Raw genomic sequence first — 288,186 nt, forward strand, 5'->3', positions numbered from 1 at the left:
AGCTGAACATAAGCTGTGAGATTTTGCAGGCTTCAGTCTGAAGGAGCATGATCTCTCTTCTCACTCCTCCCAAGCTTCATCTCTCCCCTCACGTCACGTGACTCCACTGTGGGTACCTTTCTCCATCACGCTAAGCTAACGTCAAGCACAGACTTGCCCCAGAAGACACGATCCAATGAGCTTCCTAGCCCAAGGACCTGCCAGACATGCACTAATGAACCCCTTCGACATCACTCAGAGGTCCCCATGCAGCCTTGCTGATTCTACCGAACGAGGCTGCAATTTCAGATACATAATTTACATATTAACAAGATGAATTTATGATATTTACTTCTGCACTGTTCATATACTGGACTGCTGGTTCCAGACTCACCATGACCCCATACCAGAGAAGTGGTTATGGAAGCCAATTTTCAAATGCAAATATATATATATATATATATATATATATATATATATATAGCCAGAAATTCTTCCAGAAATGAAAAAAGGAAATCATTGTTCTGCTTATTTCCTAGGATAAATGTGTGCCTGTTGTTTACATGAAATGACTGTCTTCATTCCAGCTTCTCTCCACAATGAAATCATCTGAAGATCAGGGTTTTTGAAGTACTTTCTCTATTCAGCTGTGATGATCGCGCTTTCAAAAAAGAAACAGAGGCGACAGAGCAAGTGACATTGGATGGGGGACACATCTGTCTTCTGAACCATGCTGGTGTTGGATCCTTTCCAGATCCTTCTCAATGTTTCCAAGTGTCATCCCACGTCTAGGTGTACGTTTGCGTTACACACTGATTGGACGAGCCATCAAGAGATATAATCACGACCTGTCTTTAGTAACCCCCCCAGGAGGGACTATTCATAAGACCTGTCTGAATGACCTATAAACAAACATCCGATTCGGATCGATACACCGCGTGGCCAACGCCCCCTTCCTCGATCCACCCACCGTAAATCTCCAAAGGCCCCTTCCTTTCACGTAAATTCATCGATGATCCATGAGCCGTGAAACAAACCACGGTAAAGAATACCAACAGTACCTAAAAATAGACCGAACTGGGGGGTTCATTTTTTCCAGCCGTTTATTACTAAAGAATTGATTTATCTAATTGCCTTGCTAAGGTCGAACTGGTGGGATCTGAACCAGCAGGGCAAATGTACGTTTGTATCACTTGGAACAAGACTTCCACCTCAAGCGATGCTGAGGAGAGGGGAGTTTGGATGATTTCTGTCATTTGACACCGTGCCCATTCCTTCTCGTTTGCATTTCAAATTAGCTTACAGCGCATCAATTGGAACTGCTCGGGATGAAATTGGAAGCAGTTCCTTGATATGAAGCTTTTAAAAAATCATAGGGTCCTGCACTTAGGAAGATTACGTTTCCGGGCGACGAGAAAATCCCCAGGCACGACCAGCATGTTTTGTTTTGTTTTTTTTTTTTTAGTTGGTTCTACCTGGTAAAACATACGTAATGTGGGAGCTGTACATTCTGCCAAGCTAAGCCGGACTTCTGGCTGCGGGCCAGGTCCTGGAGGGTCTACCGAAGGTTCCCGAGTCCTTTGCGGGGGTGAAGGGGGCTCAAGAGTTAAACGCATTCTGTGAGCGACCGTAGCATGATAACACAAGTACCCGACTGTAAAGTGCACGGGCTTATATAGGAGCATTCAGGACAGCGTTATAAATATCAGCCATCTGCGATACCATCTGCACCAGGGCATTATACAGTAAGGCCAGGTCTCCCGAAACCTGGGCAGGTTCGCCTCTGTGTCAGGATTTGCCCCCGTTTGAGCAGGATGACTTGCCTCACGTCGTACCTTAAGGCGGCCGCCACCCACTTAAAGTGGACCGTGTAGTCTTTAAGACTTCATCGTCCGATGTTACTTTCATGTGCAGGTGATATAGTGACATTCTTACTTGCCTGCTTGCTGCAGACCACGGTTCCAAATAAATACAAGTCGTGCAGAGACTGACTAAATAATAGAAAAAACTAATGTCAGGCAAACAGCTGTATACATGTGGAAAATGCAGATCGGGAACATCTGAGTGTGGTGTGTCACAGGGACCGCAAGCATTAACGTAACATCTTTTTGGGAAATCTGAGTTCCTGAGAGAGAGAGAGAGAGAGAGAGAGAGAGAGAAAGAGATGCTATTTGCCCTCCTTCCCAGCCTCGCGTACAGCCAGTCTGCATTCATTCAGTGGCGGTGCTGCACCCCGATTGCTGCAAAAAGCATGTTCCCATAATCAGTCACATTCTGACAGGTCGTCGCGTGTTATTGTCGCCACGTTAATCGGGAACAAACAAACAAAAAAAAAACCCTGGGGATCTGCACTCGTTTGCTTAAGAGCAGAAAGATTCGTGTGTATCATCTCATTGATTTAAGTTAGGGATTTAATAAAAGATTACTTGCATAAGTGAATAATTGCATAGAGAGCTTTAATAACAGCAGCAAACTAAGCTGGCCTGAATTGTGATCTGGTCGGATGTTTTAAAATTAGAGACTTTGTTCATCTGTGACGTTATTGAGCATCGTCAGCTAGACAAATATGGTATAGCGGCTCGACATGGTTATGCATGATCTGCTACATACCCTGTTTTTACTAAAACTCTTCATTACCACGCTATTGATGCCACTGTAGCTTCTAATAGATCGTGCTTTTCTAACGGTGGGGTAAATCTCCGCCTCCTTTCGGTAAATTATGTTAGGGGCAACCGCAACAATTAAGGTGATTTGAAGCTTCTATTACTGCATGCTTGGCAAGGTTAGGCTTATTGCAGCCTGCAGTTGCATACTCTGCCGCTGTTTGTCGGTTGTAAAAGATTAAAACAGCCATTCCAGACATCTAAGTGTGTACTAGGTAGGAGCGTCGCCCCAAAGAAAGTTTATTGCTCTACATATTCATAAGTCCTGAAACCGTAGGAATCTCGAAAGGTAGATGGTTATACGTGCTGACTTTGTTCTTCACACATTCTTCGCTTACAATGAAAGTGTAAATCTCATGTGTGTCGCGTTTGTACTTTATCATTCATTGTATCATCTGACGATTTTCGCACTATTTTGTGTTGGCAGCGGCATAGATCTATAAGACTCCTTCTGCTTTACTTTAAAAAGAAAACTGTAATGGAAAAGTCATGATGGTACCAAATTAACTCAATTTGCTTTCAGTGAGAAGAATCTTTTTCTTAAATGTATTTATTATTTGTTATTAATATTAGCATTACTAGCAAAACTACAGCTGTGTAATGTTTGTCAACTCTGGTCCCCAGTGTCTGTACTGTCCATCCATCCATCCATTTACTTCCGCTTATCCGAGGTCGGGTCGTGTTACACACGCAAACCACCTTGTATCCAGTCGTAGCCTCCGGCAACAAGCTAAAGAGTCAGATCTATGGTAATAAATAAGTAAAATATTATTCTTAAAGTGATGTTTAAAACTTACTAAAGTATTATCACTACTACTTATTACTACGCCCATTATTATCACTGCCATTGTCGTGTATTTCTGTGCCGTGAATAGGCTATATTATTCATTACATCACCGCATTACGTGCGCAGCCATAAAACGATGTCATAAAACGAAGTAAAGGCAGTACTGTCGCTCGTTGGCGTGGCAGGTTACTGCATTGGGCTCTGTTTTCGAGGAAGAGCTTTCCGGAGCTTACAATATAACACGCTGTTGGGTATGCTTTCTCATAGCTCGGCTATTTTACTTGTCTATCTTCGAGAAATAATCACGGCCAATAACAACGTTTTTTTTTTGCTATCTGAGATCGTCGCAGGCTAGAACCGACGTCCTTGCGCCCCGTTGCCTGGCTCATATTAAAACGTGGTCGCTCTTGTTATCCCTGTAAGGAAATGTGAACACTTCAGACTCTAGAGGTCTCCATCCTTCAGCATCCACCTATCTCACTCGTCTCATTGTGTGCAAGGAGTGGAGAAAGAGAGATCGGAGCCCAGAGGCACCTAAATCATGCATCCTCGGTGAAAAGAGGCGAAACTCCCATCTGCCGGGCGTTTGAAATGAACCGATCGCAACGAGACGCCACTTTTCTCCATGAGGGCTCGGTCGCTCCAATTGTGTGAGATATGCAAGTTGGGGACCCAGTTAAATATAGAGGTGTATGTCATTTATTCCGAAATTTCTTCTGGACTTTTCCTGTGTGACTGTACCTTTTGGTGACTCAAATGATTAGTAAGGAAGGCAGAATAGCTTCTTTTTAGATCTCCAGTGCTGGATTTTCAGTAAATCTCCGTGTCACGATGCCTGCAAGAATCCGATCGCTGTTTCTAGGTAAGTTCACTCCGCATGAAGCGGATAAAGGGGAAACAAACTTTCTATTGTTTCGCGTAACGGATTTCGCAAGCAGGTATTTAATTATGTACGAAATATCTGTACATTAGCTTGTGTATTTTGTAGCTCTTTTTCTGATTGCAGAAATGTTATATTTTAAATCTTCACCATCATAGTGTTGGTTCGTTTTAAACGAGAGACCACTAGCCTGCTGTCATTCACGAAGACAAAAATTCAGTTTTTAAAAAAGCGATTAAGTGATTAAAAGATGACGTTATATGAAATAATATTTAATTCTGCTCCCGGCGTAAGGCAACCTCCGTTTTCAAAAATAAATTCATATATAGTAAGCTACGAAAGTTACTCCATTAGAAACAAACCTCTTCCAACAGGCGTCTGTAAAGCAAATTGAAAACAGATGCTGGATGTGTCCGTATGTGCCCAGAACAGGGACAAACGGATGTTGATTGCAGTTCACGGAGAAGAAATTAATTAGTTATTAATTGGCAGCGTAAACGTTGTCTTTTCATTATATTTCTTTTGTTCATTCTTAGGTGTGTGCGAAGTATGGTGGTGTTTTTTTTTTTTTTTGTATATCACACAAGAAAAGGAATATGAATAAACTACTTGCTTTAACTTGACACAGAATAGCAAAATACTAATCGGAATTATGGAGTTATTCAGTGCTGCAGGGGGGAGCCGGTAGGGTCGGGGTCCGAACATAAAGGTAGACGGATAAAAGGTTTACGCTTTCGCAGTTTAACTCCAGATTGCTTTCCTTAAGCGTTATTTTTCTGCATGGTCGTCTTTGTAGTTTGCTGTGAGTGCCCGGATTTTTAAACTGACATATTATAATCACTGCACCAAACTTTGCGATGGTGTCTACGACGTGTAGCCTACATGAAGGGGTTCAAAATGCCGTGTTGTGACCTTCTTCCACACTGTCCACGACGTGCTCTAAAAGCTGAGATCCATATAACCAACTTATTTTTAGATTTCTTAAATTTCCTTTTTTTATTCTCGCTCTATCATTGGAGAGGGTCAGCAGCCCTGAAGTAAAACAAGAAATGGGCACAGATTTATTTCCATTATTTTCTTATGGGGAGCCCTGCGGGAAATGAAGACATCCATCTTGGTGCGCGTTAAAGTGTACACCGCGTGAGTAGTTTTGGGTTTGGAGCCCTTGGTGTTCAGCATTTGCTGTGCTGGCTGACGGAGGACCCAGGATGCTCCAGAAACCCGCATATTTCATGGGAGCTCGCGATCGTAAATGGCCTGGCAGCGTGGGGGCTCCATCTTTACAACCACACCGGGGTCCGGAGCTGACATGAACCTGAACATGACCGTAATAAGCTAGCCAACAAACAGAAGTGAATCATCATTTTAATGGCATTCGGTTTTCTTCGAAGTGCATCTAACATTTGCCTAATGGTCTTAATGTGTCAATATTTTAACTGGGCCATAAGTTAATGTGATTTTTCAGAATTATGCCAGGCTGTAGGTTTATTCTAATTTCGAACAAAACAATCTGATCAACATGATATATTTTAGCTCATTGAGTTTAATACATTGCTCGGCCCATTGTCGTGGCAATGCCAGAAATACTTTCACAACATGCAAAAAGTTCTATCACTTGTACGACAGAGCAAAAATGATTTAGGCTCAATTTAACATGGATCCGCGCCACGCATAACGTAGCATCATCTTTTTATTTAAGGAAAAAAAGCGATCAATTACTGCCATTTCCTCTTCGTTTCTTTAAAGACTCGGGAAGTCTCTAGCCGTCCACATTTCCATATTTCCGAGAGGAGAAAAAAATTATACTCAGCGCTCACATTACAAATGAGCGAGGCAATTAGGCATTGTCAGGTACTTCAGCCGCCTTCCGATTCCGCGACGACCGCGGGCGCGTTCGCCGTGGCCCCGGAGCGCCGCTTGCTAAATGCTGCTCCTGATGAATAGTCCTCGGCTTCATTGCTTGAGCGATGAGGTTGAATTGCAATAAAAATTGTGAATCACTCTCCAGGAAATCATGAGGGTACTGTAACCCCCTGAGCCTGGGGGTGGGGCTCCTCGTGAAATAGTGCATCTCTGGTCTCATTAGGTTATTGGATTTAGCTCAGGAATGTTATGACCACCATGAGACTGGGTGTCCTTTTATTGACAAATTGCGTTTCTCTGTGTGTCTCCCACACGTGCTTTTATTTCATACTAATTCTCTTCATTTGATAATGTATTTTTTTTTTGGTGCTGGGGGGGGGGGTTCCCTATCTATAGGCCCTTTAAGACAGTATACAGGTGCTTTTAAATTGTCCATCATGTGACAGGAGGCCCCAGATGCAAAGACTGCCGTACGGCTAACGAAAACGAGCATGCGCCCGCTGGCATGCAGACACCAGCGTTCAGAGACGTCCCTGTAGGTTACCTAACAGCGGCTCGGTAAACAAAGCAGCGGGCCGGTGCCTGGTGCCGTCCGAGACGGCTTCACCGTCGCCCACCTGATGGCCAGACTGCCCTGATCGCACTAACGAGGTTTGTCGTCTACGTTGGCAGGCCGAGTGCTCGCAGATGTTCCCCTTATTTTATAGCTCGGGATAATCCTCCTTGGCTTTTATAGCAGTTTTATAGTCTCATTTATTTATTTATAACTCAATTGTCGCTGGATCAAGAACAACAGATTTTTCGTAATCGGTGGGCTTATGCATAATGAAGTGTATTATGTGTAAACTTAAGGTCCATATGCCACATAAAGGGGAAAGACTGACGTTTGACGTTAATTTGCAGTTTACATTTTTACCTTTTCTTTCCAAATAAAACGATTTTGCCTTACTCAGAAAGGCGTGTTTTCAAGTTACATTCCTTTTCTCGGTTCAGTGTTTGAACAGTCGGACATAAATGGAGTATCTGTGTAAACACTAAGTGGATCCAAGCATTTGTCTTTCCGGGCCGCTCTGACACTTGGGGCGGATACTTTTTGGGTTGATTTGGAGTCGTTAGGCCTGACCACAGCATTTAAAGAGGTTGGGGTGAGCGGCCGGACGGTAATTTGGAAATTCCTGTGGGTGCGATCAGAGTGCTTAGTTGAAGCTTTGCTGCCTACTCCTACAAAACAAACAAAACTCCAAACTCTTACAAAACAAAAAGTCAGGAGGTTAAGCTCCTGTGATTAACCTTGTATCTTGGCGGTAGTGTCCAGTAAGTCCTTAAAGAGCCTAAGCAGAGTCCTTCAAGGAGAAAACTCTATTGGTTATTTTAGACTTCAGTGTCTGTGATTGGAAGGTTGTTGGTTCAAGTCCCTTGGTTGGCATTGTGACTTCATTGTTGGGCCCCAGAGCAAGGCCCATAATCCCAATTTCTTCAGAGAGTGTTTGACCATACATTTTCAGTTATATGTCACTTTTGGGGGAAAAAAGTGTCTGTTTAGTTAATGTAAGAGAGGCTGATGGGAAATTAGTCAAATTAATGGTCATTAAGTAGGATGAATCTACTGGGCTGTCGATGTCTGGAAATGCTTATATCAGAGGGGTAAGTACTGGCCTGGCTTATGCCTGGGCCCATTCTCTGAGCGGACTGTTCACGGCAGGTTCTGCCATTCACTCACGGCTACAGCAAATAGGGGCTATAGGCCGTCCCTGCATCAGGTCACCATATGAACTGCAATCTTCTCGGGGCAGGAGACTTAATGTGGAGGACGCTGCACACGGCCCCTTAGCCAGCGGGGCGGCGGGATGCATCAGCCGGCACACAAAGAAATCATAGTGACCCCCCCCCCTTCCTCTAGTCTGTTCCTGACCTGTGTCATCCTATCCCAATCACTGCCCCCCCCCAGAGCTGAGCAGCAGGACATTTCGTGCCCTTGCTGTCTCTGCAGACCGATGTCACGAATCCCTTGGCTGGCACTCTGACTTTCCCACTGTCTTATGTCGGCTTAAACCGAGGCGGGACTGGCGGTGACATTTCCAACACTATTCCTCACTGTTTATACTCGATTAATCGCATTTCCATAACGCACTGATGTGAGGAAAGGCCCCTAGAAGTGTCGGCTTTTACCGTGCCCTTTGATTTATGAACAAGCCCTTGGAAAAAAAAGGGCCCTTTTCATACTTGACCTCACTCTCACCTCAAACTATTTCTGCCATGAAAAGAAGAGTGTATTTATTAAAAAAAAAAAAAAAAACAGAATGAACCAGTATGGAGTGAAAGTCAGCTCAGAGAACAGAAACGGAATATTTTGGCATCCCCTGTTGGTTTTCTTGGCATTATTTTGTTCCTTACCTGCCAGAACTTTTCAGTCGCGCTTTTCAGACACAAATATAAATCCCCTGGTAAGAATAGACATCAGAGTGAAGTTTATTTAAACATTCGGTTTTTAGCTTGCGCGGGTGTTGAGGAAATTTGAGAATGTGTTCTTCTTTGCATCCGTTTTATCCTCTCAGGTGTTGTGCCAACTTGATCCTTGTGTGGGGCTTTGAAACACAGCACACCTGGTTCTCAGCGACACCGCTGACCACGCGCTGTGCCCTCGTTACCCGGACCCCCGCCTGCACGCCCCCACCCGAGCCGTGACTCATTAAATCACTCCCAGATTGTTGTGGAACAGGAACTGCCTATTTTACTTTGCACTTAACCTTTGACAGATGTGCTGCAGCGGTTTGGCTTCAGCGGCGATTAAAACCACATGCGCCGCATGTTTTCGTTGTTTAAGATTCACAATACTTCTTTAAAAGTTATTTGTCATGCATAGATGACTCCCCTTACCCCATCATGGGTTTTATGAACTACAGTTCAGCACTTGCACTTCTCACAGGATTTTATAAAGCTGTTATTGTTACTATCCAAGGGAGTGGTCGCCTCGTATTGATTGCTGCAATATCTGAGCGAGGCGTGAAAGCTAACAGAAGATACCTAATGACTTATTTCCCAGAATACTCTGCAACAGGGCTCTGTCTCACTATGACGTGAATTTTTCCAATGGGCGTTTGTTCATGAGGAATCTCAAGAGCCCGGGAGAGAGGCGACGACAGCCTCGTAGGTCGCACCAATCGGAGCGCGCAGGTTTCCACGGCAGCACATTTACGTACGGGACTCAGTGCCGCTGGAAAGACTTAAGGCCTGAGAGCTGTATGTGATTAGGATGGCTCGGTCTGCCAGTTTGCCTGTTTCGATATTTGTAATGGACAGTGTAAGAACTCGCTCCAGGCAGGATGGGGAACAAACCGAGTGATGCAGGGATGGGAGGAGGGAGCAGGGGATTCATTTGGATTTAGAAGTGGAGACGGGTTTAACGGAACAGCATCCAAACAAGGGAAATGCAGTGAAAAGGAAATAGGCTTTAGTTTGAGGAGGAGACTAAGGGGTTAGACGTATAGTAGGAAAGTGTGTCTCAGCTCAGACCTCAGGGTCCCCCAGAACCCTTCCCCTTACCCAGCTCCCAACACACCTGTACCAGGTATTCAGTGTTGCTGATCATCAAAATGGACTGGGAAACACTGCCATAGGACGTCAGGGTCTGGGATGTCGGCATTGCGGTACAGCTGAAGTGAAGCACTGTATTGGTCACCTGATGTTACCCTACTCCTGATGTCCACCTCCCCACAGTTTACAGTTACATTATGGTTTGGTTTATTTATACCGCTGCTGTCATTCTTGAGCTGATGCCGGTAGCCTAGAGGTGTTTTGGCACCCTTGCTAACACGGCACTACAGTCCTAGGGTAGAAGGTTCAGCTTCTCTGGACCCCGAGTCGGATGCCAAGTTCAGCAGAGTAAAGCATTTCGTGCAGCTGGAAACCCAGAGGAAGGCCGAGTCGCCGCAGCAGGATCGACATTCGAAACCCTCTGTCCCGGGAAACCTGGGTGCAGCTGAGATCATCTGGTAAGTGGGTAGAGAATATGCTTCAAGGCTCAGAACTGTTAGACTCTGCGTACCGCGCGCAAGTGGTGGGTGGCGTCTCCTCGTCAACTGCTGCCTCCCATTTGTTCCGGAGGAAACGGCCAGTGGTCCCTCCCCAGCACATCTGCACATTGGGGAAATAATGAGACCCAGAAGTCGGAAGCGTGGAGCATAAGTCCGCCTTTGTGGGACAGACGAGGCTTGTGATATCTGTGAGATGGTTTTGCAGATGTATGGGCCTTGGATTGATGACTCTTTCCAGACCTTAAGGGATCAGCTCATTCTTCCCATGCAAAGACCTCCACTGTCAGCAGATTCCATCAGTCCAAGCTACTTCTGAAGAAAATCATCTGCTCTCTTCATGAGACTGTTCCGGATTGTCCAGGTGTTGCTTTAGAAGTCTGGTGGGAGGGGTTTACTCACCAAGGTCAAGATTCGTGATTTGCCTTACATCAGCACATAGGAATTCTTATTTGAACCGCCTAGTCAGTAACATATAACGTCCAGCAGGCACTCAGAAACAGTGACTAAGCAGACGTGTGACTAAATACCTTAAAGGTACATATTTATGGAATCCACCCATCCATTTTCCATACACATTTATCCAGTGCTGGGTCGTGGGTGTCCGGAACCCATACTGGAAGCTACAGGCACAAGGGAGGGAATAACCTAAGGTGGGGGGCCAACCCATCACAGAGCACAAACACCATTCACACCCTCAGATAATTTGGTAACTCTAATTCACCTTAGCATGTTTTTGGACTGTGGGGGGAGGCCCAGAGGAAACCCCACAATGACATGGGGAGAACATGCAAGCTCAACACACTTAGAGCCAGTACAGAGACTCGAACCCTGGTCCCAGAGGTGAGAGACGACAGTGCTAACCAAATAAATAAATAAAAGATGGCTGTAAGGGAAGATATAAGTTTACTAATTAAGTTAAACGTAAGAAATGGCTGAAATAGGAAATGTGACAAATTAAAGTGCAGTGTGCAGTGTGTCACAGTGAGCCGCGTGCAAGGTTGTACTTTTATTGCAGTGTGTTGAGCCGTCATGCTGCAGGGGGCAGAAATTTGTTCCCAAAGCGGTCGCTGACCATCCTGTTGCAGATATATTTTTGGCTGGACCGCAGTTTGGCTAACTGGGTGGGTCGGGTCGTCACAGAACTTGTCCCCTGTTCGATTTGATGCACCCACACCGATTAATTCTCTCAGCTTTGCAGTATATTTCCAACTCAGAAATCCCCCTCCCCCCACCAAACACACACTTCAGTGCAAATGAGCTCTCCCTGACATTTATCTTGTAGTCAGTGGGCAGGGGGGGGGGGGGGGGGGGGGGGGGGGGATGGGGGGTTGTACAGCAGGGCAGATTGGAGAAGTGGCAGGGAACTCCGGTCACTTATTGGTTCAAGTATTTGTTGATTCTTTTAGCTGGGTGGCTCCCCGTGGAGCGCCTGTGGGGGGCGCCGGAGCGCAGCGACGCAGCCCTGCCGGTCCCGGGCCGCAGCACTGCTTCGTCCTCATGTGTCTCCTCGCCCGTTCACTTCCCAGCCTGTCACTTTAATGAAAGAGGCGCGGAAACCTGGCCAGGGAGTCATGCTGCCCGTCTCCAGGTGTTCCCGAATCATGCCACTGGCAACCCACCAGCTTCCGACGTTATTAAACCAATAAACATTAACAAGTATTCTCCTGTTTCCTCTGAAGTTGGGAAGTTTTTAAGATGTCCTGAGAAGAACTCTGTCACTTCTCCCTGGCTGGCGTGCAGCTCAGCGAATCTGAGAGTAGTACGCATGTCCAGAAGGTTGTGGGTTCAAATCCCGCTGCTGCCAGAGTTAGGGCCCTTGAGCAAAACTCTTAACCCCAATTGCTCTTTGGATGCTGACTGATTCTCCTTTTTTTGTCACTTTGGACACTTACATCTGCTCAGTATTATAAGTATGTGGCTGCGGCACAGTAACACTACATTTTGTAAATGGGGAAAGAAAAACCATTTGTAGAAGAATGTACTTCAGGTATTATTTCTGAGGAGAACAAAAGTATTATTTATCAGCAGTGTGGGTCCAGTTATGGGTTCTGAAATGAGAGCGCAATGTCCAACCTCCACAGACTTAAAATTGAGGCACAGGTGATGTACGACTTCATTAGCAAGCCGCGGCTCCGGGTGTCATTATGTACCAGAGCCAATGCTGAGGAGGACCTGCTGCCTGATTGCCGGGCCGAGCGCGGTTGACTCACTAATGCTCCGGGTCGTGTGGCGCCGTAACGTGTCGTTCTCTGAGCTTGCAGAGCGGGTGGACAGACGCTTCGCACGGGAGCCCTGTTTGCACGAGCGATTAAGTGACTCGTTCAGGTGCGTCACCCGGTGCTGTAGATGCAGCATTGCCCTGTTTTTTTTACCCGCTCCATTTGTGTGTTTTTGGCCTGGAAACGGTTAGCGAACAGATGGCACGGCCACCTTTGGCTTTTATGAGTCGTTAGGCTCGGCTCGGTGATGGAATCGAGACTTTCCGCTAGGCCGGGTCCGGCAGATGAGAGCCTCTGCGGCTGCAGCATCTCCCCACCGCTGCTTGGCGTGCGGTCGGAGCTCGGCACGCCGCAGCCCGACCTTACGCTCCTCAGAATGCGGACCGGCTACCTCACGCAGTCCTCATCCTCTGTGCCGAAACCATCCAGCATCCTGAGGTCACCATTGGCCACCATTGCGGAGCTGGTCTTGCGGTTTCAACCAATGTGATTAGCTAGATGTGAAGGGCATCTTACCCCAAACCAAAGCCGCAAGCTGCATTTTATACATCATTTCTAAATCATTCTTTTTTTTGTCCCCTCTCTTAAACTTCACATAGGCGAATGGCCTATCAGCATCAGGCGTGTGGGAGGGGCTTGTGGCTCCGCAGATTAGGATGCTGTTGTCGTGGTTCGGAGGATGCATGTTTGAATCCAGCAGTTGACAGAGTGGTTTTACTGTTGTCTGACCTTGCTTTAAAAAAAAAACCAAAATGTGTACCACTTTAGATAAAAATGTATGCTAAATAAATAATGTAAATGTATGTTCATATAAGCCAACTATCCTGCTAATCTCTGAGTTCTGCTATTTACAGTTTGGACTCCGACCATTCTTTACTCTATGCTCAACATTCTTTACAAATGCAAAGTTCCCGTTACTCAACGGTCTAAATTATTTGCATGTTATTGCAGATTACGCGTAGGTGGCAAGATACGAGATTTGCATTGATTTATTTACGATGTGAATCATACTTCTTGCCTTGTACCTTTAAACTCCATCGCCTCTTAATCTCCTCTGTTTGAAAGCTGAGTTTGGGCCGCGATTCCGCTTGCACAAACGACGGCCTTCCCCGTGTCTTTTTAAGAGGAAGCGCGGAGTGCTGGTCTCTGGCTGGGTTTGCTGTCTGACTGCCAGCATTGCTGTGGGAGGAAAACAGCGACGCTGGCAAAAATAAAACTTTTAAAATAATTACATTTGGGATGATGTTACTGCACTCTAGACTCTATGGTTCCAGAAATTACAGTTTAAGATTATGGTAATATGAAATATTGTCGTGGACTGATTGAGTTAATAGTTTCTGAACGGATAACACATTTCTGGGAATAAAATATCTCTTTTCCATTATACGATTTTTTCACATGTCTGTTTTTATGCTGATAAACTGTATGGAGTTGGTGTTTTCTGATTTTGTTGTGGTGAACAGAAGCGTCAATGATTTCCCTTTCGAATTGCTTTGAGGCAATCATTTAAATGACAAAGAAGCTTTCTGGAAGTGACTCTGGCTTGCTTAAAAGCTAGACCGTTAGCCTGCGTACCTGTGTGACAGATTGGATAATGAATTAGAGCCGTCTGTCCTGTAAGCCAGACCTGGCCACTTAAGGACCTTTCATCACGGCTGAATATGGAAGGTGCTCCTCTAATCTAAGCAGAAGACCCTCTGGGTCGGGGAGGGGGTGTTGGGGAAAATGGAAATGATTGATAGCTCTCCCCACTTCCTCAGTCAGCAAATTTCATCCGCCCCTGGCAAGGGGCTGCAAATCAAATTTTGCCTTGGGCCTCAAAAAGGGTGGGGCCAGCCTTGGGGGGGGGGGGGTGGGGGTGAGAGTTGGGGAGGGGGGGGGGGAGTGAAACTCGCCACTTTCCTCCACATCTCCAGCGTCTCCCGTTTGGCGGCGACTGCGACGTGTTCCCCGCAGGATCGTGTTTTGCATAATTTATAATTGCCTCTGTGTAGCTGTTTAGCATTTCGTGCGCTGCTTTCATTTGCATACAATCAGCCGACGGTGTCAAAACATCTCCGAAGTTTAGAGACAATTAAAGTAAACGTTGCTCGCTGTAATAATGTGCCCCCGCACGCAGGACTGGCGGCCCCTGGATTTGGCCGTTCGTTTCATCTTCAGCTCCCGAGGCTTTTTGCTCTTTAGAAACCCTTCTGATAGGCGACTCAGCAGGTACTGTTAGGCTTCCTACAGCTCGGGGTCTTTCGCTGTACGGCTTTGCGTCTATCTTACTTTGATAGTCTCTAAATAAGCTAGTTTTCCTCTCTTTTTTCTCTCTTTATTAACTGTGCGGTTCCTGAACCTTGTTATTAGAGAGGAAACTGCAGAGCAAACTGCCGGCAATACAGTTAGTCGAATATTCCACTTCATTAAGACCTTCTTCTTTCCAGCATTGTGTTTCTTATTTGTGTTGCAGAGGCATTCAAAATTTGAATAGAAAAACCTCCACTGGTCCAATTAAATTAGAGTGACATCAATTACCTTGCGTTTCACAGGGTCCAGCGACTCTATCTCGTAACAGAATATGACGTGCATTCAGTCCCGTGTTAATGTGGCTAGGGGATGCACAATTAAAACGAGGGTGAAAATGATAACGACAGGCGTACGGGTGCCCAGAAGGGATTATGGCATGCGGCCGTCTGTTTTCCAGCGCAGTGTGGGTTTAGCCCTCAGTTTTTTGCTATCATTTTATTTTAGCATAGGTTATGAATCACCGGGATTTCTCGACTGTGACTGCAGGGAGGGTGTGTTGACACAGCGGTGCAAACAGGCTGTTGTGTTTTGCACGCGCTTCCCGACCGCGGGATGTCACGCTTGCCGGTCATCAGGAACTTCACGCCACAGGATCTAGATCTGTGGAGTCAGAGTAGGAACAAGAGGCACTCCTGCAGGACAGTCCTTCATCTTCCATAAGTGCTCATCCATACAGGGTCTTAGTTGGTGGGTCTGGATGTTACTTTAGAAAGAATAGGGCACCGGGCAGGGGGATACCCTGGATGCAATGCCAGTCTGCCACAGGTCACGTACTTGCAATCAAATATGACAGGAAATTTACTCTTTTATCCAAAACAACGTACAATCTAGAGCAGGGGTGCCCAACTCCAGAGCCCTGTGTAGCTTAGTTATTTCCCTGCTCCACCATAAATGATTCAGCTCAAGAGCTGTGTGGTAATTAGCACAAGGAGTTGAATCAGGTGTGTTAAATGAGGGGAAACCCGAAAATGTGCTGGGCACTGGCCCCCCAGGACTGGAGTTGGGCGCCCCTGATTTAGAGAGTAGGTTCAGATGGTCCCTGGAGTAACTGGGGTTAATGGCCTTGCACGGCGACGCAATGGTGGCATCACTGTGCTGGTTCCGGGATTTGAACCAATGACCTTCTAATTACAGGCACGGCGTCCTAGCCATGCGGGAGGACAAACCAACATGATTGCAAAATAATGGAAACCCCACATACGGAGAGTTGGGGTTCAGGAATCTAACCAACAACAGTGCCTCCCACTACAGTTACCACACCAATACACAGTTGTGATGCATGAAGATGTTAAGAGGAAGAGTTTTTTTGTTTGTTGTTTGAAGCATTATCAAACAGATTGTCCTGTCTACTCAACTGTGCTCATGCTCATTCTTCCTACTCATAGGACAGACATCCACGAGCAAACTTTGATGGATTTACAACATAACTCCATCCACTCATACATCCTTTTATTTGCTATACCCCTTATCCAACACGTTGTTGCAGTGAGCCACGAGTCTAACCAGAAAAGTGAATAGCATGATATGAGGGGGCTCCCCGGTTGACGCTAGAAAACTAGCTTTGAGTTGGACTGCATGAAGGACATTTTCACCTGTAAATTGTGAATTCACCAAATGTTGCCTGGTAACCTTTGAAAGAGGGAGGCTTCACTCGCTCACAAGCAGCCAAATGTGTCTGTTTTTAGTGTAACTGTGTTTTTTTAATTGATTCGGCAAAAATGTCTGAGTTCATGCAAGCCAGCTTCTCTCTCACTATTGCACGAGTTGCATCATCTCTGGAAAGTCGTTTCACTGAATTCTTTGTCTTTGACCCCTCCCCATTTAAATGAATTAATCTGGAAATTGTGGTAAGGCTTGTAAGCCCTCTGCTAGGTTTACTATTGATTCTTTCATCCAGGAAGCTTCTTGGACTTGAATTTTAAGATTGGTAACATTTTGCGAAAAGTCACGCATCTGTTCCTTATTGTCTTCACGTTTTCTGCAGAATTTACTGGTTGAGTGTATCTGTCTGGCAAAAGCTAGCTTGGTAGATATTCAGTTTAATAGAGTAACAAATGTGTTTTGGTGACTCTTTTTCGGGGATCTGGACCTGCATGTAAGCAGAAGGTTCACCACCTGCTACTCCCTGAAAAATTCGCCTTTGCTTGACCACCATGTCACATTCTGTAGTGTAATGTTTCTGTTTCTGGAGAAATATTTGGGTGACTCACTGCGGGCCCGCTGTCTTCACCTGACCATCGGTGACACACAGAAGTTTTAACTGGCAGGACATTGTCCTTCTGTGGCAGCTCCCAACGACCCTTGGGGGAGTTGCTGCTCGCTGACTTGAGAGTCGCCCTTTGGAGTTGGCCGCAGAGTCCATCACATCACGGAAGAAAGCGTTGGGTTTTCCGCTGATGCCATCACATGGTAACAGGGGAATTTCATTAGCTCTTTCTTGCCTGGGGGGGCTGGCCTCCCCGCTCTGCCTCTTGTTGATTTTCCACTCGTTTCAATCGGGTTGGCGCCATTGGAAATGAAACAGTGATTGATGTCGACCCCCCCCCCCTCCCCCCCTTACCGAAGCATCCCCCGTGCTTCTCAACCTTCGTACCAGAAGGCCTAGATATCACGGCGCCTTGCGGAAGGGCTGATGCTGATTGGGGGTGGGGGTGTGTTGGGTGGCTTGTTAGAGGCCACAGTTGGGTCAAGGGACATGATGCATGAGGGAAGGAGGGAGGGAAGGGGGGGGCCTGGGGATCTGTCATTGATCCTCCGGCATTTCCGTGGCTGCGGCAATAATGAGGCCCCCGCTGTCGGGCCGCCTGCCTCCGAGTCTCCGGCAGCGCAGTACATCCATCACCCCCACCAGCCTGCTGTCCCCCCTCCCAGAGCAGCCTGAAGCCGTCACCCAGACATGGGGCTCGTTTCGGCAAGACAAATAGAGCATGCCACTCCAGCACGGCTCTCCTCAAACACCCCCCCCCCCCCGAACCCCTGCCCCATGTACCTTGCCGTTGTTCTCAGCCAGCATTCAAAGGTTTGCGAGGCTCGTCCATCTCCTGTCCGCTTTCCCCATTCAGCCGGCGCCTGTTCATCGGTTTCGCCTATTCAAGTTCCCCGGTAGATGTCGAGGTTTGATGCAAATGAAATCAGGCGGCCGGTCCCTCCGTACCCTAAAAGGAAGGAAGTGGAATGGTAGCTTGGAGGAAGAAGCAAGGCCTGCTAGCCCGCTAGTGTCCTTACACCATTTGAAAGGCCCGCTGTCACGTTTAAAGGCTAACTCCTCTCTATGATTGGTCCAGAGACACTTGCAGACGGTGCTTGGTGTGGCCCCACCCGTGGATACACATATCATTAGCCTCCGCTAATGCTAACAAATCGCGCGAATGTGATGATAAGCGGCAGTGGCGCTAACGGCCATGCTAAAGGCCTTGCTGCCATTGGAGCTACGTCCTTCAAGTCAGCATGTTTTTCTTTTAATGAATCTGTTTCCACCGTGGCCATCGATATGTAGTACTGGTGTAAGGAGATTGATTGTTTGGGCATCATGAGTAATCAATGTGGATCTCTTTCTAGCTTTGGGTGTTTGGTTACTTCGCTGGCCTGGGCTCGCCATTGACTGGCCCCGTATTTATTCCCGTGCTCCACCCTTTTCTCCAATAGATGACAGATATTATGCTTCGCTTGGTCGCTTCATAGAAAATGGTATGTAATCAGAGCAAACTGCATTCTGTTAGCATATCCTGCTTCTGTTGTGTCCTCTGTCATATATATTGCATCTCGATGGCATTTGTATTTGGGTTGCTTTGGAAATCAACAGAAAACGCACAAATTTCGATTATTCTGCCATGAATGTGCAACCTCGGATAAACAGAGGCCACTTAATGATCAGTAAGAAACTACAAACCTTTGTGTTGGTGATGATTTCAATTGGCCTTGTCGAATGGGAAGAGCTAAGTGGAGAAGAGCAGCTACATAAATAAAATGTCTTTTGCTTAAAATCCTGTAGCAGTGAGACAAGCTGTTCTGCCATTGGTTGTTTCAGTTCTTTATCTGTGCCGGTGGCAGGACACGGAAAATCTTGGATTCCACCGGCAACGGGCTGTAATCGGCCGACAGAAATGACACGTGCCACGGCTTACGGTGGTCTCTTCACGGTCATTGTGAAAGGTGATTAAGTTAATCCACTTGTTTTCCGAATCCTATTTACTCCAGAGTCAGACGTAAGCGATGCATAAATGCAGCGAGGAAATAATTTCTCACCTCCGTGATGAAACTAGACAAGTGTTAAAATATGCACTCGCGTCAGAAGTAGGTTTTTTTTTCTGTGTTTATTTTTGTACTGATTTTTTTTATCGAGAGATCTGTCTCGCGTTCACTCTGGTGGCAGGGAGCCCTGCACCTTTAAGGACACTGTTCCTCCATCTTCATGCATAAATCTTCACTAAAATGGACAAGAAGAGAAGGAAACACTGTCAGACAAACACCACAGATCACGCCAGGGAGAGAGGTTTCACTGCAGAGGTGGGCATTTGATTATCTTTGCCCCCACCCTCATAGGTATGAGCCAAACGTGAAGCAGATGTTCTTGAGTAACGCTGAGCATTATGGGAAGGCACACAGGTGTGTTGGTGTTATCGCAGTTTTGTTTAATCCAAATCTATTTTTGCCCCAATTCTGCCTGTTTTTTAAAAAGAAAATTGGGCTGAAAAATGGGAAAAGCTTTTCTCTGAGCCAGAAATTATTCCATCACCGTTGACTGTCTCCTGTTTCAGTCGCAGTAAACACAGCCACTTTAAAGATTCCACGAACCTGATTCCACTTTCATGGCAATTAAGCGAAAGTCGTAATCAACAGTCAATGCAGCCTTAATGATGGGGGCATGAAAGCATTTGATTTTAACTGCTTCTGTTTGCTATCTGCTATCTTTTTCCCCCCTTTTTTGTTTCTTCTTCATCCGCACGGAAAGTCGACAAAATCACGGTGCAGTTGGTGTGAGGCAAAGCATGGATTCAGGTGTCAGATGGCTCCGGCCTGGTAGTCGGCCTCGTCCCTTTCCCATTTTCTTGAAACCTGAGATGCTTGCTTTAGTGGAGAGTGCTGTTTTTCCCCGGGGCCTCTCGAGGCTTCAGAGAGAAGCTAGCCAGGGCAGGGGGCGGGGGGGGGGGGGGGGGGGGGGTTGGGGTGGGCTTTGAAGCTCCGTGCTGAAGCTTCATGCAGCAGCGCCGCCATAATCACATGACGTTACCTGCCGGGCCTTGCAGGACTGAACTTTCCCTTATTTTCGACCTTACGGAGCGGAAAGGCCCAAGGAAGGATGGATTGCCTTATTAAGTGAAATATCTTGTGATTCAAGTATCCCTGCCCCTCGGGCCGTAAAGTTATGTCTCTCTTCTTTGCCGAAAAATCCCCCTTGGGTCGGCGAATCAGTGGCACGGCTTTAATGTCTTATTCCGTGCCTTTTCGCCTGACAAGACGGATAAGGGCGCTGCCATAACTGCGCCCCACTTTCTGCCTTTATTATTTCCCAGAGAACCGTTCGGAGTGATATAGAGATATTGCAATTCCCAGTATTAGGAGGAAGCCAACTTACCATTCATCTCCACTAATGGCTGCCTGTTACTGCCCTTGTAGGTCCCACCGCGATGGTATGTGATTGGCCATGAAGGTTGGTCATGTGATGCAGTGGAATCTTGGGCCGTGCTTTTCCAGTCAATCATTATTTGATCAATTTCTTCAATTATGGGGGTCCTAGTAGTGCTAATATGGTGTTATAATAGGTACACGAGGTGTTATAATGAGCCATGTGACCTCATCCGTGCTGTATTCCCTCATTCGGCTAATCTTCCCCGCAATCACTGTTCTTGCAGTTGCATTAGCTATGGCTTGACTGTGAGCGTGAATTATTAAAGTACTCAATTAGTGAGAAAAGATCGCTGCTATTTACTCCCCGCTTTGCAGAAGTATATAACAGGGTATTGAGGCCCATTTTCTCCTGCGTGTTTCAGGAAATAAAAGCGATGTTCGTATTTCAGCCCCCTACCCCCCCCCCCCCCCCGCATGCCGCCTTATGGAAACGAGAGCTGTCCCTACGAATTACCTCCCCAGTCCCTGCGCTGGCGTGAGGACAATGAGCTCTTCTTAGCTCATGTCACTGGCTTATTACACTAGTATTGACCCATTCGCAACTCTAAGGCTCCTGCATTCACAACACAGGAAGCGTCCTTTTGTCCATTAATTGATCTTACGAGTATCAATTTCCTCTTAAGGAGCGAAACCCAAGCATCTGTGTGTCATATCTCTCCTCAGTGTCTTTTTAAAAAATTTTTATTGAGTTGCTGGATAGGGTGGGTGGGGGGTGGGGGGTGGAGGGCACATCCATACACCTCGAGAGAGTGAGGACAGAGCAAGGAGGCCTTCTGACCGCTCTGCTAGGGGAGCCGAGGGCTTGACACAGATGCCCCACATGGACGGACGGACGGTTGGTTTATTAATCCTGAAGGAAATTACAGGTAGGGGCAGCATGGTGGCTGAGTGGTTAGCAGTGTCACCTCACCTTTGGGACCAGGATCACAGTGTCCGCCATGTTCTCCTGTGTCATCAAGGAGTTCCCCCCCACTATCAAAAAACATGCTGAGGTTAATTGGAGTTACTGAATTGCCCATAGATGTGTGTGTGTGTGAGTGACTGGTGTGTGAGTGACTGGTGTGTGAGTGACTGGTGTGTGAGTGACTGGTGTGTGAGTCTGCCATGCAATGGGTTGGCACCCAGTCCTGGGTTGTTCCCTGCCTTGCACCTACAGCCTCCGATGGGCTCCGGCCCCCCACGACCCTGAATAGGACATGTGGTTACAGAAAATGGATGGATGGAAATTACAGGTTTACAGTAGCCCAATAAACACATTTAGACAGTAAAGACATTTAAAACATTTAAACATTAATATACAGGAATAATAAATAATAGATAACAACACTAAAAGTGCTAAGAATGTATTGCACGGAATTCCGTAATGATTCTGTAGCAGAAACCCGGTTGTTGTGCCAATGAAGCTGCATCCCGATCAAAAACACTTTTCCATCTGCAGTATCAGTCTTGGATTCCCTCCAGTTCACATTCATGGGGTTTTTTTTCGCCATTATTCCTGCTTTCTTTCCCTGGGCCATATCTACCCTGTATCATTATGAAATCTTTTAATATTTTAAGTAATTAAATTAAATGATGTTATATTTCATTCTAATTAATAGCACATATATTACAAGTTAAGTTATATTTAATCGCTGTAAATTTGACTGCTTGGGTGGCTATAAATGTATATAGTTAACAAACTAATTAAACTAATTAGCTTAAAGTAAATTGGACAAAACAGTGTGGTCACCCCTTTGCTGCTTCAAGCGTTGCTAATCGCGATTAAGCAGCAAATGTCACTGAAACGGGAAACTCTCCATTGATAGCTTTGCAGGCGAGATGGGGATTGGTGCTGTCACATGGGCGGGGCACAAACGCCTGAGCGCCAGATGTTTCTCACCCCGGGATGCAAATCGCTCTCACGTGTGGGGGTGTGGGGGTAAGACCATAAGACAGGGCTAGGCAGCCACCCGGGACCCCTGAAAACTAGGGGCCCCATGAAGACAGAATTTCCAGAAGCTACATTTAAGGATATAACATAATATGATCATTTAAATTATAGCAACATGTATGTTATTTGCATTTTTTGTGAATTTTCAGGACAGACAAAGTTGCCCCCCTCCCAGCTGTAATGGACTGTTGCTACTTTGAGACTTTATGCTTTCTGGCTTTTCTTTACCTCTGGAGTCTCCTGATTGTTTCATTGTCAAGTGAATCACCACAATAGCCAAACAGAAGAAGAAAACATCACAAATATACAAGACTAACACTACACCCCCCCCCCCCCTTGTCTTTAATACTACCCCACTAGAGTGGTAGACAAATTGTGAAATGAACATATGCAAAAATTCAAGACTAACCTTAGCCTCAGGGGTGCAGTAATGTATAGGGTATCAATGACTGCAGTCTAGGGTGACAACAAAACGGGGGGGTGGTTAAAGTTATTAAATATGCCTCCTCAATCCACTACGACACCCTCCCCCCGATCGGTGAATTTCACTGTCAGCATTTCTGCCCCCATCCTAATTGATAAGTGCTGCAGCTGGCATCCCAACTTCAATTTCATATTATTGATGTTCCATCGTTTTAAATTCCATGTAATTTCTCTTTCTGCTCCAAAAAGAGCTTAAAAGGCAGACTTAGGGGGTCCCCTACCCGTGCCAACCTAGGGCCCCGGAGAAGTTTGTCCGCCCCTGCTTGTGCGACCTGCCAGATGTGGAGACATGGGCGGGGCCCAAGCTGAACCGCAATGGCCGCCGCGTCACCTTCACCGCGCCCCCAAGCTTTGTACCTTTGGTTCTTATCATCCAGAGGATCCTGCCTTGTTTCTCTCGGCTCAGTCCCACCTGCCCGTAGCAGCAGAAACCAGTCTTGTTATATTTAATAGCGTCGATTCTTCTGACTGCAATAATCCTGATTATCGTTTGTCTAAATTTACAGCCTTTCGGGTAAAATCATTATCAGTATCGCTATAAACTTCACAGTGATGATTCATGATGATGATGGCACCAGACCCAGCTCAGTCTTTTGCGAGAATGTGGCGCACCAGTAATCAAAGCCATTGATCCCACTCAAGCAGGTTTTCAGTCATCGTCACCCTTACAGGGATGTCACTCTGTCTTCCTGGGGACTAATGGACCCCACTGACATTGGGTTGCCAGATCAATTTCGGTATCCATCATGCTTCCAAGGTTACGCATCCCACGGGTTGGAACATAACCCTTGTAACTGACCCTCAGAGGTGAGTCTCTTCTCCTTTACAGGCCCAAGCCACGTCTTCTGATGTGACGGATGATCACATTTAACCCGATTAAGACTCAAGGTGACACATTACATATTCCAGCCAATCTGCGGCGCCAGGGGTCAGCTTCACCCCCCTTTGTTGCCGAGGCAACAGGATAGCCGCACTTAGCAGGCTGGCGCCTTTTATCTGCAAGGCCGAGACCTGCAGTTTGTTGCTCCGCTAACAGTCAGCTTGTCACCGATAGCGCCCTGGCACCTCAGAAAGGTCACCACGTGCCTGACTCTCTGTCTCCTCTTGACTCTGCCTCATCCCACCAGCAGAACAGCAGGGATGAGGTTGAAGAAAGCATGAAAAAAAAAGGATGAACACAAAAGCAAAGTGGAGGGATGGAGAGGTGCTGGTTCGTTGGTTAGCTTAGCGCGATATTAGCATGACGTTCCCCTTCCCGTACTTTCTGACATCACAAGCTGCCAAAGCTGCGCCTTTGGGTCAATCGTAAGATCTTAGTGACTGCCCAATGCACCACCTGCTTGTCTTGGTGCTGGTGGGGGGGGGGGGGGGGGGGGGGCTTTGGGAAATGTACAGGGGATACAGTCGGTGGTAGATGCCGGCTTGGCCAGCAAGAACTGCTGAGATCTGGAACCCTTTAAGATCCATGGAGTAATAACTCACTCAGCTGACCGTGGAGAAGAGACTGGGGGCCTGACGATAAGATCCGGGGTCGGACCCGGAGCAATTATTTGTAAGTGGAATCAGATTCTGTGAAAGGCCATAATAAGAGAGATCCGTGGCATTTAGGCTCTGGCCTGGTTGGAGCGTTGAGAGCCAGGTTCATTAGCTGAGGCTGACGGGGCCAGATGGGGGCGTTGCAGTGAGAATACCTCCCCTACTGTGGACAATCTACATTGTTCCCCTCATTCATCTTCTCCTCAACATGAAACTTTTATGCAGCAGAGCCAAGCTCAAGGTTAGCTGGAGCACCTCCCCCCAGCCTTGTCCCAGTCTCCTGGCATCTGTGGAGCAGCCGGTCTAGGCTGTCATGCAGAATCAACATGACCAGTGTGTGACGCATGCTAACTGTGAAGTTAAGTCATAGCATTGAGAGCTTGAAATGTTACACAACATGTTCAAGCCACATCTACCTAGAGGAAGGACGCTTCCCTCTCATTTGATTTAGAGTGAACAAACCAGCAGTCCAGCTGTTAGGGACTATGCCATCCTTCACAGGAGACACAGGCTTCCTGAACCTCCATCATCATAAATTTCTTGCTCTTCTATGTATTGTGCCTAGTTATTCTCGGTAGGAATAGGTTGCTGCTGCATAGAGACAGCTGGAATTCACAGAATAAACATCACTTAGAAGCTGTTTATGGATGACGCTGGCATTCATCATTTCTGCAAAGGTCCTTTTGGTGTAGCACTGCTGTCGAGGGCAAGTCTTTAAAGGGTGTGTCCTTTAAACACGCTATTTGAAAGGACATCAAGACCTGGCAGGAACTTCAGAAGAACAGCCCTGTCTGACCGCTGTAGATGTTGTCTGGAGGACCAGATGGAGGGTCTGGGCTTCAAAGCCAGCTTTGCATCCTCTTCCAGTGGCCCTGTGATGGGAGTGTCCAAATCAAAGCCAAGCCTGCCGGAAGCCCTCCAGCACGTGGATCAAGAGAGCTTATAGACCAGCTCTATAGTTGAGGCTGTATCTCAGAGCCTTTCTTGATATCTTTAAGGGAAATCTCTTTTCTAAAATGCGGGTAAATCCTGCCTCGATGGATTCCTCAAAGCGCAGCCATATGTGCGCTAATCGATAACTGAGTCACAATCGCATTGCCTCGCACACTGGAAAACTTGCGGTCTATAAAATGGCCCGATATGATCGATTGTGATGTACACATGCAGCCGTGATCATTCAGTAAGTGTGGCTGGGTTCCTTCCGAAGGCGGAGGGTCTTCCTAGTGAACTCACTGCAGTTTCCAGTAGGTCTGTGATGGATGTATGTTTGTAGGTGGGATGTTACCAAGACCAGTTTCAGTGCTTCATGCTTCCGGCATCCAAAAAACCATAGCTAAAGGGAATCGAACACACAACCATGTGGCTATGAGCTGATGGTGCTTAGCACTGAGCGGTTTTCCTCAATGCCCAAGGCATTGTTAGCTGTTGCAGTTTTATCATTGTTAATGAACTTAAAAAGGGTCAGTCTGTTCCCAGCATGAATGATGTATAGATGACTGAAATGTATCTTATGTGTTAAGCTCCTTGTAAAACCTGCACATTTTTTGACATTACCAATGACATGGTCTATAATGAACTCTCATATTCACTCCTGAAGAGTTTAAAATAGCAATTGGGATACAAAAGCCCCAAATAAAGCTTAAAAAAAACTGTAGTGTAATTCAGTTCAAGCCACCAGCACAAGTGGCTCAGGGTCACGTACCTAAAATGTTGTCACTAGAACATTCTGGAACATTCTGTTAGCACCTGTCGCCCCGGTAATCTGTCTGCGGATACAGTGCTGGGGCCACAGGAGCTTTGGCCCCAGCTAAAAGCTGATTGGCCCCTTCCGCTGTCACTCACTGATTCAAAACATATCATTGGCTAATGATAAGGTTGGCCCATTTGTATGAATTATAGCCCCTCTAATGCCCCCCACCTAAAAAAAATTCTAGAATCGTCCCCTGGGGGGTGGGGGGGGGCGGGGTAGGGGGGGGTGCATTTACGTAAAACCTATGAGAAGTAAAAGAAAACTCTTTTATTACCCAGCAATTCAGGGCACTTAAATAGCAGCTCGGAAATTGAAATCTACAGTGGTGTCTCTGAGTCCTGCAGAACCACACTCTCTGGAAAAAAAACACATATCCAGCACAAAAGGCTCATATCCTGCTGTGAACAACCGCAGATCCAAACAGTGGCACAGCACGGGTTATCCATCTGCTTCCCCTGGTGTGCTCTGAGTGTTTTTATGGACGGGTTTGGGTACCTCAGGAAGTTTGAGGCCTGGGGGGGGGAGGTGAAGTGAGGAAGTGAGCTGTCCCATTAAAGGCGAAATCCGCCAGCATGCCTGTAAAAGGGCAGCGGGAGCGTGGGGCAGCCCCTCCGCCCGACACGTGCCGCCCGCCGCCCGCTGGGAGCGCTCTCTGGTCTTCCTCAAGTAATCCAAACAGAGGGCTGGAATGTGCGCCGGCCCCTCTGGAGATGGCAGAACCGCGGGCTTTTGAAGCTCTCCAGAGCATGTGAGAGAGAGAGGGAGAGAGAGAGAGAGAGAGGGAGAGAGAGAGGGAGAGAGAGAGAGAGAGAGAGGGAGAGTGCGGGCGAGTTTGTTTTCACACGTGCAAACTTTAAACTTAATAGTAGTATAATAGCAGTATAACGATTCTGCCCTGATTGCTACGTTTAGACATTAATCTGGGAAATTAGGATACCCCAACCTAGATTGTAATGTTCCAGCAGGACTTGAGGTCGGAATTCCTTCTCCTTCTTTATTATTCCGGGATGATGGTTCGTAGAGGGCTTTAGGAATTCTGTGGTGGTGTGTGTATCCCTTGCCATCCTGAGCCAAAGGAGCTGTTGTAAGAAAGGTGAGAACTTTGGATTCATTACCAAACAGTATTTGTTACATTTGGGTTCCACAGGGATGGTCAAGGTTCCTTTTACCCTGATCCATTTCAGAAGACTGTCCTCTCAGGATAGTACCTCCTGAAACATCAGCATGCCTCAACATATCCAAACAGTCACCCTAGAGTGTTAATTCCCTTCCTCGTTCTACCGGCACTGATTTGCGTTTATGCATCACCCTATGTTCCTGGAACGTCCTGGAAAGCCTTCCAGCATCACCTTGGAGTTGGCCTGGCAACTCTGGATCCTGTGAAGTCAGAGCAATCAGATGGAAGTTATTTTCGTGTGAAGTGCTTTTCCTTCCTGTGATAATCCTATCATAACAGTCTAGTGGTTTGTCGCGTGCCCCGGGTATAGAAGAAAACGACAGAGGCCTCTGACCATATCATTGGACATGTGGCTCTCTGATCCGTATATTCCAGACATTAATAATCAATCAATAAATAATCAATTCCATGAATCTGGCTGTCCCGGTGCACTAAGCAGGACAGAGGATACATCAATACATGAATATATTGCTATACTAGCTTTAGTCTGATTACTTCATCCATGCATTTTTCAGCCCCCCCCCCCCCCCCCCCCCACACACACACACACACACACACACATTCAATGACACTGCACTGTCATTTCCCACCATCCAATTAAAAAGCAGTGACATTCAAGAAGCTAAGATGGAGTGACATTAAGATTAATTTCTCGCGGAAACACAGTGACGTCATGCAACTTGTGAGCCATGGGTGTGTTTGGTTACCTATTTGCCAAACAGCGCCTCCGAAATAAAAGGGACGGATTTTTATAGGAACAAATCCCCCAGACAGACTTTTTAAAATATGTCGCCACAGCCTCTACACTCAAGATAATCCAGCATCCAGCTTCTCAAACTTTGAAAGTCGTACCGCTGAGTAAATTGCATTTCTCCCTGGGGTGGGCGAGTCAGAGAAAATCAGTAAACTCTCTCCTATTAAAACTCACGAACAGCAAGCCCCCCTCCCGCCATGAAACACCAAGGCCGGAAAGAAAGTTCCATTTATGTTGGAAAATCTGTTATTTTCGGCACGGTCTTGGCTAGATTATAAAACAGCGGGCAGACAGACTGTGACAGACCTCGTCGCTCTGGCATTAGTGCTCCAGCGAATTGCCAGCCACCAGCGCTAGCAGAAGCCTTCGTTTTAAGAATGTGGGGAGGGTTGTGACAAATGAAATGAACTTCCTTTAAGGGAAAGTGGAGGGAGTGTTAATACACGTCTCAGGCTGCTGGGTTAGGGGGCTCGAAGCGCGTCCCATCCCGAAGAGATCTAGAATCTCGAGATGGACCCCTGCCCCAGCCGCACGGAGCTCTTGGAATCTGGGACGGCGCTGGAGTTGATTTAATCAGTTCTTGTTATTGGATCCGGGGTAGATGTTGTCATTGCGCTGGCATCTGGCCGCTCATGCGTGACACACGCGTTACTGTTTTTGACTGAGGGGCAGCGGTTCCTCCACACTAGCACCCGGGGTCAGGGTGGGGAGGGGGGGCATTAAGGAGCTGGAGATCGACTTGCTAGCTTTTTAGTGTTCGGTTCCTTGCCCTTCCCCCCTCTACCGCTGGGACATTCAAACATACTCTGTGCATACAGGAGGAAGCTTGTCTGCATGCTGTGGATCTATTACCATCGACCCAGGGGAACTGGGTTCTGGATTTCCTAAATATGCATTTTTGGATTTTGGCCTTGGTGGGTGGTCCCGGCACAGCGGGGTGGTCAGGAAACATCTGCAAGCACCACCTGCTCGTGGCCACTGTGTGTCTCCGAACAGCCCCGCACCTGCGGAGCCCTGGACGTGGCCTGGAATTACGGATGAGAAAGTCGGACTCACAGAACAGCAGATTCATGACGATCATGCGGAATAAGTAAACAAGATTAATTTATATATGAGTGAAATGGCAAAGCAGTGGTAGATATTGATGATCTGCTGAAGTTCCTGTGGTGTGAGATTAGTGAAACATGCAGGACATAAGGTGAGGTCATCAAAATTCCAAGAATAGACATCTAGGAATAAGGTCACCTCAACTGGAAAACTGAGCATATGAAGATTATCACTCCAGGTGGGTGGTTCCTTAGGGTTGAACTGTGCCCAAAATGGGCAGCGGCCGCGCAGAGAGAAAGCGGGAGCTCTTTCTCATCGACTAAGCCAACACCTTTATCAATTTGCTAATGCGGTAAAAACAGGGAGCGTCTTGAAGGGGGCCAGCTGCTCGGCGCGGGTCTTTGCGGGAAGTCTATCGGTTTTCCAGCCACTGCTCGGAGCCTGGAGGGCCAAGTGCCCTTCATTAATCTTCAGGCAGAGCCCTCGCATCAGCAAAAAATCCCAAGGACCGCGAGGAGTGTTGCCCCAACTTCACTCAAAATAAAAAAGAAACACTCTCTGCATCCCCCCCACACCATCGACACCAAAGCCACATCCAGTAGCTTTCTTCACAGCTCCGTTTTTAATTAAGAAGAGAGTCTTTCCGAAGGGCTGATTCACAGAAGACAAAGCACTTAGCAGGTCTGGCCTTAAATAAGATTTTACATTCTGTTGCCGAAAATAAATCCATTTATTTAGGACTCCAGGGTAACGCTTCTCACGACTGAAAGGGCCGTACGTTGATTACAGCTGTACTGCTACATGCTGCTTTGAGTGAGTTGGCTCCCTGGTCTCTTTGAAACAAAAGAATATGAAAGTTAGATTTTTTTGGATCATACCAAGATGGAATGAGGGGGGGGGGGGGGGGGCTAGAGATGCTATCTGGGGATAAAAGCTGTCCTCAAATGCCACTGCTGGTTGTAATTAACATAGCAGCATGCTCCCAAACTGTAGATATGAAGCCACTTTTGTTTTACCAGTGCCTTCAGTCGCTACGCTAAACGTATCACGTCTGGAGCCAAAGAACCTGTGGACTGTTGGTTGGGGGCCTGGCAGGGAAAGCTAATGAAGTCAAGGGGTAATAAAGGTCACGTGCATTGTGGGAAATCCATGTAGAGTTTACAGGGCGCACTCGCAGCAGGTAAACCGCAAGAACACCCCCCACCACTCCAAGCCTCACCAGTTCCATATGTTTTGGCTCAGGCAGTCAGTCCATCACTCGTACACACACAGTCACCTGTGCCGCGAGACGGTCTGTCACGCCGGCGCTTCACCCATGACGTCACAGCGTTTATTGCCGCTCGCGCCGCTAATTAACCCACATTACTCATAAAAATAGCCGAGGGAGGCTAAAGTGGTATGAATCAGGGAGAGCGTTTACAGTGCCGATTAGTGCCTGCTTCTAGCTGCACTTAATAACTTTCAATTAATCTTTAAAGGGGATTTTTTTCAAATAAGTTTCGGCACATTTAAAATCATGCCAAAGTGATATTTTTAGGTACTTCTTAGGTACTTCACTTGTGATTCAGCGGGACGAGATGCGTGAACAGGCCCTGTAATTAATTAGCCCGACTGTGGGGGGAAAAAGCAGATTATTATGCAAATAGTTTGCTGTGGAGTACGCAGAACCGCAGCGGAGGATCCAGGTTGCCCCGCTCACTGCTGTAATTGTCAATCAGCCAATCATCACCCCAGGAGCCGTCCAGATTACGCTCAGATGCCGTTCGTTTTCCCACGTCAACACGGCGATAACAAGAACACCGACATCAGGCTCGTGAATGTGTGAGTGCTGGATGTGTGCCAGCTAGTCACACCGCCCCCCCCCCACCCCCCGGTGGTCTGATATTGTCATTGGCCACACAGTTTCTCTATGGATGCTGCACACTGGCTGACCCTGTATTCCCTGCCTCTCCAAAGCTTGCTCTCCACTGTATATGTGTGAATGTGAAATCTCATACTTGTTTGCTATCTAGTAGGCAAAATCTAGTATGCAAAGTGAGCATTATGTCCCAATCGTCAGTATGAATGAGACAGCAGATGAATGATATTACATTCTGGGCAATTCCAAAGTGTGCTAACAATGGACATTATGGTGTCCTATAAGTCCACTGCAGTGGCAGAGAATGTTCCTTGCTTCAACATTTTTTGTGAAGATGGCAGAGGAAGTGCCTTCTCTATACAAACATAAGTAGAGAGCAAGATGGGGTAGGCAAAATGACAGTATCTTCATGGGGATAAATGAAGTATCACTAATCTGTATATCGTTTGATTGCTTTCTTAGTAACGTTTTAAGAACCGCTGCTTCAGTCCTAACACTTCTCTGGTCTTGCTTTGACCGTTTTCCACAGCTCACCTCCTGATATTAATGATAGCAGATGGGCCACAGGCCTCATGTATTGTGTTTCATGTTCATACACCCTGCTAAGGGGCCTTGGTAGACGGCTCCATCCGGCCAAACTGTTGACGTCTTCATTGTCCAAAATCGAACCCATACACCAAAGCTCCATCTCCGATTGTGTCCCAAGTGGGTGCTGTGGGCAGTTTGGGTGCTACGCAATAAGCCTGCGGATACATCATTTTTTTGGGGGGGGGTTGGGGGGGGCAATCGTATGTTGTCATAGGCATTGGATGCATCTTCATGTGGGTAAGGTGTGACCACTTAATGCACTGTGTAAATATGTGTAGGACATTCTCCAGTACGGAAAGGTAATCAAGGAATCAGAGGAGGGAAGGAATGGAGGAAGTAGGGATGGGTTGAGCGAGATGGAAGAAAGGAACAAGCACACAAACCATTGGGTCCAGGTAAAAGGCTACAACTGGGTGTGAAGTGTGTCGCTAACACTTCAAAGGTCTTATTTAATTGGTCATAAGGTGCAGGTATAACAAAGGATTTGGCTGCCTTTTCCCTATTCCCATCCCAGGACTTTCGTAGCATTCATGAACAATGAGGTTATGACAACATGATCCATAATGCACCCCTCCAGATTCCCTCTGGCATTCTAGTCTGGTGTGTTAATGTAATGTACTAGGTTTCTGTTTCTGTGATCTCCACCTGAACATCGCTGCGATGTAACTTTGTTCAGCACGCGTGCATTATGGATGCTGCAGAAACCCATACATCTGAAGGGTAGCTGCTGAGGCACACATTTATTATTGATACCTATGGGGAGGCTTGCAAACGTCCTGCGACAAAACCTCCATTCGTCGAGCACGCTCAGTGGGAAGTGTTTTACTAAAGCAACGTGTGGCCCCGCCTCTGTGGCTTGACAGCCAATGGGTAAAGCCGCCTTGACTCTTAAAGTGACGGCGCACTGATGTTTTCCAGGCCGCTGTATGAATGAGGGACAGCGGAGTAGAAAAAGGACCACATGCCCATGTCCCTGTGGGACGGCCCATTGAGAACAGCCCTGGAATCACTCAAGGCCCTCAGAGCGAGTGGAGCGGGGTGGGGCGGGGTAACCAGCGCTGACACGTGGCACGCCGAGTGGCGACGGCGCTATGGAAACCGCCCTCGGCGCTGAGAAATTGCATTTCCAAACTTTGTTTTCTCTTCCTCCCTCTGCGGTCATTCCAGAAACACACAGTGAAAGTTTCCATTTTTTTTCCTATCAAGACCAGTCCCCGGGGGAATTTCCTAGGCCTGCTATACTTTTCCATCGAATAAAACACATTTTAATGAAGAACTACTGAGAGATCAAAGATTCAAGCCGTTTGATGAGCGTTGGATGACTTGCTTCTTCATTCTGGAGAGCGATACCATGTTTGTTTTCCATTACATTTTGTTTTGAGTGAGGGATTTGTGTCAGGCATTCATTTCAAAGGCTTTCTGCTCTGCCATTTTAAGCGATTTAAGCCAGAATACTTTTGCATTAGCCTGTAAGATATGAAGAAAGCCATTCTTAGCGCTATCGTTTGTTTTGCTGTCACTCCGTGGCCTACATTTCTGTGCAAGTCCGCCGCGTTGGGCGGAACGAGAGGTGACAGATCGTGGTGGAATCCCTTCATTCTGGAATCTCGTCTCATCGCTTGTACGTTTCCGTCGGGGGATGTGACTCAGCTGCAGAGGAGCGTCTGGGCCCAGGCGATTCTGTAATGCTTTATTTTGTTTTGCACGCAGACATCAAGTCTGCAGGGGCCAATCAATGGGACGCGTAGGTTTGACCTTTGACCCACTCCTCCCCTCCCAAGGGCCCGGCTGTGAAAACATGCCCTTCACTGAGAGTGAACCTTGGCTCGGCTGCACGGCACCTCGTTCCAATCAAGCTCACCAGAGGCCCCCACTCATCTGGTTTCAATTTCCACTCCTTCTTCTCGTGCGGCAGGCTCTTAATGGGCCGAGGCCGTGGAAGGGGGGCATTTCAGGGATCCGCATGCCTTAGGCAGGGGTTGGTCTCCTGCTGTAGGCAGGTCAAGAATTTAAGGAGCACTGGGGTGATGTGGCTAAGGTCCGACACTGGGGTGATGTGGCTAAGGTCCGACACGGGGTGATGTGGCTAAGGTCCGACACTGGGGTGATGTGGCTAAGGTCCGACACTGGGGCGATGTGGCTAAGGACTCCTGTATCACATTACCTTTAGACATTAATGTCTTTCTGTGCCCCAGATGTCTTAACTCAGTAATCCTTCATAACAACATATGCAGCACAAGTTCTTTCGTTATTCATTATCTCACACAGACACACAGGACCGACACACACCCACTACATCCGCGCCGTCTTCATCATGCGGCTTTCGGAAAGCAAGCTCCGGATTTCAGCTCACGGCCCGCAGAGCGTTGCCTCCATGCCTGTGAGAAATATTTTTGCTTCTGTTCATCAGTCCTCCAGAAGAGAGCAGTGGGCATCGGTTTGAAAATCCTCACATTTTTCTGCCATTGTCTGGAAAGTTCTGTCTGTTCTGCCACACTTCCCCTGGTGTGATGTGATGGATTTAGACAAAGATGAAGTTATGCTATCAAAATGCCAACATTTGTATTTTTATCGTTAACTGCAGTCTTTAAACATTCATTAATGTTGTGTAGCGTAGCCAGGCATAGCTAATTCATAACTGCGTTTTGAGTATATGATGTTTATAATGTTTGTTTCTCATAATGAGGAAGGAATAATAAAGTTGCTCAAATCAAATTTATTGGCACAGGTGGTGAGTCTGTTGTTGATTTACTCACGTGGTAGCTGCTCCTTCCCCCAAAAAGGAGTCAAATGAAGGTCTTCGTCTGCAAATGCACACACATCCATATGCCTCACATACACCCGCTCTTAATTAAATCTTAATTAAATTATCCTTCACTGAATCTCAGGGTCAACCATTCAGGGAACGCCATAAGTGAGGCTAAGTGTTTGCACCATAAAACGTCTCAGTCGGGGTCACTCCCAGGAGTGTTATAAATTGTGCCAGATAGCTCCATCCCGGATACATAAAAAGACCCCAACTCCAAAGAGCAGGTTGGCGTGGTAATTGGCATGCGTTGTTGCTTGCGGTCATCTCGCTCTGGTGGCTGGGCGGCTTGCGTGTTTCCTCCTGCGATGGCGGTTTATTGCAGTGACGTACCTGTTCGCGCATTCACAAGCGTGACTAATATAAACCAGAAAATAATCCCCCCAAATCGCCCTTTGATAGATCTGCACATCTGCCCCCACTTTCCTACCAGCTCCTCTTTTTTAGCTTTTCTGATATCGTGCTGAACCCCCCCCCCCACCGGGATTTCAAAACCAAAGGCATGCACCACATTCCTACACATAATTAATAACATAATATTTATGATGCATATTTAGCTTTATATATCATATGCGTATACATACATTTATCGTCCTACAACTCTGACCATGATATGCAGTTGGAAGATATGTGGGTAGATATATTTATTAGTGAAGGTAATGGAGTTTCAAATTAGGAACTTAAGCTGCTATTTAAACCATCTGCTCTTAAAGTTATGCAGATAAAGGCATCGGTAAATGGTGAGTAAAGTATTAATATTAATAAGATTATTAATGACAGCATGGAGTGCTAATAGGACAGCAGGAGGGCCACATACTGGAGAGAGAGATAGAGCGGTTAGCGTCAAATGGCGAAAAGAGGTCCACCGATTTTTAAAGATTAAAAATTAAAATTGAAATTAGAGCAGCAATGTTTTGGAGATGACAGCAGAATAACGCACTATATGTGCGTGTGCGAGTCCTGTGCCATCAAGCAGAATAACGCACTATATGTGCGTGTGCGAGTCCTGTGCCATCAAGCAGAGTAACGCACTATATGTGCGTGTGCGAGTCCTGTGGCATCAAGCAGAATAACGCACTATATGTGCGTGTGCGAGTCCTGTGCCATCAAGCAGAATAACGCACTATATGTGCGTGTGCGAGTCCTGTGCCATCAAGCAGAATAACGCACTATATGTGCGTGTGCGAGTCCTGTGCCATCAAGCAGAATAACGCACTATATGTGCGTGTGCGAGTCCTGTGCCATCAAGCAGAGTAACGCACTATATGTGCGTGTGCGAGTCCTGTGCCATCAAGCAGAATAACGCACTATATGTGCGTGTGCGAGTCCTGTGCCATCAAGCAGAATAACGCACTATATGTGCGTGTGCGAGTCCTGTGCCATCAAGCAGAATAACGCACTATATGTGCGTGTGCGAGTCCTGTGCCATCAAGCAGAGTAACGCACTATATGTGCGTGTGCGAGTCCTGTGCCATCAAGCAGAGTAACGCACTATATGTGCGTGTGCGAGTCCTGTGCCATCAAGCAGAATAACGCACTATATGTGCGTGTGCGAGTCCTGTGCCATCAAGCAGAATAACGCACTATATGTGCGTGTGCGAGTCCTGTGCCATCAAGCAGAGTAACGCACTATATGTGCGTGTGCGAGTCCTGTGCCATCAAGCAGAATAACGCACTATATGTGCGTGTGCGAGTCCTGTGCCATCAAGCAGAATAACGCACTATATGTGCGTGTGCGAGTCCTGTGCCATCAAGCAGAATAACGCACTATATGTGCGTGTGCGAGTCCTGTGCCATCAAGCAGAGTAACGCACTATATGTGCGTGTGCGAGTCCTGTGCCATCAAGCAGAATAACGCACTATATGTGCGTGTGCGAGTCCTGTGCCATCAAGCAGAATAACGCACTATATGTGCGTGTGCGAGCCCCGTGCAATAAGGCAGAATAATGCACTTTATGTGTTTGCATGAGCCCCGTGCAATCAAGCAGAATAACACACTTTATGTGTTCATTATCAGTCCCGTGACAGCTGTTGTATTTCAGCCGTGGCCCCGTGGTGAGCAGCAGGAGCAAACTGGGGGGGGGGTGATCCTTCCTGGCTGTTTTCAGTTAGTCCTACTTGGCGGGGGCCACGTCCATTTCGTCCACAAAAATCAGACCCGTGTTCCACATGGAATGGCTTAGGGTGCTCCAAAGACCCAGTCGACACCCTGACTTTCATCCTCATGAATTTCATGTGTGGGGATTCAAGTTGAGGTGGGAGGGGGGGGGGCTGGTGGAGTGTGAAGAATGTCCACATCTGTAGGCCTGGCAGTATCAGCGCCTACGCACCACTGGCATTTAACAGCACACGCCGCTGGGCTTTATTGCTTGGTTAAATATGGACCTGGAGGTGCGTTTTCAATTAGTCACGTTTTACGCACCTCTATCCTGCATATTCGCGCCGCCTCTTATGGGCCCCCCGCCGGGGTGGCAGTTCGTCTCAGAAAAGCCCCACGTCGTTAAATTACATTTAATAAAAAAAAAAACTACGAGGATGATACTTAGGAGGTAGGCAGTATCTTATGTTAGCATTGGCCATCTGCTACAGGAGTGCATCCATCACCAGGTCGTGGGTGAGCGGGATCCAATTCACTTCCCCTCTTCATGCACCTAGTCAGCTGTATTTTCTACCTAATGGACATAAAAAAATTGCAGATTGCTGCAAAATGGGCTTGGCAGAAGAAAAGCTTATTAAGTATCGATCCTGAGAGGTCAATGCTCAGATCCTAGCCCGCCAGCAGCCAGCCACAAATGGAGATTAGACCACATAAATAAACGCGCGACAACTTGCCATCCATTGTCTCCTCGACTCAACGGCCTAAGGATGCGCACTCCTGGGGTGAAGAATGTCACAAAAAGGAGCAACAGGAGGCTAGAATCCTTTTCCATTCATTTAGCTGACACTTTTATCCAAAGCTACTTACAGTAGAGGGAAAGGGTAACAATTTATATGAGCTGTCTGGGCTTCAAACCCATGACCTTCACATTGTTAGCACAATGCTCTACTTCTTGAGCTGCAACAAGTGAAAACCAGCCAGAATAGTGGTTCCCATCTGGCTTCGCCTCAAGACCCACATTATTCCTTGCTCAGCAAGTCACCACCCAAATTCATGTTAAAAGTCGTTGAATCGGGGGGGTTCATCTTCTGGGTCATGACCTACCGGTTTAAAACACCGTGCTAGAGCATCGGGTGTCAATTTAGACAATCCAGTTTCCCAAGTCGGCCTTAGTAACCCCCCCACCCCCCTTTCTGCTGGGTCCAGTCATTGTTGGAATGCACGGGTGGTCACCATCTCCATTTGGGGGAGGCTGGGACAAGGAGGTCATTGTTAGGCTGCGGCTCCTCGCTGCCCCCAGCGTTTGGATTGGCCCAACTGCAGCGTTTCTGATTCTCACCCCATCTGGAGTTGATTTACCGATGTTTATTCACACACCCCTCCCCTCCCCCCCTCCTGTGGTCTGTCGTCTTGCACACCCTGAGCCGCCCACCTCAGTGGAGGTGTGGTCAATGCTCCAGGACAGCTCATCTTGCACTATTTTTGTGTCCCCACTGCACCGCAACTCACTCCAGAGTGAAACATAACCCCCCCCCATTAAATACCTCCCTTCTGTCATCAGTGGGGATCAACAAAAAGAACCCAGCCCCAATGTATAACAGCAATCCGGCACCAATTTCGGGAAAAGTCGAGATGCGTCTGCCAGTGTCCAATGAGATCTACTGTCCATTTCCGTGGAAACAAAGTGGCAGTGGATGTCCATTGCCGCTCCTCTCGTCTCTGCGCCAGAATCCTCCCCTGGAGTGGAAAGGTGCACCCACACGCATGCAGTTCCAGTCACTGGCTGGGAGGGGGCGGTGTCTTTCTTGGATCCGGCCGCTTGCTTTTCCATTCCCGCAGCTGAAGGCGGTCTTGGGGGAGCTGCCCAGTTTGGGCTTTGTTTATTTTTTTTGTGCTTTGTATAAAATGGCCCCATTGTGAGGGTGTCCGAGGGGAGTGTGCAGTCGTGGTGCACGCCAGACCGCATGCTACACCCCTGCCTCTCGGACTCGGGGGTCACTATGCTCCAAAAAAAACACCGGCACTCCTCCTCACTGCATTCCTGCGCTGTTCACTGCGACGCGAGAAATGTCACAGCAGGGACGCCCTGTAGCATGCATTCCCAAACTAGCTCGCATGCAGCTTGTTATTGGGCACTAGGGCCCCTCTGAAGTGTTTGTTTTGGCACAGACTCCTACACTGGGGCCGTGAAGGTGCCTCACCAGCCATATGCATTACAGGCATTGACCAGACACACGCAAGGCGGATGGGGTCAGTCTGCAGGTTTGGGGGCTATTTTCTATAATAACAGCAGGGCAGAAACTCTGCCTCAATTAAAATGTAAATGGGGGTGGCAAGTTTGAAATGATTCATTCGGTTTCGGTTAAGAATAAGCCATTGCTTTCTGGAAAATTGAGAGTGGGCGGGGCTGGCTTTGAGTGTTTGCAGTTACGCTGACTCCTCGCTTCATCTGGAAAAGCCCCCCATCACTGCTGGAATTTTGCATGAAGGTGGCGAGGGGTGAGAATCGGGTGGGAATGTTTGCTGAGTTGATAACAGCGCCACCTAGCATACAACCATCCGTCGACTCTCTCGAGAGTCCAACAGAACGGTACAAGCAGATGTTGATCATGCACAAGACAAGCAGGTTTGGCTGATTCTCGATTCTGTTGGAAAAACGTTGTATTGATGTTTCTCCTTACTTTGCTGAGAGGGATCCTTTGGGGGTTGGCATTGGGTGGGGGTGTTGACAGATTTTTCCATCAGAACATTCATTAATTTAACTTTCAGGTCTAAATCACAGCAGCCGGCCCTGCTGGTCATGTGACCCCTCCCCGGCTCGCAAAGTAATGATGGATGTCTAAGAGCCATGTGAGTGCAAGGCCCGCAGTTATTTATCCTCTAACTGTGTTTCATTCCCCGTCTTTCTGCTTTTTGGATGGCCTTGGATTCCCCACCCAACTACTCACAAATCCACGAGCCAATGAGAGACACCGTGACATTCCTCCCATAACGTCTGCGAATCTGTCTGGGCCTATCCTCCATTGTAGACGTCGCCTTGACATTTCATACGAGCGGAACCGACTCGCCGAACGGGGATGGGATTAGAGACCTTATCCCTCCAAATCGCTGCCCCCAGAGCAGCACATGGGGGCAGCAGCAGGGCTTCGGTCTTAATGGGGCTGACACATAATTATTGCCTTTTTTTTCTCCCCCGCAAGCCTTCGAATCGAACGAGAGAACGAGCACCAGGCGTGACCGCCGAAAAAAATAGGGGGAAAAAAATGCATCTTAAAGGATTTTCTCCGTCAGATGTGGCAGTTTAAAAGAAGCATCTGGAAGTTCGAATAACCCCCACCCGTCCCGGAAACTGGGAGTGAGGGGTAGTGGGGGGAGGGGGGGGGGTGGCTGTTTTTTCTCTTCGTTGACTCTCTCAACCTGCACCACTGTTTCCACGATACATGTGTTGCTGGAATCTCGAGAATTTGACCCCCCCCCCCCCCCCCAAAAGCAGTAGATATGAAGCGAATGTGTTTCGTTCTTACATTCATTGCTGGCCACTCATCTCAGTAAAATGAAAAGCATACGCCGCTAAAAAAAGCCAACGCAGATGGTCAAGTCCACCCCCCCACCAGCATTTCAGGTAACCTATTATGTTAGTTAGTGCCCAGAGGTGTAACTGGCTGGATTTCCACATCTACATGCATCGCCAAATTGGACGGGGTGATTCTGCAATCCCATGTCTCCTCCAGCATTTCCTCCTTTCTTCCCCACGCAGTGAGAACACGGACAGCCACAAGCCCCATATCCAAAAAAACATTTATTGCCGTGTCTCGGGGCACCTTGAGTAACGCCCCCCCCAACCTGCAAATGCACGCCTTGCTTGCTAGATGAACCTGTCGCCTCCCGAAGATATAAAGTTTGGCACCGGGTGATGTTTGCCCCTCTCCAAGGCCTTGTACATTCCTCGGCGCATCTCGTTCTGACTCCGCCACGCTGCTGGACTCGGGAAAGCATAATAGGTGTCATATTTCACCCAGGACCTGCTCCCTGCCTGGTCACGGTGATTCACAGTGGGCAGAAATTTCACTGCCCTTACATGTACATGTTTGCGTGCCGATGCTGTCTGCATACATGTGGCTGTACACGCCGTCCTCGTCACACCTGCCTCCCATCACCGAAGGATGTAAAGCAGCAGTTGAATCATCCTGTCCAGAATGTCCTGTCGGGAATTTTCAAGGACGTCGAGGCGTCAGACTGAATCGTGGCTATTGTATGAAGCTTCTTGTCTCTTCTCTTCTCTTCTTGTCCCTTCATCTTTCACCCTCTGAGTCCTTCTAGCGATGGTCAGATTTGCCCGAAAACTTTTTATTCTGGTGTCCAGGCCTGAGCGTTGGCAACGTGCTTGTTTGGAACGTGTCCCGACTTCAGGCAATGTGACGGATATTTAGGGTGGGCGGGGGGGCACACTGGTGCATCCCACTGCTTGTACTATAATAAGATCGCCGGGTTCTGCTGGGAGGTGAATGTACTGGAGACCCCCCTCCAGGCACCTTCTGTAGAACTTGGTTCCTCTGCCTGCCCGAGCCGGACAAGACTGAGCCTGGCCAAATATGACCACAAGCGGCCAATCGCAATTGGCAGGCCCGGGGGGGCTAATTGTATGGCGGGCCTCGCTGGAGACTGGGGTCATTTGCATAACCACCTTATTGCGGTGGGCCATTCATGCTGCTCCGGGTCGGGGACCCTTAACTCCGCTTTCTCATTCGCTACAAATCACCTTGTGGAAACCAAAGGAAAGATCCAGGAAGATCTTTTCCAGTAGCTCCATCCTTTAGTATTCATGATCTAAAGTAGGATTCTCTTCTTTTTTTGGTTCCGCGGGAGCCTGGTTCTTGGATGGACTCTGTAATCCATCTTTATAGAACCAGAAAAGAAGATTAAAACCGAGTTCCAAAACAAATCAGAGGAGAACAAACGCGGTGCTCGAGCACAACCAGGGACGGCTTTTGGACGCCGACCGTGACTGTAAGCCTAGTGCCCCGGTTCTGCCGCCACTGCTCTTGTGGTCTGGGGAATCCTACTGGCGAGTTACAGCACAAATGTTCACCCCTCCCCCCCCCCAAACAACTGGCACGTGCCAGCACCACACAAAAGGAGGGCTAATTCCAGCGCGGATGTGCCATCACTAACGCGGCCTCCCAGAAAGGCATCCGAACGTGAGCAGGGGGCCAAAACATTATTATTCAAATCCATGGTCAGCCTGTTTTTTGATGCACTTTCTCGACAGTCGCACATACAGGCACACACACCACTCGAGGTAGCCTGGCCATTTTCTTTCACATTACGGTGACCGTTCCTCTCTGGAACTTCAGTCCTTCTGTCAAAGGCCTTTGATCATTCCAGCTCCTCCTGCCTCACGCTTGTAAAGACCCTCCATGAAAGAGTGAATTCGTTATCATACCCAGTACATGGGTTTCACTCATTATTGAGATAGAGGCAGTGGTTATGCTCAGTCTGGGCTAATGGCCGCATGGGCCCCATCTGTGGGCCCCGTTTGTGGGCCCCTGCGACCGGCACATGAACTCAAAAGTCCGTTGGCTGCTCCTCACCAAGCTATCAGGAAACGCAGAGATGAGGGACGGCCGGACAATCCTCACCGGTCCTCGGCACTCAACTCCCAGGTGGCCGCGGTGACAGGCATACCGACACTGGCAACTGGTAGGATAAATGGGTCTGCAAATACTACATTAAAAAGTAATGGACTGGGGACCTACTGGGGAGAGAAATCTCTCCTTTACTGCTGAGGCAGGCTTTTCTACTGGACCCTGGCCCTGGGGCAGGGAGCTTCGCTCCCCTTGGAGGGAGCAGGGAGCAGTAGAAGTTCAGGGAACGTTTAAGTTTGGACTTTTCAACGGCCAGTCGATTGTCTCGGAGGTTAATTTGTAGAATTTGTAGCAGGAATCTGTACTTATAGGTCAATTATAGAACCCTTTGAAGAGACCGAGTTAGGTCTTGTGTGACTGTTAAAACTTCATGTACGCGACCAGAAGGTCGCTGGTTCAAATCCCATGGTCAGCTATGTAATTTCACAACTGGGCCATTGAGCAAGCCGTTTAACGCACAGTTGCTCTCAGGACTGGCTGCCCCTGCTTCCTCAATTGTATGTCACCTTGGATAAAAGCAATGCTTTAAATAAATTCCTGTCGCAATCCAAAGGAAAGGTGTGAGGCTGATTAGTACTGTATCTAAAAGTTTCTTGATGTGTTTGACTGTGTGTATGTGCCCAGTGATGGGTATAGCCCAACCTCGTGCCCTGTGTTCCGTGAGGGAAGGCCCTGAATGACCTTGACCAAGATGAGCAGAACACAATGTATGTTCCTCATGTGTATCATGTTTTTTGTGATATGCAGCCTGTGAGTTCCTGTTGCTCCCTATTTTGTGCAAACTAAATATGGAAGCTAGCACCTCTCCTGTGATGTGGTCATGGTTAGAGATGGAATGGTATGGATATTTAATATCATGATTATAGTGACCAAAATTATCGCAGTTCTCAACGTTATGGCGGTATTGTTAAAATGTCCTGAAAATGTTCAAAAAGTTCTGATACACAAACTGAAATCATTTCATCAAGTTTCACGCTGAAAACCACAAATGAAACTAGCAGCGCTATATACCGTTTACATAAACATTAAAATACTAACATAGCCAATACCTTATGTAAACATGTGAAAACCACATCAAATGTGCATTAACATTTAAAACCTCCAGTGCACTGTCACTGTGAATGGCCATTGCCTACTGCCATGTTTCCACTGGCACAAAACAAAGCCACACTGCACACTGCACCTGCACCTGCTGCATCTGGGACACTGTCGATAGCTTTGGTTGATGCTGGGTGGTATTTAACGTGTGTTTTTCAAAGTCTGGAAATCAATCACGGTTTTAATGAAAATTTAAAGTTGAAACTGTGATGCTAACTGATGGGCATTTTACCATGGTTTACCATAAAACTGGTAACCGTCTCATCCGTAGTCGTAGTATTAAGTGGAAATGCCCATGATTTCTCTGTGCCATTGTACTGCTTTAGCCCTATCAGATGGGTGCTGCTAATGCCCTTGGAGGGGGCTGGCCTCCGTCCCGATTCAGAGACTCGCAGTGGCTTCTGTGGGCACTGGGCCTCTCATCCGTCACTGACACACTTCTGGTCCCCCGCCTCCCCTTGCAGTTCTGTTGAGCCTGCTGACCGTGCATGCCAAGACGGAGATGAAGAGGGTGGTTGGGGACAACGCCACGCTGCCCTGCCACCACCAGTTCTGGCAGGCCGACGCCCAGACACTGGACATCGAGTGGCTCCTGCTGAAGCCCAACTCCAAACAGGGAGTGGTGAGGATGCCCCAGGCGGGGGCCTTTACCGCCGGCACACCTGACAGAACTGCCCTCCTCTTTCTGCAGCCAATCAGCACACAGCATCAGCATCCTTCAGCATAAATGAAAGTCAAAAGTCATCCACCTTAGCTATTTCTGCCAGTTATACTGTTTTATCTAGCTAAAGGTTCCCTTTAAAAAACAGTTTAATTCTTAGAAAATGGCAGCAAAATTTCCAGTTTGAAGTCTTTTCCTCTGTCTCCAGATCACTTACAATTTTTTCCCAATGAAGTAGCTGCAGTTTAGAGTAAACCTTGTAACCTTTTCAGAGTCTTTTTAGGAAGCAGTTAAGTCCCAGTGATCTGTTATCACACCGAGACGTTCTTTTCTACTTGGAAAAGAAAAGAACAAACACCTAATTGTCCGATTCTTTTGATAAAGTGTAAAATTTTACGTTTAACCGAAGATAACATCGAAAGCGCCACTAATTAAAGTAAAGCATCTGAAAATCTGATTACGGGCGAGACGGCACCCTCGGTGGAGTGAATAATGATGCCCTTGTTCTCGGGAAGGCTGTGTTCAGGAGAAAGGGAACAGCTTGTTGGTGCTTAACCCCGTGATACGCGTCAGTAACAGAGCTAGGACCCCCGGGGGGGGGGCATTCTCCCACGGGGGCCCTTTGCAGGTGTCAGACAGGAGCAGGTGCGGGAGGGCTGTTAGGGATTGCGCACACTCGGACACGCGTGCAGCCGCGCTCACGCACACGCACTCATGTTATTATCTTTCAGATTTCCGCCTCCATCGCCATAGCAACAAAAACACATGAAAGAGGATGGGGAACTGAATGCTTCAGGAGTCTTTTCTGTTATGTTTGTTTCTTACTTTTTTTACATCTACTTCTCATTTAAGTTGAGAAGTACACCTGTGAACACTTGTGTATAAATGCACAGGCGAATATGAGCAAACTATTGCATGCCAACACAGGCATGCGCAGGCACATGCGCAGGCGCAGCTCCCTTACAGCACGCAGCTGGCAGACAGGTGAACAGCCTCAGATGCTTGTGAACTCAGGGTTTAGCGATGTCTCATCGGGCCCCTGGGTCTCTACCAGTAAGATGAGAAGCGAGACCAGTTTTACCACCAGTAGGCGACTATATGATTTTTTCAAGGCAGGGGCATAACAGGGGGCGTTACAGAAGGGGCATAACTCATACAAGGGGGCCAACCTTATTATTAGCCAATGATAAGCTTTGAAATAGTGAGTGACAGGGGAGGGGGCACTCAGCGAGCCAATCAGCTTTCATCTGAGGGCAGTGCCCCTGTATTCACCCCTGTATACCACTAACCAAAAAGGAGGGGGGTGATGCATTTCAAAATCGGGCTTCCTAACTCCCCCCTCCCCCATCAGGTGATCACCTACTTTGCGGGCAAAGTGTACGATCCCAATGAGAACGAGGAGGGCCGCTGGTCCTTCGCGGGGGATTACATGAAGGGCGACGCCTCGCTGCTCATCGGCGACCTCGCGCTCGGTGACACTGGGGAGTACACCTGCAAGGTCAAGAATGGCGGCAAATATTACTGGAGCACGGTCAGCCTCAACGTTCTGGGTAAGTCCTGTGGGCAGCTCTGAGCTCGTGTAGGATTTTTTTTTTCTTTGTGGTGGGGGTCACGAGGGGGGGGGGGTAACCTTGTTATTAGCCAATGATATGTTTTGAATCTGAGGGACAAGGGAAGGGATGCTTCAAGGGCCAATCAGCTTTCAGCTGGGGCCAATGTCCCTGTGGCCCCGCCCCCTCTACACCCCTGAGGTCTATGTCCAGCCCTTTAAATTGCTGCTTCTGGGTCATCTGATCCATGGGGACAGCTGCCATTCTTTCACCCGAAATCAGTCTTTATCTTTTTTTCCTTTTCAGTTTTTTTTTTTTATATTTACTGCTTCAAAAGCTCTTATCGGAAAATGGCGTTCCCCAAACTGTTCCCATTGAATTGGAAGCTTAGAATAAATGTCTTGGTATGCATATCAGGGCATTTTGGACAATTCTATACATCCAACAACTTGGGAACAGTTTGGGGAACGCCATTTTCTGTTCCAGCATGACTGTGCCCCAGTGCACAAAGCAAGGCCCATAAAGATACGGTTTTATTAGTTTGGTGGTGTGTAAGAGCTTGACTGGCCCACACAAAGCCCTGACCTCACCTCCATCGAACACCTTTGTGATGAAATAGAATGGAGATTGCGAGCCAGGCTTTCATGTCCAGTCGTATCAGTGCCTGACCTCACAAATGCTCTTATGGATGAATGGGCAAAAATTTCCACAGACACACTCCAAAATCTTGTGGAAAGCCTCCCCAGAAGAGTGGCAGCTGTTATAGCTGCAAAGGGGGGGCAGCTCCATATTGATGCCTATGGATTTAGGATGGGATGTCGTAGAAGGTTCTGTGGGTATAACGGCCAGGTGCCCCAATTCTTTCACCCATATAGTATATCTAAACGCAGCCATTTTTATAGCTAGTTTAACATTTACTGGTACTAGTGTGATTTCCTGTTATGCTACAACTGTGTTTTTCAACCCAGTCCTTGGGATCCTCAGTCAGTCCACATTTTTGCTCCCACCCAGTTCTTGATTGTCTCATTCAGGTGAGCAAACTGGGAGGGAGCAAACGTATGGGCTCTCTGGGAATCCCCTAGGACTGGGTTGAGAAAGACAGTATTACTGTAGGAGATACCTCCAAATTACATTTACTATATCCAAACACATGTTTTATACAGACAGATTCATTCAGCTTTTGATAGGTACAAGTCAAACGCATGTTACCCTCTTAGACAGGTTTATAGAGATTCTGTGCAGTTGAACTTGTGAGAATAAGCAAAATGTTGATTATTAAAAAAAAAATGGAATATTCTGCGAATCTGCTCACACCTTTGAGCTGACAGCACAGTGGGAACAATGTGATGCAGTTATAGTTCCGAAGCAGAAAGATCTCTTATTATTTTCCACCTCACGCTTCAGCCAGTTAGCTCCTTTAATCGTACAAATTGCCCACTGCAACACCGTGAAATTTCAATTCTGAGTGCTGGGCATTTGCATCCTTCTTTTTCAATGTAAGGGTACTGGCTTGGCAGGCGATCCAGAGGCTGGCAGTGCAGCTCGACACACGTGTTCCGGACCGAGCCGCAGGGTTCACTTTGAAGGCACTGCAGTCTGTTTTTTTAAAGCAGCTTATTCACCTCACTGTTGGAGGCACTGCAACATGATCACAGTGAGATTTTCAAAATGAGATTATGAGATGCACAGTTCTGCACTGGTATTCAGAACCTCATATTTCTACAGTGAGACAGTGAGAGTCTCAGTTTTGCAGTGAGATTCTGAGATACACAGTACTGCAGTAAGATTCTGAGAAGCATGGTTTTCCAATGAGATAATAAGATGAAAAGTTCTCCACTGAGATATGCAGTTCTGCGCTGAGATTCCAGGGACACTACTGCAGTGAGATTTTGAGATGCACATTTCTGCAGTGAAATTCTGACATACCCAGTTCTGTGGTGAGAGAATGAGATGGACCATTCTGCACTGAGATTCTGAGATATGCAGTTTGGCAGTGATATTCAGAGCCTTTTCTGAGTCTTTCTACCTTGAGAATGTGAGAGTCATAGTTTTGCAGTGAGATTCTGGGGGACAGTTTTGCAGTGAGATTCTGAGATGGACAGTTCTGCAGTGAGATTCTGAGATATGCAGTTCTGCAGTAAGTTTCCAGGGGACACAGTCCTGCAGTGAGATTCTGAGCTACACAGTTCTGCAGTGAGATCTCGAGATGCACGGTTCCGCGGTGAGATCCTGAGATGCATATCTCTGCAATGAGATTCTGAGATGCACAGTGCCTCAGTGAGATTCTGAGATGCACATTTCTGCAGTGAGATTCTGGGGTACCCAGCTTGTAATGAGATGCTAAGACTGGCAGTTCTGCAGTGCAGGAAAAAAAGCAGACAGCTGTAACAGTTTGTTTCCTATTGCAGTATGTGTGAAACCAGATGTAAAAATTAAGCCCCATCTATTCAAACTTCCTGAGAGCAGTGGGTACCTGAGCACCAGTGGGGGTATGAACGTGCGACCCATGCCTGCACGATTACTAGCTGCCTGGTTATCACCGAAACCGGCCCGGTTTAATTTAACGCGCGTGCTCGTTCCTGAGTAAGCAGGGCAGCTATGCGGGACAGCTGAGTAACAGTCATGTGGGCGGTGTTTTAGTTCTGGTATTTTCTCCAGGATGTGGGTGCATCTCAGCGCTCAGAAAGAGCAATACAGAGCCTTTTATCCAGTCAGGGGGGGTACTGCTGCTGAGATAGTTTTGGCTTTTTTCCATGCGTCTCTTTTTTTTCGCAGTACATCGGGTGCTTCAGGGGTCGATGGTTGAAGTCCCAGGAGGGGGCCTTCCCGCAAAGTACTCCAGTTATGCTATTTGCTCTGGGTAAAATGAGTGTGGGGGGAGGGGGCATTGGGGGATTGGCGACTAACGAGGTGCACTCTTCGTCTTGCACAGTGAAGCCCTCCAAACCCCAGTGCTGGATGGACGGCCGTCTGCTGGAAGGCAGTGACGTCAAGCTGGGCTGCAGGTCGGCCGACGGCTCGGAGCCCATCCACTACAAGTGGGAGAGGGTGCTGGACAAGGGCAAGAGCGTGGGGAAACTGCCGCCTCTGGCCCTCATAGGTGAGAACTCCTGCACTGCCACCAGGGGGCACAATAGTTATGGTCCCATAAAGACTTTGGCTTTCTTCCCATTGCTTTCCCCTTAGATTAACTACTCCAAGCAGGATCACTTGGTTAAAACATCCTGCTCATAACCAGGCAAAATATGCACAATTGTAATCGGCACCATTTGCCATTGGTAAGTGTTTAATCTACATCCAGGCTCCTAAGCTGAAATGAGGGTATTATAATGGGGGGTGCTAGTTCCTCAGATGCCCGCACTGGTGCGTGAGAGTGCAGTGCCGCCACGCTTCTCACACTGCCGCTTCCTTTCCTGTCCACCTCTTCACTCCGAATCCATCAAATTGCCAACGGAGGGCATTCGGGATTAATGACCCTCCCAAGATGTGCACCCGTTCTGGCGAATTTGTTTACATCGGGCCGACACGACTTGGCATCATGGGGCATCATTTATCACTCATCCCTAATTATGACGGCACGGGGGCGGCACCGTGTGGCTGCAACCACAGGGGGGGGGGGGGGGGGGGGGAGCAGCTTGTCCCTCCTTAAAGCTGCTTTTGGATGCAAACCACTTGGCTCCAGGATTCAGAGGGGTTTTGACAAAGGAGCAAGTTTGGGGATAAGCTCCTATCCCACCTCTGTGGCTTAGTGGTTTCGGGTGTTGTATGGGAGATCAGAAGGTTGCTGGTTCAAATCCAAGGATTGGCTGAGTAATTTCACTGTTGGTCCCTTCAGTACACCCTTTAACCCCAATTGCCCCAGGGACTGTGTGACCCTGTGTTCACAAAAAATAGTGTTTGGTAAATAAATGTAAAATTTTAAATGCTACATTTATGAAGGAGCAGAGTTCAGAAGCTTCATCTCACTAGGTTTTACATCTTGTCCATTTATATTAGACAGCAAGATGTGTATTTGCTCTATGTCTGCTTCACCTACCCCTCAAACCACAAGCGTGCCAAATAAATTCATCCTGTTCCATCCTCCAGTTTCTGTGCCCAGTGGATCTGTTTGCAGTAACTATTAGCCAGGATTTTTAATAGCAACTCCATGCCATGGATTGGATCAGGGAAAGGGGCCTCTGGTGTTGACCAAGCAATGCTTGCCCAGCCATCAAGTCAATGTGTAATTTTGTGGCATTTAAAATACAGGTGTCCATTTCAGTGCCTGCGTCGTAGGGCACAGAAATGTGGTCCCTCATCCGCCAGATAACATGGCCGACATACCAGTGAGAAAGGGACGCGATTCAAGGAGAGGTTAGAAACGCCAATGTCATTTTGAGAAAAGCCAGCTGAGGGGGGGGCACATGATGAAAGACAGAAAGTCTGAGCTGGATCGTTCCAGAAGACCACTTATAATCTAGTCCTGAAGACAAGTCCACAAGCAAAACGGCAGTTTCAGAACCAGTTTATGTCCGAATAAAGACTTCATTATAAAGTTCCCTTTCGCAATAGCCAAAGGAATATCCTATGAAAGTTAAAAAGCCACAGCACTAGGGTTCACAGATGATCAGGCTCTTGATAAAACACTACCGACTCCAATCAGTGAGCAGAATGGCCATTTTTTTCATTCCTAATCAGAGCTGTTTGTGGTTTTTTCGTTAGATTCCTTGAGTTTTTTTTTTTTTGCAGATTTGAAGAACCCAGAGATCATCACCTTGAGGAACCTCACGCTTGACAGCACGGGGGTATACAAATGTACCGCTCACAATGACGTGGGGGAGGAGAACTGCATCATTGAGGTCACCATGCACTGTGAGTACAGTTGGCCCTCTTCCAGACAATCGCCGGGTGGCTAGAGATAGAGTCTCGATACCCCCCACCCCCCATGATGTCCATTATCCACACACTTCACCCTGATCTGCAAGGCCCAGGGATGTGATTGGCAGATCTAACACAAACACACACACAAGGACACCTGCTCCCCCCACGGCAACGCCTTGCTGCCCAAAAGAGTGTTTAACGGCACATTAGACACGTATCTTTACATGCAGAAATCACGTCGGTAACTTTATCTCATTTTTGTTTTCGTGTAATTACTCGTTTTTGCAAATGCTACAGTACAAATCCCAGAGAAACAGAACAAAGCAATATTTAATTTCTCACTGGGTTTTCTGAAACGGATGAGGAGCCAAATGTTACAGACACACCAGCATTTTGTATTACCAAAAAATGTCATTTACTGTGACTCAGAAAAACCTGTTCAAATAAATACTTATGGACAGCTATTCAATTACCTCTACAGAGATTCATTGTTTTTAAGTCTAATAAAGAAAGTGAATTTAAGAAACTAAATAAACTTCTTATACAATAACTCAATAACTAACTAAATATGTGATATAATGAGACAAGTTATGAATGCTGACAGAGAAAATAGTGGATTTAATTTAAACTACTATCGGTACTTTAAAAACAAAAGATTATTTTAATGTATTTCACCGCTTTACATTGGTAATGTTATAAAATATATTGAAGATGAGTATATAATACCATAGTTACACCTGAAGTCCCGATCATGCATGCGTAGGTGGATACAGTGTAGTAAAATATGCTGTAAATAAATTCATGGGCATGCAGATTTGTGTTTTATTTATTTTTCTTTTTTCAACGTTATGAAGACACATGTCAATTACAACATGTACTTATTCAAAAACAGTGATGTTGGTGACCATGTTCTGGCGTTTGTCTACGCAACAGACATAACACCGAATATGCAGCGCAGAATTAAGTAGCAGCATCACTAGTGTCCGAAATGTATTAGCCACTGACTGCCCTTATCAAGTGCTCTGTGTAGCAAACATCATATAGTGAGAGAGTGAGTGGACAAGGGGACATTCCATATGCAGCGCTGGTCTTCTCTACCTTCCTGTGTCGCTGCGTCTGACTTCCTGTGTCGCTTTGCCTGACTTTCTGTATTGCAGTATCTGACTTCCTGTGTCTCTGTGTCTGATTTTCTGTATTGCAGTATCTGACTTCCTGTGTCACTGTGTCTGACTTCCTGTATTGCAGTATCTGACTTCCTGTGTCTCTGTGTCTGACTTTCTGTATTGCAGTATCTGACTTCCTGTGTCACTGTGTCTGACTTCCTGTATTGCAGTATCTGACTTCCTGTGTCACTGTGTCTGACTTCCTGTATTGCAGTATCTGACTTCCTGTGTCACTGTGTCTGACTTCCTGTATTGCAGTATCTGACTTCCTGTGTCACTGTGTCTGACTTCCTGTATTGCAGTATCTGACTTCCTGTGTCACTGTGTCTGACTTCCTGTATTGCAGTATCTGACTTCCTGTGTCTCTGTGTCTGACTTCCTGAATTGCAGTATCTGACTTCCTATGTCTCTGTGTCTGACTTCCTGAATTGCAGTATCTGACTTCCTGTATCACGCTTTCTGACTTCCTGAATCGCAGTATCTGACTTCCTGTATCACACTTTCTGACTTCCTGAATCGCAGTGTCTGTCTTCCTGGATTATAGTTATCTGGGTGGTTTCCTGAGCTTGCATGTTTGTTCTGATGTTCTGATGTCCACAGATGTGCGGGGGATGGGTGTGGTGGCCGGTGCGGTGGTGGGCGTGTCCTTCGGGGTCTTGCTCATCATCCTCATCATCTGGCTTGTCTTCCGGAAGAAGGAGAAGAGGAAGTATGAGGAGGAGGAGACCCCCAACGAGATACGGTGAGCCCCCCCCTGCATCCCCCAGTTTTTCCCCTCTCTCTCAGTAGGTTCCCCATTTCGCTGATCGCGCTCTCCTCTATTATGCATGCGAGGCTGGCCGGGACGCTTGTTGCAGCATCGACAGTTTTCGTTGCGGTTTAGCAGCAGGACTGCAGCTCGTTTGTGAGCGTTGAGATGAATTATCTGGGCTCTGGGGCTCAGCAGAGTTTGGATAGTGCAGACATTCTAGGGGAATTGGCTGAAAGCGTACACACTGTTTCCTGAGTACAGTGCATGTTCACGTACCTACTCACCACCAAAGGCGGGCACAACCCTGCAAAATGCCACCGGAAAAAAATAAGTAAATGATCGTGTGCCAGACGGGTCGGCCAAGTAATAGATGAGCCTAGAGGGTCACGTGGGTTACTGTGGCGATGGCCGATGCACTGAGGAATCCTGGGAAGTGTTACGGTTTCCAGCAGTCTAGCGGAAGAGGAAAGCCAACCCATTACAGCGTCAGGGTCCATCTCGCCAGTAAAGGACAGTCCTGCTGTGCAGACTAAGGGAACCTAGAGATTTGTACCGATTAGTTGCATTTCTCTGTTTTGGATATATTAAAATTTTGTGGAGGCGTGAGAGCAGGTATTAGGGGTATTTTGTTGGGTGGGAGGGGGCTTTGAGATGGGAGTGTAGGGAGTGACACTGAGGGTCCGTCCTCCATGTCTCATGCAGGGAAGACGCCGAGGCGCCCAAGGCCAAGCTGATGAAGCCCAACTCGCTGTCCTCCTCCCGATCGGGAAGCTCCCGGTCTGGCACCTCCTCCACGCAGTCCATGGTGCACAGCACCGCCACCCGCGGGCACCGCCCCCGCCCCCCAGCCGTGGCAGCCTTGAAGGAGAACGGACAGCCCCCCGGTTTCAGCCAGCCCCCCCCCGCATACACACAGGTGGAGACCAAGACGCTCGAGCCCGACACCCCCAAGTTCACCTCCAGGAACCTGAGCGTCACCCCAGTCATGATCCCCGCCCAAAGCAAGGCCTTCCAGACTGTGTAGGAGGAAGTGACATCAGCGGCCACGATACTCAAGAAGCCCCCTTCTGCTCCACGGCGCCACCTTGCACTCCTTATACTCCGAAAACCAGGACAAAAAATACTTTCTCTTCAGAAACAACTGAATGCAACAAAAAAAAAACAGATATCGTTTAAGTAAAATTAATAAATGTTTTAGTGAATGCCTACCTAAACGGAATAACTATGAAGTGCTTGCCCCTCTTAAATGAAATAAAAAAGAAAAAGTACAAACAGAGAAATGCATCTGTTTATGTCCATTCGAAGGCGACGTGTTTTTCTAATTTTAATTCTGAAGGCATGGAGTGTTCAGTGTACAGCGAGGTGGAAGTGTCAAGGTTTTTTTTTGTTTTTTTTTGTTTTTAAGAAAAGAGACTCAGAGATTTGAGCGAATCATCCACACAGAAGGGTCAAAATCTGGATTCTGGGGAGCGGGATGAGGAGGTGGCAGGGGTGAAGTCACACTCACACTGACCAGCGAGGGACCTGCTGAGGGGGGGGGGGGGGGTGAGGTACACCGCGATCCTCTGTCATCCGCAGCCACTCTCTCACCCACACACCCAATCGGCCGTTCCCAGCATGCACCACAGATGCCACATTGCATCGCATCAAAGAGTTGGTGGGGGGGCAGGGAGTTGCTATGCAGAAGAGGGAGTCCTGGAGGAGACGCTGCGTCGCATGCCGCCGTAGCCGGCCTGCATGGCACCGCATCGAGTGTCCCGCGGAGACCTGGCGGTGGCTGCAGGGCCCCCGTACGCCATGAATCACGCCAACATCGGAAGCGGGTGACTCATAGCTGACGTTGGAATTTCATCCATGAGGACAGTTTCTCCAGAAATGGAGAGATGGAGGCTCCAGTCACAGGACTCACGATGGAACCTCGACGGACGGCCCTCTCCTCCCAGGTGCCATTGCCGAATGTTCCGGAACCTACCTTTGGCTCGCCCAACGTCAACGTGTTAAATCCTGGTCGTCAGAAGACACCATGAAAATGCCATTTGAAAAGCCAAGGGTGGATCGTCCTTAACGAGGAAACATCAAATTAACCAGGAGCTTTATATTGCTTTTATTGAGTTTTGTTGTTTTTCTTCCGTTTTATTTGAAACTCGGCCGCAGGTTGCGGCGAAGTCACTTCAGTTGCCCAGAGAAGAACCTCGAGGTTGCAGTTGTGGCCCACTGTTGGCTTTGTTTCTTTCTTTTCCTGCTTTTCTTTATCTAATTTTATTGAAACCAAATTGTATCAAAAGGCTTTGACTGTAAGTGGAAAAAGGAGGACGGTCGATGAGATTGGTTGGTTTTTAAACCGAGACTGAATAGCTATTCAAACCTGATCACCTAGACCATCGAGAGACAAACAAAGGTGTACAATGTTCACTCGCATGGGAATCCAGGAACAGATTCATTCCGTAATTCTGCGTTCGCCGATCCTGTGTCACGTTGACTTCTTCCTCACCCTGTTGGTTTTTTGAAACAGTTTTCAGTTTTTCTCACCCAGGCTGAGCACGAGCTACACGGACGCGAGTGATAAACAAGGAAGAGTCGCCCATATCGTGTGCCTTTGAAGTCCCTCTTTCTTTCGACGGATTCCTTTTCGTGCCCAGCAATGGAAACAAAAAAAAAAAGTCTTTGGGAGCTTATATTCCAAAAATAACACCTGAAGAACCTCGGGAGCGAGCTGGTCCTCTGTAAATAGAAAAGTCGTAGATAGATGGATTGAGTATCCATGCAATAACCCTGTCAGGGAAAATCTGTATTATGTAGTTAGCATTTGTTTAATATTGTACATAAGGCTAGGCATACTGAAATTATGTCTTTTAGTATAAGAGGAAGGGTAGCAGAGAGATTATGGAGCCAATATACAGTGAAAGAGTTCGTTTTATGACCTAGAAGACCAATATTGTTTTTACGGCATTAGCACTTTCTGGCTATGCCTACACTCCCGCCTGTCAAGGCACTTTCCCTGTGGACGAAAGCAAACAAAACGTCCAGGTGTAACCTTTACGAAATGGCAAGGCGGGCGATGTTTGGTCCGTCTGTTTTCCTTTTTCTGTCTAATGTGCCTTTTTTTGGAAAAAAAAAAAATCGATTCAGTTTTCGCAGACGGGGCTTGCGCACGTGAGGGCGGCGTGGCTCGTGGGTGAGGGCAGGGAGATGCAGGAGGGTGACAGAACGTGGGAAGGGGGTTGGGGGATGTGTCACGCATCCTGCGCTTTTCCGTGGGCTGGTCTCACGGGCCTTCGGAAGCTAAAGCCGCCCAATTAGCACCCAGGACAAACAGAACGGTAGTGAAGTTACGAGCATCAGATGGCATCACAGTTCTGAAGAGTGTGAGGTGTCTGTCAGCAAAACTCCAGCAGTCTGGCTCCAAGGGCAATTGTGGAGTGGAGGCATAATTTATTTAAAGGGGCCAAGCTTATCATTAGCCAATGATATGTTTTGAATTGGTGAGTGAAATGGCTGGAGCACTCCAGGGACGAATCAGCTTTCTGGTGTGACCTGTGGCCCCGCCTCCCTGTATATATCCCTGCCAGGCTCTCTCCATGAGTGACAGCAGGAAAAGCCCAGACAAAGATAATTTCCGAGGAGATGCAGGGCAATGAATGACAAAGCGATTGGGGACGGCTTCCCTCTGCCCCGAAGGTCTGCGGGGTCAAATACTGGCAACGGCCCTTCCTCGATAGCCTAGAGCATGTAGGTTAACCCAAACAGCTCTGGGAAAATGTCACAGACAGATTGAATAAATCACAGGTCACTTTGAAAACAGCTGAATACGGATGACAGATTTTCCAAACTGATTTGCCGGCGAGTTTTGTGAAACTAAAAAGGGGTGGCTAGTGATAGAGGGGTATTATTAAGCGGAAGCGGCTGGCTACCTTAAGACTTCTTGAATTCCCCCCCTCCCCCTTCCATTAACTGGCCTTTGAAGAGGAAAAAAACACGGAACAATAGATCCACTTCCATCCAATTGCACGCTACGCTGTACCTTGGCACTCTCCCACGGCAGAAAAGGGAAACCCACCAATTTTAAAAATCTTCCACTACACTGCTTTTCTTCAGAGCCAGTAACAGCATCTGGCAGCTTTTTTTCCTATAAAAAAAAAACTTAGGAAAAAACATATTAGTGATCTTTAAAATGCCTTTTTTTGCTTGGAAGTCCTCTGACTGAACAGGGTTCCAAATCTGAGCTGGGGTTTCAGAACAACCCTCTGCTCCGGACTGAAGAAATGTTAGGTCACATCCATGCCACTACGTCTAAGTCCTTGCGGACGCTTTTTCACCAGCGACTGACCACGAATCGGTGACCTTGTCTCTGACACCGTGCAGTCACTATGTAGCACTACGTACAAAGCAAGGGAAAATTCACCTCAACAAGGAAACGGGGATGATGGGACAGTCTGCATGCTACACATAATTATGTAAAGGGATTATTTGCCTCAATGCTAATATATACATTCAGTGACCGGTTTATTAGGTACACAGATACAGCCTGTTTTTCCAAATAGCCAATCGCAGCGGCTCCAGCATCCCAGAAACAGCCACCCTCCTGTGATTTTCACACTCTACATCATCTAGAGTTTACAGAGAATGGTGTGATGAACAAAAATGTCCAGTCAATGGCATTTCTATGGCTGAGAATACCTCATTAATAAGAGAGGTCAGAGGAGAAGAGCCAGCCTCGTTAAAGCCGACATGGAGGGCCGCAAGTACAACAATAATGGCTCAATAGAACAGTGGTGTGCAGAACCCTTGAAGCAGGTCTGGGTGCAGAAGTGGATCCTACCTCTAGGACCCCACTAAGAAAGTGATTTTGCTCCCTCCTAGTGTAGTGATGGTCTGTGGCCAACAGGAGGCCTCAAACTTCTGGGACCCCATCACTGCTAATCCTACCTGGTACTATTCAGATACACCTAATAAAGTGACCACTGAGTGTATGTATATATATATATATATATAGGCAATAACTGTAAATATCACATATGGAAACGTTCAGCATATATTTTGTTTTTCTTTTTTTCTGTTAAATATATGTAATTTGCACTTCCACACGCTGCGCTCGCATTGGGATTGATTTTGTTTTGCCTGTGACACACTGTCTGGATGTGCTAGCAGAGACATGCTCTGCCACAGCATGATAAAGGGAACTACCAGCCACCATTTACTTTCACTCATTTCTCGCCGGTCGCATTGCTGTCCATCCATTCTGTTTATTTGTAAAACCAGCGTGTTTGGTTAACAGAAGAATGACATGTAAATATGCCCTTCACAAGTAAAATTGTATATTTTTACGATTTCTGAATTATTATTGTTTAATTTCTAATAAAACATTAAATGACGAGTTATTCAGCATGAGACGTCGTTTTGCTTCAGTCAGGCTGACGCAGGTGTTGCAGTCATGTGCTTCTTTGAAGCTGATCATGTGACAAAGGATAACCTTTGTGTAAATAAGTCTTTGCCAGTCTTATAGGCATGATGAACCCAGGCTTCCCAGCAGCACCACAGTCCTACATAACAGTGGCTTCTCACTGGAGCTAGTTACTGAGTCCATAATGCTGCCCCTGAATGTGTATACCAAGATCGGGTCTTATGTCCTGTTTTAAAGGTAAATTACAGGTGGAGCTGTATTCAGTTACATTTTGTACAAAGAAGAAGGCGGAGTCAGACAGTCCACATGGGAAATTGGGGGTTAAGGGCTTTGTTGAATATCTCAAAGGTTACATCACTCTGTCAAACCTAGGATTTGAACCAGTGACCTTCGGATCACAGGCATAGTCGCCTAACCCACTGAAGTTGGGATTGCAACTTTGTAAGCTAAACTTATCTCAAATGTTCACAATAGGCACACAGAACTTTTGATGTTCTATATTTGTTCTTTAATCTTCGTGGTAGAAACTGCCTGATGTATTATAAAGAGCAATTGCTTTCATTAAATACCAATATTTGCATCATGCTAGCGCAGATTTACACAAAAAAAGCACTTGTGAATTTTAAAACGTGCCAAAGTGGTAATTAAGTGGGGGGAAGTGTATATTTTAACCATTCTGTAATGAAAAGACCTCCCAGTTGCATGACATTTACCTACTGCGTTATATAATGTTAAAATTTTTTCATCCCTCAATTAGTACATTGCAGCTCCCTGGCCCTACATAATTACGTGCCATTTGGTTGCACGTCGAACAACCCGTGTACAGTAACTGCCTGCCCCTTGCCCAAACCCCTTAACCCCAAACACATAATGTACATAACGCCTATACCTCCGGCTGCCTCCCTCAACATTAGTCCTGCCTCCCTTCCTCTGCCCTGTCCTTTGAAAAATAAAATCGATAACGCAGAGCGCAGCCGTTAGCACGCATTTGCTGAGTACAAGCGACATTTGCCGCATGGCAGTACAGCAAAATAAAGTGGGGAGACACCCAGAGCCACACTGGACTGCCGTTTTCTGCACCGCCAGCAGGTCGGGGCGCAGAAACACAGACCCCGCAAGAAGAAAGCTCAAGCCTCGACTGGCGTTAAGAAGACTATGGTGCTTTTTTCCTTTTGTTTTAAGTACGCAATGAATCCGTGTAGACAGTTTCCCTTTTAAGCTCTGCAGATACAAGTTGAGTTGAACTAAAAATAAATACGGTTCGGAAATGTATTATACGGTTTGTTACATTCGTGATGAAATCCTGCCCTCTAGTGGTGACCACAAACATTTAATGCATAAGGTTAAAAACATACAAAATAGACTAGTACAAATTGCCTAATTCAGGCAACATGGGAGCTTGGTATCAGAATTAAAGAAAAATTAACCATGTGACCCGGAATAGAATAAGATACATTAAATCCCAGATTCAGCATGTTGACAGAAAAGAGTCTCACGCCATATTGATAACGTTTATTTTACAATCAGATCCCCTTTATACGACACATAAACCATTGCCGCAGGTCTGATATTTCAATATACTTATTCCGCGGAAGTACATTAGTTTTCTTTAACATTAATATGATAAGATAAAAAAAAGAGGGCAGCCGTACTCCGCACGATGAATTGAACACTATTCATCGTGCAATGAGCACCCCAGACTGCAGTAAATAAAGTTTCCTGAGCCGTTCTCTAGCCATCACTTATTTTTGAATGAAACTTTTAAGGGCCCGACATGATCTCGGTCGCCTCACTGCTCGTTTCAGTTCAGCAAATAAGCGAGTTCAGCGAAGCAGACATAAGCTCTCTGTCGCCGCCCTCTGGTGTAATGATGTACAATGGTCTAAAGGGGTCAGTCAGCATATACTGTATAACTTAATTAACATAAAGTATAATATATTAATATATAAAGTAAAACAAAAAGGTAAAATAAAAATGAAAAGGCAATTTCACAAAAAAAAAAACTGGAAAATATCCAAGGAAAAGTCAAAAGAATTGATTCGCTGTAGAGAATCGTATTTTCCATCTCTAATGTATATTTCTGAGCTGACACCCATAGCTGGGGGTATTCACGTCCCCCCACAATGGGTGATATTCTCACAGGAAAACAACTGTTGCCTTGTGGCTCACAGATAAACTGGCTACATTTCACTCTCGGCTGACTTGACTAATTAATGCACAGCCATTAATTCAAACTGAGAGGTTAATGGAATGCTATTTTTAGCCAACACTTGACATTATTTCCGCAAGCTCCCGTCGAGACAAAAGCGTTCGCAGCTACCGTGAGGATTATTGGGCTGTTCAGCTGTTGACTTCACATAGACCCGGAATCTGGACCCCTTTGCTCCTTAAAACTGAATAATCACAGCGGGTCTCCATCCAGACGTTTTTCCATGAAAGTGCTGCAGATGCTCTGAAGACATTTTCATTGAAAGCGACGGTGCTCTTTACAGCCACCTGTTATTAGACGATTGTCACAATGTACAGAAATTGTACTAAAACGAAAATGGAAGGAAGCCCACAGAACCAATCTGAAACACCAATCTTACATCAAACGATTCCTACAATTACCTGATTTCACTCTATTTAACTTAAACCCACTATAATGAATGTCTGTATATTGGGAAAGACATTAATGTGAAGTCTAAATAGGCGTTATAGGTTAATACACCAGTCATTATGTCCACCAAAGATATTTCTTCTGGCTATCCTGACTTTAGCCAGTTCATCAGCGGATTGCTGATTGATTCCTCGGTAACTGATGACCAAGCGGCCCGCTTTCATTGAAATAATTGACATTGACTGTGGAAGAATAATAGGCGCACGGATTTTAAAGCTGCACGGGGGCTTGCTTAATGTGCTATAAATAAAATGTTTGCTGACACTGGTGATCGTGTAGTTTATGTGCCGCTTGTTTCGAAAGCCAGGAGTGCTTCTGCTTATAGCTGACGGAGCCCAGTCAGGAGCATGAGCGGGCGTATGGATGCAATAGTGCCCCTTCAACACTCGCATAAAACCTATATGAAGATGTATCCGATGAGTGGTCCGTGGTTGTTGAATAAGACATACATCCCATCCCATTCCATTGTAAGTGCAGGCGCCGCTCCCCGTCACACGGATGGGCGTGAGACGCCGCTTCTCCATTAACCGCGATACGGTCCATCCGAGCGTGAAGACCGTTCGGCGAGTGTAGGAGCGCCGCTGGGGTTTGTAGGGGGAGAGGAGACGGCTTATATAAAACATATTATAGAAACCCCCGCACCTTGCGCATCGTGAACTGCATTCTTTTCTTATTCCAATCTTTGTTTTCGTTTTGTCCTGTGTGCCTGTGTGTCTGAAGTGGGAAATGGCTTTTGCGAACACGGGGCACATCATCCCGCAGCTGAAGCTGCAGGAGTCGGCGGCGGACAGTTTGCTGAAGAGCATCTCCATCCGATCTCTGCAGCAGCTGCGGACCAAGGCGGGCTCCCCGGCCAGGTAGGGCCAGCATCTGCTTACTGTCCTACACCAGTCCGCAAAACCAGCGTCTGCACCCAATACTGCTGTTTGTAGTAAGAAAGTCACACCAGAGAATAACGGCTCTGCGTGGACTAAAGGTATGCAATGCAGTTTGGTAAGTGTAATGTAAAACACTAATTTGGATAGGAATAATAATGACAACGAAATATTCTTTACTACGGGGATTTAAGGCTACGTGTTATAAATAGCAGTGACAGTATTGGCGTTTGGGAACTTTGGAAGTGTCTCTGAGTTACCCTGCATGTTTCCTAACACTTCATCCCGGAGATCCAAACATTATTAAGGTGGACTTTTTCAATTTTGTTCTGAATGAATTTGTTCTCGACTTTCTCTATGAACGTACTTAGGTTTTTACAACAGTAGGCTATCTAAATTATTAAAGATATAAAACGTAAACAGTATAGAGATGGTGCTGAAATTTACTCTAGCTGACATCACGTGGATACTAATTGGCTTAATAAAGTATGGGATATGGTTGGCTTCCTGTTCATTAATACTGCGTTTCTGATTTGTTTGACTTGTGATGTTTAGTCCCACACTTATCAGAACCAGATTTTAAACTGTTTAAAGTACACAATTTGTTTCGTAAGTAACTGGGTTTTACGTGGGCTGCACTTGTACAGCGTATGTCTTTGTATCAACGCATTTGACTTTCTTGAATGTTTGATATTCTCAGCAAATGATAATCGCTTTATTGCAAATTGATGGTTTGATGTCACTAAGCCTTGAAACGTACAGTATAGCCTCGGGAAGTAGGGCCGCATTTTTACTTGTGTGCATCACTAGATAAGCAGATGTAAAAGGCTTTCGGAGGCGGTATTAGCATGTGGATGGATAGCCTTGTCACCTTGCACCTCAGGGGTGGCTAGTTTGAATGCAGACTTGGCTCTGCGTGTGAGTTTGCTCTGACTACACCATCTCCCTCCCACGCTGCACGGATGAGCAGTCTGGGTGAATTGCTGACTGTGAAGTGTGTGAGCTAGTGTGTTTTGCAGCGTGCAACAGATTGGCATTTATCCCAAGTTTAGTGTGACGTGCTTTTCCAGGATGACCTTGGGATCACTTTTACCCTGTTTGGGTAAATTGGGATTTGAAAATGGATGGATAATTTCAAAAGTACTTGATGGCTGTTAATTTCTCAGGGGAACGGAGCGATTTTTCTGCTTTTATTGGGAGGAAAAACACTTGAGCAGCTGGTCTCACTGATTCTTCTCATACTTGCGTTCTGCTTTAAGTGCCTGTCCCTGTTTGTATGAACCGCAAATGTTTGCATAAACCATTCAACTAAGGGAAGGATCTCATGGAAGTCTACGGGGGTCTTGCAGGGTAGGCTGTGAGTCTGAGTGGACCCCCCCCCAACCATGACATATTAACCACACAAAGAGTAGAGGTAGGCAGGAACTAGCTATCCATCTGAGTCTTGGTATAACTTTCTTTGTCACAATAATCAAAGGATCACTAATGTCTCATGAGTACAAGCCTGTCATTGCTTCTTCCAACTGTTATGTTTGTGTAGATCTTTGTTAATCACTAGATACGCTTGTTGTAGTGTTTCTCCTCCTGTGAGGCACGGTTGAAGTATTATTAGCATTATTACTAGTGTTTATGCTAAGTAGTACTTCAAATAGCAACATCTGTACATGCCAATATAGACTTCACTTGCACGCCATGCTAATTTATGTTTAGTGAATGGCTCATTACCAGACTACACCAACATGTGCTCTGCAGTCTGACTGGTTAGTCTCCAAACTTGTATTAACCCCTACCTCTGTAATGTTTGCGCTTTGTACATTTACGGGATTGCGTTTATGCCCATTGCTCACGTTCAGAGAGTGAGATTGGGACACGTGTCCCCTGAAGGGAGTTTATTTTGGAGATTCTAGAACTTTCTATTTTAGAAACTTACCCACATTTACTGTATGTTATTCCCTCTCTCTTACAAATGTCTTCCTCCCTTAATCCCACTTAAATACAGAGAAAACTGACTGACTGCAACAATTAAATCCTGTTTTTGTAGGGATGGGTTTTTGGTTTGTAAGTTTGGTTAAAAAAATCTATAGGGCTCCACTAGCTCTGTTTGGGAGGGTGCAGGTTGGGCACATCGTAGTCAACCAGCCCTCTGACGTCCTTTTATGGACATGAAACCTGCCTGTAATGTAGAGACAGGTGTTCCATCCTGGGCCGACAACATCAGTTCTTTTCAACAGGTCTGGGTCATTCTGTTCACTTGGACTGCTGCTTATCAGCATTATGTATTATGGGGCTTTTTAATGTTCTCTGAGTGTAACACTAACAACATCACCTGAAAACAGGTGATACGGGATGTTATTTTGCATCTTGATGTCTAAGCTAAATTGAATTAAGCATCAATTGTGTTTCCTCATTACTATTTTGCACAAAGTCGGATGCAAAATGATTGCTCCTGGGTGTTGAGGACGTTTTATACTTTTAAGAAGTTTACAAATTTGGAAAAACTATTTAATAAAGAATCAAAGTTTCCGAAACGGTCACTGCCTTGAGCTCTGCGCTGCCCATGGCGGGGGGTGGGGGGTGGGGGGGGGCAGCATGATAGTGTTATCTTTAATAAATTATTACGCAAAGAAACTCGAGCTGTAGTCACAGTACAACAATGACCAGTGGCTCTAATAGATTTTTCATTGCTATTCATGGGCATGTATATTTAATTATGCAGGCTTTTAAATGTGGAAGAGTCAACTTCCACTAAAACAAAGTTCTCATATGATACTAATTTACTTTTTGTTTTATGCAGCATTGTGAGCAGCGGAGTCCCGTAATTCTACTCATGTTCAATTTCTTTCCACTCATATATAACTTCTCGTTTTGCATATGCAGCAGAATGAATATTTCTGGATGTTTTTAAGATTCTGATTTTTCTCTCGTGCTCAATAAATGTCTTGCGTGGTCTCAATTTCTATTTCACTGCAGTTTCTGTTCCGTATTGCATTGTTTTGTGTCCCCTCCCTTGAAACTCGGATCAAGAATTCCCTCGGGTCACATGACAACAAAAGCTTGAAACTTATTTTTGCATGTGTGACATTTTGATGCACATGGCCACCTTTTGAGGCTGTTTTTTGTGATGCTTTTGCATTTCATATTTGCCCATAATTGAAAATTCACCACAGCCTCATATCTCCACCTGTGCAGCTAGCAGAGGATTAGAAGAGGGTCTCTTTTGCTGAAATAAGGAGCAGCATGTTATCTTTTGCAAACAAGATCCAAATCAAAGGTGCTCTACATCCAATTCAAAGTAAAGCTGTACATGTCTGAGATCCTGACGATAGCTATCTCATGTGGATTCTCAGATCATCCAGATCGGGGTGACGTGATGCGTTTCATGTCTGGTTTCCAAAGTGTCTTCTCTGTGAGATGTGGAAGCATGCGAGTGAGAATATCCATAAGCGTGGGAGATGTCACGCATGGGGCATATGACCCTCAACTGAAGAGGGTGGAGAAGAATTTTAACGTGATATTTTAACTGCTGTGCAGATCCCGCCATTACATTATGTCATAGTATTTTCATCATTGATACCCCCCCCCCCCCCCCAGGGTTTTAAGGTAAAGCAAGGAGAATTTGCCCCTGCCTGAATTGTTGGATATTCTTTCATCTTGTCATTGTTGCCTACAGGGAGCAAAGAAATGAAAGATCTGCCCCAACAAAAAAATTATGTAAATGAGAAAATAGAAATACTGTAGATCCAGTCCTTTTGATATCCCTTTTCGATTTGAATTAGGGCTTGCTGAAGCTGGGGCAGTCACTGGGCACTGGAAACACGGATGGGCGGTGATGTCATAAAAAACCCTCAGGTTCAAAAAGTTTGAGTAATGGCATGGTTACTAACTACGCCCTCTCACTATAGTGCGGTAATGTGAGAAGTCACCAGACAATTGATTTGGCTCAGTGAATGGGTTATGCACTGAAGGAAATGCAATATTAATCATGTAGAGCCCTGATGGATTATTCTGGCAGAAATCATTGTGGATAACTATATAAAAACAATGCATGCTATAAATGTAACTTCAATAGATTTATTTATAACACCTAACCACCTTTTCGAAATTACTGAGCGTGGACGTGTATGGTTTCTATCGGCAACCACACTGTCATGGTCTGTACAATGACTGTGGTTTTGTAATGGATACTTTCATAAATATCGTGAGTATTACTTTGATTAAAGAAAAAACTGGCATGTCGGTTTTGGGGCTGGTATGATGTCATGTGAAAGTGCATTGTAACCACTGTATGTTAAATGGAAATATGACCCTTTGGCTACTTTTAAAATCATTTCTTGGAGCAAATGATCTTTTTACAGTCAATAATATCCTGTGAAGTTATTGCCAGTGCTCATCTTTTCAGCTCTGAACAGTAAAAAGACTGACATTGACTTTGAAAGGACACAAGGGGCAGGTTTTACTTAAGGTCATTTTAATATTACTTAAGGTGTAAAGAGTGTAGCCGGAATTTTGGGATGTGTTTCCGTCAGGTTGTATTTCATCTCGGAGGAGGACCAACTTATTTAATCTTAGAATCAAACAAACCTTGTGATATTTTCATAAACCACTAAAATGTGATTTCCCAATCAGTGTTCAGTAAATGCGAAATGACAATATTAAGACCAAATTTATAAAATGGGTATGTGGTGGGCTTAATTATATTTGGCCTGATTAGATTTTTTGTTTTTCATTCTTGTTTAGTCTTTGATGAACTAGTTATTCAGTCTTCTGGAGTTCTCCGCCAAAGAGGATCAGTCACATGACTTTTTGAATGATTAAAAATGGAAGTCGGTTTCGTTAGAGAGAGAACAGCAAGTGTTCTCGCTCCTGGCCTTTTAATAATCGCCAGATAAACTCCCATTCAGGCTGCATTCGACAGCTGTGTCCCTCGCTATGAGTCTAGGATGAACGGCGTGTTATTTCCACAGTGGAGGGGGGGGGGGGCAGGTAGGTTAGGTTTCGTCTGCGAGGCTGCAGCTGTTCAGCGGCGCGTGACTGCCCCCGGCGCGCCTGTTACTTTTCTGCACCGTAACGTGCCGAGGTTCCGCCCCTCGCACCACAGCATGGTAACTGGATAGCCTCCCAGGGACCGGTGCAGTTTCCATGATTAACGTGTGCGTGCACATCATGCATGCGCATAAGCTTATATGGACATGCATTGAAGCTTAGTCACAAATACACATGCTGGCAGCAACAAAGGGTTATGGGAATATTCGCCTGCATTCCTGGGCCTGTTTCTTTAAGCTGGTGTTCTCTCAAAGAGTCTCTGAAACTTACAGAACCTTGCCAAACTGCTCTCTGACACTGAAAAGCAACCATTAGGGAGCTTGTGCAGCATTACATCCTGTCTGTGGGGCGCAGAAACTCATGTCTGGTTGTCCTGTGGTCCTCTGACACTTTTTAGATCAGTGTTTCTCATCTCAGTCCCCGGGAACCTTACAGAGTCCTCATTTGAGATCCCTCCCAGCTCTCAGTGCGTACCAGGCGTTTATTCTCGATTTGTTTGGATAGTTCTGCTTTGTTTGCTTCTGGTATTTGGTGTTTTGTTTAATTCGGGAATAGCCGCTCCTCTTTTAGCAATGGAGTTCTGTTCCAATTACCAGGTCATTAAGCGAAATGGTCGCTAAGTGAGAATCACAGTTGCCTAAGCATGACCGTGGCTGCTTATAACCACACTCAATTTCCTTTTATCCTTCATGAAGTGAACATTTTGTACACTCTACTTCAGTGGTCTGTCTCATCCGTGCATTGTTGCCATGCTTTCTTTGGAAAATGAACTTTGTTATTGCTGCTATTTTTGTGAATGTTTTGCTAACTGGGGTAGTAAATGAGGAGTGGTTGCATTTGGTGTTCCTATTTGTTTGGTGCAGGTGTGCTGGGAGGTGGGAGCCTGGGGGGGTCACTGAGATCTGGCTTAAGAAGCACTGCCTTGTATGATCTGTAACCCCCTGCTTGTGTTAGCATTGTACTAAGAGATTGGTTCACATACTGTAATAGTTCTCAATCCTGTCTTTATTCCAACCCACACTGCTTTCAACCTGCCACATTCATTATTAGCCTATTAAGGACCATATAAGCTTGATTAAGGTAGGGTTGGAACGAAATAATTCTGGCAGGGGCCACCAGAAACAGGATTGAGGACCGCTGACACACACCAAGAGGCCTGAATTGTGCAGCTCACCATATTGCATTATTGGCAGCCTAACCTGGAACAGCGTGGGATTTGGGAAAAGGCATATCTTTGCATCCACTAGGGAAACCTTCACTTCTGCATCCTTATGTCCACCCCTCCTGAGCCCCAGGATAAGCTGGCTTAAGGATACCCGTACATGAATGAATAGACCATGTCTGAAGAGCATGGGGGGAATGTGGTCACACCGACACGCCTCACCTCACCATTAATGCTCGCCGGCTGGGTTCTTAGAGGCCGTGCTCAGTGATGTGGTACATGTCCCCCTCACGTCAGCATACACCCAGGGCAATGGCCGACTCAAACTTCTCCCGCTTCACAGGATGTCTAGCTGTTGATTACCTTACTGCACAGAGTCACTCTCCGCACTCTTTCAAGGGTCTCCTAAGACCATGTTGTTCAGTCCAAGCCTTCCAAAAGATGTGCTGTTTACAGCTGGTTACTTCAGGGAATTCTGGGTAGATGGCCTACTCACTAATGAGATGTTCCTATTCATTAGGGATGGGATAGTTATTTTTTTCCCACTGATAATGGAGAAGCACTGGGAAGACGCATACAGGGTTTTTGTCCCCGTGATTTGATGAATGGTATAGTCGCATGTCCCTGAAAGAATTCGCCACTGTTTGTCCTAAAGGTGACGATGGGGAGTGGGACGTCATGGTTACGCAGTGGCACACTGGTTCAGTATAATTTCTTTGTGAACTCCGCCTTGAACTTGAACCAACATTGTTAAAATGGTCATTTTGCTCCCAATGCACTTAATTGCTACGGTCTGTTCCCACAATCCCCTCTGGCCTTCTATAAAGGTGATGTCACTAGGGTGGGTCCAGGGGGATATAAGCCCATTCTAGTTCTGTCAAGGGTACTGACTGGTCCTGTAATTCCTATAACTTCACCACCTCGCACTCTAATCCATCTGCCAGCTTTCAGGCCCACGTGGGGGGGCAGCTGTAGCCACTCTGCTATCAGATACAGGGCCGTGTCTCACAGTGTGCGCATGCAACAGTAGCCTCACAACAACCAGGGGTCTCCAGAAGAGAGCAGCCCGGATCTTGGGACCCCCTGCCCCTATTGCATGATCACATAAGTAACTACGGCCCTGGGGGGCTTTAATGTTCCTTTTGAATGTTTTTTTTTTCCAAATGGGAGAAGATAGAGCTTCTGGAATATGTTTCATGTTGCACCTATCTTTAAATTCCTTCACTGGCTTCCTGTAGCTTTTAGGATTGATTTTTAAAGTTTTTCTTAATTTTTAAATACTTACGTGGTCTTGCTCCACCCTACCTCTTACATTCTGCCTGCCGTGTCCACCTGACCCTCCTGAATCCTCCCTAATGTGGCCCTGATGAGCCGCCCTGGTGCTTGTTACCCCTTGTTAATCCTTGTATTTAAGTGCCTGTTCGCCTCGTCAGCCCCAGTCCGGTCACTGACGTCACTCCTCCTGTCTGCCCTGAACTCGCCTTCTTGTTTTGATCCCTCATGGTCTCGTTTGTTTCCCTGTTCCCATTTAGCTCAATAAACCCCTTTTTTTGTCCACCAAACACCTGCCTTCAATCCGTCTCGCATCTCATGACCCCACCTCAGTGAAATGATTGTATGGTATGTCCAAGGCAGATCACTCCAACCGTCCTCCAGTAATTCACTGGTAATTCCTAAAACCTGCCTGAAGAGACAGCTTTTAGCTACCATATGGCCCCAAACACTGGAACACTCTCCCAGAAAACCTGAGAGCCAGTGAATGTCTTGGTACTTTCAAAACAAGGCTGAAAACACATCTTTTCACCATTGTATGTAATAGCCTAACTAAGAACCTAATTAGTCATTTTATTCGTTTTTATGCATTTTCTTTTAGGCTTATTTTTAATTTCTTGTGTTTTTCTCTTAAAGTGTCTGTAAAGCACCTTGTAACCCCTGTGGTTAAAATAGTACTATAAAAAAAAAAAAGATTGTTCGCTTGAAAGAGATCATGGTATTTGCTTCTCATCATTTTACGGCATCTCCAAAGACCCCCAACAACTGTGGTGAGGACCCTCAGGGGACTGCAGACACCCAGATGAACATCCCTGCTTTATGTGATACTTGTTTTTGGGAAAAAATAACTAGACAGAGAAACATACAGCCAAGGTATGTAAAGTTTACTCTCATACTAGTTTGTGATGATAAAAGGTACCATATTACATCTAATAGTTGTAACCCAAACCATACTGCTTATAATAGAACAGTATCGGTATAAAAACAATGTCTGAGGTCCTCCGGGTGTGATGGTGGGAGTAACCTCACCATTACTCTGATGGCGTACAAAGAAGCTCGCTCTCTCATGTGGCATCTCCGTGGAGCCAGTTAACCCACATGTCTGCCCTAATGAGACAGGAAGGATGAATTGATTTAGTCCCAAATGCAGCGTGGCTCTGATGCATTGAGAACTGGAAGCTCTGGGAATCAGAGCCCACGTACCTCCTCTCCAAACCGGTGCGGACCTGCGTTAGGCAACACAAGTCGTAAGAGAGATTCATCAGAACTGCGAACACTTTATTGGCAGTATGCACAAACATACCTTGGCAAAAAAGCCTTCAATGAAAAATGTACACAAACACTAATACAACTGAAATTAGAGATGTTGATTGTGATGTTGACTGTGTTTCCTGTACGTTCCAGACATCTGTCTTCGAACTCTCCTGGAGTGCTTCACAAAAGCATTTTCGTCAACTATCTTAAGTTACATAGTTTGAACCATGCAGCTGAATGGGTCCAACTATGTAAGATGCTAATGGCAGTGATGAGCGCTGAATCGAGAGTCGGGCTGGTGAAAGAGCACACGAGTGATTTGCAGTTTGTGTCTGTGGTATAAATCAACCCATTAGAGCCAGTAGGGACCTGGAAGGAGTCCTGAGGACCGGTTGAGCGCCATCTTCTGAGGGGTCACCGACTTAGCATGTGAGTTTCACTGTGTCTCAGACAGGGGGCGCTGGCGGTCAAGCTAGTCTAGGGGGCCATGTGAGCTTCGACCGGCGCTGACCATGGATTCCCGAATGGGGGGTGAAAAGACTGTGACACCTGATATATCACTGCTGCCGTCCTTTTCTACCTTATCTGTCTTTCTCGGCTACCTGATTGACTGCAATTTTGCACAGCATCTCCTAAATACTGTAAATACTGTTGCACTGTACGTCAGTGTCCTTGTTCAACTGCCCTGTGTGCCTGTAATTGCCCCTTGGGGACAAATAAAGTGTTTTTGAATTTGAATCTTTCAGTTAAGGACTTTCTAACAGTGGTTAATTCTGACTCTCTGCCATTGTGTTTTTTTTTTTTTTTTAAATAAAAACCTTCCCCTTTAAAACGTGTTTTTTAACTGGATCAGCAGGAATTCACTTCATACAGCTTTTATGTCTTTCTCTCCGGATTACTGGCCACATGGTGGCAGACAAGACTTGTCACAACAAACCAAATACCAAATTTCTGTGGCTCCTCAAGGCTTGGGATGCATTGTTAGTGAAATACTGTGCATTTATAATCGAGCTGTTTTTTTTCCCATTCCAAGGTTTGGTGCAGTGATTTAATGTAGCTTTTAATATAATTCGTTCAGTTTCATTCAGATGAACCTGTCAAACAGCCCAAGTAAACTGAACGCTTCCTGCCTATAAATTCCAAATTGTTATAACGTTGACATGGGACCTTTCTAATGACGTATTTTTGTGATTTATAGGATTTTGTCATAGGCAGAAAAATGTTATCAAAGTGATCTGAAACTAACAGGGTAGGCCTACTTAAATATCAGTTGAATTGCACTTTTTTATTTTTTATTTTACATGCATATTTACGTTGGCTTGATACTGCAGGTTATACTGGTGATACAGGATATTGACTGGACTGTTTCCTAGTTTGAATCAGTGTGATTGTTATTCATCCTGCCATCTGTTCACGCACCCTCCCCTCACACGAACACACACGCACACACACACACACACACACACACACACACACGTGAGAGCCCACACACCCACCCATGGATGTGAGAGGGAAATTAATGCAGAACTAACATGTTTATATTTCAGCTTTTCCTCTTATTCCCTGAAAAAAGCCCCGGAAATGGTTTGATCGGAAGTTGTCTCTTAAAAGCCCATTCTGGCCTGGCATCTTCGCTTGGGCACAGGCACGGGCAGCTGACGTGACAGGTGGCATTTGGTGCGGTCACCATTTACCGCGTGACACTAGGAAGTAAGATACCCCATCTGTTTTACTCATCAAGATAATGGGAGGTAAATCATTCGATGCCGGCCGTGGGTTTGGTGTCAAAAATGATTGACGTAGTGACGGCAGGTATGCCGGGCATCTCTGGGGCAGGGTGGAGGCGTCTCGTTTTTAATGCACCTCTCGTCCTGGCTTGCCGAAGATTTATTGAGCAGATGGTGACTTCATCCCCAAAGCTTGAATGAGATCCTCCATCGCGATGCTGTGATTGCTGTGTCCATACTACCTGCTGTTGTTGTCTGAACCTGTTGCCTGAAGGTCTCAACCATTCTGAGGATGAGATGGGGGGTAACCTCACCCCTGGTACAGTTACTAAGATGCCCACAGTAAACCAGTGTTACTGTAAGTCTTTCACAAAGGCACCGCTTTCATCTAAGTTCGAACGCGTCCGATTAAGTTATTGTACAGTCTCAATGGTGTGTGACAGGCTCAGCCCTTAAGCGGCCTGAACTTTGATCAATGTCTTTCATATTACAAACAGACACACTGAGAGACCCCGGTGTGACTTTTACCACCGAGAAAATGATACTTACAATACTGACTGATGGATCAGTCCAAAGGGCAAATCGGATTAATAATAATTACTGACTAGTGCTTTTATATTGATGTTTTAACCTGAGTATTAGACCGATATCATTTAAAATTTGAAATAATGTAACCAAATTTTATGTTTTCTTATATAAGAGGACCTTTTATAATTTTAGAAATTTAAAAGTAAAGAATTCAATAAAATTTTTGTTAATTATATAAAGACTACTAAAATAAAAGATCACTGGAATAATTTATATGTGATTTCAGCAAATAAAATATCCAAAATTTTACAAATGAAATCTAGCCATAATAAATAGCTCGTATATAAACTAACTAGTACTCCAATACAGTAATGTTTTCAAATGGGTAAAAATGACCTTTTTGTGTTATTTATTGCAGGACGTCTTTATTTTAATATGCAGGTCATGCTTTAAGTGTCACTTAAATGACAATCAGATGGTGTCTGTATGCAAGTTTACCCCCAAAATCTGGCAAGAATATCTCCATGAATAAAAAAAATCATTTTTCATGGTCTTCATGGGGTTGCTGTACATTTCCCCTTTCGGGGAAACAGCAGCTGCCACTGGTGTGATTTATTGAATAAGGATTTTGTTTCTTAATTTTGGGTTCAGTTTAATGATGCTGACCTAAGCCAGGCCCAGCAATGCTGCTTTTATTACTGAACTGGGTGGAAAATTTCAGCTTTATATATGGTTACTGTTTGTGATTCTGTGACATGCACCCAGTGTTGAAATCCTCCTCCCTGCTCCAAGTAACTGGGAAGGATTATTCACTCAAGATAATTTTGCAAAAGGATTATGATTGGGGCAATTTTTGGCTTTCTAAAGGAGACGGCATTGTCACATGAGAATGTTGCCGGGATGCAGTCAACCCCCCATACTGAAATGTGTATGAAAGAGTGGGAGGCTTTTAGGCATGTGAAATGACAAAAGAAAGAATGAATCCCCATAAATATAGCCATCATATCAATAATGCCTCGACAAGATTTATACAAAAAAAATGAGAACAGCAGTAAGTGAATGGTAATACCTTAATGGACGTTTGCTTGAGGCAGTCATGAGAAGATCAGTCAGATCTAACTGCTTGGCACCAAACTGCTTCGGGACCTAATGTAAAAAAAAAAGGATTAGTATGTACAAAAAGACCTATCCATGCATAGATGGCAGCATCTGTGAGCAATGAGTGTGTGTGTGTGTGTGTGTGTGTGTGTGTGTGTGTCCATTTCCCATATCTCTGGCTGGGTGATTCATCTAAGGAGTGCTTGAAATGCCCTTGAATTTACAAGTCATGCTCTGCTATGTTTAACCAGAACTGTTCTACAGTGCTGTCTGTCGTTCTCTAACTTGTGTTATGATGATGCTGTATCTGATTTTCTTCCCCCAATGGAATATGGTCCAGGAAAGACATCCGGAAGTCAAGGATTGTGGTGACATTGATATAGTGGTTCCATTGTTCAGCAGAGGACATGATCATGTTGACCAGGATAAGCCTAAATCTTAAGCACCAACAAAGATTATATTAACTGCCTTAACAGCGCTTAGGGGTAGAGAATGGAACATGTTTATCAGTCCGATAGCCTGTTAATCATCTAAAGGACTCCTCTTCAGTGTTGGTGTGTCATATCAGGCCAGGTTGTTAGAGAAGAGCTGGTGCAGTCGGGCCCAGATTGTGGTCCTGCGAGGCCCCTGGGCACCTACATTTTGGGCCCTCCCCCCATACAGGTACAGCGAACATAGCACATGGTTACTCGAGCTTGAGAACCCTGGCCTACCTAGAACCTTGGGCTTGAGATGTGTCATGGGCAGAGCTGCATTGATGCAGAATCCTCTTCTCCTCATAATGGGTTTCAGACCCTCAGGCCTGCTTGCTCTCGCACATCAGCGGCCCGGTGCTGCCTTGCCAGATGGCCTCCGCTGACAGTAGCAATAAAAACATAGGGGGCACGATGTAAGAGTTCCGGAAGGTTCCGGGCCTTGGGAGACTGGGTCATATAACTACAGTTAAACAGGGTAAAGACCTCATGCAGAGTGCAACAACAGACCCCCTCCCCAACCACACCCCCATCAGCTGAGCAAGGATAACTTCTGAATGCCACAAAATGTCTTTGCTAGGTGGGCTAGTAAGCATCATGAAGGATTTTTCCCTCCACAATTTATGCCTGATGTGAGGAACTAGGGTGGAGGTGACAGTGAGGTGCGTCCATCTTGCCGCCAGTGCTAAAGCCATGCGAGGCTGCTGGTCATAATGAGGCTTTCCTGGTTGGAGCAGGAGGGGCTATGGAGAAGCACACTGGGCGTTCCCGTTGTGACTCTGAGTCACCTCTGTGAGTCTGAGTCACAGCTCCATCCTCCAAGTGGTTACTGAAAGACGCCACACCCGGCATCCTTGGATTCTCCCATCATAGGGCACGACAACATCAGTACCCAGGAAATACAATTATAAGTGATATTGCTAATAATTAACGCATGGCCTTTTTTAGCAGGTGTGAGTTATTCGTCACTTCTGTTCTCCTTCAAATCAAATTTCCGTTCATGAGAAGTTTCTTATAACTGGCCTTTTTAAGGTGCAGCATAACTGACCTTTTCTTGGATATAAACATTATAATTTCATATCCTAAGGTTTATGGCAGGGCTTGGGAATGATGGAACGACCCAGGTAGCAGCTCCAGCAAACAAAGGGCTTTATTAAACTGCAAAAACACACCAAAGGGCCACAACAGGTCAAAACAAAGCAGGTAAATGGTAAAACTAAGATAGGGAGCATCTCGGGAACAACCATCACAGATCAGCAGCAAACACAGGGCAGTAACATCTGCAACATAAAATGACCAGCCAACTAAAACACACGCAAGCACTTACATACAAAGGAGATGAGGCTAGACAGGAAACAGGTGTGGGCTATAACCAATTAAGCAAACATCGGGAACTTTTACAAGGGACAGGTGAGGGTAATGATAATCAACCAATACAGTAGGGCCTAGGAGCTACACAGGAAATACAAAGAATGAGTACAGCACTAGAACAAGCAGGGGTAACTAAGAACAAAGATATAAATCATACCTATAATAAAATTCAAGGACATAACAACAAGGGGGGGGGGGGACTCAAAATGTCCCACAGTTGCTTACGATAGTCGGGGAATATAGATTTCAGCCACATGCTTTTAGCCCCTTCAGCCACTTGGTGGCTCAAGGAGCGGGGGAACACACTAGGAACAGTACAGAAAGCCGACACAGGGAAAAGGCTAAGATAGCCAGCGACACCTGCTGGCCAAATGGGGAGACAATAGACAGGAACAGGACAAGGTGGGGACTGATTCTGACACTGAGTCTCTCTGTATAGCTGTGTTCCTATATGCAAAAAGTATTATACTTGGATTTTAGCTATTTTAGCCTTTATCACTTCTATTGAGATTACTTGTGGGTTATCTTCAGGTGTGTGTATTGTCATTCTGGCTCCATTTAATAAAAAAAAAAAGTCTATATTGTTTAATTTTGGTTTAATCCTGGTTCTGCTGACATAAGGTTACGCTGAGCTACAGGTTGCTTACCGGCTCAAAATTTCTAAGATCGCAGTACACAAGAACAATGTGAAGCAGGAGACATTGGGAATGACCAAAAAAACAGCCAGGCAGAGGGCAGAAAAGACTATCTAATGCCAGAGATGACCGTCGACTTGTCCAACAATGCCTCATGAATCTGAGGTTGACAACAAGTGACCTGCAAAAAGAATGGGAAGCATTTAGTGGGGTCAAGTGCATTACTAAGACAAGGTCGTAACAGGCTCCTAGAAGCAGGACTGAAGGAAAAAGCCCTTCATCAGTGAGTAACAGGGAAGAGTCAGGTTGGAGTTTACAAAAAAATGTATGTTTTATACAGAAACATACCCATTTTTGTAACTTCGATCCAGGGAAGAGACAGACCCCGAAATGCAGGAGAAGGGTTTATTGAGACTGACAAAGCCAAAAGCAACCAAAGCCAAAGGGGACATCCAGAAGGGTGGTCGGGTCAGTCACGGGAGGTCTGAAAGCGGAGAGATCAGTCCTACAGAGAGACGGGACGAGAAGACGAAGGGATGGAACGGACGAGGCAGGCAGGACGGGAAGGGAGGGCAGGGGGCAGTCAGGGAAGACTCGAGACAAAGAAATGCTTAGTAGAGGTCATTAACATGGCAACAATACTTCGCAATTGCAGCTTGGCTGTTCTTGATTTAATTATTGTGGTGGAAAATGAGGTGATTGCTAGCCACTGTGCTGCACCGCCCCTGTGGGCATGACACCCGTAAATTGAGAAATGAGTGACACTAAAAATGTTGCTGTGGTCTCTTAATTTTTTCCAGAGCTGTATGCTGTGACCACGTCAAAGTTATTTTTCATTAAATCGAACTTAGCTGTGAGATGGTGAAAAGTGAACTTAACACACTTTCCCTCTTTAGTGTCAGACATCCCCTGTGCTTTTCTCGACACTTGTCTCGGTGTCGAGCAAAATTGGTGCGATCATTTATTTTCATTTTGCAGGTCTTAATCCACATCTTTGTGGATGTGTACAGGCTTGTCGCAATCAACATTTTCTATGTGTGTGTGTTTTTTTTTTTTTATGTCGATGCTTTCATCATCATCCCTGCCTCGACCCCAGATGGGAAAAGCAACCATGCTGGACCAGTGACAAACAATGCTTTAGGAGGTGCAATGGGAAGGGAACAAGAGACAAGCCGGAAGTTATGCCGGTAGTTGGTGATACCTCCCCTACGGATATGCCTGATCCAAATGCATCGAGGTAACCTGCTGGGTAGATGGCAAACACGGGGAGTTGTGGGTGGGGGGGGGGGTAGATGATAGAGTATAAGGAGATACCAACCAGCCTGGAAGGGATGCAGGTGCAGGAAACTATCTAGCTTTGATTTCGACGTAAGAAACCAGAGCTAAAGACGAGGACCTGCATGTAGGTGCATGTCATCCAGGTGTGCTGCTTTCAGCAACTTAGCTAAAGCACAGAGATATAACTCCATATAAACTGTGTGTACAATAACAGACCCACAGAGTACAGACCTACCTATGTTTAAGATCTATGGCATATCGCTAGACCGTTTCAGTCTACAGGCAGTTGCTGTGGCTTCATGGGGAATTTTCTATGATGGAATTACCTGGTAATTTTCCAGACGTAAGAGACTTAAAGAGCTTATCCTCATCGGTCTTTAATGAAGCCTGCGAGTGTATATATTTTTTGGTGCATTCTTACATTTTCGGAGAGAGTGGTAGTCGCCTGTTGGTACAGAGGCCTATTTGGAAAACGACGGTTGTCCCTGATTCTGCAGCTTTTATCATTAAAATGTTTTTGAACTTACTTGGAGCCTTCAAATGTCTGAAAGAAGTCACAAATGCCAGAAATGATTACTATTTACTTTTAGGCTAATGTACGAATGTTGTGGCACTATTTATAACTTCAGAATACCACCCGTGCACTATATTAACGTAAGATAAGTTAAACATTGGAAAGACATTTAATCCTACCCATCTCTGACAAAGTGTTATTACACAAAAATAGAAACTCTAGATACAGAATATGACCATATACCATTTTGCGTTTGGCTACATGCATATTTGATCAGGAATCTGTAGAAATAAAGATTCAGTCGAGTTATCCCAGGTTACGTCTCTGCTAAAGAGTAGTTTTTAAACGAATTGTTTAGACAATAGCATGGCCATATTGTATGATGGGGTTCATTTTAATCTTTTCGATGTCATTTTTGTGTTGAAAATCACTCAATGAAGGTACAAAAGCCCAAGGGCGGAACTGAATGCTGTACTATATCAAAGTGTTACGTTTAGAGGTTCAGAAAGTGTGGCCACAGGGTGGCTAATTGCCTGGCTGCACACCAAGAGCCCTTGAAGTACGCACGTGTACGTGCGGTATATTGTGCTTGCGCTCATTTTTATTACAGTTACATAAATGCCATGGAGCTGACTTGCACAAATGCGGGGTTCCTATGACAACCGAGCCCAATGGGCAGCATCATTGAGGGGGGGTGGTTGTTATTCATTCAGGACGAGTCAAAAATGCACCACTTCTTGGTGTTGTATTGGTTGACTTTGCACATAATCGATATTAATCATTTTTGTAATATTCTATGAAGGTTCTTTAAAGCAGTTTCTTTTACCTTTAAATCCTCCCTTCTTCCACATAGTTACCTATTGAGCTTGGCAGATTGATAACCCTCCTGAGAATACGAGAAAGCTCTTGGAAATAACCGAGAGGTGTGAAAGGTGAAATATACGATTAAAGACACGTAACAAATTATGAGCACTCAATTTTACCCGGCTGCCGTCACCGAGGAACAGCGGGCTGTTTGATTTCATTGCAAAACCATTACATCGGACACTGTGATAAGGATTCAGTCAATAATGCTTTATTGTGTTCGGCACGTGCCATTATTGTCCTATTTTTCTAAATCTCTAAATAAACGTGAATAAACAGCGGTTGTTGTGCATTTGCCGTTTCAGCCACTAGCAACTTATTACCCGTTTCTTCTTTTTGTCATTTAAGACCCTGAATATTCTCTCCAGATGACTCCCAGTCTGTCTCCCGCATGCTATACATACATCAGAACAATGGATGCTTTTAATTTTAGCCACCTTAGAAGTGAATTATTTGGACAAATTGCCCAGAAGACGTGTGCTTCTATCAGAGGAGGGTGGGGAAAAAAAGGCATTTTGGAATATTCTTAGGATTAGTCAAACCTTTTGATGTGTGACTGTGACTAAATGGATCATAGAGAGTATCACACTGGTAAAACAACCAAAAGTCAGTCTGCAAATAGGAAATTCAGCTTATATTACAGGTGCCCACAAGGGCATAACTTTGGCTGGAACATCGGGGGGGTTGAGGTCTCCACCCATTACGGGGGAAACATGATTATTGGGGGGGTTGTATTAGCTGGTTTTGATTTATTGGGGGGGGCTACAACCCCCCTTCCCCCCCATAATTTACACCCATGGGTGCCCATGACTGGGGTCAGGTCATGGTCATGCCTCATTCTACAAGACGGTGGGCAATCAGAGGATGGTGAATACTTGTACGGTGTAAATCGACCTGTGAAATACCCAAACGATAACGCTGTCAACAGAACATAGTTTGAATTGGTAGCAGTGCTTTAATAGCTGTAAGTGTCTCAGATCTGCAAAAGGAGTCCTGAACGCTATGAGATGGTAAATTCTTGATTTGGCCCTTTATGTTTTCCATCTGGTTTATCTATGGTCGCCCCAGCCGTTCATACTGCCAGACGTATCGCGGTGGGTTGTTTCCCAGAAATCTCATGGCAGCAAAAGGTTAAGGTTTGCCCCCTGGAAGCAGAGGAGGACACTGATTCTACAATACTGATTTTGCCTGTTTTTTTTTTTTTGTCGTCCTACTCCTTCTTCATGATGACATCGTGGTTTCTTGATTTTTTTTAAATAGCCCAGTGTTTTTTTCTTAATGGTTTAATGAGTGTAAGGGGTGCTCCAGAACTGGGTTTCCGTCATCCCCTTTGCATCAGCTTCAGTTTGTTGTGTATGTAGTACTGCTGAGGCTTAAAATAGGCCATCGCTGGTGGAGTGGGGGGGGGGGGATGTGGGGGGCATGCAGGAAAGCACGCGTCCTTGACTTCCAGTTCGCCTCTGGCCTCTGTTTTCCTTAACACTGTGCTCGTACATGGTATGGGATCACATACTAACAACACGCATGGCAGGCCCTCTTAACATGTACCCGTGTCATTGCCAGGAATTGATGTTCATGCCTCGGATTATGGGATGGCTGACAATCCCCATGGCAGTGTACTGTAATCTTAGGAAAGTAGAGTCATCACCAAAGGAAGGAACCGATTCATCAGAATATATATTTTTATTTGTTTATAGCAACGGCGATATTTTTAAGAGCTCTCTTTTCGGCATGGGGACTGCACTTTAAAGGGGGTATATGGTTAAAAAATGCAGTAGAGGTCATTATGGATAAATGCTCCAAGCAGGGTGGTGATTGTCGTGGTGAGGAGTGAGAGTCTCTTTGGAGTCACAGACTCCCAGGGATTTGTGTGACCTGCCAGCTGAGAGCCACGGAGTCAAATCAGGGGTTAACAGCAAGCCGCACACTCACACCGGCGCGCACACAGTCACACGAGGCTCCCCCGCAGCCTGGCGTGTAAGGGGGGGGAAGGAGGGGAGGAACACAGTTGAGCGTGTGTGTATGTGTGTGTGTGTGTGTGTGTGTGAGGGAGGGGTGGAGGGAGGAAGCGAGAGCAGCCTGAGCATGCGATTGTAGCGCCAAAGCGAGACGGGTCTTACAGGGAGCAGAGCCGTTCGATGGCTGTGCTCGACGGCGTGAGGAGCAGAGGATAGAAAGGGGGGAAGGAAGGAGAGCAGAGGCACTTGGGCCGTTTCCACTTTGCGCAACGATTCTGAACTGCCTCACTGCCTCAGCAACGTCAGGGCAAAGAGATCCGATAATCCCCCGCTGACCTGCAGTCCCCTCTAGGGCTTATTCAATTCAGACAACTAAGGTAACTTCTGCTTTTTATTTTTATTTTGTTTCGTGCTTCCATGTGGTGGAGTGTGGGAGTTTGTGGTCCATCTATTGTGCTTGTGTGACTGTGTGTGGATGGGGCTGTGAGCTTGTGATTTGTCCAGTGTTTGAGAATCCCCCAGAATTCGATTGTGAGCAGAAGAGGTGGTAATGTAGGTGTGTAGAATGGGTTTTTGGATTCTGAAGACGCATAATTCGCAGATCCTTAGTTGGCTAGGCGGACTTAGGTTCTATGTGGCGGATTTGCCAACGGCCTGACGCTCGCTGAAGTTTCGCGGCATGATGGAAGTCGCGTACCGTGACACCCCATCGCCGGCCTGGAATGTCTCCAGGAAAGTTGGTGGCAGGTTGGGAAGGACACAAAACTCGCGCCCAGTATCGTCCTTACTTCAGCATCCATGGTCCAGGCAATGATCATCTGGGGGTGGGGGGGGGCTATATTTTCATGTGAGTTGGTGGAAATTCACCAAGTTTTACCTTTGTCAGGCCGACATGCAAGTGCCGCTTGTTTTAACCCAGACCGGAGTTCGCGCGCCATTGGCTCCCGCTCCGAGTTTTTTCCAAACTTTCCAAATGGTTCTGTTTACACGTCTTCAGGTCCGTGTTTTTTCTCACACAGCCCCCCAATCCCAAGTGGCCGAAGCAGAACAGGTGGCTCGTTTAGTTTTTCAGGTCGCGGGCACGTGTTGGGTTGGCAGTGGGTAGGACCTTGTTCCCGTAACTGTGGCCTCGGTTTCAAGGGAAGGCCAGGATAAATCAAGGTTCCTCTCCGATACACAGGTCACCCCCCCCCACCCCAAAGTATTGTTGGGCTTCTCCATTTATAGCTCTGTTCATCCACTTATAAAGTTCCCTCATTGTTTACTGCAAAGCTTTTCATTGCAAATTAACTTTTAAATAAATAATGATAATCCAAAAAAAACTGAAAACACTCTGTACCGTACAAAACGAGTCACTGCTGTAAGCGCACTGCTCACAAGTCAGCGACTGACAGCTCCGCTCGCTTTGAGATGGTTAGCTCTCACCATTTTCTCTATTGAATAATGGATCTCAAGGCACGTGATGCCTTGGCTCTTCATGGAATCTAAGCTTACAGTCAATGCGTTATTTGCTTTAGAAAATGAGACAGAAAAAGGAAACATTTTCCCACCTATTTTTAATTTTACGTACTAAAATGAGCTGACTTTGCGGCCCAAGATTCTGAAGTGTATCCGGTGAGCCGTGCATTTTAGAAATTCATTCATTTCAGTCCTGCTTCTGTAACAGAGAAAATTTGCGTAGAAAAGTCATTCAGGAATCTTAGAAATTATGGAGGCAGCACCACGGAGCACTTTCAGGCTGAGCAAAGCTTTCATCACATTTTCAGAAAGTGTCTTCTCATTAGGGACATGCAGTTAAAGGAATGTTTGGCTTCAGCTTCTCTGAAAGGCACCGTACACACCTGTACTTCTGTTTGGGGAAACCTGCTTCAGCAGTCTGGTCCCTTATGTCTCATGCAGTGACCTTGCACACGGGGTAAATGCTCTGCCTGGTTTGATGCCATTTTGACCTCTTCTGGGCTTTGAACCTGCAGCCTTCAGGGTTTTAACCCCAGAAGCGGATCATTTGCCCGCGAGCCGCCAGTAACGAGGCCCTTCTTCATCCAGGTTAATTGTTAAAAGATATGCAAAGCTTTGCAAATACAATTAGCTCATTCAGCCACCACCCCCCCCATTTTTAGGGTTCAGCAACATTACATTCCCTGGAAACTGCTACACCGTCCTATAGAGGAAAAACATGACGTAGTTCAGTTTATTAAATTACTGTGGTTTGTCCCCAAGTGATAATGTCATATAGACACTCAACATTGTTTTTATGGCTTTTTATGAACAAGGACAGATGGTTGAGTGCCTGTTTTCTGAAAGGGAACAACGTTTTTTTGTTTATTAGATTATCAGATTTATAAGGTCAGTGTATCACAGTGCCCCTGCCCCCCTCCCGCCCACCCCCCAGGTAAAATTTATTACTTAGCATGTGTTTATTACAGTGGTTTTCCCAAGAGTACAGTTGGCCCAGGGCAGATAGTGCATGGCTGTTATTCCCAGTCTCTCACCCCCTGTCCCCCCCACCCATCAGCTCCTGTCTGGAGATGCTCTGTCACAGGCCGGCTACAGCCCCCTCTCCCGCGCCACCCCGGGCCGGTGTGAAATCTGTTGAATGTAGCCCCAAACAAAATGAGTGTTGCACAAGAATATTTTTTTCTGTTATTTAGCAGTCATTTAATCTGAAATACTGTTGAGAAAGCAGGTGCAGACAATCTTTGGAACAGTTTAGCAATTGCAGCTTGGGCCTTGCTCAAGGGCCCAGTGGCGAAATCCCTCTGTCAAGCCTAGGATTTGAACCAGTGACTTTCCAATCATGGTTATAGTCTCCTAATCAGCAGAGCCACACAGGCCCCGAGTAAGATCCTAACCCTTCTCAGCTTCTCCCCATTTTCTCCTCATGGTTTGCGTAATACTTGATAATGAAGCTAATAGCTCTGATCCATCTTTGGCATAGAGATTAACCAGTGTCCCGTCCAGACCCTCGGCTCTCCTGCATCCTGGTAGGCGTGACGCACGTGAAAATTGCTGATGAATTATCTCACTTTATTCAGGGCTCCTTAAGCCTGGTGAGGTCACGATGCGCGACGTGCAACTTTGTAAGCACATTTGTTTTCAATAATTGGGGCGCCTTTCTTTTGATCATCTTTCCTGGATTTCTTTACTCTTTTGCTAGATGGTCAATTTGTTTAGCTAGACATTCAACCAGAAGGTTGTAGGTTCAAATCTCAGCAGAGTCCTTATTGTTGGTACCTTAAATAAGGTACTTAACTGGAATTGTCTAAATTATACAACTGTACTATATAGTGCGGAGATCTGACCCATATGACAAAAAATACCCCAAGGACTGCTTTTCACCATGAAAAAAAAGCCTTTAAGTACCGAAATTACACAGAGAAGTTGTTAAGTATTGAATTATTCATCAGTTAAATAAAAATAACAATATGTAGACAATGTTTTTAGGAAGGACTTAGACTGCTCCCACATGCCACAGTGTTGCTGCTAACAAGCTGTAACACAAATGTTACATTCCATAGCTGACTGCTATTTGTAGCTTCAAATCCCAATGGGGTCCCTGTCGTTGTACAGTATTTAGCCTAAATTATGTCTAAAATGCACAGCTGTATAAATTATCGTGCAAACGTACACTCTAAGCTGCTTTCTACAAAAGTGTGCATATAGTAATGATGATAGCAGATGAGACAGGGCTTCCCCTGCCTTCAGGGATAGGTTCTGTGCTCACTGTGATCCGGTAATAGGTATAGAAGGGGGATGGAGGATGATGATTATGATGAAGATGATTATCAGTATTATTGGAGCTTTATTTTTTCTTGGCACTGAAGTATTTGTGTTGTACCAATCAGGCACGTAGCCAGTAAGAAAGATTACGAGTTATGGTCGGCGAAATATGCTGAACGGGACGCCCCCACCCCCGAAAATTATTTCTGGCTAAACACCCACTGCAAAGGTCAGCCAAGGCTGCGGTTAGGGTGAAGAGATGGTCCCAGATGACTCCCAGAATCCCGTCTGCTTCTGTCTCTGCTATCACGACAAGCTTTCGCATGCTTTTGCTCTCCCAGCGTAACGTTGGGTCTCCAGCCAGCAAGCGGCCTCATGATTGTATTTTTGAAGAGGACGGTTTTTCTTTTAGTTTTTTTTTTTTTTTTTGAGAGGGGGGGGGGGTGCAGGGTGGAGAGCAGGCAGTGTAGGAGGGTACATCAATATATCGCCATGACGTCCTCATCAATCAGAACCTCTCCAAGCCATTCTGAAGAAATGAAAATCCATTCTCCAGATGAGAAGAGCAAACGCTTAGCCCCGGATCACAGAACAGCACGCAAAAGGCTTTTATTTGTCGCTCTGTGATTGGTTACATGGTGATTCAGAATATCTTCCAGGACCCAAAGTCCCATGTGGCTCTGTTTTTTATTTATTTAAATCTGAATGTATCATCGTGATTACAGTTGAAGCATGGGAACTTCAGAGTGCTGCTTTAATCCACGGGCACCCCTCCCCCCCCCCCCCCCCCCCCCCCCCGGCTGCCTCTCCTAGATGCCACTCCCGTCCAGATGCTCCCGCGTGAATCGCCTGGCTCCGGGCCAACGTGTTGTCATAGGTGCAACAAACATTTTATTTATTTATTTTTTAAGGAATGTATGTGGAATCTGATATCATCTCCACATCCTCTCTGTTGCTTTCTTCCAAACGCATAGAGGCGTTCAGCCAAAAATATGCTTTTATTTATAGGGAAGTAGAGCTTTACAATGCAGAGCAATGCTTGAGATGAAAATACACAAGACCTCGCTCACCTTTTATCACTCTACGCCAAGAGCCGATTTGAGGAGCTCATTAAAATTCCAGCCCGGGCTTCGTGAAGGTTCTGATCCTGGTACCTGAGGTGGTGCAGCCTGTCTGGTGTGCCACTGGCACTTGTTTTGTTATGCATTTTGTTAATTTTGGGTTTACTGACCCCTTACTTCCATGTTTCATTCCTTTACCAGTTTGCAAGAACAACCTCTGTAGAGACTTTCATCTGGAAAGAACTGGTCATGTACTGTAGAAGCTCTCAGTAGTCAGATTTCTCTGTAGATATCCATGTTGTTCATTTACCACTAACCCCTGGTTTGTACCATCCTTGATATATTTTATTCAGTCCGCATTGTTCTTTCAGTTACTGGATGGTCTTTGTACCTTCCTGCTGAAGTTACCATAAAATGAAACAGTACAAACATTAGTGTCATATTGAATTTTCCGAAAGGCCACAGGTATTTTCTGCACCTTACAGTGATTCACATAATTCTTAAAGGCTTGAGTAATGCTCGGGTTCAGGAGCTGGTCATGTTGCCGTGGTGAGCGAACACCAACCCGGCACCTACGGGGTGACCTAGCTGGTGAAATCCAGCTCGCCCTTGTGAGACTAAATATCTCATTAGTGTTACTTAGAGGGCCAGCTGGTTGAGTAAGGAAGCGTATTGTTGTAGGGATAGGCAAAGCTGTGATATTGTCAGGTTGTGCTGGTCTTCTGATAGCTGGGTTAGAATGGCGACCTGGCCATTGTGTCCCTGCTTGTGCTGTTTGTGTTAAATAAAGCCTTTTGTTTGTTTAATCCCTCCTGCCCTACCCAGTAGCGATCCTCTGCCCCCTTCCAAATCAAAAATTAACCCTGCTTTATTACTCGCAACAGTCTGGGTTTGTTTATTTGATCCTGTCCTAATCTCCTAAACCCACATACTAATGCTTCCGATAAAGCAGCAGATTATCATTTGCAAAGTGGCTTTGAGACTGTGGAATCTGAAAGGTATTTTCCACTCTTGTATAAATAATGAAACACATTCTTGTGTTTAGAGGCAGTACGCACGCCCACTTGTAATAAGACCACCAGGACACAACAGAGGGGATTTAAGAGGCGTCCGTTTAAATGAGTGTGGGCATCTCCAACCAGGATGATTTTGCCTACTGTTAGTACAGCTGACATGATTGTGGCAGCCTGTTTGTGGCTTGTTCATCAATCTGTGATCTGTGGAGGGGTTTAATGAAGAAGGCATAGCTTCAAGTCCTAACCACCCCCCCCCCCCCCCACCAAACTCGAAAGCCCTCTCTAAATAACTCCACCACAGCTCCATCCATCTCCTCTTCCATGTTGAGAAGCACCCCTCAGGGCTCTGGATGAACCTCTCAATGGAAGCAGCGGGAAAATCTCGAGCTTGCAGGAAGTGAAATGTCACAGGCTTTAGATAATGTGCCTGTTATGTGGTAGATGTTGCTTTAATGGGTTCTGCCCGATGAGGGGTTGTGTTGAAACGGCAGTCAGTGCTGTTTAGGGGTTTTTTTATGCCCTTCAAAACCTTTTTTCATGGTCAGATAAAGTAAAGGAAAAAGGAAAGAATGTTGTTGAATCTGCGTTGACATTTAACAAGTCCTGAAATGCAAAAACTAGGCCATGCTATTTTTCCGAATAATCTTTCAGATTAATTGACAATCGACTGCTTTGTCCCGTAAACAAGGTGCAGCATTCGCCTTAATTTTAGCCTCCTATTCCTTCCTCTGACTAGAAAAACACCACCTGTTTGGTTCTCGCATCTACCAGTGGCCTCCGCATTGAAAAACCAAACAGTTGCACATTCACGTGACTGGAAGCTCTCGAGGGGGGCATCTGCTGAAATAGAGCAGGTACCAGGAGACGCGGGGTGCCTTGGAGAACGGCAACCCCAGCGAGCGTGAGGCGATGGTGATTGGGTTACCAGGGAAGTGATGTACAGTACCGGCTTATTATATCAGCCACTGGTGACAGCACGATGTATCTGAGCTTGGAAAATCGATTGCAGCTGAATATCAGCACATTTTCTTCAGTGAGTCTGGCTGGTCAGCATCCGCCGCAGTGGTTCTGTGATGGGGGAGTCACACATCCAGGTTCTAGGTGCATATTACAGCTATAAAATCTACATCATCCTCAGCTGGGAACGCCATAAAGAGCAGAATACCCCCTGAATTTCCATGGCATATGTTTAATGCAGAATGTATTAGCTATATAATTGTGTTTTTGGTTTTGAAATGAATTTAATAATGGCTTTTCTTGTCACTTTTGTTGTAATGAACTTTTGACCTTATGCTTACAGTGGTTATCAATATTTGGCACTGCTGCCTCACACCTCTGGGATTGGGGGTTCGAATCCCACTGGCTGCCTTATGTATTTAGTTTGCACATTCTCCCTGTGCTGTGTGGGTTTATTCTGGGCGCTGCAGTTTTCTCCCAAAGTCAGGTTCTCTAAAATTGCCTGCAGTTTCTAATTGCATTTGTAAGTTTGTGCATGTGCCCCGCACTGGACTGGCACTGCATGTAGACTGCACCCCAGCTTTCTGAAACCCAGAATAAACTTGATCCCCCCCCCCAGTCAACCTGTCCTTAATAAGAAGATGGGAGATGAATGGATGACAGAAGCCATTTCATAGCCAAGTTCCAGCAAGAAATGGTTATGCGCTGAATTACCTTTCGGTTGAAATTAAAAACATGTGGAAGGTTTTTTTAAGGAACATCTCCTCTCACACGTCATGATGCCGGCAGTAATGAGCTGTGGCTGAACGCGCTTAGTGCTGAGCAGATTTCTGCACATTAAGGAACTTCTGAGGTGCCTTAAAAGGAACATTATAAATAGCCAGGGTGCCGTCAACCTGAAGGATATTCCGGCACAATTAAAAAATAAATAAAGCTAAATTACAGCTTATATTGGTGATGAAACAGGCAGCTTGCTGAGTACATTACTTCAATTACCTACTCTGAAAAGAAAAGGAAATATATATTTGCACAGATTCCATCCATCCATCCATCCATGGATGGATGGATGGATGGATGGAATCTGTGCAAATATATATTTCTTTTCCTGTGTGACCTCAGCCATCCACACTTTAATTTTGGGAGTATCGTACTGTAGTTTAGAACCACCATCGACAATTATGTCCAGGTTCCATACTTCAGAATGGTTAAACCCTGGATCTGTGTACTGTCCGTAAGTGACAAGGACGCTGATAAATCACGGAGGTCGGAATCTGCGTCAGGAGAATTCCGGCCAGCAATCAGCAGCCAGTGGCAGTATGCAGACTCTCGGCAAAATCACGCCGACGCAAAGCAATTTTATTCTTTTCTGCTTTCAGACAGGAATTTCTGCAGTTCGGTCACCAATCAGTGTGCTCTCTGCATAGAGATGCTAATATAACAGGCCTTAGATGAATAATGAACAGCATCTGACTGGAGACTGATTCCTTCTGCTACGCTACAACAGGAAAGACTCTCTTCCAATGGTCATCGCTCTTCCTGGCCACAAACCGCATCTGTCAGCAGGATCAGGGTTTTGTTATATGCGTGCAGGGGTGTCGGAGGGACATGGATGCCCTGAGAGATTCAGGGGCCCCAGTACTGTATTGGGGCCCCAAAATCCGCCATAGGAGGGGCCCAGAATTTCATCCCTACACACGGGTAATGCCTGAAAATTTAACCCTAAGGATTGCTGTTCTGGGGGAAAATGACAGGTTGCTCTCCCGGTCTTGAGGCTGTGAGAGGAAGCTCATTTGTGCTTCCCTTAAATTGCAGTGTTTGGCAGGGCCGTTTGGATGACATCATAATCCTGGGGTCTGTTGTAAAATTGTCAGTTAGCTCTGCTGTCTTCAGGGCTACAAAAAGAGCAACAAAGCAATCAGCAACACATCCCTGCAACCTCTAATTTGTTTCATCACTTTGACAGCCTCTTGAACAAAAAAATTGTACTTTTTTTTTTTTAAACATGATGAAATGATAGAATTTTACACCTCTGTGGGAGCTCACCCCTTCTCAAGTTAATACTCATACTCATTTTCATGAGGCATAATATTCCAAATTAATCACAAATAGGCCCAATCAAGGATCTACACCCCTGAAAATGGTGCCTAAATGATGATGGGTGCCCTCTCACACTGCAGTTGTGCTAATGACGGAGTTCTCAGGCTGCTTAATGTACCCTAATATTCTTCATACACATTTCAAATGATTAAATGTGAACAGGGTAATGAAAGGATATTTGTGCATGGAAGACGATGACACTGAGGTGCACGATGTAGGAGTACGGGTATCTCTGTACCACCGTGAGACGCATCTATATGGACAGGTGCAGAAAACCAATATTTTGCGAGGCGAAAATGTCAGTTTTTACCATTTCAGCTGTTCTTTGTGGCATTTTCCACGTCTGTGACATCATCTGACTCAAGGCTCAAACACAGGTCAAAGGCTGTTTGCCACGTCAGAAGCTCAACACTTTCAGCTGGGTTTGATTTACTGTCCATCTCAGTGCTTTGCAGAAAGAGATTCAACGCCTGGGATGCACCGTTGGAGGAGATAATGCTATTGTTTCCAGTATTCCCAGTTGCTCCTAATGCTATGGGTGGCATTCACATGTAGTTGTGATTGGTTTTGCGCTACGAAGTTTGCTTTTTTCATCAGTGTATGGTCGTTTTGACCTCTTTGGATGCGGAATATCATGTTCGCTCTCGTTAGCTCGCTCCCGTTAGCTCGCTCCCGTTAGCTTGCTCTCATTAGGTTCACAAAGGCGGAGGCTGGGCCATTTAGGACATTACACTCCTCTGGTTGTACAGTTGGACTTTACTGTTTGTTCCCCTTCATCTGAGCACGTTAATTATATAATCCCGCCAGTGGGAAAACCCACTCCAAGCAATAACATAGTGTTTTCCAGTCGCCCTCTGACGACATTGTCACATTCGGGGGGGGGGGGGGAAACAGGTGTGGGCTGCCTCCCTCATTGTCACTTCCTAAGAAGCACGAAAATGGGGGGCGGGGCAGAGGAAGGGGCTTGAGTCCGCCTTCATTAACACTCCCCCTAAGTGCCTTTCCCCAAGACTTTAATAGCCCCCCCATGTCACTTTCTGTGCATTAATATCCCCGGTATCTGTGCTAGTCATGATACGGGTATCGGTGTAGTCGAAAATCATATTATATAGCATCATTTCCTGCCATAGAAATGCATTTACACTGGGTTTATTTAACAACACCCAGTGGGATTTACAGTGATGTAAATTAAAGAAAACCAAGATTCAGAACACTGTAGGCTCTCCCAGATGGGTGCACACATTCAACCACTGCAATTGATTTTATTATTCGTTAGGTCCCATTGTAACCACTCAGTGTTAAAAGTACCTCTTAAAGCAATGTCAAGTAGAATCACAGTGAAATTTTACTGAACTTTATTACAGAGAAAAAAATTCATTCTCCCTTCCAGGAAAAAGTTGCTTACGTACCCCAGTATTTCAAAGCTATAAATTTGTAGGATTCCCTTAAAATTGGTTTTAATAATTCAGTTGTCATTGTGATAAAAGAATGAATGGAAGGTACACTTACATATCCGTTCATTGACGCAGAAATGAGATTATGAAGTGAAACAAACATTTTATATGGGTTGGGGGGGGTATGGAGAGGCTTTCATGTCAGTGTCCTTTATGGGACCCCGGGTTAGAAGATGGTGAAGAAGGAAGCATGTGTTCAGATGGTGGGTTAGAGCTGCAAACCGACTCGCATAATGTCAGCGGCTAACTCAGTCAGTCATAACTGAGCACCGATGTGGTATAAGGAAAAGCAAGACCGCTGGACGCTGTACGCAGATCGTAATAAGGCCAATGCCCTCAGCAGAGGATACGATCTCCTTAACATAATTGTGAAAGATTTTCACTCATTAACCCCGCCGGCTGCCTTTCATTTATTGACTTAATGGTTATCATGACTCTCATTTGAGTGTCGCCATCGTTAATGGTGTTAAATAAGGGATATTTTTTAAATTATCCGAAGTTTGGGTACAAAACGGCATAGACTCACCATCTACATGCTGCATGACCTCCGGAAAAAAATACGTATGACAAGATGATTCATCGAGCTTCAGGGACTGACATCAGTGTTGTCACACAGGATGAAAGATCTGAGCTTCAGCCTTGCCTGGATCCTCGCTGTAACTAATTTGTGGCCATGTCTCTGGTAGGTGCTTCAGCATCGCAAGGTTTTGTATCCCTTAAAGGTCTAGGAGTAGCACGATAGCACTGTCAGCCCCAAATAGGTAGACTGACTGGGCTTATTGTAAAAGTATACGCACTGCTATACACTACAGACTGTTTTATTTATCATTTTCTGGGCTCTGTTCCAAGCTGCCTGGCAGAGCCCATCTTTGGCAGGTGAGGGCTGTGATTTCAGCGAAATGTTTGGAGGGTTCGTACCGTGTCCCATTACTGAGACAGCAGGGTGATAAGGACCTTAAAAAAATGCAAGGACACGTGTCGGCAATCCTGCAGTCACTGATGTCGATGACGGATGGAATCTTACAATGTTTATTTTTGTTTGTCTGTTTTTGGACAGATATATTAGCTAAGTACCTTCAAAAGACGGTAAAAAAAACAAGCAACGACTTTTGATCTTCTCAATACTGAACGTATCCCGTCAAGTAACGTAGAGATGAGCCTTGAATTGACTTGGCTGTTGTCACGTGTAAACGTCACATTTTAAGGCAGAACGCTATGTTGCTTCATTGCCGCAGAACGGCAAGATGATTCTTCATCTCATTTTGCAGGCAGCTTCAGAAAAATGAAAAGACTGCATGTTACTTCCATTGCCTCTGTCATCAGCCATTCAGGGAAACATTGTTTCCATAACAACAGCAGTATACTTACCCTGCATTCCTTGTGAGTTACATATTACACTTATACAGTATACTGTATCCATTGTTATGTTAATTAAGAGCCAGTTAACGGTAATCTGCATTACATTTATTCACTTACAGTAGGAGGCGCTTTTGTCCAAAGAGATTCAAACATGGGAGAAACTTCAGGTCAGAGTTATGCAGCTTCCAGTGAGCAGCTGGGACTGAGTCTTGCTCAAGGGCCCAGTGGAAACACAGTGACTCTGGCAGCCACTCTGGTGCTTGAGAACTTTCTTTTCTGCCCATTTACAATACACTGCAACCACTGCAGCGAAGAAGTACGGAAATGTCAATATAGTTTTGGCTACATTAAAAGTGAACAATGATTCCAGTTCATGGTATTCCAGGAGGTTCTGTAGATGACAGTTTTACATTTCCAGATGGTTCTGTGTACTCATTCGGCTTATTGTATTGGCTAAATATAGAAGTGGGTGTAATATTCACCCATAACTTGTAAGACACCTGACTTTACCTATTCTGGAAAGTGAAGATGGCAAAGACCAAATTAAAATTAAAACTCTGAAGAAGCTTATAATGATCTAGCAGGTTTATTTTTTATGTGGATGTTCCTTTATTATCTTCCTGATTATCTTTGCGGAGTCAATGAAGCCTCTGATCGGGGCTCTTGAGAGACTGAGTGAGGAGTCTGAGTGTCTGGGCTTGCGAGTGTCCTGGATAAAAACCAAGATCCAGGCCTTTAATGACCTCTTGGGTCAGCCATCAGCAGTGTGTCTGTCTGCAGAGAGAATGTCGACCGCGTTGAGAGGTTCACTTACCCTGTGAAGTCAATAGACGGATTAGGAGAGCGTGGAGGGTCATGAGGTCACTGGAAAGGGGTATGGCTGCAAGACCAGTGACCTGAGACAGAGACTGGATTCCTTTGGTACTGTGTCTCTTCAGAGAATCCTTAGGTACCGCTGGTTTAAGGTACATTACCCACATTGTGAGGGAACGTCAGTTACGGCAATACGGCCATGTGGCGTGTTTCCCTGAGGGTGATCCGGCTCGTAGGATCCTCATTGCTGAGGACCCCAGCAGCTGGACCAGGAGGGTGAGACTGGGCCCCATATCTTGAGGGTGGGACTGGACCGTGTGTTGGCCTGGGAGGTTGCCAACCAGGATCAATTCATGTATAAATTATGGAACAGAGGACTGGTGCGGTGGTGCATTGATTAGCCCTACTGCCTCACACCTCTGGGACCAGGGTTTGAGTCTCTGCCCTGTGTGTGCCTTGTGGTGGGTTGGCACCCCATCCTGGGTTGTTCCCTGCCTTGTGCCCATAAGCTTCTGGGATAAGCAGGAACAGAAAATGGAATAGAGAGAGATTTTGAGTAGAAGTATTTTCATATATTGAGTACAGACTATGCCAATCAGCTACATCTGCCAGTTTAGATATTATATTCTTTAAATCGCAACGTAATGCTGAAAGTCTGCGAATCTGCAGCAGTAGGTGACTGCTGGTAGATGGTTGGCATTCCTGTACCAGCTGCAATGGCTGGGCTGATCTTTTGATCAATACTTAAAACTCTGGGATAAGCGTGGCCGTTGTGACCTTAAAATAATATTGACATGCAGCTTCCTTCCTGCCCACTCTCTTTTTAGACCTCCTCCTTTGACAAACGGGAACCGTAGCTATCGATGCGTTACGGCCGCAGGTCGAAAGGGGGCGACATCGGGGTTGTTTTATGAGCCAAAACGGCTGCATTACCTGAGTGGGTGTGGGAGACTTGGGATTTTGGGTGAAGGGTCTTCTTCCGGCTCAGAGCTCTTTAAACACCATCCACTCCTTCCTCCACGCATGCTGTCACCCCCAACTCCCACCTGTAGAGCTTATCCAATGAGCACGCACTGCTTTATAGGTCACAATGGCATAGCAACCATACCCGCAGGGCATGATACCTCATCACTCGCAGTGAGGGCTGTTTTTATTTGGTTAAACCCTAATCCTTCCAAACCAAACTTAAATTCTGTCTCCAGACGTGCTAATTCCATAGATCTAATTAAAAACCAATAACTGTAAAGTCGGGTGTTATCCAATCAAATTACTATGCATATTCATTAAATCTAGGCAAGAATTAATGTCGCCTCTCTCTCCACAGGAAGGATAATTAATCAAAAAGTGCTTTTCTCAGTAGGAAGCTGACACAGGTTTTGGAGTGAACCCAGCCATCTGATCTGTTAGTTTTGGACTAATTATGATACTATGGGGCAGGTGGTGACCCCCCCCCCCCCCACAGGTTTCAGACTGACTCCCTGTCCTCCTGGAGAAAATGAGTTAGAACAAATATGAATCGCAGCTTATTCATACAGTACAGTCCTGCCCCACTGAAAAGGAGGCAGTCTGCAGCCAGCAGTTACTGCAGTATCTGCACTTGCCTGGTTTCCTGAGCGCTGATCCGCATTTCTTTTGCTGTCTTCATAAATTGATTATTTCATTTTTACTTTGCGCTTATTAGGAGACTCAGATATGGATCGACACGCTGTGGAATGTTAACATGAGGAAGCTTTTTTGTTCTCGTTAAATCCCCAGTGCTCATATCATGCAGCAAAACTGAGGAGAATCCATCCTCCCCCCAAACACCCCACCCCGCCCCCCCCCTTAGCAACCGAAGACCTATCAGAAAGCCAGCGGATGCAAGCTGCCCCAGGATCACTATGCCGCATACTTCCTGCATTTTCTCGTCCTACCACCCACCAATTACCATCGATGTAATTACCTGGAGCATTTATTTTGTACATAACATTTTTTCGCCCAGTAAAAGGCTACATAATGTCGGTAGATTATGGGATTTTCCCTATTACTTCACAAGTCCCCTAATATTTTCTCTAATGTGTCCTGTTACCAGGGTGCAGTGATTCAAAATCATATTGGCTCACTGTTTTTACTAAAAAGAAAAATAATTAAAACATCATTAATGCCATCAGGTTCTGTCCATACACAGATTTACAATTAGCATTGTTAATTTAAATTAAGCAGCTAGCCAGAGAACAGACAGTTTTCAGTTTCCTGCTTTGGGGTTCTCTGTGGACAAGGTGCTCATTTTTGCTTTATTTTGTACACATCTAGGCTCCGAGATGTGTACTGGGTGCTTTTACACATCACAGGTAAAACAGCCTGCTGAAAAAAAGAGTGTAAAAAAAAAAATCAATGAATCTTCATTCTCCTAGAACATTCTGAACAAATTTCAGTTGTTTCTCACCCCTGGTAGGAAGTTTTATACCATAAGAACGCAGACGACCAAATTAAAGAACAGATTCCTGCTTCAGCCAGCCGCATTTTCATTGCCTATTATGGACATTATGTGTATGTAATGTCTAAATGTTACTTGTTTTCACTTCCCTGTTGCACATATATTTATTTATTTGTATACTGGTAGTTATTCTCTATACTGGGTAGTTGAATAAGCATTCATTCCAGTACACTGGTTGCACATGGCCAGCGCAAAAAATACCATTTGTATATAAAACGTTTATACGAAATAGTTGTACTGTACTTTACCCAACAGACATGCAGAATTAAGTACAGCTTATTCAGCCCTTACAGTCTCACTGTTTGAAGGCCAAAGGTGTCACATGATAAATTTGGGAATGTACCCTGATGTATAAATTGTACTGGCCACAAGGAGGCACCAATGAGCAGTCAGGAATTACTTAAAAACTCTTTGTGGATTGGCTAAAGACCTGCAAGTATTCAAACCATGTTAATATTTCAATGAGTCACGGGGACAAGAAATTCTGTATGGGGGACTGTGTTACTCAAGAGCATAGAATTAGAAATATGAGCCGACCTTTATACGATACAGGTCACAGCAGGATAGAAGACAAGCTAAGTTTTGCTTTTCCCTCTAATTTACCATATCATATTCTAGCCTTATTCCACTATCTAGACAAAGGGATTGTAGATGATGCAAACTAATGGTGTTATTTAGTTATTTACCAGTAGTTGTAATCCTTTTTTTTTTACCCCACTGGAACAGAGTGCTCCATTAAACTTAATGCATTTTTTTATTTCTGCAAAAAACAAAGATCAGATTCACTCTATCAGAGTATGTTATATTTGTCATCTATGACAACACTCACCATTACTTAACTGTGATGTACTTAAAGGGCTGGTATATTTAAAGGATCACCCTAAATGAGAAGGGTCTATTGATTTGCATTATTGACCTGAAATACGGTGGGTCTCTTGGGGTTTCATTGAGATAGATCTTGTTGCATTACCCAAGGCAAAGATAACAGGAAGAAGAATGGAGCAGCGAGCTTTTTAGATGGACGGAGAGAAGTCAACGATGACTGAGGCCTACCAGATAGTCCAGAGCTTGCAGACTTTCTGGAAGACGGGGTGTGTGGCTTCAGGTCCCGTGTCCGGCAGAATGATGTCACTCTGGGGTGCTTGAGGAAGGCCCTTAGTCCCAGCTGATCTGGGCACACTGGCTGACCTCTCTCTCTGATCATCACCTGCATGTTGCTTTGGATAAACAGGTTCACTAAATAAATAAAAATGTCAGCTTATAGACATGGGGAGGCCTAGTCACTGTACCCTCGAGATGGTAACTGGAGTTGCTTTAGTAACAGTCCATTCAGGGAAAAAAAACTTTACGTTTTTAAATAAATCCCTGCACTATTTTAGTGTCCCCCAAGCTACTGATCTATCTGTCAGTTTGTAAAAATACTCCGCATCATATATTTACAGCACCCCACTTCAAACTCCTGTTCCCCAGTGTGATGCCCTAATAGGGCATAAAAAGGTCTTGCACACACAGGTGAAATTTCAGCTGACTGCCCCCTAAAGACGATTTAGCAACATTCACACCCCCATTTCAATACTGCGGCAACCAAAATCTTTTGGCTGAGAACATTCAAGAATATTCAGAATAACATTCTGAGCTAAAATAAAAAATATGTCTGCAGTTACGGCAAGCTGCGTGAAGGTAGTTATGGTTGTGTCACGTTTCTTATGTTTGTTTCTTAAATTTCATTACAGTTTAATCAGTGCGACAAATAAAACAAAAAAAATGGTACAGAATGGCAAATAATTAACCAAATAAAAGAACACCACATATGTAACAGAAACATAGCTAGTTTTCAGCTGAATAATCTCTTTGCATTCAGTCATTTAAAGACTCGGGGTGTTTTTCCAGAGAATTCTCTCCACCACTACTGGAGACGTATGCACTGGTTAGCTGTGTAGCCTTGACTCCGTGGATCTCGTGCGGCCGTGCAGGTCATGTCATCATTCTCTGTTCATCGATCTCAGAGTTCTCTGCCTGAAGTCTAACCAAAGATGCTAAGATATAGGGTGTTAAAAAAAACTTCGACTTGCAGTGTAGGCCTTTGGTTCGGAATCCAAGGTTGGATATGCTTGACTGAAACTGTCACAGAAGACGAATCACAATGGAGTAACTTGATGAACCCCCTGAACTGTGCAGCTCTTGCAGTGGTCTACACAGTCAATGACTTAAAGGGGGGGCTGCTGGCTGTGCTGGTGAATTGGTACCATCAGTCGCTCATTCCCGAATCCCCCCCTTGAGTATGTGTGATGTTTAAATCATTCCCATCCCCCCCTGGCTAAACAAGGTTTCCTTGTCTAATCCCCATGTCACCTGGTTCCATTTGCTATTTGGAACAAAAGAGGATCTTTGGGGGGGGGGGGGCTGCTAGGCAGGTGCTCTCGCCATGGCTTTCCCCCCCCCCCCCCCCGCGCAGTAAGTAGGGTTGCTGGTAGGTTGATGGTTATGTGTGCCAGCCCCAGGTGCTACTTTCAATCTGATGAAAAACCGCCCCCCCCCCACCACCACCACCTCCGACATCCCCATTGATAAAATCTGGTACTGGTGACATTCCATAAGAAAGACAGAAAGCCATTCCTGAGAAGCTTTGGACCTGGGATGACAGTGGATGCTCTACACAGTAAAAGCATTAGAGGCCTCCTGATGGAACACTCTAGATGACGGAACACTCTAGATGACGGAACACTCTAGATGACGGAACACTCTAGATGACGGAACACTCTAGATGACGGAACACTCTAGATGATCAGTTGTTTTATATTGCGCCTCCACTCAATTATAAAAACTGACACACATTCACTTATATTTCGGGGCTTTGTGTTTGTGCTCAAAATTGATTAAAACATTCTCGCGTTTTCTAAAACGCCATTCTTCTCAAAGCGCTTGCTCCCAGGAAGACTGCAAAAACCTGTATGCACACACCCCCACACACACCCCCACACACACCCCCACACACCCCCACACAAAGCCGCACACACACCCCCACACAAAGCCGCACACACACCCCCACACAAAGCCGCACACACACACCCACACACACCCCCACACACACCCCCACACACACCCCCACACAAAGCCGCACACACACCCCCACACACACCCCCACACAAAGCCGCACACACACCCCCACACACACCCCCACACACACCCCCACACAAAGCCCCACACACACCCCCACACAAAGCCCCACACACACCCCCACACACACCCCCACACACACCCCCACACAAAGCCGCACACACACCCCCACACACACCCCCACACACACCCCCACACAAAGCCGCACACACACCCCCACACAAAGCCGCACACAATCGGTCCTCCAGCTACTGAGGTTGACTTGGGTACCGAGTTCAAATTACACTCTGTGTACAGTAAGCGTGTGAATTTGTTTTTGACGCTCTTGCGTGAGGGAGCGGAAACGCTCGATCAGCAGAGCAGGGCATCGAAATGAGGTGTAACGGTCAAGCCTGCTCTTCTGCAGGGAAACTCTGACATGCAAAGCCGGCTTCTGTGACAGCTCTACCTTACTAGCGTATTAGACGCTAACTATGCGTCTTTCTCCACGGAGATGGAAGAATGATGAAAACAAGAAGGTGATATGCAGAGATAACAGCTGTTTCCTTGGAAATGAGGTTAGAAATCATTGCTTTAGTGTCCCACACTACAAACATATGTACAGCATCTCCTATTTATCAACAATTAATTATGTCCAGAAACCAGGACATCAGTCACCCTCAGACTACAGGAATGGAAATCAACACACCCACCAGCTGAGGTGAAAATATGCTGTAGTTTTGCAAATACCATTTAACTTATGGCTGAATTTCATTCCAAAGGTTCTTGACTTTGCAGCTCTTGCTTGTTCAGCTTTTTAATTTTTTTCGTTTAATCCAGCAGCCTGAATTTAGGCTGGCAAAGCATTGGTCTAACGGCACCTGCTGTTGAAGCCGAAATCTACACTCTGACATGACTTATAGATGACTTGTACTTAGGGGAGCCAACAGAGATCTTGGACACCTGTTGGCCCCCCAAGCCAGACCAATCCAATGATGTTCCAAATTCCTCAGGGTCTGTCATGCAAGAGCCCTTGCAAAACATAACTCTGCACCCCCCCAACCTGCCCTTGCAAATACTCATCCAGCAGCATATTTCAGCATTGATGGCAATGTCGTACGAACCAAGAGTGCGTGAGGTTACCCTCTACGAATGGAAATGAAAAGCATGTAGGTGTAATACTCTCCATAGCCTCTAGGTTGTCCTGGGATCCTTGGTCAATACCTAAAAAGACACATCTATTAATCAGAAGACTTATAACTGAAAGCCATTAGAAAACAGGTATTGGCAAACCTACTATGTGTTCAGAGTCTGGATGGTTTATTGCTGGGGGAAACATGCCTCAGCTCAGATTGTTGGGTGTACAGTTATGGAAACCACTTGCTGTCTCCTTGGAGATATGCACCCTCAGTGTAAACACTTCAGAAGGTTGGATATTTTCGCCACTGTTAATAGCACGGGCAGATGAATTAGGCTTCCACGGAGGGTCTCTGGGAGAACCGGCGGAAAAGTGACCGGGGATGAGGCCGTGACCTAACTGGGGCTGAAAAGCTTGCGACAAGGTGGTGACACTGGAGGGACTGCATGCTAGCGTTGGAGTATGCGGTCAGCATTATAGCGCTGCTGTCATTGGTTAGGCCCATCAAGCCTGTCGTACAGCATCCAAAGGCAAAAGCAGAAGGTCCCTTTCGATTTCACCATTCCCGTCGCTGGTGGGGGTGGTGGGTAACAGAGCTTTCCCATAGACCACTGACATTTCATTAGTTCCATCAGTGCTCCAGACGCAAAATAGATTTCAAGGAGGTAGGGTGTCGCGTTTGCTATCAGGTGATAAACTGGTTGTGTGATCGAGAACAATGATACTACAGTCAACCCAAGAGACCCATGCCCCCCCCCCCCCCCCCCCCCCAACTTCCGCTGTTCCATTATTCTGCATCCTCAGGAACTCGCACACTGATTATGACCTGGAACCTGGAGCCTTAAAGGGTGTGATCACATGGAAATCGGTGGATATCCACTAATCTCAAAAGATCAACAAATTGTTCGTTTGAGCATTAACTTCAAACATACTTCCCAGTACTATGCTGAATTCCATAAAATGCTTACCACAGCTAGTCTGGCTGCCAGTACATAAGCCAGGGCTCTTCAAATCTGGCCCTCCATTCCAAATCCAGGCCTTGTTTTCAGTTCTCCCTGGTAGACAGTTTAATAATTACTGATTCTGATTGGCCACAGCAGCTTCACACCTGGCTCACGGTTAAAGGAAAATTAGTAGTGCTTGGACCTTGAGCCCCGTGATTTGAATAGCTCTGACATAGGCGATTATCAGAATGGCTCAAAATGCTACTGTCTGGGGTGGGAGCCGGGAGGAGGGCTTGGTAAAGTCATATCTCCAGGGTTAGGGGTTCGAATCCTGACCCGGGCCAGTGTCTATGGAGCTTGCTTGTTCTCCCCATGTCGTATAGGTTTTCTCTGGGTACTGACCTTACTAATCTACATGAGAAGGCTGGAAATTATTGTACTTCATTATTAGAATTAAACTGCAGATCGGTGTATTAGAATGGCTACATGAGTGAATTAGGTCATCCTGGCAACCAGTGTCCATCGGAAAGGCCAGTCACCTGGTGGGACATCTACATCCACCGCAGAGCTTCAGAGGGCTGCGTGTCTCCATCCACTGACAGCGGTGTGTACGAGCCTTCAGCTCTCACCTGCTGGGAGAGCTAAAACGATGAAGCGTGAAGCGCGGCCGGGAAGAGCAGCCGTGAGATGGAGCAGAAACAAACAGTGGGACAGCTGGCGGCCTTCCAGGGCCATGTCAGGGCCTCGGCCTGGGTGTGGAAAAAGCCAGGATTAATCAACATTATTCATACTTTCCAGCTCGTCTGGTCGCTGCATCACGAGGGGACGATTCCGGGTTACTTCACCCATCTGATTACAACATTCCCTCCATGAAGGAAACACTGCACTGGCTTGCTTAAGATTATGGAGCAAAATTCATTGAGTTTTGGAAATTCTATCTTCAGTTGTCATTATAAATACCTAGTTTATCAGATATTTTTAAGTAATATGTCTTATACCCTCATTATTATACCATCTTATATATGCAAAACAGCTTAAATGTGTTTTGCTACAGTTAGCTAAGCACTTATAGTGATACACTGTCTACTCTTTGGACAGATCATACAGAAAATCTACCAATAAAACAATATGTGAGTCAATAACCAGGTGTCCGGCTGCCAATAAAATAGGTGCGGTTATACAGTAGCAGAACTGGTATTTTTAATTTCTTAACGTACAAAAATCACACGCTACACTGCAACTGCAGAGAAACGGAAATGCGACTAAGACAAGATAAGACAAACTTTATCGACCCCAGGGGGGAAATTATTGAAAAAATAAGACAGTCGTAGGAAAGGCAACATCCTAAATCAAACCCTTTTGTATATGCTATTGTCTATCATCTCGTTTGTTTACGTATCTACCGTTTGGAAACATTGTTGCACTGAATTAAAGCAGCACTGCACTGTACAGTAACACCTGCTGAAACCATACTCCCTGTTACAGCTGATGCTGTGTTCCATTAACAGTTTTTTTACGACGGTCTAGAGGCAAAACAAACCATTAAAAGTAAACACAAACACAAGTGTTAAACATGCAGAACAAGCTGTGAAATTTGGTTTCAGAGTCAGAGCAAAACAAGTCGCTTCCCCCCCCTCTCTAGCCCTGGGTGTAAAACGCTGCCATCTGTGTGCTGTTGTGGCAGCAGCGGCAGGTTCCGGAAAGCTCTCTGTGTCACTGTCTGCTGGGCCACTGCCATGCCAGGAAGGCAGTCACACAAAAACCCCGTGGCCTCGCTGTTACTGCGACAAACAGACAACCAGCGTCAAGCCTTAACGCTTCCCGAATGCAAGAACGGAGCGCCGTTAGTTATTTTAGTTATTTTTATCAGTATACCTGAAAAGCCCTTCTGGACACTAATCAGTGAGCCAAGAATACACCAGTCAGTCGTGCTTATTTAAATATATTAAGGATGATTTCATTTTTATTTGATCTATGAATAAAGTCATGTAACCTTTTTTTCTAAAAGGACCATTTATAAATGGGTGAAAATTATAGCCTATGAATAATCGTTTTGTCTCAGGTTTATGAGAAAGTGGCAGGTGATTCAACCTGTTACGTACGTATCACATATATTATATTCATGGACATTGTTTGTGAGATCAGATGTTCTGTTTTGCCATAATGAATTCATTCATTATCGTCCTAGCTACCTAAAAGGAGGTTCTTTCTCCTTTCCTGACAGCAGGACATGTGCAGAGGGGCAGCTGATCCATCGGGCCAAGCCTGATGGCACCTGCTGCTGGCCCATCTACAAAATACCTGCTGTCTCACTAAACCAGTACCGGGGTGTCCCACTGACCTCCATACGGTGGCCAATGAAGGACAAATGTGATAAACAAAACTGAGGATGAATTATGCCGTCGCATGGCGAAAGCAAATCGCGTTTCCCCCCGGAAATATTGCGTGTAATAGGCTACGTACTAGTGTACCAGCATAGATAAGGTGGACGTATTTATTTAGTAAGGACTTGCTTAGTTTCACAGGTTAGACATACAGATGTGACAGGTTATGTCTGTTGGTAATTAATTTTATTAACAACAGCGCTCCAACACTGCGGAATTCGGTTATTATTGATGCTCATATGAACATATGAAGTTCTACATTGAAAGGAAATGTTCATTTCTGTGTGGTCCAAAGCCGAAATTTTGTCGCAGAGCATCGCCGCCTTTGCAGGGATTCTTACAAGCGTGCGCCTCACAGTAAATAAACGGTTAAGAGCCGGGCTGCTGCTTTGTCCGCATCCCCTTTCCATTGATAGGTCGCCGCGCAGTGGTCTGCTCGCTTCCACTTCCTAGCAAAAGCAGTGATTGCATGGACACTATGTAACGGCACTCCGTCGGCCCGCCCACGCGATGCCGCCATTGGCCAGGCTGTGCAAGCCACGCCTCCTCAGTAATCCGGAACACTTCTCCAATTGGCATACTTTTGCGTCAATCTAGCGTCCTATGAATAATTAATCACGCCGAATCTGCAGGAATTTGCGATGTCCTAAACTTGAGAAAATAAAAAAACTTAATGCTTGATGCAGAAGGAAGTTATTTCCAATAGCCACCGAGCAGTCAGTAATAAATGCTCTTCAGTTTTATACCAAAGTCAGGCGGCTTGATTGCCATTTTAAAATCACTCCTAAAACTCCCTGAGCCGGCTTGTGGATAATTCTTCCGAAAGCAGAGAAAATTAGTCAACTGATATAACTGAGAACTTGAAAATTGATCCTAAGCTAGTCGACTGCGCAGGACACCTGCAAAGGTAGGAAATCGATCTGTTGTTTTGATGTTTTTCTTCCGCTGGATGTCTTTAATGGGGTGTGATCAGACTGACAGCTTATACTTTTGATGGGTTGCGGACCAAAACAACCAGAACACATATAGGTCCTAGTCTGTCTCTGTACTCTGCAGCTGTCAGCTGGTTTATACAGTGTTTCGCACTTTTCGATGCTAGAAAGGAGCATCGCGCAACAGTAACCGTTGTTTAAATTGTTTATACTGCATTTGACTGCATTTGATTATACGAACTTCTGTACCACGTGTCAGTGCTTATTTGGTGATTTAAATTGCTGCAGTACCTTGATCATGCTGCCTGTTTCCCATGATGGCCTCTTTCAGACTTAAAAACTTGGAAGGCACTCCGTGTTGCATTTTAGCCAAAAGATGACATGGCAAGCCTGTTGCCTGCGTCTCCCTCGTTATTTATCAGTAAGCTGCACGGTTGTTGATGATGATGATTAAAGGTTTTATTCACACAAATGTTTGTTTATTAACAAACGGTGACCAAGATTGCACGTCAGGCTGATTCCTCTTTGGCAATAGTCCCGGAATGCTAAAGCACTGTCAGGCAGCTCTTAACAAGTACTATTATATGTTTATTACTAATTGGGTTTTTTCAATGTACTTGTCTGATTTTACTTGATTGACTAATCTTGGGTCCTCTGGGTTAAATGACTAGGAAACAAAAGGAAATGTGCTGATTTTTCGATCATGATACTTGCAAGGTGTATCTGAACTGATTATGTTGGGAGTGATTATGTTAAAGGCCCCAGCATCAGACCCCTGCTTTGTGGATGCGTGAAATAGAAGGGAAAAGTTGTGTGGAAATGAATCATGCTCAGGTCTGGAAGAATGGCTTTGCATTAAATGTCCAGCAAAAGTTTCTTTCTTTCTAAATTATTATTTATTGCAAGTATTTGGCTGCGGATCTCTTCTTGCAGGGTGCCTGGGCAATGGGATTTGGGGGGGCTGTAAATTTGCCGTTGTTGTATGTGTTACCCAATGCTCTCCCAGCTGCTGGGGAGGCATGACTGTCACGTGATGCTTGGTCAGTCGAGCGCCCTCACAGTCCGTGAAGAACAACAGGTGGTTCACTCACGCAGGAGCACTCCCTACCCCCCCCCCCCCCCTTCAGGGGCTTGCATCTCACAGCCCCACTGTCTCCAAAGAGATAAACTGCCCCTCGGGGATGTGATCTCCTCCCTTTGATGAAGCTGAGCAGGTGTTCGATTCCACCAAACTCTCCTCAGATTCCAGCTCTTACTGCTGATCTGGGTCTGGTCTCCTCAGAAGGCAAATGCACGTGTGCTTGTGTTGTGTTAGCATTGTCTCTGATGGAGGTGTGACACTTCGAAGCTGCAATGGTGCCAGTTTGCTGGTAAGGAGCTGTGGGCAAGATAGGATTGGGGGGGAGGTGTAAGTGTCTGAGTGCATGGAAGGTGCAGTCTTAAAATCAGCGGAATGAGGTTGGAGTTGCTTTGGAGGAGATATAACTGCGAATTAGAGAAAGGTCAGACAATAAATTATGTGTGTGTAAATAGAGCAGGGGCTGCCACAAATAGTCACTGACACCAGACTTACTTTAATAAGAAGTTTATAACAAGAAACTTAAGGCTCCAAGATCGTTCCTTGTGACACGTCATCATGTTAGATGACTGAAATGAACTCTGGTGGCTGAGATCTAGCATGTGTGCGTGTAATATGGCGTCTGCCTCCAGTGAGACTAATTAATTACCGGAATACAGAATACAGGACTTGTTTGTATGCTTATGGAGCTTGTGGTGTCTCACTTAGGGCTTTAGGACCGGAAAGTAGAATCATATCACTGCTGGGCACTTGAGCAAGACCCTTAACTCTAACCGTGACGTGTGTAATATTGCGTGTATTGTGACTCCCAAAAGTTAGTAGTCTGTATAAATTTGGCGTATCTTTATGTATATTAAATATAGTACGCTACATGCAACTGGTTTGGTATGTCATGGAAGCGATAAGCACTGAAGTGGTGGTGAAGAAAGGGACAGCAGCCACGACATCTTCTGAAAGAGGAGATACTGTGGATAAACAAGGTAAAAAATGTCGGTGGTGTGGCGGTACTTTTTGCAGTTTAAAGTTCGACATGTTTATTAAACACAAGGATACGTTGAATTTATACAGGCTTCACAGTACGCCTCATTAATATTGTAGCCATATTGCTAATCTGCGTACCAAATTGTGGGCATATGTAAACGTCCGTAAAAGCCGCTGTCTAGACAAATGTTTACACCCCTCACTTGAAACCCTGGCCGTTATTGCACATGTGCCATATAACTGTGATGTGATATTGTGTAACCCTATTGTGTGGGTTAGACAATGTAATGACTAATTTTCAAGGCAAATCAGTTATTTCATAGTGAGTATTTCTGACAGACTGGGGGTCACCTCTGGATCCACAGGAATCAAACTCATCCCATCTGCTTGCAGACTAAACCGTGGAGTGGAACTCATGTACTGTCCTTCTCTCTTGTCTCCTTTAATTCGTGGCATTCTGGAAGTTTTGAAACCCAGCTGTTAGACTTCGGCACAAAAAGCAAGAATCCAAAAATCAAAACACAGAATGAATATGCGATGGGCCTTGCTTGTAACAAAAGGGATTCTATGGTAACCCAAACAGTGCGTGATGGTTTTTGGCAAATGGTGTGTCCTTTTCAGTGAACCGATTGAAATTGTCTGTTCATAATTCCTCCATATCATTATTTAATCTCAGTGGGGTTAGGACTCTGTGCCCATGATCAGATGGTCACGGGTTCGAAGCCCATGGTCAGTAGAGTGATGTCACTGTTGGGCTTCTGGCCAAGGCCCTAACCCCGTCAGTCCAGGGACCGTCTGATCCTGCTTTCGATTGTACATCACTTCTGATAAAAGCGTCTGCTAAAAAAAATAACCAATGTTCATGGTCAGAAGGCAGCCTCAAATGTTGGAATTTTCCAGTCATATTCCACGTGTAGCTTTTACTTGTTAATGCACAAGCTTGCATTTATTGTTGTTTCCTGAATGTGTTTTATTCATTTATTTATTATGAAACTGAATTGGTTTTAACCACCATTTAGCAAATGTGCACATCAGCATTTCCTGAAATCAAAACATCACACTCTTGGTGTGATTGTACCTCATCACATAGATTTGCGTCTATGAAGATTTACCTTTTGTGCGGGCACATACCACTGCACTAGACTCGGGTTTGAACCAGGTTTATCTGTATTGTGACCCCTGGAATTAACATTCAGCATGATATTACTGTTTGACCTGCACTGGGTTAATGAACGACAGAGGCGTCCATTACATGCAGCATGAAATCACAAAGTCAAACTGGAAACTGCAGATTCAAGTACATATTTCTAACTAATGTTAGCTTCAGGGGTCATGCTGATTCTCGGCCAATGATTAGCATTTTTCCCCAATAAAGAAGTTTAAATTCATTTCCTGTATCATGACACACCCATGAAGAACCACAAATCTATTTCCCACATTTTTCATTGCTGTTTTTTGCTGTTTTAATTAGTATTTTTAAAATTATTTTTATTAAGTCACGACACATTAACAACATATAGTGCAATAAGAAGTAACAGCAGCTTAATATAGAGCTGTCTTTGAAAATGGTGTTGCTGTAGCAACATAGCTGTTTATTTGAATACTAGACCTGGATTCATTTAAAACCTACAGTGCTCAACAAGATATGTTACAGTTCACCATTCGTTACTAACTTTTCACTGAAATGTAATACTAGCTCCTGTTTACAAGTCCCTTTTTAAAGTTCAGTGTGGGATGCACACTAATTGCATCAATGTCTCCCGATTTCCTGAAGACCAGTGGCAGTCTACATAATGTCATGCAGTCTCTATACTGTGATTTTCCATTGCCGTCCTTGTCACATATACAGTAAGATAAAGCTGGCGATTCCCTGTAGTCAAATTACTCCTGTTTAATGTGCTGCCTTAAAGTGGACCTGTTTCCATCGGGCTGCTCTCTGAATGGCCTCTAATTCAATTTCTTCTTGCTCTCATTGCTGCCTGTAGAGATGCCGTCTGATGACTTTGAAGGGAAACGGCACGGCTGACTTTCCGTGCACTCTGACTGGCCCCTGAAAAAAAGTGATATCTAGATTGTTCTGGCAGAGGGCATATCTGATTATGGAGCAATTTACGGCAATCGTCTTTGATAGCATGAGATTATTGATCGGTGTGTTCTGGACTTGGGAGGATTTTCTCCCAGTAAGAACAAATTGACTGTCTGGATTAAATTATGCCTTTCATGAAGACTGCATCAAAATACCCCAGAAGAAAGACTGAAGTAACTGAAGAAATGGCCGTGGGGCCTGACGCTGTTGCTAACTGCAATAAAAGCACAAAACGTTGGGTTTTTTTTAGGTTTTAAGTGTCAGTATTTATCATGGTGTCATTAATGGTGGGGCAGGAAAATACAGAAGCACATCGATCCGTTTTAATCTCCGTCTTATGGAAATCGCTTAAAACCACAGTGGAATTAATGTGGTCAAACCCTGCAAGAGGCAGGAACAGATGTCACACTAATTTTGACAGTTCCTGGGTGTCCAGACTCTTATTTATATTTGTGTTTATATTTATAATTATATTTATATTAGTTACACCCCTCTCTTATAGTGAAGGCTAGATGATCCCACGTGACTATAGAAAGGTCTACTTCAGTGCCTCCAAAGGCAACTTCGACTCTTGATGGTTGGCTCATGCCTTCTGGTACGGCTCATACGGGTCACTGGGAACAGGAAGTGAAGGCCCGGAATGGGACGATCCCACCTCCTGGATTCTCCTGAGTGGAAGCAAGCCAGAGGGGGAGACGTCACTTAACTCACAGTCGCCATGGAGACCGCACCGACAACTACACCCGGACACACGTGATAGGTGCCGTAAGCATCAACGTAATCCCAGATTTGCCACCAAGGAGACCCAAGCATGCAAAGACGCAGCACTTTTGGGAGCGCCAGGTGAAACCCAAAATCTGCTTTATATAGCAGAATTTGTTCCTATTTTCTTTTGTTATATCTCTTGGGGCAATTTTCGCTTATAGCTGTTGCTACACAGAACCCTGTCTATTTTATGTCATGTTTATGTTAGCGTGCTCCGGAGGCATGCATATGTGTCAGAGCATAACCAACTCCAAGAGTCTGTGACGGCATGAAACGCCATGATACAAATAGATGCGTAAAGCAGCCAGCAAACCAGGAAGTGCTGATGGCGAGTGTAGTGTTACTTCCTGCCTGCACAGGAACCCGAAACCGCTTGAGATGGCACGGGCGTGGGAATCCGCAAACCCTCGTTATTCTGTCGGCGATTCTCGGCACGATGTCATACTGTGCAGGACCTGCCTCTTCCTGTAACCCGTGACTTCTTGCAGTTGGCGTCCCGATCAAATGTAATACTGCTACAAGTCAAATATTTAATCGCGCCCTCCAGGGTCAGACTGTTATCACGGCAAAGGGCAGAAGTCACCGTGTTCAATCTGTGTATTGCCTACTCTTCCTGATAGGATCATTTACTCTGCTCAGTTTTGCTTGTTAAATCACTGAAGAAATTCTTTGCTTATTTTGAGTGTTTCAGTGTCCATTTATACTCTGCAAAGGTCACTGGACAAAAACATAACCCTTGACATTAAAAAGGCAGGTATTTAAAAAGAAAAAAAAAACTATCCTCTACAGAGTACAGCCCGTGCTTGCTGGTGAAAGGCTGCTTGTAGGAGTTTGGTGATAAGGTGATAACTTTAAAGGTCAAGCAAGCTGGGGACAGTGTTGTCTAAGATGATGTTCCTGTGATTGCATTACTGTGGGTCATATGCTGTAAATGCTCCGAATCCTTTAACGGACTAACGTCTCAGATAAAAGTGTACCATAGTAGATGTGGCAACTCTGGATTTTCTGAGCTTGTTGATATCCTGAACACCTCATTAAAAAGTCACTGAACATTTGATGCTGGACACAACAGAGATTTCAGCCCTCAATCACAGGTCTTGAATGAAAGTTCTGTTGTGGGTCTTTGGCGCAGGGGACAGTACGTTAATTATGTTAGCGCACTTCCTTAGTGCCTTGCAGGGGTCAAAGGTCAGCCCAAGTTATGCTGGGCATCCCCCGGGGTGTTAAGGTTCGCTTACACTTCAGAAGTTATAGAAATATGCATATGGGTTATGGATTGTGACTTACTTTGATCTATAGTGCAGCAATTAGAAGCCAATTTCTTTAATGCTCATAGAAGTTTCTCAGTTTTGCTCAAATGTCAGAGAAAGTAGTTCTGCCTGATTATTTCCTTTGGGACTCCATTGCAGTTTGACCATGACAGGTTCTATGAGGTCCATTAAGGTGTTTATTTGACGGTATACTTTGCAACATGTGTACTATGATGGTCCAGGGCACGGACTGAATGTGTGGGTCCCTCAGTGAGCATCCCACTGACTGCATGGAGTATAAATTTACAGAAAGCTGTAGATTCCCCACCCCCACCGATCTAGGTCTGCATACAGGGTCAGGAGAGCTTGGGGGAGCAACTGCCAGTTTGCGTGTGTCCTTGTCCCTGATTGCGTGTGCCTGTATCTGCATGCCTGTTTTTGTGTGCCCATGTGCCTGTACCTGCATCTGTGTACCTGTATTTGTGTGCCTGTACCTGCATCTGTGTACCTGTATTTGTGTGCCTGTACCTACATCTGTGTACCTGTATTTGTGTGCCTGTACCTACATCTGTGTACCTGTATTTGTGTGCCTGTACCTACATCTGTGTACCTGTATTTGTGTGCCTGTACCTGCATCTGTGTACCTGTATTTGTGTGCCTGTACCTGCATCTGTGTACCTGTATTTGTGTGCCTGTACCTGCATCTGTGTACCTGTATTTGTGTGCCTGTGTGCGCGTGCCTGTTTGCATGTGCGCTGCTGAGCTGACCATCTGTGTGTCAGCGAGTCCTGTGAGTGGATGTATGTTTGAGTGTCTGTGTCGCCACTTCCTTTCACCTCCCTCTGACCTGTAGGCCAGGACCGGGGCCAGGGCAGGAGGGCCAAAACGGAGGACAGCAGCCCCACTAACCAGCAGGAGGAGACGTGCTCAAAGGAGGACCAGCGCAGGCTCTGGGGGAGTGTGTATGTGTGTGTGTGTGTGTGTGTGTGTGTGTGTCGGTGGGAAGAGAGGGGCGTCCAGGAAGCTTCCTGATTGTGCTGCACTGCCCTGGGATTTCTGTGTGTGAGTGAGTAGAGTGAGTGAGTGAGTAGAGTGAGTGAGAAGAGTGAGTCTGTGTGTGTCTGTGTGTGCGCATGCATGCTTGTGTAGTTCTGCCTCCATCCCCCGTGAGCTAGGTGTCCTGTTACACACCAGCGCTTACACACGTTTCATCTGTTGCTCTGAGAACAGAAGACCTCTTTGTTGTCTAATATAACCACGTTCCCTGGCAGTCACGGCAGTTTGCCGCAGTGACACCTTCCCAGCTGTCCGTCCATCCCAATCCGGAGAAACCCTCTGCTTGCCGGCCGGAGCGCAGCATCGATTAACGAACTCAAGGATACACGGCCGCAGGTGGAGGACTAGGTCCGGCCGGACCCGACCACCAAGCACAAAGAAGCAGCCGAAACTTCAGCGGACTGAAGCTCGTGCAGAAGGAGACTCTCCGGAAGGATCTATAGCCTGCCCCACGAGGCTGGTCTCGGAGGGGGAGCCGGGGGGCCGCGAGTGCCATGACTGAGATGCTCCGATTGCCGTCGCTCCAAGTTCAGGTCCCAGGGGACTGCAGTGGAGGAGGGGCAGGGCCGGGGGGTGGGCCACTGGCCTGGTCCTGCTCATCCACGCCCACACTGCGCCGGCGTCGCTTCAAGATGCGGCGCACCAAGAACGTGCAGGCAGACGGCGAGGTCCCCGACGTGGCGTCCATGCGGAGGGCCCGCTCCGGCTCTAAGGAGTACCTGCAGCTGCCCTCCATCGAGATCACACCATCCAGTGACGAGGACGTCCCCTGGTCCAACTGCTCCACACCCAGTGCCTCACCCCGCCGCAAGCGCTTCCTGCTGAAGAAGTGGCTGAGGGTGCGCGAGAGGAAGGAGCACGGCAGTGAGAGCAGGTCGGTACGGCGTCCTGCACCGGTCTGGGTCCCTGACTGCGCCATAGTGGGATCCCTGCTCTCCAGTGGCGTTAGAGCACCAGAAACATGCAGAAATTACTGAGCTGGGGGCTTCCCAGATGACGTCAGATTTATGGAAATAACTGGTTTAATGTTCATGACCTTAACATAGACTGTGATGCTCAGGTCCCATGATTTAGTTCCCCTCTCCCATTGGTGAGCACCTTGCAAAGGCGGGACTTGGAACACAAAATGAGTTAGGATAGGTTGCGGCTATTCTGTTTGGGTTTCTGTCTTTGTGCCCTGTGTCAGCTGACCTATGTCTTTCTGCATCCATGTGACAAACTTACATCAGCACCTAGACCTGACTTTTAACCTGCAAGTAAAGATTGTTGTGTTTAAAGATGCTAATTAAGGTACATATTATTGACATCTTCTGAACACCAACATGATTTATTACACACTTATGATGTTTTTACACCTTTGGTCCCCTTTGGGGGGGGGGGGTGCACGTCAGACCAATGAAGTTAACCTGCTGTGTTTTCTTAGTCTGAGTTTCGCATGTCCTGTCAATGTTAATGATTGGAGGGGGGTCGCTTTTGGTGAAAGTTCGCTGTTCATGATTCTTTGGGACCGATGGCTGGGGAAGAGCAGCCACTGCTCACAGTGGCGTCAGGAAAGACCAAAGAGCGGCTGCGTCTGCGCGCGGGGCCCTGTTTGCGGCTGCGCAGTGCGCGTGGGGCCCTGTCTGCGGCTGCGTCATGCGCGGGGCCCTGTCTGCGGCTGCGTCGTGCTCGGCGGGCCCTGTCTGCGGCTACGTCGTGCGCGGCGGGCCCTGTCTGCGGCTGCGTCGTGCGCGGCGGGCCCTGTCTGCGGCTGCGTCGTGCGCGGCGGGCCCTGTCTGCGGGAGGCAGCGTGCCGACGGACTCGCCTCTGTCCCGAAACGGTAAACTAGTGTGTGAATCCCTCTGTAAAAAACGTGCATTTGGAGCTTATCTGAGTAACCCGCTTACTGACTTGCTGAAAGGCACAATATTATTGGGTTTTAAAGTGTAAAACATTTTCATTTGGGGGGGACAAATCCTATTCCCCATTAGCCATTGTTTGTCACAGTTGTCCACTTTCTGCCTTTTTTTGCCTCATTTTGGAACGGAAGCTGGAACACAGCCAGTCCCGATATATCCGGGACTATGGGCACAGAGCAGTAATGTGTAACTCAGCCATAATTATTCTGCAGAATAACAGATGACTGCATCCTGTAGTTGAGTTAGATAACGGGGTTATTTATCTAGGACCTTCGTTAGGAGAAACTTTTGAAACGTGTATATTTAACTTTATTTGTTTAGCAGACACTTTTGTCCAAAGCAATGTACAAGTGGGGCAGATAACAGCACATAGCCTGTCATGGAGCCAGTATAAGTACAAGGGCTGCTGGCTTCCAATGAATGACCAGAAACCAGTGTGAAACAGTTATGGGACAAAGTGCTATAAAAACACTGGCATCAGAAAAAGCTATTGATATAAGGCCGAGAGAATCTAACGGGAAGTGAATGCAGAATACAAAGGGAAATCTGTGGCCTGTACTACAAAGCGGGGTTACTGGCTTATTGGGGTAACTTGTCGGATTTAAGGTAGCACAGTTTAAATGGACTTCATGTTCGTTCACTTACATTTTGCCCAGACTACCTTAAAGTTACCCCGATAAGCCAGTAACCGCGCTTCATAGTACAGGCCCCAGTAGTGTCAAGGGAAGCTATATTAGTGTAGATGGAGAGTCGGCGTGTGGTCCGTGGCATGAGGAAGTGACTGGAGGTGTTTCCAGAGGAATTGTCTTGAAGGTTATGAGGTATCTTGCAGACTGGGTGCTGTACCACCTGCAGTTCAGACTAGATAATCTCCCTGAAGTTCAGCAGGTTTGGGTCTGGCCAGTACCTGGATGGGAGACCAGCTAGGAAAGCTGGGTTGCTGCTGGAAGAGGTGCTGGTGTGGCCAACAGGTTAGATCATCCTGTGGTCTGTGTGGATCTCAATGTCCCAGTGCAGTGAAGGGGACACTGCTGTAGAAGTGGTGTCATCCAAGGTCCTGAGCATCTTTTGAAAGAGTAGGGGTGGACCACAATGTCCTGGCTAAAAATTGCCCACTGTGGTCCTTTCGTATCTGTCCTCCTAATTGTCCCCTGTATCCGATTGGTGAATCCTGTCCCGCCCCTTCACCACTTTAGCTCCTGTGTGTTGAGCGTACTGGTGCAGATTAGCTGCTGTTGCATCATCCAGGTGGGGGCTACACAATGTTGGTTGAAGTGGCTCCCCATTGGTTCTGTAAAATGTTTATGATGTCTTGAAAAGCCTCATGTTTCCTTGACTGGTAGAGCTACACCATCTTGGATGAGACTTGTTTTCAAGCAGTGGAGAAATCACCTGGCCATGCATAAATCATTTCTATTCACAGACTCTTTGCTTCTGCATGTGTGTGTGTGTGTGTGTGTGTAAGAGAGTTTGGGTGCATGTCGCCTATCAGAGAGATGATCCTTTAAGTTGATCACTTGCTGGTAATCATAAATGTAGTGTTTATTATGGAGGCGCTGCACCATCTGTTAATGAAAATGGGGCCAGAAGATACTGTCCATGAGTGATGGGTCAGGGGTGTGAGTCTTCCTCTCATCGCAGGCACGTCTCTGCACCCCAACCCCCGACGCGCTCGTTACCAAGCCATGAAGTCGACGTCCTGTTTACCAGCGTGCCAGTGTCTTTCGAGTTCTGGTGGTTTGCTGCCGAGAATTGTGGCATGCAGCATTTTGTCCTTATCTATACTGTAAAAGCAGCCCTGCAGCCGATGTCTGTGTTTACCTTCACGTCATGCTCATTCCTCTACGCCGGCACTTATCCAGGGCGAAGGCCACGGCCTCGAAGGTGGAAGCGTGCCTCTCGCCATGAAGGGAGCACTAATAACACCGAGGGAACACTAGCTACCTTCTGCAAGCCACACAGCACATTTGACTGAACGATAACTCTGCTGGCTACATTTCATCTAGCGCCATTCGGGGTTTGCTGTAAGCTGTTTATCCTCTTTCATGTTAGTAAGCTCCACTGCTAAATGCAGTGATCTAAACTAGGATTCTATTATTAGTCCAGTGCTCTTGATCCAACTCTGAGATTAAATTAGTCTTTGGGCTTCGTTTCATCACTTTTAGTCACTTTAGAAACTCAATCAAATAACTTCCCCCAGTATAGAAACCCCATCAGACTGAGAATTGTAGTCATCCATTGTTGCTGAACTCTAATCTATTTGCCATGTTAGACTATTCAGTCTCATAAATGGTACTCCTGTGCAGTAGTGGTGTAATCTGTGGTTAGGTTAAGATTTGCAAGCAGATGTTTTCATACAGTTTTGGAATTAAATGAAACTTCATCGAAGGCTTTGTTGAGTTGTATGTCACGTCCCCTGCTGGATGCCTGCCATCATCTGAAGTGATGCTCCTTTTATTAGCTGTTTTCAGTCAGTTGGCAGTTTATTTCAAAGACAGCTGACCTTGTGAGATACCCAGACGTCTCCTGGGAAGAGAGCCTGGAAAGGTGACTTTACTATAGCAAGCCCCCCCAGATCTTCTCTGAGAAGTTTATGAAACCATAGTACAAACCAAGTCAAAGTTTGCGAGTTAACGAGTAAACGGAAAGCAGGATTAATAATTAAACTTCCACAAAGCCCTAACTTTTGATTGGTATCCGAGCACGAATGCTTTCAGGAAGAGAGAGAGCTCCGCGATGATGTGAGTACCTCGCAATGCTCTCGGAAGAGCGGACGCTTTTCCGTGAGCGCGCCGTGCCTACATCGGCGATATCTCTGCAGAGATTTGAAATTGACGCTGCTGGAGGGTCAGTGTGGTTGATGTAATCTTTAGGCATGATTTATATTGATTCTTCACCTCTTGGCAGGATCGTTAGACTATGAGAAATGAGGGCCTACATGTACTCGAGGGTTCTAGAGCACAGAACTAACTGATTATAATCTAAAGCTAACCGGTTCTGTTCAATCACCTCGGGCATCTCCCGGCCTGACGTGCTCATGAGAAGAAACGTCTGGTTATGTCAGTCCTACGTAAAACCAGCGGAAGGAAGAACTCTTGAAACTATTTTCGCTAATTAGGAACCTGACATTTTGTATCTAGTGTTTTTTTTATTATAAATCAGATGGGTAGAAATATAGAAATACTGTTTGGTAAAAAAGGAATCGTCTGTTTTGCTGCATCTGTATCGAAAAAGTCACCAAACATTAAGAAAACGGAAGCTGGCTGTGTGTCTTATTGGTATATTATTAATAGGCTAAGTTAGTAACGCCAACGGTGGAGTCCAAACTACAAGGTGACCTGATGATGTGAAGACTTTCCTCCTCACTATAGTTACCAGATATTACCTCATCTGGGCCTCAGTGGGTTAGAATTCCATGCCTCTAATCGGAAGGTTGCGAGTTCAAATTCCATGGTCGAGAGAGTGATGTAACCTTCGGGTCCTTGAGCAAACCCCTTCGCCCCAAATGCTTCAGGGATTGTCTAACCCTGCTTTCTCAATTGTATGTCTTTGCATAAAAGTGTTTGCTAGATTAATGTCATTTTAGATTGTTCAACTAATACAATAACTGTCGTTTTTCAATATGGATGTTTCAAGCTGGGTCAGATTTTCTGTATTTCCCTACCAAATAGCTGTTGGATGCAGGGGGGATCTGACAGAATCTCACAGACTGTATAAGGGGTTTGAAATGCAATCTTGTTGGTGTCTGTTCAGATTCAAGTTCCTGGAGGATTTCATCTTAAGCTTCTCTCAGTAAATGCCTAAAGCCAGGATGATTATTACTTGCTAGAATGTCACTGCCGTGTTCGTTATTACGGAGATTTATCTTAGAAGAGTATGTGTGCAGCATCACGGTCTGAATCCAGGCCTGTCCCTAATCCCCCATTCCCTCTTTGAGTTTGCCTGTGTTTCTTTCATGTTCTCCTCGTTCCTTCCGCAGTCCAGTACAAAGTGACTGTCTTGGAGTGTTGACCTTTGACCTTAGCGCATGTCTATTTATGCACCCTAGCAATTTGTGCTTCCTCGTGTGTCCCTGAAAACAGGCTGCCGTCCTCTCCCGGGTATCTTGAGATTGCCATGACCACGACTGGGTTACTGGTTACTGGATGAAAGTTCTCGTGGTGGAAAAAAAGCAATCATAACCACATGATTTGTGCTCTTTTCTTTCCTATTTATTTATTCATCCATCCACATTCTGCAACAGCTCATGATGTTCATTCTATTCAGAACCTCTCAAGAACACGGGGAGAACTTGCAAACTCCACCCAAATGTAGAACTGGGCGATATGGCCTAAAAATAAAATCTCCGATTTTTTTCACAATAAATACGATTTTCGATTTCAATCGATTTTCCCCTCCCCTACTCAAAATCAAACTACAGATGACAAATAAATGGTTCAAAACAAGTTTTAATTTTTTTATTTTTTTTTTACCTTAGGATTAAAAATGCAATTTGACAAGCCAAAAAAGATGCTTGTAAGTGAGATGGCAGACCACGCCATTGTAAACACTTTTAGAAACTTGTAAAAACTTTTAGCATGTTAATAAATCCCGGCATTTCCACAGTATGTATGGGCACCTTCCACCGTGCCCCATTCTTATCATATGGCACACAGTTCGAAAACGTGTCAGGGACGATTGCTTGCTTAACTTTGGATGTTGTGCTGGTGCTGCGGGTATTCATTTCGCTGGGAGCTGCACTTCTCCCACTCCGCTGTGTGCCTCTGCTTTAGGTGCTGGAATAAATTGGTCGTGCTGCTTCCTTTGGTTGCAACAGTTTTTAAACAGACTTTGCAACGAGGACTTGTTTGGTCTCTGTCCAACGGCGCAAAACTGAACCATCGCCGTGTTGTTTGTGAATCCGCTAGAGTGTTTGGGTTCGCCGCGCTAATTTACCCGTGAACAACGGTGCGTCGCATTAGTTCCGCTTTTGGCGCACTCGTGTAAAATAAGTAATAAAATCGATTTTCATAAAAACACATCGTTTTGAACTGTAAATTCGAATTAATCGATAAAATCGATTTATCGCCCACCTCTACCCACGGCAAAGTCTCGAACCCTGGACCCAGAGGTGTGAGACCCCAGTACTAACCACTCTGCTGCCCCCTGTTTTGTTTGTTTTTTGTTTGTTTTTTGTTTGTTTGTTTGTTTGCCATTCTTGCTCCTTCTTTATTTCTTTCAGTGTGGATTTCGAGCTGATGTACATGTGTTTAAGGATGGTCATTGAGTTTTACACGCCAGTGTTAAATTCACGTCATTTATTTGATTACACGTGTAATTGCTTTTTGTGGTTTGTGCGCTCGACAAAATAACTGTTCCACTGAAATCGAGCATTGCATTTTGTATATTCCTCGAGCATCTAGACATCACGTAGGCTGCAGTGCTCCAGGGGATTATGTCAGATAACCGGAGCGTGGACTGTTTTTTGGCGTGTGCGTGCTGCGGAGGCCCAGCCTCATCCATTTTTCAGAAGAAGACAGTCAGGGTGGAAATGAGATTATTCTAACGCTTTCTCTCCTGTAAAGTTCAGATTGGTCAATTTGCCATCCTTCACTTTTCAAACTGCACCCCCCCACCCTCATGCCCTGTAGCATTCTGGGTAAATAAAGGAAATATTGCCCACTTGGGTGCCTAGATGGTCTCTCCTACAGTCGGCATACAAAAAAGTGTGTGGTTCAGAGGCTGTGTAGTGCACTGCCCCCCCCCCCCCACCGCGATTCTATGGATGATCCCTTAAACAGTAATGGGCTTCTTCTGCATGACTGTTTAAAACTGGTTACTCACCCTTCTTAAAAGAGATGTGAATAATCGAGAAGCAGCCTCTTGTCAAGATCTTGGTCACGCTTTCCTGAAAAGCCACACACACATACGTGCATGCGCGCACACACACACACACACACACACACCCATGTAGACAGTCCTAACAGTCCTCTTTGTAGGGATCTTTCATTACCTTCAAATTTATTGAAAATAATTAAAAAGTGACAAAAATAATTCTGAATGTAGCTTTTAGTTTGAATAAGCTGTACAAAATGCATTTTAGGCTCACATTTGGGGAAAATGCAAATGGACAAAAATCAAGAGCTTTGGCATCAAATCTCAGCATACTGTAAAAATGCACTTATTTTACACGTAGAGTGGAATTCAACATGTGGAACTGTTTTTTTAATGTGCTTGGTGTAAAGGACAGTGTAAGAAGTATTGGTCAATTGATCTATTAACCATGGACTGCATATAACTGGATTGTACAGAACTGGGATTTGGCCCTAGTTTCTGGCGAAATCTGAAACTGAAAGTCCGTAATCGGGATAGTAAAACTCTTAGGATTTCGCCAAAAATGCTAATTATTTCTCAGAAAGGTTTTTTTTTTTATTTTGAGTTTACTGCTGTAAACTCAATAATTTCAAATTAACCTCAAAAGACAAATCAATGGAGGGAAAATTAATAATTGTGTTTGATTACAGATGTAAAAAATCTGGGAGCTGTTTAGCCCTGTGTCACCCAGGAGATTTACGAAAACCCTGGAGGTGTGACTGATGAATTTTGCAGTACGCATGAACATTTCCTTGTTTTTCAGAATGGTGATACGTGTCATTTTAGGTTATTGCTGAGCTACATGCACCATCTCTATGACGCTTTTACTCCAAGCTTCGTGAAAGTTGAGTATGGGGTCAGGATCTGGTGAGAGAGAAGTCTGTGTTTTCTACCATGGTAGGTGATGGGGGCTGTTTATTGAGTCACCAGTTGCTGTTAATATCCCATGCCAGACACTGACTAGATGATCATTAAAACATATCTTTCACTGGATTATTTTGGTAAGAGTGGGGGGGGGGGGGGGTACACAAGGTTGAGATGCATCATGGATGTGGCCCCCGGTGAGTGCCCCTATTCTTAATTAATCCCTGTGGGGAAATTGTCTTTATGCCTCCCTCAACTTGCCTTTTGTGGAGTAAGTTTTCTGCCACCCATTGCAGCGCCCTGGTTGCTCAAGGAGCCGCAGATGCGCTGAGGCTGGGCTTGAACTAGCAACCTTCTGATTACAGGCACACTGGCTTAGCGCACTGAGCCACACCCTGCTCTCTCATTTAAAACAAATCAGTGGCTAATGATAAGGTTGGACCCTCTGTATGAATTATGGCCTCTTTTTGCCCCCCCCCACCCCCTCCCGTAAAACATCTTAGTCATCCCTAAGTGCATCGCAGTGTTTTAAGTAATAGTGCTACCCCTATTGACAGATTAGCTGAAGTCAAACTCCTGACTGGTTATCATTGTAGAAATTAGCAACATGCCCATCAAAGCAGGACTTTAGTCGGTGTTTGTGGGAATACCTGTGGCTGGGGCTAGGCAGACTTTGTAAGTTTGGGGAAGAAATTATCCGTAAATGGCTCTTTGACTTCTCTTCGCTTGGAAGTGTGACTTTTGTAGAGTCTCTGGCACCCCCTTGTGGGGCCTCTATGAAATGCGTTTAATGTGGAGACTTGGCTCTGGATCTTGATGTGTAGTGAGAGGTTTTGGTTTCTTAGGACACAGTTCACGATAACTTCAAATTCAAGTAACAATGCATGTTTTTTTGTTCATCTTGTCAACCTGGTGGTTCCTAAAGCTTTGGCGGGAGTGAGTGTCAAGGTTGACGTTTCCTTCTCAAAGCTTCAGCTAGTTATTAAACTTTATCTGCTAGATCAAAAGAAATTGCACAGTCTTTGACGTTGCAGCTTATTGATCCAATTGGATTTCGTGGTCATGCAGGCAACAGTAGAATGTTTAATTCTTTAGTTTGCCTTGTTTGTTTGTTTGTTTGTTTGTTTGTTTGTTTGTTTTGTTTTGGCCTGTGGCTGTGGCAGCGACTGATCATTGTCTTTCGTCTCTGTCCCACAGCAGCCAGCAGAGTAGCCAGCAGAGTAGCCATGACGACGACTCCATGCGCTTCCTGACTCCATTCATCCGCGAAGAGAGGTGAGTGTAGCCAGTGTGCACTCCACAAATGCAGTGGCGGCTGGTGGAAAATATTCTAGCTGTGGCTGTTTGTGCCATATTCAGTCAGTTTCAGTAACCATCCCAAAACAATTTAACACATACTGCAAGATACTAACGCTCTGAGAAATAGTCAGTAATTATCTCAATGAAATTAAAAATCAATTAATAAATTATGAAAACTGTCATTACAGGTCTCACAGAATTTCTGAATCTTTAAAGATTCCACCTAGAAACATACCCTAAAGGCCATCCTTGTGTTTTTAAGTTAGGCAAACCACTTTGTATGACTCAGGCAACAATGACTGGGTACCAGCAGCCAACTTGGGACACAGCAGTCTGTCAGCTCAGAATCACGGACAGCAAAAAGAAACAACTGTGACAGTCCCGTCAGCTAAATGAAAGCCGCACATTCAGTGATGAAACAAATCGATCAGCAGATGACCTTTAGTCGCTTTCGTTTGTGTCAGTTTTACCCACGATGTTTGAAAACCATATAATTGACAATATCCTCACAGCGGACAGTGGCCAGCTCACAAGCATTTTGCCTTCAATGTCACATGTAATTTTGCATTTCCAACACATATACACTTAAAAATAAGTGACTTTAGTAAGAAAAATCAAAAATCCCTTTGAAACGGGGGGGCACGTTAGCGCCCTCTAATGAACAGCCGTTGCTGCATAAATGTGCCTCTTAATGTGGCGCTGGATGGCTGAGACAGCTTGGAAAACTTGCGACATGACATTTAATTAAATTGTTTCTATTCATTTTGAAAATGAAACAGCAGAGAAGTTTACGTCGATCGTTCCAGCATTTTTTTTTAATTGGAAGGGGTACACCATGTACAGCTACGGATTGTTTTGTTTTTAGTTTAGTTTAAGTATATAACAGCCTATAAACAAAAGTAAATTCTTGCACTGTTTGAAATAGTTTTATACCAAGCCAGTTCCTTTAGCTGTTGTTGCAAAAAAATCTCTGGAAGAGATTCCTCATGACAGTCCCTGCAAGGTAATGTAGGCCTACATTCGAGACCTTTAAATGTAATTCCGTTTTATTACCACAAGAGGGTGTGACCAGTTGCGATGTCCCATACGGCATTTTTTTGTAAACTCACTAATATTTTGGATCAGAGCGCAAGCTAGAACAGTTCTGGCTGCAGAAAAGGTGGAAATGATGGATAAATAAACAGGTTTTGCAAGCATTGTGACTCTGTGCCATCTCCTTTCCATTGATTGTTTTCATTTTTCTGCCAGGATAAATATGCATTAAAAGTACTTAGAGTATTTGATAAGTGGAAGTTTTTTTTTGTCTAGAAATAGATTATTTGAATTATATAAAATAATGTATAGAGATCATATTAATACTCCTCCCCATTTTGTTCATTTTGTTGATTTTTACATTTCTGTGCTGGGTCTGTATTTCTTGTTGTACAGTAGTGGGAAGTATGGCAGAAATCTCTCTGGCACCAGTAAATCAGTGTCTGGCACCAGTAAACCGTCATTTTCCGACTGCAAGCTCACTCTTTATTTGCGACCGCTAACTCAGCGTGCCCGGTAACCCGCGTTAGCGGCTGGCGGCTGAAAACGCCGCGTGGGGACCGCGCGTGCATGCCTGACGCGTGGGGACCGCGCGTGCCTGACGTCCGCAGAGGGAAGTTCTCAGCGTTTCGGCGCGTCCAGGATTTCATGTCGCCCTTTTACCCACCAAGTCTGAGAACAGACAGCGTAATAAAAAGTGTCGTTTTGAGTATCCCGTTTTGGCGCCTCTGTTTTAGTAAATGCAGCAGCACTGCGCTACGGAGCGTACACCTTTCCTCCGCCGAGGCAGGCACGGCGCTTTAAGGCGGCAGAGCCAGCCGCAGCTTCCACGGTTAGGGGTGACAGGCGCTCGGGACGTGGCTCGGGTTTAATTAGGCTGGGATGGAAACGCCGGTGTCGCGGTATACGGATTTCCGACCGCCGCAGGGACGACTGTCCGTGCAGGGTGCAGACTGTCTCTCTCCCTCCCCACCAGCGGCGCGCGTATCAGGAGCGGCGGACGGATCGCGGCAGCCCGAGTCTCTCCCCCAGGAGGACCTCAGCAAATAATGCGGCTTAGAGACCGAAACGCGCAGCCCGTCTGTCAGTCAGGGGATGGACACGGGAGGAGGTGTATGTCACCGCGGCTGTCTGTCAGGGTCCTGCGCTACGCCGTCCGCTCTTTCCATACTCCGTTCTCTCTCTCTCTCTCCTCCTCCTCCCTCAGATCTCTCCGCATCCTCCTATAGAGCATCGTTTTCCCTCCCCTGATCTCCAGACACACGATAGCCTGGAAAAAGGTCACCGGGCGCCGTCTGGACAGAGGCTGCCATGGCTCAGACCGGCAACAGCGCCGGCTCCGGTTTGCTCTGCGGACTCCGTCACCTGTGACTTCCTTTCCTCTGCGTTTTTCCCCCCTTTTTTTCATTCCCTTCGCCCGCTCCCTCTCCAATTCGAGCATTCTGTACCTGGACTTTGAAGGTGTAGAATGTCATGTTTCCTCTGCAGGTAACAGTTCTGCCTTTTTGTGTATATCTATACGCATGGCCGTCCTCCGCTGCCTGTCTTTCGGCGCGACATAGATATATATATAGGCTATATATATATAAGCCAGTGCAGCTAGATGTGCAACCCAGCCGTGCCTTGAGACTTCCTGCTCATTATGTGTGTATTGATTGCCCCCCCTCTCTGTTTTTTTTTTACATGAGGAGGAGCAATGACAAACATAAGGGGAAACGTTTCCCGTGGCATGTGCGGTGCACCCCGTTTTGTTGCCATAACGCCGCAACCATCTGCATGCCTCACAGAGAAGCGCTGTGATCAGCGTGTAGTTCCGAGTGCGTGATCAAGGGGCAGTGTCGGAAGAAAGCGGGCCTCCATCAGTATCCTAGCATCATGCCTGCGCATCCAGGTGTGTAGGGGACAGGTCTCTGAGAGGTGGGACAAGCTTTGATTGGCAGAGGGGTATTCGGGGCCCTTCAGAAACCTCCCAGCTTTGCGGTAGTAGACTTCGGGTATTTTTACCAGCATCGATGTCTATGAGATCAGGTCCGTGGAAAGAGAGAACGTGAGCTGATGTCCCATGCAAGGCGTGGACCCTAAGGGGAATCACTTGGGTGTGCTATAGTATGAATGAGCCTTATCTTCAGGTAACTCTACTTAAGAGAGTTATCATGTTATATGGGTGCAGAGAGTAAGTGTACTTTCTAGTTTGTCTGCTGTGTTACATGACTACATGCAAATATGAATTTGCTTTTTTGAGCTTGGTTTAAGTCTAGGACCAAACTTGAAGGTTCAACAGTCAGCCCTCCCTGGGACTCAGTAACTACTGCATTGTGTGTATATATTCATACCTTGAGTTATAATTCTCCTGAACAGTAACTTTCATTAATTATGGAACAGGGGTTAGGCTCTTCCACTGCCGTAAATGTCCTCCTGTTTCTGGTTCTGGCCACAGTTGTTTAAAGGTGATTGGAGGAGTCTCCTAAGGGCAGGCTTGCCCCTATGCTCTTTTTGGATTATCCCTTCGGCTGCATATCTGGGTTATCATCTAGTTGTTCCTGGGGGAGACCCCCAACAATTCACCCAAGAATCTGGAAAGCATGATTCACAGTTGGCATACAGTGGAAGCTGTATTCAACAACACCCCCCCACCACCACCACCCCCACTCTCTCAAGCACATCACATTAATTATCCCTCCATGTGGGTTACCTGCCAAGCCAGTGGACTGGATGAGGTCCTTTGAATTTAGGTCAGCCAGGAGTGTTGGGCTTGCTGCAGATGAGATCCATCCATTCTCCTTTGGAGGTCCAAATCCAGGGGCCCACAGGGTGTGGGATGCAGTTTGACATTAAGGACAGGTATCAGCCTGAGGGTCAAATGCAACAGAAGTGGGCTGTCTATGGCCGCATGGGGCAGAGCTAGCTGGGGGGGTGGGGGGGGAGGCTTCATTCATCCATCCATCCGTGTTCCCTGATCTGCAGGGCCACAGTAAGGTCCATCCCTGGAGGCATGGAGTTCAGTGTAGAGGACACTGTGGATGGGATGCGGAGGCTGGAAAGAAGTGAACATCCTCATGAAAACATGACCTCAGCTCATTTTTTGTGCATGACATTGAAGTCTTCTGTAATATCTGCTTGCACAGTGAAGGGATTGTTTATTTTGCATTTTGCTGCGTCCCTGTCTACGGCTCTGCGTGTATGTGTGTGTGGTGTGTGTGTGAGGGGGGGGGAGGGGGCTGCTCCCAGCGCACTCGGTCACCTCCGTCTCCTGGTGCACCCTGCGTCGCGTGATAACACCCCTGTCACCCAGAACCGCGTGAACGAGCTCAGGCCGGATTCCCTCGCCGTTCGGTTTTCGTTGGGCATGGGGAGGGCTTCCTGTTTAGGCGGGGAACCTCTCAATGGAGTGGCTTCCTGCTCACGTCTGAGGTGGACAGACGAGCTGAGCGTAACAATCAAAGGAGCATGTTGTGCTGCTGTCAGTTTCCTAGTTCCGCCCCGACACAACACCCTACTGTACAACAACTAGCTTTATCCCCCACAAAGGTGGATAGCCGTTGCTCCCTGTACTTATTATGAATTCAGTTTGGTAGCGAGCCTGTCTTCAGCTTGTGAATTTCAGGGTTGGGTGATGGCTATCTGCATCCATAGTCGTTATGTCTGCAGGTAGGCGCTGAGTTTGGGGTTAAAGGTGACCTTCCCCTTCATGAATGCTAATGAGCTGGCTGAACACTTCCTTTCATCCTGGTCTGAGTGGCTGAAACTCCTGGTGATTTGTCATCATTGCACGCAGACACTTTCAGACTTGGGTAGGCAGCCACTCATGACCTCGCCCCTCCCCAGGGCTGGGGACTTCCCAACCATAGCTTTTTTTTCCATCATTGTAAGTTGGAGGAAAGTCAAGAATAAAGAAAAGACTTTTAGCCATTTTTTGAGATGTCCAAACCGAGGAAAAAAGAAACAAAATGAAATATTCCACATTAAAGTGTTTTTTCATGATAAAAAAACATGTAGATTATTAGAAGTTATTAGAAGTTATTCTAATAATTACTAGTCTGTAATAAGTAGTAAGGGAGGCCAGGTAATTTTCCATGTCCTTTTTCTGTTTAGGTTGCGTTCTGAAGGTTTTTTTCTTTTGCTGGTTTATTTTAACCAGCTTCCTCCTCGGGTGGTGGAAGAAAATGGCCGCAAGCTAATTAGTTAATTTTGTTTCCTTTGCAGGTCTGAGAGCGGAGTGGAAAAGTTCAGGTGAGTCCACTTTCCTTCCTCGGGTTGTGTCTCTGGCCGCTTTTCAGGTCCCGAACAGGCATGACGAATAAATCGCCGCCTCGACCCCCTAGGGCTCCCCTCTCACTACCGCCCCCACACATGAGTCAGCTGGTGCTTCGTCCGTCCAAGGATCCTGAAAGAGCCTTGCGTTTTGGAAGGCCGCTTGGCGCATGGTAGCCGTGGGCCGTGGAATGCCATTGTTTGCTTTTACTGGACAAACCGATGCGGGGCACAAACGCAGCTCTGTCCACAGACGCAGGACTGGGATTCGGCTTCTCCGGTGTTTCCGCTTAGTTTGTGCAGCCAGTGTGGCGGCAGGTCTTTGGCCGCCCACTGTCCTCTGTTCTCGTGCTAATGGTGGTGCAGCTACATGTGTGCTGAGCAAACGTGGCAGGAAAGGTGGGTGAGATTTTTTCTTCTCCTCAATGAATGGAAGAAAAAACTGTTGAGTTTGTCGTGGGGCATCTATCTCGACTGTTGTGTTAATGGCACAAACTGTGAGGACATTCTGAGCTTGCATCTCTCGGGTTCAAGCTGTTGACAAGTGTGATCCTATACCTGAGCAATGCATTGTGGGTGCCTCTCTCCCAAGGAGACAGGTATTAAAATGCAGATCTGCTTTTAGATCCTGGAATATCTGACTATAGAAGCCTTGCGCCACGTATACCTGTGTTACACACATCTATGGAAACAAGGAATGAGTGCCAACGATGCACAGGTCTCAGAACACAATGTGTGATTCTGGTGTGATGTTGCGCATTGGCGTTTTCAGTCTTCACTTTGATTTGGCTGTGTCACATGGCATGTTCGGCCATTTTGAAAATGTTTGCTTTTTTATTTTAATCGTAATTTCTGCTGCCAAGTTACTAGACCACTCAATGGTGCCAGCTTGCTGGGCAGAACAATGGATTCTGAGTCACCTGCGTGGCATATGTAGAAAGTTCAAAGACAAAAGATGAATGATTAATGAGAAAATTGTATTATTTTTCGGGACATGCCCATTTGACTTTGCACTGATGTATCAGCAATGTTGAAGCTGATACTCAGCAACTTTTATATGGTCTTTGACAGCTATGTTAGGGCGTTAACGATTTCCTTAAAGGCTAGCTATGTTAGGGCGTTAACGATTTCCTTAAAGGCTAGCTATGTTAGGGCGTTAACGATTTCCTTAAAGGCTAGCTATGTTAAGGGCTTTAACGATTTCTTTAAAAGCTAGCTATGTTACGGTTTTAATCCTGTAATATGTTTTTGTCATCTTTCACTCTGTTTTGGTTTTCAGTCAGTTGCAGCGTTTCTCAGATGATTAATTACTAAACACTAAAGGCTCAACACAGCTGGTGAGGACTACTTGTTCAATTCACCCGGGGCTTATTTTCAAGGGGTGTAAATTGAAGCGAGAGGTGGGCTGGCTGATGTGTGCTTGGGAGAGCCTCAGGGCCATCTACCTGTTTCCATGAGTTGAGTCACCCGTCGTGGGAAGCCACGTCTCCACTTTCATGGATGACTCACGCCGTTTGAGGCACCAATCAGAGACGCCCCCCGCTTGCATTTAGCTGTTCTTTCCATTTCCAAGCCCGCACCTAGGGAGCACAAATCAGAGGAAATCCTTAGCTGAACTTCGGAGTTCTTTCATTTGCTCATATGTATGCTGCTGCTCTATTTGACCCGCAGCTACAGGATATGGTTGGCGTCAGCTCCCATGAAGCTGTAGAAACGTTCACTTACTTCACAGGACTCTTCAGCCAATCAGTCCTCTAATTAGTAATTTAATTAGGGGGTTGCAGCAAAAACCCACATACATAGCGACCCTTTCTGGATAAGATTGGCCCCTGTTCATTGGTTTATTGTTGAAAATCATTCGGAGAAACTTGTTTAATACAGAACAATTGTTTTAAACCATCATACAGAACTACATTGTGCCAGAAAGGTGTGTTAATGCCCTTACTCTAAAATAACGAGGGTCCGTACCTTTCTAACACTGCTAAGGGCACTAATGATGGCACAGCGGACTTCCCACAAAGCCTGGCTGTCCTCACTCCAGCAGAGGCCGTGGTAAATAATGCCGGGTTTAACCTTTGTATTATTCTGGGGGGAGGGGGACAAGAAATTGTAGTTCTGACGCATTTATAATAGTATTCTTAAGTGCTTCCCTCAGTACGTACTGCAGAATCCACCTTATATTCTACCTTGTATGAGCATTTTCTGTGTAGAAATTTTCTTTGTTCATGTGTACTACGTTGTATTTATATATCGTTGTTTTGTGTCTGTCAAAATCACAGGAAATACGTAGCTAACTTTATGTACCGCATGAAAGAATAATTAATTGCAGCAATTTTGTTACTGTTAATAGAAAGGATATATCCTTGGTATTTTTATGTATGCCTCAGTTGTGTGTGTATTCCTGTGGGGCAGAGGCCCTCGTGCTTTCAGGTTGGTCCTTTAAGTAGCTTCAGAGGATGAGTTCTCTGCTAGCTACCCTTCCCCCCCCTGCTCCTGCAGGATCCACACGCTCTTCCCCTGCTCCCAGGACGCAGTTCCCTGTCCCTGGGCCATTTTATCCCCCGGTGCTTGCTCTCTAGGTGATGAGAGTCAGCAGAACTCGACCCAGCATCTTCACTGACATAACACCCCCACCCCCCCCAAATCGATAACAAGCAGTGTGACAGAGTCTCAGTTTTGAGCCACTGCTCAGATCAGACTGTAAGGTTCAGCAAGGTGAGGACTCAGTTCAGGTCTTGGTTTGTGCACACTTTCATGGTTCTCCTTTTGTCATTGTCCTTCACCTCCATATATTCTCGTGTTTCCCCCTGGAGCAAATATGTTGTTTGTTTTGCTGCTTGTGTAAATGAGGGGAGGTGTGTGTCGGAACGACTGCGATTACGATCATGATGATTATGATGGTGATGGTGGTAGCAAAGTTTATGGAAGGGTGGGGGCTTTGGACCGAGAGCTGGGATGGCGAGAGGTCACTGGGAAGCGTCAAACACACGTTATGCGCGTGCACGTTCGACTTGGAGAAGTGCTGAATTGCCTGAAAGAGGAGCGGCAGAAAGGCTCCCGTGTTGAGCTGCAGAAACAGCAGACTGAGGCAGGAAAGGTGGGAGGGGGGCAATGAGAGGGAGAGAAAAAGTGAGAGAGTGAAAAAGAGAGAGCAGGAGGAGGACTGAAAAAAAGGGAGCCCTCTCTCAGCTCAGATGGTCCCGTCGCAGATCGTCTTTTTCCAAACCGCAGAAGACCAGAGCTTGAAAAGCCAACCCAGAGTTTGCCTGATCCCAATCTGAGTATTGGACCCACCTGGAGCTTGAGGCAGTCAGTGGTAATGGCTCTCTGTTACCCCTCCGCATCACATGGACACCTTGCTTGCTGAAGTCTGCTGTCCTTCGGCAAGGATTCATCTGATATGTTCACCTGAGGTGCCCAACGTTCGGCTTGCATCAAAAAGTCACCAATCTACAGTGTGTCACCGGCCGACCCGGAGCTCTGCCAGAGTGGTATGGCGTTAGTCACTGCGTTACACCGACTAAATTCCACCGTGGGACTTATGGGTTGACCTCCAGCGAGGGACTCTTTTTGATGGCGGTTCACGGAGTTTATGCAGGAGTCGCTCCCGAAGGGGGCTGACCGTTTGCATAAGCCCAGGCAGCGACGCACAGAGGCTCTGGGGTGGAGACGGTCAGTGCTTTCCCTCTCCGGTGCGACTGAAGAGGTACCGCCTCCGCAGGACACTTGCCGGCAGCAGAGGGACCCAGGCCAAGGAGCGTGGCCGGGGGACAGCGTTGCGGAGAGGGGGGTTGCGGAGTGAAGCTCAGCACCGTTATCCTGCCGGGGGATCGTGCTCACTCACACACATACATATAAACACACACAAACCTTTGGTAGTCGCCATTGCTAACTGGCCGGGACCCTCGCACAAGCAGGGACGGATCGCCAGAAGAGCTATTTGAGGTACGGGGCTCAGCAGACGTCGCCCCCATCTGCGGACTTACGCTTCCTGCTGGCAGGAGACTGTGTACCTTAGGCTGGCGTAACCTAGCAAGCCCGCTTTCAAGAAACATCAGAAGAGAACCAGCGGGTCACTGGGCTCTGGTCATGAGAGTCGTCCAAGAAGACAGGATGGTCTCTTTCTGTTCACAATGCACCAACACAAGGTCAGGTGTTCGGTCTGTCGATATTTTGCCTTTTCTCTCTTTGGTTATTCCTCTGTCTACCCACCTAATCTTCATTCGATCCAAGTTTCTTTGACTTTTGGTTATGTTTCTGTTTTGAAAAAAAGTCCATAATGCATGCTGTTGTATCACATGTATCCGATATCATGTGTTACATGTGTAGGACTGTAAGCTAATTCCGCCACTTTGTTACCTTCATTTAAATTTGCGTCTTACTGTTTTACGAAGTGCTGAACTCTGCCGGACAATTATTCAGCATAAAGACATCATCAACACACTGATCACATTCATTCTGCAATAACGGTAACTTAATTGCACGTTGAACATTTGAAATGGACACAGAAACAGAAGTAAGGTGAGCTAAATTAGCCGCAGTCATTTTTTCCCCATGTATCCAAGAAAAACACACATGTGGTCCTCGGTTCTGCGACCTCTTCCTGGGTTTGGCTAACGAAGGCTCTTGTCAGAGTTGTGGGCTGGGATCTGCAGCATCCTGCTAATTAATGGCACTCGGGTACTGTTACATAAAGCCAGGTGTCTTACACCCACACATGCAGGGCATTGTGAATGACTTTTGATAGTAGTGCCAAGAGTGGACACCGTTTGTTGCAAAGAACATCCAGGACGTGGTCATTTCTTCTCAGTATTTTCCTTGAGAACATCGATACAGTGAGGTCACATTGCAGAAAGCAGCTGATGTCGGCAAATATCCACCTGATTTCTCAAAGCAAGCAGATATATTTGCTGAAATCGAAATATTTCACAGGACTCATTAACTTCTCTATATGTATGGGGGGGGAGGGGGTGAGATGTATGTCCGTTCCAGCCATGGAAGGATGCAGTTTCAGTTGTGGATTGTTTTAAGCCTCCGACGCCGTTATGTTTTAGAGCTCTTTACGGCACAGGTGGGGGACCGGAGGTTTTAGGAAGGTGCCTGGACGCTTCCTTCATCTTCTGTTCAAGTTCATGCCCTTTTGTTTGGAAGAGGTTGGGCATCAGATTGCTTTCCTCAGAGCATCCCAGGGGTGACTAAGCGTATGTACCATGCTGAGAGTGATTCATTAGACCACCATGGGCACCCGTTCGGGCCTGTTCCCGTCCTGTTCCCCTACGTCATTCCCGCATCTGTCATCTCCCCGACGACACCCTGACGACGCTGACATCACAGTCACCGATGCAGTTGGCATGGAATCTTCTTAGCATTGTCACAACAGGATGGTTAAGAAGTTCGCACTGCAGGGAGGTGGTTTGGTTAGGTGTGGCCCCATCCTACCCATGCAGTACCCAGATTTTTTGGTGGTGAAGAAGGAGCACCAAGAAAAGCCTGAATTCCCTAGACACCACCAATGTCATTCATTGTTCCTCAGCTCAGTCAGGTGATGGAAAACTTCACATCTACAGTAAGATTCCAGTGTGGACCTGAGGCTGGTGAAGACAATTTATCAGCCAGATTCTGGAAACTTGGGGAAAAAGAAGACTGAAAACTAAGTGAGGTTCTAAATGAGATATGGGTGCATTGAATAAGGAGATAGCAAGAAGTGGACAAAGGGAAAGTTGGCTTTTGGGCAGCTTGGAAGCCTGTTATCGGTAAAGCAAATAAAGATTGCAATGTCTACTGAGTAGCTTGCCTTTCAAAAGGGGAGGCCACCTAATATAAGCAGCTTGTTACCATAAGAGCAATTTAGTCTCAGTATTTGACACCTGTGGGCTATCGTACAAAGTTTCCTTTCCACGGAAGCAAATACATGAGCACTGCAGTGAGCCATTTCCTGTCACCAGGGTTGGTCTAAGTTGCCTCATTGATAGTTATTAGTGAGTCCTTGCATCTGCTCTTAATGTGAGCGTCTTTAATTTGAATTCTCAGGACTGTTTGTAAACATCAGCAGAGCATGTGGTAGCCTATGAACCGTAATAGTTTTACTGCTGGGCTCCTTCCTGTTATTTATTGGCTTATTTATTTTTTTTGCTAGTATCAATGACGGAAGTCCGTCTATGTTTGCCCCCACTCCCCCCATTGGTCCAGTTGTGAGCCCAGGAGATAGGCATGAGACTCAACACTGACAGGCTGCACAATTGAGGCAAGCAAAGTGCTTAATGAGAGCATGGTTATCCTTAAAGCATGGTTATCCTTAGCGGGCATTTCCATCCTTTTAAGGTGGAATTTCTCTGTGTAACTCATCAGCTTCAGTTAATACTACCGCAGTTGTGGCTCAACAGAGGACAGGGAGTGGTCAGATTGTAGTCGGTCCTTCTGCTGCTTACCATAGGGCACATTCATTAGGCTAATGTCCCACACAGCACCTTAACTCCCAACCTTGACCACTGTTTGGTTGAAGCAGCTGCACAAGCATCTGCAGCTTGAGTGACATGTCTCTGGACCCTCTTCTGTAGGACAAGCAGAGGAAGTGGAAGAAACTGATATGGAGACCGCAAAGGTGAGAAAGTGAACCCGGTGGCTTTGGGACACTACCGGCCGGGGGGGACGGGGAGGGGGGGTTCGTTGTGGTGACTTGGGTTCCAGACAGATGGCTTGTTGGCATTGCCATGTCGTGGCTATGGTCCCCAGGCAGTTTTATCTTTCCATTTCCTTTAGGCGTAGCTAAGAACTGGTCACATGTTGAAAAAATGATGCTCACAGTGTGGGAAAAAGTGTAGCACTGTTTAGAGAGTGAGACGCTGATGGTAGAGTTGTTACAGGATTCTGGTATGATGATGGTTCTTTGTGTGCAGTGTTTGTATGTTACACTAATTGGGTAAGTTCTCGTTGGCAATGGACAGATCTGAGAATATTTTTGAATATTTACCTGTTTAGCAAATAACCTAAAAAAAGTTGACATTATCCTGTAATGCCGGTGGGTTTGTGGGGGTGGAATAATTTAATTATTGAGGCATTTTGAGTTTTCTAGTTCGCTTCATGTTCCTGCTTTCACTGCGTATTGTGACAACCGCGAATCTCTTGAAATAACATGATACACAGGGTGGAATTATGGGGGATTTTTGCAGTCATGTGGAACAAAATGCTTTTTTTCCAGGGCTAATTAAATGTAAAATCTCTGGGAACAATGATTTGGGGTTTGCCTTTTTTTGGGCCGCTCTGCTGGCCTGCCGCTGCAGGAAGCACAGCAGGACGGCTCGGCTGCAGGAGTCCGCAGCGAAGGAAGAGCGAGAATTTTGTCACTGGGCATCTGAGCCATACTGAGATTTCATGCCTGACCTGGTCCGTTGGTGCAGGTCGGTGGCCATCCTGGGGCATTATGACACTCTTCTGCCTGGGGGGGGCAGGTGAAGCTCCGGCGCCATTTAAATTAGATTCACTGGCTGTGTTGTTTTTGATGGAAAGGAATCAGAGGTGCTGCAAGTCCAAATGTCGTACAGAACACAGCTAAAAGTACACAGATGGGATAAGACAGTACTTATTCATTATGCTGCATGAACAGAACTATTAAACATGGTTATATTTGTGGCAGTTCTGTCTGCTATGCTTTCACCTAGATTTACAAACAGGGGCTCATAACGGCTGATTGCTCAGGTTACTTGAGGTGTACAGTCAAACCTCCCTTATCCGGGCAGAATGGGACCGGGGGGATGCCGTAAGTAAGAGATGCCCGTAAGTAAGAGATGCCCGTAACTTAGAAATATGTGAACAGTACAGGACAACGTATATGTACATGTGTACACATACAAACTGCATGATATTTATGTGGTGCAAGGCTTATAATAGGATGTTATTTCAGTCTGAGCTAGCGAATCATCCCGTTTTATTCTTGCAGTGGTCATCCAGTTTTTAACCAGTATCAAGTGAGCTGGGTGATTTTTTTCTTTACTCTTCCAAATATCCCCTACCGTAGACTTAGCCACTCCAAAATGGTCTGCAACATTTTCGTATCTCTGTAATGATATCAAGCTTCTTTTGGAGGGACGTCAAACTACGCTTCCTTTTTGAAGCCATGGATTTTGCACAGTGTTAGGCGCCGCTGTAAGTTCAGCTCCGCCCACAGCCTCATCCTCTAGCTCGCTCTCCATTGGACGTTCGCTCCGCCTTCACGTGCAGACTCCGCCCACAACTCTCTGTATGCGGCATTCGTCACTTCCGTCTTCCGAAGTGAAAAGCCGACCCCAAGACGTCTCGGGAGCTCTGCTTATTGTTGTTGTTGGTTTGCTTTTCTTTGATGGATATTACTGTGTATGATTTGTTTGGTTTATTAGATTTCTGATTTTCGCTTTGCCCTTGTCTGTGCTTTCGCTTTGGTTTACTTGCTGCATGGTTTCGAGCTCACGCCCGGTTTTTGGTTAACGTCTTCATACGCCCATTGGACTTTGACGCTTTGATCTCTGTGCATGCTGTGCGTGTCAGGTGCATAGGCAGTGACTGACATTTGTTCTGTGTCCGTGGCATGTCAATAAAAACATAAAAATATAGAAAAATACCTTTTTTTTTTTTTTTTTTTTAGAAAAATACCTCTTATGTTCCCTTGTCCATCGTACCCTGTCCTTCCCTTACTCCACGACCCCTTTCACTCTGTTACGCCCCAACCCCAGACCGGGGCTCGTAACAACAGCTGCTGGTTGTGTAAAATAAATTAGCGCATGCGAGTCTCTAGAGCTGCCCGGCAGAGGGAGGTGCCCGTATATTGGAGGTCCGGATAAGGGAGGTTTGACTGTACTTATATTATTTGTAGAAATAGGTAAAATTTAGGCCTCCGTGGTCAAAATTGATTTAGGATACTGAGAGCTGCCACAAGAGGGAGTACTCTGCACTGACGGATCCCTTCCACGCAGAGCCACGTGCCTCTCCAGCTCCTGTTTCACAGGCTCAGGGAGCAGAACCGTTTTTTCCGGCTTGTGTTACCGGAGTGGGTGACTCGGCACCTTGTCAGAATTGCCCAGTGCATCTTTGGCCTCCGATCACTTGTAAGCACAGAGTCCCCCCATCCTTCTGAGTTAGCGATCACGGTACGCAGTAGTCTGACCGTTTTGGTTTGGAATAATTGTAGATGTACTGTCAGTTTTCATAGGCATCATCCATCTTCCAGTCATGAGGGCCTGAAGTCTGTTCAGGAATATAGGGTGCAAGGGTGACGTGCTCTTTGGGACTGTCACACAAAGCCCACACATAGAGTAGGGATCGAATTCAAACCCCCCATTCTAGAAGCATGAGATGACTGCTACCCGCTGTACCATCTCAATATTTGTAAGTACAGCTGCAAATAAAAGTATTTTAAAAGTCTCTTGCACTATATAAGTTCCTACTAAAGTTTAGTGATATTTATGTAACTTAAAATCAACATGTTGCTATGTGTGAAACTATTAAAAGCAAGAAAGAGCAAGTCTGTTTGACCGGCAGGGGTGTTTTTTTGGTTAATGTTAGCAACGGCCACCCACAGGCATGGGTGTCGTTGGGGGTGGGGGGGGGGATTCCTCATGTAGCTTTCATGGAAGAAACAGAGAAATGCATCTAACTTTGGAAACGATGGGCCTTATTAATCTCCACGGTTCCCCTGGTTGTGGTAGAAGGCGAGGAAGGACTTGCACAATGTTATGTGAGATGCAGTTGATCTGCGGGTCAGCAATGCCCTGGGTTGGTACACCAGGCATTTAGGTGTCCTCTTGTGGGTATGGCAGAGGGCTACAGACACCCCAAGAGAAAAGCCGTCCAAAACTTCAACTTTTGTTTTATTGAGTGATGGGCATGAGTCTGAGAACAGATTTCACGAAACCAATTTTCCGAATTTGGAAGTTGGTACTGCAAGGCTTTCTTGATCAGCTGGTCGGTTAAGGGGTTTTCAGCTGACGCTGAAGATGGGGATGGGTGGGGAGCTGGTTTCTGTGTTCTGGTAATGGGTGTTTGCCTCTCCAGAAGATAAAGCTTCACACACCTTTTCTGGGCTGAGAAGAACCCACTGAAGCAGAAGAGGTCAAGGTTTATCGGTATTGGTTATCTGCTCGGTAATATGTTATCTGCATCAGACAAAAATATATTGCTTATCAGTATTAACTAAAATTTCCACCATTTGGCTACAGCTTGTGACACAGAGGTGGCTGCTGTCGCAACAAAGTATAAGTGAGGCTGTTGCCAGTGGCAGAAGGTTGTGGGGCATTTTGAGCATTTACCACTTGCGTTTACCTTTTTGGAAGATATTCAAACTGAACTGCAAATTCCTCAAAAACGCTTAAAACAAGATGCGCATGTAAGGTGGAACAGTTCCTTATGTTTCTTACCAGTAGCATAACGATTTTTTGCCGTACATTTTTTCATTTGTTTTTACTAGTTTAAAAATATTAATAATATATAAAGCATAAATATTTATATCATGTATATTTTTATTATTGAAATATTAAAGTAAAAAGTGCCCCTGTATTGGAGTCTGTATCGGTATCAGCAGAATCTTGTATCAGAGTCGGATTGGAAGTGAAAAAATGTGAATCGGCTCATCTCTAGTTCCATCAGCTGAAAAAAAACACTGAGATTCATTTCCAGCCATGTTCTGCATATGCTAATAATGTGAATGAACATCTGATTTTTAATTTTCTTTTTTTAGCCCTCGTGTTATACCATTGGGTGTTGAAGTCCTTGTCCGTGTTTGTCCTGTTTACTTCTGCAGAGAACTCGTGTTTTTAGAGACTGCTTTTAATATATGGGCACTCCTTTTACTTTATTTATGGTGTGTGTCTGTGTGTGTGTGAGTGATACACATGATATACCTTACATTGTGGGGGCCATACATTGTGGGGACCAAACATCTCCACAATTTGATAAAAACTTGTTATTTTGACCTTGTTGGGACCATTTTTTCGGTTCAGACATGGGGAGATTTATAAAAATACTTTATAAAAATCTGTGACTGCAATCAAAAAACTAAAAATGCCAAAGGACTTGTATTTTGCTTGGTTATTTATGGTTAGGGTTAGGGCTGGGTGGGGGTTAAGGTCGTCATGTTGTTATTAAAGTTTTTCCCATAGAAATGAAGGGAGAGTCCCCACAAAAACATAATTAAAAACCTATGTGTGTGTGTGTGTGTGTGTGTGTGTGTTCCCAGCGATACCTAGAATCTGAAAAGCAGCATTGAAGCTCCGTAGTGTATATAATGTATTTGCCGCATGGCACCTCGTACATGAATTTAGTAGAATGAGAGGCCGGCTTTGAGAAAACAGTGACTGTTAACTTTGTGAGCAAATATGGTAACCTTGGTGTGGAAGTATCTTTTTAGATGTGCTGACCATGCCATTGGTGGGGCTTATCATGTGGGTCTAATGGGAGGACTTCCAGAGTCATCTGTACCGTAACAGGTCCTACTCTATCTCCCATAATCCATAGTGCTTTGAAGGCGTTGAAATCCCATAATACACCACAGTTACCCAAGTGGGGAGGAAAAGTCTGACCCGGATGCGACGATTTTGCAGTTGCTCACAGATTAGGATTGTACACGTGTCACATTTGTTAAGTGAGATAAAGGGTTTCTTCTGCAAAAAAAAGAGACAAAAAGTACTGGTGTAAATGGGTCACGGGGAATCGTCAAGTGAAAAATGCAAGCTGGGGAGGGGCGTCCTGACGAGGCAGATTAATAACCACACTCTCCTCTCCTCCAGAAGTGTGATTTATAAAAAGCTCCTTTCTTCATGGGCGGTGTACCAGCTTGATTACAAGGTACAGAGTAGTGCCAGGACCTCGTCTACAGTTTGTGCTCGTCCGCCTGTAGGGCGTGTGAGTCAGTCCTTTTGTTTGTGCTTTTCGCTTTTTCCAGCACGTCCCTGAGCTCCGGAAAGGTTGCGATGACAGGGTCTAATTCTGTAAATATGCATCTATGCTGGTTTAGTATCGTCCTGTGTGCAACCAGCTTGCTCATTCCCAGGGTATTCCAGAGCCCTTCTGTTTGGCTTTCCGGATCTGTGGTGGGGGGGCACCCAGACCGGCATTCAGTGTTTCAAACAGGGCTGCATCGGGTCTAATGGAAAGAGGGTCAAGGTTTAAAGCCCAGCATCTGTCTCCCTTATTCTGGGACCTCATTTCTTGCCTCTGTGCTTCATTTGCCAGAGTGAATGAGCAAGTATTTACAGCAGGCATATGATAAGCAGGGATCGTCCAATCGTGTCAGCCGGAGGCGGACCCATGAGCAGCAGAGTGGACGAACCAGAGCAGGACTGCCCAATCACTGGGCAGGACTGGATCAGGAGGGATTAGCAAGCATCAGCTCCACCCCCACAATCCTTAGATGGCAAACTAGCCTGACTGCAGCTCAGGTCACCTGATTTTCATCTCTATCCCCCCATTCGCTAGCTATTGTCAACCGATGTGGCGCTAAAAATAGCTGTTAAATCCGAGACCTCGATGCTGTAGGGTCCTCAGTGCTCAGTGCAGTCCGGGAGAGTCTTCTAGAGGGAAACAACAGGGAGGAAAGACACAGCATCGTATACTAGGCAGAAGGCTTACAGTCACATGGTATAAATAGCCTTTACCACTGGGGGGGTTACATTATATTTACAGGTACATATTTAATGATCCTTTTATTGTTGGTCAGCATTGTCTCGCTGACACAGCGGGGATGTCCCTCTAAAAAAAGCCCTATCCTCCCAGCACAGTTTAATACATTAACTGTGGATAAAACTGCATTTAGCAGGAAGTCATTTCACAGAGACAGGAAATAAGATTATCGATCATAAATCCATTTGGTTCATAGTATTGTGCTTACCAGCGGGGCCTTGTGGGTAATATCTGACTGCTGGATATCAGTGTCAGTAAAACAATGACTGTTTAATGATTTTTATTGTTTACATCAAAACTTATTGAGTTATTTGAGTGTTATTAAATTTTCAAAGCTGCTGATCTTTGCTGTTTATTTCTTATGATGTTAAAAAGTAATATTGGGTTGATTATTTTGCGCCGGAGACTGGCTGTCTGCGCTTCTTTAAACTGCGGCTATTTTCCACGTGGTTTGTGTACCCTGGGTCCTGTGTGGTTCTCTCTGGGAGCTGTCCATTCAGCACCTTTTTTCCACCGTACACCGGTGTAGGCTTTCTTTGGGCTGCCACAGAGAATCGCCGTTTATGCCCCGCCCTGATTTGCATATGCTGTGTGCAGAGAATTTTGTCACAGCTTGTTGGTGTAAAGCTCAGACTCTTGCATCACGCCCTCCCCAACTACCTCTGACACTCCTCTCTGTCACTCAAGCATGCTTTTATCTTTACATCTATCTAATTATTTTTGTATGTCATACTTTTGTTGTTTGTTGTTCTGGACTGAGGGAACCATGCAAGAATTCCATTGTGCTTGTGTTTCCACACCCGTGCAAATGGTAGCTTTATTTCAATTCAATTCAAAGCTAAGGTCTCATATTTTCACGTGCCATGAATTAGAAGAGCTGGGATAACGGGCATCTTTTATCCAGTTAGAGAGGAGGTTTAGCCAAAATCTCTTGGGGGGGATGTTGATTGGTTCAGATCCAAGGCAAACAGCTGCTCGAGAGCAACTGATTGGCAAAGAAGGGAGAGTGGCGATGATGAAGAGCATCGTGAGAGAAATCCCAGTGTCCCACTCTGACTACTCTGACCGCTATCCTATTATGTCAAAATGGGCCGACGACGGACTGACCTTTTCATCAGATTTTGTAGTTTTAATTTTTAATTCATTATTTGTCCCATTGGGTCCGTCTGGAACTGCAGGCGGGAGAGGAAGTTTAAGCTTCTCGCAGCCGTACAAACGTGATGGGAGAGAGAGAGATTGGTTGTGCGCCAAGTGCAGGTTATCAGAGCGTTAAGATGATCTCACCCAGCTGGCTTGGTTTCACCTGTCACCGCTCCTCTCCAGGCTGATAAGAGCTGCACGTTCCCCTGTGGAAAAATAGAAAATTTCAGTCACCCGTGCCTGTCATTGCCTCCGTTCCATCATCTGTAAGAGCGATATCAGACGTACTCATCACCCGTTGGGTGCACGTTCTGTGTTTTTTTTAGGTGCTAATTAATTAACCGCTTTTAATGAAATTCTGTAAAGTTGAAAAAGTTGCAGATTGGATTGGTTTTGGTATGTCACCCCCCCCCCCCTTCCCCAGCTCTTGTGGCATTGTGTCGCTGCTGTGTGTGGACGAGAAGGAACTGCGATGCTGTTCGGGTGGGGAATGCTGCGTCAGGCGGTCTCAGATTGCAGGGACCTGTGGGTGCTTGGGGGGGCAGCGGAGTGGGAGTGGGGGTTTGAGCCCTGGGAGGCAGCATAGTGACCTCATAACCAGCCATCCATTTGGGATTTGTCATCAGGAGGGCTGCAGGTTTGATTCCCAGCTGTGTCTTTCAAGTACATATATATATAACAGAGTCCTAGCGAGTTTGCTGGGTCACCTCAATTTATCCAAATATCCAGCTTTATAAACTGGTTACAAATAATTACCCCCCTTCAAGAAATTATTTTTAGCCGGCGATTTTATTGTAAAAAGGAAAGAAGACAGGTATCCATTAAGCTGTCGGACAAGCGCGCCCCCCCCCCCCCGCCCTACACCCCAGCTTAGCCAAGCACACATGCATGCGCAGATATTCACCAGCATATACGCTTTACCCTGTACTTACTGTCTGTCCTGTATTAAAGGATTAACGGAGGGCTGTGCTACCATCGATTACCCATAGAAACCCGGTGCTCTAAGAAGGATCTCTAACACGAATCTCTAACGAGGATCCCTAACGAGTGGCCACAGAGCCCCCGCCCCCCGCCCCCGCTCTCTGCATGGCCACTGCAGCAAGAGGCATCTTCCGGAAACAGGCAGCGGCAGGGAGAGAAGGAGGAGAATAAGGGGGCGGGGAGGGGGCCGGGCAGAGCTGAGCATGCTCAGTAGGGACGGGAAACTGGCGAGCGCAGCCCAGACATTTATCTGCAACGAGAGAGAGAGAGAGAGAGAGAGAGAGAGAGAGGGAGCGAGGAGAAGGAGCGAGCGAGCGGCTGCCAGCGTGCACACACTGCAGCTCCAAACGGCAGCAGCCAGTGCGGTGCCGTCGGGCCCATGTGAAGCTGGCCAGGCTGCTGGGTCGGGCACCGTTGGCGGCGGGCGGGGGGGGGGCACAGAAAGCCTCGCCGGAGTTTCCCCCGCCGCTCGCTACCGGCATGCCATGGAATGAGCGCGGAGCCGAGCGCGGAGCAGACGCTATGGCCATCGGACCCTCCTCACCGCACTGATGAAGGGCTTCAAGCTCTCCTGGTAAGAGCCGTCCACGTCCGAGGCAAAGCCGCCGCACTTTCTGCTCTTTGCTCGTGAGAATCGACCTGGCGTGTGCGAATTCTCTGTCTCCTGCCTGTCCCCCCCCCCGCCCCACTTCCCCACCCCCCCCCCCGCCCCTACTCCCCATCTGCTCTTCTCTGGACTGTTTGTTCCCGGCCTGTCCAGCTTACCCAAACAGCGGCAGGTCACATGCCGGCCAGGAAGTAAGGCGGCCCCATAGCCATGGGATGCCTGGATGCCTATGCCACCCCCCCTCACCCCCCCTCCACCACCACGCGGATAGCACTGGCCGCTATTTGTATTTTTAGCAGAGGCTTGGTGCGATCCGCGGGAAAGCTGAAGCCACTCAGCCTGCAGCCCCGCATCACCCTCCGGTTTCTTGCCCCCCCCCGCCCCCCCCCCAGCTGTATCCCTTTCTCAGGATGCCACTCCGGCCGCTAACTAATAGCCGCGGCTCTCGCGCTTCATGTTAACTAGCGCTCGGGTGTCTGTGCGCGCACCGGGACGCCCCAGACCCGCCGCGCGTAATGGGAACGGCCAAATTAGGCGCTCTCATTTCCAGTGAGGCGAGGCCGGGCGTCCCACAGGCGGCCGCGGTTTTAAAGTAACCCCTCCCCCGCCGGCGCAGACCAGCGAGGCCAGTGTGTTTGGGGTATGGTGTCGTCCTGCCGGTATGGCCGCGTGCCCCAGCAGTGACTGAGCACTCCAGGCCTCTCCGGCAGCCGGCTGTAAACGGGGCTCTCTTCCGGTGGACAGCGAGTGCGATGCTGCCGTTTCCGTGGCCTGCTGAGGCTTTGGGCTCCGCTCCCCATTCCCTGCTTTTGTCAGAGCTGTGTTGCATTTTCTTTAGGTGAGAAGTAAAGGTTGGGCTGGCTAAATGTTTACATGACCTCCTGATGCTACAATCAGGCCGCAGCCTCTCTAACACCATGGATTAAAACATTAGCTGTCTCTTTTCTTTCATTTGATTGAGACCTTGCTTGCTCGGTCCTGGTGTTTAATCGAAAAGATGTAGTGAAAGTTTTTTTTCCTCTTTAAATAGCTTCTGAGGTTTCTGTATCCAGGCCAGTCAAAGGAGCATTCGGCAAGGGGTCTGAAGTTTAGGGAATAAGCTACACAACCTGCGAGAGAGTGCAGATACCCCTCTGTTCTCCCCCCTTTGGCCCTTCAGCACACCCCTGTGTGATCAAAAGGGTTCAAGTCCCATGAAACACACCACTGGGGATCTGTAACAGGCGACATGCACAGACAACGCCAGCGGCTGCGATGCACGTTACATGCGACAGCTTGTGGTCTTATTGCAGCATCCTTCTGGGATGCTGGAGGGACACTTTCTGATTCTTAGAAGGCTTAAACTTGGACAGACTTTGTTTTGTAATCCCCTCCCCCGTGTCATTCATTTGAAAGATGAATGAGCAAGGAGCAGCACTTGTGTCTGTGGCGTTCCTTGTTTCCTGGAGGTGGGGGGCGTGGCCGCCGCATTGATTGGTTGGGTTTTCAGTGATGGGCGGAGCATTGGGGTCATTGCATCAGCTTGAGCCGCATGACTCAGGGTCATGTTCCAATGGCAAGGGTCACCGAGAGGGCTGTCCACATGACAGGCAGGGCCCTTTCCTCTGTTTATTACCTACAAACCCAGTGCCAGTTTCACCGCTCAAATCCCAGAGTTTTAGTGCAGCAGTTTAAGAAACTTCCCAGCCCAGGTGCCTTATGTGGTCAGCCTCTTTATATGGAAACTGGCTGTCACATATAAACATTTCATGTAACAGATGCTTTTATCCAAAGCAGCATACAGCTGAGAAAGCAGAGTTAGCCAGTCCCAGGAACAATTACGGCTTAAGGGCCTTGTTCGAGGGCCCAATGGGATTTGAACTGTCGACCTTCTGATCACTGGCAGGGCATCCTGACCCGCTGAGCCACTCGCCGTCACATGATCTTCAGACACGCTGTCATTACTCGGGTGTGTGTAAGGGACGGACCGGGTGAACGACCCGCTTGGACTGGCTTTTCTGACAGTAAACCAGACAGTGTCGAGTCACCTCGCCTGATAGTCTTTTGCAACTCTGGACTTACTGGCTTTTTAAGAATCTCTGGAGAGCGGATCATTTTTAACGGGTTGCAGCTCAAAACTGAGCTGTTTAAATTAAGTCAGGAGTCTCCAGAGCTCTGGCTCTGTGGATGGGGGAGGGACCTCATCACGATCACCCAGAATAAGGCTTGCCTGACACCTCATGATCGTGGCAACCATCCTGTCGGCTTTGACCCCCTTACTTGTTTTCCTTCCATCCATCCATCCATCCATCCATCCTTCTGCCTTCTGCCTTCTAACTACATCTAGTTGGGGTCATGGGTAGAGGGGGTGAAGTACAGGGTACAAGGCTTTTTTGTTTGTTTGTTTGTTTTCCCCCACCCATATGGCGTGGGAGGTGGATCCCCGAATGTGGCTGTCACATGACCCTACATGGAATCAGACCATGTGCGTTTGGAAGCTCTTTGGCGATTGCCCCTCCTGCAGATGACAAAAGCATAATCTCCTGTGATAATGGCTTCACCAGCTGTGGTCGCAGCCTTCGGTAAACACAGAACGGACAGCAGAGCCTGCTGCAAAAAACGGGGGGGGGGTGAGCGGGAGACTTTTATTATGGGCTGGCTTTTCGCTCCTTTAAACCTTAATGGAAAACAAAACAAGAAAAGGCTTGCAGAAAGCCATCCATTAGCGGCGGCTCATCTTCTTCAAGCACGCGGACCAGAATGCCTTTTCCGACGCTACCCTATTATCTCCACGTCTACTGGGGGGGGGGGGGGGGGTGTCTTGGTAAAGCAAACAGGCATTAACACAAGCAAGTGTGTCTGCGTCATTCTGAATCAAGTAACGCGTCCAACGTGCAGCGAGCTCTGATCTTTTACGGTGTTTATAAGTTACACTGTGTCAGACAGCCAGTGCTGCTTGTCAGAAGAGATTTAAGGCAAATGAGCCCCTAAAATGTGATAATAATTATTTCTTGTGTGTCTGTAAGGAGGCTTGTTGCAGTGTTGTGGGTAATGGGCGCTAGATACAGATGCATAAACAGCAGCTTACAGCACACTGCTGACCAGGTGGAGAGACGGGGCATAGTGCTTCGTATCGGGGTCAGTGACTCCACCCCTCCGCCCCCCCCCCCCCCTTGGCCTGCTAAACTCCGAACGAGACGTGCGGGGCACATGGCCTAACCCACTTTGACGCACTGAGACACCGAGGTGAGAATGAGGTGACCTGTTGCATTATCTAAAACGCGTCTTTTAACCATTTCCTGTTCTGCTCTGCCATGAATTTAGCACACAATGAATGCAGTATGTCTAATATAACTTCATGCTGCAAGTAACGTGTTAGTTATTTCATTCACCAGCCGCTTTTTCTGTACGGGAGTAATTCAGCTTGTGAGAGGATGAAAATGTCACCAGTTATGCAGCTACACAACTCTACTATGTACTGTTCTGTTATTTAATTTGTCAGTGCTGCGATCGCCGTACCTCACATTTTATTATGTAGTACTGGTATATAGTAGTGTTGGTTATTAAGAATCACTTGACTTTCATTTTGCTTGAGAACCTTTTATTAAATTGCCAATGAAATAATATACAGATAAAAGTCTGCAGGGACCACAGGAAAAGACACGTGTAAGGCTGAGAGCGCCGTAGCACGGGGGAAAGTTCACGTGACACTCGCGTGACGCCGAAAAAGGAGCAGAGCAGGTCTGTTGGTTTCCGAGAACAGTACAGGCTTGCAGTCTCGTGTTCATCCTGTGCCTATGGCAACACAAAGGCACTTTATTTCACCCTAATTAATTTAGTATTTATAACTCCGCATTTTGTAGTGGAGAACTGGGAAACGCTGACAATAGCATCAGTAGGGGGCTGGGGGCTTGTGGGTTTTGGCTCGTCTTGGACATTGATGGTCTTTGTACAGAGACCGCAGAAGGGGACCGGGTGACAGTGTGGATGTGAACGAGGGGCAGCCATAATAACGGGCCCCCTCGGACTGCCACGTGAATGCAGAGTCAGCTCTATGACCCTTCTCTGAATCATCCGTGCAGCCCTCCCGGTTTTCCGGAAAGTTCCATCTTTAGAAGCAATGTTGAGGTTTATAGCGTACACAAAAGCATTCAGCTGTGGCAATAAAGTGAGCTATCCGGTACTGTGTGGGGTACGATACGGACACGAGCAGGCCACCGGCCATTAATGAACACTCCTTGCTGTTTTCCATTCCCACTGGCCAGAGACAGGCTCCCAGTCCAGCTTGAACAGACCCAAACCACGATGACTGATCAGCTTCCTCCGTCCCGTCACTAGTGATTGATTACAGTGGGAAAGCCCTGGGTGCACGTCCCGATGCCCGACTTTGGGATACCCATTGCGAGAGGCAGTGGGTGGTGGTGGTGGGGGGGGGGGGTGGCCCACCAGCCATGACTGCCCCCCCCCCCATGCCTTCAGTCCTCCACTTGGCACCAGGGAACCTCCGCTCGGCACGCCCCCGCAGAGGGCTTTGTGATCCTGGCAAGCTGGCTTCCTGTCCATGCCCAGAAAGTGACCCTCGTTTCCGTCCCCACCCCCCCCCCCCCAACTTTTTGGTTAAGCTCAAGGAATGTTTGTTTTTATAGCTTTCACCACATGACAGGCTAACACATTCAGACATAATCCAGTGTTAAAATTAAACTTGTTTTTTGGTACTGCCAACAAACTCGGTTTCAAAGACAAACAATTTTCCAAAAAAAAAAAAAACAACAATCACAGTAACAGCATCTCGTACTCGTAAGAATTTAAGAATTCCCATGGTGTTGTTTTGTTAAGTCAGCTTCCTGGAGGTCCTGCAATCAGGGAATCATTCGTGTCGCTGGGGAGTGGTGCATCATGGTAAAGTTCACAGACTCACAGGTCCTCAGTTCACAGACTCACAGGTCCTCAGTTCACAGACTCACAGGTCCTCAGTTCACAGACTCACAGGTCCTCTGAGAGAGAGCACTCTTCACAGACCTGTGGGCCTTAACGAAGTTAAGAAAATTATGAACAATGTGAATGCTTACAGTCTGGCTACCAGAAAGGTTCATCACAAAAAAATATATATTTACCCCAAAAAATTGGCTGACAAAATTTCAGGCTGAGATTACAGGGGAAACACACTTGCATAAAAGCTGTCACATATTCCTTATGATTTGCTGACTTCTATGGTCAGATCCAGTAAGGAGCAGATGAAAAACCATACTATTGTTTTTTTATTTTTTTTATTTTTAAGAATAATTGCTATGTCATAATCAACAATTTTCTGAGCTTTTTGTGACTTAATCTAGTTATAACTCTCATTACCTGTCACTTATTATGAAATCTTTCCTTTGATTGGCTTCTGTCACAGAAGGTGTCTCCATGGCGATGTCTGTGAGCTCTACCTCGTCCCAGGCCCTGTTATTTTGTGGCCTGTTTGATTCCTGTCTCTTCAGTCGCCATGTGGCTCTTTGTTGCTCTGGCCCATGGGGCTGCTGTGCCAAATCTCCATGGAGACCACAGAGAAAGGCGGTCTGAGAAAACTGACTGACGGCTTGCCGCCACGTAGTCTCCATGGTGATGTTACACGTAGCCATCATGTCCCTGAAGGGTCTGGGGTCTTTTCGGGGCACGGTCACCATGGCGGTCCAGGAAATGGCACCCTCCCTCGTCACGCTGGACAACGAGGGCAAAGGTCAGAAAGTAGGTCGATCTTTGTTATTGCCCAACGTGTCTACTCAATGAAAGAGTGCCGGCTCTGTACAAGGGCCATGATAGGGACAGTAGTGTTCCGCAGACGGGTGCCTTTCTTAAGGGTACACTGTGTATCCCTCTCCCCCAGCCCTATCTTATGCAATGCAGCCCCCAGAATGGTGGAGCAGATGTAAACAGAAATAAACATTCATACCAGCAGAAAGCAGTGACAGAAGAGGGATGGGGTGAGATGAGGAGACCGTGGCTCTATTTTGAGGCATCGAAGCTGAAATCCAGTAGATACCGTGCCCACACACCCGCAAGCACAGTATGGGAATATTCGTGACAAGGTAGAAAGGTGAACAACACAAGAGGCCCTGCTGCTCCGCTTCATCTCCCATCCCTTTTGTGTAACAGAAAAAACACTTAATGTTTGTAAGCCACAGATTTTTAACCAGCTGAACGCCAGACAGTGAAGCTCACTTCACACGTCTGTCTGGTTAATAGAACAGATAACATATAACAGACATGAGAAAACCTTGTGAGAACAGATGAGCAGCAGGTTAATGTGATAGACCTGGTACGAGCTGCTCTGTGTTATAGGCTAATATGTCGTTTTATTTTTTTGGTGGTTTTGAAGTTATGGTTGTGAGATGAAGATCTATCAGTAAGAGCCGCCTGTTTCATCAGCAATGATGTGCCTCTTAAATATTTAATGTTTATATAAGTATGGGTGGTATGGTGGCTCAGGGAACAGCATCGTTGCCTCCCTCTTCCTGGGTGGGGCGTTTGGATCTCACCTTATGTGTTTGTGTGTGCGTGGATCAAACATACCCCATAATGAGATATTATGGCTGATTGTCATTTCTATATCACCTGTAATGAATGACTGTGTACATGGCCTGTGACCCTGATGAGGAGTTACAGGATATTCATTTATTATGCTTTGTTCACATGTACAATCGGTACCCATCTCCATGGGAACTGAGAGTAATTTTAGGTGCAATTAATAGGGATTTTTCCTTATTTAGCGTATATTAAAATGTGTTATATGGGTGTGAAAAAGAATGTAATAATGACACTAATTCACTGGGCAAGTGTCCCATTATCTTATTTGTTAAAATATGTTCAATGGGTGGTATTTTCCACACAGATAGGCATCATTTTTGTCATCTGGATGCTGGAATGACAGAAGTAAGATTTCCTGACTTGTGCGGTTTATTCTACTTTAATGTACTTATTTTTGCGATGAATGGGTCCTTTTAACGATATTGAATTTATGATAAAATTCAATATATGCATGGTTATTAAATTAATCTTGTATGTGTCTTGTATATGTATATCATTTATTGGGATACACAGTATGTACAGTATCTGTCTGTCTGTGTAGCTACAGGTAGCATACAGTATACTGTCATTGCAATGAATATTTAGAAATTTTGCCCGTATATCTGTGCCTCTGCTGGTGAGGACATAAACATGCTGACTGCTGTGGCAGGATTCCTAGGGTCAGTCTCTTAGCGACGTTGCGTTTGCGTAGCGGCCTTAGGTGTGTTTAAGCCCTGGCTGTGCGGTTATTTCCGGATGATGGTCGTCTGTGGGGGCTCTTACCGCTCCGTGGTTATCTGACAAACCCCAGACAGGGCTCACGCCGCAGACCACATTACAGACACCCAGTCAGACAGCATGTGACCGCAGCATGGTGACAGCGCTGCTTTGGAGTGCTTGTACGATTCTGATCTTGCTCTAAGGGACCTTAATGGGAAAACAAGCTTCGTAGGGGTAGGTTATCTGACAAGTAACAGCTTTGACCCTGGGGCTGGGGGGCTGTGAGGGCTGGGGGGCTGTGAGGGCTGGGGGGCTTAGTGGTTAACACCCTCAACTTGAAATCGAAAGTAGTAGAAGGAATTCTGCTTCTGATTCCTGCAGTTATTCCCTTTGACTTTTTAACTGCTAGAAATTCTTTAGGATAAAGATATCTGCTGATGATAAAATAATAATGTAATTTAGTTTTGTATCGCCTGTCTGTTCATGAGTAACTAGAGGTTACTGTTGCAAACAGCTGATCTTGACAGCCACTCTGCAGAGGTGCATTGTGGGATTCTCACAGGTAGTTCATGGTTGCTGCAGTGCATGTGTGTGCTCTTGCATGTGTCTCTCCTTTGTGGGTGAGTGGGGGGGGGTGATTTAAGGGCTGGGGGGGTGGTGTAGAATGGTCTGTGAGCCAGTGATGTCAGCTGCTCCATTCATGAAGCGCATGAATAATTGACAGGTTGGCGGGCTGCTGGAGCTACCGAGGAGGGAGGCAGCCGGCGTCGCCTCTCTCGCTCTGTCTCCCTCCCCCTTCCATCTCCCTCTCTCTCTCTCCCTCTCTCTCTCTCTCTCTCTCTCTCTCCGCTGTTCTCCCTGCTCACGCCTGCTCCATCTCTTTCTGTACGCGGACGCCACAGAGAGCGTGCAAGCAAGCGTGGCGGCTCGACACTGGGCGTTAGCGGGGATAGCGGCGTTACTGGGGATAAGGGGGGGGGGGTCCTTCAGGTCTGAAGCTCGCGAGGCAAGTCCATCTACTTGGGGAGGGGGGGGGGGCAGGGAAGGAGGGAGAGAAAGAATCCAACCAGAAGACGGGGCCATGATTTAAGGAGACCCGTCCAGGCCGAGAGGCCATCGGCATCGGTGACACTCTGTCGCCGTCACCGCTTCATGGATTAGTGGCTCTCCGCTACTGGGATGCCGCCCCTCCTTTCACCCCACCTCCTCCTCTTCCTCCTCCTCCTCTCCCGCCCGCCTTCCGCCGCTATCGCCGAATGAATGGAGCTGGCTGATTGAGGCTGATCGCGACGGTTCCATCGCGCCCCCCATGGCTGCCAGGTCAGTACCAATTCGCTCAGTGGAGATACTGGCGTGGGCAAGGAGGCAGCCGGGGCCAGGTGGAGGGGGGGGCATTTGATTCCCTCCCCTCCGTAGGTGATCTCACGGCGATGTAATCCCTTCCATTACCCGGAGTCCATAGCAACAAGCCTTAGTCCAAGCTTTCTGTGTGCGTTAGCATTAGCGCTAATCTGGTTGGGAGAAGGCGAATTGGGAGGAAAGGGTACGCACACTGCTTTTCCCAGGGGACTGTAGGGACGTGTCATCAGTAGTGGGCTTGAGAACGGGGGGGCAGAGTGGCCTGCTGAAAATCAGGGGTGCACGACTGACAGGAGGGGGGGGTCGCATCCGGTGACGGCTATACTGAGCCCAGTAGTTGTTTTAATACGAGTCTCAGTGTAGCTGCTGTATCCCTTCTCATAGGCAGAGAAATACCTCTTGTTTGTTTGTCAGATGTTACATTGTGGGTGCGATTGGGCTGATCGATGCGGGCTACCCAAAAGCAGGTGGGGATACGGAGAAGGGGGGGGGGGCGGTCTGGAACGTTCTGTTTATTGACCTGGAGCCTTTCTTGGGCGTGGGTTTGGGCGGAGACCTGTTGGTGTCGGATCGCCAACTGAGGTGACAGGACGTTCCTAGCAGCAGGTAGAGCTGGCGGTCCAGGTCTCTCCATTCCCCCCCTCCTTTCTCGCTCCCCATCCATAGTGGGTTCTGCCGCAGGGCGCACGGCTGATAAGCCCAGGAGCGGCTTCATGACTGCATATCCTTACAAGGCCGGAACCATCCGCGTGCCGTGACGTGTCCCGGGAATACCACAGAGTATCACTGCCACCACTGCCAGTGTCACATGTCCAGGAACACCCACATCTCTATACACTCTCTACCTACTGTAGTCACATAGCTGACCTTTTTCTCCCAGGAACCCTTGGGCGTCTTCATAGTGTTGTGCAGCAGTAATGTAGGTCCGAGGGGACTACTGTGGGGTTGTTCTATGGGAATCGAACCAGCAGCCTCGTGGTTAAAAAGGCCACTGCAGTGCTTCCAGTGCCGCCTGGGACCTGCCTCCCGTGGCAGAGATCTGAATCCTGAAAACGTGTCTTTTGGGGTCAGGCCTGGTTATAGAATAACTCATGAAAAAAAAATGCACTTGTAATTGAGTAATAAAAAAAGTAATGAACTAATGACTGGAATAGGTGACAGGTCATGTCTGTTATTTGATGGATATGAGTCAGTAGCTGAGTGTGTGTATTTTAAATAGGCCACTGGTCTCATTCTGTAGTAATACTCTATACTTGTATGTGACTATGTGTCTTTTCAGTGCAGAAAACTCTGAACCTGGACATGCACATATGTGATGCGTCTTTCTACTCCTCCATGCATGTAACGTCTCTTAATCACACGGAGCTGTTTGCCTAGCGATGTATCCCAGTCCCTGGAGAGCAGGTTGCCATGGAGACGTGTCCATTTTCACTGAACTCCGGGCCCCGTTCCACACAACGCGTGTCTTTTTCGTCCATTAATGACTCCTATTTTTGCTCCTCCGGTTCACATGATTGGCTCTTGTGTTGCGAAGGAAAATATCACTTTGCCCGACAACCAACATTTTTCCTGAAGTCCCGGAAAGCATTAGCACTTATTCGTTTGGCCAACTGATGTTGATCCCCACATTGGAGACATTGAATGGATTAACATTTTTTTTGGTAATTTCCTACAATTTTTGTTTTGGTTTCATCTCTAGACACTACAGATGCAAAACTTTTAACACTTGCTGAAAACTTATATTAATGCAGTTGTTCTCTCAGTGACTTATTGCAAGTGCACTGGGCTTGTCAATATGATTGTGATTAAATGTAAACTGTCCCTAATTTTTGATGCTAACCCCTCAAAATGATTGTATTGCATAAATGAGTCAGTTTAATCATAATAATAGCAGTACAGATTTATCGCGGTTGTCTTGGGAATAGTCTCTATCATAGATGATACTAGACCCCATTTAGTGAGGCTTCAGCCTCTCTGTTTTCTGTCTGAACCGCTTGGAAATATTATTTTTCTAAAGCAGTTTACCAGTTTGCCCCATAAACATGTCAACTTTACTGGGGGCTGAGTTCTTGTAAGGTTCAAACCATAGAATCCCCCCCCCCATTCCTTAGCAAATGTAGTTCTTTGCCAAATTTTGGTCTCTTAATTTTATTCCTTTTTTATTTTCTTTCTTTTACATGGCTGTTCCATGACCTGATATTTGTGTGTTAAGTGTTAAGAAGAATGGATGGATGGACGGATGGATGGACGGATGGACGTTTTAGAGGCTGCCGGATGCTTGAGAAGCGCGTGAGCCCCATTTGTGGCTGTGTTGCCCTCCTCGGGTGTGGTGCTCCTTCATTTAAAGACACCCGTGCATTGCGATCGCATTAATTTCACGGTGCAGGGCCTCAGGGTGCATGGGAATGCGGCATCCTTGCCGTCGCAAGGTTGCCGATATCTCGGAGATCATTATTTGCGCTAACTCTCGCCCCCTAGACAAGCGAGCGGCGCGGCGTGAAGAGCATAGCGTGACTCGCGAACATGCAGGTGCAGATACGAGCGCGATAACATCCACACCATTTGTCACTCACTAACCGTGAGCTTTGACTAATAACGCACACTGTTAATTGTGGCTGTTATTGCGCTGTTTTTTAGGGACTCTGAGCACATCCCTGACCTGCGAATGAAATGATAAAATACATAAATATTTTGAATCAAGTGTAGCTGTGGTTAAAATTTTTTAAATTGTGCTGGAAATGAGAGGCCAGCACTAGGCCCTACTGGGAAGCCGACTGGTCTCCTGCCGCTCATGGTTTCAAATGAACTTCATTCCGGTCTCCAATTGGTTTGTGTGGGGGGGGGGGTGAAATTGCAGAGTAACGCAGTCGACTCCAGGAGGGCGAGGGGATCGGTGGGACGTGACGTCAGTGGTTATACAACGGCGTGTAGAGTGACAGAGTCTCGCAGGCGAAAGAGACGGGTCCACAGCCCTTTGTTCAGCGCAGAGCGAACAAACAAGGACAGCCGGGATGCAGAGGCTTTCTGGGGGGGGGGCGGGGGGCGATCACGCGGCAGCACAACAAGAGACCTCCGCGGCACAGTGCCACCTCCCTGCCTTTCATCCGGCACCCCCCCCCCACCCCCGTGCCCCTCCGCCACCTGGCACCGTGTGCCACTCCGTTTGTTTTCAAACGAGCAGATATTGCCAAAACAAATGCCGGCGGCCCCAGGAAGAAAAGGGCAGTAGAACGTGGGGGGGGGGGGGGGGCGGAGGAGGAGGAAAGGAGCAAGGTGAGAGCAGACCGGACTGCAGGACGGAGCGGGCGGAGTCACTCCCCACCGCATGACAGCTGTTTCCTCTGATTCTCACGTGTCTCTTCTTTCCCCAGGCGATTTATTAAATTATTAATTCCCGTTTGTTGCTTGTCCACGGCGGCGGGAGCGTGCATTAGCGTTAGCTGCGCGGCGACGGAGAGTACCAGCGACGGATGGGTGCCTGGCTGCATCCCTCTTTAGCATCCGGTCAAGCGTTCGGCTGGCCGCTCTGATCTGTTAAGTGCCCTCTTACCTAGGACTGAAACGGGGGCGGAATGTGGCTCTGCGGGTCAGCGATCCGAAGGTCGTCGGTTCAAATCCCTTGGCTGACGAAGTGATGTCATCGCCCGTGCCCTTGAGCGAGGCCCTTAACCCCAATTGCTCCATGTACACTGGCTAACCCTGCCTGCGCTTCGGACAGAAGTATCTGCTAAATAAATAAATGCAAATGTAGGCTGACGGGGGTGATACCTGCCTACTGCTGCTGGATCCCTATCCCTGTGCCTGATTTAATGGTTTATTTTTACCCATTTTACACTTATGGTATATTTTACCCTTTAGGAAAGAGGATCCCCTAAAATGCTGAGCAGCCATTATGTAGAATTTAAGCATCACTAAATTGTTTGGTGGACTGTTAAGTGCCCCGTTAATGAGCCCTAATGGCCTTGCAGCACCCGAGGGTCGACCCCCGACGGTTTGTCGTCGTACATGACCCGTCCATCTTTACGGATGGGTGACGTGTTAGCAGAGCGAAGCTGAGACGAGCACAGCTGAAGTTTTAATGTCTTTGGAAGCCGAGCTACGGCTTCCCAGAATCACAGCCTGGCTGGGCATGGGGCGGGAAACGTGCCATTACGGACAGGCTAATGGGAGAACAGCTCAGCGTTATGGGATTTCATGTACTGCAGGATTATTGGAATTTCACGTATGTCAGTTTGTCTGTTTTAAATCGCCAGTGTTTTCTTTAGCGATGAAGGTCTCTCCGAAACAGCTTATGCTGTTGCCTTGTCTTCCAGCTTTTTCCAGGCGGTGCAAACCATGCCGAAATTAAACGTTCATGATGTATTATGCACTATAGCATGTTTGTTGTTGGCTTTGTTGCCGAGTGAGGGCACAGGTAACGTGATTATCAGCTTCCGGGACATGGGTTCAGCTGATGATAGTGTTAAGAGGGGATACCAGGTTTATATATGGCTGCTGTCCGTATAACGACTCTGCTTTAAGGGTCAGTTGCCGTGCGACGTACACAGAGATTTGATACGGCGTTTTGTTACGGCGTGATGTTAAGGGCGGTGTCTCCTCTCTCTTGCTCCACCCCAACCCCCTGCCCCCTTCCAGCACTGCCAGTAACTCGAACCGGAGCACCCCCGCCTGCTCGCCCGTCCTGCGCAAGCGCTCCCGCTCGCCGACCCCTCAGTGCCCGGAGGGTGAGAATATGGTGGAGAAGGGCTCCGACCACTCTGACAAATCCCCCTCCACCCCCGAGCAAGGCGTGCAGCGCTCCTACTCCGTGCAGTCGGCACGCAGCGGCGGCAAGAACTCCAAGGTGAGGTTCCACTCATTTCTGCCCCCCCCCACACCTCTTCTTCCCGACACATGCCTCAGTAAAGACTTCCCAGTGCGCCCCAGTCTCCTTCAGTCAGTTGCTGCTGACGCTAGTTCAGAATTCTAACTGGTTACATTTTTTTCGTAAAATAAAAGCATATGAATTGTCAGTCGTTCTTCTGGATCTACTGTCCATCTAGGGTCATTTTTCTCTAAATTTGTGTCCACAAGGCTGGTACTGCTGGTACACACACACTTTTGTGGGCCACCTTCCATGGCACCCAAAATGAGGCGCATTCTTGAAGCATCACTGAATGTGATGCCCTCTCACTGCTTGCATCTCTGTCTCTCAGCCCCCACCTATTCCACGAGCATCATCCCGAAAATCCCCCAGCGCCACATGACACGGTTGACTTTGGAGTTTAAGCCCATTGTAACTGTTGAGATGTGATCCACAGAATCAACTCGATGATCAGCTGAAACCTGCTAATTCCACTGTTTGCTGTGTAAACAGAGTCATTCTGCAGCTACCTAGCTGATGTCCCAGTTGTCTTCTCTTCAGTCGCTCCTGTTTCAAATTTAGTTTAGACTGAGTTGGTGGTTTTTAAAGGGGCTGCCTGAAGCCCCCTTTATAAACTTTTTATGTTATGGACGTCAGGAGTTTAAAAACGAGGCTGAAATCCTTAGCCTACAGGCTACGTCCATGTTCCCTGATGCATAGCGCGTTTCCAAGGAAACCGTCTGGTAGCCACGGCCCTGCTGAGCGGAGATGCTGATTCGTTCCCACTGAGTGCTTTAACTTAAACAGAGCACTGGTATTCTGTTATTTCAGAAATGCACAGTCAGTAATGCATCAGTGTTATTCATACAGTAAGGAGCTGCCCTTGTCGTACACTCTGTCTAAGGGATCCAGGGCTTTCTGTGATGGGCTAGACTTTACCCACGTAGTCAGGCTCGCTGGAAAGGGTGAGGTTAGCCTTCTCTGTTTCCCGCCGCGATAGCGTGTGTGGCCATCGCGTTGGTAAGCCTTCACACCCCGTATTTTTAATTTATGAACCAGTATTTTATCTGCTTTGCTCCTTGTGCTCGCTGTTAGGTCCACCGTAATGCCCCGTCCCCCTCCCCGCACCTTTCCTCACACGTAATTTTGTTTCATTGTCTGTAGCTTTGACTTTCTGATGAGTCACCAATCCTGTGCAGGTCTTTTTACTATCTGTTAGAATCTTGTGTTCTCCTTTATTGTCTGTGGCAGTTTTACCAAATATAGCGGAAATATGGTTTGTAGACCCGGGAGGTTGTCGTGCCACATTAGGGACCCCTGGTAGCCTGTCATTCGACTCCGTGGATATGAACCAAATGTGTTCCAAACTGGACACCAGGTTGTATATGTTGTCATGGCAACACTGTGTCACATTTCCCATTGTGGATGTGGCCGCTGCGGCCATGACTCCGGCTCCGTCCACGCGTCATCGCACCACAACGTCAGGGTGTGGCTCCGGGTATCAGGTTGTGTTGTATTTCTGAGAAAATCCACTAGGAGTCCTCCTGGACAAAGGATGGAGGCACAGTGCATGACGTGGGTCAGTCAGGGGTGTCAGCTTAGGGTCCTACGGCACCTCCGCGATGAGAGTCCGGCCTGATATCCACCATCCATCCGAGAGACTCCCAAGGCAACAATCGGGCATTTCCAAGGACGGCTAATGGAGGAGTGGTCTGCGTAAGGACCCAGATGTAACTGCAGTGCTGTGTCAACAGTTTAATTTAAATACCATACAATATGATTTTTACACTCAGGAAAAGTTCTAAGGCATGCACTATGCACTTCACTTCAGATGCATAATAATAATAATAATAATAACTTACTGGTGTAAGAAACATTGGTTCTTTCAGGCTATTTACAGAACACCCTAGTGATGACACACCTCAGACACAGTTTATTGTGCTGTGTACACCCTGTACACCCCTTACTGGGTTTATTCCAGCGTGTCCCACACTGCCAGCCCATCCCCACATGGGGTTACGGAAGGTGTTTGCGTTTCTGTCCCATTAACTCCCCCCCCCCCCCATAAGACGTCCCCCTGTTCTGTGAAGAGTAACTCTTGTAGTTTAATCTTACCCCTGGAATACTCCCGCCCCTCGGCGTCCGTGCTGTTATGAAGTGTCACTTCTCTAACGCCTTTTTGTTTCCCTCTGCTGTTCCTCCTGCAGTTTCCTTTTTCCTGATTCCTTTGTTCTTCTTCTCGTGCATGCTAGTCTCACAAGCGACTTTCCAAAGTAAGCATTTCTCTTTTCTGTTCTTTACCCCCCCCCCCCCCACACACATCCACCCTAACGCCATGTAATGTGTCCTGCATTGTGTCCCCACGTTGCCCCCCCTCCCCATATATCGTCAGCCCTCCTTACGCTTGTCGTCTTCCGCATGTCGCCCTTCTGCACCGCGCCTCACGGCCTCCCTCTCACTGCTCGCATGCTATTTTTGTTCCCTCCACCACCCCTTTGAGTTCCCCCTTAGTAGTAAGTCCAACCCCCCCCCCCCCCCCCCTTGTATATATAAACCCACTGCTACAGAGTCTCCATTGCCATTCAGGCCAATGCCCACCCCCAGCAGTCCTCGACTGGATTCTGGGAGGGGCCCTGTCGGGGGTGTCAGCTTAGGGCACCGTGTGAGGCCTCTGGGAGACATGCTCCTGCTCCCCTATATTAGCCTGCCCCCCTTGGTAGCTGGGAAATGCTTTCTAGAGCCCTACAGCCTGTGAGGCAGACAGGAGTTTTCCCCCCCCCCCCTTTCCTTTCGGGTGATGAATCAGCATGGAGACACAGGTGTAGCTGTCCTCACATTCCTCTGTCAAGCTTTTTATCTTCCAGAGAAACCCATGTTGGGTGGGTTTCTTTTAGTTGTCGGAGGATGTGATTAAGGAAGGTGCCATAATTAGCAAAGCATGACTCCTGAGCATCAATGGATTCGTTACGTTACCCCTCTTCTTCCACACTCTGAGGAGAAGACTATCCCCATCACCCTGCAGTCTAAGATGGATGTTAAGGCATTTTCTGGGACTTGTCTGTGCTTGGACTCCGTTTTGCATATTCTTAAACCATAGCATTCCAGATAAATGTGTGACAGATATAAGGGTGGTGAGCTAATCAGTTTCTTGATGTGATTACTTGACCCGGTTTTAGAGTGCAGTGAGCATGGTGGCCCTGTGGGAGGCAGGCTTGAGAGCCCTAGTGTCCAGTTCGCCCGCTCATTGGGTGGTCTCCATGGCAACATGGTTTGCCAAGGTGCTGCTCCGCTGCCACCCCGTTGCCGTGACCACCGCCGCTCAGGCCGCTGAGTGGGCCGGGACCGTCCCCCGTCTCAAGTCCGACCCACAGGAATGCTCGCACACCTTTGAGGCCTGTGATGTTTAATGCATCTGAACATCTGAACTCGTTTAGTTTGGACTTTGCTGATGTCTAATGGAAGTAGATAAAAAAAAAAAAACTGCATTTGAAGATGGTTCGATTAATCTTGACTCCCCATGTGATGTCAGAGATCCTCACCACTTCCAGTTAAGGTTTACTAAACTGGGGAGGTTGGGACATACACACAAATTAATAATGCATGCTGTGATCGCGCAGAAAAATGGTTAAAATGGTTAAGTGAGCCACACGTGCACAGTTTACATTATGCTGCTCAATTACTGTTTTTGTCTAAATGGAGTTTCTGTTCATTTATTTTTATTCACCTCTTCACTTATCTTCATTTCCTTTCCAGTGTGAAAGACTAAGCGTCATAAAAGTAAGGATTTGACTTTATTCCATCTGTCCCTTTCCCCGGCCTGCCCTCCGTACCGAGTTTGACACCGACCCTCTGCCCAGTAGCGTCACCACACACTGAGAACTCAGACGTGCCAACAACTTACCGCTCCGACTGAGTTCCTGTGCCCCTTTCATATGCGTCTTTTATTTAAAAATCACTGAGTCACGGCATCCACAGTCGTCATTAGTTATTATTGCTAACATGTGATACTTGTGTAAGATTTAGGCAAGTCACCCCACAGTGGGGACCCAAGTTTAAATAGTCATCTGTTAGCATAAGGAATGTAAACTAGCTTGCTTCTCCTCGGATGAGTTTACTCCCGTTCCCTGGCCTGAGAATACTGCATGTTTGTGTCACACCCCTACTAATACTCCGTATTGGTCAAGGGAGCGGAGATCAGTCAATCAATTCAATGATCTGGTGCATTGGAGGCGTCCCATTGGTTCCCACCCTTTCACCTCCACCATTTTGCACCATCAACTGTAGGACTGGAATTGAGTGAGGAGCTTTATCTTAAATCCACATTACACCCCTTTAATTAGCTTTCAGCATGCTGGGCAGAGTTTAAAAAGCTAATGACCTACAGGACTCATACACTGGGGACAGCATCACCCCTTTGATCAGAAGGTTGCCGATTTGAGCCTGGGGAGAATAGTCACATGTCTGTGGGCCCTTGAGCAAGACCCTCACCCCCCCCCCCCCAGCTCCAGGGGTGCTGCATGCAGTGGCTGACCCTGTGCTGTGACCCCCCAAGCTTGCTCTCACCTGTCTGTGTGTCACATGGAGAGCATGGTAAGGTAGGCAAAAAGAGAATCACCCCACAGGGATTTATAAAGTATGACAATTCTGTTGTGTAAAGTGGGATGTTAGGAGACATACAAAAAAGGGACTTTTCTCAACTGGAAGCTGGGAGAGAAGAACTCGGCACAGCAGCACTGGTATCTGCTAGCGTCAGTGTGTGGCATGATCCTGCTTCAAGGCTCAGCTCTGCCTCGACTGCATCCTCTAACCCGACGGGGCCTGGCGCCATACCCACAAAGACAGGCAGCTCATCCCGCTTCTCGTCTGAATTCTGTCCAAATTACGGCGGGAGTCCTCAGCGAGGGCAGCTCTATGGGCTGTCAGTTTCACCGACAGTGGATCGCTTGAGGAAGGGGCGGAGCCACAGGGGCACTGACTCTAGCTCAAAGCCAATTGGGCTCCAGAGAACCCCCTCCCCTGTCACTCACAGATTCAAATCATATCATTGGCTAATGATAAGGTTGGCCCCTTTGTATGAATTATGGCCCCTGTAATGGCCCCCCCATCTTAAAATATCTTAGAATCACGCCTGCGCTCCACACACAGCAGCCGTCCTGGTTTCCATATGCCAGCAGGAAGAATCTGGAATGTGGTAAATGACTTCATGCAGCAAAGGGCATCTAGGTCAAGAGCGAACGGTTTCTGTCACCCTCAAAACAGGGGCCCAAATACACCATCCATCCTGAGAGCTTCAAGTCAAAATAACCTACAGAAGACCACAAGCACAAGAACTTTGCACAGAGAAGCCTATACAGGTTTTGTGTTGGTCAGTCTCCCCACCCCCCTCCTTAGTTTAAAAGATCGTTAAACTGTAGTGCAGGGATATTCCACTCACATCTACATGCCAGCTGCCAAACATGGAGAATCAGGAAGCAGGAAATGCAGAGGGACCGTAAGGATCAGTGAGCACCGGTCAGCATGCGTGTCGAACAAGCAGAGCGACCCAATGGCAGGTTTTCCGGGACGTGTCAGGTGCTGCGTGGGAAGGTTTCTTTCACCTGTGCCCCACGGTTCGAGGTGTGGGCATGAAGCAGCACACGCGGCCGGCGTGCTCGTGGAGTGCACGAGATGTGAGATTTGCTGGATAATCTGTTGTTTTAAAGAGGAAAGTTTTTTTGTAGCTTCTGCCTCTGCCTGCATATTTGTGTTTTAACAAGCTGCTCAGATGGGTGCAGTATTCACCCAGCCCTGACTATGCTGGTGGTGAAGGGTTAGGGCGCTCTCTACAGTCAGGCATGGAGAAGTGCAGCTCGCACCTGCATCACGTAAAATATAGATTTGTGGTTTTAATAGTTTACCCCAGTTTTTCCTAACCCCATTCTCACCAACCCCCAGCCAGTCTACATTTGTGTTCCCTCCAAGGTCACAACACACTTGTACCAGGTATTTGATGGTCTTGATTGCCTGATTGTTCAGTTGTGCTGGGAGCTGGGGGGGGGGGGGGGGGGGGATGTGGCGATCTGCTCAGTTTGAGGTCAGTTAGTGTGTCCCTTGTATCATTCAATGTGGAGGGTGAAAGAATATTAGCACCATTGTAGAAGTGTAGTGTAAATTGTCAGTTCATATTCAAATCATCAGTCCATTTACTATAGTATAGTTTGTCATTGAGAGTGAAGTTCAGCAGCTCTTACTGCCTATGTGCAATCTCCCTTTAAGCAGATCTGCACCAACATTAGCATTTCCATGCATTATTCTGAACAAAATTAAATCGAGTGTTTAAAATGCAATACAACAGCTACTGAATACTAACATATATTATCCCGTCATCTATTTTAATTATATAAAACCAGTAATGCAATTATTTAAGAACAAACATCTGCATTCTCAGTCACTCCTGCCTCCCTCCCATACACGCTCCTGTTAATTCTCCCTTCTGGAAACTGCCCTTTGTGGGAATCAGTGCCCCCCCCCCCCCGCCCTCCAAATACAGCAGTCCTAAGCATGCCATCAGGATCCTTGCTCCAATACTGCTTACACGTGTATCAGAGTATTCACTGGAAGCTCAGCCTAACAGCACTAATACCCAGTCGACTCCTCGACAGCATGTATGTTTGCAATGTGCTGTTTGCCTCACTTACATTACTTTGGACAAAAGCGTCCACTCAGTAAAATAAATATGTGTAACTCAGTAGGCGCAGGCAGTCTTTGCTCTGTTCCTACATCAGATACTCAATACACAAAGAAGCAAAGCAGTGTAATAATATAATAGAGGAAAATGCACTGCTGGTCTTGCTTTGAGGTTGTTAAATTTAGCTTCTTTTTTTTTTTTCTGACGTCTATTAAAAATTTCTAACATAGGCCTCAATCTCCCATCTTCCAAATGAATGTCAACAATCATAACCACCTAGTCACCAATGATTGCAGGCCTCTTAAAAGGCTAATTGCTGTGGTTCACTGCTTTATGATAGACAGAGGCATTTAACAGTGATTCATAAGTCCATCTCCAGTGTCGGTAATACCAGTTGGCAGTGAGACCCACCTCAGCTGCGACCATTGCTGCATTACCTCTGCTGAGTGCGTCTTTAAGTATCATAGTGAAATGATTTAAAAGGTTACTTATCACTGGACAAAAAGTAATCCGTACCTGCAGTGATCTAAAAGGTTACTTTTCATTGGACACAAAATAATCCACACCTCCTTTTCCCCATGAAGGGGAGGGATTAAATGTAACCTTTACGCACTCTATATGTATATATCTGCAGACAGTCTGTAAACACATCCGCTGTTTATATAACCTGCTTTATTTTGTATTTTTGAGCTCTAAGCCCAGACAGGCAGGTGGGTACATCAGCCTTAACTCACAGTGTGTTTTTGTCTCTCTTTGTCCCTCCTGCGTCTCCCGCCCGGAAAACACAGAAAAGCCAGAGTTGGTACAACGTAAGTGACACCTCATTCTCTTTGTGTGATCGTGTGTCCGTGTGTAGATTTGGCTGCCGTGTGACCCGGGTGGTAACTCGTGTTTTTGGTGAAAGCAGATTGGACAAGGGGGTGGGTATGTGGTTAGGATTGGGGATGCGGGGGTGGGGGGTGGGCAATCTTTTGCTTTTAGGGGAATCTGTGTCAAAAGCTGGAAGAGGTGTGCGTGTGTGTGTGTGTGTGTGTGTGTGTGTGTGTGTGTGTGTGTGTGTGCGCGCGTGCGTGTGTCCTTAGATCATTGCTCTTTACTCCTCTCCACACTCCTGCCTCCTTCCAGGACATAGTGGTGACCCCCACCACACTTTCTTGCCACACACTGGTTCCGGTGATTTTAGGCTTCCGGTGATGGTTCAGTCATCCAAGTTCAGTGATGTGTTCCCTCCTCCACTATGCGTGTGTGGAGTTTGCCTGTGCGACTGGGTGAGTGTGAGTGTGTGCGTGTCTGTACCCTGTGACAAACTGTCACTGCATCAGGAATGTGCCCTGGCCTGGTGCCTTGCTCTGCCTGGGATAGACACCAGGCCCCCTGCAACCCTGTGCAGCATAGCCAGTTACTGGATGGATGGATGGATGGATGGATGGATGGATGTTTACATTTTCAATAACTGACGCATGGAGTATCCTCTGAAACCATTGAGTCAGATGAATAACTCTATGTGAGCGGCTGCTGTGATGGTACTGAGCTTCTGTTCCGGAATCATCCAAGTGGCTTCACGTGGGAGTTGTGTTGTTTTTTTTTTTTTGTACTCTATGCTTCCGTTCAACTTGTATTCGTTTTTCCACCCCTGCTTTATTTACGTTTTCTTTTTTTAAACCTTTTCTCTGTCTTTCCAGCATGAAAGACAACACCTCCTGAGAGTAAGCATGATTATTATTTTCGTTTTTTGGTCTTGTTTTCCGCTCTTTCCTTTCCGTTCTGCCTCCTGTCTGTTCTTTCTGAGGGGTCCCTCTACTTCCAATCACTGCCTTGTTTCCACCTGCCTGTGAACTCTTAAGCAGCGTCAGTCTACACTGGTCCCGCCCCTGAGTATCACATGTGCTAATTGGCAGCATTTGATTTGCTGACCGAATGCCACTCTGGTTTGGTCATTCCCTTGACTCCTCCCTTTCCCACCTCAGATGCCAGTTCCAGAATACATACTGGTCCTTACACTGAGCGTGCTGGTTTTTAGTCCAGTTGAATTCTTTCTTAATTAAACCAAGATGTGCTTTCATTTTTCAGTCGCTCGCGACCACATTTTGGTTGCAAATAATTCTGATATTGAAAGAAACACGAGTTTCCAGGTATCTCTGAAATCAGTTAATTAATCCACCTCCATCCAAGAAGTTAAAACATTGTTTAAATTAAACTGTTTACAATTAATATATTTTTGATCAAATCAGTCACTTTCCCCTTAAATGCTGTGAGAAAATTTCAGGAAAATATTTTAAATTATGCAATATATTAAAATAACTTAGATTTCAGCTGGGCTTAAAAACAGAACTCATTGGTTTGTGTTATTGGTAATGCAGTGCATGAATGTTAACAGCAGGTGGCGATATGGCCACTCCAGGCGCACAACGTGCACGTAACCCGGTTTGAATGTGGCCAGCATCCACTGCCTTCTGCATGACCTCCATGGCCCGTCTTGAGTTTCTAGCCCACAGGCCCGAGGCACCACACTGACTCTGCCACATGGGGGCAGTATTGAGGCATGTTGCCTACTCCAGGTGGCCCTCATGATCTCTTCTGTAGTGGAACCTTGAACTGAACCTTTCTTAAGATGTTTTGGGAACGGGGGGATCAAGCGTAATAGGGAAGAGTGTCTTAGTGACTATAATTTTTCTAAGCATTTTTACTGTGGTGCATGATTTGGGACGGTTCCTTAGCCAAAGCATCACTTACAGGAAGTGATGTCATCTCCCACAGGCAAGCATTCTGAATGTTAAAAACAGGCAAGGCACAGTTTCTAAGTGCTAAGCTTTTAAAAATGTATAAACCCCTTCCCATTATTCTGGACCAGCAGATACAGGCACCTTTGTCTTAACTTTCTAATACTGCACTTTCTGCTGAAATCAGACCCTTTCATTCTTAGTAATAAACGTTGTGTCTGCTTTCAGAGTCCTTTAGGCTTGGGGGATGTTGCTAATGTATCTCATGTGTTCTGGTAGCCCAGTACTCTGGTAGCCCAGTACTCTGGTAGCCCAATACTCTGGTAGCCCAGTACTCTGGTAGCCCAGTATTCCCCATGTTTATTGTCTTTATGTTCCTGTCACAGAAGCATGCTTTAGGACGGCGGTGTCCAACCAAGTGAGAGCTACTCTTATGAAGCAAATAGTCTGACGAGGCACCAAGTTGCGACGGTGTGTTTTGCTGACTGGAGGCGGTTTCAGCCATTTCTATCGGGAAACTTAGCAACGGGCTCCTCCACAACGTCTTATTGAGGAGCTTGGTCTTTGTTAAGTAGGCTGTAGGTCCCTTATACTGTGGTCATCTGTTCTATCTGTCATCTAACGGGAGGCTTGTACATTCAATACTGGCGGCCCCCAGTTGCATCCAGGTGGGGCATCGGTTCAGCCCCTAGGCAGTGTCGGCGTCTGCCAGATGGGCGGGGCGGGGCCCGGAAGCTTCCGGGCCGTCGCGGGGTCTCCCATGAGCAGTGATGAGCTCCCATGGCACTGACGCCACTCGTGATTATAACCCAAACCGTCCTCTTGTGAGTTCTGAGCACCAGGGAGCATCCCCGCCCCCCCACCCCCCGCCTCTGGCGTGCCCGTTTCCCGACCTCTGACCTCATCTATCGACCGTGGCACCATATAAACAGCAAAGCTCCTACACATGCTGCTATTATAGCTGTTTATACGGCACCAGTGCCTGCGCAGTTGTGGTGAAAAAGCAGATACTGTATAAGCAGCTCCCCACCCCAGCCCTCCCTCTCAGGGTCAGTTGCTATAGAGTGAGAGCCTATGGTACAGGCCTTATAGAGTGCATCTCTGGGGACAGGGGACTCGTGTATATGGTGGAGAGAGCTCTGATTCAGCGCTCTGGCATGTGTCTGCCACCCCCACACTAAAACAGACACACACACCCCTAGGCCTTCAGAAGGAAGGGTTTTAGAGTTCATTCACCCTGTCCCATATCTGACAGAGAGAGATAATATGGGAAAGAGATGCAGGATAGGCCTCTTACAGCACCGAACGTTTGCCTGAGATTAATCTGTGGCCTTTCTGCTGTTTCAAAGCAATTGTCATCCTGCTTTTGACACTGGTTGTTTTAAATCAGGACAGCAATGTGGTTTTCTCAGTGAAATCTCAACACCCTTACACCTAATGCCGGTCCGCCCCTCTCCGCGCCTCCAGGGTTTCTCATAGTGTTTTTGGTGGGAGTGGTTTCTGATACTGGTACGCTCTGCCTGAGGAGCTGAAGTAAACAGAGATGGTAAAGGCCAGTGGATGAGCTGGAAGTTGCCTGCCTGCCCTCCATTAATCACCCCCCCCCCACACCAGTCCAATAGCCTGGACTGAGGCCACTGCCTTGACAGAACATCTGCTTCAGGTTTTCAGGCCCCCCCCCCCCCACACACACACACACATGCACACACCCTCCTGTGAAGCTGATTGGCCAGTACAGAGAATAACCCAAGCTGCCCCCGCACATATGCACACAAACACTCCTGTAGCGCTCCACTCCTTAAAAGCTGTCTTCTAGGAATCGCAGCAACGACAGACAGGCATCCTGTCGGCCGGCCCACATAGGTGGCCCCCACACCCTGGTCCTACACGGTGCCAGCCACCGACGGCGCTCACTGTTTGCTTTGAGGTTAATCTGTAAGCCAGCAGCACTGGAGTTCTTCATATACCCCTCGCCGGGGACTAGTCCTCACATCCTCGAGGTCAGGGATGCCAGGGCTCGGCGATTCGGCACCTGATGGATAAGCAGAGGTGAAGACTTCGGCATCGGGGACGGACGTCTTGCTGTGTTCTGTCGGCTCGGCTTAGCACGTTGGCTGCTCCGTTTGATGCGGATGTCGAAACTCGCATCGGAAGTTCTTTTTAGGGAAAGGATATCCAAGATGGATTTTTGCTCCCGACTGGCACAATCTCGTTCCAGTTCAATCAGAAGTGAGTTTACGTGTCTCGCTTCCCAAGCAATTTGAAGATTTTACGTTTTTTGATTTTTTTTTTCATGAACGACCGCTTACTCGATTTCTTTGGCAGCATTTTTGTTAATTCAAAATGTGACCTCTTCTAAAAGGACCATCATTTCGTTACTTTGTGCCAGCGGACTAATATGTATGAGGTACTAACTTAAAAACAGAAACACTTTATCTGACAGTCGTGGATTATTTATACATTTTGGACCAGGACGGACCAAGGGCAGCCTGTAAAAATTTTGGAAACTCTTCAGCATAGTCAGGCACAGTACAACTGTGCTCACTGTATGATAAGAGACTGGGTCTGAAGCTGCCTGCCTACAGGAACGGGACAGTTCCCGAAAAAAGACCACAGCGGCCAGAGGGGTGGGGATGAAGGAAAGGGAATGAGAGAGAGAGAGCAAGCATGTGGGAGTTTGGAAAAATCAGTCATTCTCATCTGCTTCATAAAACTAAACAGCTGTTTGCTATCACTGTCGGACAAAATCAGCTTAAAGGAATCAAAGGGACAAATGCATTTAGCCAGTTCATGTTGATGCCCCAACATTGATTTTCTTCCTTAATTTGCTCATCCTGTCAGGAGTGTGAAAGAATAGTCCCTGAGTCTCTAATAAGAAGATCAGCATTCCTGACCTAAAGCAGAGGATTTCTCCGCTTATTCTGCCGGGAGCGCTCCGCTCATTCTGGGGCTGTGCCGGACACAGGAAGGGGGGCCGTGATCTGGCGGTTTGTGCGCATGCACAACGGACACAGGGAGCCAAAACAACAAAGGGGCTGTCTTCCGGGGTTACTCCAGGTCAGCCATCGTGGTGCTTCGTGTGAGCCAGAGATTGTGCAGTTGGAGCCAGCGGAGTTCAACACCCGGGCTACAAGTGGCACCACATAGATTAGGAGCAGCCCGAAGAGCCCCTTGGAGGACACCTTCTGGACACCAGTCGAAGGGGATTGCTTCAGGAGACAGGCCAGCTTCTGCCAGGTCGTCCGCATTCAGATAGGTGCCGTCGGCTGGACCAAAAAGAGCCCGTTCTCAGCAGGGGGTCCAGGCTGCTTTTTCTCGAGGGTGACCCCCAGTGTGCCCACCACAGATGGAGGCTTTGTCAGACTCCCTTTCGGACTGGGAGGCTCTGCTAGAGCTGGAAGAGGCCTTGACTAGGTGGCTGCTGCAGGCATCGACCGCAAATGACTGGGAGGGGGGCGTCTGGGAGAACTGGGACTGGGAGTCGGAGGAGATCCCTGCCGTAAGTTTTTCCGCAAGAGGTGTGCGGTAGGGGTGGGCGTCGGGGGCACCAGGGATGGTAGCCGGCACACCGACCCTCTTTGTAAGCACCGCTGGGTGTTTGAGACACCATTCCATCAACCCACTGGCGGTTTACACTGGCAGTCATGTTTGCTTGCCTTCTCTACTCACACCAGCTGTGCATCTCCATGGTCTGCCTCACGGCAACTCTGTCTCAGTGCCTCTAGACACGTGTCATACGGTGAGACATCAAGGTGAACGACCAGCCCTCCCCATGGGTCTCTGTGACCACGTAATTTCCTCACATGTTGAGCTTCCAGTTCTCTTGAACACGCCAGGGTTTATGCCGTTGTCTTTCACAATGTGTCCATGTTTACAAAAGCCGTCTGAGATCATTATACGTGTTTGGTCTGCATATTTCAACCACCATCCGGTTTTTCGGTTAGATTGATAGATAAGTATAATAATATTTAATTTATAATTTATGTAAATGAGAGCAGTCTTCTGCCTGGAAGCCGGTTGTTGCTGTTTTGTGTCCAAGAGCGGATCGTCTTCAACGGTGGAACCGTTCAGCCTGTTCTATACCCCCAAAATGAAACAAGCTTTTGTTTGCCATACTGTAGGTTTATGGATATTCAACACGGCCAAATGAAACCCGAATGCTTACTGATGTTAGAGGCTCATAATGCCCTCTTGCGTCAATTCCCCCTTTCTGCCTCCACAACTGTCCAGCAGAAGCAGCCATGTCAGCATGCAGAGACGCGTGTAGCACCTCAGTCCAGCTGTTGTAGCTACTCGTCGCCGCTTAATGTTTTATTTAACATAAAAGCCATCAAGATAAACCCCTAAGTGAAGTCAGTGGCTTAGAACTGAAGTTTGTTCTCTGATAATTACCCAGGATTTGGATTCTAAAATTGGCCAAGTTCCCTGATCACTGGAATACGTCGGAATACAGTGCTGGAATACGTTTCCCATGATAATGAAGCAGGAAATTGTCCACTTCGAAACTGGGACTGCAGACCACAGCCAAGCTGTCACATGTTGGGTATATTTCAGTGGTCAGTAGACGTTGAACGGATTAAATAACAGAGTTATATATACCCTGCTGGGACAACAGGTAGGCAACAGACAGTAATAACTTTGAAACAGGTGCTAACTTTTCATTGGTAAACTTTGCCACTGGTCTGTCATGCTGGTCACCGCCTGATATTCCTGCCTTCTGATTTCTGGGCTTTTTCTCTAAGCTAAGAGTACTGTTGCCTCTGCCTTGGGATTTGGTTCAATGTTTGCCTGTGTGATCCATATAAGTCAGATATCAGCCTGTTGAACTTAGCCGTAGAGAATGAGGCAGCATGCTGCTACTGGCGGATTTGAAACTGCAAGGAATGGCAATGAACTCTCTGTGATCTCTGGTTCGAGGGGACGGGGGTCACGGAACCCGGCACGCTCAGCATGTCACCCATCCATACGTAGAGCCTGTGGGAGCTTTTAAGTAGTATGGGGGGGTCTCGGAACGCTAACGTCAAGCGGGCAGGTTTCCATACTATCCCCTCCTCTCAGGGTAACCTCTGTTCCCCCCCCCCCAACCCAGGTGCTGAGTCCCACATACAAGCAGCGCAATGAGGACTTCAGGAAGCTCTTTAAGCAGCTTCCGGACACGGAGCGGCTCATTGTCGGTGAGGAGGCAAAGGCCTTGGGGCCTGTTCATCAAGGGGGACACGCAGGACACGCGTGGGACACGCAGGACACGCGTGGGACACGCGGGACCTGGCTGACTGAATTAAGTCAGAATGAATCCTGGGATCAGTGCTTTCCAGTCAAGGAATCTCTTCAGAGCTACACACCACTTCTGATTTATTTCTGTCAATTATATGGTGGATTTTCTTCTGCTTCTGGGTTGCTGACATTACTTAGTACCACCTACCTGCCGGCATTAGTTGAGAATTGCCTTAACCCCCCCCCCACCCCCCAACTAAAACATCAAACATGGTGTCTGTCCTTGGGGTCCTCGCTAGTGGGTCTGTAATGGCTTCTGACTTCCCGACAGATTACTCCTGCGCCCTGCAAAGAGACATCCTACTGCAGGGTCGGCTCTACCTCTCGGAAAACTGGATTTGTTTCTATAGCAACATCTTCCGCTGGGAAACCCTGGTAAGGACTTGTCTTTCTGGAATCCTTCTGCCATATTCTTTGCTCTTTGTGTCTTAACCGAACAAGAAACTCAGGCTTTTTCGGCTGGAGGGCGTTTGTAGCTTGTTGAGTTTTGTACGTCAGACGAGGTTTCTTGCCTCGATTGTGTGCCATCTGTCCTGCCCTTTTTTTCGTAGCTGACAGTGCGGCTGAAGGACATCTGCTCCATGACGAAGGAGAAGACCGCGCGCCTCATCCCCAATGCTATTCAAGTTTGCACTGATGCCGAAAAGGTGAGGGCCGCCAGCGTCTCCTGTCCTCTCTCCTGGATTCCCATCCAGTATATCAGAGCTCTCACCTCCCTGTATCTCCTACCTGCAGCACTTTTTCACCTCGTTTGGGGCCCGGGACAGAACGTACATGATGATGTTCAGGTTGTGGCAGAACGCCCTTCTGGAAAAGGTGAGGTTTTTTGTATTCTGTTTCACTCAGTGCATCCATTTATCTGATACTGTAAGCCCAAAGGGTTGTAATTTCTTTGCTTCATGGGATTTGAACTTATGACCTTTGCATTGTTAGCACTATACTCTACTTGTTGAGCCTGAAAGTCAGTAAACCTCAGAATACTGGATTAATAATCATACATTAAAGTAAAATGTGCTGATATCCTGGATTATGGTCTTTTAGGGGTGGGCATTGAAGCTCTCAATTCTTCTGTACTATTAATGAGAATATGAATGACTCTCTAATTGAGTTGGGGGTAAATGTTTTTGTAGTATTCAAGGAGCTGGTGGAGGCTGGCTTGTGTTTATTGCAATCTTTCACAAAAATTGCTTGTTCCTGTCAGAGCAGTGAATCCTGTAGAACAGTGTTTCCCAATTCTGATCTCGGGGACCCACAGTGGGTCCATGTTTTTGCTCCCTTCCATGCTGCCTCTCAGACAGTCCACATTTTTGCAGAGAGCTGGGAGGGAGCAAAAACATGGGCTGTCTGGTGGGTACCTGAGGACTGTGTTGGGAAACACTACTGTAGAAAGTATGTAGAAGGGCGAGGAGTGATTCAGTAGATTGGCTATTTGTGGATGGAACTAAAGAAAAATGAAATGAAGTTTTAAGTCTTCTTCTCCTGTCTCTCTCTCCTACCCCATAGCCATTGTGCCCCAAAGAGTTGTGGCACTTTGTTCACCAGTGCTACGGCAACGAGCTGGGCCTTACCAGTGACGACGAGGACTATGTGCCACCTGACGATGACTTTAACACCATGGGGTTAGTTTTGCCATTGCAAGATTCCGCCGCCATACCCAACCCTCTACGAAATTCTCTTTTGAAGCTCTTAGTTCTTCCCATCACATATGTTCCGCCTCGGCCTTATGTAAGGCTCCTTAATTACTGTCCGGGATTAGATGACACCACCTGTCAGGGTTATTTTCAGCCTGCTCTAAATTAATACCCGTTGTCAACTGTGCATTCTCAACATGCGCAGTGTGAAATCCCAACCGGCCGTTCTTTTGGTGGAGGAAGTGCAAACCCTTATCTTTTGGATGTAGTAGACATTTTTCTTACAATTTAGATAAACAGAACTATCATCTGACTTTTTGAATCCAAGTATCTTTTTTTTGTGTGTGAGCCTTAAAACACTGTGCTTCAGGAACAGTCAGAAACTACGACTGATGAGCAGAACCCTGACTCTTCCTTTCCACCCGCCACCCATGCCATAGGTACTGCGAGGAAATCCCCGCCGAGGACAACGAGGTGAATGACAACTCCTCCAAGAGCAACTCGGACGCCAAGCATGACGTCAGCCCGCAACTGCCCAAGAAGTCCATCACCAACAGCACCATCACCTCCAGCGGCAGCAGCGAGCCGCCCATCTCCGTCAGTAACACGACCCCCGCCTAGCTATGGACTCACTCAGGGACATTTCTCCTTTGGCAGATGCCTCAGTTCAGCGTAGTGCTGATAGCAGCAGGAGGTTATATGACGGAGTGATGATATCTAGTACAATGGCGTCCCTCTTGGAATTTGAACTTTAGGCTTCTACCACAAAACTCTACAAATCCTGGTTAAATGAAAATCTGCCCTGAAGGGTGGTGACCTTTAGTGTGGACCAGCTCAGCGCGTCCCCAGGCAGGCTAAGCAGATCCATGCTGCCCTTTCGCCTACATTCCCACTGTGGCTGAGATTACACATCGCATAGAGCCGTCGCAGTTAAGTTAGCACAATTCCAAGGGAAGCCTTGATGGCAGAAAGGGGAGATGGAGCAGCCATGTGATTAGGTGTCGCATCAGGTGTTAATGACGGTCCCCTCCTGACTGGCCTTGCTCCCCCCCTTGTCCCTGCAGTTTGACCTCCCCCCGGAGGTGTACACAGACTGCCTGCCTGACGGGGATCTACTGTCTATCCCGATGCCCGAAGACAAGGCCAACGAACCAAGCGAGCTCGTTCCCTCTCCGTCGCTTGACTTCAACGACAATGAGGACATCCCAACGGAGCTCAGCGATTCCTCGGAAACGCATGACGAAGGTAGCAGCACGGGCCAGCTGGGGAGCTGTGAACACACACGACCCCATTTATCATTTCAAATGCAGTGTATTTAGGAGACTTACCACTAGGGGGTGCTGTTTATGAGCCATACTGTGTTTCGTGTGCAGGGGAGGTGCAGGCGTTTCACGATGACCTGAACGGGCGGCAGTACATCAATGAGGTGTACAGTTTCAGCGTGGACAAGATGTACGACATCCTCTTCACTGAATCACAGTTCATGAGCGACTTCATGGAGCAACGCCGATTCTCCGGTGAGTTCTGTCTCGGCACTGCCCACCCCCGGCATGGCCAACCGAGGTTCCCCGCAGCTTGATGTGTCGAGCACCGCCGCTTCCCCTGTCCCACAGACGTGGTGTACCACCCGTGGAAGAAGGATGAATCAGGAAACCAAACCAGAGACATCATGTACACCATCTCCCTCTCCAACCCGCTGGCTCCCAAGACGGCCGCTGTCACAGAGACGCAGGTTAGACGGGAACCGCCTGTGGTGACCCTGCGGCTGATCTGTCACCTTAATCTCCCAACAGTTTTAACAGTTTCTGTACAGAGGGGCTTGATCATGGTGCTCGTCGTTCTATCGTCATTCTAAGGCTGCTATGAAATATATTCTACCTTTTTACGGAAATGTGTCAGTCCTCTGTTTGAAAAGTTCATACTTATAGTCCTGAAGTGGTTTGCAGTGAAACAACAAAAAAATATTTGTGTAAGTTGAAAACGGTTATAAAGTGTATTAATTGGTTTAAGTAAAAAAAAAAATAAGTAAAATGTATGTCCTTTCTATCCACTATTCAGTCTCTTTGTTGAGTGTAAGTGAGGTATTACATTAAATCAAGAGTATAAATGTGCAGCTACTGCCATTAGGGTTAGCAGAGGGGACAGCATGACGTGTGAGAAAATATAAAGTTAATACATTGTGTTTGTTCAAGTGTCTTGCTGTTACAATCCTGCAGACCCTGTACAAGGCCAGCCAGGAAAGTGAGTGTTACATCATCGACGCGGAGGTGATCACGCACGACGTCCCGTACCACGACTACTTCTACACGCTCAACCGCTACATGCTGACGCGAGTAGCCAAGAGCAAGTGCCGCTTGAGGTGAGGCCCGGGCGTGCTTTGGTCAACATCCGCCACTTGACCATGGTGTCACGTGACCATGGTGTCACGCGACCACATTAATGGCACATGTCGCACATGGCATTTTCTTCCTGCTTCTATGCCAGGGTGTCCACCGAGCTCCGGTACCGGAAGCAGCCCTGGGGACTCGTCAAAGGCTTCATTGAGAAAAACTTCTGGAGTGGGTTGGATGAGAACTTCCGCCATCTGGGTGAGTATAACCCACATGACTGAAGGCTGCACAGTTGATGCATCATTAAAATACTGTCAGGATAATTTTTTTTTTGTTCACATGAAACAATACTCAATATTCAGGAAGTCTGCTAACTGACTGATCTTTGTTGTACATTCTGTAGATATAATAGGACATATATAAAACAATTTATTTAATATATACTATTAATGTCATCCCAATATTTACTGGCACAATATATAAGAACAAACTGAAAACAACTGACTTGCTTATAAGTTTACATATTTGGTCACTTTTATCCAAAGTGACGTACAGTGGAGACATTGGGTCAGCCAGTCCCTGGAGGATTTGAGGGTTAAGGGTCTTGCTCAGGCGCCCAAGGGTGACATCACTGTGCCGACCATAGAATCTGATCTGGTGACCTGTCAATCAGGGGCATGGGGCCACACGGCGTGCTGAAACTGTGGCAGCTGCCTGGTTAACCCCATTGTGCCCGCAGAGCTAGAACTGTCCAAGATGGAAGAGGCGCTGACCGAGCTCCACAGGGAGTCCCCCAAATCCAAGGCGGCGAAGACGGCAGCGGCCCGGCGCAGGAAGCGGCCCCTGGCCCACGTCCGCGCGCAGCACCTGGACGAGGCCCTCAGCCCCGTCACCACGCCCACAGACGAGGAGGTTATCCATCGCATCAAACACGTGGCAGGTTAGGGCTAGAGCCAGTGATTAAGGAAATGAACTTTCTACCACTCCCCATCAGGCCCCGGTTGCTGTGGCTTTAGGGAAGCTTCTTTAGACTCTATGAAAGCATTTTTACTAAAAACAGTAAATGATTAATGATTCAAGCCCCGCTTTGCATCAGTGCTAGTTTTTTTTAAATCATTACTGGCTCCCCCTGCAGGTTCCACTCAAACCAGACACATCCCCGAACACGTACCCAGTGGGTTGGCCTTGTACAGTGTTTCCAAGCTCCTCCTTATCGTGACCTTTGTGTGAGTATCACCAGCTGCACGCCTGGGGTCCGGCCTCGGGACAGTCCGCTCCACTGGGGTCTGGCTTCGGGACAGTCCGCTCCACTGGGGTCCGGCTTCGGGACAGTCCGCTCCACTGGGGTCCGGCTTCGGGACAGTCCGCTCCACTGGGGTCCGGCCTCGGGACAGTCCGCTCCACTGGGGTCCGGCTTCAGGACAGTCCGCTCCACTAGGGTCCGGCTTCGGGACAGTCCGCTCCACTGGGGTCCGGCTTCGGGACAGTCCGCTCCACTAGGGTCCGGCTTCGGGACAGTCCACTCCACACAGACACAACATCTCACCTCGCACCGTTTTTATGTCCCCTTTCGTCAGGACATGACAATGTTACACTTTCATTTGACTAGTTTCGGCTATATTAGTGCCTCACTTTCAGTCCAGTCTTTCTACTCCTCTGTAGTCTTTGTATAAAGCCTTTCAATTTTCAATTTTAAAATTTCTTCTGTGACTCTTCCTCACAAACGCCAAAAATGTGGTCACGCATGCCTGCTCTTCATTGTCTTTATGAGTGTAATTCCTATTTCCTTCTCTTTCATCGCTTTCCATAGGATTTGTTTAAGGTATACATGTCTGCTGACAAACCGTATTGTTCTGTGGACATGATGATTACCGGGCATCAGCAGGGGGGTCCTGTCCTGTCTTGGTCTTGATTTTGGTTCTTTTGCCCTCATCCCTGTAGTTTGGTCTTGCTGGTGTTCCTCAACATGTTGTTGTTCTACAAGCTATGGATGCTGGAGCACACCACCCAGAGCCTCACCACCTGGCAGGGCCTACGGCTGCATGAAAGGTCTGTCCACAGCCCTGGAATAAATGGTGCTGGAGATGTGAGAAGTGAGCAGGAGCTTATCTCACAAGACCCTGGATGGGACGCCATCCATCTGTAACTTAAATGGGGATGGAAAAATCACAACCCTGCACTTGTGATGTCATCTTAAAGCCCTAACGTAATCTTTAAGCAACAACAGGACTTCATAGGCTGGCATGTATAATATGAGTGATATGCATGAAAACACAGGACAAAAGTGCATTTCTGGATCTCAGAAAGATATATGGATATATTCACCTAACTGCATGTCTTTGGACTGTGGGAGGAAACTGGAGTATCCAGAGGAAACACATAAACACGGGGAGAACACGCAAACACACACAAACATGGAGAGAACACGCAAATGCACACAAACATGGAGAGAACACGCAAACACACACAAAGACGGAGAGAACACGCAAACACACACAAAGACGGAGAGAACATGCAAACACACACAAACATGGAGAGAACATGCAAACACACATGTATGCACACCCAGAGTGGGGAATACAATCTCAAGCCCTGTAAGCTTGAGGCACTACCTCTCATGAGCCACTGAGAAATGTGAAAATATTGCATGAAAATGACAGCTGTGTTGTACATTTATTTATGATGGTTCAGGTTGCTGGAGCTGAATAATAGAAATTGCAAATAAATTTTGAAAAGACAATGATCGGAGTTTGTAGAGAATCAAAGTTAAATACTTCGACGCATGTGGTTTCTTCAGTGGGGTATTTCTGGCAATATTGCTGTGCGAATGTCGCTGAGAACATTCCGGAAGGTCCGGAACCGTCGAGAGGACGGCCGGTTTGACCTGCGCCGCGCTGTTCGTTTGTTTCGGATCAGCAAGCTGCCGCAGACGCAGATGGAGTGGGCACAGCTCCTGGAGGCGCAGCAGCGCTACCACGATTCCGAGCTGCAGAAGTGGAAGGAGATCATTAAGTCCTCTGTCCTGCTGTTAGATCAGGTGAGAGGGAGCGGACACCACGGGAGGGAGCACTGGAAAACCCGGGGGGGTAGCACATCTGCCCGGAAAGTTCCCCGGGGGCGTGGCTAATTGCAAATTGTACGACATCTACATCTCCTTAATTTAATGGCATTGCCTATTCCTGTATCATACCCATGATGCTCTCTGCTTCCATATGTTCCTCTGCTGCTGCCAGCCTCAATAATCATTCGGTGTGGATACCCGTTCCTTGTGTCCAGCGTCACAAGCATGCTCCTCTGTCCTCACAGATGAAGGACTCCTTGTTGAGCCTCCAGAAGGGCGTCGGCCTGAGGGACTACAGCCCAGAAGCAGAAGAGAAAAGGAGCCGATATCACTGACAGACAATCTATAGGCCAGGAGGGATCAGTGTGCAATACCTGACTATGCGCAGTTAAATATGCGTACAAGTGTGCGAGAGAGTACCTGCACCAGACATGATCGAGGAACGCATCTGCTGCTGCTGCCACCGCCCACCAAGATCACGAGACCTTGCCAACAGGAAGTGGGCCGCCGTCAGCACTGAGGCATCCTGGGAAGGTGGCAGAGTCGCTCACCTCGGCCTACACTTCCACAGTCCTGTTTTTTTTGTTTTGTTTTTGCTTTGTTTTTTTTTTTTTCCTACGTTGATTCTTTTGCAGAATGTTTTATCATAAGCTGTTACCGCATAGAGATGGGAAAATTTCTAGCATGCAGTTATCTTTACCTAAACTTCTTCTTGATGAAGATTTCTAGTCCAGCTCCTGCTATATTTGTGGATAAGAAGAACAAAAGATTTTTTTATGTTCCCAGACTTTCAGGAGTCCCTAGACTGTTTCGATCGGACGGGCCCTCAGAGCTACTTGCGCTGCAGTATCCCTTTTAACCTTTCAAATCTGGGACCAAGTAAATTAACGACCAGAAATCCACCGAATGTCCGTTGTTTAGATATTAAAAGGTGGAATATATAGATGTATATTTTGAATAATTATATTTAAAGTGTTTTCAACAGGGCTTATTTTTACTAAGCTTCCATGGAGTGTTAGGGCTGGTTTCCCTGATAGTTATGTACCATGGTGTTGCATTTATATGTTATATATATATATCTATATATAACATAGTTAATAATTATATGTTGTGAATTTCATTCGTAAAAAAAAATAATAAAAACTTAAAAATGAATGTCCACGACGGCAGGAATGGAGAGATAGGAGGTCAGGTTCGGCGTTGCTAAGGCTGCATTTCCGCAGCAAGCCTGCCACCAGGGGGCAGTAGCGGTATACAGGGTGTACTCCGCTTCACTCCGAGCCTTAACATCATGTGACTCTCCAGGAGTCACCCCTTCCTCGCTGTCAAAGCCTGACTTTACCTGTAGCCTGTTTCAAAGAGACAAAACATCAGCATCTTTAAGTGCGCTGTCTTGTCTGGTGTATTCACTTACTATCACCATGTTTTACGGTGCCTCTACTCGATGGTAATGGCTGCTTTAGCCCATCCTGGCTTTAATCACAGTCATACCATGAATTCAGTTTTATTTGTCGTCTTCTGTCTTCAAATTCTTCTGAGCCCGGTACCTTCCTCAGACAGAATATACACATAGAGGCAATCTAAATTTCCTTTTCCCAAACAGGTTATTTATCTAAGCCTTATAGGGTTGGATACAAAAGGGCACTTCAGTATTAACATTAGTTTAGACCTATGAGGAAGCTTGGAAAGCTATGTGTGAATCTGACCGGCTAAGCGCGGTTATTCTCTGAGTAGTCTGTGTCACACTGGGCCGGACTGATGAGTGAGTTGATGTTGATGCACCAAATAGTGGATCTGAGATCCTTTGGCTGCATATAGGCGAATGTTAGTGATTGAGGTAGAGCAATCAGTTCATTGTAAGTCAATAAAAAGGGATACTGCAGCTGGGGAAGGGGGTTAACCTGTGTTACAATGTAAGTGTTTGATTACTCAACTGTGAATCTCGAAAATGCTTGAAGATGGAAATTATATATATGTATACACACATACATACATATATATATATGTGTGTATATATATATATGTGTGTGTGTGTGTGTGTGTAAGTTATGATTCAGATATTTATTCTTAATTTATGTATATATGAAACCTCACAGAGCTCTATGGAAAGATGCAGAGTTTAAGCAGGGAAAGGATGAGTGTTTTGATAACACGACTAGATACGTCCTTGGCATGTAATTTATGTTTGTGTCGTGCATGTGTGTGTGCGTGCGCATGTGTGTGCGTGTAAGAAACGTCTGACGTCCCATGTGTCAGCCGGCATATGCCGATGGTGAAAGGCGCTCCTCATCTTGCGTTGTCCTCGGGGAATCGCCGCACTGTTGAAAGTCCATTACGCACGAGTGGCTCTGTTGTAGGCGCTTGGGCTCTCCGTAAACCCTCACAGACATAGCTGCGCTTTGCCCCTTAAGATGCAGTCACACTAGCGCAAAAAAATATCCAGTCGATCGAAAATGGTCAAGACCAGATTATACAGTATACCGTGGTATTTTCATTCAGCTAATGAATAGTGTTGCTTTTGAAAATACCGTCTGCCAAGATACACGAGAAGCATGCTAGTTAGTACATACTGTAAGTATAACTGGTACATAAGTATACATTATTGGTATAAACTGTGAAATGTGCTGGTAATAATTTCTTGTCGTAACAGCACGTTTGCATTCTTCTCACACTTTTTTTTTTTTTTTTTATAACTTTCGAGCCATAATAATGCTAATGCACATAAAATAAATATCCTCTCCATTGCACTTCTTTGACATTGAGGGGTCAGTCCTGCCCACATGCCGCAACGGACTGGTTTAGCAAGGCGCATTCGCGGGTCAAAGTTCAAACTGCCCGCAAATTCACTGTGCTACCGGAAGCAAATTTTCTGCTTTTCACGTCGAGCGATTACAGTGGAGCTGTATGAGAATATTTTTTTGCGCGTGTGTGTGACCGCACCTTTACTCTCCAGCCGGTTGGGGCAGTCATTCAGGTCTACTGTCAGCTCTCAGCTCATGCAGTCCAGCTGAGGAGTCCACAGCGATCTTGACACCAGTAGACATATCAGCACTGTTTTACTTCCGCTCTGTCTGTCTCAAATCATCTAAATTATTGCAGCCCATTCAAGTCGGACGTTGAATACTTTTAAAAGTTCATGTTGAAGATATGACTGGCCATACCCCCCACACAACTCCTAAATACCAACAGCAATGTGCAATTGGAGTTGAATGTAGACTGACTGTAACATGTAAAGAGGAGAGCTGTCTGTAACATAAGAGATGACCACCTCTGTACTGTAAATTCTGTACTCAGCATGTGATGCAATAGATTCTGTTAATATATCACATTCCTCTTCATAAAAGAAGATTCCTTTCCATGTTTTCCAAGTTCAGTTGCGCCTTCGGTGTTGTCTCTTCCTGGCATTTTGTGAGCTTTAAATTTTAGTTGAACCATCTTCCAGAGTATTATTAGGAAGCACAGAGATTATAAAACATTTATGCAATTGCTGATACGTCCAATCGAGCATATTGCGCCTTTTATTAGGTTCTGGGGATAAAACCCATTTTAATGTCTCCCAGTGTCTTCTGCATGTAGCAGAACACAGTACGTGTAAAATCCAAGAAGACCAGATAACATAATTCTGATTAAACATGAAAGAGTCTGGGGGCGAGGGGTTAGGTTGAGGTGACTGTGGCCCTCAGTTATTTATTGTAGATGTGCTAAAAGGACTATATTCTATCCCCTGCTTGAAGAAACTGAAAATAATTTGCCCCAATAGACCTAAATGTCTGTATTTTACATTTACCCCCAATAAGATGTGTGCCTATTGGATGAGGAAGTTATAGAGTAGGTCTGAATGGTCTGAACTGTTTTCAGCATCTCACACATTTAAATGTATGATGGTATGATTTTTCTGTGCAATTCACCCCAAGGTATGGTGACTTCGATAAATCCGTGTGGTATCGTGACTGTCATCGAACTGGTCGTGATCAATGTGGTCACAAAGAATGTACTAGAACAGTCAACTCACCACAACTCCCCGAACTGTCCTCTGCACACCAGCTTTCATGTCTTAACGGGATGCTAGGTCAGGTTCCACTGCCGCGTCTGTGTTTCGGTGAGAAAAAACAAAGTGCTGTGCTGGGATGGTGGAAAAATCTGTGCAGATAATTTTAATACGTCATGGCATGATGAGAATGAGGGAATGCTCGAGGAACGGAAACGTATACATGGGTATAGCTGACTGTAGGATACCCTCTCAAGCCAGGAAGGGTTCTGTGAAAGCAGTAACTAGATATTCATCTTTTGTATTCAGCACAATCTTAACCCCCCCTAGGCTACAAATTAACATTCACAGAATTAGCTACACATAGCAGATCCAAGATCATGTATCCGAATTCACATGAAAGTTTTATGTATATCGGTGTCTCTCCTCATGTTTATATTACATTTGTGATTTATACTGGTAGCAGTGTGTTTCATTTTTGTGTTTGTTTTTTTTTCTACTGTGTAATTTACCAATTCAATGCTGCTGCAGTGTGTAATTTTCACAGATGTTTTTTTTATTTATTACATAAGTGCGAGTGTTCAGTCGGCATGTTGTTGGGATGAAGTTATTGAGACATTCAATGTGGGTCAGACTGAGTATGTTTCTGAATAATATAATTTCACCTTCTGTTCCAGATGTAGTAGCTGTTTACCAGTGTGTACTTACATAGTGGTTACATGGTGCTTATCAAGCATACAGTTATATTGGTTCAGTTGCTGTTTAATACAAATTGTTGTCATTGATGCTTTATAGCTTATGTAAAGCCCAACGTCACAATGTTTATAACACAGTTGTGTGTTGAATAGCCCAGTGAACACGAGGCATACAATTCATCCAACTGCAAATTGCAAGTTAAGCTGTTTTCTGAGTCAATGAGTCAACGGAAGTCAGCGATGTGCGCAGACCTTAGGAAGTAGTCGCACTCTGTGTTATGGATTTCACATTTCTTGAACTGTTAGGCCAGAGGTATTGCACATATAGTATAACAGCTGCAAAAAAAACCGCAGTTTTGTCTTTCAGATGAGTCTGAGACCAGTATTCATGTGTGAGGTTCCTCATCGACATCATGGATTGAGGGTTGGATAGATGTAGTTGGAATGTTCCAGATTTACCATAATAAACAAGAAAATAATTATTTTCGTAACGAATACTAGGTACTGTTTTGCATTTTAAATATTATAGTGTGTGTATGTACACACACGTGCACAAATAATCATACTTGATTGTGAAATTGATTATTTCTATAAAACAGGACAGTGTGTTAAATGCTTTAAAACCAGATTGTTTTCATATACAACGATGATTCATTTTATTTGGTCTTGAATCATTTTATTCTTTTTTCCATTCAAATATAAATACAAAAGACTGACCTGCCTCTGCCCCAGATTAAATACAAACAAATGGCGTATAAAGTTGATTAGGAGTGAATGAGTTTGCAGTCAGTTTTGTCAGAAGGTTGTTATAATTTTTGTTCTTTTGAATGGTTTATTCAGTCTTTTCAGTGCAGAGCGAGAAGCACTCCGACATCTGCTGTAATCTATTTGGCTCTGTGTGTGATTCCTCGTCACAACATCTTCGTGTTTGTCGAGAGCCTCGGTTTCTGACATACTGTATGATTTCCAAATAGTGCATGAGCCTGCTTATATACCACAGTGAAAATGATCTTGAGGACCTGTCTTTTAATCGGGCAAAAAGTGGACAGGTGCAAAGTGGAAGGTGTCTAAATCAGCCAGAGCTGGTCAAAACCGACAATTTTATGGGGAAAAGTGACAATTTTGGTTCTTATTTACCAATAGTGCAAGGAATGAATAAAATGCAGTTTGTCATTTGAAAACATTTACAACTAATTTAATCTTTGATTGACCATGTTTGAATTAGTGAATAGGACTGTAATCTAAAGTCCTTTAAAATGAAGTACATGGTAAAAGAGATTAATCTCTAATGTGTTGGAGAGCCAGAGTGGGGAATGGTTCATTGGGCATTATTATGAACTGCTAACATACTTGCCCTGTTTTGAGAGCTTATTGCTCAGACATTTGCCCAAGGGATCCTAGAAAATTCTGTACACTGCCTTTCTGTAGGAGCAGTCCTCTGGAACGGCAATGCCAGTCTCTCGCCAAAACCAGCTTTCACACCACTGGAGTACAATCCTCCGTTCATTCACAGTGGGAAAAAAAAAATATCTCGTACCTTAAAGTTTGTCACAACATTATCTGATGTATGTTTTTTAGAACCTGTTTGGATCTCTATCGATGAATCTTGAATAGATTTATACATATATACTGTATGTATATGTTGCTTATATTTACGCTGTACTCAGACAAGCACAACTGCGCTGTGCGCAGACTGTGGTCCATGGGTGACTATGCCTGTTAGAGACTAAGACCCAACAGCTTTCTGGTTCATGTGAAGTAGAAATGGAAGATATAAATAAAGAGTATTGAACAAAGCTTTGGATTGCTGTCACCTGTGTTTATTTTCGATTTGTTATTTGAAAAAGTATATCAAGCATTCAGTACGTGTGAAGTCAGTACTGTCCCCAGCAGGGTTTCCCAACCCAGCCCTCGGGGACCGATAGACGGTGCAGGTTTTTGCTCCCTCCCAGCTCCCTGCCAGACATTTTTGCAAAAACGTGGACTGTCTGCAAGTCCCCAAGGACTGGATTGGGAAACGCTGGCACACTGTAGTCCATACTAACATGGGTTCATTTTGCTTTGATCCTCATGGATCTTGGAGCATCACAGGGAGTAGGTGTCCTGTAAACAGATGTGGGAGGGGCCTGGATACTCTGGCAGATACAGGGGACCCATCATTTTATAGGGGCTTCAAATCCTAATGTCAGGCTCCCACTCAGAAAGATCTACCCAGGAGTCTCTTCTCCATACTGCTCTGCACATTGTATTATACAAGTGAGGCCCATATTCCATAGGACTGAAGGTGCCAGTCTAAACGGGGGCTTGAATGAATTTCTAGCTCAGGCCCTGCCTGTAAATCACTGGCCACTTCTTATTTCCCACTTCGTTGATTGACAGCACACATTGCAATTTAGCAATTTTTTAAATAATTCAACCTTCACGTGCAGAAAACAGGCAATACAGCAGCTACACGCAAATTTCAGGTCGCTTCATTTCACAGGTCGCTGGTGTGCTGTGCTTTAAAGGCAATGTGACTCTGACTATGGTTTTGCGACGCCATTATGAAAGGTCTCTCGTTAGGAGCTCAACCACTGTGACTGCTCCTTTATTTGCCTCCCCAGTCCTCAAGGGCAGTAATTTATTTATTCTACCCTCCCCCTCCCCAAGTGAAATATTCTATTTAGTGTAATATTCTGTAACAATGATATGCTCCTGGATTCTTTTCTTCCAGCACTGGAATTTTACTATTCTTCTTTTTTAATCATTCTTTATATTAGGTATTTAAATTTAATTTTATAATGTCTGTATTTAGGAGTATAATCTCTAAGTGTTAGTGGTTTTATAGTTTAATCCCTCTCTAGGTATCTACAGAGTTGTTCCGGACATCGCATTTGCACAGTAATAATATAGCAAGTCATGAAAATTACCTTTTCTAACAGAAAGGCATTTCAGTAGGTTTTGAAAGTGCAAAGTTTTATGTAATGACACATAAGACACATTTATTGTCGTTTTAAAAACATACAATGCGAATCTGTGTGTCAACTCTCGCGTAAGAAGATGTGGGTCAGCATATATTCACTCATAGCAGAGATAATCATTAAACAGCCACATTGGGTGGGGAAACTGAAATAAAAGGAATAAATAATGAATAATGTCCTGCACACGCAAAATACTGTAATTATGTGATTTATCAAATAGACTCTATAAATTGGAGGAAAAAATCGTTTTTTCCATTAGTAGTGCATGCAGGAAAGCATGTTTAATCTGACGTTATCATAGCCGTAAATGTGTAACCATCCAGTTGATCTGTATTATTATAAATATATTGAAATAGTTTAAATACAGCCCACATAAAATGTAAATGCATAAAATGTATATCTTTTTAAAAAGTAAGTTTCTATTCTTAGGTAGCTGTGTTTATTTACGCCTGTATCTAGAAATGAATGTAAGTACATTATTGATGGGCTTGTATTAAAATACTTTAAAATACGATTTATGATGATGCTTTAGTGAGGAAATTTCTGAACCGAAATGTTTACTGTTATTATAATTAACCAGCTTCGGTGATTGTTATGCGAGGGGTGGGGCTATTTCGCGGGAAAAGGCGGGTTGTTTGCGGATTTCAGCGAATCCGCTGCAAGGAGGCTGGACTATGTAAACTAAGCAACCAAGAACAGCGGTCCAGCCACGTCAAGGAGCGGGAGAAGACTAGCTGCGGGGGCAGGGCAGAAGTAATAAATATTTAATGCATCATAGATTCCTCCCCCAATAGAGCCAAAGCAAGAATGGAATACATTAATTGGCAGCTGACAGCTGCGGACTGAGAAGTAGCAGAGAAAAACGACAAAGATGAGCGATTGATGCTCAGTCTAGTACAAGTGCAAGATTGTGCGGCTGAACAAACTAACTGGAGTTATCAGCGGTCCGAGAATTTGCAGAAAATAGCAACATCTGAAGTGTAATGTTGAAGAAAAAGTAAAATTACAGTGAAAAGATACATTTGCGTCCCGGAAAGTGTGAAAGAGGGGTTATTGTTCTAAAAGAAGGCAGGGAAGGAGGGGAGCTATGCAAGGCGCCTTCTCTCTCCCCGTGACAGCAGATCGCAGTCGGAATAAGGAGCGCATTGAGGCGAGCCTGGCGGGGCTCTGCAAACTGGAGCTTCTGAAGCAGAGGCAGGAGTGCCTGGTTCTCGGCGCTTTGTCTTTCGGGGACACCGTCCCGGGGCACCCCGCCCGCGGCGACCTGCAGCCTCCCCTCTCCGCCCCCTCGGGGCCCATGCCAGGGCAAGATGACTTGACTTTGAGACGCCAGTTGGTAAGAACATCTACAAGACCAAATTAAGACATATGTTAACAAACCCAGTATCTTTGCTTGTTGTTGTTGTTGTTGTTGTTATTGTTGTCGTCGTCGATGTTGGTGAAGGCGTGTGTCCATTTTATTTGCATCTGCAGGAAAACGAGTTAGTATGTGGAATAAAATAATGTGCTGGTTATGCTGGTATCAAAGTTGTCAGAGTAACCCCTCGGAATGACCCCTTTCGACGCCGTTGTCCGGTCAAGTGACTCTCGACACCAAATAGTTGTGTTTGATGGTGCCTTTGTCCATGTGTGTCTGTCTGTCTCTCAGCTGTGGACTGGGAGGGGAAGCGCACATATATAAACACCCATTGTGTAAAGTAATCACTTTGACATTGCTCTCTTCAGTTATTCGCATCTTTCTAACATTGGCTTGCATTTAGGATTAACTCGTACAATTCAAACAAATCCCATGTTTTCATTAAGTGTTGATTTAAAAGATCTGCTATAACTAGCTGAATTCCCATCCTACTTTAGTAGTTTAACGTTTCAGCAGAAAAAAACTTTGCATTCTTGATACATTTGCATGAAAATCAAACAACGAATACAATTAATACAATTCAATTAAACCCACATGTTAAACACGTTTCTGAAATCTGTCGTGGTGATTTTACCTAATAGTAAAGAATTCGCTTACTTTATTCTATCATATTAATTTAATGTTTTTTTCTGCTTATGTATCCAGCGCCTTTACAATCCACATTCACGCCTTTACAGTTCACATGCAGACTAAGGGGGTGTGTAATATTACACTCGGGGTTTTATTGCCTCCTGTTTAGGTGCATAGTGGTATTCCGTCGATAAACATGAGGTGCTTTACATACGCATCCCCTTTGATTTTATAATTTAGGATCTAACCGAGTAACAAATTAAACTTTTATTATTATTATTATTATTATTATTATTATTCGATTATTAATTCCTCTCCTCCTGCTGACTCTGCCTGCCGCGGTGCAAACAATGACTGCGAGTGGCGCTGAATACAAATTAGCTCGTCCGGTTCTGCTGCGTTTCGGCTCCGCTGCAGCAGCACAGTTAATGACCTGTCCTGAGACTCACCGTCGCTTTGTCTTTATTTTTGGTTTTTCCTTTATTTTATCATTATTGTTTATCTTATTTTTACTTCCGTGATGAATAAGAATCACCGGACAATAAGCTAAGTGCATCTTAGATAACTTGGGGCAACCGACGTATTTCAGATCCTGCACGTTATTGAAGGAAGTGCCAATGAAATGATAAATATTTGAAACGGATTTGGTTTCATTACGTATATAGTACCGCTCATCGATCTTTCCTGGATTCATTAAGTAATTGGTTCAATAAACATATATTTGAAAAATCGCAAATACGATCTAAATGTGCTTTGCTGGGTCTCATCTGTTTTCAGCTGAGAGAGATATAATGGTCGATTGTCCTTAGCGATGAAACGACATTGCTGAAAGGGGTTCGTTTATAAAGGCTTGATGAAAATTGACCGGCATGACAGCAGAAAGGGGAATGAGCGATGAGTCAAACCACTTCTGTTTCAATTAGTGGCAGTTGTGTGTGTGTGTGTGTGTGTGTGTGTGTGAAGCTGCGGGAGGGGGGGGGGGAGCTCCACCCCAAAAGGCTGTGGCCCCCAGCCTGCTGGGTGACCTAGGCTGTGTTTGCAGGAGAAAAATCGCACCAAGATAGATGAACCCAGCTGAAACGGTCACCACCCCCCCGCAGTATAAAGCCACCCAGGGTGACAGCTGAAGAATGGCAATGAGCAACGGAGAAAGCACTGCACACCAGCCCTGTATCCAAAGTGTAAGAAACAGCGAGAGAAACAAAGATGCTGTGTGCACTGCGGACCAGACGTCCAGCTAGCCTTATGGGCGGGCAGTGATCTTAATTGCTGTGTGCACTGCGGACCAGACGTCCAGCTAGCCTTATGGGCGGGCAGTGATCTTGCTGTGTGCACTGCAGACCAGACGTCCAGCTAACCTTATGGGCGGGCAGTGATCTTGAGTGTGCTTGCAGTTCAGTGTGTGTAACTGCTTCGGTGAAAGAGAGAAGGACCAACAGAGAAAGACACTATATGCTTGTTTACATTAGTGTTTATTGGCTAGCTGGGATATGAATCATTCTGGGCAGGATGGTGAACAGAACTGAGCGCTCTTGCTAACTTGCCTCCCAAGAACCAACTTTGGACGCAATGCACCATGGGATTGGTCTCATAAATTTTTTCTTTTAAAAAAGGACACTGGAGGCAAGAGACATTAAAGCAATGCGAATATACACTCAGAAAGTATTCCGACTGTGGAAAGCAAATGTCAGCACGAAAACAAAGCAAAATCCTTGATGTTTTTGGCTATTTATATGTCCAAAAAATACATTTTAGGTCCAAAAACAGAGGACAAGCCAGAAAAAAGAGGTATGGCCGCCCAGTGTAGCAGAGAAATGCCGTCACCGTGGGCATTAACAAGCACTGCATGAGGACAATGCAAAAAAGCAAATTACTAGGCATGGTTTTAGGGGAGAAAATGACCGCTGGAGCCAGTCTGCAAATCAGGGTGGGCTGAGGTCTACTGGGGGTGATAAAAGACGACGTCACTCTGGGCCTTTGCATTGTGCTTGGCTTTCAGCGCCTCGGTGGCGAGTGTAATGAGTATAAAGCCAGCATTTGTCGCGAAGTTGGTACGTGTGTGTGAGTGATGTTTACATTACATTGTGGGGACCACATGTCCCCCGCAAACTAATAAAAATCTGTTATTTTAATGTTGTGGATACCCCTTTTCAGGTCCCCACAAAGATCAGTGAATGCAATCAAAAAACTAAAAATTCTATTTGGTTACTTATGGTTGAAGTCAGGACTGGGTAGGGGTTAAGGTTGCCATGTTAGGATTAGAGCTTTCCCCATGGAACTGAATAGAGAGTCCCCACAAAGATATAATTACAAACGTGCGTGTGTGTGTGTGTGTGTGTGTAATCTGAACATATCGCCTGAGCAGTGTCTTTGTTATTGAGGTCTGCCCCCCCCCCAAAAGTCCACAGCCCCCCAGCAAAAAAAAACGAGCTCCGGAGGAGCTGTGATCTTTCATACATCATTGCTTGGTGTGGGATGAGCGTGTACAGAGTAGGGTGTGTGTGGGGGGGGGGGATGTCTTCCCCAGGGATTCTCAGGATAACTACCATGACAGAACACCCAGCATCTCTGTAATTACCCAGCACTTACATTCACTGTCTGTCACTGCGTTCTGCAATGTCATAACTGAGCTAATTAATATCTTTTTGAGGACAATTAAGGCTTAATTGAGTGGAGGGAATCAAGGACGTTGGCCCTGGTGAGTAATTAGCCTGTGTGTGCTGAGTCTCTGCGTGTGGATTTGCATGCAGATGGAAACACAAGCTTGTGATGGTGTGTGTCTGCTTCAGTGCACTCCTCATTGATTGATTGGTAATGTCTGTGAGTGAGTGAGTGAGTGAGCATCTGCTTCAGTGCACCATTCATTGATTGATTGGTAATGTCTGTGAGTGAGTGAGTGAGTGAGTGAGCATCTGCTTCAGTTCACCATTCATTGATTGATTGGTAATGTGCGTGAGTGAGTGAGTGAGCGAGTGAGCGTCTGCTTCAGTGCACCATTCATTGATTGATTGGTAATGTCTGTGAGTGAGTGAGTGATTGAGCATCTGCTTCAGTTCACCATTCATTGATTGATTGGTAATGTCTGTGAGTGAGTGCGTGAGTGAGTGAGTGAGCGAGTGAGCGTCTGCTTCAGTGCACCATTCATTGATTGATTGGTAATGTCTCACACATGTTCTCCTTATCTCCTGCTCCCTACCAGAGGAATTCAGCATTTCCATGGTTATGTGTTGATTAATTCATAGGTTTTAAGCCAACAGGGCCTCTTGGCCACATTTCTGAAACACACAGAGCTGTACTTGGGATCCCCTCCCAGCACAAACACAATACCGCCTCTTTGGCTGGACCGATTTAGAATGATAGTAAACATGACTGACTGTCTGAGGATTTTTTCCTGGCAGAGTTGACTGAGAAACATTCAGTGCTCACATATTAGCAGCACTGAATGTTAGGCTGCCTGTCAGTTTCCGTTATTTGATGCAGTGGTCGAGATGAATAGCACTTTGTTCCCAGACCAGCAGTCTGACCACGACAGAAAGACGGGTCCACATGGCCTGAAGGAAGTACATACAGAGACAAGGAGTGACCTAACATCAAGCACAACACTTTGCTAATAGCACAAAATAAAAGTCGTCTTGCAATAATATTCCTTGTTGCTGAGTAATGTTACTCAGTAGCTAAAGAGAGTTGAGTGAAGTCATCAGCACACTTGTGTGAAATATGGCACATATGCCACACATTTGTTTATAATATACTTGGCATGAAAATTGAAAATGACCTCTGACCTCAAACTGATTAATGCTGATGGCTAACTGCTCCAGAGCCCTTTTGCCCTGTGCATGCTGATCATTGGTCAGTCATGAGGCCTTGATTAAAAAAAGACAGACTTTGTTTCATTGACGTTTATTACGCAAATCAAACTAGGTCCATTTTGAAGTGCTGGTTTATGCTTCTGCAAATAAACACTACTGCGATACATCAGCAGAAAATAAAAACAATAGTAAAATAAAACCCTTTCAGTTAGCAGTATAGTCTGAACTGTATCCTCGGATCTTTTTTTAAGTATTAGAATCAGTAGTTTTTTTGGGAATGCCTTCCTTGTCATATATTTATGTGTCATAATTTTCTAAACAAAGATTATATACAGCAGCAGAAAAAATTAATAGATTGCAGCATATTTTTTTGTTTCACTCATTTCTCAATTTATGGGCATCCTTCTGTGTAAAATATATTTTTTTTCTGCAAACTGCAGCTTGGATCTTCCCTGTTTCTCATTAATGAAGGGCTTCTTCTCGCTTAATGGGACTTCAGTCCTGCTTCTATGGGCCTGATACAAACTGTCCTAGCAGTGCACTTCACAGCTGCACTTAATGTTTCCCGTTCATTTTGAAGGTCACCAGATCTGGCCTGTATCTGCACTACAGTCAAAAGTTTAATTCAGATGTGGCCCAGATGGGGGCAGTGAGTGTACCAGATGGGGGCAGTGAGTGTACCAGTGAGCTAAGTCTGTACCTGTGATCAGATGGTTGCTGGTTCAATCCCTGGTCTCAGCAGAGGGCTCTGTACATTAGCATTGAATGTAAATCTGACCCATAGATGATCTTTATCTGTTTCAAATCCAGTAAGCAGATTCTGGACCGGAAATGTCCGCCTCTGCTTTTGGGGTTCAGGGCCCAGCAGTGACATCACTCCGCCAATCACTGGATTTGATTAAGGGTGCAGTGTCGTAACCCAGTGTCATACACTGCCTTCGATGTGTTCTTCCTACTGATGAGGGTGTTTTACTGCCCATACAGGCTCGCTTAAGCACTGCATGCTTTAGGGGGTGTTGTTTACATGCACACAGGCATGTAATTATGTCTGCATGTGTCCCAGTGTATTGCGTGTCAGTACAATAACACGTTAATTGAAATCGTTGACGATAGCATTTGACTTTAGTGTTCGTGCCCACAGACTCAAGCACCGAAATTTAAGGGTAGTCTGTTTTGTCCCTGTCACTTAATTATGTCTATGTGTATCTTACAGAACAGCTTGCAGTGCGCCCCCTGGGGGCTAGTGACAGCTCTGGAGCAGCAAGTGGGGGAACTGAAGGTGGATACGGAAACAGCCTCCGCCGACTCGCTTGGTGATGCTGGAGACAGCCGGCCCAGCTCAGGTTATGCACCGTGTCAAATAAACAAACAAACAAACCAGCAAATGAATAATCATTGTCATTGTCATAGAGATACAGAAAGACAGCACTAAATTTGTATATAGTGTTTGAAACCCATATAATATGTCAAGTTGCATAACTGCTTAATTGCTGTATTTTTTGCAAATTTTTAATTTGTGTGATTACATTCTGCAAGCTCGCTAATCTTCTACCTTGGCATGTTTGTTCAGCATTGTGTGACATGAGAAGCCCCTTTATGAACGACAGGGGGGCAGAGCTGCACTGACGGCCTCTATGCGTCCCCAGGGTTTTACGAGCAGAGTGAGGGTCAGTCGCCGCTGGGCTTCTCCGATCCCTCTGCTTTTGATGAGCTCTCTCCCGGCCACGCCCGGGCCATGTGGATGGCCAGTGCGCAAAGACCCAAGTCTGTCGGTGAGGGCCCCCCACCCCAAAACACGCTGCTCACAAACAGGGGCGCATTTATTGTTTATGGAGCCCCACTGAAAGTCACTTTGGGGTCCAGCACGGCCCCCCTGAGATGTTTCAAAGACGAAACAAACAGCCACTGAGTAGAGTCCGAAGCTTGTAGCTAGCTAGCTGGTTAGCAGGACGCTAAATAAGGAACGCGTTTATTTAAAATGTACTACAGTGACTTTGTAGCTTCACATAAATGTGTAGAGTAATAGTAAACACAACTGCTTACCTTTAATTGTCACCAAACCACTCAGCTCCTGTTTCATGCCCCAGCCAGACCCATAGCACATCATGGCCACAGCAGCATAAACACTGTGTGCATGATGATTTTATGGAGATACATGCCAATAACTTATTGTGACATTTTACTAGCTGATGTAGATGTTCTACATCAGCTAGTATAGAATGAGGGTATAATACACGTGTCAGTATTCCTAAAAGGCTGAGTCCTGGAGTTCCTGGAAATAGATGGCAACATCCCACAAGTCTTGATAGAAACTCTGCCCATGCACACTTAGTTCGGCTGTCCAGTTGGCATTCATAGGTGCCTAATTATTTACAGCCCTTTATCACCCTGATCAGATAGGGGAAGTTATTTAGCCTGGTCACATGACATGGTGCTCTCCACCAGTGGCTAAACCACCGAGGGAGTAAAAGGACTGCTGTACGGAAGAATACGTACACACACACGCGTTCTTTTACAGCACGACCTCGCTCGAGGAAGAACGATGTGGTTAAGGAATGTGTCCCTGTGGATATGGGAATCGGCAGCAGTGCTGTGCCACAGTGGACCTCACATCTGTAGATGCTACGACCGACTATATTGTATCTGTCCCTCTGTGTCTTGTCTGCAGCTCTGTGTGTTTTGTCTGAATCTGGGCGGTATCAGCCACCCCAGCCATAGTCTCTTGTTTAGACTGACTGTGCTTTGCTCTCTGCCTGCAGGGGACATCTTTGCTGCCAATAGGGGGGGCTTGCTAGATTATGTGCCTCGTGGCGCGGTGCCACGGTCCTTCTCCGTCCCTCACGCGTCTCTGAAGGGCATCGCAGAGGGTGGGGAGGTGGAACCCTGGCCTTGGGACCCAAGGTATCCAGCTGGATTTGAGTCGGAAACCTACGGAGAGGACTTCCAGCAAGTTCTGCGCGTGGAGAGATATATCCTGGGCTTGATCCAGCGATACACCCTGGCCCCCCGGCCCAGCAGGTCTCGCGGCGGCCTCGCACTCGAGGCCAGGGCCATTTCCAGACAAAACAGTCTCTGCTGGACGAAGATTCCTCCTGCACTGGAACGCAGTGACATGCCACAGAATCTGGGCCGCCAGGTGCAGCCAAGTCACAGTACAGAGCAAGGGCAAAGCAGAGGGGTGGCCCAGGCTCTGGAGGACTTCCTGCCTCTGCTCCGTGCTCGACCCACACCTTCACACCTGAATGACCTACACCAGGCTTCCCTAGACTTTTCCCGCAGGGCTCTAAAACCCAACCGCGGACAGGAAGTGTCTTCCCAGAGGTACTATCTACCCTATTCTCACCAAGTACCAGGTGAACAGTTAGTGAAGGCTCAGTGCATTCCTGGCCAGGCACGGCAAACTCTAGCCTCTACCTCCACACACTGGCCTTCTGTGTTTTCCAATTCAGGCTGGACTTTGCATGCCCCCAAACATCTCAGGCCCAGACCGGAGACATCTGTGAAGAAATGCTACCCTGGGGAGGAGCACCCTCCCTCGATGAAACAAGGCCGAACGGCCTGCCGCTCCCAGTCGGAGAACAGTCTGTTGGACCATCAGTCTACTGAACACAAGTACAACACTGTAGAGCAAGATCAGCTGAAGGGGAGCCAAGCCCAACCAGAAGGGTCCCAGCCAGTCAGTACAGTGGACAGATGCTGGCACTCCACACAGGAGATCAACCAAGAGGCGGAGCCTCTGGGTGGCCACGCCTCCAGGCACGGCCATAGGCCATACCCTCCCCCTACCTATTGCTACTCCTCTGGGCTCTTGCATCCTCAACAGGGAGTCGGATACACTGAGTGTGCAGCTTGTCATACAGCAGATGGCTGCATCAAACCAGGTCTCAGAGACACCGAATCAAGCACGAGCGAAGCAGATTCCGCCGGTTCCAGCTCCTTATCCAGCGACTCCGACGAGGGCGGGAGTCTGGTGTGGCCCCAGCAACTGCTCCCTCGGCTAATTCCACCCTTGGCTCCTGCCCAGGCCTCGGAGCCCGGGGCGTTCACGAAGATCAAGGCCTCGCACGCCCTCAAGAAGAAGATCCTGCGTTTCCGCAACGGTTCCCTCAAAGTCATGACCACAGTCTGAAGACGGCGCTCCCATCTTAGCTGCCCCATCTGTCTCTTTAGCGTGAATGTCGCCCTCTGTCTCCTTATCCACCTTATTCCTGTGTATGGCCTGTTACACTGTGTGCTCTGTGTGAAATCCAGGGCCAATCCACAGCTCAGGTAACCTATGAAACTTCACCCCACTTCTCAGAGGGTCTCTTTGGAGGTACTTGAAGTAACCGATGTAGAAGGTCTGTGTCCCACTCAGCTGCTGCATGAACCATATAATTAGACCACAGAACAGGCTACCTGATTCTGCCTTATCCCACCCAAAAACAACCTTCACCTCACAGTGCATCTTCTGTTGATATCATCCTGCTAAACCCAACCAGCGCTTCCACGATAATTCTCTAAGGTAGATCTGGAAAACCCACAACGCAGGACTGGATTCTTTTCGGAGAAACTAGCGGCGTAGTGTCATCCAATGTGATGCGGTGCTGTGACACCCAAACCACCGCTGGTTTGTAAAATGGCCATATTGCTGACAGTATGTAGCTTCATCTTAGAGTAAATCACACCTGGGAATAAAAACATCTGTTTACCCAAAGCAGAACAAAGAGTAAACATGGAATAATGGAGGAAGCCTTCTGACATCATCTACATTCTGTAGCCACTTGTCCCGTTCAGGGTCACAGAGCCTGTCCTGGGAGACTCTTCTGGTGGCATCGATATTTGTGAAATGAGACAGTGGGGGGGGGCACACAATGAGTGTCTCAGGAGGAGGAGTCAGTGGGAGTTACTTGTATTGATTTATCTGCCCTATCTGCCACACACTGCATATTTTGGTATGTCTTGTTTTGTGAGTACCAGTTTGACACCAGTCCCGTAAATCCAGTTTGTTTATATTTTGGTCCATTAGCTTAGCTAACTGGTTTACCTTTTCTAATTCCTGTTAGCTGAGACCCAACCCCATCACCACAAAAACCCTGAAAAGGGAAAAGATTGTAAATAAACCGGTTCTTTGCTGCAAAGTCCCTGTATCACGTGATTCTGTCTGCTATCCTGACTCTTACAGGTGGGAGTAGAAAGGCATTTGTTGCATTTTACTTTTCTTAATATATACATATTATATTTTCAAATATCGCAAATGGATCAATGAAGACGTATAAAATATAGAAATTTAATTACAAGTCACTAACTTAAATAAGTCACTGTGGTTTTGCACCATTATTAAACAGTGCCACCCATAGGCAGATGGAAGTAACAGCAGGATCAGCTTGCCTGCCACCATTCTCCATTTACCAAAATAACACTTATTGCATAAAAAAGTGGCCTTTAATTCACGCTACCTTATTCTCTCAGATTGCTGGTCTATACACCACTGCTCATTATTATTTGGCTTCTCCAAAGTTGGTCTTGTGATTTTTAACAGATACCTGGCTCAGTACTGATGAGGCGATCCCACTGATTGAGATAGACTATAGACTATAGCTTTTAAGTCAGCCCAGATCCATTGGTCGGGATGTACGAGTATCAGTGATTTTTAAAAATCATTTTAAATGTCTGGCTTTTTCTGTCAATACGTACTTTAGCATTTAAATGTTCACCTTTAAAATTTCATGCACTGATCCATTGATATGTCCACTCATTTACAGACTCCTTAAGCAAAACAAGAATTTTATAAATTGTATAAATTTTTACTACTCTCAATTGCCCATAGGTGTGCATGCGAGTATGTGTGGCTGTTTGTCTGTGTTGGCCCTGTGGTGGACTGGTGACCTGCCCAGGGTGGACCCCGCCTCACGCCCGATGATGCTGGGATTGGCTCCAGCTTCCCCGTGACCCAGATGGATGAAGCGGTATAGAAAATGGATGAATGGATGGATGGATGGTATAAATTTTTATAAATATGCAGATATTTTTTTTCCTCAACTTTGCATACCTTTGAGAGAATTTTTATCTTGGGTGATATTAATATTTATATCTGCTGTCCATCCAAACCATTGCTTAATGAGTTTACTCACTTACTGATTCTTTCAAACTTACCCAATATGTGGTTGGCCCCACACACTGTCATGCTGACACACTGTATCACTGTCCTGGGTTTTAAGTTTAAATGCTACATTGTGAGGACCCATTATTTCTCACACTGCCCCAGTCCGATATACTTGGTGTATCTCAGAACACACAGCCTGTGAATTTATATTGAGGTGTTTTTGTACAGGCCCTCAGATTGGTCTAATAAAATGGACACTGCGAAGGTGAACGCAGAGGAATTATTCACCCAGTTCCACTCCAAATGTTTCTTGATCCTCTATTCTGTTGCTCCTTTGAAGATCAAAAGGGCCAAACTCAGCCTTGATTTCAGGCAATCGTGCAGGAAAGCAGAGCGAAAGATGACAGAAGGGTAAACTGAGTGTGTCGTGATGTTTGTATAGATTGCTTGACCACTTTTCAGAAGGTAGTTAGAAAAGCTAAACGCTACATATTTTTCAGATATTATCTCAAAATATTACCCTAGGCTATTATAGAGCGTGTAGAGCACTTGGTTGGCATCGTCATAAACTGGTTCATATCTTATCTTAGCCACAGAACCGTCTTAGTTAATACCTGAAATTCCTTCTTGTCGTCTGTGCCTGTTTTGTGTGTGGTTCTTCAGAGATCCATGTTAGCCCTGCCATTGAAGCCTAGTCCCCTTTACAGAATCTATATGACTGGCTTGCTCAAATCAAAACTTGCATGGCTCATAATCTTTAAATTAGAGCAAAACTGAGGCTGTTTTATTCAGACTGCCCAAAGTTATAAAGACCCTCTCAATGAGGCTTAAAACCATGGGTGTAAATTCTGGGAGTAATTTTAATGCAGACTTGAAGTTTGACAGACAAATCAATTCATTAGTCAAAGGAAGCTTTTTGTCAGCTGAGGAAGGTAGCTAAGGTTAGGCCTTTTCTGTCTTTATAATCTTGAGAAGCTTATTCATGCTTTCATTTCTTTGTGTTTAGACTGTTGTAATGCCTTATATACAGTTCAATTCAATTCAATTTTATTTGAATAGCACATTTTTTTTTATTATTACATTGTCTCAAAGGGCTTTACATTATCCCTGCTTAAAGTCATAGACAACAATTGCAAGGGAAAACTCCCTAGTAGGAAGAAACCTTCGGAGGAATCAGAGGGGGAAACCCATCCTCCAGGGGCCAGTAGAGGAAGTAAAATGAACAAGGTGCCAAAATCCAGTCCAGAGTGTAAGATCTGAATCTCAGTGCAGAGGGCAGGCAGGTGATGGCTGCATGTATCATCACCATGAACCCCGTGGGACACCATATTTAACTTTAGCGGGCTTGGAAGATTCATTGTTCACATGAACAAACAGATAATGATCAGTTAAACAGAAGCGAAACCAAGAGTCAGTCAGGAGTCAGTCAGGCATCTCCAGCTGCTGCAAGATTATTAACTAACACAGGAGATCATATCTCACCAGTTATAGCTTCTTGACATTTGCTTCCAGTGAATTGTAGGGTTTTACTTTTTGTTTTTAAAGATTTTAAATGGGCTTACCCTTTCTTAGATTGTCAACTAGATTGTCCCAGACAGAACCTTGAGGTCTGCTTCTTCTGTCAGTGCCACGGTCTTGGTTAAAATCTGAGGGTTACGTGCCTTTGCAGTTCCCATTCCGAACCTTTGAAATAATCTTCTGTCTCAGATTTGATCAGCTTCTTCAGTCATGATTTCTAAACCCAGATTAAAGGCTCATTTTCATTCATTAGCATGTGCATCTTGAATGTTAGTGTTGGATGAAAGTCATTACTAGATTGGATTTTACTGTTGGATTCCGCCTACAGTGATGGCTATCATTAGATTTATGTTTAAATATTTTATGGAAGGATTTTTTTGCATAGCATCTATTTACTGTGTCGTACAGCACTTAAGTAAACATTTGGTGTTTATAAATGCACTTTATAAATAAATGATTTGAAAAGTGTTAAACCCATATCACACACGTAGAAGTTTCCAGGCCCAGGAATGAAGTGTAAATCCATCCATTTTCCAAACCTCTTATCCTACTGGGTCACGGGGAGTCCAGAGCCTATCCTGGAAGCTATGGGCACGAGACGGGGAACAACCCAGGACGGGGGGCCAGCCCATCGCAGGGCACACTCACACACCATTCACACACACATGCAAACCTATGGACAATAGCAGTAACCCCAATTAGCCTCAGCATGTCTTTGGACTGTGGGGGGAAACCAGAGTGCCTGGGGGAAACCCCATGACGACACGGGGAGAACGTGCAAACTCCACACACATGTGACCCAGGCGGAGACTCAAACCCAAGTCTCAGAGGTGTAAGGCAACAGTGCTAATCACTGCACCACCATGCCGCCCAAAAGTGTAAATTAAATACTGAATTTTCCCTTAAAACCCAAGGGAATGTGTCCAAAAGCTGATGCAGCCCCTAAAAACAGGAGAGCTGAGGGTGGTAGGGCAGTTTAATGATGCTGCACTTTTACCCGACACACTTGGCAGACACACAATACTGTGGTTATTATCTAACTGTACTTCTATGCAAAGCAACTGACTCTGATTATGATGGAAGTAGGATTGCAATGGTATGAAACATTCATGGTATGATCAACGGAATAGGAGGCAGTTTGATATTAGGAGGCACAATTTCCATCCATCCACCCATCCATCCATCCATACCCACTTTTCAATAATTTAAATACAAAAGTCTTGTTGTGGGGGGATGATTAAATTCACACTAAATATTGGGGGTTATCCCACGCTGAAGGGTATGATAACTCTACAGCCCAACATCTCCATTTTCGATACACCGTGGATGCACAACACCACCCTTGCCTATCAATAACACATACACATATAAAAATGTATTCTTTACATGTAATTCTTATTCATTTGTTTAAGCATGGAAGAGCTCTTGTTTCTCCTAACATACCGAGTGTCTGTGACTTGGTTTGTGTGAATAGTTTTGTTCCATGCAGAAGAAAGAAATCAGTCAGCGACAGTAAATATCGAAGGCACCAAGCTCAATTTATCAGTGGGACTGAGACAAAAACAGTGGAGCCAAAGCCCCCCTGAAATGATTAAGAGCCATCAATCTGTGACACAATGTAACATTCTGATATTTATAAGAACAACGGGAATAAAACTGGGAAAGGAGAGGAGTGGAGTGGGAATGAAGATGGGGACCAGCTTCACTTAACATGACAGGCATGTAGGTAAGTGGACTTCAGAGAATTTTGTCAGTTTACTGCATTGTATACTTCTGCAAAAATAAGCCCAAACATGGAAATCTGTACATGGAAATTATAACCATTTAACATTAAACCAAAAAATAAGTCGAGACGAAACAATTTACAGTAGGCACTTAACCAATTAACCAGTAGCACGATGACCTGATCACCACAAAAGTGATTGACCTCAGCAGTATCAAGCACTACTGCTAACACTCATAGTACCTCGACTAAATAGAGGAAACCACCAACAAGGGGCTGTATCATAAAGCAAGATTTGTTGGGTTGTTAGATAACTAGTGGGATTTAAGATTTAAATGGACTTCACCTTTGTTTAATTATATTTAGTCCTGACTGCCTTAAATCTGACAAGTTATCACACTAACCCAAAAATCCTGCTTTATGATACAGGCCCCAAGGCTTTCGAATCATCCATCAATCTTTCATCCGTGACACCAATTATCCACTATGAATAGGAGCCATGACTAGATTTTTACACTTTCTTGCATTGGTTTGCATTTCTTTCAGCCATGTCATTCTGTGCCTTGATTCCACACATGCCAAATTTCCATCAACCTGGAAATCTGCCTAACTTCCTGTTCAGTGGAAAACTAAAAAAAAAAACTATTTGACAATAACGTACCATGTCATATCGCACGTGTGTGTGTGTGTGTGTGTAGTTTGCATTTTTCTTATGTTGTGCTGGTTTCCACTGAATGCTCAGGTCCTCCCAGAGTCAAATAACATGAAGTTCATGCACACTGGCATCTCTAAGCTGTCCAAGCTCCTCCTTCTATACGACCAGCAGCAATAGCTCTATATAAAGTCTGAATGACAGCACATCACATCAGCTGTTCCAGTGAAAAGGATACAACTGAGGTAAAGTCAACTGACTAAATGTTTTTGATATCTTCATTTCTACTACTGTACTATCATTGGAATTTCAAATTCAGTAACTTAATCAGGATTTTACCTGCAAATGTTCGGTCTGTGATACTACAGAATTAGTGACTAAAATTTAATGAATGCAGTTCTTCATGTTTTTTTCATAACTAAATGAATTAAATACTGACTGGGCAAAGCTTTCTGCTGTCTATTCCTCAGCCTTTTTCTTACCGTCTTTGAAGAGAAAAATTATTCGGACAGTAAATGCTCATATGGTCACGCATGACAAATGAAAACTCAGATTGGCAGAATCTGCAGTCTTCATAAAATAGTTACCTTCTTAAAAAAAATCAGGATTAAACTAACATTCTGTTGTAGTACTACTGGTTACTCCACTAATGGATTAAATGTTACAGTAAAAAACTGATTTTATCACTCTCTGCAGCAGACAAATGAAGTATTTTTAACCTGATTGTTGTTTTTGCCACAGGATCATTCTGTGTGATAATCGGTTGTCCTTCACTAGTTCATGATTAATAATTTTATATTTGAATAATAACAGCAAAGAAAATTTTCTCTGCAGACCAGCAATCATGACCAGCAATAATATCCAGATCGCAGCCCTTGGACGACCGTTGCACCCAGGAATGCTGTATGACTGTCGCAATGACAGCTTCATTCCAGGTACAGAATGAAAGACACATAAAAATAATGGATACAATCTAATTATGTTTGCCTTTATAGCTATTGAAGTATTCAATTGTATTTCCAATTGAATGACATGATCAATTGAATCTATGTTGCATAAAGAAGTGAGTACATATTAGTGCTTCCCTGTATTCCCCTATTACTCCAGGTGTCACATTGTGGGATGCTGAAGATATTGAAAAGAACATGACCGTACATGAACAGAACCAAACAAAATCTGAAATCACTGCCTCTGACTCTCTTAGTAAGAAGTCCAGCCTGCTGGATGTAAGTGCCTCCCTGAAGGCGAGTTTCTTAGGGGGCCTGGTTGAGGTAGGAGGGTCAGCAAAGTATCTCAAAGACACACTGACCACGGAAAGTCAGTGTAGAGTGACTATGCATTACAGCCAGAAGACTGTGTTTAAGCAGCTCAATATGAAGAATATTGGCAAAATAACTTGTGCAGATGTGATTAAACATGGAACAGCCACTCATGTTGTCACAGGTGTGCTGTATGGAGCTGATGCCTTCATGGTTTTTAATCAGACTGCTTCCAGGAATGAAGATAAGCAGGAAATTCAGGGTACATTGGAAGTCATGATCAAGAAAATTCCATTAATTCCTATCAGTGGCAGCGGAAAACTGCAAATGACAGATGAGGAACAGAAAAAGGTGGAGAAATTCCAGTGCACCTTCTATGGTGATGTCATACTGAAAGAAAATCCAACTACCTACATGGAAGCAGTTAAAGTGTATAAAGACCTGCCAAAGCTTCTAGGAGAGAGAGGAGAGAAGGCTGTCCCAATGACAGTGTGGCTTTACCCTCTGAAGTACCTGGACAAGAGAGCAGCCAAGTTAGTGAGGGAGATCAGTGAGAACTTGATTATAAAGGTGGAAACTGTCATGGAAGACCTTCAGAGAGCTACCATCACAGTCAATGAGTTGCTGCAAATCAGTGAGACCATTCAGGCTACTGATATACAGGACAAACTGAAAACATTTCAGGAGATGCTCAGGCAATACGAGATAACTGTCCAGAAAAAGATGTCAGTGCTTATTCCAACTATCCATAATGGAGAGACCGGTGAAGACACATTGGTGCAAATTCTTAAATCCCACTCCAGCTCACCTTTTACAACAGAAATGATGAAGAAATGGCTGGATGAAAAGCAGAGTGAATGTGAGGTGCTCAGATCTTACACTGATGCCTTTGAAAATCAAAAAAATGTCCAAATAGTGTCTCCTGCACAGTATAATGGATTTATTTGCAACCCGCAGTATGAGGCAATCATCACATTTGCCTTCACCTCCCTGAAGTACGAAGAGCCATACATTTTGGATCTCACAAAATTTCTCCATTCTGAAGAGCTCATGAAACAAATGAACACTGAAGTTTCCATTGGGAAAGCCATTATGGATGACAAGTCTACCCCATGGTTTCTCACACCTGACGTATCACAGACCATGAGAGACACTTTTTACCTGTTCAAAGAATTTTCGGATGTCAACAAAGAAGAAAAGAAAAGCAAATTCGTCATCACCTACATCTCTGACCCCACTCATCCTGGGGCCTCCATCTATCTCCATCAAAGAGGGAAGCTGGTGGATACCCAGTACAAACCCATAATAAAACCAGCTACACCTGAAGTACTTGACACTGGGGAATACAATATATCCTTGAAGCTGCAGTCATCTCCAGCCTTAAAGCCTATGCAATTCAAAGTGGACTGCAAGAAGGAAGATGGAGGGCAAGGCTGGAATAATATAACCCCACCGAGAAAGCAGACGTCATGGATCATCCCATGGACGCAGCCAGACACTGTGTTCCTTCTAAGGTTCTCGCCAGTCTCAGAGTCACCAAGCACAGTGACACCCTGAAGATTCCCATGAAAGGTTTGACAGAGATTTGAATGTTAAGGTTTTGCACAAATGTTTCACCCCAGATTCACTTCAAATCATTTAAGATTATGTAACCTATTCTGATTTTAAAAGATTGTCAATTACCTGTAACACCTCAACTATCATTATTTTTCCTTTCGTATTTTGATTTAAATTTATTTTTAATATCCTGAAATGTTCCTAGGGCTGGCATGGTGGTGTAGTGGTTAACACTGTTGCCTCTCATGTCTGAGACTGGGGTTTGAGTCTTTGCTATGAAGAGCCATACATTAGAGTTTGCATGTTGTTGTTGTTCTGGGGTTTCCTCTTGGTACTCCGGTTTCCCCTCACAATCCAAAAACATGCTGAGATTAATTGGTGTTACTTAATTGCCTGTGTGTGTGAGTGGATCCTGCGATGGGTTGGCGCCCCACCCTGGGTTGTTCCCTGCCCTGCTCCGATAGGCTCCAGACCCCCTGCAACCCTGAGTAGGACAAGTGGTTACAGAAGATGGACGAATGGTTTGTTTTTGCTTCTATTTCATGCAATTGCATCAGGGCTCCAGCCTTCTGTGCCACACAAAATAGGGCTAAATAATAGCACAGAACACTATTTATCAACTGGAGTTGCCCAGTTCAGATAGCCCAGAGCATTCCCCAGAACCCGAGTCTCACAGAAAGAAGCTATAAGAGTAGCTATGCACCATAAAAGCAGGGGCATGTCAATTCAACATCGAGAGAAGCAGAGAAAAATAAAACACTAGATTGTCACTAGGGTAATCAAAAGGCACATGAATAGTCAAATAGCCCTTACTTGGTTTATCTATGAAATAAAATCACTAAGAATCATAGGGTGATATTTATTTAGGTATACTGGCAATCATTTACTCATCTTTTACTCATCTTGCAAGACCTAATGCCAATGATCTGCATTGTAAACTCTATACAAAGTGATGCCAAATCCATCTGCTTTGTCTGAAAATTTACTGCTTTGATTTTATCCTCTGTATGAAATATATGTGAATAAAGTAGTCTTTGCCATGAATGCAATTCATGCAACACTTAGTATTAGAACACTTTATTGACACAAATCCTGATCATTCTGCCTTAAGAAAACTAACGTGACATCTACCTGTTCACTGTTCATTGACAAGGGTCATTGCCAAATCTCTTCCTCGTAAAAATTCCTTCTCCTGTGACGTATCGCTCAGCTGTTTGACCGAAGATGCAATCGTGATCATATCTTAACAATTTACTCTGGAAGTTCCGAGGTCACCCTTCTGGCTGCAGCAAGCGTCAAAATCAATAAAATACTTTTGTGGATGTTCTTTTTTAAAAAAAGGTGTGATTTTATAAATAAAAAATACATTTAGCTTGACAGTATAATTGACATGTTTTATTAGATAATTAATGTATATGTGGCAAGAGGATCGAGATGTGACGCTTTTACAGGGGGGATCCTGCCGGTGTTCTGACTAGTTGAGCTACCTATCGAGACGTACTATCGAGCCTTTTTGCGCATGTGCCGTTCCACCGTCTGGGGGTTAGGGTTTTAGCAGTTTGGGTTAGGGTTTTAGGGGTTGGGGGGGGTTAGGGTTAGACCAAATACAATTTATTAATACCGTGGTAGTATAAAGGACGACAATAATCAATTTAGCTCCGCTATTAATGGCTCGCACTGATCCAAGCACCAGGGAGAGAGGGTTAACAAGCTGGAACTGACCGGAAGGAAGGTGTGCGGTACAACTGGCAGCTAAGAAAACGGAACACAGGGCTTCAGCCACCAAGGCTTACTACTCGGGACACGAGGGTTAAACAACCAAAGTCAAATACAGTTTAACAAATCCCAGCACAATGAGATCGGCACTATAGTGATAGCATTAAAAAGAAAAACAAACATGGAGGTGGAAGAGGGGAGTAGACGCATGCAGAAACCAAACAGCAGCGGCCAGTCAACTTCTAAATACTAACAATTAAAACACGTTATTCATACGACAGCAACAAAACTCTCAAGCGACAGCTCAAAACCAATAAACTGTACAAAACGGTGCCCCAACTAGCCTGCCGCCACAGCACACGTACTGTCACGATCCGCTCCGTTCGATCCCGATGTGTGCCACGCCCACCTCGTTACCTTGTGTGATTACCAATTGTGATCGTCTGTGTCCTGTTATTCCTGCCTAGTCTTTTGTATTTAGTCCGAGTCTCAGGCCCAATCCCAATTCTATTTTCTACCCCTTTGCCTACCCCTCACCCCTTCCCCCTTGAAATGAAGTGGAAAGGGGTAGGGTTAAAAAATTTCCCCTAAGAAATGGGACACCACTACTACACTGTTATACGTCATCATCCATTGTCACTACCTCCTAACGTTACGTCAGAGGACAAGCGCCGATGTTTATCACAAATTCCAAGATGTCGCCGTCAGCATTGTAGCATGTAAAGATTACTCACTCCCAAAGTTTTTTTGCGCCGTATTTGGACTTTAAAAACAGATGTTCGTTTTCACCTCGAAAACATATGAGCCTTCGGGTTTCCTCAGCTGTCCCTATACAGAATATAATTTACAAAAATGTTGTCATGTTGCAATAAGTACGAATAGTGTAAGCACCGTTCATTTACATGTACACATATGGCCGTAAGCAAAACAAAACAACGCGTTACAACATGCAGTCAGTTACCGGGTAACGTTATATGACATAAAAATATATTTCCTAATATTGTGCAATCAGTGCTATCCGCAGCAAACTTTAGCGATTTTTTTTTCAAACGTTTCTTTACAGAACATCACCGTAAACACAAACAGAAGTTTGATGGTAATATACATGTAATGAAAAAATGTCATAAAAATCCTTATTAATGGCAAAAATTACTTAACATTTATGGGTCTGCTTGCTCGAGTGGGCAGCCATGTTTTAAGGCCCAATCCCAATTCTACCCCTTACCCCTACACTTACCCCTACCCCTCCGTTTGGCGCGTTCACGTGTAGGGGTAGGGGTGTCTCAATTCTCTTTTGATTGGAGGGGTAGGGGTAAGGGGAAGGGCTAGATAGCCCTCGAAACGAAGATTTTTCGGGACCTCACTTCAAACGAAGGGCTAAGAGAAATTTACAACATGGCTGCCCACTCGATTTTTATGACATTTTTTCATTACATGTATATTACCATCAATCTTGTGTTTGTGTTTACGGTGATGTTCTGTAAAGAAACGTTTGAAAAAAAATCGCTAAAGTTTGCTTGCGGATAGCACTGATTGCACAATATTAGGAAATATATTTTTATGTCATATAACGTTACCCGGTAACTGACTGCATGTTGTAACGCGTTGTTTTGTTTTGCTTACGGCCATATGTGTACATGTAAATGAACGGTGCTTACACTATTCGTACTTATTGCAACATGACAACATTTTTGTAAATTATATTCTGTATAGGGACAGCTGAGGAAACCCGAAGGCTCATACGTTTTCAAGGTGAAAACGAACATCTGTTTTTAAAGTCCAAATACGGCGCAAAAAAACTTTGGGAGTGAGTAATCTTTACATGCTACGATGCTGACGGCGACATCTTGGAATTTGTGATAAACATCGGAGCATGTCCTCTGACGTAACGTTAGGAGGTAGTGACAATGGATGATGACGTATCACAGTGTAGTAGTGGTGTCCCATTTCTTAGGGGAAATTTTTTAACCCTACCCCTTTCCACTTCATTTCAAGGGGCAAGGGGAAGGGGTGAGGGGTAGGCAAAGGGGTAGAAAATAGAATTGGGATTGGGCCTAAATTTCTCTTAGCCCTTCGTTTGAAGTGAGGTCCCGAAAAATCTTCGTTTCGAGGGCTATCTAGCCCTTCCCCTTACCCCTACCCCTCCAATCAAAAGAGAATTGAGACACCCCTACCCCTACACGTGAACGCGCCAAACGGAGGGGTAGGGGTAAGTGTAGGGGTAAGGGGTAGAATTGGGATTGGGCCTCAGTCTGTCTTCCCCAGATCTGTCATTGTAGTGTTAGTGGATGTTCGTACCTGTTTGTCTCTGGAGTAATAAAACCCTGTTTGCCCGACGTCACGGCTTCGCTCACCTGCTTTCCAGCTCGCCCGCCCCGCGATTGCTGACACGTACCATGCATTAGGCTAAAAAAGTCATACATTGACAATTATAGCCGATAATCCAGCAACAAGTTATTCCTGCTGGCTTCTGCCTAGAAGTGTTTGCATCAGAGCATTTAAGTACATTGTGCCATAAATGTGGTGTCCCATTTCTTAGGGGAAATTTTTTAACCCTACCCCTTTCCACTTCATTTCAAGGGGCAAGGGGAAGGGGTGAGGGGTAGGCAAAGGGGTAGAAAATAGAACTGGGATTGGGCCTATGAAGGTATGTATTCATTACTCTGTACATATTCAAGAGAATCATTAATATGATAGTATGCTTAAAAAAAAGCACTGCCTGTTTAATTTGTGAAAGAATATTTAGACATGTAACAGAGTATTTTGCTTTCAGATGACAAGTGCGTCCCAAAAGGCGACTGCTGTGGCAGTTGCAGAGCAGCTATAAGATCTCGTCGCCATCAAACAGAATGCAGCTCAGAAACTGCTGACCTCCCCCCACTGTCAGATGGTACAGACAGCACTGAGGACTACAGTATAAAAATCACAGAGCAGAATCAAGCTGGGTATAGAGCAGTAAGTAATTCCCTAAGGCACATTAACACGATGGCCAGCAGCAGGCAGTTCAGAGCTTCAAATTCCTAGGTCATCATATCAGCCAAGACCTGTCACAGTGCATCAACACAACAGCGATGAAGCAAACAGGTCTTCAGAGGCTGCACTTCCTCGGGAGTCTGAATAAAGAACAGCTCCCACAACAGCTGCAGTTCAGCTTCTACAGATGCCACATAGAGTCCATCATCACACTGCATTACAGCACCGCACTCCAGCTGTCAGGGTTAGCGCCGGTCCGACCCTAACCCTAATCCTAACCCTGACCCTAACCCTAACCCTTCATGTTTCCTCCCTGTTTGGCCAGCAGGTGCTGCCAGTTTCAGTTTTATTTATTTTTATTTCATACATTTTTAATATGATTGGAAGCCTATTTCCAAAACTCACACTGTCAGAGTTAAACGCCAGTTTTGGACCCCTTCTGCCTCACGCACTTATCTGTCACTGGCAGACGAACGAGAGACTGAAAAAATTCACAAATCTGGCTGGTTGGTGTGAGCCTGGTTGGACCAAGATTTTTATTATTCGCGTTTGAAAATTAAAAGGCAAAGTATCATATCGGTAAACTATCAATCAGTGTGTGTGTGTGTGTGTGTGTGTGTGTGTGTGTGTGTGTGGTGGTGGAGTTTGCACGTTTCCTTGTGCTCTACAGGTTTTCACTGGGTGCTGAAGCAGGGCCGGTTCTTGGCAGGGGCACGGGGGGGCAATGCCCCACCAAATGCTCCGCCTGCCCCATTAACGGCAAAGATTCTACATAGGGGGAGCTTTAGATTTGCAAACGCCAAATAGGGACATTCTAAAACGCTTAACGTGAAAAAGCTTAATGTGGTTTAATGTACCAAAACAGCGACCAAAAATCACCAAATTTCTGACAGCCATATCTGTTCATAAAGTTTTACCTGACAAAAAAATCAAAACCGAAATGCTAGGAATATGGACTTTATCTTATCTTAAACGTTTTCCTCTCCATTGACGTCCATTATAAGAAAAAAAGAAAGCATTAAAAAAGACAATAATAAATAAATGCACTTATTTAGTTTTTTAAATGATTATTTGCAGACGCACTCTTCTGACGACAGGAACCTCTGAATAGGAAAGTCCCTGGATCAAATCGACGTCCATCCAATCGTTTAATTATTGATCGACTGCATAGAAGATGGCTAATGTAGCAGACACCCCCAGGAAACTAATGTGGTAGATAAGCAGTTTTTTAGTAGGCAGAAGGGGCGAATGTTGTACTATATAAGATATAGGATTTTAAGAAGTTTGCGCGTTCATAGGTAGGTAGGGTTCTGTATTTCTGTTACTTTGAAATTAGCGGTGCTTCATGCACCAGAGCCATGTGCAGAAACATTTCACTGCACAACCTGAGAATCCCCCCACTCACCTGCTCCTGGACCAAGGACTTCCTCACAAATCGGCCCCAGACAGTAAGACTCGGACCCCATCTCTCCTCCACCCGGACACTGAGAACAGTCTCCCCACAAGGCTGTGTGCTGAGCCCAGTACTCTACACCCTGTACACTTCTGACTGCAGACTGACCCACAGCAGCAACATCCTTGTGAAGTTTGCTGACGACACGACGGTGGTGGGGCTGATGAGTCTGCCTACAGGGACTAGGTCCAGAAACTGTCTAAGTGGTGCTCAGCAAACAACCTAGCTTTGAACACCACCAAGACAAAGGAGATCATCCTGGACTTCAGGAAAAACAGGGCAGATCCACTTCCCCTCTACATCAAGGGCATCTGCGTGGAGAGGGTCCACACCTCTACCTTCCTGGGCACCACAATCTCTTCTGACCTCTCCTGGACTGAAAACACCACAGTTGCCATCAAGAAAGCACAGCAGCGTCTGCATTTCCTGAGAGTGTTCAGAAAGAACATCATCAGTGAGAAGCTGCTGGTGACCTTCTACCGCTCCACCATTGAGAGCATTCTAACATACTGTATCACAGTATGGTTTTCTCACTGCACTAAGGCAGACCGGAGGAGACTGCAGAAAGTGGTCAAGACGGCGCAGGAAATCATCATCTGCCCGTTCCCCTCACTAACAGACATTTACACAACCCACTGCCTCAGCAGAGCGGAGGGAATCATCAGAGACAGCACTCACCCTGCCCATCACCTGTTAGACAGCACTCACCCTGCCCATCACCTGTTAGACAGCACTCACCCTGCCCATCACCTGTTAGATACAGCACTCTCCCTGCCCATCACCCGTTTCACCTGTTGCCTTCCGGAAGGCGCTATGTGCAATAATTTTCTATTATTATAATATACTATACACGAATATAGTATAATACAATACCTAACACTATGTGTTATTGCATCTACTACGTCTCTACACTACTGGCTATTGCAGAATGCTGTCTGTACTGCAAACGTAATGTCTGTATATGTCTGTATATGTCTGCACTTTAGATGTGGCCACTGCAATTTCATTGTACAAGTAGCATCCGTGCTCCAGTATGATGACAATAAAAGGCTTCCTATTCTATTTCATCACTACACTCCTTGTTCCCTCGTCATTACGTGTCACAAAACCATCAAGTCCCCTCCCTTAAACCCCTGCTGGAGATTCGGTGGACAAGTCACCACGTTGACCTTTGTCTTGCTGGTGAAATAGTCAGTGCATCTCTACAGGCTTTGAGGAACATGTTGACTCACTGATTAATTTTGAGATAGACACCCCTGTTCCCGCAACTAAAAGAAAAAGAACAATGAGTTCACAGCTTACAGACAGTGTTGTTTTATGCACTGTCGGTCACACCGAAACCTCCGAGAGTCCTAGACAGGCTCTGAAGAGAGCTCTTCTCAACATTCTAGACAGAGCCATTGTGGAGATGGAGACCAGGTTCTCCAGAGGCAATCTTGATCTGATGATGGCAGTGAATTGCCTTCTCCCTCAATCTTTCTCTTTTCTGGATGCTGCCTTGTTATTAGAAAGCGACAGCCTTTCTAATAAAATTTGTGTTGCAAAAGTCATGTTAGAAAAGAAGTTCACCTCTGCTGTTGCAGACCTCTCCATCATTTGCAAACACCTCCAAGAGTTTAAGGAAGCTTTTCCTCAGCTCCATCATGTCTGTGTAACTGCTATTGTGATTGGAGTGTCATCTGCCGCATGTGTGAGTTCTTTCTCCACTTTGCCACGTGTCCCAACACCCTTCTGATGCACAATGTTACATGAGAGAAAGAAAAACTGGGTTATTCTGGCTCATGAGAAGGCCATAACAGCTGGGCTAGATATGGATGAATTTGTTAGGGTTTTTGCACAACGAAACAGAAGACTGATCCTACAATAAAGAACATATAATTAGATATGGTGAATGAGTCACTGAAAAAAATCAAAATAGGGAAAGAAAACTTAAAAGGAAAACTAAATAAAAAACACTGAGAACATTATGGGCGTGGGTTCAAAATACTAAGATTATGCATTAGTGGGTTTAAAGATATTAATCATAACTATGGTTTACTTTAGCTTCTGTTAAAAAAATAAATAAACAGACCACTTTATAGCTTAAACATACAAGTATAACACTAGACGTTGCCAACCCACCAACATCTTACTGCCCCCCCCCCCCCCACATTGAATGCAGTCTAGAACCGGGCCTGTGCTGAAGCGTCCTCCCCATGGTCGCATGACATGAAGTTCATGCTCATTGGCGTCTCTAAGCTGTCCAAGCTCCTCCTCTGATACAAACAGGATAACAGCTCTCTATAAAGGCTGAATGAGAGCACATCACTTAAAACTGTCCCAGTGAAAAAGACCCAACTAAGGTAAAGTTAATTCGCTAAAAAAATGTGATATCTTCATTTCTATTACTGTACTATCATTGGAATTACAGATTCAATAACTTTCAGTCACAAGTGTTTCGTCTGATACTATAGAATTATTGACTGCAGATAATCTATGCAGTTCCTTATGTTTTTTCATAATGAAATTAGTTTTTTTTGCTGTCTTTTCATCACTGTTTTGCTTACAGTTTTTGAAGAGAAAAATGTATATTTTTATAAATATTTTATAAAATATGTATTAGAAAAATAAATATAAAAATACATATATTTTTTATGACAGTAAATGTTCATATGGTCATGCATGAAAAATGAAAACTCAGATTGGCAGAATGTACAGTCTTCATAAATTAGTTATTTTTGTGAAAGATATTAATTGTCATTGTTAACATACCACAGCACACAGTGCACAATAAAGAAATGTGTCTTCGGCATTTAAGCCATACGTGACATTATGACATAACAGTGAGCAGCTGTTATTTAGCAAGTGGGAGAATATTTTAAACTGGATTTGAGAAAGAACTTCTTTACACAGCATGTAATTTAGAGTTTGGAATAGTCTTCATGTTAGTGTAGTGCAAGCTAAAACTTTGGGTTCCTTTAATCAGAGCTAGATAAGATTTTTATCAGCTTTAAGCTATTAATTGAATTATCCGCAGACAAACTTGATGGGCTGAATGGTTCTTTTTTGTAAATTTCTTATGTTCTTACCCAGGGAGCAGTCAGTGGGGGGGGGGGGGTAGCTTGCCTGTCAGGGATTCGAACCAACCTTTCAGTGACACGCACCCTGGTCATTAGGCCACCACTCCTACAGTTTCTTTTTTATAAAATCAGGATAAAACTATCGTTCTATTGTAGTACTACTGGTTACTCTACTAATTTATTAAATATTAGAGTAAAAACTGATATGGTAACTCTCTGCAGCACAGAAATAATTTTAATCTTATTGTTGTTTTTCATACAGGATCCTTCTGTGTGATAATCGGTTGTCCTTCACTAGTTCATGTTTAATAATTGTATATGTGTATAGTAACAGTAATGAGAATTTTCTCTGCAGACCAGCAATCATGACCAGCAGTAATATCCAGATCGCAGCCCTTGGACGACCGTTGCACCCAGGAATGCTGTATGACTGTCGCAATGACAGCTTCATTCCAGGTACAGAATGAAAGACAAAAAAAGAATGTATACATTGTAAAAAAATTTGTTTTTGTCTATTGAAGTATTCAGTTGTACACTGCTCAAAAAATTAAATGAACACTTTGAATACACATCAAATCTCAATGGGAAAAAAATCATGCTGGATATCTGTACTGATATGGACTGAGTAATGTGTTAGGAATGAATGAAAGGATGCCACATCGTTTGATGGAAATGAAAATTATCAACCTACAGAGGACTGAATTCAAAGACACCTCAAAAATCAAAGTGAAAAAATGATGCGGCAGGCTAGTCCATAGTCCATTTTGCTGAAATTGCATTGCAGCAACTCAGAATTGTACTCAATAGTTTGTATGGACCTCATGTGCTTGTATGCATGCCTGACAATGATGGGGCATGCTCCTAATGAGACGGTAGATGGAGTCCTGGGGGATCTCCTCCCAGTTCAGGAACAGGGCATCACTGAGCTCCTGGAGGTCCAACCTGGCGGTGCTGGATGGACCAAAAAATAATGTCCCAGAGGTGATCTATTGGATTTAGGTCAGGCGAGCGTGGGGGCCAGTCAATGGTATCAATTCCTTCGTCCTCCAGGAACTGCCTGCATACTCTCGCCACATGAGACTGGGCATTGTCATTCAGCAGGAGGAACCCAGGACCCACTGCACCAGTGTAGGGTCTGACAATGGGTGCAAGGATTTCATCCTAATACCTAATGGCAGCCAAGGTGCCGTTGTCTAGCCTCATCCATCACTGAGCAACCACCAGACCGGTCATGCTGAATAATGTTACAGGCAGCGTAATGTTCTCCGCGGCTTCTCCAGACCCTTTCATTACTGTCACATTTGCTCAGGGTGAACCTGCTCTCATCTATGAAAAGCACAGGGCGCCAGTGGCGGACCTGCCAATTCTGGTATTCCATGGCAAATACCTATAGAGCTCCACGGTGCAGGGCAGTGAGCACAGGGCCCACTAGCGGACGTCGGGCCCTCAGGCCACCGTCATGAAGTCTGTTTCTGATTGTTTGGTCAGAGACATTCACACCAGTGGCCTGCTGAAGGTCATTTTGTAGAGCTCTGGCAGTGCTTATCCTGTTCCTCCTTGCACAAAGGAGCAGATACCAGTCCTGCTGATGGGTTAAGGACCTTCTACGGCCCTGTCCAGCTCTCCTAGAGTAACTGCCTGTCTCCTGGAATCTCCTCCATGCCCTTGAGACTGTGCTGGGAGATACAGCAAACCTTCTGACAATGGCACTGTAGGAATTATTAGCTCAGGTAAATCTCCACCAATATGTTTGAAATTAATTAAAGTTGAATTAATTAGTATTTAGTGATGATTATTGCCTAATCGTTATGCCGAATGGTTGGTTCCTCCAAACTCAATTTTGATATCCCCGAGAGTCTGTTAATGTGAGACTTAAATGGGATTCACTAATCACCAGTATCGTTTAGTAACCTGGGTTAGAAGGCTCGTCCACCGAGCTGCGTCACCAGGTAATGTAAACGATTAGTAGCGAAGCTCCCCTCACGGCCGATGAGAGAGAGTCTTGCGATATTTCAGGCGAGTTTGAGGTTTCAGAGCATGTAGCTAGATCGCACAAAGGCAGGGACTTATTGTGAGCACTCAATGAACAGAGGCTGAAGTTGTGTAAAAGACATGCATTTATTCCTAGCTAACACTACAACTAACATAAGACAGACATTACACCTAACACAAACAACAAACACGAAATAACGGAATAGAAACAAACAATGTAATTATGGAAATGCAATGACCGGATTTCAATGAGTAACCTTAAAAGGGAATTACTGTTCTGCAAAGCAAGCACAGTTTGTGGAAACACGACCCTAAAGTCTTGTAGCAGGTTAACAGAACAGCTTAGGTTGTTAGAATAAGAGGAAGTTGGTTTACTTGGTTGCAGAGCAGGGGGGAGGGGGGGGTCTTGGCAGTTGGTTGCAGAGGCTGATGAGCTGATGGGATGATGGCACTCAGGAAGGTGCGGCATGGGAGCAGTTGTTGGAGTGGAGCCTCTTTGATTCTCTCTCCTTGTGAAGCTTTGTCTTGGTTGCAGCTCTCTGTCCAGCTGGGCCTTCACCGGAGGGCTTCTTATAGGCTTCTCTTCTCCTGGGCTAATGTTCTTTCGCCTCTCTCTTCGGGCTGATGGTCTTTCTGCTCTGGTTGATGGTCTTTCTGCTCGGGCTGATGGTCTTTCTGCTCCTCCTTGTTCTGAGGTGCCAGGTTTTTATGGTCTAAAGTTCATGAATAGGGATGACTAGGAATTTGACTCCTGGACCAATGGCTGACCATCCATTTGGCAGGCTTTCGGAAGGGGGTCTGTATCAGTCCTTTTGGGATTTATGACCAGACTGATTCCCCCTTTACTGATGATTTTCATTAAGCTGATGTAACTTTTGATACATCCACTTTCATGGTAACCACTGACCAGATTTGGAATCAGGAGTGATTGTCCATCAGTTTGACAGCAAACATGCCATACCAGCTTCACAGGTTCACACCTCATACCATCTGTATTAATTGATTAACAATTACTATACTATATATTATGTATGTGACTGACTCACATCAGTGTATGATACAGGTGTTTTGGGTTGCACCTCAACAGATGTTACACTTTGTGCAGACATTACATCACATATTCACATTAAAAACAGCACATCATATCCTAAGATAGGCGTGGCCGTTAGTTTGTGGTAATACCAATTTAAGTTGCACATCTGGAAACAACATATTTTGGTTGGTGTGGCTTATCCCAATTGATCTTCTCCAGAATGGATAATGTACACCTTAATTCAGTTCTTTTAATATAGCATGGTAGAACACAAAAAGCTTGCTAATGGACCACCAAGATCAGATAAGGACCACAAAGGAATGTGGAAGGAAAAGGGGGGGGGGGGTTGTTAAACAAAGAAAGAAGACTGTCTGAAAGTTAGGACACACTGTTTATATTATTTAATTTTTCTTCTGGTATAACCATGAGAACATATATGCAGTGGTAGCTAATACCTATTTATTTATTCAAATTGATATAAGTGTTCAAGTGTAAAGGGGTAAAATAGGTGATACTCCGTGAACATGGTTATAAGTGTAGCCCTTTTTTATGTCCTTCAACGTAATGGGCTGACCTGAGTTCTTTGACTATCACCGTTCTGAGCCCCACCTCTCTACCTCTATATACAGAGACCCTTCAACAGACGATGTGTAAACAGAAACACAACAAACTTTATTTTACAAAATAATAAGTAACTCAACCAATCCTCTCTGAAAATGAATAATCAAGAGGGGAAGGAAAGGAAAGATCTCCTCAACCAAGAATCGTATCAATACTCACCAAATAAAACCATTTGACATTGTACACCATACTTAAGACAAATTATAGCTCCAAAAGTAAACAGTAGGTTAAGAAATTAATCAAACCGGAATAAAAAGAATAATAAAAAGAAACACGTTGCAGGCCTGAGGTGATGCGATGGCGCGCTTAGCTGTATTACCAATTGAACAGTCTCTGGTACTCACGTCCCTTTTTCCTCCAAATCCTTCCACCGGTCTCCTTGTCCCGTATTGCCAGATGAACAACAGCCTTATCTTGGTAGCTTGGGGGTGCAATCCGAGCGAAATGGGCCCCACGTTGGCCTCTCAGAGGAACCTCCAGCGTCTCACGGTAGCTGGAGGCGCTATCTGAGCAGCTCCATATGCCGTAATGCTCGGTACGTCCAAGGCTTACTCAGTTGCAATTAGGGCGTCACTCCCGAACAAAATAAAACCACACTGCTTAAGTGCCCTACTACAAAGGAAAAGGGGGGAACAGAAATATCCACCAAATGCTAATACGAATTAGCTCCTAGCCACCGTAATGAAGTGGCGTATTTACCAATAGACAATCTCAGCTCTGAACTAAAACCTCAAAAGACGTGCTATATCTAAATATAAATAGCACGGTGGGACTTAGATTCCCACCGAAAGGTACGTCCCCGATATTAAAACGGGATACGACTGGAACAAAAAAGAACTCTTCTCTTTTTTTTTTCCCCGCGCCAAGCCGCGTGCAGCATATGTCTCTTCCCGATCCTGCTCCCGCCTCTCTTTTATATGTTCTCCAATCTGTAGTACTAATCCAATGATGGACAGTCCCAATCACCTATTCTTTAACAACTGCCACTATGAGGAATCAAACTAGGTAGCGCATAGAGAACAAGTTGGTATTACCTGCTCTTAAAGACATCCGTAGGCTGAGTAATGCCAGGCTACATAAGGGTGGCACACAAAACACTAAGATTGTCTAAGGACACATACAAACATAACCTATCTGTATATTGAGACTAGTAGTCATGAGTAAATCAATATACAGGGTTTACAAAAGCCAAACTTAAAAGAAACTTCCTTTAGGGTGTTGGTCTGTTGGGTGAGTGGTATGCAAGGCAGGATGTCTGGGGAGGGGGTTCTGTGCCAAGTCGAGGGACCCCTGTCAGTGAGGTTCACTCTGCTTGTCTGTAGGTCCCTAAATCTTTGGGCAATAAAAGTTGGAGTGCTGGCCTCCCTTGTTATCTGTGTGTGTGTGTGTGTGTGTGTGTGTGTGTGTGTGTGTGTGTGTGTGGGGTCACTAACCCCTCTTTGGTGCCTAGGCCAATGTGTACCTCTCATACCAGGCTAGGCCTTGTCTCAGGCCACCTGGAATTTAAGCCCTGTGATACATGCATGTGTGATCCTACAGCACATATTGATGTGCCATCGTGGATGTGCCTCTATAGGGTCCAGGTATCATCTCATGCTACCAGTAGTGACACTGGCCATGGTCAAATGCAAAACTAGTGAAAAAACAGTCAGAAAAGATGAGGAGGGGAAAATGTCAGTGGCCTCCACCTGTTAAACCATTCCTGTTTTGGGGGTCGTCTCATTTTTCCCTCTCTAGTGCACCTGTTGTTAATTTCATTAACACCAAAGCAAATGAAACTGATTAACAACCCCCTCTGCTACTTAACTGACAAAATCAATATCCCACAGGTTTAACTGACTTGATGCTATACTCTGATTAAAAAGTGTTCCTTTAATTCTTTTGAGCAGTGCATTTCCATTTGAATGACATGATTAATTGAATCTATATTGTGTAAAGAAAAAAACATAAAGAAAAAGTCATTACATATTAGTGCTTCCCTGTATTACTCTACTACTCCAGGTGTCACATTATGGGATGCTGAAGATATTGAAAAGAACATGAGTGTGCATGAACAGAACCAAACAAAATCTGAAATCACTGCCTCTGACTCTCTTAGTAAGAAGTCCAGTCTGCTGGACGTAAGTGCCTCCCTGAAGGCGAGTTTCTTTGGGGGCCTGGTTGAGGTAGGAGGGTCAGCAAAGTATCTCAAAGACACACTGACCACGGAAAGTCAGTGTAGAGTGACTATGCATTACAGCCAGAAGACTGTGTTTAAGCAGCTCAATATGAAGAATATTAGCAAAATAACTTATGGAGATGTGATTAAACATGGAACAGCCACTCATGTTGTGACAGGTGTGCTGTATGGAGCTGATGCCTTCATGGTCTTTGATCATACTGCTTCCAAGAATGAAGATAAGCAGGAGATTCACGGTAAACTAGAAGTCATGATCAAGAAAATTCCAAGCATTTCTATTAGTGGCGACGGAAAACTAAATATGACAGACAAAGAACAAGAAACGGTGGAGAAATTCCAGTGCACCTTCTATGGTGATGTCATACTGAAACAAAATCCAACGACCTACATGGAAGCAGTGAAAGTTCATAAAGACCTGCCAACGCTTCTAGGAGAAAGAGGAGAGAAGGCTGTCCCAATGACAGTGTGGCTTTACCCTCTGAAGTACCTGGACAACAGGGCAACAAAGTTAGTGCGGGAGATCGGAGAGAACCTGATTATAGAGGTAGAAACCACCATGGAAGACCTTCAGAGAGCTACCATCACAGTCAATGAGCTGCTGAAAATCAGTGAGACCATTCAGGCTACTGATATACAGGCCAAACTGAAAACATTTCAGGAGATGCTCAGGCAATACAAGATAAATGTCCAGAAAAAGATGTCAGTGCTTATTCCAAGTATCTGTAATGGAGAGACAGATGAAGACGAATTGGTGCAAATTCTTAATTCCCACTACAGCTCACCTTTTAGAACAGAAACTACGAAGAAATGGCTGGATGAAAAGCGGAGTGAATGTGGGGTGCTCAGATCTTACATTGATGCCTTTGAAAATCAAAAAAATGTCCAAATAGTGTCTCCTGCACAGTATAATGGATTTATTTGCAACCCGCAGTATGAGGCAATCATCACGTTTGTCTTCACCTCCCTGAAGTACGAAGAGCCATACATTTTGGATCTCACAAAATTTCTCCATTCTGAAGAGCTCATGAAACAAATGAACACTGAAGTTTCCATTGGGAAAGCCATTATGGATGACAAGTCTACCCCATGGTTTCTCACACCTGACGTATCACAGACCATGAGAGACACTTTTTACCTGTTCAAAGAATTTTCGGATGTCAACAAAGAAGAAAAGAAAAGCAAATTCATCATCACCTACATCTCTGACCCCACTCATCCTGGGGCCTCCATCTATCTCCATCAAAGAGGGAAGCTGGTGGATACCCAGTACAAACCCATAATAAAACCAGCTACACCTGAAGTACTTGACACTGGGGAATACAATATATCCTTGAAGCTGCAGTCATCTCCAGCCTCAAATATTTTGCAATTCAAAGTGGAGATCAAGGAGGAGAATGGAGAACATGACTGGAGGGTTATAGATACACATGAAAATCAAGATCAAGAGACCTGGATCATCTCAGGGCTGCAGCCAGACACTGCGTATCTTCTTAGGTACAAGGCAGTCGGTGCTGGTGGAGTCAGCGAGCCCAGTGACGCTGTGAAGATTCACACCAAAGGTTTGATAGACATTTCAGTGTAAAGGTTTTTCACAAATAAGTTTTACTCCACATCTTTCAAAATCAGGCAATATATATTTTGCTTGTAAAAAGTTGAGAATTACCTGTAATAAAATAACTTTTCATTTCATGTTGTGAATAACATGTTTTTGTTTAGTTGTTATTTTTCTAATATTCTAAATGTTACTGCTTCTGTTTTGTATTAACCCATAAAGTTTGCCGGTGTACTCACTAATGAGGGAGGAGGCTACAGCCCTGGGACTGGCATCTTCACCTGCCCAGAGCCTGGATTTTGCTACATCACAGTGCATGTAGCAGTAAATGGCAAAGCACAGTATTGCATCTTCAAGAACAATGAGAAAATGGTCACATCTTACACTGAGACGGGAGACACAATGGTGTCTTGTGGCACTGTAATGCAGTTGTCTAACAATGACAGGGTGTGCGTCAGAATTTGGGCTCCAGACAGGAACATACAGTATATTCTACTGAAGATAATGATTCAGTCTTTGCAGGATTCCGTCTGTCTTGATGCTTTAGACACACAGTCAAAAGTATCACTCTGGGGTAATTCCTATTCCGAAACATAATCTTTCTTCTTGTCAGTTTACCGCTTTTCTTTCAAACTAATTATTAGCTAAAGATTACATACTCTTCAGTTAATCCCAATATATCACTTTCATTTGCATAAATTCTATTGCATTGACTCAAAAATGTTATGTGTATGTTAACATAGGGGGTTTTTGTGAAAACATCTGGAATTGGAGTTTGCTGATTTTAACTGTGTGGAAGTTATATTTAAAATTAATCAGTACAAGTTAAGAATTTAGTCAGTCTACTTCTGACAATCAAGTACTTATTCATTAGCCAGTATTTGTCTTCTCCTGTTGATTGACCTTGTGTCTTACCTGTGTAACCTATGTAACCAGTAACTACACTCCTGTACAAAAATGGGCCAAACCCTACAGTAATTGCACAACATTAAGCTCTGGCCTGTTTTTTGCCTGGGATTGTATGTAACCTGTAAGCAATGTAACTTTTAATCAAGAGATATTGATTTTCAATGTTTTATCATGTATTGCAATATGACAGGCTAATGAAAAAGATTTTGTATGTATAAGTAACCTATAAGCTTAAGATAACAGTAGCAGCAATGATATTTAGCTATGGGGAATAGATTTAACAGAGGGTGGGTTTGTGACAACCCATGAGGGAGGAAGCACAGCGAGCTCAGGCAGTGTAGAGTATGCTGAGACAAGACGGGTGTGTGGCGGGGGGGGTTGAGGTCACATGATAGTCATGGGATGGTGTAACTAAGGGGGCAACCAAGGCAACTATGTAACCAACGCGACTATGTAAAAGTGATGTGCCTCTTGAGGTAGCAACCAACTATAATTGACAACATACCTCTTGAAGTATTAACCAATCATTGTTAATGAGCCTTTTGATAGGTGAATTGCTTTTTTGAGAATTAGCCAATCATAGTAGTGATATGCTTTTTAAGGAAGCTTGAAAAAGGTATATAAACTGTTCTTTTGTTGGGTGTGTCATCACCTTGGGATGGGGACACTCTGTTGCTTTTGCTTCTTTTCCTGCTTATTAAAGAAACTTTTGTGGTAGAAATTTATGACTCTCAGTCAGTGCTTCAGAGTATGACGTCGCTTTATTACTGAATTCAGGGAGCAACCACTTCGTGCCATCTCCGTGGTTATGCTCGAAAACCTTTATGCTAACATCCCCTTTATAGTGGTACACAAACAGTTTGTGTCCCCTCCCAGAACGGGACCAAACAGGCTGGAGTGAGACATATACACTTTATGCAGTCTGCATATTGTAAAAACGAAGCATATCCACTTTGTACAACTTTAAGCATGTTCCAAACTTACATTTCTGTTATCTTGCCAGCATTTCTGCTCCTATCTAATGAACTCACAGTTCAACCACATATTGCTACACTAAGGATATTGTAACACTCTTCATTTTCTTGAGCTTACATTCTTGGGTGTTAGCTGCCTAACACACAGGCTCTCTTGCATCAGTATACAAAGTTACATTCTAAAAGCTGATTACAAAAAATATCCCTTTAGACAGTTTTTCTCTCACACTCCCCTCCTTTGACACAATATCATGAAAATGCATTTGTATCACAGACACAGGAAGTCCTTCTCGAAGTCGTCCTTAGTTACAAAAGGAAACAGAGGATCGCATCCCTCAATGAGGACAGGGTCCAACAGGGTGTCCTTGGGAGTGTCCTGAAATTCCTGGCCCCTTCCAGTCTTTTGGCAATAGGAAATACGTGAACACAACAAAACACAAAATGAACAGAAGTACATATATGGGCCGCCAGTCCATGGCACTTAGGAGTCTTCATTTGTCCCGAGGGGGCTTGGGGGCAATAACAGTGAGACAGATGAACCCACGAGGTTATCCCATTGACTTTAGCCACATGCGAGGTGGACAGCTGAACTTGATACGGTCCCCTCCAGCGAGGTAGGGTCCAATGTTTTCGTCACAGGTCCTTCACCAAAACCCAATCACGTGGCTCAACGAGTAGTGTCCGGGTCCTTCAGGAGGCACCGCTGCTGCTTTGACCTACTGGTGCAGCTTCCTCAGGGTGACCTGTAAACTAGACAGATTGGTAAGCAGATCGCCATCCTCTGTCTCTAATGAAACCCTTCTCCCTGGATACGGAAGTGGCATGGGTCGTCCCATGAGTATTTCACCCGGGGCCAGACCAGTATGTTGGTGAGGTCTGCACCTCATGCCACTCAGGACTAATGGCAGTCCTGTCACCCAATCCATCCCAGTGTCGCTACAGAGTTTGGCCAACTGCAGTTTTAACATCTGATTGGCCCTCTCTACTGCACCCCCGCTCTGTGGATGGTAGGCACAGTAATGTCTGAGATCCATCTCCAGCCAATCAGAGAGATGAGGAATGACCTGGTTAGTGAAATGGGTGCCATTGTCTGTGGTTAAGCATATAGCTACCCCCCGATCTAGGGATAATCTCTTGCAACAGGCTCTTAGCCACTGGCATGGCTGTAGCCTGGCAGGCAGGAAATGCCTCGACCCCCCTAGAGAAAAGATCGACCACTACTAGGCAGTGTCGGTAACCCCTGCATGGAGTGAGCTCTATGAAGTCCATCTGCAGATGTTGAAACAGGCCTTCTGCTGGCAGGATCTCTGCCATAGGTGGCCTTAATGTCCGCCCCATATTATGAGTCATTCAAGTGGGACACCGGGCAACGAAAGTCTGTGCAAAATGAAAAAAAGAAGGTGCGACCCAATGTGGTCGGAACAGGCTGACCATGGCATCGCATGAAGCGTGATCCAGCCTGTGGGCTATCTTCACGAGTCCTGGGAAGGCTGATTTTGGGAGAAAAGGAAGGCTATTATCTTGGTCTCTCCAGACCCCATCTTCTGCCAAGACCCCACCCTTTAATTTCCACATTTTCTTCTAGTCCTCCGTGGCAACTGTCTGTAATAGAACGAGGTTGTTGTCACATACCGGTTGATTTGACATCACCTTGACCAGGGTCTCTGGATCGGCTGCAGCCCTCTTTGCCCACCAGTCAGCTCAATCGTTACCTACACTCACCCTGTCTTTCTGTTTAGTGTGGGCATTGTATTTCACCACTGACAACTGTTCCAGTTTCATGGTAGCTTGGAGGAGGTTTTGGACCAACAGGTGATGTTGGAATGGTTTCTCCGAACTGGTGAAGAAGCCCCTTTGCTTCCACAATGCCCCATGATCATGGCAGACACCAAAGGCATATCGTGAGATGTGTAGATAGTGACAAGCTTACCTTGGGCCAACTCACAGGCCCTGATCAGACCAAATAACTCTGCCTCTTGTGCTGACCACGTTCTCGGCAATTTTCCTCCTTCTATCAACTTCCCTTCTGGGCCTACTACTGCGTATGCTGTGGATGGTCCCCCATTTTCTAAGCTGAGGGCACATCCATCCACAAACTGCCCCCCCCCTTTTCCAAGGGGTCTTCCTCTAAATCCTTTCTTGGCTTTGACAAAGCTTGGGTTACTTCTACTCAGCTGTGTTCATCTCCCTTAGTCTCAATAGGGAGCAATGTAGTGGGATTGAGTGGCTACCGCAGTCACTGCTCTAACACACGCCGGGATGGAGCATGCGACAGCGCCTAATTTCCTGGAATAGTAAGTTATAGGCCTGAACCACCCTCCGTGTTTTTGTCCCAGCACAGCCGTCATGAATCCCCCTCTTTCATCCACATACAATTGAAATGGCCATTTGGAATTTGGTACCCCTAATGCATAGACACTAGGTGACTTGGTGTAGCCCTGCAGCATAACGGCCCATGTGTACCGTTTTCCGCCGAACTTGTGAGCAAACCAAAACTGAGAGTCTGGGTGAACAGGAACGGAGAAGAAAGCATTAGCTTGGGTTGTACTCAGTTGTCGTGGATCTTCCCTTATTTGGGCAGTCCTTGCACCAGTGACCCATTTGTCCGCAGATATAGCATGGCCTGTCGTTCTAATTGCGGCTCCTGTCATTTGGTCCTCGCCTTCTGTCTTCAGTTTCCATTGGGAAAGCCATTATGGATGACAAGTCTACCCCATGGTTTCTCACACCTGACGTATCACAGACCATGAGAGACACTTTTTACCTGTTCAAAGAATTTTCGGATGTCAACAAAGAAGAAAAGAAAAGCAAATTCATCATCACCTACATCTCTGACCCCACTCATCCTGGGGCCTCCATCTATCTCCATCAAAGAGGGAAGCTGGTGGATACCCAGTACAAACCCATAATAAAACCAGCTACACCTGAAGTACTTGACACTGGGGAATACAATATATCCTTGAAGCTGCAGTCATCTCCAGCCTCAAATATTTTGCAATTCAAAGTGGAGATCAAGGAGGAGAATGGAGAACATGACTGGAGGGTTATAGATACACATGAAAATCAAGATCAAGAGACCTGGATCATCTCAGGGCTGCAGCCAGACACTGCGTATCTTCTTAGGTACAAGGCAGTCGGTGCTGGTGGAGTCAGCGAGCCCAGTGACGCTGTGAAGATTCACACCAAAGGTTTGATAGACATTTCAGTGTAAAGGTTTTTCACAAATAAGTTTTACTCCACATCTTTCAAAATCAGGCAATATATATTTTGCTTGTAAAAAGTTGAGAATTACCTGTAATAAAATAACTTTTCATTTCATGTTGTGAATAACATGTTTTTGTTTAGTTGTTATTTTTCTAATATTCTAAATGTTACTGCTTCTGTTTTGTATTAACCCATAAAGTTTGCCGGTGTACTCACTAATGAGGGAGGAGGCTACAGCCCTGGGACTGGCATCTTCACCTGCCCAGAGCCTGGATTTTGCTACATCACAGTGCATGTAGCAGTAAATGGCAAAGCACAGTATTGCATCTTCAAGAACAATGAGAAAATGGTCACATCTTACACTGAGACGGGAGACACAATGGTGTCTTGTGGCACTGTAATGCAGTTGTCTAACAATGACAGGGTGTGCGTCAGAATTTGGGCTCCAGACAGGAACATACAGTATATTCTACTGAAGATAATGATTCAGTCTTTGCAGGATTCCGTCTGTCTTGATGCTTTAGACACACAGTCAAAAGTATCACTCTGGGGTAATTCCTATTCCGAAACATAATCTTTCTTCTTGTCAGTTTACCGCTTTTCTTTCAAACTAATTATTAGCTAAAGATTACATACTCTTCAGTTAATCCCAATATATCACTTTCATTTGCATAAATTCTATTGCATTGACTCAAAAATGTTATGTGTATGTTAACATAGGGGGTTTTTGTGAAAACATCTGGAATTGGAGTTTGCTGATTTTAACTGTGTGGAAGTTATATTTAAAATTAATCAGTACAAGTTAAGAATTTAGTCAGTCTACTTCTGACAATCAAGTACTTATTCATTAGCCAGTATTTGTCTTCTCCTGTTGATTGACCTTGTGTCTTACCTGTGTAACCTATGTAACCAGTAACTACACTCCTGTACAAAAATGGGCCAAACCCTACAGTAATTGCACAACATTAAGCTCTGGCCTGTTTTTTGCCTGGGATTGTATGTAACCTGTAAGCAATGTAACTTTTAATCAAGAGATATTGATTTTCAATGTTTTATCATGTATTGCAATATGACAGGCTAATGAAAAAGATTTTGTATGTATAAGTAACCTATAAGCTTAAGATAACAGTAGCAGCAATGATATTTAGCTATGGGGAATAGATTTAACAGAGGGTGGGTTTGTGACAACCCATGAGGGAGGAAGCACAGCGAGCTCAGGCAGTGTAGAGTATGCTGAGACAAGACGGGTGTGTGGCGGGGGGGGTTGAGGTCACATGATAGTCATGGGATGGTGTAACTAAGGGGGCAACCAAGGCAACTATGTAACCAACGCGACTATGTAAAAGTGATGTGCCTCTTGAGGTAGCAACCAACTATAATTGACAACATACCTCTTGAAGTATTAACCAATCATTGTTAATGAGCCTTTTGATAGGTGAATTGCTTTTTTGAGAATTAGCCAATCATAGTAGTGATATGCTTTTTAAGGAAGCTTGAAAAAGGTATATAAACTGTTCTTTTGTTGGGTGTGTCATCACCTTGGGATGGGGACACTCTGTTGCTTTTGCTTCTTTTCCTGCTTATTAAAGAAACTTTTGTGGTAGAAATTTATGACTCTCAGTCAGTGCTTCAGAGTATGACGTCGCTTTATTACTGAATTCAGGGAGCAACCACTTCGTGCCATCTCCGTGGTTATGCTCGAAAACCTTTATGCTAACATCCCCTTTATAGTGGTACACAAACAGTTTGTGTCCCCTCCCAGAACGGGACCAAACAGGCTGGAGTGAGACACATACACTTTATGCAGTCTGCATATTGTAAAAACGAAGCATATCCACTTTGTACAACTTTAAGCATGTTCCAAACTTACATTTCTGTTATCTTGCCAGCATTTCTGCTCCTATCTAATGAACTCACAGTTCAACCACATATTGCTACACTAAGGATATTGTAACACTCTTCATTTTCTTGAGCTTACATTCTTGGGTGTTAGCTGCCTAACACACAGGCTCTCTTGCATCAGTATACAAAGTTACATTCTAAAAGCTGATTACAAAAAATATCCCTTTAGACAGTTTTTCTCTCACACTCCCCTCCTTTGACACAATATCATGAAAATGCATTTGTATCACAGACACAGGAAGTCCTTCTCGAAGTCGTCCTTAGTTACAAAAGGAAACAGAGGATCGCATCCCTCAATGAGGACAGGGTCCAACAGGGTGTCCTTGGGAGTGTCCTGAAATTCCTGGCCCCTTCCAGTCTTTTGGCAATAGGAAATACGTGAACACAACAAAACACAAAATGAACAGAAGTACATATATGGGCCGCCAGTCCATGGCACTTAGGAGTCTTCATTTGTCCCGAGGGGGCTTGGGGGCAATAACAGTGAGACAGATGAACCCACGAGGTTATCCCATTGACTTTAGCCACATGCGAGGTGGACAGCTGAACTTGATACGGTCCCCTCCAGCGAGGTAGGGTCCAATGTTTTCGTCACAGGTCCTTCACCAAAACCCAATCACGTGGCTCAACGAGTAGTGTCCGGGTCCTTCAGGAGGCACCGCTGCTGCTTTGACCTACTGGTGCAGCTTCCTCAGGGTGACCTGTAAACTAGACAGATTGGTAAGCAGATCGCCATCCTCTGTCTCTAATGAAACCCTTCTCCCTGGATACGGAAGTGGCATGGGTCGTCCCATGAGTATTTCACCCGGGGCCAGACCAGTATGTTGGTGAGGTCTGCACCTCATGCCACTCAGGACTAATGGCAGTCCTGTCACCCAATCCATCCCAGTGTCGCTACAGAGTTTGGCCAACTGCAGTTTTAACATCTGATTGGCCCTCTCTACTGCACCCCCGCTCTGTGGATGGTAGGCACAGTAATGTCTGAGATCCATCTCCAGCCAATCAGAGAGATGAGGAATGACCTGGTTAGTGAAATGGGTGCCATTGTCTGTGGTTAAGCATATAGCTACCCCCCGATCTAGGGATAATCTCTTGCAACAGGCTCTTAGCCACTGGCATGGCTGTAGCCTGGCAGGCAGGAAATGCCTCGACCCCCCTAGAGAAAAGATCGACCACTACTAGGCAGTGTCGGTAACCCCTGCATGGAGTGAGCTCTATGAAGTCCATCTGCAGATGTTGAAACAGGCCTTCTGCTGGCAGGATCTCTGCCATAGGTGGCCTTAATGTCCGCCCCATATTATGAGTCATTCAAGTGGGACACCGGGCAACGAAAGTCTGTGCAAAATGAAAAAAAGAAGGTGCGACCCAATGTGGTCGGAACAGGCTGACCATGGCATCGCATGAAGCGTGATCCAGCCTGTGGGCTATCTTCACGAGTCCTGGGAAGGCTGATTTTGGGAGAAAAGGAAGGCTATTATCTTGGTCTCTCCAGACCCCATCTTCTGCCAAGACCCCACCCTTTAATTTCCACATTTTCTTCTAGTCCTCCGTGGCAACTGTCTGTAATAGAACGAGGTTGTTGTCACATACCGGTTGATTTGACATCACCTTGACCAGGGTCTCTGGATCGGCTGCAGCCCTCTTTGCCCACCAGTCAGCTCAATCGTTACCTACACTCACCCTGTCTTTCTGTTTAGTGTGGGCATTGTATTTCACCACTGACAACTGTTCCAGTTTCATGGTAGCTTGGAGGAGGTTTTGGACCAACAGGTGATGTTGGAATGGTTTCTCCGAACTGGTGAAGAAGCCCCTTTGCTTCCACAATGCCCCATGATCATGGCAGACACCAAAGGCATATCGTGAGATGTGTAGATAGTGACAAGCTTACCTTGGGCCAACTCACAGGCCCTGATCAGACCAAATAACTCTGCCTCTTGTGCTGACCACGTTCTCGGCAATTTTCCTCCTTCTATCAACTTCCCTTCTGGGCCTACTACTGCGTATGCTGTGGATGGTCCCCCATTTTCTAAGCTGAGGGCACATCCATCCACAAACTGCCCCCCCCCTTTTCCAAGGGGTCTTCCTCTAAGTCCTTTCTTGGCTTTGACAAAGCTTGGGTTACTTCTACTCAGCTGTGTTCATCTCCCTTAGTCTCAATAGGGAGCAATGTAGTGGGATTGAGTGGCTACCGCAGTCACTGCTCTAACACACGCCGGGATGGAGCATGCGACAGCGCCTAATTTCCTGGAATAGTAAGTTATAGGCCTGAACCACCCTCCGTGTTTTTGTCCCAGCACAGCCGTCATGAATCCCCCTCTTTCATCCACATACAATTGAAATGGCCATTTGGAATTTGGTACCCCTAATGCATAGACACTAGGTGACTTGGTGTAGCCCTGCAGCATAACGGCCCATGTGTACCGTTTTCCGCCGAACTTGTGAGCAAACCAAAACTGAGAGTCTGGGTGAACAGGAACGGAGAAGAAAGCATTAGCTTGGGTTGTACTCAGTTGTCGTGGATCTTCCCTTATTTGGGCAGTCCTTGCACCAGTGACCCATTTGTCCGCAGATATAGCATGGCCTGTCGTTCTAATTGCGGCTCCTGTCATTTGGTCCTCGCCTTCTGTCTTCAGTTTCCATTGGGAAAGCCATTATGGATGACAAGTCTACCCCATGGTTTCTCACACCTGACGTATCACAGACCATGAGAGACACTTTTTACCTGTTCAAAGAATTTTCGGATGTCAACAAAGAAGAAAAGAAAAGCAAATTCATCATCACCTACATCTCTGACCCCACTCATCCTGGGGCCTCCATCTATCTCCATCAAAGAGGGAAGCTGGTGGATACCCAGTACAAACCCATAATAAAACCAGCTACACCTGAAGTACTTGACACTGGGGAATACAATATATCCTTGAAGCTGCAGTCATCTCCAGCCTCAAATATTTTGCAATTCAAAGTGGAGATCAAGGAGGAGAATGGAGAACATGACTGGAGGGTTATAGATACACATGAAAATCAAGATCAAGAGACCTGGATCATCTCAGGGCTGCAGCCAGACACTGCGTATCTTCTTAGGTACAAGGCAGTCGGTGCTGGTGGAGTCAGCGAGCCCAGTGACGCTGTGAAGATTCACACCAAAGGTTTGATAGACATTTCAGTGTAAAGGTTTTTCACAAATAAGTTTTACTCCACATCTTTCAAAATCAGGCAATATATATTTTGCTTGTAAAAAGTTGAGAATTACCTGTAATAAAATAACTTTTCATTTCATGTTGTGAATAACATGTTTTTGTTTAGTTGTTATTTTTCTAATATTCTAAATGTTACTGCTTCTGTTTTGTATTAACCCATAAAGTTTGCCGGTGTACTCACTAATGAGGGAGGAGGCTACAGCCCTGGGACTGGCATCTTCACCTGCCCAGAGCCTGGATTTTGCTACATCACAGTGCATGTAGCAGTAAATGGCAAAGCACAGTATTGCATCTTCAAGAACAATGAGAAAATGGTCACATCTTACACTGAGACGGGAGACACAATGGTGTCTTGTGGCACTGTAATGCAGTTGTCTAACAATGACAGGGTGTGCGTCAGAATTTGGGCTCCAGACAGGAACATACAGTATATTCTACTGAAGATAATGATTCAGTCTTTGCAGGATTCCGTCTGTCTTGATGCTTTAGACACACAGTCAAAAGTATCACTCTGGGGTAATTCCTATTCCGAAACATAATCTTTCTTCTTGTCAGTTTACCGCTTTTCTTTCAAACTAATTATTAGCTAAAGATTACATACTCTTCAGTTAATCCCAATATATCACTTTCATTTGCATAAATTCTATTGCATTGACTCAAAAATGTTATGTGTATGTTAACATAGGGGGTTTTTGTGAAAACATCTGGAATTGGAGTTTGCTGATTTTAACTGTGTGGAAGTTATATTTAAAATTAATCAGTACAAGTTAAGAATTTAGTCAGTCTACTTCTGACAATCAAGTACTTATTCATTAGCCAGTATTTGTCTTCTCCTGTTGATTGACCTTGTGTCTTACCTGTGTAACCTATGTAACCAGTAACTACACTCCTGTACAAAAATGGGCCAAACCCTACAGTAATTGCACAACATTAAGCTCTGGCCTGTTTTTTGCCTGGGATTGTATGTAACCTGTAAGCAATGTAACTTTTAATCAAGAGATATTGATTTTCAATGTTTTATCATGTATTGCAATATGACAGGCTAATGAAAAAGATTTTGTATGTATAAGTAACCTATAAGCTTAAGATAACAGTAGCAGCAATGATATTTAGCTATGGGGAATAGATTTAACAGAGGGTGGGTTTGTGACAACCCATGAGGGAGGAAGCACAGCGAGCTCAGGCAGTGTAGAGTATGCTGAGACAAGACGGGTGTGTGGCGGGGGGGGTTGAGGTCACATGATAGTCATGGGATGGTGTAACTAAGGGGGCAACCAAGGCAACTATGTAACCAACGCGACTATGTAAAAGTGATGTGCCTCTTGAGGTAGCAACCAACTATAATTGACAACATACCTCTTGAAGTATTAACCAATCATTGTTAATGAGCCTTTTGATAGGTGAATTGCTTTTTTGAGAATTAGCCAATCATAGTAGTGATATGCTTTTTAAGGAAGCTTGAAAAAGGTATATAAACTGTTCTTTTGTTGGGTGTGTCATCACCTTGGGATGGGGACACTCTGTTGCTTTTGCTTCTTTTCCTGCTTATTAAAGAAACTTTTGTGGTAGAAATTTATGACTCTCAGTCAGTGCTTCAGAGTATGACGTCGCTTTATTACTGAATTCAGGGAGCAACCACTTCGTGCCATCTCCGTGGTTATGCTCGAAAACCTTTATGCTAACATCCCCTTTATAGTGGTACACAAACAGTTTGTGTCCCCTCCCAGAACGGGACCAAACAGGCTGGAGTGAGACACATACACTTTATGCAGTCTGCATATTGTAAAAACGAAGCATATCCACTTTGTACAACTTTAAGCATGTTCCAAACTTACATTTCTGTTATCTTGCCAGCATTTCTGCTCCTATCTAATGAACTCACAGTTCAACCACATATTGCTACACTAAGGATATTGTAACACTCTTCATTTTCTTGAGCTTACATTCTTGGGTGTTAGCTGCCTAACACACAGGCTCTCTTGCATCAGTATACAAAGTTACATTCTAAAAGCTGATTACAAAAAATATCCCTTTAGACAGTTTTTCTCTCACACTCCCCTCCTTTGACACAATATCATGAAAATGCATTTGTATCACAGACACAGGAAGTCCTTCTCGAAGTCGTCCTTAGTTACAAAAGGAAACAGAGGATCGCATCCCTCAATGAGGACAGGGTCCAACAGGGTGTCCTTGGGAGTGTCCTGAAATTCCTGGCCCCTTCCAGTCTTTTGGCAATAGGAAATACGTGAACACAACAAAACACAAAATGAACAGAAGTACATATATGGGCCGCCAGTCCATGGCACTTAGGAGTCTTCATTTGTCCCGAGGGGGCTTGGGGGCAATAACAGTGAGACAGATGAACCCACGAGGTTATCCCATTGACTTTAGCCACATGCGAGGTGGACAGCTGAACTTGATACGGTCCCCTCCAGCGAGGTAGGGTCCAATGTTTTCGTCACAGGTCCTTCACCAAAACCCAATCACGTGGCTCAACGAGTAGTGTCCGGGTCCTTCAGGAGGCACCGCTGCTGCTTTGACCTACTGGTGCAGCTTCCTCAGGGTGACCTGTAAACTAGACAGATTGGTAAGCAGATCGCCATCCTCTGTCTCTAATGAAACCCTTCTCCCTGGATACGGAAGTGGCATGGGTCGTCCCATGAGTATTTCACCCGGGGCCAGACCAGTATGTTGGTGAGGTCTGCACCTCATGCCACTCAGGACTAATGGCAGTCCTGTCACCCAATCCATCCCAGTGTCGCTACAGAGTTTGGCCAACTGCAGTTTTAACATCTGATTGGCCCTCTCTACTGCACCCCCGCTCTGTGGATGGTAGGCACAGTAATGTCTGAGATCCATCTCCAGCCAATCAGAGAGATGAGGAATGACCTGGTTAGTGAAATGGGTGCCATTGTCTGTGGTTAAGCATATAGCTACCCCCCGATCTAGGGATAATCTCTTGCAACAGGCTCTTAGCCACTGGCATGGCTGTAGCCTGGCAGGCAGGAAATGCCTCGACCCCCCTAGAGAAAAGATCGACCACTACTAGGCAGTGTCGGTAACCCCTGCATGGAGTGAGCTCTATGAAGTCCATCTGCAGATGTTGAAACAGGCCTTCTGCTGGCAGGATCTCTGCCATAGGTGGCCTTAATGTCCGCCCCATATTATGAGTCATTCAAGTGGGACACCGGGCAACGAAAGTCTGTGCAAAATGAAAAAAAGAAGGTGCGACCCAATGTGGTCGGAACAGGCTGACCATGGCATCGCATGAAGCGTGATCCAGCCTGTGGGCTATCTTCACGAGTCCTGGGAAGGCTGATTTTGGGAGAAAAGGAAGGCTATTATCTTGGTCTCTCCAGACCCCATCTTCTGCCAAGACCCCACCCTTTAATTTCCACATTTTCTTCTAGTCCTCCGTGGCAACTGTCTGTAATAGAACGAGGTTGTTGTCACATACCGGTTGATTTGACATCACCTTGACCAGGGTCTCTGGATCGGCTGCAGCCCTCTTTGCCCACCAGTCAGCTCAATCGTTACCTACACTCACCCTGTCTTTCTGTTTAGTGTGGGCATTGTATTTCACCACTGACAACTGTTCCAGTTTCATGGTAGCTTGGAGGAGGTTTTGGACCAACAGGTGATGTTGGAATGGTTTCTCCGAACTGGTGAAGAAGCCCCTTTGCTTCCACAATGCCCCATGATCATGGCAGACACCAAAGGCATATCGTGAGATGTGTAGATAGTGACAAGCTTACCTTGGGCCAACTCACAGGCCCTGATCAGACCAAATAACTCTGCCTCTTGTGCTGACCACGTTCTCGGCAATTTTCCTCCTTCTATCAACTTCCCTTCTGGGCCTACTACTGCGTATGCTGTGGATGGTCCCCCATTTTCTAAGCTGAGGGCACATCCATCCACAAACTGCCCCCCCCCTTTTCCAAGGGGTCTTCCTCTAAGTCCTTTCTTGGCTTTGACAAAGCTTGGGTTACTTCTACTCAGCTGTGTTCATCTCCCTTAGTCTCAATAGGGAGCAATGTAGTGGGATTGAGTGGCTACCGCAGTCACTGCTCTAACACACGCCGGGATGGAGCATGCGACAGCGCCTAATTTCCTGGAATAGTAAGTTATAGGCCTGAACCACCCTCCGTGTTTTTGTCCCAGCACAGCCGTCATGAATCCCCCTCTTTCATCCACATACAATTGAAATGGCCATTTGGAATTTGGTACCCCTAATGCATAGACACTAGGTGACTTGGTGTAGCCCTGCAGCATAACGGCCCATGTGTACCGTTTTCCGCCGAACTTGTGAGCAAACCAAAACTGAGAGTCTGGGTGAACAGGAACGGAGAAGAAAGCATTAGCTTGGGTTGTACTCAGTTGTCGTGGATCTTCCCTTATTTGGGCAGTCCTTGCACCAGTGACCCATTTGTCCGCAGATATAGCATGGCCTGTCGTTCTAATTGCGGCTCCTGTCATTTGGTCCTCGCCTTCTGTCTCCGAAACCTCTGCCTCTGAATCCCCGGCCTCGGCCTCTCCCTCTTTCTCCTTGGCCATTGAACTGCAGTTTCACCATCACTAGCTGCTGTTTCTGGCACTCACCATGTTCATGAAAGGTGTTCTCCAAATAGTGAGACACATATACTTTATGCAGTCTGCATCCTATAAAAACGAAGCATATGCACTTTGTACAACTTTTATCTCATGAGCCTAGACACCTGCATACAGCCCCTCACCAAACTGTAGCTTTTCTTGTGGTTTCCACCTCTGTCTGATAAGCATGTTCCAAACTTACATTTCTGTTATCTGGCCAGTATTTCTGCTCCTATCTAATGAACGCACAGTTCAACCACATATTGCTACACTAACGTTATTGTAACACTCTTCATTTTCTTGATCTTACATTCTTGGGTGTTAGCTGCCTAACACACAGGCTGATTTGCATCAGTATACAAAGTTACATTCTAAAAGCTGATTACAAAAATATCCCTCTAGGCAGTTTTTCTCTCACACTCCCCTCCTTTGACACAATATCATGAAAATGCATTTGTATCACAGACACAGGAAGTCCTTCTCGAAGTCGTCCTTAGTTACAAAAGGAAACAGAGGATCGCATCCCTCAATGAGGACAGGGTCCAACAGGGTGTCCTTGGGAGTGTCCTGAAATTCCTGGCCCCTTCCAGTCTTTTGGCAATAGGAAATACGTGAACACAACAAAACACAAAATGAACAGAAGTACATATATGGGCCGCCAGTCCATGGCACTTAGGAGTCTTCATTTGTCCCGGGGGGGCTTGGGGGCAATAACAGTGAGACAGATGAACCCACGAGGTTATCCCATTGACTTTAGCCACATGCGAGGTGGACAGCTGAACTTGATACGGTCCCCTCCAGCGAGGTAGGGTCCAATGTTTTCGTCACAGGTCCTTCACCAAAACCCAATCACGTGGCTCAACGAGTAGTGTCCGGGTCCTTCAGGAGGCACCGCTGCTGCTTTGACCTACTGGTGCAGCTTCCTCAGGGTGACCTGTAAACTAGACAGATTGGTAAGCAGATCGCCATCCTCTGTCTCTAATGAAACCCTTCTCCCTGGATACGGAAGTGGCATGGGTCGTCCCATGAGTATTTCACCCGGGGCCAGACCAGTATGTTGGTGAGGTCTGCACCTCATGCCACTCAGGACTAATGGCAGTCCTGTCACCCAATCCATCCCAGTTTCGCTACAGAGTTTGGCCAACTGCAGTTTTAACATCTGATTGGCCCTCTCTACTGCACCCCCGCTCTGTGGATGGTAGGCACAGTAATGTCTGAGATCCATCTCCAGCCAATCAGAGAGATGACGAATGACCTGGTTAGTGAAATGGGTGCCATTGTCTGTGGTTAAGCATATAGCTACCCCCCGATCTAGGGATAATCTCTTGCAACAGGCTCTTAGCCACTGGCATGGCTGTAGCCTGGCAGGCAGGAAATGCCTCGACCCCCCTAGAGAAAAGATCGACCACTACTAGGCAGTGTCGGTAACCCCTGCATGGAGTGAGCTCTATGAAGTCCATCTGCAGATGTTGAAACGGGCCTTCCGCTGGCGGGATCTCTGCCATAGGTGGCCTTAATGTCCGCCCCATATTATGAGTCATTCAAGTGGGACACCGGGCAACGAAAGTCCGTGCAAAATGAAAAAAAGAAGGTGCGACCCAATGTGGTCGGAACAGGCTGACCATGGCATCGCATGAAGCGTGATCCAGCCTGTGGGCTATCTTCACGAGTCCTGGGAAGGCTGATTTTGGGAGAAAAGGAAGGCTATTATCTTGGTCTCTCCAGACCCCATCTTCTGCCAAGACCCCACCCTTTCATTTCTACATTTTCTTCTAGTCCTCCGTGGCAACTGTCTGTAATAGAACGAGGTTGTTGTCACATACCGGTTGATTTGACATCACCTTGACCAGGGCCTCTGGATCGGCTGCAGCCCTCTTTGCCCACCAGTCAGCTCAATCGTTACCTACACTCACCCTGTCTTTCTGTTTAGTGTGGGCATTGTATTTCACCACTGACAACTGTTCCAGTTTCATGGTAGCTTGGAGGAGGTTTTGGACCAACAGGTGATGTTGGAATGGTTTCTCCGAACTGGTGAAGAAGCCCCTTTGCTTCCACAATGCCCCATGATCATGGCAGACACCAAAGGCATATCGTGAGATGTGTAGATAGTGACAAGCTTACCTTGGGCCAACTCACAGGCCCTGATCAGACCAAATAACTCTGCCTCTTGTGCTGACCACGTTCTCGGCAATTTTCCTCCTTCTATCAACTTCCCTTCTGGGCCTACTACTGCGTATGCTGTGGATGGTCCCCCATTTTCTAAGCTGAGGGCACATCCATCCACAAACTGCCCCCCCCCCTTTTCCAAGGGGTCTTCCTCTAAGTCCTTTCTTGGCTTTGACAAAGCTTGGGTTACTTCTACTCAGCTGTGTTCATCTCCCTTAGTCTCAATAGGGAGCAATGTAGTGGGATTGAGTGGCTACCGCAGTCACTGCTCTAACACACGCCGGGATGGAGCATGCGACAGCGCCTAATTTCCTGGAATAGTAAGTTATAGGCCTGAACCACCCTCCGTGTTTTTGTCCCAGCACAGCCGTCATGAATCCCCCTCTTTCATCCACATACAATTGAAATGGCCATTTGGAATTTGGTACCCCTAATGCATAGACACTAGGTGACTTGGTGTAGCCCTGCAGCATAACGGCCCATGTGTACCGTTTTCCGCCGAACTTGTGAGCAAACCAAAACTGAGAGTCTGGGTGAACAGGAACGGAGAAGAAAGCATTAGCTTGGGTTGTACTCAGTTGTCGTGGATCTTCCCTTATTTGGGCAGTCCTTGCACCAGTGACCCATTTGTCCGCAGATATAGCATGGCCTGTCGTTCTAATTGCGGCTCCTGTCATTTGGTCCTCGCCTTCTGTCTCCGAAACCTCTGCCTCTGAATCCCCGGCCTCGGCCTCTCCCTCTTTCTCCTTGGCCATTGAACTGCAGTTTCACCATCACTAGCTGCTGTTTCTGGCACTCACCATGTTCGTGAAAGGTGTTCTCAGCATGCAGAGCATGGCAGCAGATGTTAGTCATTGTAGATTTCTGCCACTCGATGCACGTGGTCATAACCATCTGTTGGAGCTTTGGTCGTAGTCCAGCCACAAACAGTGTATGCATGGCGGCCATTCTCTGCTCTTCACTGTCTATTCCTGAATAATCACCCATTAACTGGGAGAGCCGGTGTTCCCACTGTGATACTGTTTCTCCTTTTGGATTTTATTACAGTCCAGGTTACTCTTTTAATGACCTTGTAGTCTTTAGCCGAGTTGTGTCCAATTTGTCGGTATAGTTCTCATCAGTGCAGCGTCCTCCATTGAATGTGCCTTCCACACGGAATCACTGGGTTGATAGACACCGTCAAGGCTCAGGACCTTCTCCCAGAACCGGAGCAAACTGGCTGGAGTGAGACACATATACTTTATGCAGTCTGCATCCTATAAAAACGAAGCATATGCACTTTGTACAACTTTTATCTCATGAGCCTAGACACCTGCATACAGCCCCCCACCAAACTGTAGCTTTTCTTGTGGTTTCCACCTCTGTCTGATAAGCATGTTCCAAACTTACATTTCTGTTATCTGGCCAGTATTTCTGCTCCTATCTAATGAACGCACAGTTCAACCACATATTGCTACACTAACGTTATTGTAACACTCTTCATTTTCTTGATCTTACATTCTTGGGTGTTAGCTGCCTAACACACAGGCTGATTTGCATCAGTATACAAAGTTACATTCTAAAAGCTGATTACAAAAATATCCCTCTAGGCCAGGGGTGTCCAATCTTATCCGCAAAGGGCCGGTGTGTATGCGGGTTTTCGCTGCAACTGCCTAATTAGATTACTAATTAGAGGACTGATTGGCTGAAGAGTCCTCACACCTGGGTTTGAACAGCTGACTTACAGATTATCCCAAAAACCTGCATACACACCGGCCCTTTGCGGATAAGATTGGACACCCCTGCTCTAGGCAGTTTTTCTCTCACACTCCCCTCCTTTGACACAATATCATGAAAATGCATTTGTATCACAGACACAGGAAGTCCTTCTCGAAGTCATCCTTAGTCACAGAAGGATCCCTCAATGAGGACAGGGTCCAACAGGGTGTCCTTGGGAGTGTCCTGAAATTCCTGGCCCCTTCCAGTCTTTTGGCAATAGGAAATACGTGAACACAACAAAACACAAAATGAACAGAAGTACATATATGGGCCGCCAGTCCATGGCACTTAGGAGTCTTCATTTGTCCCGGGGGGGCTTGGGGGCAATAACAGTGAGACAGATGAACCCACGAGGTTATCCCATTGACTTTAGCCACATGCGAGGTGGACAGCTGAACTTGATACGGTCCCCTCCAGCGAGGTAGGGTCCAATGTTTTCGTCACAGGTCCTTCACCAAAACCCAATCACGTGGCTCAACGAGTAGTGTCCGGGTCCTTCAGGAGGCACCGCTGCTGCTTTGACCTACTGGTGCAGCTTCCTCAGGGTGACCTGTAAACTAGACAGATTGGTAAGCAGATCGCCATCCTCTGTCTCTAATGAAACCCTTCTCCCTGGATACGGAAGTGGCATGGGTCGTCCCATGAGTATTTCACCCGGGGCCAGACCAGTATGTTGGTGAGGTCTGCACCTCATGCCACTCAGGACTAATGGCAGTCCTGTCACCCAATCCATCCCAGTGTCGCTACAGAGTTTGGCCAACTGCAGTTTTAACATCTGATTGGCCCTCTCTACTGCACCCCCGCTCTGTGGATGGTAGGCACAGTAATGTCTGAGATCCATCTCCAGCCAATCAGAGAGATGACGAATGACCTGGTTAGTGAAATGGGTGCCATTGTCTGTGGTTAAGCATATAGCTACCCCCCCATCTAAGGATAATCTCTTGCAACAGGCTCTTAGCCACTGGCATGGCTGTAGCCTGGCAGGCAGGGAATGCCTCGACCCCCCTAGAGAAAAGATCGACCACTACTAGGCAGTGTCGGTAACCCCTGCATGGAGTGAGCTCTATGAAGTCCATCTGCAGATGTTGAAACGGGCCTTCCGCTGGCGGGATCTCTGCCATAGGTGGCCTTAATGTCCGCCCCATATTATGAGTCATTCAAGTGGGACACTGGGCAACGAAAGTCTGTGCAAAATGAAAAAAAGAAGGTGCGACCCAATGTGGTCGGAACAGGCTGACCATGGCATCGCATGAAGCGTGATCCAGCCTGTGGGCTATCTTCACGAGTCCTGGGAAGGCTGATTTTTGGGAGAAAAGGAAGGCTATTATCTTGGTCTCTCCAGACCCCATCTTCTGCCAAGACCCCACCCTTTCATTTCCACATTTTCTTCTAGTCCTCCGTGGCAACTGTCTGTAATAGAACGAGGTTGTTGTCACATACCGGTTGATTTGACATCACCTTGACCAGGGCCTCTGGATCGGCTGCAGCCCTCTTTGCCCACCAGTCAGCTCAATCGTTACCTACACTCACCCTGTCTTTCTGTTTAGTGTGGGCATTGTATTTCACCACTGACAACTGTTCCAGTTTCATGGTAGCTTGGAGGAGGTTTTGGACCAACAGGTGATGTTGGAATGGTTTCTCCGAACTGGTGAAGAAGCCCCTTTGCTTCCACAATGCCCCATGATCATGGCAGACACCAAAGGCATATCGTGAGATGTGTAGATAGTGACAAGCTTACCTTGGGCCAACTCACAGGCCCTGATCAGACCAAATAACTCTGCCTCTTGTGCTGACCACGTTCTCTGCAATTTTCCTCCTTCTGTCAACTTCCCTTCTGGGCCTACTACTGCGTATGCTGTGGATGGTCCCCCATTTTCTAGCCTGAGGGCACATCCATCCACAAACTGCCCCCCCCCCTTTTCCAAGGGGTCTTCCTCTAAGTCCTTTCTTGGCTTTGACAAAGCTTGGGTCACTTCTACTCAGCTGTGTTCATCTCCGTTAGTCTCAATAGGGAGCAATGTAGTGGGATTGAGTGGCTACCGCAGTCACTGCTCTAACACACGCCGGGATGGAGCATGCGACAGCGCCTAATTTCCTGGAATAGTAAGTTATAGGCCTGAACCACCCTCCGTGTTTTTGTCCCAGCACAGCCGTCATGAATCCCCCTCTTTCATCCACATACAATTGAAATGGCCATTTGGAATTTGGTACCCCTAATGCATAGACACTAGGTGACTTGGTGTAGCCCTGCAGCATAACGGCCCATGTGTACCGTTTTCCGCCGAACTTGTGAGCAAACCAAAACTGAGAGTCTGGGTGAACAGGAACGGAGAAGAAAGCATTAGCTTGGGTTGTACTCAGTTGTCGTGGATCTTCCCTTATTTGGGCAGTCCTTGCACCAGTGACCCATTTGTCCGCAGATATAGCATGGCCTGTCGTTCTAATTGCGGCTCCTGTCATTTGGCCTCTGAATCCCCGGCCTCGGCCTCTCCCTCTTTCTCCTTGGCCATTGAACTGCAGTTTCACCATCACTAGCTGCTGTTTCTGGCACTCACCATGTTCATGAAAGGTGTTCTCAGCATGCAGAGCATGGCAGCAGATGTTAGTCATTGTAAATTTCTGCCACTCGATGCATGTGGTCATAACCATCTGTTGGAGCTTTGGTCGTAGTCCAGCCACAAACAGTGTATGCATGGCGGCCATTCTCTGCTCTTCACTGTCTATTCCTGAATAATCACCCATTAACTGGGAGAGCCGGTGTTCCCACTGTAATACTGTTTTTCCTTTTGGATTTTATTCCAGTCCAGGTTCTTCTTGTAATGATCTTTTATTCTTTAGCCAAGTTGTGTCCATTTGTCGGTATAGTTCTCATCAGTGCAGCATCCTCCATTGAATGTGCCTTCCACACGGGATCACTGGGTTGATAGACACCGTCAAGGCTCAGGACCTTCTCCCAGAACCCGACCAAACTGGCTGGAGTGAGACACATATACTTTATGCAGTCTGCATCTTGTAAAAATGAAGCATATCCACTTTGTACAATTTTTATCTAATGAGCCTAGCCACCTGCATACAGCCCCCCACCAAACTGTAGCTTTTCTTGTGGTTTCCACCTCTGTCTGATAAGCATGTTCCAAACTTACATTTCTGTTATCTGGCCAGCATTTCTGCTCCTATCTAACACACAGGCTCTCTTGCATCAGTATACAAAGTTACATGCTGAAAACTGATTACAAAAAATATCCCTCTAGTCAATTTTTCTCTCACACTTTACATTACGAAGTCTTAACTAGAATTTATAATTAATAGAATGAATTATTACAACTTCAACAAGTATTTTCAGTTTGGGACAAGGGTTGGTCGATTGGTAATAGTGATTGTCACGCCCCGCATGCCTTTTTCCCCGTGGTGTGGCACTAATGAGCCACACCTGTTCCTCGTTTAACCTGCCTCTCCTTTCAGCCCTCGTGTGGATGATCCCAGGTGCCTCTCGTCTGCTCCTCATCTGTGGTGTATATTGTGCCTCCTCTTCATGAGCCCCCCAAGTCCGGTCATTGTATTGTTACGTGTTTGATCCTCCTGCCTACCTGTGCAACCCCTCTAGTTGCCCTGCAACCTGTGTTTCCCCCCCTGCTCTCCCAGCCTTGTTTTGACCCCTCACGGTCTGGTTTCTTTGCACTTTTGTATAGCGTTTTGTCTAATAAAACTCCTTCCATTTTCTCCGACGCCTGCCTTCACCTCTGTCCTTCCTAGAGCATGACAGTGATAGTAAATTTTTGATTTCCCCATGACCAGAAAGTCAAAGCCTATGTCTGAGAGAGTAACTATTACTCACTATGTTTACAAGGAAGCTAATAAAAGTAATTAAATTTGATCAGAATGAAATTGCCTAATATAAACACCCCAAGCAGAATAAATTACATTTTCATTCGGATTGCAAAGAGTGGTGTAGACTTCTGATAATCCACTGAATAGAAAAATATTACCTATAAACAGTGGTATCACCCCCGCAGCTGGGGGGCATCATGCATTGTATTAAGTATATTTTCATGCCCCCCTGTATTCAGGGTTCGAAATTAACCTTTTTGATCACCAGCCAAAGTGGCTGGTAACTTTCTGAAGTTACCAGCCAATCAGAATTTCCATTAGACAAATTTTTACGTGGTGAAAATAAGAGATTATGAATGCCACTGAATGAAAATTTGATCATTTTATTAACAGTGCATGAAAAACGCACAGAAAGTGCAATACACACAAAAAACTATACAGTTATAAACTGTTATAAAATTAACTATACATCCCCACCACGAAACTGTTAGTTTTATTTTTTTCTTTCGTGTACTCACGGCAAATCTGACAAAACTTGACCGCATTTTTACTATCAAACACTAGCCAATGACGACCTGTCTGCCATTTACAATTAAACTTCCTTCTCTTTGTTTCGCACGCTCTGTCAACATTTTCATCTTCTGCCTCCTTCCTATTCTCACCTCTTCCTGATCCTGACGTCTGTCCTAACCACCGCAGCATTTTGATTTTAGCTTATTTCGCTGTCCAGCTCAGTCCTCTTTGCTCATCCGATATTTCCTATTTCTTGTTTGTATTTTCGCGCTCTCGTCGTTGATTGGACCCGCAAACCGAAGCGTACAGTATCTGCGCGCTGCTGCCAAAGGTATCTAAAACGTCACCCGTAGTGTAGTGTTCATGTGAAATGTAGGACGGAGGTTATTGTATGTTTTGTTGCATTTGTATTTCTGAGCAAATCTTCAATAAAAAAAAAAAAAAAAAAAAAAAAAAAAAAAAAAAAAAAAAAAAAAAAATGTAGGACGGAGGGGACAAACGACCCAGAGCGTCTCTGACATGATTTGCATGATTGGTTCATGCATCACCGGCCAAACTGGCTGGTAAGTTTTTATCAATACCCGCCAAAATGATTTTTAACCCGCATTTGGCAGGTTGGCGGGTGTTAATTTCGAACCCTGCCTGTATTCCCTTACTACTCCAGGTGTCACATTGTGGGATGCTAACTTTTGGCAAGATGGCGTGCTGAGCAGTCACGTCTACAGCTTGCTACAGTTGTTGAGTGAGCTGACTATAGTGTTACTGCCGCTAATGAGGCAAATGCCAAACAGAAAGGCCACAACTTTGGTGACATTATGCAGGTAGCCATTTCTACACAGTGAAGACAGTTGAGCCCCCGTCATATGACACTATAACTACCACATTCTTTATGATGCCCTTAAATTCATCAATGGATATAAATATGGCTAATTTTAAGTTTTTCTGCATTCCATGTCCGTAGTGCGTAATAAGAAAATGCTGTTTTCCCCAGATCGGTCAAAACCTGGGCCCAGTTTTTCAAAAGTAATCCAGTGGTATTTTGGATCACGGATTGGATCAAATCTTGGAAATGGGTTTTTCAAAAGTAAAAGTGGGATCCTGAATTAAGATCAGACCACGTAATCCAATTTTACATTTGATTTGGATCAAACCTGCCCTTTGGGTTATTCAAAACTTTGAACTCAGATTGGGATCTATTTGATCCAAAAAAACAGGATTATCCTGATCCCATCAGAAGGGTGGATTCAGTTGTGATTTTTTGACCCAAATAAACCAAATAAAATATATATATATACATTTTTTTTTTAAGTGAATGATCACAAACTTAATGGTTACTGATGATATATAAATTCCTTCATATTTGAAGCCTATATGAAGCATGTCACATATAATGATATTGAGATATGGTAAACAACAACAAGAAATTAATATCAAAGCTATCACATGTCAAATAAATGTCACTGTTGCTCATAGCTTTATAATTCCACAGTATATTAATGACAATGACCACAACAGATATACTCATTTAGTCATTTAATAGGAAAAGTAATTTCTCACAATTGCATCTCTAATTGCATGTCCAGTGTGTCCTTCATTATGTAAGAACATTGGTGGCTGTTCTGGTTCTACATCAGGCTCAGGTTTATCAAAATTGTCATCAAGAGGGACATGACGCCTGGTTGCAATGTTATGCAAAACAATGCATGCAAGGATTATGTTGCATGCCACCTTGGGTTGCACTCGCAAGTAGTTAAGACATGCAAACCTTCTCTTCAGGACTCCATTTAAGCGATCAATGGCACATCTTGTTTTGCAATGTGAAGAGTTGAAGCAAGACTCCTCAGGTGTGTTTATGTTAATGCTGTGCCTCCCCTTTCGATTGACATAATCCCATTCCCTTTCATAAGGTGCTTGGATATGCACATGAGTACAATCAATAGCACCAATAGTGCTAGGCATGTTCCCCATTTGAAAAAACTTGTGCTTAGTCTGAGCTGTCTGGTCATCCTTGGGAAAGTAAACAAACTGATTGATCAGACTGCCCAGTGCTACTGACATAGCCTTCACCACATTACTCACGGTTGTTTTTCTTACTCCCATGTTGTCACCAATTACTTGGTAGAAAGTCCCACATGCGTAAAAGCGCAGAGCGATTAAGCACTGTTCCTCCACGGATAAAACATGACTCCTTTGGTTTTGGTGTTGGAGTGTTGGCCTGACAAGATCTGCAATGTACTTGATGTCATCTCTCCCAAAATGAAAATGTGCATACAGTTCTTCTGATGTGTATTGCTTGAGTGGTTTTGCATGCTCAGCATCCACCCTTTGACGGTACCTTCTCCTACGGTAACAATGAACAATACCCGCCATGTGGATGCATCTGTAGGCAAGAGAAATGAGTGCAAAGACATGATGTCTTTAAATGGTTTCACCCATTAACAAGCAATGAGCTGATTAGTGTAAGCCTAATTGAGCACAAGCCAAAGCAATCATGCTCAAGGCTTTTAAGATCAGTGTTGCTACACCAAAGAGTTGGAACCATGGACTCAAAAGGGCCTAATTTCACTGTGGCAGAAACCTGTGCACTGCTGGAGGGTGTTCGAGCCAATTTTGCCTCAATAGTAGGAGGTTTCAGTTCTGCAAAGGGTGGAGAAGTGACTAAAAAAGTAAAACACAATATTTGGGAGGACATAACCATTCATGTCAATTCCATGGGGTCTGGCCAAAGGAGGACCATAAAACAAGTTATGTTGCGATGGAAGAACCTTAGAGCCGAGGCGACAAAAGACCTTACTGAAGCCATGAACCCCCAAACAGGTAACAAGCCATATAAAAGGGGTGATTTCACTGATATGGTACTTGATATAATCGGAGGAGAAAAATCAGAGGCTCTGCATGGCATTGAAGGCATAGAAGCAGATGGAGAGGCCACAATTACAGAGACTAGGACTTCAGAAGAATGCGAGCAAAATTCTCCTGCAGAGGAAATGTTTGTCCTAGACTTAACTTAAATTTTTTTGAAAAACTGGGCCCTGGGGTACAATATAAAACAGCCACTTTATAAGGGAGGACTTCGGAATCCAGCTGAAACAGAACAGCACTGTGATAACCAGCGTCGCCAAGGCTGTTGAGTTTAACGCTGTGGAAATTAAAGAAGGAAAGGAGAGGACTAAAGTACTGGAAAGAGAAGTTTTGGAATTAGGAAAGGAAAATGTAGAGTTCAAGGAAAAAAAATACAAGACCTAGAAAGTCATCAAAGAAGATGGAATCTCCATCTAAGTGGTCTTCCCGAAACAGAAGGCAAAAATACACGGCAGGTAGTGGGAGATATTACATCCAGGATAGTCCCACACTGGCCATCTGGGCCCAGTTGTTCAAACAATTTAATCCACATCAAACTAATCCAGATTTTGAAATCCCTTGTTTTGCTATCCAGGATTTGGTAATCTATTTTACTTTTATGCCAGTTTTTCAAAGCAACACTGGATTGGATCACTGTTATCCAAATACAGAATTTTCAGGATTGCCAAATCCGGTTTACTAGTGCATTAAATGGAACCAACAGTGTAGCCTACTGGCTATGTCAAGAACAACAGGTAGACCTAAAATACCAGTGGCCACAAATAGCAATTATGTGTTTTAATTTGAACAAACAGATAACGCCACAATAAACCAGAGCAACCTCCAATGATCTCTCAAAATGAGGTACAGACTGGACATGTGGTCAGGGATGCAATTGTAAGACATTAATTCTAACATAATAGTAATTATTGTCATTTTGATTAAAATACAATGGACAATAGAGCTTTTTGTTTTGAGCTTGATCTGATCTGATTTCAGAATCCCTGTTTTCCCTTTGAACAACCTGTTTTCAAGGTTCATTCCAATCCGTTATCTGAAATCCCACTGGATTACTTTTGAACAACTGGGCCCTGAAATGGATGTCATTCTGGATAAAGCACACAGGCTGGGAAAGCCCACAAAGGGCCAGAACCGGCAGATTGAAGTTTGCCACAAAAAGTCATAGCGACACACTATGGAAACAGGCGAAACACACGCAAGTGTGTACAGAGCTGGGAATATGCTTCAAAGAAAATCATAACAAAGGATGACCGGGAGACTTGTAATGTGCTATGGTCTCAGATCTAGACAGCCAGGCAGCAAGGCAGGAAGGCAATCTTCAGAGGTCCTTTTGGATATATCAATCGACAGACATAGCATGGCCTGTCGTTCTAAGGACGAATAGATGGTGGTGAACTAGGAATGAGAGCTGGCAACAAATTAACTGATGTAAAAATGAAAAATTAGAAAAATGTTCAATAGGGACACTGCTGAAGTTTTAAATTAACCCTTCCAGCGGAGGTAAGTAACCTTGTTAACTAACAATTTTCTTAAATACGAGGGAGCTCAAAGACAATACGAAAAGAAAAGTTTTATTTTTGTTTTGCAAAGGGATGAAAAATAATTTATTATAGGAAATACGCCCACTCGACTAACGAGGATGAAAAGTTCTGGATTCAATAATGGGGGGGGGAGGTTTTCTTTAGTCATGGCACAGAGTGGTCAGCAGGGGCCGCCATTTTACTGAATAATTGTCCTGAGAAACCGCTGCATGTCAAAGGAGATGAAAATGGACATTGGCTTATTGTCGTGGTACAGTAGATATTAATGCCTCAAGGTGTATTCTGATTAATGTTTATGGGTACAACAGTAGACAAAGGAATAGAGACACACTAGAAGATATCAAACATGAAATGGAAAGATGGATGAAATGGAAAAAATTGCCCTATCACAGTGATGATATACAAACAGGATGAGACCTAAATATGCTGAATGATGAATGGTTAGGCTGATCTTCTTCCAGGTGTCATACTTACACCTCTAACTATAGATTTAGTGAATTTTATCACATAAATACTACACGAGATGCCTGGAGACACTATAACTCTAACAGTAAACAATTAGTAATCGAATTGTAATCTTGGTTTCAATCGAATGCACTTCATAGGTCTACATTGCAATTTTGGTTAGCATCAGACTTCATGTTAGAACTAGTATCTAGGAGGATATGTCTGCAGGTCCCATTAGTTGATCACTCAATTATTCATCTGAGGTTAAAACCACATGAGCAATAATTTAATACTAAAGGGGACTGGAAGTTTAATTCAAACCGACTCACACGTGACTAATACTGTACAAGCATTAGACACCTTATCCGTGAGATTCAAGAGATGGAAGACATTCACTCATATTTGCAGAAACGGGAATTTGTGAAATTCCCATACGCATGCAGTTTTCCATATCATTCAGTAAAATTCTCACCGGGAAACTGAATTTGTAACTTATAAAGCAGTTAAATGACATGTTTAACAAACCCACACACACAGCTGATGAAAAACAAACATTGATGCCCCTTACTAACATATTAGATTATATGTATGCCAAGAAAACCAAAGGAGCATCTGTTAGATCTTGTGCTAAGTGGATAGAAGAGGGTGAAAAAAATATCCATATTTATGTCACTTAAAAAAACACGCTAGCAATGGAATGAGATAAAATCCCTGTTAATTCCCTGTGCCTACTAGATATTTTTACTAACTGCATTCATGACTGAAGTCATGGTTCTCAACTGGTAGAGGGTGGTTTTCTCGTCCAGGTTGGGGATGAGTTACTGCCTCAAGCGGAGGAGTTTAAGTATCTCAGAGTTTTGTTCACAAGTGAGGGAAGGGCACGGGAGACTGACATGCCGATAGATGTTTTGTCAGCAGTTATGTGGACGTGGTACCATTCCGTCATGGTAAACAGAGAGCTGATCTGGAAGGTGAAGCTTTTGATCTACATGTTGATGTTCCGAACATCACGTATGGTCACGAGCTTTGGGTAGTGACCAAATGAATCAGACTGTGGACACAAGAGGCTGAAGTGAGCTTCCTTCGCAAGGCGTCTGAGCTCAGCCTTAAAAATAGGGTGAGGAGCTCAGACATTCGAGAGGAGTCACATCGAAAGGAGCCAGCTGAGGTAATTCAGGCATCTATCTAGGATGCTTCCTGGATGGCTTCCTGGGGAGGTACTTCAGGCCTGTCCAGCCAACAGGAGACGCTAGAGAGATCATATCTCTTGGCTGGCCCGGGAATGCCTTGGTGTCCTCCCAGAAGAGATGGAGAAGGTGGCTGGGGAGAGGAAGGTCTGCTCATCTCTGATCAGAGTGCTGCCCCCGCATCCCAACCCTGGATAGTGGCAGATAGTGGACTATTAATTGTTCTTAGTGGTTGATGTTTTTCTACATTAAAATAAAACACCAAGCTCAGTTGACCTTGTTGACTGTCATGCCTGATTTTCAGTGTCAATTACTTCAACAAACAACAGCCTTTGACTGTAGAAGCAACATGCTCAATGGTTTACAGTGCATATAAAAAGTGTACAGATGCCAGTTAAAATTTCAGATTTTTCTGATGTAAATAAATGAGACCATGATGAAAACTTTAAATACTTTCTCCACCTTTAATGTGACCTACAACCCGTACAATTTAATTGAAAAAAAACTAATTTGTTGGGGGAAAATATAAAAAATGAAAAACATAAAATAAGCTGGCTGCATAAATGTGCATACCCTTAAAAGAACACTTTGTTGAAGCACCTTTTGTTTTAATTACAGCATTCAGTCTGTTTGGATAGGAGTTCATTAACATGCCACTTGGCAATATTTGCCCACTCTTCCTTTCGGAAGTGCTCCAAATCTGTCAGATTGTGAGGGAATCTGTTGTGCACGGCCCTCTTCAGATCACCCCACAGATCTTCAATTGGATTCAGGTCTGGGCTCTGGCTGGGTCATTCCAAAACTAATTTTCTTCTGGTGAAGGCATTCTGTTGTTGAATGTATGCTTGGGGTCATCGTGGTGCTGAAAGGTGAAATTCCTCTTCATCTTCAGCTTTGTAACCGTCACCTGAAGGTTTTGGGCCAAAATTGACTAGAATTTGGAACAGTTCATAATTCCTTCCACCTTAACTAAAGCCCCAGTTCCAGCTGAAGAAAAACACCCCAAAGCATGATGCTGCCCCCCAGCCCCCCATCCTTCACCGTGGGGATGGTGTTCTTTTGGTGATGCGCAGTGTTGTTTTGTGCAAAATATACCTTTTGGAATTGTAGCCAAGGAGTTCAACCTTGGTTTCATCACAGCATAACACATTTTCCCACATGCTTTTGGGAGACGTGATGCATTTTTTTGCTAAATTTAGCCAGACCTGGTTGTTTTTCTTAGTAAGAAAAGGCTTCTGTCTTGCGACCCTACGCCATAGTCCAGACATATGGAAAATACAGGAGATTGTTGTCACATGTAGTACACAACCAGTGCGTGCCAGAAATTCCTGCAGCTCCTTCAGTGTTGCTGTAGGCCTCTCAGCAGCCTCCCTGACCAGTTTTCGTCTTGTCTTTTCATCAATTTTGGAGGGACGTCCAGATCTATGTAACATCACTGTTGTCCTATATTTTCTCCACTTCTTGATGACTGTCTTCACTGTGTTCTATGGTATCTAATGCTGTGGGAATTTTTTTGTACCCTTCTGCTGACTGATACCTTTCAACAATGAGATCTCTTTGATGCTTTGCAAGCAATCTGTGAACCATGACTTTTGCAATAGGACGCAACTGAGTGAATGTCAGGAAAATCCTCCTAGGACCGCTAAAGCTTTATTTGGGGTTAATCAGAATCACTTTAATTAATGGCGGGTGTGTCCCCAAAAAGACTGAATTGTGAAACTAAATCAAAAGGTGCTTCAACAAAGTATTAGTTTATGGGTGTGCACACTTACGCTACCGGCATATTCTATTCTATATTTATTTTATTTTTTTAATTTCCCCCCTAACAGATTTCAATTGTACAGCTTACAGGTCAGTCAACATTTTGAAATGATTTATCGTGGTCTCATTTTGTTACATCACAAAAACCTGGCATTTTAACAGGGGTGTGTACACTTTTTATATTCAATGTAGTCCTAATGAAATGGATTTTGATATAATATTTTATAATGAATAAGGGTACCAGACGACTTTAAATTTTGCATCCACACTCAAAAGCATACTCCATGTACCATAAGGAAGGGGAGAGAGGTATTGCATAACAAAGCAGCCTTTAATTCACTCTACCTGGTTCTCTCCAAGGAGAATATAGGCATGAAAATTGCCCCACCGGTGTGGATACTGTGGTGATCCTCCTACGGCAACAGGGAGGACCTACTGATGCCGCTTCTCCTGATCACACCAAGCTCCCGCAGGGCTGAGCTAACTAAGAACCTACCTGCTAGCACCCCGTGGTGGACTACCTGTTCCCACCATAAGATGTGGAGGCAGAAGACAAGTGACACCTGTCGAGGAAGAGGAGCAGGACCTGTTTCAGAACCCGAGGAGCAGGGACCATCGGGAGCTGGAAGACTAGCTGTTGGAGATCACCCTGAGAGCTGATGCCAGAGAGATGGAGCTGATCGGGCAACACTTTCTCACTGCTGAGGAGCTGGTGAGAACCTCGACCTACAGACTTCCAACCTGGAGATGTGACCACAGCATTCACCACCAGTGAGGTCTCCATCACTCTGCCGACTCCCATGTGCTCTCTGTCAGCGCCCGTCGCAGGAGGTGAAGGCTGCAGAAAAAGGGCTGCTGCAAGGATCCAAAGAATACCTGGGAGAGGACGTCAACGCGCCCTCAGATCCCTGCTTGGAGAGTGAAGCTGCCATGCCCAGCAGGTCCCTCCTGTTCCTGCCCTCTTGTCTTAACACCCATCAGATTCCCCTTTTCCCTCAGGTCCTTCCTGTTCCTGCCCTCTTGTCTTAACACCCATCAGATTCCCCTTTTCCCTTGGGTCCTTTCCCAGAGGTTCCTGGTGGTGCCCCCCTTTCCCTGCCCTAAAGTTCCACATTGTCGCTCGGCTCCAACCCTGCTATCCCCTTGGCTCAACCTGGTCTTGCTGGCTCATATTCCAGGGTCAATGCCCCACTTCCTGGGGTCCAGAAGACCCTGTAGCTCAGCCCTGTTCCCTCCTGTCTCATTTCAGTTTTTGCCCAAATGCCCTGTCCTGCCTTTCCTCCTCCCTGGTCTGTGGTTCCCCCCCTGGTTTTGTTCCTGATCCTGGTGACTCTTCACTTGTCCTCCTTGTTCTAGTCCATGTTGTGTTCTGCGGTTTCCATGCTGTTTTTGGTCCCCTGTCTTGTCTCGTGTCTCTCCCACTAGTCTTCAGTTCTGCCTACGTCTTGTGTGGGTGCTCGACTCTCATCCTGTCACATCTGGTTTCCTCCTAGTGTCCCTATCCTGTTTGTCTTTCCACCTGTCTCCCAGTTTTTCTGCTATCTTTTTTAACTTAGGGTGACCATAAGTTTGTGTGTGTGAGTGTGAAGATTTCATGTGTGTGCAGATTTCATCCATACGGTCATCTCACTGCTGCTATTGACTATGGCTCCGTGCCAACCTACCCAATAGTTTCACTTATTCTATTGACTAAAGCCCTTCCCCCCTTATTTATTATATTTATGATACCCTTGCATATACCCCCCCCCCCCCCCCCAATGTCTCTTGTACCTATACATCGTGTATATTGTGTTTTTATATTGTTCTTATATCTTGTACTGACGCTGTCACTTTCTTGCATCTTTGTGGTCTTGCCAGCTAATTTCGTTGTCCAGGCAACTGTACAATGACAATAAAAAGTCTTGAAGTTTTTGCCTCAGTGGATTGTCTGCTGTCCCTGCAGTCCAATGTGCAGTGTTCTGTGCTGTTCCCACCTTTTCTGTGGGTCCACAATCATCTCCTTTGTCTTTTTCCTTTGTCCACACCTGTGTGGGTGTGTTGCTTGTTTTCCTTGTGATCTGCAGGTTTTCACTGGGTGCTGAAGCATCCTCCCATGGTCGAATGACATGAAGGTCATGCTCATTGGCATCTCTAAGCTGTCCAAGCTCCTCCTCTGATACAAACAGGATAACAGCTCTCTATAAAGGCTGAATGAGAGCACATCACTTAAAGCTGTCCCAGTGAAAAAGACCCCACTAAGGTAAAGTCAAACAACTGAAAAATTGAATATTTATTTAATCTACAGTATCATGGTTATGATTTTAGGTTGAGGTACTTCATCAATATTTTCTCCTTCCTGTTACAAAGGTTCAGTCTGTGGTTCTATACAATTACTCACTGCAGTGTTGTTATTCGTGTTTATTGATATTTATTTAATTTGTATAACAATTGGGCAAAAATGTCTTTGTTGTTTTAGGGCTGTATGCCTCTTTCTTATACCTTTTTTGTAAGCAAAAAACTTTCTTTAACACAATGTATTGCATTGCAGTTTTGCCTTTTAACGTGCATCTTAAGTTATTTGATTGCGAGAGGAAATGCTCAGATGGTCTAACACTCAGATTTGCACAATGTGTGGTTTCCATAAAATAAAGTGTTTTTTTCTTTTTCCTTCGGGGTCGTTATGGGGGATAATTAGTTGTACTTCCTTGTCGTATGTTTATTCATATTTATTTGAATTTTATAGTAATTTGTCAAAAATGTTTCACTGTTTTTGGGCTGTATGCCTTTTTCTTGCACTTTTTGTGTAAGCAAAAATTTTTTTTACAATGAATTACATTGTAGTTTCGTTGTTTAATGTGCATCTTAAGTCATTTGATTGTGAGAGGAGATACACAGATGATCTTACAAAGAGAATGCAACGTTTGGAACAATGTGCGATATCCATAAATATTTTTTTCTTTTTTCTTCGGGGTTAAGCTCATTTGTTGAACTTCATGTAGCCTAGTATTATTAACATAAAGTTTAACTAATAAAAGTAAAGAGCCAGCATTCTGCTTAATTATTGGATTGCACTTCTGCTGATTAATGTGCAGCTTTTATTATTTAAATGTGACGGTAAATATCAATATGATCAATATCACAGATACAGACCATTCAGCTTATTCGGCAGGATGTGTGGGAGACAAAGGAGGAATCTTTAATTTTTGATTTTCCTTCCAGGTCGTTGTTATGAAGGATAATTAATTATACTTCCTTGTCGTAATAATTTTTTAACTGAAAAATAAAAATGATGATTTTCTCTGTGCTCCAGCATTATGAGTTTCAAAGCGATCCAGATCGCAGCCCTTGGACGACCATTACACCCCGGAATGCTGTATGACTGCCGTGATGACAGCTTCATTCCAGGTAATGGGATTAGATAGAATCTTCACAGAAACATTCAGAACATTTAAACTTACCTCTTAACCCCTTCTAAATAATATAATTGAATTACTGAGTTTTATTATCGTATGGCTGATATATTATGAAATATTGCAATATAACAGAATATTTTAACTACATATTAGTGCTTCCCTGTATTCCCCTATTACTCCAGGTGTCACATTGTGGGATGCTGAAGATATTGAAAAGAACATGACCGTACATGAACAGAACCAAACAAAATCTGAAATCACTGCCTCTGACTCTCTTAGTAAGAAGTCCAGTCTGCTGGACATAAGTGCCTCCCTGAAGGTGAGCGTCTTGGGGGGCCTGGTTGAGGTAGGAGGGTCAGCAAAGTATCTCAAAGACACACTGACCTTGGAAAGTCAGTGTAGAGTGACTATGCATTTCAGCCAGAAGACTGTGTTTAAGCAGCTCAACATGAAGAATACTAGCAAAATAATTTGTGCAGATATGATTAAACATGGAACAGCCACTCATGTTGTGACAGGTGTGCTGTATGGAGCTGATGCCTTCATGGTCTTTGATCATACTGCTTCCAAGAATGAAGATAAGCAGGAGATTCACGGTAAACTAAAAGTCATGATCAAGAAAGTTCCAAGCATTTCTATTAGTGGTGACGGAAAACTAAATATGACACACGAAGAACAAGAAACGGTGGAGAAATTCCAGTGCACCTTCTATGGTGATGTCATACTGAAACAAAATCCAACGACCTTCATGGAAGCAGTGAAAGTGCATAAAGACCTGCCAATGCTTCTAGGAGAGAGAGGAGAGAAGGCTGTCCCAATGACAGTGTGGCTTTACCCTCTGAAGTACCTGGACAAGAGAGCAGCCAAGTTAGTGCGGGAGATCGGAGAGAACCTGATTATAGAGGTAGAAACCACCATGGAAGACCTTCAGAGAGCTACAATCACAGTCAATGAGCTACTGCAAATCAGTGAGACCATTCAGGCTACTGATATACAGGCCAAACTGAAAACATTTCAGGAGATGCTCAGGCAATACAAGATAACTGTCCAGAAAAAGATGTCAGTGCTTATTCCAAGAATCTGTAATGGAGAGACAGATGAAGACGAATTGATGCAAATTCTTGAATCCCACTCCAGCTCACCTTTTACAACAGAAACTATGAAGAAATGGCTGGATGAAAAGCGGAGTGAATGTGGGGTGCTCAGATCTTACATTGATGCCTCTGAAGATCAAAAAGATGTTCAAATAGTGTCTCCTACACAGCACAATACATTAATTTTTAACCCATGCTACCCAACAATCGTCACATTTGTCTTCACCTCCCTGAAGTATGATGAGCCATACATTTCGGATGTCAAAGAATTTCTGCATCCTAAAGAGCCCATGAAACAAATTAACACTAGAGATTCTGTTGGGAAAGCTGTTGAAGATGACAAGTCAACACCATGGTTTCTCACACCTGACATATCACAGACCATGAGAGAAACCTTTGACCGGTTCAAAGACTTGGTCAAAAATGAAGCAAAGACAAGCAAATTTGTCATCACCTACATCTCTAACCCCACTCATCCTGGGGCCTCCATCTATCGCTATCAAAATGGGAAGCGGCTGGATACCTAGTACAAACCCAAAAATAACCCATCTACACCTTAAGTACTTGGCATACGGGACAGGAGTATAACACTGAAGCTACAGTCATCTACAGCCTCAAATATTTTGCAATTCAAAGTGGAGATCAAGGAGGAGAATGGAGAACATGACTGGAGGGTTATAGATACACATGAAAATCAAGATCAAGAGACCTGGATCATCTCAGGGCTGCAGCCAGACACTGCGTATCTTCTTAGGTACAAGGCAGTCGGTGCTGGTGGAGTCAGCGAGCCCAGTGACGCTGTGAAGATTCACACCAAAGGTTTGATAGACATTTCAGTGTAAAGGTTTTTCACAAATAAGTTTTACTCCACATCTTTCAAAATCAGGCAATATATATTTTGCTTGTAAAAAGTTGAGAATTACCTGTAATAAAATAACTTTTCATTTCATGTTGTGAATAACATGTTTTTGTTTAGTTGTTATTTTTCTAATATTCTAAATGTTACTGCTTCTGTTTTGTATTAACCCATAAAGTTTGCCGGTGTACTCACTAATGAGGGAGGAGGCTACAGCCCTGGGACTGGCATCTTCACCTGCCCAGAGCCTGGATTTTGCTACATCACAGTGCATGTAGCAGTAAATGGCAAAGCACAGTATTGCATCTTCAAGAACAATGAGAAAATGGTCACATCTTACACTGAGACGGGAGACACAATGGTGTCTTGTGGCACTGTAATGCAGTTGTCTAACAATGACAGGGTGTGCGTCAGAATTTGGGCTCCAGACAGGAACATACAGTATATTCTACTGAAGATAATGATTCAGTCTTTGCAGGATTCCGTCTGTCTTGATGCTTTAGACACACAGTCAAAAGTATCACTCTGGGGTAATTCCTATTCCGAAACATAATCTTTCTTCTTGTCAGTTTACCGCTTTTCTTTCAAACTAATTATTAGCTAAAGATTACATACTCTTCAGTTAATCCCAATATATCACTTTCATTTGCATAAATTCTATTGCATTGACTCAAAAATGTTATGTGTATGTTAACATAGGGGGTTTTTGTGAAAACATCTGGAATTGGAGTTTGCTGATTTTAACTGTGTGGAAGTTATATTTAAAATTAATCAGTACAAGTTAAGAATTTAGTCAGTCTACTTCTGACAATCAAGTACTTATTCATTAGCCAGTATTTGTCTTCTCCTGTTGATTGACCTTGTGTCTTACCTGTGTAACCTATGTAACCAGTAACTACACTCCTGTACAAAAATGGGCCAAACCCTAATTGCACAACATTAAGCTCTGGCCTGTTTTTTGCCTGGGATTGTATGTAACCTGTAAGCAATGTAACTTTTAATCAAGAGATATTGATTTTCAATGTTTTATCATGTATTGCAATATGACAGGCTAATGAAAAAGATTTTGTATGTATAAGTAACCTATAAGCTTAAGATAACAGTAGCAGCAATGATATTTAGCTATGGGGAATAGATTTAACAGAGGGTGGGTTTGTGACAACCCATGAGGGAGGAAGCACAGCGAGCTCAGGCAGTGTAGAGTATGCTGAGACAAGACGGGTGTGTGGCGGGGGGGGTTGAGGTCACATGATAGTCATGGGATGGTGTAACTAAGGGGGCAACCAAGGCAACTATGTAACCAACGCGACTATGTAAAAGTGATGTGCCTCTTGAGGTAGCAACCAACTATAATTGACAACATACCTCTTGAAGTATTAACCAATCATTGTTAATGAGCCTTTTGATAGGTGAATTGCTTTTTTGAGAATTAGCCAATCATAGTAGTGATATGCTTTTTAAGGAAGCTTGAAAAAGATATATAAACTGTTCTTTTGTTGGGTGTGTCATCACCTTGGGATGGGGACACTCTGTTGCTTTTGCTTCTTTTCCTGCTTATTAAAGAAACTTTTGTGGTAGAAATTTATGACTCTCAGTCAGTGCTTCAGAGTATGACGTCGCTTTATTACTGAATTCAGGGAGCAACCACTTCGTGCCATCTCCGTGGTTATGCTCGAAAACCTTTATGCTAACATCCCCTTTATAGCGGTACACAAACAGTTTGTGTCCCCTCCCAGAACGGGACCAAACAGGCTGGAGTGAGACACATACACTTTATGCAGTCTGCATATTGTAAAAACGAAGCATATCCACTTTGTACAACTTTAAGCATGTTCCAAACTTACATTTCTGTTATCTTGCCAGCATTTCTGCTCCTATCTAATGAACTCACAGTTCAACCACATATTGCTACACTAAGGATATTGTAACACTCTTCATTTTCTTGAGCTTACATTCTTGGGTGTTAGCTGCCTAACACACAGGCTCTCTTGCATCAGTATACAAAGTTACATTCTAAAAGCTGATTACAAAAAATATCCCTCTAGGCAGTTTTTCTCTCACACTCCCCTCCTTTGACACAATATCATGAAAATGCATTTGTATCACAGACACAGGAAGTCCTTCTCGAAGTCGTCCTTAGTTACAAAAGGAAACAGAGGATCGCATCCCTCAATGAGGACAGGGTCCAACAGGGTGTCCTTGGGAGTGTCCTGAAATTCCTGGCCCCTTCCAGTCTTTTGGCAATAGGAAATACGTGAACACAACAAAACACAAAATGAACAGAAGTACATATATGGGCCGCCAGTCCATGGCACTTAGGAGTCTTCATTTGTCCCGGGGGGGCTTGGGGGCAATAACAGTGAGACAGATGAACCCACGAGGTTATCCCATTGACTTTAGCCACATGCGAGGTGGACAGCTGAACTTGATACGGTCCCCTCCAGCGAGGTAGGGTCCAATGTTTTCGTCACAGGTCCTTCACCAAAACCCAATCACGTGGCTCAACGAGTAGTGTCCGGGTCCTTCAGGAGGCACCGCTGCTGCTTTGACCTACTGGTGCAGCTTCCTCAGGGTGACCTGTAAACTAGACAGATTGGTAAGCAGATCGCCATCCTCTGTCTCTAATGAAACCCTTCTCCCTGGATACGGAAGTGGCATGGGTCGTCCCATGAGTATTTCACCCGGGGCCAGACCAGTATGTTGGTGAGGTCTGCACCTCATGCCACTCAGGACTAATGGCAGTCCTGTCACCCAATCCATCCCAGTGTCGCTACAGAGTTTGGCCAACTGCAGTTTTAACATCTGATTGGCCCTCTCTACTGCACCCCCGCTCTGTGGATGGTAGGCACAGTAATGTCTGAGATCCATCTCCAGCCAATCAGAGAGATGACGAATGACCTGGTTAGTGAAATGGGTGCCATTGTCTGTGGTTAAGCATATAGCTACCCCCCGATCTAGGGATAATCTCTTGCAACAGGCTCTTAGCCACTGGCATGGCTGTAGCCTGGCAGGCAGGAAATGCCTCGACTCCCCTAGAGAAAAGATCGACCACTACTAGGCAGTGTCGGTAACCCCTGCATGGAGTGAGCTCTATGAAGTCCATCTGCAGATGTTGAAACGGGCCTTCCGCTGGCGGGATCTCTGCCATAGGTGGCCTTAATGTCCGCCCCATATTATGAGTCATTCAAGTGGGACACCGGGCAACGAAAGTCCGTGCAAAATGAAAAAAAGAAGGTGCGACCCAATGTGGTCGGAACAGGCTGACCATGGCATCGCATGAAGCGTGATCCAGCCTGTGGGCTATCTTCACGAGTCCTGGGAAGGCTGATTTTGGGAGAAAAGGAAGGCTATTATCTTGGTCTCTCCAGACCCCATCTTCTGCCAAGACCCCACCCTTTAATTTCCACATTTTCTTCTAGTCCTCTGTGGCAACTGTCTGTAATAGAACGAGGTTGTTGTCACATACCGGTTGATTTGACATCACCTTGACCAGGGCCTCTGGATCGGCTGCAGCCCTCTTTGCCCACCAGTCAGCTCAATCGTTACCTACACTCACCCTGTCTTTCTGTTTAGTGTGGGCATTGTATTTCACCACTGACAACTGTTCCAGTTTCATGGTAGCTTGGAGGAGGTTTTGGACCAACAGGTGATGTTGGAATGGTTTCTCCGAACTGGTGAAGAAGCCCCTTTGCTTCCACAATGCCCCATGATCATGGCAGACACCAAAGGCATATCGTGAGATGTGTAGATAGTGACAAGCTTACCTTGGGCCAACTCACAGGCCCTGATCAGACCAAATAACTCTGCCTCTTGTGCTGACCACATTCTCGGCAATTTTCCTCCTTCTATCAACTTCCCTTCTGGGCCTACTACTGCGTATGCTGTGGATGGTCCCCCATTTTCTAAGCTGAGGGCATATCCATCCACAAACTGCCCCCCCCCCCCCCCCCCTTTTCCAAGGGGTCTTCCTCTAAGTCCTTTCTTGGCTTTGACAAAGCTTGGGTTACTTCTACTCAGCTGTGTTCATCTCCCTTAGTCTCAATAGGGAGCAATGTAGTGGGATTGAGTGGCTACGCAGTCACTGCTCTAACACACGCCGGGATGGAGCATGCGACAGCGCTTAATTTCCTGGAATAGTAAGTTATAGGCCTGAACCACCCTCCGTGTTTTTGTCCCAGCACAGCCGTCATGAATCCCCCTCTTTCATCCACATACAATTGAAATGGCCATTTGGAATTTGGTACCCCTAATGCATAGACACTAGGTGACTTGGTGTAGCCCTGCAGCATAACGGCCCATGTGTACCGTTTTCCGCCGAACTTGTGAGCAAACCAAAACTGAGAGTCTGGGTGAACAGGAACGGAGAAGAAAGCATTAGCTTGGGTTGTACTCAGTTGTCGTGGATCTTCCCTTATTTGGGCAGTCCTTGCACCAGTGACCCATTTGTCCGCAGATATAGCATGGCCTGTCGTTCTAATTGCGGCTCCTGTCATTTGGTCCTCGCCTTCTGTCTCCGAAACCTCTGCCTCTGAATCCCCGGCCTCGGCCTCTCCCTCTTTCTCCTTGGCCATTGAACTGCAGTTTCACCATCACTAGCTGCTGTTTCTGGCACTCACCATGTTCATGAAAGGTGTTCTCAGCATGCAGAGCATGGCAGCAGATGTTAGTCATTGTAGATTTCTGTCACTCGATGCACGTGGTCATAACCATCTGTTGGAGCTTTGGTCGTAGTCCAGCCACAAACAGTGTATGCATGGCGGCCATTCTCTGCTCTTCACTGTCTATTCCTGAATAATCACCCATTAACTGGGAGAGCCGGTGTTCCCACTGTGATACTGTTTCTCCTTTTGGATTTTATTACAGTCCAGGTTACTCTTTTAATGACCTTGTAGTCTTTAGCCGAGTTGTGTCCAATTTGTCGGTATAGTTCTCATCAGTGCAGCGTCCTCCATTGAATGTGCCTTCCACACGGAATCACTGGGTTGATAGACACCGTCAAGGCTCAGGACCTTCTCCCAGAACCGGAGCAAACTGGCTGGAGTGAGACACATATACTTTATGCAGTCTGCATCCTATAAAAACGAAGCATATGCACTTTGTACAACTTTTATCTCATGAGCCTAGACACCTGCATACAGCCCCCCACCAAACTGTAGCTTTTCTTGTGGTTTCCACCTCTGTCTGATAAGCATGTTCCAAACTTACATTTCTGTTATCTGGCCAGTATTTCTGCTCCTATCTAATGAACGCACAGTTCAACCACATATTGCTACACTAACGTTATTGTAACACTCTTCATTTTCTTGATCTTACATTCTTGGGTGTTAGCTGCCTAACACACAGGCTGATTTGCATCAGTATACAAAGTTACATTCTAAAAGCTGATTACAAAAAATATCCCTCTAGGCAGTTTTTCTCTCACACTCCCCTCCTTTGACACAATATCATGAAAATGCATTTGTATCACAGACACAGGAAGTCCTTCTCGAAGTCATCCTTAGTCACAGAAGGATCCCTCAATGAGGACAGGGTCCAACAGGGTGTCCTTGGGAGTGTCCTGAAATTTGGTGATCATCTGAAACGTGGGCGTACTCTGCTGTTGGATAAACGAGGCACAGCATTGCGAAATACATGACAAACATAAATAACACAGGAATACAAAAGGGAGTATTGTAAGATCACCGATATCCAGTCACCATGAGTATTTCACCCGGGGCCAGACCAGTATGTTGGTGAGGTCTGCACCTCATCCCACTCAGGACTAATGGCAGTCCTGTCACCCAGTCCATCCCAGTGTCGCTACAGAGTTTGGCCAACTGCAGTTTTAACATCTGATTGGCCCGCTCTACTGTACCCCTGCTCTGTGGATGGTAGGCACAGTAATGTCTGAGATCCATCTCCAGCCAATCAGAGAGATGACGAATGACCTGGTTAGTGAAATGGGTGCCATTGTCTGTGGTTAAGCATATAGCTACCCCCCCATCTAAGGATAATCTCTTGCAACAGGCTCTTAGCCACTGGCATGGCTGTAGCCTGGCAGGCAGGGAATGCCTCGACCCCCCTAGAGAAAAGATCGACCACTACTAGGCAGTGTCGGTAACCCCTGCATGGAGTGAGCTCTATGAAGTCCATCTGCAGATGTTGAAACGGGCCTTCCGCTGGCGGGATCTCTGCCATAGGTGGCCTTAATGTCCGCCCCATATTATGAGTCATTCAAGTGGGACACTGGGCAACGAAAGTCTGTGCAAAATGAAAAAAAGAAGGTGCGACCCAATGTGGTCGGAACAGGCTGACCATGGCATCGCATGAAGCATGATCCAGCCTGTGGGCTATCTTCACGAGTCCTGGGAAGGCTGATTTTGGGAGAAAAGGAAGGCTATTATCTTGGTCTCTCCAGACCCCATCTTCTGCCAAGACCCCACCCTTTAATTTCCACATTTTCTTCTAGTCCTCCGTGGCAACTGTCTGTAATAGAACGAGATTGTTGTCACATACCGGTTGATTTGACATCACCTTGACCAGGGCCTCTGGATCGGCTGCAGCCCTCTTTGCCCACCAGTCAGCTCAATCGTTACCTACACTCACCCTGTCTTTCTGTTTAGTGTGGGCATTGTATTTCACCACTGACAACTGTTCCAGTTTCATGGTAGCTTGGAGGAGGTTTTGGACCAACAGGTGATGTTGGAATGGTTTCTCCGAACTGGTGAAGAAGCCCCTTTGCTTCCACAATGCCCCATGATCATGGCAGACACCAAAGGCATATCGTGAGATGTGTAGATAGTGACAAGCTTACCTTGGGCCAACTCACAGGCCCTGATCAGACCAAATAACTCTGCCTCTTGTGCTGACCACGTTCTCTGCAATTTTCCTCCTTCTGTCAACTTCCCTTCTGGGCCTACTACTGCGTATGCTGTGGATGGTCCCCCATTTTCTAGCCTGAGGGCACATCCATCCACAAACTGCCCCCCCCCCCCCCTTTTCCAAGGGGTCTTCCTCTAAGTCCTTTCTTGGCTTTGACAAAGCTTGGGTCACTTCTACTCAGCTGTGTTCATCTCCCTTAGTCTCAATAGGGAGCAATGTAGTGGGATTGAGTGGCTACCGCAGTCACTGCTCTAACACACGCCGGGATGGAGCATGCGACAGGAACGGAGAAGAAAGCATTAGCTTGGGTTGTACTCAGTTGTCGTGGATCTTCCCTTATTTGGGCAGTCCTTGCACCAGTGACCCATTTGTCCGCAGATATAGCATGGCCTGTCGTTCTAATTGCGGCTCCTGTCATTTGGTCCTCTACTTCTGTCTCCGACACCTCTGCCTCTGAAACCCCGGCCTCGGCCTCTCCCTCTTTCTCCTTGGCCATTGAACTGCAGCTGCACCATCACTAGCTGCTGTTTCTGGCACTCACCATGTTCGTGAAAGGTGTTCTCAGCATGCAGAGCATGGCAGCAGATGTTAGTCATGGTAGATTTCTGCCACTCAATGTATGTGGTCATAACCATCTGTTGGAGCTTTTGTCCAGCCACAAACAGTGTATGCATGGCGGCCATTCTCTGCTCTTCACTGTCTATTCCTGAATAATCACCAATTAACTGGGAGAGCCGGTGTTCCCACTGTGATACTGTTTCTCCTTTTGGATTTTATTCCAGTCCAGTTTCTTCTTGCAATGATCTTTTATTCTTTAGCCGAGTTGTGTCCATTTGTCGGTATAGTTCTCGTCAGTGCAGTGTCCTCCATTGAATGTGCCTTACACACGGGAACACTGGGTTGATGGACACCGTCAAGACTCAGGACCTCCTCCCAGAACCCGACCAAACTGGCTGGGGTGAGACACATACACTTTATGCAGTCTGCATCTTATAAAAACGAAGCATATGCACTTTGTACAACTTTTATCTCATGAGCCTAGCCGCCTGCATACAGCCCCCCACCAAACTGTAGCTTTTCTTGTGGTTTCCACCTCTGTCTGATAAGCATGTTCCAAACTTACATTTCTGTTATCTGGCCAGTATTTCTGCTCCTATCTAATGAACGCACAGTTAAACCACATATTGCTACACTAAGATTATTGTGACACTCTTTATTCTCTTGAGCTTGCATCCTTGGGTGTTAGCTGCCTAACACACAGGCTCTCTTGCATCAGTATACAAAGTTACATTCTAAAAGCTGATTACAAAAATATCCCTCTAGGCAGTTTTTCTCTCACACTTTACACTACGAAGTCTTAATTAATTCTGTTAATTATAAATTCTAGTTATTACAACTTCAACAAGTATTTTCAGTTTGGGACAAGGGTTGGTCGATTGGTAATAGTGATTGTCACGCCCCGCATGCCTTTTTCCCCGTGGTGTGGCACTAATGAGCCACACCTGTTCCTCGTTTAACCTGCCTCTCCTTTCAGCCCTCGTGTGGATGATCCCAGGTGCCTCTCGTCTGCTCCTCATCTGTGGTGTATATTGTGCCTCCTCTTCATGAGCCCCCCAAGTCCGGTCATTGTATTGTTACGTGTTTGATCCTCCTGCCTACCTGTGCAACCCCTCTAGTTGCCCTGCAACCTGTGTTTCCCCCCCTGCTCTCCCAGCCTTGTTTTGACCCCTCACGGTCTGGTTTCTTTGCACTTTTGTATAGCGTTTTGTCTAATAAAACTCCTTCCATTTTCTCCGACGCCTGCCTTCACCTCTGTCCTTCCTAGAGCATGGCAGTGATAGTAAATTTTTGATTTCCCCATGACCAGAAAGTCAAAGCCTATGTCTGAGAGAGTAACTATTACTCACTATGTTTACAAGGAAGCTAATAAAAGTAATTAAATTTGATCAGAATGAAATTGCCTAATATAAACACCCCAAGCAGAATAAATTACATTTTCATTCGGATTGCAAAGAGTGGTGTAGACTTCTGATAATCCACTGAATAGAAAAATATTACCTATAAACAGTGGTATCACCCCCGCAGCTGGGGGGCATCATGCATTGTATTAAGTATATTTTCATGCCCCCCTGTATTCAGGGTTCGAAATTAACCTTTTTGATCACCAGCCAAAGTGGCTGGTAACTTTCTGAAGTTACCAGCCAATCAGAATTTCCATTAGACAAATTTTTACGTGGTGAAAATAAGAGATTATGAATGCCACTGAATGAAAATTTGATCATTTTATTAACAGTGCATGAAAAACGCACAGAAAGTGCAATACACACAAAAAACTATACAGTTATAAACTGTTATAAAATTAACTATACATCCCCACCACGAAACTGTTAGTTTTATTTTTTTCTTTCGTGTACTCACGGCAAATCTGACAAAACTTGACCGCATTTTTACTATCAAACACTAGCCAATGACGACCTGTCTGCCATTTACAATTAAACTTCCTTCTCTTTGTTTCGCACGCTCTGTCAACATTTTCATCTTCTGCCTCCTTCCTATTCTCACCTCTTCCTGATCCTGACGTCTGTCCTAACCACCGCAGCATTTTGATTTTAGCTTATTTCGCTGTCCAGCTCAGTCCTCTTTGCTCATCCGATATTTCCTATTTCTTGTTTGTATTTTCGCGCTCTCGTCGTTGATTGGACCCGCAAACCGAAGCGTACAGTATCTGCGCGCTGCTGCCAAAGGTATCTAAAACGTCACCCGTAGTGTAGTGTTCATGTGAAATGTAGGACGGAGGTTATTGTATGTTTTGTTGCATTTGTATTTCTGAGCAAATCTTCAATAAAAAAAAAAAAAAAAAAAAAAAAAAAAAAAAAATAAAAAATGTAGGACGGAGGGGACAAACGACCCAGAGCGTCTCTGACATGATTTGCATGATTGGTTCATGCATCACCGGCCAAACTGGCTGGTAAGTTTTTATCAATACCCGGCAAAATGATTTTTAACCCGCATTTGGCGGGTTGGCGGGTGTTAATTTCGAACCCTGCCTGTATTCCCTTACTACTCCAGGTGTCACATTGTGGGATGCTAACTTTTGGCAAGATGGCGTGCTGAGCAGTCACGTCTACAGCTTGCTACAGTTGTTGAGTGAGCTGACTATAGTGTTACTGCCGCTAATGAGGCAAATGCCAACCAGAAAGGCCACAACTTTGGTGACATTATGCAGGTAGCCATTTCTACACAGTGAAGACAGTTGAGCCCCCGTCATATGACACTATAACTACCACATTCTTTATGATGCCCTTAAATTCATCAATGGATATAAATATGGCTAATTTTAAGTTTTTCTGCATTCCATGTCCGTAGTGCGTAATAAGAAAATGCTGTTTTCCCCAGATCGGTCAAAACCTGGGGTACAATATAAAACAGCCACTTTATAAGGGAGGACTTCGGAATCCAGCTGAAACAGAACAGCACTGTGATAACCAGCGTCGCCAAGGCTGTTGAGTTTAACGCTGTGGAAATTAAAGAAGGAAAGGAGAGGACTAAAGTACTGGAAAGAGAAGTTTTGGAATTAGGAAAGGAAAATGTAGAGTTCAAGGAAAAAAATACAAGACCTAGAAAGTCATCAAAGAAGATGGAATCTCCATCTAAGTGGTCTTCCCGAAACAGAAGGCAAAAATACACGGCAGGTAGTGGGAGATATTACATCCAGGATAGTCCCACACTGGCCATCTGGGCCCAGTTGTTCAAACAATTTAATCCACATCAAAGTAATCCAGATTTTGAAATCCCTTGTTTTGCTATCCAGGATTTGGTAATCTATTTTACTTTTATGCCAGTTTTTCAAAGCAACACTGGATTGGATCACTGTTATCCAAATACAGAATTTTCAGGATTGCCAAATCCAGTTTACTAGTGCATTAAATGGAACCAACAGTGTAGCCTACTGGCTATGTCAAGAACAACAGGTAGACCTAAAATACCAGTGGCCACAAATAGCAATTATGTGTTTTAATTTGAACAAACAGATAACGCCACAATAAACCAGAGCAACCTCCAATGATCTCTCAAAATGAGGTACAGACTGGACATGTGGTCAGGGATGCAATTGTAAGACATTAATTCTAACATAATAGTAATTATTGTCATTTTGATTAAAATACAATGGACAATAGAGCTTTTTGTTTTGAGCTTGATCTGATCTGATTTCAGAATCCCTGTTTTCCCTTTGAACAACCTGTTTTCAAGGTTCATTCCAATCCGTTATCTGAAATCCCATTGGATTACTTTTGAACAACTGGGCCCTGAAATGGATGTCATTCTGGATAAAGCACACAGGCTGGGAAAGCCCACAAAGGGCCAGAACCGGCAGATTGAAGTTTGCCACAAAAAGTCATAGCGACACACTATGGAAACAGGCGAAACACACGCAAGTGTGTACAGAGCTGGGAATATGCTTCAAAGAAAATCATAACAAAGGATGACCGGGAGACTTGTAATGTGCTATGGTCTCAGATCAAGACAGCCAGGCAGCAAGGCAGGAAGGCAATCTTCAGAGGTCCTTTTGGATATATCAATCGACAGACATAGCATGGCCTGTCGTTCTAAGGACGAATAGATGGTGGTGAACTAGGAATGAGAGCTGGCAACAAATTAACTGATGTAAAAATGAAAAATTAGAAAAATGTTCAATAGGGACACTGCTGAAGTTTTAAATTAACCCTTCCAGCGGAGGTAAGTAACCTTGTTAACTAACAATTTTCTTAAATACGAGGGAGCTCAAAGACAATACGAAAAGAAAAGTTTTATTTTTGTTTTGCAAAGGGATGAAAAATAATTTATTATAGGAAATACGTCCACTCGACTAACGAGGATGAAAAGTTCTGGATTCAACAACGGGGGGGGGGGCATGGCACAGAGTGGTCAGCAGGGGCCGCCATTTTACTGAATAATTGTCCTGGGAAACCGCTGCATGTCAAAGGAGATGAAAATGGACATTGGCTTATTGTCATGGTAGATATTAATGCCTCAAGGTGTATTCTGATTAATGTTGATGAGTACAACAGTAGACAAAGGAATAGAGACACACTAGAAGATATCAAACATGAAATGGAAAGATGGATGAAATGGAAAAAATTGCCCTATCACAGTGATGATATACAAACAGGATGAGACCTAAATATGCTGAATGATGAATGGTTAGGCTGATCTTCTTCCAGGTGTCATACTTACACCTCTAACTATAGATTTAGTGAATTTTGTCACACAAATGCTACACGAGATGCCTGGAGACACTATAACTCTAACAGTAAACAATTAGTAATCAAATTGTAATCTTGGATTCAACCGAATGCACTTTATAGGTCTACATTGCACTCTTGGTTAGCATCAGACTTCATGTTAGAATTAGTATCTGAGGAGAATATGTCTGCAGGTCCCATTAGCTGAATTTAATACTAAAGGGGAAGTGAGATGGAAGTTTAATTCAAACTGACACGTGACTAATACTGTACAAGCATTAGATACCTTATCTGTGACATTCAGGAGATGGAAGACATTCACATATATTTTCAGAAACTGGAATTTGTGAAATATAAAGTAAGGCAGTTTTCCATATCATTCAATAAAATTCTCACCGGGAAACTGTATTTGTCACGACCTGCTCGTACGATCCTTCTGTGTGCCACGCCCCCCTCGTTACCTCGTAAATTCCTGATTGTTCTCGGCTGCCCTGCATTTCCGTCCTTTGGTCATGTGTATTTAAGTCCACGTCAGAGCTTGTATCCCCAGTTCCATTATTGTATTATGGTGATTTTGTCCTGCATGCCTCTACATCTCCCCATTAAATCCCTTTTTGCCCTTTGCCTGCTTCCCCGGTCCGAGCTCCCCGGCTTGTAACAGTAACTTATAAAGCAGTTAAATTACATGTTTAACAAGCCCACACACGCAGCTAAGGGGAAACAAATGTTGATGCTCCTTACTAACATAGTAGATGATATGTATGCCAAGAAAAGGAGCATCTGTTAGGTCTTGTGCTAAGTGGATAGAAGAGGGTGAAAAAAAAATCCATATTTCTGTCACTTAAAAAAACACATAAAATCCCTGTTAATTATTCGTGGCTACTAGATATTTTTCTTAATTGCATTCATGAATGAAGTCACAGTTCTCAACCGGAATAGGGTGAATTTCTTGTCCAGGTTGGGGATGAGTTACTGCCTCAAGCGGAGGAGTTTAAGTATCTCTGAGTTTTGTACAAGTGAGAGAAGAATGGCACGGGAGACTGACATGCAGATAGGCGTTTTGTCAGCTGTTATGTGGACCAGGGACATGCACAGGAAATTTAAGCCCCCCCCCCCCCCCCCCAAAAAAAAAAAAAAAAGGATGGCAAGGCCCAACTGAATGTGAAAATTTGATAAATGCCTGATTGTATTTAAGATTATTGCTCTGTACATGGGCTGGATCAGTTGGATAACTCAATCTCAGCAAAAAATCCAATTCTGTATTCATGGATCCTGCCTCACTCTTCACCTCAGTATCCTCCCCTGTAGTCTCTCCTTTACCTATTTCCAAGTCTGTACTGTCTGGTCTGGTCCTGGCTCTTTGTCTGTTGGACTTGGCTCATCATCTGTCCAATGTTAAAAACAACAATAATGATAAATAATAATAATAATCGCAACCCAGATGGATAAGCGGGTTGGAAAATGGATGGATGGATAATAATAATAATAATAATAATAATAATAATAGGCCCACTAGAAGCAGTAGTATATTGTTGTGGTTGTTGTTTTTGTTCTGCACAGGCAAGATCTTTGATTAGAAAGTGCAAAATTACTAATTACAATTAGTCTGAAATAAGTCTGAAAATATGGGCCTATTTCCCCATTTCACACCAAATAATGTAGCGATTACCATTTCTATCACAATGTCTCTGTCTCACCGGCTCGTTTGCTTGCTTGCAACCAACTCTGCAAGGATGTGCTCCCCTTTGCTGTCTCTCTCTCTCTCCAAAATCATCCTCTTCTCAGAAGGCATCCTAGCTTCGCGTAGCATACAAACACCCAAAACAGCGATAGCATTTAGGCATTTTACCATTTCGAATAAAACAATGAATGTCATGCATATCACAACAAAAATGATTACGTCCATCATTTATGCTTCTCGTTAAAACAAATGTTGGAGAATAACCATCAGCAGACGTGTACTTTTCCTACCAAAACATTTAGCATGTGATAACCTAACATGCTATCTGGTAACTGCCTGGTTCATTACGTGGGACTTATGAAGATTTTAATTCATTTCGTAAAAAAATTATGATAGTTCGTTGTTAATCATTTCTACAACGTCAGTGTGTAATAGGCAGTTGCAAAATGCAGACTCTGGCTCTAGTGCCGTGGATTCGTGTGACGCGGCTAAAAGGGAAACAGACCGACTGAGCTTTCAGAAGCTACGTCACTCGCTTTGCCTCCAAGTTTATCAAGTGGAAGTGAATAGCTTGATGGCAAAGTAACTAGTCTCAGAATGAATCTGTAATGTTAACGTTACAGCCATATGCATTTCTCTCTACCTTACATGAAGCGTGTCAGGTGGCGTTTTTTAAAAATGCATGCAGTTTGCTGCCATTCAGGAGGTGCGCACTGCAGGGGAATGGGCCATTCAGGAGGTGCGCACTGCAGGGGAATGGGCCATTCAGGAGGTGCGCACTGCAGGGCAGGGGCGCCGCCAGGGGGGGAAAGGTTAGAACGATTCTAGGGGCCCAGCACTGACATGGGGCCCTGTTAGGGGCTTTACTTTTTCGCAAAAAGGGGGGGGGGGGGCAAAATTCAAATCTTTCATGGGGCCCAAGATTTCTGGCGGCGCCCCTGCTGCAGGGGAATGGGCCGTTCAGGAGGTGCGCACTGCAGGGGAATGGGCCATTGCTACTGTATGTGACTGAGCTCCACCCAGCACGTAAAATTAAAAAGCATTTTCCTGACGAAGATGACTTGCGCATCTTTTTTCCTCTTCACGCATCAAAAGCTCACGACAGAATATTTTTCTAGGAGGGGCAGCTTGAGTCGAATAGGGCAGGCAGGCAGTTGCCCGGGCAACCTTAGCCGTGCCCTGTGCATGTCCCTGATGTGGACGTTGTCCCATTCCATCATGGTAAACAGAGAGCTGATCTGCAACGTGAAGCTGTTGATTTACAGGTTGATGTTCCGAACATCACGTATGGTCACAAGCTTTGGGTAGTGACCAAAAAAATCAGACTGTGGACACAAGAGGCTGAAATGAGTTTCCTTCGCAATGTGTCTGAGCTCAGCCTTAAAAATAGGGTGAGCTCAGACATTCGAGAGAAGTCACATCAAAACGAGCCAGCTGAGGTGATTCAGGCATCTATCTAGGATGCTTCCTGGAGAGGTACTTCAGGCATGTCCAACCAACAGGAGACGCTAGAGAGACCATATTGCTCAGCTGGCCCGGGAATGCCTTGGTGTCCAGCTCTGGATTGAGATCCCCCAGGATACAATCTGTTGTCTCATTAGGAGAATGCCCTGGCAATGTCAGGTATGTATACAAGCATGTGGGGACCAGACAAACTACTGAGTACGATTTTTGAGTTGCTACATTGAAATTTCGGCAAAATGGACTAGCCTGCTGCATCATTTTTTCACTTTGATTTTTGGGGTGTCTTTAAATTCAGTCCTCTGTAGGTTGATAATTTTCATTTCCATCAAACAATGTAGCATCCTTTCATTCATTCCTAACACATTACTCAGTCCATATCAGCATAGATATCTGGTATGATTTTTCCCCCATTGAGATTTGATGTGTTTTCAAAGTGTTCCTTTATTTTTTTTGAGCAGTGTATTACTTTAAGGGTGTGCACACTTACGCAACCGGCATATTCTATTCTACATTTATGATTTTTTTTAATTCCCCCCCCCAACAGATTTCAATTGTACAGGTCAGTAAACGTTTTGAAATGATTTATCGTGGTATCATTTTGTTACATCACAAAAACCTGCCATTTTAACAGGGGTGTGTACACTTTTTATATTCAATGTAGTCCTAATGAAATGGATTTTGATATAATATTTTATAATGAATAAGGGTACCAGACGACTAAATTTTGCATCCACATTCAAAAGCATACTCCATGTACCAAAAGGAAGGGGAGAGAGGTATTGCATAACAAAGCAGCCTTTAATTCACTCTACCTGGTTCTCTCCAAGGAGAATATAGGCATGCAAATTGCCCCACCGGTGTGGATGCTGTGGTGATCTTCCTACGGCAACAGGGAGGACCTACTGATGCCGCTTCTCCTGATCACCCTTGCATATACCCCCTCAATGTCTCTTGTACCTATACATTGTGTATATTGTGTTTTTATATTGTTCTTATATCTTGTACTGACGCTGTCACTTTCTTGCATCTTTGTGGTCTTGCCAGCTAATTTCGTTGTCCAGGCAACTGTACAATGACAATAAAAAGTCTTGAAGTTTTTGTCTCAGTGGATTGTCTGCTGTCCCTGCAGTCCCTGGCCCCATTCTCCGACCCTGGTACGGCCTTGTCTCATCTGTCCTGAGTCCCATTTTGTACTGGTCATGGGTCTTGTCTTGGTCTCATGCGGTGAGAACAAAGTACTCCTGGTCCCGTGTGGGTCTCTATGATGTCCGGTCCTGCGCTTTGTATGTCGTTCGCCCTGATGTTGGGTCCCACATGTCCCTTGCCCTGTTTGGTCCCTGTGGGTCTCCTCCCTGGTCCTGGGGGGGAGGGTACTCTCATACTGTCACAGCCTGTATTCCTGCTCCGCTTTACTAATCTGTCTTCCCTCTTGTTTCAGCCCTAGTGTGATTCACACCAGATGTCTCTCGTTTGCTCCTCATAAGTGATGTATAAGAGTGCCTCCCAGTCATTGACGATGCACCAGTGTGTGCTACAGGGGTTTTCCTACATGCCAATTTTGTCTTATTTGACCCCACATGGTAAAGCTTTTGTTTACCCTGTTCCCATTCCTAAATAACCCCCCTTTGGTTTGCCCTCACACCAGCTCCTGCCTCCTTCATTGTTGGAACGTGACACTCTGATTGTGACTGTTTACCTCAAACTGTCTCTCAGTTTTGGCTACACTAGTGTCTCCCTGACAGCAGCAGTGAGAGGTACCCATTGTGGTGGGGGTAGGGTCTTTCATTATTTTCAATGCTCTGCCCTCCTCAACACTGAGTGCCCTGCAGGTTCACAAGATCACACCTGACAATGCATTAAGCCAGGAGTGCAGTTCTTTACTGGTTGATTAGTGTTGTGCAGCTACATGAGATCCTCATTGACGTTTTCACTTTCTCCACCTCTATCTCACCAATGTGCAGTGTTCTGTGCTGTTCCCACCTTTTCTGTGGGTCCACAATAATCTCCATTGTCTTTTTCCTTTGTCCACACCTGTGTGGGTGTGTTGCTTGTTTTCCTTGTGATCTGCAGGTTTTCACTGGATGCTGAAGCATCCTCCCATGGTCAAATGACATGAAGGTCATGCTCATTGGCATCTCTAAGCTGTCCAAGCTCCTCCTCTGATACAAACAGGATAACAGCTCTCTATAAAGGCTGAATAAGAGCACATCACTTAAAGCTGTCCCAGTGAAAAAGACCCCACTAAGGTAAAGTCAAACAACTGAAAAATCTTATATTTATTTAATCTACAGTATCATGGCTACAATTTCTGGTTGAGGTACTTCATCAATATTTTCTCCAAACTGTCACAAAGGTTCAGTCTGTGGTTCTATAGAATTACTCACTGCAGTGTTGTTTTTCATGTGAATTCATATTTATTTGAATTGCGTAATTCGGCAAAAAATAATTTTGTTGTTGTTTTAGGGCTGTATGCCTCTTTCTTAGGTTTTTTTTGTTTACACAAAAAGTGTTTTTAACACAATGTATTGCATTGCAGTCTTGCCTTTTAATGTGTATCTTATTTGATTGCAAGAAGAAATGCTCAGATGGTCTAACATAGGGAATGAAAACTCCAGATTTGCACAATGTGTGGTATCCATAAAATAAAGTGTTTTATTTTTTCTTCAGGGTTAAGCTAGTTTGTTGTATTTCTTTGTAGTATTATTAACATAATGCTTAACTAATAAAAGTAAAGAGCCAGCATTCTGGCTGATCAATGTGCAGCCTTTATTTTTTTAAACGTGATGGTAAATATCAATGTGATCAATATTATAGATAGAGACATTCAGCTTATTCGGCAGGCTGTGCGATAAACAAAATAAGGATCTTTTCATTTTTGATTTTCCTTCCCGGTCATTATGGGGGATAATTAGTTGTACTTCCTTGTCGTAATAATTTTATAACCAGCAAAAAAAAAAAATCATGATTATTTTTCTCTGTGCGCCAGCATTATGAGTTTCAAAGCGATGCAGATCGCAGCCCTTGGACGACCATTACACCCCGGAATGCTGTATGACTGCCGTGATGACAGCTTCATTCCAGGTAATGGGTTTTAGATTGTTTCTGTGAAGATTCTGTCAGAACATTTAAACCTGCCTCTTAACCCCTTCTAAATAAAATAATTGAATTATTCAGGTGTATTATCATTTGGCTGATGTATTATGAAATCTTGCAATACAATATAATATTTTAACTACAAATGTGTGGTTTCCTGTATTCCCCTACTACTCCAGGAGTTACATTGTGGGACCCTGAAGATATTGAAAAGAACTTAAGTGTGCATGAACAAAACCAAACAAAATCTGAAATCACTCCCTCTGACTCTCTTAGTAAGAAGTCCAGTCTGCTGGACATAAGTGCCTCCCTGAAGGCGAGTTTCTTGGGGGGCCTGGTTGAGGTAGGAGGGTCAGCAAAGTATCTCAAAGACATACTGACCTTGGAAAGTCAGTGTAGAGTGACTATGCATTTCAGCCAGAAGACTGTGTTTAAGCAACTCAACATGAGGAATATTGGCAAAATAACTTGTGCAGATGTGATTAAACATGGAACAGCCACTCATGTTGTCACAGGTGTGCTGTATGGAGCTGATGCCTTCATGGTTTTTGATCAGACTGCTTCCAGGAATGAAGATAAGCAGGAAATTCAGGGCTCACTGGAAGTCATGGTCAAGAAAATTCCATTAATTCCTATTAGTGGCAGCGGAAAACTGCAAATGACAGATGAGGAACAGAAAAAGGTGGAGAAATTCCAGTGCACCTTCTATGGTGATGTTAAACTTGAAGAAAATCCAACGACCTACATGGAAGCAGTGAAAGTGTATAAATACCTGCCAAGGCTTCTAGGAGAGAGAGGAGAGAAGGCTGTCCCAATGACAGTGTGGCTTTACCCTCTGAAGTACCTGGACAAGAGAGCAGCCAAGTTAGTGAGGGAGATCAGTGAGAACTTGATTATAGAAATGGAAACTGTCATGGAAGACCTTCAGAGAGCTACCATCACAGTCAATGAGCTGCTGCAAATCAGTGAGACCATTCAGGCTACTGATATACAGGCCAAACTGAAAACATTTCATCACATGCTCAGGCAATACAAGATTACTATACTAAAAAACATCTCAACACTTCTTCCTATTATCCGTAAAGGAGCAAAGGATAAAAAGGTTCTGGAGAAAATTCTAAAATATCATCATGAATCACCTTTCACACAAGCCAAGGTGAATAAATGGCTGGATGAGAAGAGGACTGAACTTGAGGTGATCAGAACGTACATTGATGCCTTTGAAAATCAAAAAAATGCCGAAATAGTGTCTTTCAAACAGCACAGTGGATTTATTTTCAGCCCCCACTATGAGTCAGTCTTCACATTTGTCTTCACCTCCCTGAAGTATGAAGAGCCATACATTTTGGATCTCACAAAATGTCTGTCTGAAAAGTTTATCCGAAAGAAGAACACTGGAGATTCCTTCAGGAAAGCTGTTGAGGATGACAAGACAACCCCTTGGTTTCTCAAATCGGACATCTCACAGACCATGAGAGACACCTTTGACCTGTTCAGTATATTTTCAGATATCAACAAACAAGAAAAAAAAAACAAATTTGTTGTTTCCTACATCTCTGACCCCACTCATCCTGGGGCCGCCATTTATCTCCATCAAAGAGGGAACCTGGTGGATACCCAGTACAAACCCATGTTAAAGCCAACTCCACCTGTAGTACTTGACATAGGGATCAGGAGTACAATTCTGAAACTGCAGTCATCTCCAACTTCAAACCCTATGCCATTCAGACTGGAGTTCAAGAAGGAAAATGGAGTGAAAGACTGGAGGATCACAGACATACAAAAAAACCAGGAGAACTGGATCGTCTCAGGGTTGAAGCCAGACACTGCGTACCTTCTTAGGTACAAGGCAGTCGGTGCTGGTGTAGTCAGCGAGCCCAGTGACACTGTGAAGATTCACACCAAAAAATTCTCAGAAATGTTAATCCTCAAATTCATGTAACATAGGGCTGTGCGATACGGCATAAAACTCATATTGCGGTATAATTTGAACCATAGACTGTAGACTGTATATATTGCGGTATATAATTTGATCTGTAAATTTCATTATAGCAGTTTTTGAAAGGGTAACATATGTCCATAGCAAAGGCATTGCAGCAGGAACTTGTATAATAAACTTCACGGGTTCGGGTACCCAACGGGTGACCTGCAAATTTTGATGAAACGAGTGAAAAATATTCTACTGTGCCGGATACGGGTTCGGGTCGGACGCAGGAGAGCGAGGTTCTAAATTGCCATTTTCAAAACATCATGTGCCAACAAAAAAATACCCTAGGACTATATTTTGATGACACACAAAAAATCCCTGCATTCAGGATGGTAAAACGTAAAATCCATATCAGTTTATGCCTGCACGCGCATTCCAGGAAATCTCTCCCACTTTCATTTTTAAAAAACGCGCGCGATCTCAAGCAGTTGTTCGAAATGGATGCTGAGGAGTTGAAAAGAAAATCAGCAAGTGAAAGAGTTTAAAGTTATTGCCAATATCTCCACTAAAATCAAAGTCAGACGTGTGGAAGAATTTTGGCGTTCTCAAATAACGAAAACAACTATTTTGACATCTTGTCTTGGTGGAGAGAGCATGAGTGTTTGTTTTCCAATATTGTTCATATTGCGAGATCTATTCTCGCCATCCCGGCATCCAGCGCCGCAAGTGAGCGAGATCTCATGTGCCGGATGTGTCATCCGGGAGCGAAGGAGTCAACTGAGGCCATGAACTGTGGGCGATATCCTTTTTTTACACAGTAATATAAAGCACCGCATCAAACACTATATGCCTTCGCGTAGGAATTCTAATCGGGTAAATTTATATCGTATACCGTTTATACCGCAGAGTACTAATGTAACATATTTTGCTCAAAACATGCAATTACATGCAATTTTTGGAATGTCATTATTCTTCAAGTTTTTTGCTTTAAATTTTGTTTATATCATCTACACCCGCCACCCAAATCTGGGACAAAGGAACAATATTTTGTGGTCAGTAGAAACAATTTGTTCTGTCTACTGTATATATCTGGCAAAGTGGGTCTGCAATGAGATGGTTTTCAAAGTCTGTTCTAGATTCCTCCTACCACTAATATTAGCAGTCTATTGGGTCAGGAATGAAAAAAACAGGGCGACGTCCAATAAAAACATTTGACTAATTTGCAGAAATGCTGAACAACTGAAGGCAGAGAGACATTGGCACAGTCTAAGGCAAACTAAGACTGACAACAGCAGCAACTGAAACAACTTTTCAAATAAATGTAGATAATTCTGAAAACATCACCTCATAAAAGAGCTTATTCAACAGTGATTGATTTATTCCTGCAGACTGAACTTCCTCCCTCTACAGGCATTTAACTGAAAGATCACATTTCTTAATCAAATGATTTAGAAATGCTATTACCATCTTTATTTCATATATGGTATTGTGGCTAGGATTTCAAGTTCATATAATTAATCTGTAATTTTTCATTGTTGCCACAACTGTTCTGTCTGTGATACTGTAAAATTAGCCACTACAGCTAACAAAGATGAAACAGGTATTTATGTCTGTTCATATTTGTTATAAACTGAAAATACTTCAGGACATGCCCAAGCTGTACACGATTACTGACCTGAAAAAAATATCAGTGTTCACACCAAGTTTCGGTAATAGAGAAAAGGATGAAGGCACGTTGGTGCAAATCCTGACATTCCACTACAGCTCACCTACAGCGGAAATGAAAAACGGCTGGATGCAAAGAGGAGTGAGCTTGAAAATAACAAAAGTCCAAATAGAATCTCCTACACAGTACATCTGTCTTCACCACCCAGAAGTATGAAGAGCTATAAATTTTGGATCTCAAAAAAAAATTCTGTGCTGAGGAGCTCATGAAACAAATGAAAATTGACATTTCCGCTGGAAATGCTATTGAGGATGGCAGGTCAACCCCATGGTTTCTCACACCTAACATATCACATGACATGAGAGAAACCACTGACCTGTTCAAAGAATTTTCTGATGTCAACAAAGATGAAAAGAAAAGCAAAATTGTCATCGCCTACATCTGATCCCACTCATCCAGGGGCCTCCATCAAAGAGGGAAGCTGGTGGATACCCAGTACAAACCCATAATCAAACCAGCTACACCTGAAGTACTTGACATAGGGGACAGCAGTATAACACTGGAACCACAGTCATCTCCAGCCAAAGATTTTGTAGTTCATGGTTTACATCAAAAAGGAAAATGGAGGAGAAGACTGTAGAACTATAGACACGAGAAAACCAGACAAAGATCAGATATCAGAACATCCACTAAACCTGCTGACGTTAGTTTGACATCAGACAATTCTCATGTGGCCAGCCAGCAGGAATCCTGCCACATTCCTGTATGGGTGTATGTGCTTATAGAGTTTGCATGTTGTGTGTTATGCAGGATTTGACTGGGTGCTCAGATTTCCTCCCAAAGTCTAATTATATGAAGTTCATGCTTAATCACACCTCCAAGCTATCCAGACTCCTCCTCCTATACACATATAGGATCAAAAGCTCTGAATAAAGGCTGAAGGACAGCATATCAGTCAAAGCTGTAACAGTGAAAGAGACCCAACTGAGGCAAATCTAAACGACCAAAAAGTGTTTCCACTAATTTCTTCCAAAGTACTGTCGTTACGATTTCAGTTTTAATTAATTTATTCATGTCATTTCATATTTAATTGAATTATTTAAGGATTGAACTAAATAATTTTGCTCTCTTTGGGCTTTCTCTCAGCCTTTTTCTTGAAGTCTCTGAAAAAATATCTATATATTTTTATTTTACCACGTAATAATTACTGTGCAGTTTTGTTTAATATGCACTTTAAATTATTTGATTGCAACAGTAAGTTACATACAGGACCACACAGAGAATGTAAACTCAGATTGCCTGGATGTGCAACATTCATTAAGTTCAGTATCTTTTTACATTTTTCTCTTCGTGGTTAAGCTAATTTGATGTACTTCTTTGTTGTACTTTTGACATAAGGCCACTTAAAATTAATAAATTGTTTTACATGACTCAAACTTCTAAAATATTGGTGAGTAGGGGATTTTATATTTTATATTTTATATTTTTAGCGAAAAGACGATCGGCAACAGAGATATACTAAAACTAGAAAATTAAACTTTAATTTGTCAGTATCTCAACATTTTAAACTCTCAACAGTTCAAACAATTACAAGAAAAGAGAAACGTTCAAAAGAAATGCCTAGTCTAAGTGTTTAATGGTCTTGCCACAGAATGGCCCAATAAAAGCGTCCTCCTGACAATAGCAAAACAACAGCACTTCCATTGTTTCATGAGGGTCACTATTATTGGACCACCCTACAAGAGACTACTTGCTCACAGTGCACAGGATATCAGGATTTGGCACATTGACGATCTCTGACAGTTTTTGAGGTGAAAAAAAACGGATTTTTTGAAAAATATAAAAAAAAATCGAGGCGGCACCAAAAAATTGAGGCGGGCGGCCATGTAAAACAATTTATTAATTTTAAGTGGCCTAATGGCTAATTAAAGAGCTAGAATTATGCTTAATCATTGCATTGTAATTCAGCAAGTTCGAGTGCAATGTAAAACGTTACGGTGAATATTGATATGATTAATTTGATAGAATGTGAATTTATACTATATTATTAGGTTAATGTGAATCCAAAGACAAATGAAATTCTGAACGCAAACCTTGGTAAATGGGTCCCCCTACAGGGGCAATCGCGTCATTGCATTGGGCTGCGCGGCATTTAAGGTGGACCGGAAAATCCGAATAAGGAGCCAACTTCAGCCTCGTCCAGTTAACTACGGTAGCGGTTGCACTGTTGTACTGATGCTATGTTACTGTCCGATAGCCCAGTTCAGCAAACTTCTTGCTGCTTGTTTTATTTCTATTAAATGTATATAATTACATATGTGTACAGAGAATTAGTTGTAAAAATGCTTTAAGAGAGAAGACATCTGGGAGGTGTGTCAAAAAAGGACACCATAATTATGTTATGACCTATAATAGCTAATAAATATTAATTTAATTTTCAAATTAGTACTATTGCAATGGTATGCAAACAAAAATTTATTTAGGCTTTACCTCAGATTACAGATGTAACCAATGGCGTTTTCCACCGTACGGTACTTTTGCTTTTCCATTGACCTCCGGTCGAGTACCAGTACCGAAAGTTCCAGTACCGAAAGTGCAAAACCAGCTGGAGTAATACTTTCGTACTTTGGGGTGGGACCAGCAAACGTATTTGCTGTGGATTGGTTATGCAAATACAACACAAACACAAAATAAAACCTCCTTCTTTTGAAACACACAGCGAACAGCGAGAAACAAAATAAAAAGCAGTAGAAACAAAGATTTTATTATTTTTTTAAAGTTAAACGGAAGGATGGACAAACGAGGAAACATGCTTTAATCGCCACATGGTCAGATGAACAGATCTAGCGTGATTTGGATGGCACGGCTCGAAATGAAAGAGTACTTGCCGTAATAACAGGCCGCTTGGAAGAAATGGGGCACACGCGAAACACCGAACAATGCCGCTTGAAAAACTAAAAAACTTAAGCAGGACTACAGGAAAGTGAAGGATCATAATAAGAAATACCGCGCCGCGCTTTGTAATGATGTCATTTTGCGCCGGTGTTCTGTCGAAAAATACTACCTATCGAAAAAGAAAAAAAAAATACTACCTATCGAGACGTGCTATCGAGCCTTTCTGCACATGGGCAGTTCCACCGTTTTGGGATTAGGGTTAGGTTTTAGGGGTTAGGGTTAGAGTAAGGGTTTTAGGGGTTTTGGGGGCTTAGGGCTATCGATTAGCACTACGGTAGCATTTTTCGACAAGGCAGCATATATCGACAGAACACCGGTGCCAGTTTTACGCCAGTGGAAAACCGACACGAAAGAAGTACCATACTTTTGGTACTTTATGGAAGTACCGAAAGTACGGTACCTGGTGCTGTGGAAAAACGCCCCAAGGCATCACTTGAAAGTGTATTAGACGTTCTTTCAATTGTAATGCGGTTTTTAGCACTGACAATCGCGGTGGTATTCAGGCGGTTTATACGTATGGGATTTAATTTCATGTAGGCTACATGTTTTCACATTTGTGTTCACCTTTCTTGGAAAAGAAGTTTGTCAGTAGTTATTTTCCCTCATTTTGCTTTTTCTCTCGTTCCCGCCTTTCTTTTCTTTTCTGACAGCCTGCTTTCGCTTTCTTGGACGAGGGCATTGTCAACTGCAAAGCTACAATACGCACTCTGGCAGAAGGAACAACACGCTAAGTAAAATGCGTCTAGTTAAAAAGCCCGCTGAAGGCAGACTAAACCATTTCGTGTTTTTGCAAGGGGTGAGGGGTGGCTTGTCCTCAGACACTTTATACAGTATGTGGGATACAAAATTCAATCCATCACTCAACTGATTTAGTCAACCAAAACATTCAATTTACATTAGTTAGCAACATTCATTGTGACCTTTATTTATGATAGTAATATTGAAAGAAAAATAAAATTCCAGACTTCTCAAGGGCCCTCCCCTGACTTGGGGCCCTGGTAAGACAGTCCCACTTTTCCCCCCACTACCACACCCATGCAGACAGTACTGAGGATTTAGGATTACAGTATTACAGTTTTTTCTGATTGCTTAAGCACATTTTTTGTAACTATTGGCTATTTTTGCAAAACTCTACACACAAATAAGAAAACCTTTCACCTAATTATCAAAACATTGTATTTCTCTTGCAAAAGCGAACACAGCTAGATGAACTCTTCACACCTTCGTAAAAATGGTGTTTTCGTATCAAACAGTACACACAAGCCATCATCTACTAAGCACACAATGCGCCAACTGCACACTGATGGTATGAATACAAAACACATCTGGCTTTTGCTTTCTCTGTGTACAGATGTCAATTTGAGGTCATACTTTTGTCATAGTGTCATGTAAACATACAAGGATCCAAACTTCAAGTATTGGTGTTTATTCACACTCATCAAAACCAAGACAAAGTCAGAACACAAAATAGTAATTTCACAAAAAAAAAAGGAAAAAAAAAGACAATCAGCCTACATCATGTCGTCTTTCTGGGTCCGGCCACAAAATTTCGTCCACATCGCATGCGATATCCTCCAGTCCAAGGCACCGGGGGAAATATCTCCTTGAATGCCGTATCCAGGCCTGACATGATGCCTGGTCAATATCTCCACATGCCTCCTCCATTGCCTGTAAAAGTTCTACCTGTTGATGAGGATGACGGTCGTACACTTTCCAGCGCCAGACAGAGAAGAACTCCTCTCCCTCGGCCTCCTCTGATTCTCACTCTTCTCACTCTTACTGCTCCTTCCATTGTACTCCACATAGACAGCTTACCTGTGGCTTATTTATAGTGCTTAGGCTGATTGCAAAGTGAACTAATTCTCTAAAACAGTTTTCACATGTGAAAGTGTGCCAGACAGTTGGCAAAATAGTGTTAATGATAGCCATACATGTGTATAATTTTGCTAGGAGTGTGTTGGAAATTTGGTAATTGAGTGTAAGCAGTGAGTTGTGTTTAAAGTTCTGCAAAGTGTGTGTTACAAAATTGCAAACTGAGTGCAAAGCAGTGTTTGTGCTTTTAGTTTTGCAAACTCAGTGAGTGGTTTTGCTATAAGTATTAATAGTTTTAGAAATTGTGCTATAAGAATCACAGTTAGGGTTTAAGCAATCAGAAAAAACTGTAAAAACACAGAGCAGAGTCAAGGTTTAGAACAGTAAGTAATTCCCTAAGGCAAATTAATTTGATGAATTAATGAATGTAACTACATTTTTAAATGGAAATAAATGTAGCACAGACAAAATGACCACTGCATATATTACAATTTTTCTCGATTGCTTAAACACACTTCTTGAAACTATGCCTCGTATTCTCAAAACAGTAAACACAAATCCATAACGCCTCACCCAATTTCCCAAACATCGTATTTTCAGGTCACAATGAAGCTCTACACTCAAAACCATTCACTGTTGCTGAAAAACCAAACTTTGCCCACAGACATCACACACAAGGCCTCAAAAACACACACACTACAACATAGTCTTACACATTGGTGCAATAAATTAAAAACAATATTGCCAAAACTGGCAAGTTATGTTGCTTGTGGTTCTTCCCCTCAAAAATCTTTTCACATGATGAACACAACAGACGCAACCAATGTATATACAGTGACACATTTTTATTCATGTACTATACAGTACAACACACACCAAAAACATTATTCCACCTCAGCATCCTGTCTTTGGTCTGGGTCAGGCCAGAGAATCTCATCCACATCACAGGCTATATTGGCCCTAGCCAGGCAGCGGGGGTAAAATCCTCATGCATGCCTGATCCACCCCTGGCATGCATCTACTGATATGTCTAGGCAGGCTTCTTCCATGGCCTGGAGGAGGTGAACACGGACATAAGGTTCTGTCGTACACTTTCCACCGCCATGCCGAAAATAACTCCTCTATCGGGTTTAGAAAGGGAGAGTATGCAGGCAGAAAGATGTTAGAAAACCTTGGGTTATTGGTAAACCAGTCATGAACCAGAGCAGCGCGATGGAAGCTGACGTTATCCAGCCTGACTACAACATCGTAGTGAGGCTGCTCTGGCTGTGCTGGTTCCCTGTAGTCCAGCTGGAACATATGTTGTCTTAGACCATCAAGAAAAGCAAGGAGAAGCATAGTGTTATAGGGTCCTAGAATGGCATGGCGGTGGAGTACCCCTCGTTGGCTGATGGCTGCGCACATAGTGACATTCCCTCCACGCTGACTAGGGACATTTACAATAGCCCGATGGCCAATTATGTTCCTCCACCTCCTCCTCCACCTCGTCCTCCCTGATGTCCTGGACCTCCTTCTACTCCTCTTCCTCGACCTCCTCCTTTGCATCTCTTTGGATCCATTGTTTCAAACCTGAATGAGCTGACTTTGGCCCTTTTATCTATCCATCAAAGTTTCTGATTGGTGTGTGATAAATTTTGACTCCTAGTGTTTCCACTTGGTTAATTGTGTGCTAACTGAGCTTAAACTCTGCTGACTTAAGTTAACATTATTGAATGCTAGTGCTTTCTAAATGACTACATGGTGTAAGCACTGAAAAATATAGGGATTTGTGTGTAGAATTTTGCAGTAACAGTTCACCAAATCTGACTCGTGTTAAAGCAGGGGAATAGTGTTTATAGTTCAGGGAAATGGGTGTGCTTTTTGAAAAATAGCATTATGGTTTTGAAATTTTAGTTCAAAAGATTGGTTATAGTGTTTTAGCAATCGAGAAAAACTGTAACACAGCTGAAAGTCACATTTAAGCATATAAAAACTTCTGGAAGAGTCATGGAAGTTGATTATTACAGATATGAGATTCTTGAATGAATTTAAGTTCATAAACATGATTTATGAATTAGCCTGGTTGTTTGTATGTTTGTTTGTTTTTCTAAATTGCTAATCAGTCACTCATTTGGTAAAACAGCTAGTGCTCACCTATTAGACACAATTTGCAGATCTGAGTCACCCTTTTTGCGAAACTCTAAACACATTCTCATTCATTAAAACACAGTTTGCACAGTGGTGAACTTTGCTGCTTGTCATTTAGTTTTTTTTCTATTTTTTGTTAATGTAAATATCACTTTGCTTACGATAATTTTTTTGCTAAATGCATTTACAATAAACATTCTCTGTTACTTGCCCTGGGTGCTCTCACTGCTCTGTCCTACATAATTCTATGCAGTGTCTAACGAATGCCCTGTGGTGAATATATTTATACTTGCTGTGTGTATGATCTGAACACATTGTTTGGTTTTGAACACAGGATAGCTGGTTTTGAGGTGATAATATCCCTCTCGTTTGGATTTTTTACTTTGTCTTTCACAGTAGCTTTTTTGGAGTACTGAATACTGCAAACACTACATATTGCTGTAGTATAATTGTATAGAAACATTTTTGGTAGACATTTTTTTTTTTACTATGGTTTCCAATTTTGCAGCTCAAAAGACCACATCTACAGTAAACATTTCTCTACATGCCAATTTTTTACTATAGTGTGTAACGAATGCTCAGTAGTGTTTGTGTACCGACTGACTTGATGCGTGATGTGAAAGCAGTGTTTGTTTTTGAGCAAAGATAATATAGTTTTGAGAAGATTGTTTGATTTTGCAAGACAAGTCAAATGTTCTGTGAATGTAGCTTGAATTTTAGGGTTCTGCTTAATGTTTTGAGAAAAGGAGAAGAGATTTTAGAAAATGTGTTTTAGAAATTCAGAAAAACTGTCAAATGCCTGTTTCCACTAGTTCTTTAGTCTGTCATTGTGTGCTGTAGTCCTGCATGTCAGTTGTGCTTGTGTGGTATGTTCCCTTGCCTGTATGTTCCCTTGCCTGCATGTTCCCTTGCCTGCATGTTCCCTTACCTGCATGTTCCCTTGCCTGCATGTTCCCTTGCCTGCATGTTCCCTTGCCTGCATGTTCCCTTACCTGCATGTTCCCTTGCCTGCATGTTCCCTTGCCTGCATGTTCCCTTGCCTGTATGTTCTCTTGCTTGTATGTTCCCTTGCCTGCATGTTCCCTTGCCTGGATGTTCCCTTGCCTGCATGTTCCCTTGCCTGTATGTTCCCTTGCCTGTATGTTCCCTTACCTGCATGTTCCCTTGCCTGTATGTTCCCTTGCCTGTATGTTCCCTTGCCTGTTCTCTGTCTTGGGTGTTGCCTTGTTCCCTGACCTTGTTTTCCTTTTTGGTTTCTAGAACTTAGTCCTTGTTAATTCTGTTCGCTGGTTGTGTCATTATTAGTTTTTTAACTTACTGTTTTCCCCTGTTTGTTTATGACCGCTCATGGTCCTTTTGGTTTTGTTTAGTTTGATCCATTTAGTAAATAAATCCTTTTTTGTTCTGGTGTCACCAGTGGACCGTCACTCTTTTTTTCCACTTGCACCATGCCACACCGTCGTAACAGATTCCCATCTGCAAAGTGTCTTGTAACAGCTGTTTCATGATCAGCTTGGTGGATAGCGCTTTTATGTTCATTGATTCGAAAATCAAAGTTATGTATCTTGTTTTTCCAACATATTTAATGCCACATTCTTCACATGCAGGAAGGGAGACAACATTACTAGATTTGCATAATTTTTTAATAACTCATTAAACGTCGGTTTGTATATTGACTATTGAAAATTAGTGTGCTAAATTATGCATTTCAGGTTTACTTGTCACAAAGTTGAGCAACATTAATTTTAACTTGGTAATAAAGTTGCTGCAACTCTTTTGTCACAATGTTGAGTAAGATTAATTATAACAATAAAGTTACTGCAACTCTTCTGTCACAAAGTTGAGTAACATTAATTATAATAATGAAGTTACTGCAATTCTTCTGTCACAAAGTTGAGTAACCTTAAATGGTTCCCTTGCTCGGTGGACACATAGACTCACAGGTGCTTCACACAGGTGCTGACTCTTCTGCTTCAGAGCAGCTGCTGTTCTCATAACCAGCTATACTAAGTGCTCATAGCTCAGAGTGGTAACCTCAATTGGCCAAAGGAAGAGGGTGCAGCCCCTGAAGACCAAGAAACAAATTGAAACTCTTTGATTTCTACCTTGAGGAGGTAATTGTTGCTGAGGATGCTAAAGAACTTTGGGTTGGGACCTAAAATCCTGGTGAACTTTTACCACTGCAGAACTGAGCTTCCTGACTGGAGGCATCACAGTGTGGTAGAATCACCTTACTGCACGGGACCTCAAACTGCTGCAAAAGGTTCCTTTTTTTCACCAAGGATGGAAAAAAAAGGTTGATGCCCAAAAATTCTTTGACTATTAATGGCAGAGAGACATTTGCACATTCTAAGGCTAACAAGCATTGACTACAGTAGCAACTGAAACAACCTTTTAGATGAATGATATAGCTAATTCTGTAAACATTGCCTCTTAAAAGAGGCCTTCAAACCGTGCCTGATCTATTCCTGCACACTGAACCTCCTCCCCCCACCTAACAGCCTGCAGCTCTGTGCAAAAGTCTTGGAGCCTCAGGTGTTTAAAAAGATGGGTTTTGTGTTTCCATTTCCTGTTAGCTGAGACTCATCCTCATCATCACATGAAAAGGGAAAATAATGCAAATAAACCCATTCTTTGCTTTAAAGTCCCTTTATCATGTGGTTCTATCCTGACTGGAGAAGTTCTTGGATGGGTAGGAATAGAAAATAATTCAATGCACTACAGTTTTACTTAATATGTACATATCACAAACATCTCATTCTCGATTGCAAATGGATCAATGCAGTTGAAGTATGAAATACATAATTGGAAAGTTAATCACAAGACTGATAACTACTGAAAGCCTGAAGGACAAAACACACCAGCAAATAGAAAAACACATCAGAAAATACAAAAGCACACCAGCAAATGGGAATCACGCCAGCAAGGACGAAAACATATCAGCAAATGGGAAAACATACCAGCAAATATGAAAACATTACAACATTAGCAGCGCTGAAACGGAGAGGGTATGTACCTTCTGATCATTACATGCTTGTTACTGATTGGACAGGGACCCAGTCAATCGACTGACAGTCATAAATATAGTTAGTCTGTTGCTCTTAGGAGAACCTGTTTCCTCGACAAGAAAGATGGAGAAGTTTACACATTTTCATGGACTGTTTCCATATTTGTTTGCACTTTTTTCAATGGTCTTTGTACTTTGCATAACCTGCACAAAATTATGCATTCTGAATATATTTTTTTGTTCCACTCCCCACATTACTGTTCTGTTTCTTATTGCACCGTTTATGCTGTTCTGTCCTGTTGCCCCCCATGCACCTCTTCCCTCCCCTGTAACTGTGGCACAAGAATTTCACTTCCACTGAGTTCAATGACACGTAACTAAACTGATTGTGATTTAAGAGAATTCTCACTGACCCGTATTTAAAGGCACAATATGAAATAAACCTCCTACCGGCATGCCGAATGAAGTGCTCATTGTCACTACCTGTTGCTTTATGTTTCAACTTCCAGAAAATTCTCACTCAAATAGAACAACAGACTAATATTTAACGCACTGCAGATTCTCGCAATTTGTTTACTTCAGTCTCTTCGTCTCCCCCTTTCATGCTTAACATTTCTAAAGGCAAAGTACCATGCAAGACTGAATATTTCCTCCTGACAGACCTGATCACTTTTCTGCATGGGTACGGAGATTCACAAGGTTTCTGCAGTAGGTTTCTGCACCACTCAAGCGTAAGTGCGATCGTAGTCTATAATAATAATAATACATTTTATTTTAAAGGC

The 288,186-nt window shown here is 45.2% G+C and overlaps 7 protein-coding genes across 29 annotated transcripts; all 7 read left to right on the top strand.

The window, feature by feature from the left end:
- Positions 1-3,578: 3,578 nt before the first annotated feature.
- On the top strand, positions 3,579-57,478 carry LOC111849353 (CXADR-like membrane protein). Its single transcript, XM_023822162.2, has 7 exons — positions 3,579-4,291; positions 43,580-43,737; positions 45,128-45,326; positions 48,259-48,426; positions 50,055-50,177; positions 51,950-52,091; positions 52,803-57,478. Exons 1-7 carry the CDS (start codon positions 4,261-4,263, stop codon positions 53,122-53,124), a joined length of 1,143 nt encoding a protein of 380 aa, XP_023677930.1. The 5' UTR covers positions 3,579-4,260; the 3' UTR covers positions 53,125-57,478.
- Positions 57,479-60,871: 3,393 nt separating this feature from the next.
- Positions 60,872-183,056, top strand: LOC111849614 (protein Aster-B). Of its 23 annotated transcripts, none has more exons than XM_072701069.1 (25): positions 80,350-80,589; positions 110,673-111,749; positions 120,689-120,766; positions 126,026-126,052; positions 154,686-154,893; positions 157,146-157,166; positions 158,647-158,670; positions 162,349-162,369; positions 163,243-163,266; positions 169,370-169,454; positions 169,826-169,929; positions 170,106-170,201; positions 170,290-170,370; positions 171,058-171,173; positions 171,626-171,782; positions 172,250-172,430; positions 172,559-172,702; positions 172,799-172,917; positions 173,402-173,544; positions 173,670-173,773; positions 174,255-174,455; positions 174,651-174,741; positions 175,457-175,564; positions 176,432-176,552; positions 176,822-183,056. In XM_072701069.1, exons 2-25 carry the CDS (start codon positions 111,370-111,372, stop codon positions 176,909-176,911), a joined length of 2,724 nt encoding a protein of 907 aa, XP_072557170.1. In that variant the 5' UTR covers positions 80,350-80,589; positions 110,673-111,369; the 3' UTR covers positions 176,912-183,056. The 23 variants fall into 23 exon arrangements, with proteins under 23 accessions (XP_072557180.1, XP_072557170.1, XP_072557175.1 ...); XM_072701071.1 differs by lacking the exon at positions 80,350-80,589 and having other exon boundaries at positions 108,379-110,785; positions 111,091-111,749; XM_072701079.1 differs by lacking the exons at positions 80,350-80,589; positions 110,673-111,749 and adding an exon at positions 60,872-61,017.
- Positions 183,057-184,765: 1,709 nt separating this feature from the next.
- On the top strand, positions 184,766-195,135 carry LOC111848996 (dapper homolog 3-like). The gene is made up of 4 exons (XM_023821450.2): positions 184,766-185,555; positions 191,229-191,358; positions 191,662-191,787; positions 192,775-195,135. The coding sequence occupies exons 1-4, from the start codon at positions 185,307-185,309 to the stop codon at positions 194,142-194,144; spliced, it is 1,875 nt and encodes a 624-aa protein (XP_023677218.1). The 5' UTR covers positions 184,766-185,306; the 3' UTR covers positions 194,145-195,135.
- Positions 195,136-200,831: 5,696 nt separating this feature from the next.
- Positions 200,832-203,731, top strand: LOC111849233 (stonustoxin subunit alpha-like). Its single transcript, XM_023821952.2, has 2 exons — positions 200,832-200,928; positions 201,101-203,731. Exons 1-2 carry the CDS (start codon positions 200,838-200,840, stop codon positions 202,807-202,809), a joined length of 1,800 nt encoding a protein of 599 aa, XP_023677720.2. The 5' UTR covers positions 200,832-200,837; the 3' UTR covers positions 202,810-203,731.
- A 7,550-nt stretch (positions 203,732-211,281) lies between these two features.
- Positions 211,282-219,738, top strand: LOC140579204 (stonustoxin subunit beta-like). Its single transcript, XM_072701603.1, has 3 exons — positions 211,282-211,293; positions 212,366-212,466; positions 217,658-219,738. The coding sequence occupies exons 2-3, from the start codon at positions 212,376-212,378 to the stop codon at positions 219,415-219,417; spliced, it is 1,851 nt and encodes a 616-aa protein (XP_072557704.1). The 5' UTR covers positions 211,282-211,293; positions 212,366-212,375; the 3' UTR covers positions 219,418-219,738.
- Positions 219,739-252,450: 32,712 nt separating this feature from the next.
- On the top strand, positions 252,451-255,405 carry LOC111841223 (stonustoxin subunit alpha-like). The gene is made up of 3 exons (XM_072701416.1): positions 252,451-252,465; positions 253,516-253,610; positions 253,801-255,405. The coding sequence occupies exons 2-3, from the start codon at positions 253,520-253,522 to the stop codon at positions 255,237-255,239; spliced, it is 1,530 nt and encodes a 509-aa protein (XP_072557517.1). The 5' UTR covers positions 252,451-252,465; positions 253,516-253,519; the 3' UTR covers positions 255,240-255,405.
- A 17,647-nt stretch (positions 255,406-273,052) lies between these two features.
- On the top strand, positions 273,053-275,996 carry LOC111849969 (stonustoxin subunit alpha-like). Its single transcript, XM_072701383.1, has 3 exons — positions 273,053-273,063; positions 273,804-273,898; positions 274,090-275,996. The coding sequence occupies exons 2-3, from the start codon at positions 273,808-273,810 to the stop codon at positions 275,850-275,852; spliced, it is 1,854 nt and encodes a 617-aa protein (XP_072557484.1). The 5' UTR covers positions 273,053-273,063; positions 273,804-273,807; the 3' UTR covers positions 275,853-275,996.
- The last annotated feature ends 12,190 nt before the right edge of the window (positions 275,997-288,186 follow it).

This window comes from Paramormyrops kingsleyae, chromosome 17 (genome assembly GCF_048594095.1).
Source record: "Paramormyrops kingsleyae isolate MSU_618 chromosome 17, PKINGS_0.4, whole genome shotgun sequence".
NCBI classification, from domain to species: Eukaryota; Metazoa; Chordata; class Actinopteri; order Osteoglossiformes; family Mormyridae; genus Paramormyrops; species Paramormyrops kingsleyae.

Bases quoted from the DNA above. Each gene is read 5' to 3' on its own strand.
- LOC111849233 (XM_023821952.2), top strand. From the start codon at position 200,838: ATGACCAGCAATAATATCCAGATCGCAGCCCTTGGACGACCGTTGCAC. The intron at 200,929-201,100 runs GTACAGAATGAA...CTATTACTCCAG, and splicing joins CAATGACAGCTTCATTCCAG to GTGTCACATTGTGGGATGCT.
- LOC111841223 (XM_072701416.1), top strand. From the start codon at position 253,520: ATGAGTTTCAAAGCGATCCAGATCGCAGCCCTTGGACGACCATTACAC. The intron at 253,611-253,800 runs GTAATGGGATTA...CTATTACTCCAG, and splicing joins TGATGACAGCTTCATTCCAG to GTGTCACATTGTGGGATGCT.
- LOC111849353 (XM_023822162.2), top strand. From the start codon at position 4,261: ATGCCTGCAAGAATCCGATCGCTGTTTCTAG. The intron at 4,292-43,579 runs GTAAGTTCACTC...CTCCCCTTGCAG, and splicing joins AATCCGATCGCTGTTTCTAG to TTCTGTTGAGCCTGCTGACC. The intron at 43,738-45,127 runs GTGAGGATGCCC...CTCCCCCATCAG, and splicing joins CCAACTCCAAACAGGGAGTG to GTGATCACCTACTTTGCGGG.
- LOC140579204 (XM_072701603.1), top strand. From the start codon at position 212,376: ATGACCAGCAGTAATATCCAGATCGCAGCCCTTGGACGACCGTTGCAC. The intron at 212,467-217,657 runs GTACAGAATGAA...CTACTACTCCAG, and splicing joins CAATGACAGCTTCATTCCAG to GTGTCACATTATGGGATGCT.
- LOC111849614 (XM_072701069.1), top strand. From the start codon at position 111,370: ATGACTGAGATGCTCCGATTGCCGTCGCTCCAAGTTCAGGTCCCAGGG. The intron at 154,894-157,145 runs GTGAGGTTCCAC...CGTGCATGCTAG, and splicing joins GCGGCGGCAAGAACTCCAAG to TCTCACAAGCGACTTTCCAA. The intron at 175,565-176,431 runs GTCTGTCCACAG...GTTTCGGATCAG, and splicing joins GGCCTACGGCTGCATGAAAG to CAAGCTGCCGCAGACGCAGA.
- LOC111848996 (XM_023821450.2), top strand. From the start codon at position 185,307: ATGCAAGGCGCCTTCTCTCTCCCCGTGACAGCAGATCGCAGTCGGAAT. The intron at 191,359-191,661 runs GTTATGCACCGT...ATGCGTCCCCAG, and splicing joins AGACAGCCGGCCCAGCTCAG to GGTTTTACGAGCAGAGTGAG. The intron at 191,788-192,774 runs GTGAGGGCCCCC...CTCTGCCTGCAG, and splicing joins GCAAAGACCCAAGTCTGTCG to GGGACATCTTTGCTGCCAAT.
- LOC111849969 (XM_072701383.1), top strand. From the start codon at position 273,808: ATGAGTTTCAAAGCGATGCAGATCGCAGCCCTTGGACGACCATTACAC. The intron at 273,899-274,089 runs GTAATGGGTTTT...CTACTACTCCAG, and splicing joins TGATGACAGCTTCATTCCAG to GAGTTACATTGTGGGACCCT.